Here is a 288,358-nt window from a genome sequence, read left to right as displayed (position 1 = left end):
ATTATCAAGTACAAGCTGCTCCAAACAAGTGAAAATGACTCTCGTGTGGCATAAAATACGACTGAAATATTTTAATACAGAAACAAATTCCAAAATGCACTCTTGTTCATTTAATCTAGAAGACCTTACCCCCGGCATCCTGTGCCATTTGTATGGACTCAATGGTTTGCTCCATTACTCCGTCATCAGCAGCCACCACCAGGACTACAATGTCCGTGACCTTTGCCCCTCGTGACCTCATCGCTGTAAAGGCTGCGTGACCCGGAGTGTCAAGAAATGTTATGGATTCTCCAGATTGTAGTTTTACTGTGGTTTGAAAACAACATTACATCCCGGTAAGCATATTTTTTAAATCAGAACTTCCCATACTCATATCACAGATGATCCTCCACCGATGTTTAGACAGGTAAAAGCAAATTTTCAACGTTATGATCCAATATCAGCACTTGTGTTAATAAAACACCTACCTGTATATCTTATTCAACATACCACTGGTTGAAATTCTTACCACTGTGTTCACTTCTTGCCTAAGGTTTTTACACTATGCTATTTCCATCTGATTTAAAAAAATATTATTACTCACTACAAATTTTCACTGAAAAAATAGTATCTTGGAAATAAGAGATCTGGTTGGAATAAATATCTTTGTACTCCAATACAAAATGTCTGGATCTAATTGGATAAGTGGTAGTTATCTAGCTCTTACATTTCATATGCTACAAAATACCACAGGAAATACTTAGATCTACCTCGAAAAGCTCCAATGTGTTGTGTAATACCACCAAATTCCTGATCAACAACCCTGGACTGTCGGAGGTAATCCAACAGAGTTGTCTTTCCGTGGTCTACATGTCCCATAATTGTCACCACTGGGGGACGCTTGACTAGCACAGATGCATCAGGTGGAGGCCTAAAATAAGAATCATGTTATCAGCAATTCCACACATCAATAATATGAACTTTAGCTGCAGAAAAGTAACAAATTCCCCAAAAGATGTGGCAAAGTAAACAGATGTGGATATCATATAACGCTTCATATTAGACCACAGTTAATTTCATGTTATATGAAAGTTAGTCTTCTAAGCAACACAGGTAAGATTTGTTCCAAATGATTTCAAGAAAAGGCATACAGATTTTACCCATCATATGAGATAACATTTTCTTGAGTAATTAAACATGAAGTAGCAAACAGTTCAGTGCATTACATGTAATATACACTTATTATTCACACTGGATAATAACACACATCTCCTTATCCTAATTCTTCTAATTTTGGGGACAGATATTAGTAGTGTTGAAAGTGGAATATTACCTCTCTTTGCCAGCATTTTCGAAAAGTAAAGATATGAGTATGTTGTTAATTAGATGGCCTAACCATGTAAGAAAAAAAAAACTCTATATTCCTGCTCCAATTACATATATATTGGCTAAAATGAGCAGACCAGATGTGCCAAAAATTTGAAGAAATAATGTAAATCAATAACCACTGCACTTACTGTCTTACAACATCCTTGTTTTCTTCTTGTTTTACTTGCTTTTTGCTTTTCAATTCAAATCTAAACCCAGACTTCCTCACAACTTCTTGGATAATATTCAAACTGTTGATCACTACAAACAAACCATGGTAACAGTCACTTTCTCAGGACAAACATAACAATCACAAAGTATATTTAAAAATATGTGAATATAACTCAAATATTCGATATTAGCCACAGTATTATTTTTTTTATTTTTTTACTTTTATTATTTATACTTTATTTACTCATAATACATGCATGTGTATAACAATTGCATGACTGCTTCTTACACATCCTCAGCAAGGAGAGTGTGTGAGTACCTGGGGTTGTAGTTAACAATTTTTCAGTCATATGACGACAAAGGAATCCTTAGACTGCATGTAATGTGCCTCCTTGTTGCAGGGCGGTTTTCCACCGCTGTTTTATCTAGTGCTGCTTCACTGAGATGACTTACAGAAGGCAAGTAAGCCAACCCGCCTGAGCCTTCATAATGATACAGGTCAACCAATCATTGCACTATCCCCTTAATGCTGAACGTCAAGTGAGGAAGTTACAATTTCCTCTATTAAGGTCTTGGGTGTGATTCGACGCAGGACTGACCCTGGATCTACCGCCCCTGAAGCGGGCGCTCTACTCAGCAAGGAGATTTGTGCCAACTAAATGAATGTATTTGGTTTAATGCTGTATCAACAATACATGTACTTCAAACATAATGTAGCTTTAAGCCATAGTCATTCACTCATTCATTCATTCATTCATTCAAACAATAAATGGCATAGTGATGTGAAAATGCTGTAAATGGTGTACCTTTCCCTGCGCAATGGCGACTCAGGCCCACGAAGAGAAGTGTTCTTTAGTAATATCAGAGTACTACATGTACATTACCAATTTGCACGCAAATCCTCATAGCAGGAATGAATAACATCTTCCATATAAGACTTTTCTAAGATCAATCAGACCTTCGTAATCTAGCAAAATGTGCAACTTAGTCATCAGCAAAGTTTTAGGTCATTCACCATAGATTACATAGCTTGAATGTACATTACTTAACGCAGAAAAGGCTTCCATGACAGGGTTTTTTCATGTAACATGACAATAAGCGAGATCAGCGTCAAACACAGCATTACATGTAGATGTTAAAATGGGGTACTTAACATCTGTGGAACACAGAAGAAAAAAAAAAGAAAGAGATTAAGGGAGATATAGACCATACATTCAGATACATGTCAAAACAAAATTGACTTAGCCTAAGTATTCCGAAGCATTATACTCTATAAAGTTGTGCTGTTAGTCAGTTTGCGTATCGGTCAGATTTTGCACATCCTATCTTTTAATAGGAGCCATTCATTTTAGTAGGGGCCAGAAGATGACAAGATGACATCAACTTTTTGTAGGATGTGACAGCCACTGGACACATGAACTCATTTTAGATTATGATTAATGGGGTCAAAGCCACAAGCAACAATATTATTACATTCTTAATAAGGCCATACATCATGTAACAGTAAATGAAGCACACAGAGAGTAAGCCTTACCTGAATCCTCATACTCAAATCTATCCCCATCTTCCACAAACATCAATGCCTCAAACACATGATCTGTAAAAATAAATATGATTATATATTTCATAAAAGCACCCACTTAAACTCAAATGAAATCCTCTCAAAAAGTCTATAAAGACAACTAAAAGTGCACCTTCAGTGAAAATGCCATGTGTGACAAACTTACTAAAATGAACATAGCTACATACTCAAACCCCATACAAAAAATGAATATTGATAAGCTGTTTTGGTGGCAAACAAAAACACTTTTAAGTGACACTTTACCAGGTAACACAGGTAGCAATTGTTGCAGCTGAAGTCATCACACCTTTGTATAACCACTGTCATAAACATGCTGTACAAACCTGTATCTTTCCCCATGGCGTCTGCTAACTCAGCAACTGTCATCCTGTCTGATATCATCACAACACGACTCTGGGGCTTAACCTTCAGGGACTTAGGGTTCACGCGGATAGGTTTGATCTGAAAAAAGACCAAGATAGTTCAGAAAATAAGATCACAGGAAAACAGTTCAATTCAACTTCACATACTGGTGGCAAGATATACAGGGTGTCCCAGAAGTCATGCACCATCCTGAGTTTCATTTTTTTTTCTGTGTTTCAGATTTAATATTGATTTTAAATTTTTTTCTCTCTTTCAGAGTTAATTATGGCTAATAAACTAACTGTACAAGAAAGAGTTGAATTGGTTTTTATGTTTGGAAGAGAAGGGGCAACACACCACTCTGTAGCTCAAGCATTCAACCTCAACCTGGATGATCCGCGACTTCTGGGACACCCTGTATATTTATGTACATGTAACTGGCCAACTTTCTGATTGTAACTCCAAGTAAAGTCAAGATGCAGATTCTACTTAATTATCCAAAAAATAGCACAGATTTGTATGTGATATCATCAGCCCACATCATAAAGAGTGAATCAAGTTTTGTCTACATGTATTTCACCAAAAGGTTTCTGCGAAAAATACAATCTGAGAGGCATATAAATGCCTAAAGTGATACTTTTGATGCCCATGCTGATAAAGATTCAGTCAAACTTCACAAAATCTCTTAAGTGGCCCTGTAAGGTGGATAAATTAATCAGTCAAGCAAAGTGTATCACTTGAAAAATGCTAAACTTTAGGCAAAATATGTACTACAATTTGATAACTTTTAACATTTGGATCTCCAGAATCTGAAAACAATGTCGCACAATATAAGTCAAGGTGACTTACCAGCTTCCTCTTTGTATTTTTAGGTTTTGCAACATGCAGTGTACTGGCCCTGTGAAACATCTGGACATACCCAGGGACTGTCTGCAGTGATGTACAGTTCAGGTTGGTGTCATAAACACAGGCAGGCTTAGGCTGCGTTAAAGGTCCACAGCCTAACCATCTCATTACACAGAGACTTGGGGTGGGGTGTGAGTGACCCAGCAGTCTAAAGACTGAGGGAGCAAGTAGATGAGTTTTTCGGGAAATCATGGCCCCTAAAAAGTGAAACCAGTACAAAACATAGCATATAACTTTTTGTCATGATGATTTCGTAATAACAGAAAACTGATGTACAATACCTTTTTCAATCACTCCAGCCTCTTGACAGAAATATAAAGCCCTAAGCTTGTTCACAAACATAATAATATAATAAGAGCATGAACAGAATCTTTCCCACCTCTCAACTGCACACCTGGTTGTTACAGGTAACATCCCACTATGATAAAAGTGATGTTCTCACAATTAACATATTATTATCAGTATCACCCTCTGTAGTCTGTTACTTTTTTGAGGAGTGTATCTTTGACTCATGGCCCTTCTCATTCTAGCTATGAATTTTTCAATGCAAACCAGAGAAATGGCTGCAGATGGTCGATCCCTAGTCTGGCGTCTGATGGTTGCTATGCCCAAATTGGGGTCTCTACATCATCATAGCCTGGAGACCATGCAAAACTGAAGAAAACAGATAATGCTATCTAAAGGGAAAAGCAACGTTCAAACTCTAATGTATTTTGTCTTACTTGAGTGAGAATGCACACAATACATATATACCCCTATGATTTTTCACAGCCAAATAAAAGTTCTTATGCAATTATGTCATACATGTGTTGTTGTTGTTCTATGATCAAACCGGGCAAACCTAGACAGGACTGACAAGTGCGGCTATACCAAATGTGCTAAGACTAAGACAAACAAAGTATAACAAACAAACTAACAAACTACAGTTAGACCGCAATTATTCCGAATATAATACAGCCATACGGCATAAATGGTTTTCTCACTGAATTGTATATCAAACACGTCTTCTCTTTCATGGGGGCTGACATCTTGGTTTATACCAAAAGAATCACTCTTGCTGTCCAAAAAGCGGAAACGGACCTTAAGCGTTACAATATGTACACTTGCAAGGTATATCCAATAGTTTGTTTTGTGCATGGCATGCAGTGATTACACACTAACTGGAAAAAAGGAAAGGGAAAGGGAAACTTTTCTTAATCATTATTTGCTTTACATCAATGCATCATGATTGATGAATTGCTAAAATACCGCTTCTGTTCTAAATACTGTTGGAGAAGGTTGCAAACTTGTCCCAGTATTTGTGAGGAAATATAATACATGTAGGTTGCCTATTTAATTCCAGTCCCAAGAAGCCAAGGATCAGCCTCTGCATTGAAATTGTAGGCTGAATTCTGAAGCAGCTTTATGTTTGAAGGTGTGTCCATAACCACTGCCAAAACCCAACATTTGAATCATTTGTCTTTTTTTCAGATCGTATCACCGGCCCCTATGACTCAGTTCATACAGCGTCTGCTTTGGGGGATGGCAGATCCAGGTTCAATCCTGGCTCGGGTCACACTTAAGATCTTTAAAGAGAAAGCTGTAACTTTGATTGGTGTTTTCTCATGAACTATTTCACTTATACGACGGCCGCAAGCATTATGGTGGGAGGAAACCGGGCACAGCCCGGCGGAAACCCACGACCATCTGCAGGTTGCTGTCAGACCTTCCCACATACAGCCAGCATGAGTCTGACTTGAACTCACATCGACCGCATTGGCGAGAGACTCCTGGGTCATTACGCTGAGCTAGCGCACTAACCAACTAGGGCGAACTAGCTAGCTGCAGTATTAAGTACAGGCAAAGAAACCCCAAAAAGAACCGTTGACATTGTGAAGAAGCACATTATCCAAGGCCAATCCATGGCTGGTTCTCACAAATAAAGAAATAAAACAAACCCATGTAACAGAGAATTTCAGTTAAATTTCCCTTTATTCCACTTCAATGTGCAAATCCAACATGGCAAGTACCTGGGAACAAGGTGGCTTTTCACATAGGATAGATATATATATGTATATATATATATATAGAATCATTACATTTATATACATTAATATGTAACTTTAAATATATACTCACTATGTATAGAACTATGAATGTTTAAGGGTAAAGTGTCAATATTATAATTATTAAAGAGAATTTTTTTAGCAAGGAATAAATAAGAAAATTCACTGTATATTTACAAACAGATTTAAATTTGCATTGTGTGCATAAAAATCCAGAGGCAAAATGTAACCAGATGACTGTAACTTTTAACCACAAAATATTCCTCCACTTCCAAGGAGTTAGGCAGTGTTGATAACAGTTCAGAATAACCTCACAGATTTAAGAATATGCAAACATCAGATTACACAGTAAAAAGCAATATGAGCAACCTGTCCGTACAACACTGAATCAGGGTCCACCATGTCTATGTCCATGCAGCCCCACGTCAGGCACATAAAGTGATGACAATGTGGATGCTAGATACTGTGTCTGATTATTGTTCTGTTTAGTATGACCATAGTCAACCTATGCAGAAAGTCTAGTCTCTTCAAGCCATGCATTTCACACAACAATTTATGCATGAATTATTACTTCACTTACATAATAAGTCTATTTTAAGTTCCTCCTTTATTCCCTTACTCAACATGTCTAATTTGGAAAGTGGATGCTACAAACTGCACCATAATAAATGTGGCTTTGGCTACAAACTCACAACTCCCAACATCCCTACAACCTCAAATTCCATCATGTGGAAATGTCTCTCAAATCTCCGGTAAACATTTCAATGTTCATAATCTATACACACACAGTAGAATTGCCTAATAATCTTGTCTGTACAGGACATATAGATTGAACACTAATAAAATGTCTAAAAATTCATGGTTAATTTCCACAATAACAGTTGCTAAAAGCAAGAAATCTTTCTTCAGATAAAAAAAAAAAAAAACAAGAAAAAGAGAATCATAAGTGATTAATATCTGACAGGCCCCAGAATGATATTTAAAATTGTGGAAAAGCATTGAATATGTATCATATTAAATAACATACAACAAATAAGTGAAAGATCCACATTCCATGAACAATGTCTTGTAAAAATGAATCCCTATTGCAGAACACTACGGATCAGAAATCTGTTTCAAATGTATCAACTACTCTTAGCGCCTCTTTCGGTTTGGTCATGGACACAACAGTAAGATAGGTTTAAAACAAAAGCACAACAGTTAGCAAAGAAAATGACTAGGAAAATAAAATGAAAAATCATCTTATGAAATTTTTAAAATTTCTAAAAATTTAACTCTTGCAAAAAAGAACTAGCTTTTCTCCAAATACATTACAACAATATTATAAGCAACACATACTCCATCCACACTACATCTCCCTTAACCATATCCTACTACACTACACACTATGGTAACATCCACACATCTTTTCTCGACAAAAACAACAGACCGAATGTAGCTTTCAGACAGAAAAAGCAAGGATTATTTTTGCTTGAGCTCTCAGATCAACAAAAAACAGCAGCAGAAATACCCTAGTCACAGGTAAGGTATCAATATGCACAAATAATTTTCCAACCAATGAAAGGACAAAATTGTGAAAAAAAAAAAAAAAATTAGTGAAAATCCCAGGAAATAGGCCATTTTGTAACTCATAATATAATAAATGCTAAAATACTGAGCTACAAAATGGTTTCATGTTTAATTCTTGGTCTTCTACTTAGGTTTCTAAAAGGTGATGTAAAACACTTGCCCACCGAGATAAACAGTGATAAATGTATAAGATATCACATGTAATACTGTACCTTAAAAGATTGGAATGAAGCACTTTCATGGAAAAATGGGATGAAGCATGTTTGATCTGATGTATAGAAATTTTATGGCTTGCTTTAACACACGAACTCTATATTCAAATCTGATCATAAGCCTACATTTGGCCACAATTCCAAAAAGTCTGTTTTGACTCCATTCAACATTTGCAGTTTCATATGGACCGCAGGAGTTAAAACTGGGAAATACATCTGTTGAATGAGATAACTGTATCAAACAGTTTGAAATTCTTAGGCAACAAAAATTAAAGTTTATTTTAAATTTTGACTTCATCCAAAATCCTCATGGGACTATGCCTGACTCAGCTTGTATCAGTTTCAAGTTATTAATGTGTTACAATTAAATCATCATATAAATCTTAATCAACTTGGTACAAGTAGGCAGTTAATTATTTCCAACGATAAGATCAGTCTTTCAGTCTTTGTACAAACACGCTTGATTTTAAGCTGAATTTTCTTTTTATTTAATGTAAGTTTTAGCCCGATAAATGTTAAATGTTGTACATTTACTTTGACCTTCAATGTAGTTTTAATTTGTCGCACGATACTGGTCTAATTTTTATCTGTGGAGACAAGGTGTTTTAAGGCTGTGTGCCTCTCTGAAAAATTTCACCCCAACTGTAAGTATGGAAGTGTGCTTCACAATTGCAGTCACTGAAACACCCACTGTGAGCAGTGTGGACGTGTGGCCAAAAATGACAGTGGTTGATTCTCGGCCAAAGAAAAAAGAAAATAAAAAGGCTTAAAAGTCTCTTATAACGCTGCTGTCTGAAATCATTCACAATACATTAGGCATGTATATATGTACATGCAACTCAAAGCATGTACAAAACAGAGAAAAAAATAAAAAAAGACAGGCATTCATTGTTAGTGTATCCATTATAATATCTACCGGATACATAAGTGGACCGATTACAAATTTCACGGGGTCTGTACACCAGAATATGACTAGCAAATTCCCATGTTGCATACATACACATGAATAAGGAAATGAAAATATGGCATATGTGATACAGTGCATTAAGGCCATACAAAGGGGCAAACAGCAAATACAACCTCAGAGTGTTCCTACAATGCAAGTACAAATTCACACTAGTTTGTACTCTGACATCATGCTATTTGACATCGAAGTTAACATCAAGATGATCACGTCTTGCACTCAAGCCCCTCACTAAGTGAATGGTGCATGTTAACAAGATGGGTACCAATATCAAAAATTTGACAGACCATCTCACTGAGAGAGTGACATAGAGCTTAATATTACTTCATACATGTAGATTAAGACAAGAAGTTCAAATATCTTGTGATACTTCACTGGTAACAAAAAATACCACAAAACCCTCAACTGGTGTATGCTTATCATGTAAACCTTCTGTAAAGAAAGACTGCAAAACCCGAAATCTGAATTCTCTTCAAACCCTTATCATACTCTGAGTCAAATCAATACAGGATTTTCTCCTGATGTCATTCAGCAGGATTAAAAGTCTACATCAATTATGTCATATCTGTTAATATCACATGGGACTGACTTAAATGTTGCCTTAACTGACTAAAAGAAAAATACACATTACAGATTTAAAATCTGACCAAACATCAATTATTTTGCAGCAAAATGTTAGAGAACATTGAGATTCAGTAGATTAAGGATATGACGGAAACAAACACGCTAGGGCACTATCAGGGTCCTATTCTCCAAGGACATTATTATAGTTCAGTACTATACAGTATAGTATAGTATTATTGATCGAACATTTATGTATGCATGAGGAAAAATTGTCAAAACTGTGCGTCATTAAAACTAGTACAAAACTATTCAGGAAGAGACCATGAAATATTAGAGTCGGCCATTTTTAATGAAAAGCTATGTCCTGAATTACATTATGCACGGTGGTAAATTTTGAAATGCTTAAAGAGTTCATATCTATAAAAATAGAATGTCCCAAATACAAGCTGCCAGATAACCACTTACTAGTTCCATATTTGCTCTCATCACAGCAAAACTAGCACCACACTTTATTAACAACCACTGTAACATAGCATGGGCTACAAAACAACAACCGAGGATCTAGACCTGTGACCAGCAACAAAATCGGAACAAAGAATGCCGGAAGACATTGCTTGCCTGATTGATCTTCATATTATATATCCTGTGTTGCAAGGTGAATTTAAATTATGGCCTGAATCACAGAGTTGAAGATACATAGAAAGTTTTCTCAGTGCTATGTAAGGAGAGATCAACAGTAGATATCACAGCGCTGAACAACATGTAGTATATACAAGACATACATCAGGCCTTCCATTCTTCCAAACCACATACATTCATCTTTTCAAATCCACTCTGGGCTAAATATACGTGTATAAGGACAAAAAGCGTCGGCAGATATGAGTGAGCTGAACAAGATTATCATTTCACTTGACATCACCAACTCGCTTTACATTCAAAAATGTTAACACCCAATCACACTCCACCAACAGTTTTACGAATTATCACATATACCTCCAAACCATCAAGACAGAAATATTGAGCAGAAACTAAAATCCTCTCTTCATACAGGTCATCTGGTGTATTGTCGTACATCAACAAAGGGAGATAATCAATTACACTTGCCACACACAGCGGTGATACAAATGAACCCGTGTTTCCTAAAGCATCCTGAACTTGGCAGGCCAATCAATAATAACAATGTTACTACATGTGCTGCTTCAAGAAAGCATTGTACTCAAAAACACCACACTCATGCTTAGTTATAATTCTGTTAAACACTATTGGTGACTTTCTGTTCAGACAAAGTACAGTTTACCTTTCTCCTGTGTCAAGGTATTAACAAGATACACAGTAACTTTTTTAATTAAGGGGGGAAAATGCATGCACAAATTTATTAAAATCCATAATATTCATCAAAGCAGGCATTAATTTAACCCATAAATAATAACAATCATTTATGGAACAATAAAAAAATGATTTCACCCTTCTGATGGTTGCTTTTGTACGTGCACAACATTCAACACGGAAGATTAACGTCCTCAATACAGACAATTGCACATACACGGTTGTGAGTGTATTCATCATGAAAAAAAAGTCATAAAACATCAAATGAATAATGCAAGTGCTGTTCCCCATGACAATTACAATGCTTTAAGATTGCATCTAGAGTAGGACTGCAGCGCTGTAAAGCATAAGCATTAATATGATCTAGGATAACAATTCTAGAAGTTCTGTACAAGAAAACATGCATATGAACATATCCTCAATACACCTTGATGTCAAGTCAAAAGTGGACAATATCATACAGGTAAAAATAACAACCTGGAGACATATTTTAAATACCCTAAAAATATTCCAAAACCTACAACTGTAAGGACTCTGTTATTTAACAGTTAGTTTCTCATCATCTTGTTTAGGAGAAAGCCAATACGCTTCTATAATTATTAATTATGTTTCATTTATCGAAACAAAATGACTGTAAATTCCAAGAAAAATCCACTTTTCAATCTCACATTTATTTTTAATTATTTGCTCTCAAATTTTAGATGTACAGCTTCAAGAGAAACAAGCAATTAATTAACAGTGGCCTATGGGCTGTTGACCTATGTCATAAACACGGATCACACCCCATTAATGTAAAGGCCTGGACTAGCATTGACAGACGTACGCCAGTGCTTTGCTAAGCCACTGGACACATCGGGAAGATAGACACCTCCAACAATAGGCACTTTAAGTAGGCACTTTTGTCAGGAAAATGAGAGCTACACACGTGAAGTGATCAATAATGAGCATTACCATGGACATGCCTGGCTCTTACTCACTCACTTCACTAGACATGGTTGTCTAACCCTGAGGTGGAACTTTCTTTTCACTCAGTGTCAGCAATGAATTTGATGACACTAGCTATGTACAATGTCTCTCCATAGGTTATCTGCCCCTTATTTAGTAGTCGGGTGGAGGGTAGGGGAGTGAATCCTGGGTTTCTTCAAGGCAGAAGGCATGGGACAGATCTGCAGGAACAGACTGCTCAAATCAACAAGGTTAAGCTCCCTGGAGTTATCTGCCCTTTATTAGTTTGTGACTGAAGTTTCGGTCTTGGACAAAAGGTGCTGACAGTTTGGTGAAAACAGACTCTTCAAGAAAACGATATGAGCTTTGAAATGTCAGTGCATTATTTTCCCCTTAATCAGTCTATGACAATAGTTTCAGTCCTAGATCTCTTTGATGCAGACGGCATGGAGAGATCCGTAGGTACAGACTGCTGATCTTCCTCACTATTAGAGTCCTCATCCTCATCTCCAATGATGATACAGTCTTCCTCGTCCGTGCTTGTAGTGGACTCGAGACTCAGCTTACGTTTAGTGCCAGTGTGCGCCGGAGGCGGCTGCACAGTGCCTTCATTGCCCCCGTATTCCGGACCTGTGTTCACAGACAGAAGCATGGAGGCAATGCGTGCGTCTCTGTAACTGAACACTCCGGAGTTCTCCTGCAGCTGAGTGCTACTGTTGGGCGTAGGGACGCGGCCTGGCACAAAGCCCGTACTGCTGGCGGAGCAGTGCGATGTGTTGGAGAGGTTTCTTACTGGGGACTGTCGCATGGGGGACTGGGACTGACGCATAGGAGACTGCGTCAGGGAACCGCCTGAACCGTGAGAATTTGTACTGTCACTTGAACTACTCCGTGCTTCGGTGGAGCTCTTTTTCATTTTGCGTCTCTGAGCAAGAGGCGCTTTGGCCACATCCTGAAGGCGAAACCCCTCCTTGGTAGCCTTGTGGAAAGCGTTCATTGTCGCCTGGAGCTGAACCTGCACAGAGTTACTACAGGCACTGAGAATTCCTGGAGTCATCAGAGGTGTGGCAGAGAAGATCTGAGTGTTGCTGCCAGACAGCCACTCGTTGTGTTGAAGATCCTTCATGGTAAATCTCTGTTTGGGATCCACAGTCAATAGCCCTATAATTACAAGAGGACAAGACATCACACAATTGCAGAATTTATAATCTGAACATTTGTCAATCACTTTGTCAATGTATATGTACAAATAAAATTTCACAACAAAATGCAGCTTAAAACATATTCTTAAATTTCACCAGACATACTCGAAGTATATTTCACTTATCCCAAGGTTGACAGGTTAGACTCATAGTTTATGTGTTTGTGAAAAATTTCCCAACTTGAAACTCAGACAAATCCGTGGTAAATGAATACCCCATTGGTCAAGGACACAACAACTCTCTTATATACGGGTAAATCAGCCCAAGAGGACCCTCATAGGGAGTTAACAGGCTGGTACTTAATATATTCACAAAATACGAGTTAGTACGAAAACTGAGAAAATCAAGGCAAGGTTTGTTTAGTTTGTTTGTTTGACAGATTGAGGTCACTTTCAACAGTATTTCAGACATATCATATCATTGTCTTCATGTAGCAGACAGAGTAAAATGACCATATCGACAACATTACAGCAGAATGTTTCTACATTCTGATGTACCTTCAAGTACATCAGCAATCCATAGCACCAGTCCACTGAAACGAACATTCTTTTTATAGTTACAATTTGATATACTCATAGGGAGATTTCAGGTAAACAAGCCATCAATAGCTGCAGCACACTGAAATGGTCATTGTTTTTTATTGCTATTCTTCTGAAGTACATGAACTTTCCTTCATGAGTTCCTTCATCAGCAGTGACCAAATCATGGTGATTCTAACAAATCTTCCTCAATGCTCTGAACACAACTGTACCTCTGATAAGCTTCTTGGCCGACTGTGACACAGCATCCCATTCCTGACCTTTGAACTCAAACTCGCCTCCCTTTATACGCTGCATGATGGAGGTAGCACTGTCAGTTTTTCCACTGATCTGGAAGGGAGCTTTTCCTGATAGCATAGTATACTGAAAACAAGAGAAAATGAAAATTTATTCAAAAATCAGACCCAATAACACATATCTTTTTTTCTCAGAGCACAGTTCAGTGAGATGACTCTTCATCCATGTATACTAAAACTAAGATATATCCTAAGTAGAAGGACAACGACATCCTATTTGGACAGAATGAGACAGAAATGCAGTCTCCAAACCATCAATAGAAATGCTGAAACATAAGACATTCATTTTTATCTATCGCCTGTTTTACAAAGTTGTCAGAGATACATTACTAAGCACATCATTATTTATTGTAAACGCAGATCAGCAAATGTAGTAATTATGTTATCTATTTTTCAACGTAACTTATGTAACAATCTGCCAAACAAAAAGCACATTTATAGAAACAAATAACCATCATAAAAATATTACTTTTGGTTTATTTATTTGATAGGTGTTTTACACCATACTCTAGAATATTCCACTTATACGACCACTACCAGAATTCTGGTGGAGAAATTTGAGCAGGTTGCTGGCAACCCTTGATCTGGACTCACTGAATTTTTTGTGCTGATACTGTTTCTACGATTCCTCCGAAATAACTGTGGTTAAATTATTAGTTGTCTTTCTTTTAATGAAGCAAAGAAGAAAACTTCATATTTTTTTACTTTATGATGAGAGTAGACATCTAATGCAGAATATAAATTGCTCCTTTGTTAGTAATATAAAATGCTCCTTTGTTAGCAATATAAAATGCTCCTTTGTTAGCAATATAAAATGCTCCTTTGTTGGCAATATTAAATGCTCCTTTGTTAGCAATCATTCACAGGTTTACCATAATCACTCCTAAACTCCAGAGATCACAGGACTCATCATAACCATCTTTGATAACAGAGGTTTGTTTGAGCACTTCTGGGGCGGCATAATGAAGGGTGAAACATGGGGTTTGTAATGGTTGATCTGGCTTCTTAAGGCGAGCAAACCCAAAATCCACCAGCTTGATCTCAGCATCATCGGAACTGTCCTCAAAAAGTAGGTTCTGAAACATAACAAACCTTGACTAAGACGAAGCACTCTGAACATATTCTTTTTTTTTTTCAATCAGCCATCAGTATTGGCTAGTCTGACTGGTGATTTATTTTAGGTTTATTTCAATGCTCTTTACTGTCATTTAACAATGGTATTTGTATGAGAGCTGGAGAGTCAAAAAAGGCTGCTGCATAAATAACACTGTCACACTTGAACACTTTTTCATGTCATTAAACCATATCTGCCTGATGTTACTTGAACATATATGTATTCCTCATGTCACACTCAAGAATATTTCACTCAAACAACAGCAGGTGACATCTCGTGAGCCATCTATGCTGGCAGGTAAGTTTATGTACGGTATATGTGCATGTCTAAGCATGTCTACAGTATTTTCCATGTCCACAGTTAACCATTTTGTCTGACTGACAAATATGTTGAAGGTAGGATAGTATCAAACCGAAAAGATTAATGTTACAGCAACAAAGTACTATTTTATGACCATTATTGACCTTATTTTGCACCTTTATGGGGTGATTACGGTAATAGCGTCAAAAGCATTTTATGAAGTATATCTACAACCCAAAATTTGTAAAACTGGAGGGGCATTTTTAATTGAAAAGCTTTTCCCTCAGATTGTTTCCGAGAGTGCTATTAATGATGTCCTTGAAAATTTCAAGGCCTGTAAACACTAAATACTGACCTCTGGCTTCAAGTCACGGTGGACGATACCGCGATTGTGCATGAAGTTCACGACAAACACCAGAGACTTCATGATACGACTGGCTTCAGTTTCAGTGAAGCTCTTTTTCTTTCGTATCCTTTCCCAACAGTTCTCCTCCTTTCAATAACTCCATGACAATGTAAGTGTGAAACTGAAAGCCCAGAAAAGAACTTTTTTATGGGTTTGTTTTACTTCCTGTTGGTTTTAAATTTTTCCTCTTTTAAAGCAGGTATATTTACAAATATAATGCTGACTCACTGGAATACCATGCAAAGGCACCAGGTAAGATGATTTGTTTTACTTGCATAGGTTTCCTATTGGTTTTAACATTTTTCTTTTCTTTTTTTTTTTTTTTAAGCAGGCCTATTTACCTATATAATGCTGACTAATATAATGCACCAGACAAGACACACCACCTGTACCAATAACCTTAGAATAAGCCGACCAGAGCTTGGGCTATCCACCCTACGGAACTGAAATACAAAGTTTTTACCCTTAATGTTACTCTCTTACTACATGCACAGCTCAGTATACTTATTATTTTATTAATCATTATTAACACGTCAGCTGACCTCGTCAGTGAAAGTGTCAATGAGAGTGACCACATTGGGGTGACCCTGACACAACTTTAACAGCTTGATCTCGCTGGTGCAGTCCATGCGGCGAGCCACTATCTTCACAGCATACAGCAGATTGGTCTTCCTATGCCGGCACTTTCTATTCAAAGACCAAAAGATCACTGTCTAAAATACCATTAAAAACAAGCACAAGATAACCTATCAATAATATAATATTGAGACATCTGATGAAGGAAACAATGCAGCAGGTATGGATATGAGTTAATCAAATATATGGAAAACGGCTGACAATGTCTGAGTGCAAATTTGGAAAAGTATCCCAAATCAGATTTATGAGCTTATCATGCAAAACGTCTGCCAAACATTGGCATCTTATCATGACACAATTACCCTAACAAGAGTTATAACTGTATTCCTTATTCATTCACATAGATGTATATTTGGGAATTATCAAAAAAACTAAAACATTCTCTTTTTTTTTTTTTTTTTCCAGTAAAATACTTTATTTTTGTAAAGAGCAGACTGTTTTTTTGTAAACAGTCTGTCCAAATGAGAGCTGGAAACAAGAGTTAAGCTGTTAGCAAAGATGAGAGAAAAACACCAACAAGCAAAAGAGGACAGTTGAAATAAGTATCAAATGAAAACAGTTTACAAATTCCACACCTTAACTACATCTGGAATAGAACAGCTCACCTGCATATTGAAAAGCTCCCATCTCCCAACATACCATCTCTTAGGTCAAGTTCATAGTTTTGGAAAAATGGTGAGTTCTGAAAATAGCATATTAAATATGTGACAGAATGATGAATTTTGGATTCAAATCACTTTGTTTACTTAGGGTTCTTGTTTTTTAAATCACAATCAAACTCATTGCCCAGTCTTAAAAATGGGTCTGCAGAACCCAAATTAATTCACCATCTGTGACCAAGTACATGTAACTGACAAACTTTGTGAACGATGTAAAGCCAATGATCCAAATTAAGGCAGCTGACTGCTCGGTCAGCATAGGACCCCTGCTTCAAGTCACTATGTTACGAGTTGATCAGCAGCAGAGTTCATGTTTCATACTCCTGACATGAACTAATATTTATGGCAAGCACCTCGGCTTGAACACAGTGTTTCAATAATTTCACTGTATTTCATAAAAGAGCAAAGACAAAACATCCCTTGTATGCGAGAAAGACGAAAGAGCAAAATTTAAATTCTTCAGTTCAAATAACTTCAGAGAAAAAGAAATTATAAGATTTCACTGATTTTAATTGTTATCCTAATGAATTCTGCACTGACTCTAATATTTGTTATTTAGAAACTGCTGACTAAACGCTAAAATGAACGACAGAAAATGTATTTGTGGAGATGAATGTGGTTTAGGCCGAGAGGGTATTGTTGAATTACACGGCTTGTAAATCAAGTCTTTTCATGTCTGTGGTGGTCCGTAAATGATACAGACCTGCCCCACAACACTGTGTGAAATGGCCCTTTGGGTGCATGTAACCAAATCATTGAAAATGATCTCAAAATGATGTCTTATGCTGTAGTTCTGTGTTATCATAGGTCACTTCATGGAGTGAATGGGCAAAGGTTATGTCACAACTTTAGGCCGCACAATCCGATAGCAACATGTTTGATTGGATAAAATTCTCAAGATGGCTGCCTCAACTCACACCAGTCTTTTGTGCAGTATGCATATTTTATTTTACATGCTATTTGGTGAAATCTCATTAAAATAATAAAGTATGATACTTTTTAGAGAACTTTGCTGTTTTGCAGAAACAAGAGACACTATCATAATACCTTACCTTAAATACTTTGGAGTAAAGCAATTGTCTATCATTGGGCTGATATTCACCGGAGGGTCTTAACAGCTGATTGCTGACAGTGTTATCACTGAACAACACTGAGGGAGCCACAAAGGAGTAACCCTACAAGACAAAACATAAATACATCTACATATCATCAGTTATATCCGTCTGGAAATAAAATTTCTCATTAGCTTGACTGATGCGTAGACACCTCCCATCAGAAGTGAGGACTGGTTACGATTATGGGTAGAGGACAGAGGGTCTGTTTCAATTAAATGTTACGCTGCAAAGTCTGCTAAGGTCACATCAATTTAAGTTGTTGTTTTACAGGCATAATAAATCTTTTTCCACTGTTGTTGGAGGTTGTAAAAATAAAAAATAAAAAATTGTCTGATTTGTTGGAAATGTAAACTTTCCTAGCCAATTTTTTTCCTGTTGAAGACATATCTACATTAAGGGAACAGGAAAATAATTTAAAAAATATCAAGACTGGACAAAATTTAAACTTGGATTTTCCCTGTTATTTTTATTCCATTTTTCTTTAATTTCTAATGACAGCTTCCCCATAAAACACAAAATAACACAAACGCATATTTGAATAAACATGACTTTTCATAGGATTCCACATTTTGGACCTTTTACTCGAAGACTTGTTTCCATGTGTCATAATGGAAATAAGCTACTTACCTTGAATATTTTTTCTCCATTTGCCGGAATGATAGCTGGGGAGTCCGCGGCTATCATGTTTGTAAATTCATCACTGAAGTTACTTACATCCAACTCATGCCGAATTTTGGGCACAAATGGAGCTGGCACAACTCTATGAGCAACATCATCCCAATTTAGAGACTGATTTGTAACAGAAAATACATATCGTCAGCAATGGGGAATTGGGGAAATCTTATTGTATGACAGCCGCAATAAAAGAAACTCAAAAATGTGAATTTAAGATTTGCTTATCTACCTACTGGCAGTGCCTAATCTAGTCTTGCTTAGAAGTATTTCAGCCATTCCAGAACTGTCTTCACTTGCGTGACCAAACATGCTCAACATGTTACATGTATTTTCTTTGTTTGCCAACCTACTAAGTACAGCATTTGTGTACATGCATTTAGGCCCTTATTTATATGTCAGCAAACTGAGTGCAACGGGACAAAATGACGATGCCCATTACAGAATGTAACCCTATTCTTATACACGTACACCACCCCCACCCCACCCCTCTCCCAAAAATTATAGCATTTGTCATAGGACTACACCATGGTGCAAAATAAGGTATTTTGTACCATCTACTTATGTCAACAGAGTACAGAATTTGTAACAGGACTAAATCATGATGAAATGACAGTATTGGGTCCTATCTTTATGTCAACATACTAATTATAGCTTTTTTGATCAGACTAACAGACGGAAATATGTTAATCGGCTGATTATGCATATAATATTTGGCAATTTGTCCACATAAAGGGAATATTTTAAAGTCAAATGGAGTGAAACTTGACACAAGCGATATTTCATCTCTAATAATGAGCTTTAAAGGTAATGAGTCAACTTATTTCTTCCAGGGAAGTTGGTTTGAATAGTATCTATTCTGTTTTCACAGTAAAATGTTCCCTTGTAATGAACTGATTGCTTTACACAGAAAACAATCAAACCAAACAGAGCTATGTTATTACCTGGAAAAATGGGTGAGACTTAACTTCCTCACTGCCTTTTGATCCAAGCCGTAAGCTTGGTTCTTTGTTAAGAAGTTTCAAAATCAAGTCCTTCACCTCTGGTGAGAAGTTCTTTGGCATTGGCGGTGTAGATTTGAGTATACGTCTGCAACATAAGAAACAGTCATGTATGAAACTGAGAGCCAGTCACACAAGATGATCGACATTGACCATTTTGTTCAAATAATTTAACGGACATTGTTCTATACATGAATACATGAAAATAGGGACACAATATTTTGGAAAAGAAAACTGTCTGTGGAAATACTTTATTATATATATTTTTTTTTTTAAGATTTACTTTCACAGAATGACAAGTAAAATGCTGACAAGTTAAGGAGGATTTTGTTGCCCATACTGTTCTATTCTATGTAAAGTTCTATTCTATGTAAAGTTCTATTCTATGTAAAGTTTTATTACATGTATGTATGTTGGCCTTTTTTTCCCCCACCTGAACCAAACAGCATTTATTGTCTACTACGCACACTACATTACTTCCTGCATCTATGGCTTGAATATAAAAGGAAAAAGAGTTTACCTTCAATGGGTGAAAGATTTAATATCAATATTAAAATCAAATCACTTTCATCAGACAGAAACGCAAGGCACTTCATGAAACATAGCAAATGACCTAATATTTCACCCCAAAAATGCATTTTTAGAGGCAAATAGATGCCTTAAAATGTTAATTTTGATTCTGAAACTTCCATTTACCCAATACGTATGTATGTATGTACACCTGGGGTATAAAGTCGTACTTAATTTTTCATTCATATTATGAGGAGGGGTCATTAAACATGTGTACATATATTGTGCCTTCTTTTGGCAGGTCCTGCCGCCACTTAAGTATCATGTCGAAGACACCAGACATACTATGAAACCAGTCACATTATACTGACACTGGGCCAACAAGTCAAATTACATGGTTTGATCCCGAGACGTAGGTATTTCGAGGCGTAGGTTCTAACCAAGGCCACTGAAGCAATCCATTATCACACTTTCAAAACAAACCTCAAAACACTTTCCAAGACCAGTGGAGCCTCAGAATAAGGAAAATGCGCCACTCGATCATCAGCAAAATTTTAGGTTATTTACTGTAACTGATGTTTGATGTACTTACCTTGTTATTTCAGACTGAGAATTCTTTTCTCCATCTATGGTAAATGGAGACGCACCGGTCAAGAGTTCATATGTTAAGACGCCTAAAGACCACCAGTCCACTGCCTAATGTCAGGAAAGTGAAAATGATTTAAACTTAACACAAAGTTTTCTTAGTTATTCTCAAGGCTGGTTGAAAAACATATATAAAGATTGCTTTATTTAACTGGTGTTTCAATGCTTTACAGTTAGTTATTTAATGCATAAATTTGGCAATGACAGCCAACATCCTGCAGTAGCCACAAACATTGCTAACAATTCCAGGAGTAACACTATCTCATTTTCCAATTGATAACATCAGTGGGGGCAATGACAATACTCCAATATGTTGAGACATGGCCAGATTTCCTCAAAGTAGAGCTCCCTGCACATCATTTACAGCAGCATGGTAAGCCATGAGCTGTTAAGGAAAATACTGTATGAATGTCTTTTGAATTTTATAAAATCATAACAAGTTGAGGGAATTGGTTTCACAGAATGGCTTATCAGCACTGCAATGACATGAAGAATCATCACTGATATTGTAACAAATTCACATATTTATGAAATCCAATAAACAGATCAGGAATAAAATAAATTTTTCATAATAATCTGGATTTATGTGAAATAAAATAAAGTAAAAAGAACCTCGACAAAGTTTGTATAATGCATACATGTACTTACAAAATTATGACCTGTGTTGCCCCCTTTTACTACTTCAGGGGCCATATATTCTATTGTGCCACAAAATGAATATGCCCTTGTGTTCTAAAATAAAAAAAGAAGAATACAAGAAAAATTCCACAAATCTGTTAACAAATGCCACATGTTATCAGTATAATTTCTACTTTGGCATACAAGCATGACAAGAGTGAAATTCTAAAGTTAAGGTCAATTTGTCATATATGTATTTATATCATGCTATTAATCAAGTGCTTTCAGAGCATTAGAGTTTTAGAGCCGTCCTCTTGTTGTAAGCAAGAAAATCCCACACACGACCGGAGAGGAAGCCAGCATAAGCTAAACTTGAACTCACAGTGATCTCATTGGTCAAAGGCTCAGGGGTCACTGTGCTGCGCTAGTATGCTAACCTCCACAACCATAAAGGCCCTTCGAGGGCTCCTGAATTGCCTTAGTATCGACCGGAAAGCCAATACCAACGCAATGAGAAACCCTTGATCACCAATGTTTTTATTATAAAGAGACAGTGCATGTTATGATCGGAGTATTGTAGCAGCTATCCTACTATGCATCTACACCTCTGCACTCTGTAACCTCAGCCAATAACACTCAACTCAGCCAATACAGCCTTGCTAAATATCTATACCTCCAGGCACTAAAGGCAGAGCTGACTGTGCATGTACATGGCTAATATCATAAACACTCAATTAATAACAGCTGATATGGCTATGTTGCATGTATGCTGTGTCTACTGAAAATTGCAATGTGGTATTTGACATTCTTTCTAAATGACTTGTGTTACTGCTAGCATTCCCTCCCATTTATCCACGTAGGGTTAAGTGCATGCACAGTTTTAATATGATATAATTATGTACTAGGTCTAGAAATTTATAAAAACACACCAAGAACACGCTTCACAAAGGTTATCTATTAATCAAATGTATTTAATATGCATTAATTCTGGCCAAACTATATATTCATTGCTGTTTGAATGTTAAGTGATTTGTGTATAAAATTTGAGAAAAATTAAACCAACATATTTGGGTAAAATGTCCTATTTGTATAAGAGTAAGGCATGAAGACAGGATAACCTCAGTTTTCCACTTTTCATCCACTTCAATTGAGCACAGGTAGTTGATATGCAGTCTCATGCAGTAAAGCGCAAACTCTCTATTGTAGTGTACATTTAATACCTAACCGATGCCCAGCAATATGTGATTTTTGCCTTCTTTATAACGGCTGTTGACAAATGTAATGCTAGTATCACATTACACTCCTGGTGGTTTATGAGTGAACTCAAGACATGGCCCTGTCATTTTACGTTAAGAAAAAAGCAAACTGAACTCGAGCCATGACATTATTAGCACAAAACAGCTCAATAATGGGATAATTATAGTAATTTAAAATATAAGATTTAATAATCTGTCTCCAAAGACGATTGGTTAGGTGTGGGCAAGCCATGGGGATAATGAACATTGATTTAGCCTTAGGCGACTCTAAAAATGGTGTAAAAGTATAACTGAAAATCCACCTTTTATTTTGTTCATCCCCATATTTTATGATTTTCCTGTTTTGTTAGGCTTTCTGATCATAAAAAAAATTGCCGCGATAGTACACATTTTACACAAATTGAGTGATTTTCAAATTTTTATTACTATACCATCCTCCGACATTTATTCATCCTGTACGACAACAACTAAAATTGTCATGGCCTTAAGCTCATATTGAACAAATCCAGCCTTGGACGGAAATTTTAGATTCCTCTGCTCTCCCTGTTCATGAGGCCTTGGTGACAATAAGCTATCAATGATACTTGACTGGCTGTTTGCGCAGTCTACCATTCATTGCAGGCCACCTGTTTTCAACCAATGTGGCATTCAAGGCTGTAATCAAAAGTGGGACAGTCATCTGTGATTTGCCAAAGATCAGTAGTTCACCCTTGGCAGTCAACTTTCTTCCACCCATAAAACTAACACCTACCTATCATTTAAGCGTGAACTTATGGCACGAAAGAACAATCATAGAAATATATATAGCGAAAACCACTGACAACACTAAGGAAAAAAAATCTTCCCTTCTCCCACCTTACAGGTAAGCTAGCCTTGGAACTTACGGAGTGCATTTCATGAGGTAGAAATTCTTTACTAAGGCCAAAGTCAGTCAGCACCACATGGCCCCCAGAGTCCAACAATATGTTCTCCAGCTTAATGTCCCTGTAGATGATCCCAAGCTGAAACAATACCAGGGTATAATCTTAACAGCCATTTACAAAATATTGCGTAAGTGTAACACTACAAAGACATTATATATATGCAACTTCACAGAATTTAAATTCCATACTAAATACAAAAGACTTACCCATGGATAAAACAGGTTTTCAAACTTGATCTTAGGGGCCACACAATAAATCTACATATAAAAATTGTACAAAAATAGGACAAATTTGAATCCGATACTGCCTTGAGAACAAAAACCTATCACAACCCTGGAACTGGGTATACATTATGCCAAATCTATCCACAGATCCGCCTGTTTTTCCGATATGTGATCTGAAACCCTGCATTCGAAATTTATCAATATTGAACCACATTTGGAGTATTTATTGCACAAAACACAATGACCAATGAGAATTATGGAATTATATATTTATTTATTTGATTGGTGTTTTACGTCGTACCCAAGAATATTTCACTAAAACGAGGGAGGCCAGCATCATAGTGCAGGGAAAACCCACAGCCATCCACTGCCTTGCTGGAAGACCTTCCCACATACTGCTGATGAGAAAACTAGCACAAGCGGGACTTTAACTCACAGCGACTGCAACTGTGAGAATTCAGATGTCGCAGGTGTAATATGCAGCTCCACACATCGTGCTGTCTGTATATCTGTCAAATTTTTGAAACCCTATCTTTCAACATGTGTGATTCACTTAATGAGGGATCTGGGTGAAAGGGGACAAACGTATTTAAGTTTGACCGACTGACAGACAGACGGCACAACTCATAGTCAGGATGTTCATTGGAAGGCGGCCACCAGCTACCAGCAGTCTGCTACTTTCGTGAAAAATTTAGCAGGTGGCTGCCTACTTTGACAATAGCTTCTATCTTGTTTCATTTAATTATCTGTTTTGTAGCAGACTACTTTTCCAGGGTAGCCAACTGCTAAAAAATACAATGAAAGCCTTGACAGATGTGCTTGTGGGCGTGCAGTGTTGAAACTGTACCTTGTGGAGCGTCTCTAGGGCTAGGACGATCTCTGCTATGTAGATCCTTACTTCAGCCTCTGTGAACTGTTCTCTGTGATATAAGTGGGTAAACAACTCCCCTCCATTCACATAATCTGTCAACGACAAAACAAAGCCATTCAATGCATCATGTCACAAAGTCATTTTGTATGCATAATCAAAAACAAAAGCAGTACACCAAATGCAAATATCTTGAGTTTTCTTTTCCCTGTTAAATGAGCAAATACATGTATGATAACAGAGGTAAAAAAAATCAAATTCAAATATTTGTTTATTGATTTGGTCATGGTTTCACATAAGCACCATTCGATAGCAATACTTCATACATCTATATACGACAATTTTACATGACGCTACTCTAAAACAGCAGCAAACATTCAGTTGGATATGTGCTGATCAATTTTTTTGCTAATCATCTCTGGTACAGCCTCCTTTTTAATAGTGTACTCAAAAATTTTCCTTTATGTGAGGTCTATATGTGGGCAAAACAGGAGTCAACGAATGTATTTCATCAGCCACCCGACAACAATCATCTTAAAGTTGCAGAATAGCCAAGCTGGATTTAAGCCTGCAATGTCCTTCGTGAAAGGCCACTTTTTTTAATGAACATACACAAAAACATGTACATATAATTGATATTATGAAAAATAATAATTTCATATATGAAAATATCATATGTTTATGTGTATTTTTTGTTCTATTCAATATCAAGCATGTTCTGGAGATCTAAAAGAAAGAGATCCAAATAAAGAACCTGACAGACTACGTGCACATCATGTATATCCCATAAATAAGGATATACATGTGCATCTAACTCAGATTTTGGACAATAGTTACAATTTCAACAAATGTATGTTTTCTAAATAGCACTTTTTTTCTTTGCATATCTATAATTGTTCGCAGTCTTTGCCCTATTCAGTCACGTATAAATCGAAAATACTAATGATTATGAATAATTAATAAGCAAATTATTTCAATACTATAAAGTATACAGCAATTTAGTTGGTGGCTATATGTATTTATGCAGTCATAATCTGGAAAACTGCTATATGTTAGCATTCTGTGATTTGCCGAGCACGTTCAGCAGTAGCCACAAGTAGCCATGTTTGCCTAGCAACAATGAAATATATATATGGCCAGGAGAAAATGCAAATTTATGGCAGTTACTGTTTATTTGCACAGCTGGTGGTAGGTACATATACTAAAATCATTTTAGAATGTTAATGCTTTAACATTACCATTTCCACCATCATGGCAGGCCCTATCTTTAAATGTTAACGCTATTTCCTATTCCATAAAAAAAAATAAAATCTTCATTTAAATGTCCCATGCATGAATATTCATGAGAACATATATTAATTGTAATAACATGCACTGATCTGATACACTGATTATAACAAGTCAAACATGAAACAATTTCTGCATTCATGTGAACTTTAGCATGATTTAGGACATCATTAAAGTGTGCTTGTGGAGCGTAGCCCAACCTATCCTCCAAGAAAGGGCTCTACTGTAAAGATTATATTGGGATTTTTATGAAAGAGGGGCTTTTTTTCTTTAAAATACCTATCTTTTTTCATTAGCCAGGCCAAAAAAAATTAATACATGAACGAATTCCTACCGACTGACACTATCCATTTGGATGGTCTGGTTATGTCTAACAAAGAACTTTTCAAGTATCACCTTGCATGTTGTATATGTAATATGTTTGCTTTGCAGCACATGCTGCCAGCTTTGTACATGAATTACTTCTCGGCAGTTTTAGACATTTATTATGGGAAATAAAACAGATGACAAATATAGCCTGTAATGCCATTTTAGACAGCCTAGAGCTCTTTTTGCCTCCGAGAAATTATTGGGAAAAATGAGGTCAAGTCTACTGAATAATTTGCCAAAAGCATCAAATGACATATGCTGTCCAATTCCAACATCACACTGATTTGATTTAGAAATATTATCTTTTCAAACCCGTCGACTGCTTTTGGGCTTGCTATATGAAGCAACCTAATTATTTACAAGGAATTGAAATGTCCTCTTTTAGATTACAGTGCTTAATGTCTCTGCCAAAACTGCTTTTGAGAACCAGATTGGCTTGAGCCTTGGTCTTAGAATCTGCTTCAGACTTTAGTAGAACAAAGTAAAAATTGCATCTTTCACCGGAACAAGTACTAATAGCCCGTGTAGCCTGACCAGTAAACAGCTTATTGTTGATCTAAGGATGCCAGGCTCCTATAGAAAATGAACTATGTTACACATAACTATCAAGGGGGAGGGGGGGGGGTGAATCTGCACATGACACAACTAGTTGTAAGGTACAACACTGGTTATCTTATTTGCCTGATTGGTGGGTGTTTGCTATAAACCACTGCTGACAGTGACACTGTTTTGCCACAGGCATATATAGGGTTACAAAGAACTGATACAGTTTACCCCTGTTTAGTTCATGTGTATGTCCAATACTTCCTCATTACAAGGAACACTTTACAGTCTAACATTTCTTGGAATAGGGCAGGCTTGGTAATTATCCAGGCCCTAATTGTCCTAATGTTTGAGACATCTGGCCTGCTCTTTGTAGTGGATATGCATGCAATACCAATGAACAACATATAAAAAAAAAATGATAACATAAGCTGAGACAGACTTGTAATTTTTTTGCTTTCAGCACCACCAATATCTGTTCTAAACATCATAAGAATTGTAGTATACACGTATATCAATACAGTATATATGATTTCAACAGTTATGAGCACACAGCAAACAGTTGTATATAACCCCTAAATAGGTCTTGTTCCATAACTCGAAAAATGATTTTATCCTCATGACCACCTGAGAATGTGTATAAGCTCAGAGGAAATGCATTTATTTAGTTGATGTTTACAGCACTGTCTAGTATTTTCATCCGATTTATGGGTAAAGGAAGCCAGGCTGCCCTCAAAAAGCGTCTCCCTTCAGCGCATACATGACAAAACCTCCTGACTTGTACCCATGGCTGAACCAGAAAGAGCCAAGTAGATGCAGTGAGACTTCTAAATGAATATGTAAGCAACTTTGATCCACTCAGTAAAAGCAAAACTGTATCTGCCTTTAGATGTTGTATTGCGATGTCTGCGTTCTCTTGTTAAGTAGTCACGTTTATGATAAAAGAAAAACAGAAAACAGAGCCAGAAAAAGGAAAAAATTTCAAATTTGCATGTATATGTATCTTACACAACTACAGACCAGAAGTTATGAAGCTCTTACATGTACCATGTATTTCAACAAGGAAACTTTTGTTTTTTTTTTATATTTTTAATTTATTTACTAGACAACCATTGTATTGTACCATGATATGCCACAGCACAACATTTAAGAACAAAGTTAACACTCATACAGATTTATTTATTTATCTGATTAGTGTTATTTATTTGATTGGTGTTATACCCTGTACTCAAGAATAATTCACTTATATGAAAAGGATTATAGTGGGAGGAAATCACTACACACACGTCTGGAAACAAATCAGTAAGCTGTAGAAAATACAATACTTCTGGTCAGTCCTAAACCCTGCTGATCATATCATACAGTGTACATTTGCAGCATGCCTTTAGACAATGAGGGGCAAGACTATTTTTAGGAAGGGAGTCACACATGAGTGAACAGGCTTTCCTTGATCCAGATGGATCACATATTAACAGTTAAGAGGACAAGACCACACAAAGGTAAGGACAAAGGGACAAGCAGCATCAGACTAGTCTACCTGAACTATTTCAATTACAACAACCACTGAGTTTCCATATACATGTATTTCCATATTTGCTCCAAAACCTCTCTGACTCTTTACATTTGTCTTCACCTCATAATTTATTACCTGCACTTCACTTTTACAAAAGCCCTCACTTTATGGATACAAAAAATATACTTGCAGAATACATCCCATAATACTATGTACTCTGCGATAGAAAATGGTTAATCTAACATTCTATAATCCTTGACCATTTTGTATTACATATAAAGAAGGAGACCACAGACTATAAATTCTGTGGCAAAACACTCATCCCATGATGTAAATGGAACCTTTAGACCTAGGTATTTATAAAAAGCGATGCTGTTTTTGTTGACAAAAATTCAATGGTTATAAATGCCACAAACCAGGTGTGGAACAACAATTTCTCATGCCAATAATTACTTTCCATTCCATCCTCGGCGAAAGATACTGTGATGTTGGCCTCACACTATTTACAATAACTATGATGGAATCTTTCTGTGCTACTTGGTACATGTATGAGTTTGAAAATGGTCGTATGTTATTTTGTTATTCAAGTTATATTACCAATACTAAACATTTTGCAGAGGGTTATAGAACAGAAATAACATTTCTGCTATGGGTGTCTAGTGGCACTTCTATCCTTAAAAAGGTGGATGAGGTGAAAAAACTTTGGAATAAAAATTCTTTAAAATAATAACCTCGTCCACCTTATTGACTGTAAAACTGACGCTTGAAACCCATAGCAAGAACATAATTTCTTAAATTTATTGGTACACTTCAACAACAAAAACTTATGCATGTTACATGCACCTGCATATATGTTTATTTTCTGGAATATCGCCTGCTGTAATAAAAATGGACCAATACATTTGATGTCTAACCATTTTTGCCATTCGGAGAAAAAAAAAAATAGAACATGTGGAGCCCCACCACTCAACAGTTTATACATGTATGGAGTATTACAAAGGAAACTAGTGACTACCACAAGCTATATTAAGATTTTATATACATGTATGCAGATAGATATGGTGATCACAACAGATTTGCCATACTTTATTTATTTATTTGATAGGTATTTTACGCCATACTCAAGAATATTTCACTTATACAATGGTGGCCAGCATCATAGTGGAAGGAAACCGGGCAGAGCCCGGGGGAAACCCACGACCATCCGCAGGTTTCTGCAGACCTTCCCACGTACAGCCGGAGAGAAAGCCAACATGAGCTGGACTTGAACTCACAGCGACAGCATTAGTGAGAGGCTTCTGGGTCATTACGCTGTGCTAGCGCGCTAACCAACTGAGCCACGGAGGCCCCGATACTTCATTAGAATTAAAATCCAGGTATGTCATATCTAAATGTATAAATAGATTTTTTACACACTCATGTATTTCCAATGTCAGATAAAATTCTACAACACCAGCATCTTTCACGAAGCATGATCAGGTACATGTAACTGACCATGTCACTGATCAGTGCACGCTCACATAGCAATTCATGTTTGATCACAAACCAAATCAATAACATGAGATTCGCTCTGGTGCCAATACCTGCTTATACTGCGTTGCAATGTGCAACATGATTTAATCCTATTCCGAGGTTAAATAAAGATGGTGGTCCTAAATTTCTGTCTTGGCTCCTAGAACACTTCATGCATCCTATTTTATGGCATACATGCATATCAATGAGCAAAACTGGGAATCAAATATTAAAATTATTGGCTCCTGAGTTACATGTAAACCTAAATATATCAACACCTGTCATTATCTTTCACGTTGCATGCATGGAAGACAAGGCCAAATCTGTTCAAGAACTTTCCCTTTACTGCTGTGTCAATATACCCTGCAGCTGAGTATGGTATAATTTTTCGTTACATGCAGGAAACCTGGTTACCCAGGGTGGATATGGATGAGAGGATATGGACACTGTAAGCTGGAGGTGATTATGTCAGCAATAGCCTCTGTGTAACCCCAGAGACACTAGGCATGTCAGCCACTGGCTTTTCTCCAATACTGACGGTCAATAGTTCAAGCGCCTTTCATAATCACAGAGTAACATGCCGACACACAGCTGAAACCACACAGCGGTCCTTCACTATCAGTACACTATTGGCATTCTCATTATATGTAAATAAGACATCAGTGAATTTTGACTACAATATATTTCGCTATATACTGTAGTTGAAAAGAAAACTCAAACCAACTCATTTGCAGTATGGTGGATATCTGCTGCACCTGGCGTAACATTTCGTTCATTACTTAGTTAATCATTTTGTTCTTTGTTTTGAGAGGTTATTGGGAAACTAGGATGGCAAATTTGAGTTTTGGCATGAAAAGTGGTATTTATAACCTATATTTGCCTATAGAAATGCTCTTTTGACGTATTTTTTTTAGGTCTAATACAGCATAATTTGCATATCTTGAAATTTAACAGATCAATATTTACACAATATTACAAGTACATGTGCCAGTATATTTATTATTTTGACATATCAGATGACAGAGTGGTTGTGATACTTCATATCAAAATTAGCGGCTGAAGTTTGCACATGTACATCTATATCACGTATAATTCTTTCAATGTAAAGCTTCTATCTACAGGCACATCGTGTTAAGCCAGACATGTGAAAACTACTAAATATTCTTCCTACATTGATGGAATTATTGTCTTTCTTGTTAATACCCTGAAGCTGATCAACCTTGCAAAATGTGCAAATGAAATGTACTGCTATCTCAAAAATTCTTCAACCATTTCGCACGTTTGCAAGGTATTTATTCAAGCATATTCTGCAGGCATTACTATGTATGGAGTGATAAAATTATGCTTTTTGTGAAGCCCTGAAATTGGCCAACCCAAACAATGTAGTTTTGACTTCAAAATCAAATTAAAGGTGTGCCTAAATTGCACTAAAAGTTGCTCTTTGAAATGTGAAAAGGTTGAAAAATTAGAGCATGTTTAATTATAATACATGAACATTTAAATAACCTCAATAGGTCTTGTCATAAATGCACAGTCCACACACATTTGATTCATAACAAGGTCGTTTCTAATTACAGCGAATTCATGTATGGTGCAGTAAAACATAGTGCTGTTATGCCCTATAGGAATACACACTTCCTGTGTTTGTTATGTAGATACCTAACAGAATGTTTCAAAAAAGAATCTGGCCTTGCTTCCCACATACAGTAGTCTGCTTTGAGACAAGGGGGTGGGGTGAGGCCCAGACACATGAGGGGAGGGCGTTAGTCTAGGGCACTGTGATCTACATATACAAAAACCCCAGGGTTTCAGTCACTACTTGCACACAGGAATAAACTAGGGCAAGTCAGGGCCTAGAAATGACACTGCAACCTGCTAGCTACATGTATATGGTCATACACTAATACCTATCACCAAATCCATACCCCCAGCACACTGTACATTCTAACTAGGCTTGCTTACAAGAGTGCATTCACCCTGCACCCCTTTCTTTCTTTTTCTTTTTGGGAAGGGGGTGGTTAGGATTACAATGATAAAAGATAGGCAGTGGTAATTTGTGAAAACTGCATGATCTTCGCAAGCAATTGAAGACCAGCATACCTGTACACGGCCCTGAGATTAGTACATGTGCATTTCAACCAAGCCTATAATTACTGATAACATCATTGCTGTTTTAAGATATGTGCTACAAAAGGCAGTGTCATCTCATACCCGTGTGTAGATTACCTGAGTGAACATATGATCAAGCTTTTCACATTACTCATATTATTTATGCATGCCACGAGTCAGCTTACTGTACCTCCAGACAAACTACTAGTAATGTAGTTACTAGTGCTCAGAATGTTATATCTGTACCTCACACCTCATTATATGGTCACAAAAAGTTACATGCACATGTAGTTTGACTCAGTCTTGCACATTTCTGCCCCTAGCACAGAATCATTAAACTAATGCCATTAAAATCAGATCATTTCATTTTTCATTCGGTAATGAGGTGATTTTGATGTACCCGAGCAGTGATGTGGCTGGCACTACCAGGAGGTGCAGGTATTTGCACAACATGCCCACTCGCTGAAATCAGGCTTAATTAACCAGTAAAATAAAAACGACTTCATTCTGAAACAAAGATTATGCTTCTATGCCAAATGAAGAAAATTATGCCTCGAAATTTTTGTTTAAAAATTTCATTTTGGGGGTATTTTTATACCTGTCAATTACCCCTCCATATTACGCATATTTTTGGTCAACAGTTGGATTTTTTCAGAAATTACATCATTGTTGATCTTAATCGTGAACTCAGTGAACACCCCGAGTAGCCCAAAGCCTAGTAATCTATGTCGCTACAGTGTGGGCAAGGTGACATGTACACACAGATAGTTCCCCTTCTTGAACTAACGGAGTTCTTTCAAACAGGTGTCCATCGCTGACGTCAATGCTGCAAGTTAGTTTATTTCCAGACTGACTGCTGGAGGCTTAAGAAAACTGTTCTTTGAAGCCATTTTTACACTCCAAAATGAAGCTGACAACTTCGTTTGTACTGTTATATGTTTATTACAGACGCTAATCTGCACATTATGAAACAAAGCATTTCATGTATCCTTTAATGATACCATACAGTTGCCTGTTCAATATTGATATGCACACAACAAAACCCTATGAAGTTCTGTCAGTCCTAGACTAATGTAATTGATATACAGCAGTATGGAAAAAACGAACATTAGTCCATATATATGATCAATAGCTGGGCAGTTTTAGATCGGTACCTCATGTAAATGAAATGGCAGAATTACCACAGAAACCTGTAGAAAGTCTGTGATGAGTCCATTATGTTAACACGCTTACTCATTGCCATATTCTTATGAACAAAAAAAAATTATTGTCCTCATGCATGCATATTTTTTTTAAAACTGGTTTCACTTATGATCCATTTGATACCATGCTGCTAGTATACATGTATCCGTGCACTGCTCTTTTTTGCATGGCTGCTAAAAAAGACTTGCAGACATTGTTTATGACAGAGTAACTATCCCTTTCTTGGACAAAGGAGGCTGTCAAACTGTGCCATTATGAACTGTATACTTTCCCAACTAATCTCCCTTCAGTCTGCCAGAAGACTGTGTGATTGGTGTTTCATAAGGATCCTACATAAACAAAATATGTATTTATTACTGATTATTTTGACAATGGGGTATGTATAATTCAACAAGAATAACATTTTGAATGTAATCTCCGGAACTGCCATGATGTCAATACTGTCCTCTGATCAAAACTGTACTGTGTACAACACAAACCTGTATGTACTTATTTACAAAATTAATTTTTTTAGCAAAAAGAAAGTGAAAGTAGGTGCACCGAATACATGTATACATTTCTATGTACAGAAAATAATATAATGATCATCCTAAAGTAAACAGACAAAAGAACATGTCACCTCTTGACAGGTTTAGTTTTTACTTGTGCATGTACTAGTTACTGGAATGAATTTTTTTTCTTACTTTCACTGTATCAGCATACATGTACTCCTGATTATGTATGTCACACAAGTCTAAGAATCAAATCGGTTTTGAAACTATGGAGTTTATTTCTTGGAACATACATTCCTCAATCTTCCACACATACACGGTCACCTATTTGTTCTGCTGCACTTTTGACAAATTCATACAGATCTACATTGTATCTATGATTTGTTTAACATTCCTCAGTTCAGCAACAAGAGGTCCACAAATTAATTCTAAACTCTTAAGTAATTTTTGTTGAATTTAATTCAAATTTCCTCTGCACATGAAGTACACGTAAAACAAAATGGCTAATAATATGGACTTCACAATAGATCAACACGAAACTGCTCACATTGTAGCCTGAATACGGCTACATGTTCAGGCACTATACAGACGTGTCATATAACATGGGTACGAAGCGCTCAGCAGTCAGAACAGAGAAGATGTCATTAGATATCCATGATACATGTGTGAACGAACGCCTCCACTGCCATCATGATATCTCTCTCTCTCTCTTTCTCACCCAAGATTTATTACCTCAACCAGCACCTGTATTTATAAGACAACCTTGCAACACAATTGCTCCAAGATTTTTATAGCTAGTTATTTTCTTTCTTTTTTCTTTCTCTCTCTATGCCATACATAAATTTGCTGACATCACATTTAAAATTACCTCTCAATGCAGTCTGTAAGTCTGCATCACATAAACTCAGTAAAAACAGACTGTTTGCAAACCACATTATATTTATGTCACTACAGCATGGACATATAGTGTCATAATGCAGGGGTAACTAGCTGTTCTTCACATGTGAGTCACATGGAAATTCAATGTGGTCTGTCGGAGAAATAAAACCACAGATTAGCCTTTTCAACACACCTGTGTCAGGTCACTGCCCAGCAACTCTCAGCTCATGCTAGAGCACTCTACAACCTGGGGAGCATTTGTCACCATCTAATAAGAACTGACACTGGTATTTACCTTTAATCCAGAAGAGGTTGATAGTAACATTTAGTTCTGAGGTATAAAATGCAAGTACAAGTACGTTTTGCCACATTTTTAAATACATGGTCCAGGGTGCTTGCGTATGTGCATTTTGATGAGTATCCAAATTAATATGTATACACATGTATGTGTTGCGTGGCCTATGGATAACAATCTATGCACTTACAGTGTTACAGATACGGTGCGTACGGACATAAATACCCTTTAAAAATTAAATGATATCCTTCTAAAATTAAAACAAAGCATACTGTATACGCCCACTGATTTGTGTGTATGCCCAAGTTCTCAAAAGCTCGGGTACATGCGAGATTTAAAGCAGACAGTCCTGTCAAAATCAAAAGTAAATCTCCAAAGTGAACCATGTGCTTGACGTTCTCCACCATGTGTTAGTTTCGCTAACTGTAGCCTCAACACTTTAGGCTACAGCAAAAGCTCTTTTGCCACCACCCACAGCAGTGGAGAATGCCTTGTATGATGTCTCTCATCGTGACATTCTCAAGTGTTTGCCATGAAGAAGATATAGTGAAGCGTTAAAACTTGTCTTTTTGGTTACTATGCTGCACGTTTTGCTTCAATATTGCACAAAATCCTAATATCACTCCCAAATGTCTGATTTCAATTCCCCACAAATCATTAGTCTGCAGTGTTAAAGTATCATCGAGAATCCAGTTCCTAACATAAACATGTAACTATGATTGCGTGAAAAGAGAAGTTAATGCAATGGAACAAAAAATATCACGAGAACAGCTAGCAACATATGCACAGAAACACTTCAGATTTGTACGATATACTGAAATAATTACTTTACTAGAGTTGGTTAGCACGCTAGCGCAGCGTAATGCCCGAGGTGTCTCTCACCTATGCGGTCGCTGTGAGTTCAAGTCCAGCTCATGCTGACTTCCTCTCCAACCATACGTAGGAAGGTCAGCCAGGAACCTGCGGATGGTTGTGGGTTTTCTCCAGGCTCTGTTCAGTTTCCTCCCACCATAATGCTGGCCGCCGTCGTATAAGTGAAATGTTCTTGAGTACGGCGTAAAACACCAATCAAATAAATAAATAAATAAAATAAATAATTACTTCACTAGAATGTTTTGGGACATTTATATGTAGGCCTACATCTACTTGTATACCTCGTAGTCCTATATAACCACAAAGGCAAGAATCTCTGTACATATCAGCCTATGTATACGTGTATGCACATTTAGGCCTATTTCTTTTCTTCACCCCCTTTCACTCGATCATCTGCACACTTTCCAGATGTATTATTGGTGACCAAAAATACTGAAGCGTTCAGTATTTGAAACAAAATGTATTCTGGACTATCGTAAACTTAGAAAGTCAGAAGTAACATACTCCCTCTCTTTCAAAGTAAGGAGTACCATACTCTCTCTGGCAAAAAAATTTCTGTAGCACTGCACTCAGATGAATTAACATTATAATACTTGGGTGTACCTGTAACGCAGAAAAATCAACCAACATTTACTGACCTACACGTACACAGAATGCAGTGCTACTCCATTCATGAATCATACAGAAGTGAAACTTCAGATTTATCAAGTGCAATGGCGTACTGTTTACTGACATACATGTATCTGCAATCCTTCATTTTTCAACAATTTATGGCTATATCTTCATTCAGACAGGATTATAATGTTTTGAAATAAGCAGACAATCCATTTTGTCAGCACAGGAACAGGCTTAGACATCAGGAGTACGCTTAATGTACACAACACTGTACTTCAGAAATAGGACAGACCTCTCTGACATTTTCTGCAGGTGATCTGTTCTCACAGTAAACACTGCCTTTTCAATGCAATGCTTGTATAAAATATTACTTCAGTAGACTTTGGTTTTAGCATCAGTCTCACTCTAAGTAATTTTGTATCAACAGTTTCTGTGGTGCCTAACTATAGACATGTACAGATAAAAATAGAAAAATAAGCGTTGACAATAAGATGTCTGAGATTACATTACAACACACAGCATAAAAAAGATGTGCAGAGGTCAAGAAAGTAAGGAAATAATACAGCTACATTTCGGAATACATGAAATCATATATCCAGTAAACAGAACGGAACTATGACTTTAAGATATAGCTGAAAGAACTGAGTTCAAAAAATGCGTAAATGTAGCATTAACAAAAAATTACTGAGTGCCAGTGCAGCACTGAACACATATCAAATAAATTTCAGTTTTCCAATTCAAAACTTCTGTTTTTTTTCACATATATTTCAATTGGTTGGTTGTGAACTTTTTTCTTGGCTAGATTTTAATAGCACACAAATTCCAGTCATCAAAACTTGGAAAACATTTTATTCCCAAATATGTCAATGTTTCAAAGGATCTATCAATACAAATGGGAGTTTGGATGAGTAGGCTTTGGTCAGATTTCATCAACAATTATTTAACTGGATCATAACACACTAAACGCAATATAATTTACACACATATATATATCACAGGCTACAGCCAAACTGTTAATTACCAAACAAAAAAGAAACATACAAAATACAATTATGTATAAATGTAAAATCATGTACTGTTACATGATTATGACTTGAACTCTATGCAATATTGAAGTAAAGGCTTTAAAAGCTTTCATACCAGTACGCATAGTTAAATGGGGAAAATGGAACCATTAATTAAGAACAAGAGGATTAAACAAGAGATTACAAAGACTGAGCCTCCTTCCTGTGGAGATATTTCCCACTCACATCGTTTCACCTGTCTACTGACTAAGTTTGCCTGACCTCACATCATGCCTGTTTAACACTGATTAACAGCCTACACCTGCCACTTATGAAATATACATTTTTCTCTCCACAGGTAACCTGGCCACCTGCTTATATCTGACCTTTATGGTCAGCTGGTCAATGCAAACCCACAGGTCAGGCTTTGATGCTCCCAATTAACGCTACCAAATTTTACTTATGAATTAAATAAATGTACATGTTTGCTACATGTAACCAGGGTCATATCTAAAGCCATTTAAGCTCTGGAAAATGTTTGGGCTCCCAAACTGCATTAAAGCCAAGCTGTATTAAAACTAACAAGTACATTTAAATATGATGGTTTACCAATAAAAAGAATCAGTTTTCATTCAGCTTTTCTTTCATTCACAGAATAGTTTCTTGTTCCTTTCCACAACATCACAGTATCAAACACTGAGAAAATACACAGATCTTCCAAAGTTAAAAAAAAAAAAGGTAATGTTGTGAAAACATTTTCCCTAAACCTAGGACTATGTTATCAAAACATCAAAGAGTGACCTAACAGGTTTCACTGAACCATGACAGTATTCTGCATTCACAAACAGACATAAAAGGCATTGAGTGAGTGAGTGAGTGAGTGAGTGCTTGGGGTTTAATGTCTTACTCAACAATTTTTCAGTCATATGACGACGAAGGAATCATTAGGGTGCATGTACGTGTAATGTGCCTCCTTGATGCAGGACGGATTTCCACCGCTCTTTTATTTAGTGCTGCTTCACTGAGACGACTTACCGAAGGCAAGTAAGCCGCCCAGCCCGAGCCATTATACTGATACGGGTCAACCAGTCGTTGCACTATCCCCTTCATGCTGAACGCCAAGCGAGGAAGTTACAACTTCCTCTTTTAAAGTCTTACGTGTGATTCGATCAAGGATTGATCCTGGATCTACCGGTCCCGAAGCGGACGCTCTACCAACTGTGCTATCCGGGCCGGTCTAAAAGGCATTGAAGATGGATACATGTAGCTATGTCATCCATGATAGTTCCTGTGAAAGGCAGTACTTTCACGTCAGCAAATTCATCATTGGTTCAAAAACAAAGAGACAAGAGCTGACTCACCTAGAATGAGGTGAAGCTTTGCATCGGTCTGGAATGCATAATGTAAGGTGACTAAGAATGGTGACTGGCGGATAGCTTCTAGAACTTGTCTTTCCGTTTTTGTGTGCTCGGTTGTTTTTGTCTTCTGCACAATGCTGGCTTTTTTCAGTACTTTCATGGCATACAGCTTTCCATGGTCAAATCCTCCAATTTTACGCACAAGAAATACTTTGCCATATGCTGAAACAGAGATACAGAAGCATTATAATAACAGTGTGCTCAGAACTATGTAGATACAATTGTTACTGCTTAAATATTTAAAGAAATACTAAGAAATTTCACTGAATGCAACAGAACAAGCCAGGCACCTCCAATGGTAGGTCAATATTAAAACATATAAATCAGTTACAAAAAAGTAAAAGCTTCAAAAAACCTCCATTTGAACACTATGCACAGTATGTCTTACCAGATACAGAAAATCTGGGAAGAGAATCTCAGACATTGCTGGAAGGAGGTGGAAAGAATGCCATCTTGATGTTCACAGTTTATCTTCTCAAACATATACAAATAAATTTATGTGTGAATAATATTCATGTTCTCTGCCTAATTTTACATTTTCATAATGTTACCAAATACACACATACCAATGTAGTTCCAAGAGGAGTGAGTAATTGAGTGAGTGCTTGGGGTTTAACGTCTTACTCAACAATTTTTCAGTCATATGATGACGAAGGAGTCCTTAGGGTGCATGTACGTGTAATGTGCCTCCTTGTTGCAGGACGGATTTCCACCGCTCTTTTATTTAGTGCTGCATCACTGAGACGACTTACCGAAGGCAAGTAAGCCGCCCCGCCCGAGCCATTATACTGATACGGGTCAACCAGTCTTTGCACTATCCCCTTCATGCTGAACGCCAAGCGAGGAAGTTACAACTTCCTCTTTTAAAGTCTTAGGTGTGACTCGATCAAGGATTGATCCTGGATCTACCGAAGTGGACGCTCTACCAACTGTGCTATCCGGGCCGGTAGTTCCAAGAAGAACAAAAAATATCAGAAAAGAGCAAGCGCAATTTCCCATACAATATTTAACACATGTATTTCGATGACCAGGAAAGTGATCAAGTGACTTACCACCAGTTCCCAGAACTTTTAACAATTCAAAGTCTTTCACTCCCAATTTACCCTTGCCTGTCATGTTCACTGAAAAGAGAGAAAGGGCATAACTAAATGCATGTTGGTTTAATTAAATCTTTGTCAGAAATTATATCCAAAATAAGATATACACTTTTGTGATATGACCTAACAATGTTTTATTAATTGTATTACGATACAATAAATACATATTATACCTCTAGGGCCTGTGTATACAAAACTGCATGAAAAATACAATGAAAAAAAGTATTCATTTAAACAATTTAGCTTTTCCTTTTGCATCATACCACTGAAAGTAGCTTAAATGACATTAACTTGTTTGATAAACTCAATAACAACTTGATTTAAGTAAAATCACAGATAGAAATACACAGCAGCAAAAGCTGGCATAAACTGTTTCCATCACTCATACGTCTGATACAATTGTACCGCATTACAAATAGGCCTACATCATCAGACATCAATACATGTACAACATACGCAGAACAAAAATTTGACAGCCATAAACCTAGATTGACTTAAAAATGAACATCAACTGATACTGTCTCATTTACTGTCTCATTTTCATCATGACACACTCACTGCAAAGTTGTTTAGACAAGTGCGTTTGCTATCGTTCTCTGGCACAAACAATAAACAAGAGTGACTTAGATTTGTACGAGTGTACAGTTGTGGGTCACGCTGCACAAGGTAACAAAATAAGTGACCTCGCACTTAACGGATAGTTGTTGACGACATCATCACAAGTGACAGGGAAACAAACGTTACGTCGCAATGAACCAGATTGTAATAAGAGTGGCAGAGTTTGTTAAGCCACATAATTACAGGGATTCGTTATTTATGTCAAATAAATTAGGCACTCATGAGTGTACCAGGTACAAAGATTGTGACTGTGCCTGCGGGTCTGCTTTTCGGACACGGGTACTCTGCCGAAGAAAGCTTGCACGGCGAGCTCATAAATGGCCTAGAAGTATTTCACTTACCTTCCACTAACTCGTGGGTGACCATTTCAGGCTCTTCGTCGACTCGTTTGGCATCTTTTGGTGATGCCATGATGCAGGGTTAGTTTGTAAACAACAAACAAATAACCCGTCCCTACTCGACCCCGATATCGCTGAGTTACCTTCTGGAGATCTAAATACCCAGAATGCAACATCGAGGTTGTACAACAGGAAGTTGAGCCTGGGGTTGTCAAGTATACCACATGTTCAACTGGCCGGGTATAGGCCTATCAGTCAAGTTGCCGTCTAGATATATAGGACATAGGCCTACCGATATCCAACATTGCTGCGGCGAAAAAGGCACCAAAAGAAAAAATGAATAAATAAAAAATACTCCAAAAATAGAGAAGTCATTTCATTTGTATTAAAGAAACTGCAATATGCCTACATATAGGCATATATATATATAGACCCTAAAGCCTGTATGCCTTTGAGTCGAAAGATGATGATTAAACATATTTATCTTAAAAAAAATATATATAAAAAATTAGAGTATGCTTGGTCAATTTGAAGTGAAAGTAAAGAAACACACATTGTCAAGCTCCCAATAATGCCGCAGGTAAACTATATTGGCCTTCTATAAGCCTCCACTGTACGATAGGCCTACGCAGGCCCAATACCGTACTAATTAATAGCGTGTCGGTCGATCAGGCAAATTAACATCAGCAGCACAATATCTGACAATATTTATATATATAGTAGGAAGTACAAGCAAGTCTAACGCTTTCCTACATTGCTTTTGAACTTTTCCTAATGGTACCGGTATAGGCTAGGCTTATATATTTCCATAAACATATCATAAAATTCAGGTAAAAATGTCATAGGCCTAGTTAGACGCCTAATTTCACCATTTCTGGTACTTTAAAAATTGTGACGATTAGTACTGGTACACATAGGCCTGTGCATAGGTCAATGCCACTTGTTTTTGAATACCGGCATATAGACCCTATAATTAGACCCATGGGCATAAATTAATTGAAGCCCATGTCTGGAAAATAGCCTATGTAGCCCACTGACCTCCTAACTAACATTCTAAAATCAGAAAAAGTAATTCTAATTGCGTTTCTTTGCAAATAAAATGGAAACCTAACACGCCGATGTGTGGAGTTACGTGTATATGGTGGTAGGCCTACCTATATCGTTAGCTAATATTCAGTTATTTTACAGATTACATGAGACGAATCTCAGAACTTTCTTGACTGTGCGTCTGCAGCTGCCACAACGTATATGTCGGTAGGCCTATAGAAGCTTGCATTGTGACCACGTGTATCTTTGGCATGTCTTGAACTCGTATCCCCTTCTATAAGTAAGTGTATAAATCGCTACGACAATGTGACAGAATCTTGTCGCAATTCATGTGTGAAAGAGAAGTGCGTAACCTATGGAATGTGGAAGCGCATTTATGACTGGTTATGATAATAGATGAAACACGAGCACCTTTTTTTTTAACCTTCAGGTAGAGGGAATGGTACTATTAATCCGTACTGCTTTATAATTTGTTATTTCAAAATATTCCTTGTGATTTCTTATATGTGTGATAAAAAGGAAAGACTTATCTGTATGCAAACATCCCTTACTCCCGATATTATACGGGTTTCTTGCAATTATTTTTTATACGATATGGGTTCTGCCATTTCTGTGACATTTTGGAGACTTAACAAAGAAGTTATTGATCCACCTCATTAATCCTCCGTTTATACTGACCTGACTTTATGAATGCCTTTTCAGCTCTCAAGCCGTAAAACCAATGAATGAGGCCGTGTGTTCAAATCCAGCACTGTTCTACATAATCAACAGAATTTAAAACTACAGCAAAAGGCGGTGGCTTCCACCGGGCTCTGTACACGCGGTTAATTCCTTCACCCACCCCTGCATGACCGCTGTCAAATTATAATATAAAAATGAAAAAAAAAATAACTACACGTAATTAAATACCAGTCTTATAAATAAGCGATACTTGACTGAAAACATGGACAAGATGTTCAGGTGACTGGACGGTTTTGGTTTGAGCGCTGATGAAAACATACTCTTTGCCTGTCAAACGCTATCTCTATGTATGAGGGGTTGTATATGTAGACCCACCTTCTGTTTCGATATAACAGTATGTCTTCATGATTTTGTGTATGTATACGGTCTTTACTACACCCCAAGAATACATATACTGTTACAATATATTTCACCTAAAATTTCGCTTGCCAAGCACATAAAGTCCTTACAAGGATCTGTTGCATTATTGGTGATACAGCGTGCATTCCGACTTGGTGCTACAAAATGTCGTCTCCCCAAACCTTACAATTAGACATATAAGAACTGCTCATACATTGATTAAAGTTGTTAGCAGCTTAAAATGCAAGTGACAATTGAAAATTTCATATGTACGTGTGGTAGTAAAACTATATGGCGTGTAGTATACATTGATAGCAAGAACCCGTCAAATTACTGCACGTGATTGGTCGATTATAATTACTCAGTAATTTGCACTCATGTATATATGTTGGCAGTCAGTTTCATTCCTATACACAAGGGGAGCCCTGGGGGTAAACAACTGATATTTTGTAACTTACAGACGAACTTTCTCACATGTTACGTACGGATTCGCATGCTATATATTGATGGAAGATATATGGCCCCGGGATCACAAAGCAATCTTAGACTTAAGTCCAAATTTCAATTCACTTTAAAATTATTTATCACGTAACAAAGTCAATACATCAGTTGACAATGTAAATTCTGGGTAAGTTACTGTAGAACAAGTTTCAGGTAAAATGACATACCGAGTTTAATGCTTGAAATTTGGACTTAATTCTAAGATCGCTTCATCAACCGAAGCGCAAGAGCATGCCATTCGAGCGGCGTTGGGCACATCTTGTCATGCACCAAGGTCTCTCCATATACAAACTACAGAATGAGGTGCATTAAGGCGCTCTGATATGGCTGCTTCAAGGTTAGATAACCCACGAGGAAAAAAACACGCTTGCATCCATACATCCAGTATAGAATGCTTTGGCCTTGAGAAAAATCCTTGAACGCAAAGTGGAATAGTCGATAACGCAGATGTCAGAGACACAGTATAGGCAATTGCATGGTTAACACGCGGGTGCTATTAGGGTAATCGCAAGTTCCACAAGGGCAAAAACCGAAGCTATAAGCACAAAGGGGTTATGATCCAATACTCACTGGAGAGCAATATACGCATTTGTTCATCAGGAAACAATACCTCAAGACTATAATCATGCATGGATATTTACGTCAATAACAATAAGGTCATATAGGCTACACCTAGGCTAAATTTATACCTTTATCAGGATACCGCTGGTATTCACACACATGTGTACATATATATTAATATATAATTTTCAATACAGAAATTTCAGCAAAAAGGTGCATCCTCTATGTAATATTTCCATGGCTGAAACTTACAAAAGACATGAACAGGTGTCGCTTTCGGAGAAATGAATGCTTGTCAAGGTCTTTGGCAAGGCTGTATCACTCCGTTCCTAGAATGAACTGTCTCTGGTTTGATGCTTTTCCAGTACTGTACAATGAACCCGCTTATTTTGGAGTTTAACAATGGTTTCTTCTAGTGGTAATTAATGCGACCCGCGTGAAATAAACCCAACAATTAATACTTAATTGGTCTGGGTGCCAGGCAGGTTGGATTCTCCACATGCATTATACACTTCACCGTTATATATAGATAGGGAGCTAACTGAAATAATACAAATATCTTGGCTAAAGTTGGTGTGGCTGAAATATGTGGACCGACTAACAAATACAGACATAAGACCAAGTAGCTTATAGGAGTTTTACTTTTATTAAAATAATACTAGTACTCAACGGTTTTTAGTTCTACCAAATTTGTAGAAATAAACCTAGTACTTACTCTGGATGCCAGCCAGGTTGGACACTCCATATCATTATTTATTTCATCGCTATATTTAGATCTGGAGTTAAATGAAATATTGTGAAGATATTGCAGCCTTGATTTTCGGGCCAACCCCATGTACGAATCTGGAGCTGTAACGTAGTTTCATGTGGGTTGCCCCTATTAGGCTACCCATCCGTATAGAATAAACAAGCATATAGTCGTCAGTGGAATATTTTCACCCTCCCTACTTTTCCAACTGTTAACAATTTACAACTACATGTCTGTAAAGCTACCATGTAAAGCAGGTATAACTTTTGAATTAATGGGACAGAAAGCTTTACCTTTTTTTAATTTTATATTTTTAATAGTTGTTTAAAATTGAATCAATCCAAAAAATGGCTTAACTGCGCTTCGCATCTGTGGAAAAAATGTATAATCGGAAATAAGGATAAGCTTCAGAAAGAACACGCAGTGACGATTACAATAATTAGTTAAAAAACTGTTCGGTCAGCAAAGATATATAAAATTTAATTGTCTATACACGTGGTAACCCGGTAATATGTCAAGACTGCATGTGATTGAAGATGAAATTTACTTTTTACTCACTCATTTCCAGTTTTCTTCTTTATTTTGCGGAAAATAGTATATACATCGTTCAGGTAAATATGTATTGCATGATGCGATGGAGCTTTCTCTTTAACCGAATGGTGCAGACAGGCTATACAGGTTCCATAAGTGCAAAAACACCTTCCATGTCAAGATGTGCAATGTCGACGAAATCTTTTACGTCAATTTTACATTTTTTAATAATGTTGGCTTAAATCACCGATAACCAGAGTTGAAAACGTAAGTAACTACGTGCGAAAAAATCGTAAATATTGATCATTTTGATTTCCCGAAATCCTGCTTCTGTGAGGTTATTTTCCTTTATAATGGGACCCCCCCCCCCCACCCCACTCTCCAAAGTGTAGTAATCATCACCAGAAAGACAGAACACTGCACCGGGTATCCAAAATAAAAACCGTGTAGGCAGGCTTATTAATTCTATCTCAGTGAGAAAAAAAAATATCTAAAAAAATCCTCTTACTCTATGAGAGATTATTCAATGGTCTGTCCGATAACGACTTTACCTTTGGAAGTTTTCTGCCTTTAAACTCAGGCTCTATTATTCATGATTTGCCCAACCAAGGCTATAGCCATGAAAGCGCATGTCTTGCCACTATATGGCTGAAATATTGCAGATCTGGGGGTCTTGGTGGCACAAACCGTCCATAATGTCTGCAAGCCCCTTTTCCAGACACCTGTTCCTCTACCATTCTGGGGATCTTGGTGGCACAAACAACCGACAAGGTCTGTAAGCCTGTTTATGTGGTTTGTGAGAGATATGGTGACATCATAATGTGCTTGATGAATAGAACCAAACATTGGATTCAAAACAGTAATTGTGTTTATTGCTTTTCTCTCACTTTGTACATATCTCATAACAGGCTCATTAAAAGAGCATTCACCTAAAACACAAAAATTGACAGAAATGTAAGAGTATTGTTTAGCCCTAGAGTATATGCAAAACAATCTGTACAAGGAAGAACACGAAGTTATGCTACAATGAGTCACAATATCACAATCCAAACTTTCTGTATAAGTTCAAGCTTATTAAATGTGCAAGTAATTCCAAATTTCATCCGAATGGCCATTTTTGGAGCAGAATGCACTTGACAATGATTGGAATGTAACTGGATAAAAAAAAAAAAAATAATAATTGTATTGGTGGACATAGAACCATTGTTTAGACATCATCTGCAGACGCAAGGTCCTGTATTTAGTACTCAGGTGCCAAACATTTCTCTAGAGGGTGTACAATAATTATCCCCCCCCCCCCCCCGTTATGTGACTTTCAGAAAAAAATACAATGAAATGATAAAGATATATAAATATATATTTATATAAATATAAAAAAATAAGAATTTATCCGATCAAAACAATTGGAGTGGTCCTATTTATTTCACAAAAAATGGCAACAGAAAAAAGGAAAAAATTAAAACCCACACAAAGCTGACAAATAAAACAACACAGTTGAAAAAACGAGGAGTCATGAAGGACCAAATGGGACAAATATTTGGACCAAAAAAAAAAAAAAACACAACCAGAGACAAACAAAACACACTAAAATAATGACTTGACATGAAATAAATAAACTATGATTGAAATGAAACATTTTCTAACAAAGAAATAAAACTCAAAAGCTCACGCTGACATTGGTCATTGACAATACCCAAGTTAACGAATAATCTAAAACAATAACACAGACTGTTAACCTTTTTCAAAATTTCATTTCATTTTATCAGTTTTGTTCCAAAATTTCTCAAATTACTAGTTAAGTACATTATTCATTATTTTCACTGTTAGCTCAAATCACAAGTGTATTGATTAAATGTAACTGAAGGTTTGAATCAACGCTGTAAGCAAATTAAATTTGTCATAAAATTCTTACGTATCAATATATAAACACTTAATGCATTGACAGGTGTTATTTTTTTTCACAAAGTTTAATGCCCTTTACTTACATCCACAACAGAAACTTAATGATTTCTGTCATCAGTCAGAAACTATTACAGGCGAAAATGTGAACAGTAATGATAATGTATATACACTGACACAAACACTAATTATTACAACAAAACAATCACAACTAACAATGTACTTCACAAAAGAAGCCAGTTGTAACAGCCAAAGGCTACTTCATTGGCAGCAGCAGCAGAAGGCTACAAGCAGACTAGTGACCACCACCCAACTATGTACCAGTCCCTGACAATGTATCAGTCCAATTGGACATGTAGAAAAGAAAACTAGGTTGGAGTTGAGTCTCAGACGATGTGTCCCACACCCCTGTCAAAGAGAAAGCAGGGACATTAACATGCTGACAGTCACAGGGCTACAACCAGAAAGCCAACAGGACAACTACAGTGTGTTTTATAAAACATTCAATATCAAAATAGTTCAGGTTTTTCACGTAATATACAATATGTACATATAAACAGAAATTTGATAACCTATTGTACAAGTTTTTTCTTGCATGTTCTTCGATGGATTTTCAGTGAAAGTCAATGTTTTAGCGATGAGTCTAATGAATGAAGTATTAATCACATGATTAGAAGAAATTTAAATTGTGTTCATTAGCACGTGAGTGAGTTAGTTTTGTTTTGGTCTACTGGAATTAGCAAGTAAATCACTAATCCAAGAAATTAGAGCAATCACATTATTCAAAAGTTCGTTTAGAGCAAATCTGTCTGACTACTGTATGCTAATCTTGAATCCTGCTTTTTTTTGTTCATCAGTGCATAAATTGAGGAGAACGCATTTCATTAATTTGTGTTACGCTCTTATAAATTTCAACCTTCACAAAAGCAGAGTACCTATATGTAAAAAAAAAAAAACATTAGGTTAAAAGAAAGGAGGAAGAATATGTATGATACCCTGTTCTTAAAAAAGTTATATCATGGACAAGATGCACATCATCGTAAAAGAACAGACATAAAACACTTACACAAACCACAAGGAAACACAGTACTGGTGTAAATGAAACAAATAAAACATGTGTCAAAATTCCAGGAAAGCTGGTGTCAGCGGTTGGATTGCATAGATGTTAATAAAGGGAGATAACCTGAGGGAGAAGGCCCGACGATCAAACAGGTTTGTTAGCATGCCCTGCTGGAGGGGTTAGCTGGCACATGTAAATGTACAAAACATGCGAGTAAAGGCTAGGAAGAGGACTGCCGGGGGAAGAAATGGTGACGTCTATATACAGATGAGAATGATGACAATGGAATGCTCGATGAGTCAATGTGGGCGTGTAGAGTACGCAGTAGAATCACACACAGCCATACTCATACCAAACAGAGTTCTCTTTAGGCCCTTTCTCTCCCTCTGGACTGTTGGCTTTGGACAGTTGTGGCCCATTGTTATTGTTCAGTTTGGTTTGGGGTTGTATTCTGGCTGTTGGAGTCTGACTGGCCGATGTACGTTCGTTAGCTGGGTAGGCCAGTCTAGAGGCCAGAACCACTGGCTGTTGCTGCTGAGGCTGGCGGGAGTGAACAGGACGCTGACTCTCTGGTCCGTTCATGCCCTTGTTTGGAGTCTGCTCGGGTGAGCGTACACTCACATCTGCGTAAGTCCCTGCCCGACTCATTTGGCTGCTCTCTGCTGTACGCCGTGGGGTTGGCACAGGTTGTCTCCCTTGATTATTAGACTGGTGTAGAGGCTGTGGGTCCCCACGATTCACAGGCTGTCCATAGGTAGAGCTCTGAGAGTTGTTCAGGTTGCTGTTTGATGTGTCTGACAGAAGTGGTCGCTGAGGTTTACTGGTGGGTGTCATTCTGCCTCCAGGGGACAGTCCATAGTTTGACATGGAGGATGGTGTGGACGGTAACTGTCGACCCTGGTCCCCGCTTCCATTCACAGGTCTCGGGGACATGACCGGGTTATAATTTGCAGGGTAAGAGGGACTAGGTTTGTGTATGAAGTCCCCTGAGGGTCGGGCGGGCTGTGGGGAACGATCACGGTTCAGATTAGCGGTTGATATAATCCTACTGGCAGGTTGAGGTGTGTACGACTTTGGTTTGGGGTTAACCATGGGTGAAGATGGCTGGCCATGATGGTGTTGCTGCCAGTCTCTCTCTACAGGGGTTTTCCGACCATGGAATGGGAGAGCACTGGCAGGTCGGTTTTGAGTAGAATAGTTAGGCATCTGCATACTATGGTTGTTCAGGTTATTGTTGGTAAAATGCTGCTGGGCTGGCCCTGGTGACTTTGGTGGACGTTGTGGTGACAATGTTCTCTCTCTGCCGTTCCAACTGCGGTAATCTGGAGGTGCTGGACTTTTACGGTTAGGGTGGGACTGACTGTACAAATTATTCACAGTTGCATATGTTGTTTCCTGGTGGTTTCGGTCAGGGTTAAAGGCCGGCTGTCTCCTTGACGGATCTGCTGTGGCTGAGCCTGGACGGTTGTAGTGTTGTCGCTGATACTGCTGTTGCGATTCATCATTATTCACTTTTGGTGTGGAAGTTTTGGTGAATATGTTGTTGTACATTTCTGGCTTTTCCTCAGATGAACTCCCGACACTTGAGGCAGAGATCCTGGACATTCGGGAGATGTTGAGATCCTGATGATCGTGTTGTGGCACGGGTGGAGGGCTGGAGACGTTCCTGGGGCGAGGCGGAGGTGGGTCGGACGGTGGGGGAGGGGGTGCATGACGGCGAGGCTGAGGCGGGGGCTGTGATGCAGAGCGACCGTTTCGCTCCACAGAGTCACTTCCATCCCGAGAATCGGTGTCTTGCTGATGCAACATTCTACGCTGGAAAATACACAGAAATAATGGGATGATTTACTTCCATTGTAGTTTTCAAGTTGTATTCATACTAATTTCACTCCTTTAAAATTAATAAACTTGGCAAGAAACCACTATTAATTCCACTTGATACATCACAGGGAAGGACATTTTTTTGATTGACCTGTTTTAAGCATCCACGTATCTGCAATGTGCATACTTCAGCATATTTAGGGCAAAAGGATATTGAATTTATAGTTGTTTTCCATTCTATGGAGCCACTTTGGCATATTTGGAAGGTACATCTATTTTTCTGTCTGGCCAGAAGAATTTGTGAACTAATTGGTTATTAAAGAAAGCACATTAAGTCAGAGCTGTACCTGGGGATCAGGGGAACTGTTACTTTCTAGCAGAAATTCTTCTAACGAAACCATTTGGCTGCCTGGTGATAGCCGTCCGTTGTCCCTGGGGGAGGGGGAAATGCTGCGGAATCCACCATCATCATCTCCTGTGCTGTAAGACCTGCCATCTGGTGAGAAGACATATAACCATGAGAGACAACCCCTATAATGTAGATAGAGAATGTAAGAGAGTTTAAGCATCACTTCTGAAAAAAAAGATGGGACATTTTAAAAGTAAAAGCAGTAATTTTTATATGTAACTGAAGTTTTAGTTTGAATTCATACCTGCAGGTCATAGGTGTCAATAGGTGAATGCCATTAAACTCATTACTTTTTAATACTAATATTTACTTCTTAGTCCAATTGATTTCTGGCTTCCATTCTTTAGAAAGTGTCAGATGACCTGCACTTTTCCGACTAACAAAATTGGAACCAGGAGTTATTGTGCATCTAATAAGTTACAAGACAGTATAGGGAGCCATGTACAGAGGGCGGCTACAAGATCTGACTTCAGTGATGGCAGCCTGAAAGAATGCCACATTATTTGCAACAACAACATGTAAGTGAAGAATGCGCATGCAGCTGGAAACAGATGAATAAAAAAAAAACAAAAAAAACAAATACATAATAGCTCTCAAAAAATGTGCAATCTAAATTTAGCTGACCAATGTTAATATGCAACTTTCATTGTGAATAATCAAATCCGAGGACATAATAATGTGAAATATTTTAGCTTGTTTGAAATGTCTGGAGTTTTATTGGATCATTTTAAGAACAAAGTGGTTTGTTGTGCACATGTGTTGTCTTACCGATGTCAAGGCAGCAATACAGGTAGCCACTCGCTATTTTTTATTGGTGATAGTGAATAAAAACAAAAACATCACACGAATGCATATCGTGTAGACATGGGATATAAAAAACGGTCAAAACCAATACAGCACGTTAACAATAAATGACAACATACTACAAATTTTACCTGCATGAAAATAAATAATTCCTGACAAACCACCGCAGTCTTTTCTTCATGTATTTAAGCTGTACATAATTGTACGTTCAAGAGAACTAAAAAATGACGATTCACTGCAAGCATCTGGCTACATCTCAGGTTAATTATGCAACACTTAAAGCTGGACGACAAGCCGTTCAATCTCACTGTATCATCCAGCACTGACTGCCGATTGCAGTGCAAAGTACATCAAGAACATCACTTTGCTGTCTATTGTGCACATGACAACACCAAGACTTGACGCTCAGACAATAATGACAGCTCACCTGAACCTAACTTTGCAGAATTACCATGGTAGCCAGAGATATCCATGCCTTTCTTTGTATTAAGCGATAAATCACACTTAGTAATATCTTCTGTGGATCGAGAACCTACGGTGGTAACAAATATTTGTTGTTGTACTAGTGACACACAGTTTATTTCTAACATCTAAAATAGCATCTAATTTGGTTAGACGGCAATTGTTCACAAAGCATTAACATTTGTGCTTAATTTTGCATGGGCAAACTTGTCAATAAACCAAAAGCTGTTAGTCAAGCATACAGAAGGCCAGCTAAATTTGAAAGTGCTTTACATGATATGATTCTTTACCACACAGGTACTTTCATTTCTAGAGTCTTTTTCAATTCATTTAAAAAGCTAAAAACATTTTAGAACACCTTCAGTCTTGAGTTAGTAAAATTCGCACATGAAACGAGTAGGCAGATCTATGATAGAGTTTAATTCCTCCAAAAACGTGGCAAATGGAAAACTGTGCCGCAAACAAGGTGAACAAGTGAGCAAAATGTGCAGAGGTGATCTAATCTACAGGACAAAGTTACCTCTGAACTGATTGGTTTCTTCAGGACGATAATTCAGGGCGCTGCTCGACTTTGCCAGACTTTTGTTCATGGAGGACAGATTTGAGTTGCCAGTCAGGTGACCTGCACTTTTCCGCCTGTTCTTAATCTCTTCAGCTAAACAAACAGTCATTTGGGATAATGTCATCCAACTAAACCTTAGAGATAAAAGACTAACAAAACCGGCACCCTGACATAACCCTGACTGATTTTTGAAGACCAGGGCCAAATATTTCAGGTATTAAGGCACCTTAACTTACAGAACAAATTACATGTATAGTGCCAATATTATTTATACATTTTTGTACATTCAGTCTACAGTAATATAAGGAGTTTTTATCAGCACTGAAGCAAAAGTTATCATACATAAGTCCTCATAATACGGGCATTTTTAGGTTCTGCTATAAATTTAATAAAGGGTATCAAAATGTCCTTGCATTTCGACCTGGATTCTGAAGTCAATTTATACCTTAGCCATTCAGTTATATTGGTCATTCAACATGACCAATATAACAACATCATGTTCAATATTAAAGGAGAAGAAAACATAAAAATAATGCCCAAAAGAGATGAAAAAACCTGAAATCTGATTTGCAAAATATGGTCTTTTTCAGGGTTTTTTCTTTCAGGAGGAAAGAGTATTTGAAAATATTTTTGTATGGTGGATATTTGGGACCAGGTATTTGGTATATATCGTCTTAACAATTTTTTAAATAATGGTGAGATGCACATTTAATAAATTTGTCCAAATATAAATTTGTTGATTACATCCAAACACGTCATTAATCTGAATTATGATAATATTTGTGATTATATTAAAAATATAAATATGATCACAGACTGAACACACTTGTTAGCTGAAAACAAGAAATTCTAATGGAATATATTTATAAAACACATGGTTCATGCTCATTTATAACATTATTAAACAAAGACAATATATACCAAGAGGTGGTCCTAAATACCCACCATACCAAAAGCATTTTAAGTGTTTTTTTCCTCTTTAAAGAAAAAACAAAAAAATACTGAAGACCACATTTCTGACTAACTTTTCCCACTCTTTCACCTGTACTGTATGTAATTTTTATGTTTTCTCCACATTTAAAACAATGACAGTTGAGTTAATGGGCGGAGAAGACTAAGCAGAACTCAAGGAAAGTATAAATCACACATCACATATTACATCTTTCTTTCTCACATAATGTGATAAAAAGAAGGCAGAGGGAACCAAGAAAAATTCAATTTCAAGAGGCTCTGATAAATGGCATCAACACCTTTATCAGCCCATCAAGATATAGGGGGATGTGCCAATAAAAAGCTGTTTGTACAAAGTACAAAAAGTTTGATCAGGCCTATTATAACAAAATAGAAATTCACAAAGCCTGTAAACCTTTGTAAAATACAAGACAAGCACGTATACAAGAAACAGTGGGATTTCTTGTAAAAGAAAAGAAGAGATGATGTAAGTTAATTATGATGTATTCTATTCCTGAAAGAATATAATCTCACCTCCAGATGTGAATATAAAAGAATTAACTTGCAATTTATGGAAATATCTATCAGTGGGAGTGGTATTTTGGCGATATAGAACAAAAATGTACAAAATGTTATGGTTTGACTGATTATATGCATGTACAATCAGCAATCACTGAAAGTATTGTTTTTTTTTTTAAAATTTATTTGTTTTTTTTCTGCCATACTCAAGAATATTTCACTTATACGACGGTGGGAGGAAACTGGGTGGAAACCCACAGCCATCCACAGGTTGCTGACAGACCTTCACGCATATAGCTGGAGAGGAAGCTAGCATGAACTGGACGAACTCGCAGCTACCGCATTGGTGAGAGGCTCCTTGGCCGTTGGGTTGCACTGGCGTGCTAACCCCCTTGAACACGGAAGTATTCTTTAAGTGATGACTGCAATAATCACTAAGATAAATATAGTGTGGTAAATGTACCCCCAATCTTACACACTTTGGTTGTAACATAATGCCAGGGCACATTTTGTATTAGGGCTATCTCCAAAGGCAAAATTCTTGTTTGTTTGTTTTTTTTATAAAGGTATCAAGGTAACAGTACATGTATCTGCGAAGAGAATTCGAAAAAATCAATTGCGTGGATAAATAACTTACAAGTGAGTTTTCTGCTCCCCTCCATCATGTCATTGGACTCTCCATATGACCCTACAGAGGAGTCATCAGGGCTTTCAGCTAGGTTAGGGCGACTTCGACTTCTATGTGCCTGCAGGGAATAGAAATACATTAAGTTGATTTGACTCAGCCAGTGTGGTTTTTGAAATGTTTCACCAAAAGGCTTTCAATGACCTCTGAAGTATAGTCTACTACATGCAACTTTTAACTTCTTAATTACAACTCATAACTTTCAGTGATACTGTAGCTAATGATCAATGGAAATAGCCTACCACTTTAATCTCTGTAGCTAACCTAGTATAGCTCCTGTTCTACTGAATGAAGCCTATGACCTACTGACAACAATTCCAGTGGCTGATTCCACAAAGCAAATCCTGGCTTAAGTCAAAATTCAAAAACTTTCCACAGAGCTCAGATTTTGGTACTGCAAGTTGAAATTTGGATGCATTTGGCTTAAGATAACACTGAAGAGGTGGACAAAATTTTATTTCATAATGACAAGCTTTATGATCATATTTCACATTTTGACTTTGTAGAAATTGTCCCTGACCTTTGTAATGATCTAAATGTATTATTAAAGTTATTAAAACTTACAACCTAACCAAGAATAGCTTATGACTAGGTGTGTAAATTACAACCGATTAGGAATGGCTTATCTGAGATCAGAATCCACTTGAGTGAACAGACTGTGTCAAATCTGTGCTTTTGTGTCTAGTCAAATGTTGCAAGTGAATTTCGATCAATACGTCAAAACTGGAGAGCATCATTCATTGTTCACTGTAAGTCAGCACTGTGATCAACTGTCCTATGTATGTGTTGAAGCTAGTTACAAATAAACCTACCCTGGTAATCAAACCCTTTGCCTTCCTCACTATTGTAGATCCAATACCAGCTTTCCTGTAAAAATGAGAACAGTTGTCATTTCAGTGTCCTGATTCAAAATGATCAAACCTCACCCTTTTAAAAAAAAATATCCCCCATTCATTACTGCAACAAACACTGACATTAAATCCCCTCAATTTGATTTTTGACGTTGGTTTAGGGTCATAGTTTGATATTACAGAGGTTTCACTATCAGGTCATTTGACCACAAGATTCACAACTCTTGCTGACTCTAATCAACAAGCTACAAGCTGTTTTGACTTTTGAGATATCTGGTCTGCTCTTTTAAGCCAATACACATGCAACTGCAACAGAAATACACACTTTCTCTTTTTTCACATAGTTAGTTTAACTAATGAACAACATATTTTTAATTTCCAGAAACATAAGGGGAGGGGGTGGGATGTAATAGTTTGCATTAACTACCACAACTTCACATGTTTTTGAGCTTCATATGATGCCATTCCAAATGAATCATGTCCGTAAAATACCAAACCATGACAACCAAACAGACTGATTTCAGTTCAATACCAAACCATGACAACCAAACAGACTGATTTCAGTTCAATATCAAACCATGACAACCAAACAGACTGATTTCAGTTCAATATCAAGTACAAGGACATTACTATTTTTCACTGGAAACAATGTGCTGGTGAATTCCACAAATACATGAGTGCACCTCTTCATGTAAATGTGTTGTCACAGTGTATATAAAATGCAAATAGGTTAAATTAAATATTTATCAATCACCTGGTCTGTTATTTTGTTAGTATGGTAGTACATGCAAGCATTTGTCAGTTGGCATAATATGAATCATATACTTAAATTTGCAACACTTAGTGAAGCTAGAACTATGCTCTCTATGATAGAGTAAAACTGGCCACTGTTGCACACAACAAATATAGATCATGAACCGAGTGGACGCAGTTTTGACGGTTCAGATAGATAGAACACATGTCAGTAGCGATCACACAGTCTTACTTTCTGGGCGAGACATCCCATCGTCCCAGCTTATATTGCTCCATGATCTTCTCTTCTAGTTTCTCTTTCTGCCGTCTCAAATCAGCCAATTTCTCCCTGTGGATTAATGACACCATGGCCCATGAAAGCCCCATAACCATGCAAGTTAGTTTATAGCATTTGTGAAATATCAGCCCGTTCTCATCACAATATCGCTGCAATATTGTTGAAGCAGCATTAACCCATAATTACTCATTCATTCAAATATTATGTCAAGATATTCTATCCCAGTAGTATGATGCAGTCATGTGATCACCAGTGATGCACTAGACATCATTAAGCATCCTCCATCTGACCTTGACTTGATCTTGAAGATAATTCTACAAGAGCGTGGGTTCCTGTACATATATTCCTACGCTTTGCAGAACTATCAAGTAATCACAAACACTAATGCATTTTCATGGAAACACACCAGATGTGTAATGTAATAAATATATGACCCTATTATTCACAGAGTACAGAGAGAATATATAATATTGTCCCCTGAAACACTAATAATAGCCATATAAATTAATCAACATTTGTCATAAAGGAACAATCAAAATGCAAATATGTGGTTCAATGCAGACAGATGCCTTCTGACAAAAGCCAAATCAAAGATAAACAGTAAGCCAACCCAATTGACAGCTAGAACATTTATGCAGTAATTTTGTTTTATCTGTCAGCAATAAGAACTAGTCTGTTTAACTGTTTGATAATACAAAATATTTTTAAAATATTGAATTGGCATAGTATAGCAATACAGTATGCCTACTGATCACAGGCATTTTCACAAAACTTTACAGTTATATTTTGAATCTCTTCTCCAACATGACATTGCGTTATAAACTTCAAACCCAGAACACCTTGGTCATGTTTTAACAAAGTTTGGAGAAATTAATTCAAAAAGTTTTGTCAAGGTACCTGTCGTAAGTGCCAGTAGGTATTAAGCAGATAACCATATTGCTTTTTATAATTTCACCTGCTCCATGTTAGTGCATGCAGATTTATGCAGTTTACCAATAATTAATGTAAAGCAAACTATGCATTTAAATTCGAAACTCATGCAGCATCAATTTATGCATTCTGTACTTGTATTGTGAAATTTAGAGTTGATAGCATGTGCAGCCTCCTTAAAAAGTCAAATGGCACCAACTATAATTTTACAAATACTTACATTACTGTACCCATTGTATGTAAGTTAATTATCCCATCCACTTGTATACAACAATAGTGTTACAAGATGTACATGTATTCTTTTCTTCTTTTAAAAGTTAATATTTTACTTTAAAATAGCTTTCCCCAACCAGGGTGGCCTTCAATAAATGACCTAAAATTCTGCCCCAAAACTGCATTTTCAGAGGCAAATAAATGACACAAATATTACTTTTGTTGCTGAAACTTATGTTCCCAAAAGCATATCACCCTATTTTGCAAACAGACTTCAAAAACACCTTTTTTAAGACCAGTTAACCTGTCAGAATCCGGCAAGTGAGCCCCTTTACACTGAACATAACGCTCTCAGTCTGAAAAGCTGTATTTATATATAAAAAAAAAAAAAAAATTTTTTTTTTTGTCATTAACCTGGCAGGTCATGACCTTGAGTATAGGAGTTCTACTCACAGGTAAGCTCTCTCGGTTTCACCCAGGTGGTCTTTACTGTCCAGAGCCTGAGTCAGCATTTCCTGGTTCTGGTTCAGTAAGGTCTGTACCTGTAACATAAGGGCGCGGTTTTCCTCCTCTAGCTTACTGTTCATCTGACACATGCTCTGAAATGGCCATTGATATCAAAGTATTAGTAAAGGATAACTGAAGAGTATGGTTTTTAAGGAAAATGAAGAAAAAAAAAAAAAAAAAAAAAAGAGGTAAAATTTTCATTTTCAAGGCTTATTTCATATTTCTTAATAACCACTCAGTTACGCATATTTTGTCGCAGATAAAAATATCAATATTAAAGCGTTCGAAATAGCTAAACACAAATCCAGTACTCTGATCATGATTTAGATATTGACAGTCTAATACTGAAATCTGAAACTCTTCAGATCTGAACCTGTTTTATGAGAACAGTCCATCGTCACCTTACCTCACACCTGTCTGCAAGCTTGACCATTTCTACATCCATAGTGTGGATCTGATCTTTACAGTCCCCCATGCTACCCTGCAGCTCCGCATGCTTCAGTTGTAAATTGTTATATTCCGTCTTCGTGTTTTTAAGTTCCACCAACACATCTTTGAAATCCCTATTCAAGTTCTCATGAGTGCTTTTCACCCGATCATGGTCATCACGCAGACGGTTGTAGTCCATTTGTAAATTTCCCAATGACTTTAACTCCATCTTCAGCTGTTCACGCTCTCTTTCGAGAGTATTGCGAATCTTGCTCACATCGTTTTTCCCCTGCAGAAGACTGTCTATTTGTTCGTGAAGATCCTTAACTTCTTCTTTTGCAGCCTTGAACAGAGATTTTAGAGAGCCGTGTTCAGATATCAGACCCTCGTACTCCACCGTCAACTGTTCGTGGAGGCGCTGCAAAGCTTCATGATCCATCACCAGTTGTTCGTGAGCACTTTGCAACTGTTCGTGTGAATTAATGAGCCGTTCATGATCTGACTCTAGTCCACTGAGCTGGCCCTGTAGACCAGTCACCTGGGACATGAATGACGCACACTGTGACTGCAGCGTGGTGTTCTCCACCTGGAGTCGTGCCTTGTCATTCTGCAGAGCACTCGTCTGCCCCTGGAGCGACATCACGTGGGACTGGACGGAGGAAGACTGAGACTCCATTCTCTGAAGCTGCTGGTTTAGGGAGTCATTGTGTGACTTGAGACTCTTGTTTTCTGCCAGTAGGGTGGCATTCTGAAATAATACAAGGTTCGCATTGAAATTCCTGGTAATGAACAAAACTTCTAGATCAACATCTTCCAAACATGAACAATCTTGCGTTTTATCAGTTACAGATAGAAATCAATCAAGTTTCAATTTAATCATGTTGGACTGAAAAGCAGTGGCAATTTAGATAGTAAGGGGAGACAACTCACTGATCTTTCCACTTCAACCAGATGGTCTTTCAGCTTTAGAATTTCCCGTGTGGAGTTGCCTGGTTTGGGTGGTGGTACTGGACGGTTACCATGGCTGAAAATATATAATGTAAAACGAATGAAATTTATTTGCAGTAGGGCTTATGTATCACATTTAGCTTCTGGATTGTTTAAGTACCTTAAGTTTGCTAGGATATGTTGTCAAAGGTCCCTGGAGTGAGTGAGTGAGTGAGTGCTTGGGGTTTAACGTCTTACTCAACAATTTTTCAGTCATATGACGAAGGAATCCTTAGGGTGTAAGTAATGTGCCTCTTTGTAGCAGGACGGATTTCCACCACTCTTTTATCTAGTGCTGCTTCACTGAGACGACTTACCGAAGGCAAGTAAGCCGCCTCGCCCATGCCATTATACTGATACAGATCAATCAGTCGTTGCACTATCCCCTTCATGCTGAACGCCAAGCGTGGAAGTTACAACTTCCTCTTTTAAAGTCTTAGGTGTGACTCGACCCAGGATTGATCCTGGATCTACCGTTCCTGAAGAGGACGCTCTGCCAAATGTGCTATTCCGGCCAGTCAAAGGTCCCAGGAAGGCACAAGGCTAATGTCAAAGTAACCTGGGTATATCAATGTATGAATTCACCTATGTGTAGGTGAATGTACATTTATGTTTCATTACATGTATGAGGGTGTGTATATACAGTGGTATACATGTATGTACATAGGCAAGGTGAATCCTATGCTTGCCACTGACTCTAAAACAACAATATGTAGTGGAGATCAGTTTTGAAATATGTATCTCATTTTCATCAATTTCTCAGAATCATTGCCCTTTTTTAGTTATAGTGTCTACATGTACTTAGATCATTTGTCAACATCCATATACTAATAATTTATTTCTATTTACACGCAGCTGAAACAAATTTTTGAATTGTGCCAGGGGAGGTAATTCAGCATAAATCTTGTTGAAGTACCTACCTGTCTCCAGTCTTTGCCAGACTCTCCTCCTCATACCTCTGCTTCAAAGACTCACATTCCCGCATCACCAGACGGAACTCATCCTGAAGCTTTATGTTACGGCTCTTAGATTCCTCAAGCCTGGAAAAGGAACAATTCCAACAAAATATACACCAATAGAAAGGCACTACAAAAGCTCTCAGATTGACTTATGAGGCTGCATTCTGAATACAGCTGTATTCACACAGTGTGATTTGCAATTAGTTGAATGAAAATCAGACAAGTGCAATTTTGTCATACTTTTCAAGTAAAACAGTTCAAACATCATGATTTTGATAAAAATGTATCATGTAAACACAGCTTAAGTTAGTAATATTTCTGAACAAAAGATATAACTCTTCTACCACAGCATTTATTACAACATTTCCTTATCAAAATTCATAATAGTGGACACTGACAACTTTTGAACTTATCCTCTAATCATGTAAATACAAAAAGCATCCAATTAAATCATGAAATAATAGTCTTTTGTAACAATCAAATGCCTCTAAAGTACAAATGACACATTTAAAATAAAAACTTGTTCTAACCTGCTCTCTAATGCATGGATTTTCTCTTCTTTGATCTGCATATTCTTGGTCAACGTTTCCTCCATCATACTCTCTAAAGCTTTGTATCGACTGTAGGAGTAATAACACTATTTTTTGAAGGAGCATTCATGTTTTTCACACACCTGACAATCTTTACAATCCGGCAACAATATAACATGTACTTTTAACTGTTAATTTGTCTTCTGCCCAAAAATCACATAACAATTTTTAATACTATTCCCAGGAAAACTGTATTTTAAAGCTGAGCTGCACTCATCTTGTCTCAAAATATTTTTTTAATCACTTGATAGGTGTTTTATGCTGTACTCAAGAATATTTCACTTATACGACGGCAGCCATCATCATGGTGGGAGGAAACTGGACAAAGCTCGGAGGAAACCATCTGCAGGTTGCTGGTAGACCTTCCCATGTACGGCCGGAGAGGAATCCACTATGAGATGAACTTGAATTTACAGAGACTGCGTTGTTAAGAGGCCCCTGGGTCATTGTGCCATGCTGGTGTGCTAACTGCCTTGGCCGAGGGAGGCCCCTGTCATATCAGCCCTTTAAGTTAAACCACTTTAAATCAATGGATCTGTCCCACATCCTGAATATCTCACCCATCTCTTCTTATAACATTATTTTTTATTCCGTTCATTCAGTGAAAGCAAATGTGGCATCCCAAAATGACTGAACATCTGATCGACATACACATATTTCCAAAAATTAAAATTGGCAAAATGTGTCTCTTGACTGACAATCCAGAAAGCTCTATTAGCTTAGATTTATCATCACAATCTCCTTAACAGCAACACAGATCCAAAACTGATAAAAAATGTTTGGAATGGTTGATACAGTTTTATAATCAGCAGAAATCAGTACATACTTGTCTTCCTGAGATGTCTGGGCCAAGGTCAGCTTGTCTCTGTTAATCCCGATGTGTTCCAGCTCTTGGTGTAACCTCTCAAGGTCATTACTCAGCTGCTGTGTGCGTAACTTCTCATTAAACAGGTCCTATCAACATAAACATGGCGGTCAATGGCAAATGTCAATCATCAGGTTCTACTGACAAACTGTTGTACTTGAATTGACTTCATATTGATCAAAGGTATTAGTGAATCAGGCTGGCGTAACTATTTATTTGATTAGGGTTTAATGAAGTAGTCAAGAGTTTTTCACCAATGAACTTCATGTAACACCACCTAAATGGCCAGAGGAGCGCTGTAGATTATTTATGGGAACCATCGCCTCAAGAGCTGTGCTGGCGGGAAATTTATATGGTTTCCTGTCTGAGGCTGAGACTGAAACTGAAACTAATGTCATGTTGAAAGACAAGCGTCTTTACCACTAAAGCCAGCTCCCCAACTAACAGATAATGGGAACGAACTAATGAAAATTTTTTTTCTTTTCTGAATTTAGGATCAAGAGAATATATAGAAGTTGAACCATGATTAGCTTAACACATGGAACCAGAAGATTTCTCTCTTTCAACCGATAAGCAGGTAATAAATCTCTGTCTTAGCCTAAGGCCATTTTGCAATTCAAAGAGAAACTAGAATCTTTAGTCATAAGCCAACATGTAAGTAAGGCAATTTCCCTGATTACATCATGTCAAAACCATTAGTGCAATGGCATTTGTGGCTACATGGGGTGAACTGGCGTTTTCTTGTGAAAAAGTTGGAACAAAATTTATCATATTCACACAGTCTTCCAAAATTGGTTCTGATGTCTTGCAAGTTTGGAAAAACAGACCAGATTATCTTTATCCTTATCATTTAACACATCTTATATCACACAAAGTCTTTACAACTTAAACAGTCCATCTTGCGGATGCCCATTAAGCGTCATTCATGGTAAAAATGTTTTGGAGCTGTCAAGGAGCAATGCTCAACCATACTGAATAAAATATAAAATAAACGTATCATCATACCTCTCTTAGTGAGGCCACTGTTTTCTTTTCCACTGACAACTGCTGGAAAATGTCACGCTTTTCCTTCTCCAGCTCTTTGATACGAGAACTGACATCTTTACTCTGTTCCAATGACTTCCGCAAAGCCTTCATCTCCCTGTCCATGGGACATTAGCTTTGCCTGAGCCTCATCAATGGCTGTCTCCTTCACATCAAGAGAATGCTTCATCTTCTTGTTCTCTTTCTCTAAAAATGTCTTTTCTTTGGACAAATTATATACTTTCAGACTCCACTCGGACTTGTCGCGTTCAACGTCTTCTAGTTTTTCACAGAAGTTTTCAAATTGTCTAAGGTTTTCTGGAGCTTCTCATTTTCCACCTCTAAATCATTATTATCCTGTTCGAGCTGTTGAACTCTTCGTGTTGTAGATTCTAAGACTTGTTTACTTTCTGATTTTCACCATCGATATCCAGAAGATCAATCTCCATTTGTTCATATTTAGCTCTCTCAATCTTCTGGGTTTCAACATTTTTTTCACATGTTGAAGTTCCTTATTAAGCTCTTCTTTTTCTGCTTCCAGTTCACTAACAGTTGTTGAAGAGCTATTTTTGAATGTTTCCAACGTCCTTGTTAATCTTTGATTTTCAACAGTTAAATTAATATTGTCCTGCTCTAGGCTTTCCTTTTTATTCACTAGAACCTGTAAAGATTCCACAGTTTTACACAATTTCCTGTTCTCCAGGTCCAAATCACAGTTCTCCTCTTCCAAGTTCTTGTATTTTTCACACGTCAACCGCAACGTTGCAGCCTCCTGATAAAGTTCAGAATTTTCCTTCTCAAGGCTATCGATTTCCTGCTCCATCACTGCAATTTTGTTGGAGCTTTCTTTCAAGCGCTCATTCCCTTTACTCAACTGTCTGTTCTCAAAGTCAAGCTTAGAAATCTGACTCGTTAAAGCGCTCACGTTTTCATGCAGTCTTTTATTTTCTTTTTCGACCTCCTTAATACGCAGATCATTAGTTTTTTTCTGTCCTTTCTCTCAACGTTTGGAGAGTATCATTTAAATGCATATTTTCCTGCTCTAATTCCTTCACTTGCCTCTCAGCATTTTCCTTCACAGTTTCTATAGTCTGCAGCAGATCTTCCTTCTCTACTGTCAAGCCTCTTTCCTTAGATTCAAATTCTAAAACTTGCTGAGTCATGGTGGAAGAAGCCTCCTGCAGCTTCTCCACCTTTTTGGCCAATCGCTGATTCTCTCTCTCTAGCTCCAAATGAACAGTACTGTTTTCTATCAGACTCTTTTCTCTCATTTCCTCGACTTTCTGCAGCAGGCGTTGGTTCTCTAACTCCAGACGTAAAATCCTGGAATTTGCTGTCTCCTGCATTTGGTCAGATAATGTTCCACCTTTACCTTTAAAAACAAGAGTTCAATTATACAACATACGCCCCAAGAAATGCATTTGTTTAAAATGTATAAAAGAATACCAGCAGCATTGAGGTGAGCATAACCCCTGAAGGGAATATTCATCGATGTTGATGATAGGTATGTGGTTACCATGACAACTGCACAAGTGGACTGATGTGTCCACTACAAATGAAAACGTTATGCAGCTGGGTTTGTATCCTGTACACAAAATCATTTCTTTTTATACTCTGTACATAAGGAAAACAGCTACCCAGTTACCATGGCAAACTGCAATAATTGACAAGTGTAAGTCGTGACACATCGTCCTCTGTGTATCTATGTATCCACCAAAAATTAAAACTCTTAAGTTGAAATCTGTTGTAGTCATAGCCCGGACATGAATATGAATGGACGGACAGACGGACAAAATCGCTATAACATAATATGCTCCACCTGTTGACGAGGGCATATAAAACCAAAACAGCAGAGCTACCTTCAGGGAATACTGGGAAAGCACAGGGATGATGGAATATCTAGACCCATAAAGTGGCTAACAAGTATTAATTTACTTGATCTCTATTTTACACTAAACTTGTGAATATTTCACTGATATGACCGTGGTCAGGTTTATGGGTGGAAGAAACCAAGATGGTAGTCAGGTTTATGGATAGTGGAAACCAAGACAGTAGTCAGGTTTATGGATAGTGGAAACCAAGATGGTAGTCCGGTTTACAGAAACCAAGACAGTAGTCATGTTTATGGATGGTGGAAACCGAAACGGTAGTCAGGTTTATGAGTAATGGAAACCAAGATGGTGGTCAGGTTTATGGGTGATGGAAACCAAGATGGTAGTCAGGTTTATGGGTGGAGGAAACTGGACACAATCTGGCAAATACCAATCACAGGGTACCAGTATTTTTTTATTATTTTTAAGAGATTTCTTTTATACAGTACCTTAGATAACATAACCACATAAAATCACATTTCCTATCTTACCTCCAACTTGTTTCCTAGCTTCTTCTAGTTCTTGTTCCAATGTAGCACTTTCATTCATACTGTTTTTCTTGGCAAATTCCAAGCGAGCAATTTCCTCTGTGAGCTCCTGAATACGTGCCCTATCTGAATCACGTTCCTGAAATCAACATCAAATCTAGATGTAACTGAACAGTCAGGATTCAAATTCAGTTTTTTCACCCAAAATAAAACTATCTGATTAAACTGTATTCAAAATATTACTAGTTTGCTTGTGTAAAAAATGATAAATAGCCCAGCTTACAATCACATCTATATTTATTCTCTCGCGCGAGATAAACCTTTTAGGCAATGAGCGTATATCAACAAGGATTAAATCCAATTTTTTTAGCCAGATTAATCTGAAGTATTGAAAAGCCTTTTCTGGGATAATACATACAATTTTCTTTTTGGGCTGAAACTTCATCCATTCCTCTCAAACTGTGTTATGGTGTGATGTAGTTGTACAGTCCAAAAGAGACAGGATTTAACTCCTGCATGAAAGGAACACAACAAATTTCATAACGAAAAGGTAACCACATTACCGCTGACACGTGTTCCAGTTGTTGTCTGTATCTCAACAACTCATTCTCCAGTTCGATGACCGTCTCAACTCTCTTGTGGCTGTTCTCTAGCTGTTCTGCTAGCATGGTCTTCGTGTCCACCAGTATGGCATTGTCTGCTCTCAAGTCCTACACACAGAAAGTCATAAAATAAAACATCAGTGACAGCTTTACAGACCGAGGGATATTTCCTCTTGTACAACACACTGGTTTTCAAAAGAATGCCTCCGTCTAGGATATCTTTTCTTTTAAAGCATAAATACATTTGGTTTGACATAAAAAGCTTCCATGCTGCAAAGCATTTTTTTTTTTCAAACTTAAATCCTAAAAGATGAATTCTCCTACACCATCATCAAGACACGGTTGTCTGAAGTATGGATGAAGAATATTCTAGCTATGTATACTGTATATATTTTTTGTCACTTTTATCCAGTATGACAGCATGTTTAAATATAGGTTGAGTGTTAACATAAAACGAGCCGTATGACAAGTTGATTTTCTACTTTAACACAACTTCCCTGGTTACGTGTGAATTTTTCTAACCACAAACATTCATACATTTATGTGTAATTTCTGGATTAACATTGATTCACATCCCTAGCCCCCCCCCCCCCCCCCCAAAAAAAAGCACACTTAATTTTTTAACTAACCTCAGCAGCAATGTTTCCTTTTGTTTTTTAAACTGCCAAAAATAAATCATACATTTTATCCTCAGACACTAATCCATGTGTTTAAATGAGGTCTGGTTTGGAATATGAAAAAGATTACCTGTGCCACATTATAATTTACATTATATAATTTTATAACAGTAGATCTTACATTAATTCTTTAAAACATTTACGAAAAAAAAAATGAGCCACTTTTAATGAAAGAAAAGAATGTTTATCATTTTTCCTGATAAATCAAGTTACCCAGAATAGTCATAATGCAGTTTTGTGATATAAGCTCCATTAAAATTACACAATACAGCATTATACATCATATTCGATAATTTATTCTCTCACATTCTGTAATCAGTATGTGCTTTCAGTAGACTCGCAATGAGAAAATGCCTGAGAACAATATACTATTATTCCAACACATACCCAGCTTGTTGACTATACAAATATATAATTTTAGCTTTATCATAAATTCCAGGATCAAAAGGTAAATTTTCATACACATAAAAAAGACATTTTTTTTTACTCCTTACACCTCACACAGTTTTGACAGCGCAAAAAACTGAGAAGAGGGATTAAAGTGAACAAGTTGACAGCTGTATAATGGCCGACAAGACCAAAGACTGAAGAATGCTACAACAAACCGTCTTTCCCAGTTCATTCATAACAGCACTATTACAATAAATCATCCAAAAAAAGCTTCTGTCAATATATTTCTATGTTTAGTTCTATTTTGTGTCTTTTTTTTTCCTACTAAAAATCTATTGTTCAATGACATTCTGCCTTCATTTATATATGTGTATTTATTCTATGGAAATCTATTCTTGGAGTAAGTTCAAGTCAACTACTTCATTTATTTAAACAAATTTCCCTTCTTGGCAATATTTCCCTTGACTAAATATTGACAAGCTATTAATGCAACTGTTACTCATCTGTGCCACGTAACATTCTTACCTCCACTCTGCTTTTGAAGAACTCCAACTGGTCCAACTTCTCCTTGTATTTGACAATTTCTGCTTCATATTTGTCCACTTTGCTTGCCTGATCAACAAACACACAAACAAAGGTTAAACATCAATCATCAACATGACCAAGACTAAGGCTGGCAAATTAACTTTTTCCAATGAAGTTCAAATGGTATGGGAGCACTTCATTTAAAGAGCAAACACAAAAACACCCACATATAAATAATCCTGATAGAATAAAATTGTCTTCATTCAAACATCCTTGTTAAAAAAGGTATATGGACATTTTTAATGTTATGGTAAAAACCTGAAACATAAAACAAAGGTTATGAGAAAACTGACATCTTGCCGGTAATGGCTTCAGTTCAAATGGCAGCATAAGTTTCATGAAGATATGTTAAAAACTGACAACAGCTGACCCAAACATAAAATCTTACTCTGGGGCTATATATACACCTGTGAAGTAAATGTGAAAACAGCAAGTCCACAACATGTTAGTTTCTACCAAAACAGAAAAATTAAGTAAAATGTCATCATCTTAAAAGCATGTTTATCAAGCCCAAAAAGTTTCATGAACATATTGTGCAAAACTTTCACAACAGCTGACCCAAACAACAAAGCTTACTTCATAACGGCGAACTAAAAATGCAGCAAAAGTCCCTAATTATTTAAAATGAGTGTATCCCCAAATCCTGTGCATCATTCCCACCAGTTCAAAACCTGACAATTTGAATAAAAATACAAACATGCCTAATTTAAAATCAAAATGAGTAAATGTCCAAATTATGTTCACCACCCCCCCCCCCCCCCCCCCCCCCCCCTCCAACCCACCAAGTTTGGGAACAGTGATGTCAAAACTGTGAGACTAGCAAAGCGAAACCTAAAACCTTACTCAACTGACCCAAATAAAAAAGATCACTCGGACCCTGACACAGATACCACCGCCCCCGCCCTTCCCCACCCACAATACACTAATAATGCTAAAAACAGGTCGCAGAGGTAACATCAATAGTGAAGAAGAACTGAATTTTACCACGTAGATTGGAAAGTACAACATATTCTGGTTTAAATGACTGCAGCTTCCCAAATGGATGGTTAAAACTTTTTGCCACCTCAAACTTGCTCTCTCTGAAAACCATACTGGTGTAATGACAGTAAGAATCTTACAATACACAGAATAGTGTATAGTGATGAACAAAACAAGACTTTATAAACATAGCATATGTTTATTAATCAACTGTATTCTTTTTGCCTCGTTATTGACACAAGGGTTGCTAATACACGTACTGTAATTGCTCAAACATTCACATGTTTGCAAGAAGTTTATTCAAACATATTCTAAGTGTATTATTCTAGGCTTTTTGTGAAGCCAACCCAAACACAGTAATATTATATTAACAGATCTTTTATTCAATGATCCAAGTTGAGAGCACTACATTTCTGCTACAGTTTATTGGTTTTAAAATTGATTCACTCTATTGTTCATTTAGAGTAAATGGGCATCATTTGCTATCCTTATTTGTGGCATCAGACTCCCCATGATGCATCTCCACTGCTGTACTCTGTGGCCTTGGCCAATACGACTTTCAACTCAACCAATACAGCCACTGTGCTCTGTATTGCCAAGCTGCAATGACTGTAATAACACACACAGTCCATTACTAGGTTTAAAAATCTACAGTTACTTGATAAAAGTTTTCTCACCTTTTCTTTGTACACGTCCAGTTCATCTCTGTATGTGCGGGCAGCTCTTGCATCTTGGGTTAAGTCCAAATTCTAAGGACGGAAACAAGAAGTGATCAGAAACGACTGAAGGCTCATCATAATCTTCTATCATCAAGTGACGTTTGGGGATTACTCAGGGAAATCTGAGGACACACTGATCACAACTACATATCATAGGAACCTTTCAAATAGGACGCTTCCATTGACACTGCATCTAGTGGAAATATCTGTTTATTTATTTGTATTATTTCATAGGTGTTTTATGCCATATGGTACTCAAGAGCAATTCACGTATAAGACAGCGGCCAGCATTATGATGGAAGGAAACAAAGCAGAGTCCAGGGGAAACCCACGACCATTTGCAGGTTGCTGGAAGACCTTCGCATAAAACGGCACATGGAAATAGTATAAACTGTAAAATCACACATTCTCTATTCGTAGTTGTAACTTTTTGTTGAGTCTGGTGGAAATCGATCTTAACCCTAAAATGGTTATGGAAATGGCCAAGGACTTTATTTCACCTTTGTTTCATTTATATCATTAGTGTTAGTTTATCATCTTGAACTTTAGGCCTGTACTGGAGTTCAGTTATGATCAATTCAATGTCAACACACAGTGGCTACAACTGTAAAGCCAATTCAATGTATATGCAAATTTACTTCTATCTTTATGCTGACTCATGCAGCTGATCAAACTGTTAATTCTGCTTGATACATTCTACGCATTGTGTGTATATAACAACTGTGGGCGAAATCATATATATTTTACCTCAGATCTTAATTTATTAATGACATCTTTATTAGACTGAAGTTCTTCCTTTAGATCTGATAGCTGCTCAGACTTTTCTTCTCTGAAATATAATATACTGAGTATCAGTAAGATTGAAGAAAAGAAAATAACTTTATTGTTGGTCTTTTCACAGAGAATGAAAGATTATAGAACTTGATATATATATAACTGTATTTTGGTAATCGCTGTTAAACAAAACATTTAAATAATTATCACATAAACAATCAGACAGAATGCATACAAAATTTGATCAAGAAGAAGAAAATTTCCATGTAATTCTGCTAAAAAAAAAACTGTCCGCACAATATATTTGAATCAAAAATGTGATATTACCGTAAAACTATCCATATTTTTTACTTTTACATTTTAGAATAATAATGAGCAAGAAACAAGGAAAGTGATCGTGTAAACTCACAGTTCCTGCCTGGCACGCCTCAGTTTGGCCTTCATCTCTGCCAGCTCCACAGCAAGATGATGTTTTTCTGGACTAGTGTTGACCACAGGAGTTGTCTGCCCTTCTGCCTGGGATTGGTAATAGTCTCTTTCCTGTACTAAGTCACCTATTACCTGCAGAGAAAAATTTGAATAAAATTCCTGTCAAACCTCATAACTCATGAAAAGCTACACTGTATATCAGAAGCACCAAACCCTGGATTATACATCTTCAATGGTCACGGTCCTGACAGCCACATATAATCAACATTTTAACTATGTGAGCCAGTGATGACCCATTTGGTTTAGGGTTCTGGCCTTATTATGACTTTCGTCCAAAGCTTGTAAATGTACATGTACAGGTATTGCTCTTTTGCAAAAATACATGGACATTTTCACGCCTAGCATACTCTACAAAAGCCCAACTTGAATATTGCCTGACAAATTTAATATTCAAAAAAGATCCCTTTATTCATGTGCACTGACAGTACAAATATTATAGGTAAATATAAGTAATTCTGACATAATAATTTGGTGTACATGGCATTAAGCGTGGCTTCTTAATAATTTGGTGTACATGGCATTAAGCGTGGCTTCTTAATAATTGAAAATATTTTAGCCCAAATTAGGCTACCAAAATGAGACTGCCCATATTAAAAAGGTGTATATGACCATGGGTGTGCAATCTAATCAACTCAGTTGCTGAGACAACAGATTATTCCACAGTTTAATTATCCATTTATTTATTTGATTGGTGCTTTAGACCAAACTCAAAAATATTTCACTTATATGACATTGGCTGTCATTATGCAGGGAGGAAACTGGGCAGATCCCAGGAGGATACCCACGACAATGTGCAGGTTGCTGACAGAACTTCCCACATACAGCTTAAGAGGAAGCCAGCAAGAGCGACCGCATAGGTGGGAGAATCCTGGGTCTTTGCACAGCTTGAAATGGAATGGTTTTAAAAGTAAAACAGTTCTGCGCTCCAGCATATGTTCTGTGCCTACCTCGGAGTAATCATCTCTCTCCTTGATGAGACGTGTGATGTGTGAGAACATCTTCTCCACATACACTTCTAGCTGGTCTGGCGGGTCAATGTGCAGGATCGTCTGGCTGTCATCAGTTACCTGAACAACAGAAAAGGTATATACCATTATAAACATGATTTTGACAGTCGTATAGCTAGATTCATTTCCATTCTAAAAAATACACACTTGCAAAGAGATTCATGTTTCCAAAGATAGGATGACATCAGACAGATTTTGAGATGAGATTGTCAATGGCAATTATTTCAGAAAGTATTTAACCAAATAATGAGTATTACTAAAACGTCCTGTCTTTTCAAAAATTTGATTCATTAACTCATTTGTTGTTCTTCTCATTAGATGCAATGTCCAGGCACAAGAGTTCAGGAGATCAGTTGATGCTTTCAGAATAACCTGTAAGTAAAATGTTAAATCTTTTTGTTTTTTTTTAAATATACAAGCTAATCATGTAAACAGAAATTAACACCCTTACCTCTTTGATGTGTTCAACAATAGCATGCTGTACGTCTACATCCAGTGATTTGATGTTCTCTATGAATATCTCCTTGTTCTCACACTGTACAGCACATCCCAGGATAAGCAAGATGACTTTCTTCAACTCCTCAAAACTGGAATCTATGGAGAGAAAACATGACAGTGAGTCTGTGAAACATAGTTCAAACAAATGGTTTACTGCACCATATCGTTTCAGTTTTATCACAAATGTCAGAATTATCAACAAATAATCACATAGTTCACCAGCTGAAAAAAAAAAAAATCCACCATCAAGAAGTTCTCAGTTTAATACAAAAGCACTGTAATTAACACTTCTCAGGTTGTACATAAAATTGTCTGATGTCTCAACTAAGTTGGAAAAGCATACATTGCCTGCAATATGGCATGCAAAGACTAGGATAGAAGCATCACAGAATAGCTTGATATTATATTTCCATGAATACCAATTGAGACAACAGCATCAGTTGTTTTCGTCTGTCCGATATTGCTCAGTTATGTATATACATGTTCTAATCACCACCAACAACAACAACTTCTTGTTACGACGTACCACCAGCAACATGGAAGGTAGGAAATTCCCTAATCATTCACTTCATCACAAACACCTCAGAGTAAAACTGTCAAAAACATGATATCAGGAAAGCATGAAACAGACGTCGCAACAGTTGCTGTCTGCTTCCTCCAAATGAACTCTCTTATGACATAATATGACGGAGCTAGCCATGAATGGAACTTTCTATGACTGAGATCCAGTGTGTAGAGGGTGAACCTCTGGAATGTAGATGTCAAGCTGTGTTTTCATTGACGGAGCAGGCATGCAGAAAATAACACTGTCGAGGAAGTTTTCACCATTGTGTGTTCTTCCACACCCTCCTTACATGTCTAACAAAGAGGGTATTGGGCACAGGGTTTAGGCATAAGATAACACAACCCCAAGGACTCCCTGTCTCCTTAACTCACAGCAAGTTCTATCCCCATGAGATAGGCCTTGATTAATGATTAACAATTGAAAAAAAAAAAACAAAAAAAACAATAATGGTCAAATGTATAAATTTGGAAATACCTACATGTATATGTAACTAGGTCAGGGAAGGTAATATTAATTAATATGGTAAATGATAAAGAACTTTGCCCAAGACTATGTCTAAGTTGTTCACTATACTCGAATGGCGTTTTGGCAGCCTGAATGATATCTTACTGGAAATATATAAATTTCAGCACAAAAGATAACATTTTACAATATTTATTTGCCTCATACATGTATTTTTAGGTCATACATGTATATCTGGAAGAATGTAATGTGCTAAATGAAGAAAAGTTGAAAGGGACATGGCATGCTAGCATTTTAATTAGTATCAGTGCAATGTTATACTGAGAGCAAAAATAGTCTGATTATGGATTCAGTTCCTAAACAAAAATGTTGCAATGTCAGCCAAAACAGGGAACATTAATTTGCATCAAAAGACAGTGCAAGTGTCAAAGAAATAAATCAATCACACTTTGTCATAAAATAATGCTGCTGTCAATTGTGGGCTAAATTGTAAAGACACCTGAATGGTGATACATGTAGAATTTGATCAAATCTCTAATAAATGTCTGGATAATATTAACAGTTGCCAGTCCACATTATTAACAATTTCTTAACTCAGTTTTTCTTTTCTTATTATGCACATCACATTGCCTTAAATGACATAACTTAGGAGAACGTCATCTACCCCGTAAAAAAGTTGAACAAAGTTTTAGGGAAGTGGCTGATGACTGGTGGTCTGTTTTTTCCACTAGTCAGTCAGTTTCCAAGATTTTGATTACATTACAACTAAAAACTTATTCGCATATTGTTTCCTTCATCATGTGTCCCAATGTTATGAAACATCTGTTTATTTCAATATCGACATTAAATATTAACTACATGCAGCTGTGGATCATTTTAATATGTAGCATTTTAATATATAGCATATCTCCTATCTTTCTTTAACGTGTTTTTTTTTACATGTAACGCATGTGTTATGTCATGGACTTGCAAAATGCCCCTCCAAAGCATCCACACCGAGCTGTACTAGTATGTACATGTAACGCACACCTTATAACAGTGCAGATAAGTCAGGTATTTTCCGACACGATTGAGGTCACACTCAGGTGAGAAGACAGGTAAGTATCGTCAACACACCTGTGTCTGTCCTAACAGCTTACAGGTGATGCCTGAGTCAGCATAAGAGAGCTCTTAAAACAATGAGACGCTTAGAGCTGTCAATGTTAGCTAGTCTCATCACTGAGCTGATTCACGCCACATGCTCGGATTGTGTTTGTTTCCTAGAGCAGAGCAGGGATGACCACCTACGTTGATACATCAAAGGCCGTCTGCTATCTGTCTAGGTGCATCAGGTCAATTTCATGCAAATATAATAGGAGAATACAACCAGAAGCTGATCACGAAAGCAAATGTTTTGAACTAATTGCATACATGCACAGAATATTGTTCTGCTATTATTTTCAATGTTATTAAGGTCTGGTGTCAGTTTCAGCACTATTTATTTTATGATCCTAATTAAGAAAATTAGGCAGAATTTAACCTAAAACTGACCCAGAACTACAATTATCTTTCCACAAAACATCAGTACACATGATTTTCTCGTATCTTTAACACATACACGTAGATGAACACATTTTATTTTCAACAATACTGAAAAAGAAAAACCCCACATAAGATATCAAGGCTTGCTACATGTTTCTGCTGTCTGCTTTGGAGTGTCCGCAAACCTTTGTAAGAATCATGTAACAAAGGTCATGAGTCAGAACTAAAAACTATATATACATATGTATATCATTTAATTAGGTTTTCAGATCATACATTTGTTACTTGCATAGTTCTTTAGCTTTTAAAGAATTTAATTACATGAATATATTGAACAAACTGAGGTTAGACAAGACTAGAGTGTTGGATTTCAATTTTGCAATTTTTGTTTCAGCTTATCTAAGGAAAAGTTCACAATGTGAGCTTTCAAAAAACATCTCACAGAAATCTTAATTTATGCATTAGTACTGCATCTGGCTATCATTATCTGGGTTAAGTATTTTGATGCTATCTCCATTATCCCATGGCTTCAGGACACTGGCACTGTTAGAGATTGCTGTATGCAGGGCTTGTACATGTAGGTTGAAAATAAAAAGAACATGTCGATTGTCTGGTGCATGCATTGTCTGGTGCATGGATTGTCTGGTGATTGGATTGTCCGATGCTTGGATTGTCTGGTGCATGGGCTGTCTGGTGCATGGATTGTCTGGTGCTTGGATTGATGGATTTATGTATGTGTTAGACTCATGTATTTTGTAAGAACAAAATGACTATCTCTGATACCTGAGTAATCTGACAGTAAGTTGAACAGGAGGAGCATAAAATAATGCTTAAATCAAACTGATAAGCACATGATATTTTGCTCTTATAATCATCAAGATACACAGAGCATATACTCACACTAACATACAAGAATATATGATCATCACTGAAAATTATGAGTGCAATGGTACTGCTGTGAAATTCTGAGTAGAAGTGTACTACAACAAAATTCTGTGCACATATGTGTACTGCCATGAAACTCAACACGCAAGTGTACTGCCATGACACTCTGTACACAGTGTATTAGAATGAGATTCTAGGCACATGATATGTCTATTGCAAGGTAATTCTGTACACAAGTGCATGCAAGCATATTACACTTAAAGTGGAATTGCGGGCACGTGTATTGCCATGAAATTCTGAGTGTAAGTGTATTATGATGAAATTCTGGGTACAGGTGTCATGTGATTTCAATTCGTCAGGGCTAAATGTGAGAAATGATGAGAGAATCACGTACAACTGCCTTTGTCATCACATACCTTTATCAGGCTCCCGGCAAATCACCTGGATATTAGGCATCTTCGTCACTATCAGCTGTTGCAGCACGTCCTGCAAAAGTAGAGCGAGAGATTTGTCATGATATTGGCTAAACGTCTCCACACAGGCCTGCAGACTTTAATTTACACGACACACTCAAACTGCGGACAAACTTTGGAGCTCACCCCACAGATATGGTTTTACCAGGATAACAAGATAGCTCACAGTTTGACAACAGCATTATGGAGCAGACAAAATTCTTTCCAACACAATTCCTACCATTCAACTCTCATGAACATAAAATAGGGCACAGGGATGCAAAATCCACTCAGCAGCATGTATGCGAGGGCCGGACTCCCAAACACACCAATATTGACCCTTGTCCAGGGGCATGGGGAATTTGTTTGACTGAGACATACATACCCAACAACAACAACTCTGCTCTACATTATATGGGGGCCCAGGTTGCCTGTATGATATTCTGGCATAATGCAATCATATTCACAAAACAGAACAAACACATCTTACACATAAAATAATTGTTTTTCTTTTCTGTTTGCACCTGTAGAAAGTCTTTCAGGAAAGGACATGTACTGTTTTATTTCTGTTCACTGTGAGTGTATTTCTGTTTGTCTAGGTGGGTTTGTGTGTGTGTGTGTGTGTGTGTGAGAGAGAGAAAGAGAGAGTGAGCTTTCTTTTGAAAAGTCATTAACCTATATATACATGTCTATATATACATGTCTTACATATTTTAAGGTGGAATATCAACATTACACATTCTTGTATGTATGTTGCCATGTGTCAAGGTTATGAATAATGTGTCACTAAACTACTAGAAAACTGCTTATTGCTTTTATTCATTGATGTTAAAGGACATACTCAAGACTATTCTATCACATACCAAGTAACTAACAAAAAATCCCACATGTAATGTACAGATTTTCACCTGAATACAAGTAATCATCGATGACCTTCATTCATGTAAGACCACCCAAAATGTTCTCAGAGGGAAATGTACTCCTGGTATTGAACTCATGCCTTGTGAGTCTGATGACTGTATGAAAAGCATCTTAACCCTGCCTTTAACTGACTAATGCATTCTGATTTATCCAATCAGATTTGCAAGTCCATGCAGGAATTTATTATAAACTTTATCATTCTAGGTTTGTCAAACTATCATTTAAAATCCTCAGACTTCAAAGAAAAGCCATAATAGCCTATCCAGCTAGAAATCACTAAGGGAAGTTTACCCTGGATTAAGAAATGAATGAAAATCTGTTCACAGATATGGTCTTTATTCTATACATCACCGACAGACTGGCTTTCACCTGAGATACTGTATTACAATACTAGCACTAATGTTTTGGCAGGTAAAAAGTTCACGATTAACTACAGTTGGTGCACAAGAACACATCTCATTGATAAAGATCATTACTGTTAAACTCAACGGAAGAACAAATTCTCAAAAGCTCCTTCAAGAAGGAAATGAAATCTTGGCACGCTGGAATTGGGATATCAGCCTTATTACTATGCCAATAAACAGGGCACTTACAGCATGCCTAGACTGGCAAAGCTGTTAAACAGGTAAATATTAGCTTTACCTGTCAGGTGTACTTAGTGTGATAGCTTTCTGCCATGCCATGCGTTTTTCATTAATTCTTCATATCAGTACACAGCCCTGACAAGAGTAACTCACCACAATCAACCAATAAAGGCACAAATCTATATGTGGTCTCAATACAAATGAAGTATTGACAATTCTTAGCTTATACTTTTTGTGAGCTGCGGCAGCACTTATTAAAATTGAAAAATTGTAAGTTTATTATCTAGTCACATGTTGAAACATAAATGTACATATGTAATGTTAACAGGTTAATTCATAATTTTTTTAAACTACAGACTAAATAAGCAAAACTTATGGATGGTTCCAAATGGTCTTTGAACTTGATCTCAGGGACCATAGAATAAATCTGCACACAAAACTCTATCACAATCAGACAACCTTTGATGTATAGTTGTCGCATGGAAACCAACAATAAATCAGAATCACTGAAATTGTTAAATATTCAAATCTTATGCATGGATCCAGCTGGTTTCTAAAATTCAAAAGAGGTTCCACAAAGTGAACCTGCAGGCCAAATTTAAAGATTGGCATGGAAATCAATGACCAATCAAAATCATTAATTTGCTGTGGATAAATGTATCTCAGTGATCAGTTATAGCAAGCTAAAATCCGTCAAAACATTTGAATAATCTTCCTGTAAATAACCTGTTAATCTTAACAGTAGGCCTATATTAAAATGCAGTTTGACATGAACTTTTTAGCATTTGTTTTTTTGATTAGCTGATTGGAATGTTATGCCATACTCAAGGAAATTTCGCTTTTATGACAGCTGCCAGCATTATAGTGGGAGGAAACCCTACAGAGCCCCGAGATACACACAACCATCCACAGGTTTCTACCACACATTTCCATGTACAACCTGAGAGGAAGCCACCATCAGGCTGAGCTTTCAGCATTTGTAACTTTGAGCTTCATACACTGTAATTTTTCGACCTTTCACATGTTTGCAAGGTATTTATTCAAGCATTTTCTGAAGGCATTATTCTGTGATGACTGATAAAATAGTACTTTTTGTGAAGCCCTGAAAATGGCCAATCCAACGAGTGTAGTTTTATCTCCAAGAGCAAATTAAAAATGTGCATAAATTGCACTCAAAGCTGCTCTTTTCTGTGCGAAAAGGTTGAGGGATCAGGGTACATGTACATACAACTACATGCACCATGTTACATGTATTACAATAAATCATTGTATGTAATATAGCTATACTTGTCATTTAGACTCACTGAACCTTTTTTTTAATTCAAACTGAAAACCTAAACTAGCACAATGCAATACAAGGCAGCTTGTCCCACTGATTTTACATCAAATTACAAGATCCAAAATTTAAGATAAGACCTTCAGAAATTCAAGGTAAGCCAACACCGTCATCTAACTTGAACAACAGATGTAGCTGTGGAATTTTCCAGCATACCTTATGTGCAGACTGCATTCTTTACACTAGCCATCATGTCTTACACCTTTCTTACATTGTGTTTGCGGATCACATGAACATTGGATTACGATGTCTTTATGATTTCTCTATGTTTTTCTCACAACCAAATACAAAATTGAGGTACATGTGCACCATTACTCCCATGCTAAGCTGAATGCTAGATATTAAAAATCTCTTGTGATTTCAATGATTTTTATACTCAAAAGAGGAATCTTAGTCAAAAGAGGAATCTTTTGAGGTGTTCTGCAATCCAGTAAATACATGTACATGTAGCTTACTCTCTAACTGCCACCTCTGATAACTGCAGGTAGATCAAAAATATATTAACATCGACATTGTGACAAAGGACACTTGGCCATCAACATAAAAGGGTTTCTTTTGTAAAAAATAAATAACACTTACACATTTGAAGAATTTTTAAAATACTAAGTTGTTTTCCCATGCTACTGTTCATAGAATGACGTACAGTAATGTTTCACACATGAATGATGTTGTTAAAGGCTCAGTAATATGCTGATATACTGATAAGGAGTATCATAATAAAAGGCCATTTTTAATATTTTCTATAGCCTAACAGTTGGGTTATTCTCAGAAAAAAATGTTTCTTTTACAATCTTCTTTTAAAATCATTTTACAATACTTCTAGTTGTGGAAAAGTGAATGACTGCAGGGGACATTGTGAGATTTCAGGGGATGTTTTTTTTTTTTTAAATAATAATAAAACAACTGAAGGCATAATTTAATTTCACTTAACACCTTGGACATGATTTTTTTTCTGGTCACACAAAAGAATATTTATTTTTATTTGACGAGTGTTTTATGCAGTAACCAAGGATATTGAACAAATACCCTATTGTGACCAAATAGGTTGCCATACCTGTATTACAAACCTGATAACACGCACTTTCTAAAAGTATATAGACTTTTAAGCCAGTGAAAGTAAAATTTCTGCACTCATGGCTGGCTTTCACTGAATTTTGAAAACTGATTTCCACAGTGAAATGTAACAGTGTTCTCTTAATGCACAGTAGCTTACAATGTACATAGAAGTGTGATGGTACCTTAAGAAGCCTGATGCAAATGTCTTACGTGAAGTAATTCTCATATGCACCATGTACATATTTTAATCAACAGAAAAACTTGATGGTGCTACATGAACAACTTTTTTCATTCATTTCACATTTAAATCCCACATTAGAGATACAGACCAAAAGCTGTGTGCTTATATGCACATGTATTATCACTTTTTAAGAAGTTAAATGCACAAGTTGAAGACCATAAATTTTCAACCACATGACATCTGTTAACATGGCAATGCACATAAATATATACCCACTTTAACCAACATGTATGTCAGAGTGAGATCTTTCAATCTGGTGTTTCACTTAATAGGAACTACATCCAACACCCTTGGTACTGCTTTCTAATAGAGGTTTGCTGTTATGGGATACCTGTTCAATGAAGGAACTTGAATCCCCTGGGGTAGGTGCCTTGAGAATTGATTGTTTTGTGACCCTGCTGGGTTCATAAATGACAGGACAGTAAGCTAAGGCACATGTAGACATAGGAGCAGAGACTTTGATCTCCCCTAGGCCCTAACCTAATGATTAAAACATGAGCCCCCCCCCCCCCCATCCAGTCTTCTGTCTCCTTTGTCTCACATCAGAACTCAATCTTAACACTTTCCCTGCCCTCTTCCCAATACACTTTTATATTAAACAGTTAGAACAAGGCACCTTTACTGTACGACCAGTCTATTGAGATGTCAGTCATATACAGGTATTTAATCTGTACTTTAAATGTATTTAACAATGTACATTCCTACAATGTAATATTGCTTCTGACAAGTCTATGCATGCTTTAAAATGGACTTTGTATTGCAATGGTCAGATAAATGCATTCCGGTGATCAGATAATTGCCTTGTAACATAATGATACACTGTGGGCAGCGTGGGACTTTTCAAAATGTTATGTGGCATCGCCTACAACTCAATGAAGACAGCTCTAATGTTCAGAACAAACGTCTTATTTATACATGTACATATACATGCAGTTATATGGATATAAGTCTGTTACATGTAACTGAGGAATTGTGTAGGAATAACAACAAGCCATAATCTCATTCAGAGTATTATTTATTTGATTGCTGTTTCACACCATACTCAAGAATATTTTACTTGAAGGCAGCCAGCTAGTGGGAGGAAACTGGGCAGAGCCATCCAGAGCAAAGTTCTATTGATCAAAAAAAGTACTGAAGTTAGGAAGTATGATGATATTCAACTGGAAAAGTTGAAGTTTCATCACTAAAAGTAAGATTTTAAGACATTCATTTTCCTATAAAAATGCATTGTTAGGTCATTCACATGTAGTTTAAAGCTATTGTTAGGTCATTCACATGTAGTTTAAGGCTATTGTTAGGTCATTCACATGTAGTTAAGGCCATCGTTAGGTCGTTCACAAGTAGTTTTAGGGCAATACACATTCTCCTTAATATTTTCTTAAAAGTTAAAACTCCTTCCAATGTGTTGGCCTATTTTCATGCTGTGAGCATTGATCACAGTGTATACAACTTTACATACATGTATGACAGTACATTCAAGCACAGACCCTCAGCAGCTGTTATCCAGGTGTTGATAACACAACCCCAAACACTACTATACCTACCACTGCTGTCAATTTGAAAAAAAAAGTTCCAACCACATGGTAAGATATCATTACAACATACAGAATACAGAATATTTCTATTTTAAAGTTTTTTTACTTGTATAATATGATCAAAAATTACCTTGTTTAGGTCACATGTATCCATATGCATGTATCTTATCATAGAATGTCACAATTTAAGAGAAAAGTTGTTCAAATAGTTTTGTGGAAGTCAGATGTGCACTTGTACAGTATGAAAATATGGCAATTCTGTGAAGACGGAAAGGACTGTATATGCATGTAAATCTTCAGTCAACATCATTTAGCTAAACTGACCTAAAGTGCCAAAACCACCTTATGGGGAGGCAGAAAATGACTAATCACCACAGCTCAGCACAGGCTTTACAGATATCACTTCCTTCAAAAACAACAACTGTCAGCTTAGTTAGGGGCATGGTAAATCTTCATGGTCACCTCCAGTTTGATGTTTGTACTGTGGTTTGTTGTTATAAGGCTTGCTGCAGGCTGGGGCATATGAGCAAGTGGCAGTGGGCTGGGACTGGCCAGCTGTGGGTGCTATGTTGATCACCTGTCACCCAGGATATGACATGAACGCCTGGGTAAATAAGCAGTAGATCTGGGCAGGACAATGGCTGCACAGCTACAGTAATAGATATCTCAGGCCAACTTCAATGGAAAAAAAAAAATGCGTGGGTTTGTTGATGACTAACTGGTACCCATTTCTGAAAAAATTAGGACGGTGCCATAAAAAACTAGCTTTTCTTTCTGACTTTATTCTTCTGAATGGCAAAATAGCTTACAGCATGAATTTTTAAAAACTGTAACTCCCGCAAAACACATTTTCTGAGTGACTCAGTTAGATCAGGCCAAAGCAAACACATACCTTTAGATGGCCTTACATTAGCCTCTCTTCCAATCTGAACAATGTGATATTGTCAAAGCTTAAGGTCTACGTTACTTATAGATTAGCAGGTCAAATAATTATATACGATTCTTTAATACATGTACTTGCTCATTTGTATAAAAGAATCATTTGCATACAAATATTTGAGTCCTTTGTTGGGTGAGATTTTCAGTTATAAAGAAAAGTCTTGCATTTATATATTTAATGTATTAATGTAACATGCATTTACATTAACAGTGGTACATCCAATGCACATGTACATGTTAGGAAACACTTCAATAGGTTACTCGAGTACTCTACTTGAAAGAAGTTTGTCTTTACAGTTATCTTTTTTCTTGGTTCTGTTTCCCTTACCAGAAATCTATAACAACATAACATCTCAATTCTGATTTTGACTCAACTGATGTTGAAGAACAAATGAAAACAAAAACAACTGACGTAATTTTTTCAGTATATTACAGGAGAATGTCATTTTTTGACTGTGGGAGGATGTACCATGAAAAGGATAAATGTTCATCTATTAGCCTGAGGCATCTATATACAGAAACTAGAGGTTTTGGCTGTATGCGATAATATCATATTGACATCTATACAAATGCATGAATACTTATGGCTTTGTAGGCAACATCACAAGTTTATTGTGCAAAAACAGTTTGCATTGCCTGTTTTACCATAATTATATAATTCACCTCAACAAAATACGCTATAAAGCAGAGTCTAACTGTAGGGTTGTCAGTACGATGCACATTTCTGTAAATAACAAATGCATTGTTAGATGTGTCAAATACAAATTTTATTTATGTATTTGTTTCATGAAACCCACAATAAGCCATCTAACTTTCTCAAGGCAAGTACATGACAAAGCGGCAGCTAAATTACATGTAGCAAACTGGAATCTTCAGAGGTAAGAGGCAAACTTGCTGCAACAAGTACAATTCTATAGGCGAACATGCCAGGGAAGGCATTCCATCCCGCAATTTTACATTTATATCTCTAAATGATACAACAATCCATTATCGCCATAACACCCTGCATGCAGGCAGCATATTCCTATCAATAATCAATATGAATAACCACTAATCAATATGAATAACCACTAATCAATATGAATAACCACTAATCAAAGCTGATGCCTCTGGCTGCCTCCTCTTTCTGCGATTACTTAACTGAGTTTGTCTGCAACATTAACCAGCCGATGACAGTGTTCATTAAGGCTAGTTTAACACCTATGTCATGATCTCCACTCTTCTGATGTTGAGGGCAAATCACTTCATCATGAGAGCAGCACAATTTATGTGATTATCACAGCTAACAATGCTGGAGTGTCTCCATCAACCTAACAGGGCAAGCACTCAGTGCAAACACTCCGAGCAAGCGATACTTAGCCATGATGCTTAACCACAGGGGTGTAGCCATTACACAAACTGCACAAAAAGAAAGGATGTAGATACATGTATATTTCAGATATGTACATGAAAACCAGAAAATGGAAGAGGACTGTAGAGCAAGAAATACTATTACAAGAGATCTGATTAATGTGTTAAATCAAACAAAGGCTGCTGATGTAATGACAGTAAAACATTGGAAAGGAAAACTGGATTTGTCATAATCTATCTTAAACACAACAGTAAAGCATCAAGGTTTTAGATATCTACTACCTTGTATCAAAAGAAAAGACTAGAAAGTTATGAAAGTACACAAACCACAAAGAGACCACAACATGTTTTTCAATGAAGTATTAGGTACATGTAATTTGTCATCAAATTTTTTTGACAACTGCCATTTCTTTAGATAAAAAAAAAACATGTACAATAATCCCTGATTTATCTGTGAGCTGAGGTATGAGCTCAATCAGGTAAAGAGCTGAGAGAAACAAAGCCACATTCCTGCGAGAAGAGAACAAGATTCTAATTGAAAAGGTTGGGGAGTGATAATCTAGTATAAACTGAGGTTGAACTTGAAGGATTGCTCCATGCTTAGTTCTAACAACAGAGCTGATTATATCAGTTGCTTAGCCCTGCATACCTAGGACAGGCTCAGGGAAGAGCCTCAAAGCCAGCTCTAGAGGGTTTTGCAAGCCCTTCACATGCCCTGCCAGCCTTCAAAAAGGCACCAACATCCAATAGCAGACCTGGGCAATAAGAGGTCATTTCACATACACCCACTTCAGCCGAAAGGACAATAGAGGTTTAAGAGGTGGGAAAAGGTGACCATCGGTGATAATGGTGGCTATCTGGGCTAACCCCTAATTACCCAGGTAGTGATATGTCAACAGTGAGCTAGGCTGAGTGGGAGAGGAAGTCTACCTTGCCATACATAGTGAAGGTGTATGGTTACAACAACTGAGGGCAGACTGAAGCCACACAAGCATGCCAGAACAGACTTTCCCATCATGCAACTTAAAATCAAGAGAAGAAAATAGAACACTGTATTTCACCTGAAGTTTAGCCTTTTTGATTTATCCACCCTATTGGGCCACTTCATGTTTTTTTTTTGTGAATTCAGTTTGACTAATTTCTTATCAGAAAAATTTAAGTGTAAATGGCACCTAAACTATCATTTAAGGCCTGTATTTGTTTCTGATAGTGTACTTTTAATGCCCAAAATTTTTGGTGCAATACAGTAACACCACTGATAAAGCAAAAAACCCATCTTTCACCCACTTGTATTTGAAGTCAATGTATTATGCCAGAACCACATTTCTAATCCCATCAGATCAAATGAGAATCAAATCTTTTTAATTTTTTAATCAGGAAATTAAACTTGATACTTCAAACCATGATGTAACACCGCACATCTGTTATCAGAGCTGCTACCACTCTGTATTATCTTAAGCTCATTAGTGGGTATAACAATATTTGATTTCACATTTGTTACTAAGATTGTACAGCCTATGCACATCATGTGTTGTGTCATTTCATTACTGGTCTGTCAATGAGACAACAAAAGAGTGGTGTGGAAAAGTTTCTGTTTCATCCCGTATTGCAGCAAATGTGATGAAAAAGGTTAGATAACAATTCAGAACAGATGTTATGTCTGAAGCCTTGGCCATTTTTTTTTTTTTTTAGGTTTTTTGTTTTGATTTGTGAACAGGATGTTTGCTCAGAGAGAACAGACACAAACATTTCTTTTACCTTCTCTGTTACTGGTCAAAGAAAGAAACAACAATAATATATATGTAGGACCTCAAATATTTTGCATTCAAATTAAATGTTGACCTTCTTTTGTTAGATTAAACACATTAGAATCAACACATAATGATTATAATAACAGAAATAAAAAGCATGAAAAAGTGAAGCTCACAAAATATCCATGATGTTGTACGGCCATCTCATTAACACCTTTGTTAAAAGATACATGAAAAGGAACTATAAAACAAAGATTATGTTTCTATGCCAATTCAAGAAAACTATGCCCTGGAACTTTTGTTAAAATTTTTTTTCTGTTAACAGTCAGATTCTTTCAGGAATTACATCATCACTCATTTTGCTTGGAACTCATTAAACAACCCACAAAGTGCCCGAGCCCGATGAAACAGTGTCGCTATAGTGTGGGCAAGGTGACATTTACACAGATACTGCATGGCTTCTTCGGGTCGGCTTAGCACCCTCTCCACGCCTCTACACTCGCCCTCATTTGGTCTGTTCCCCACAACCCCATCTCCATTGCACCAGACCCATTTGGTCTGTCCCCCACAGAGTTCTTTTTACACAGGGGTCATCTATGACATCACCATTGCAAGCTACTTAATTTCCAGACTGACCCCTGGTTGGGGGGCTTAAGAAAACCTAATGACCGTAAAATATTTTTGAGTATGACACAAAACACCAATCAAAGAAACAAAACAAAGAAGTAGCTGTTTTCTCTGCTCAGGACAAAAGTTGCAACCACACACCTTCTAATTGCACCTTCTAAGAAACCGCTTAGAAGATGTAAAAAATCCCCTGATATACCATATTCCAGGGAACTGTCATTACTGAGCAGTCATAACATATGCCTGCCAAAACATCCATGGCCACATACACTGAAAAGATTATGCCATCATGGTAAATGTGCTTGACGTAACGTTGCCATAGCTTTGTAAGATGCCCCAAATGTTACATGTAAGACAACAAACATCTTCGTGCATTTTTGCTGGCCTACTGTCTGTTAATTAGCATTTCTAAAATACAAATTCACTGCCCTAAATCAACTCCTCGCCTCTCTACCAGCTGGCACTAGAATTACTACAGTGCATCCACTATTTCTGGCTTCTAAATTTAACCAATTGAACATGTTGAAAAAGGAGCCCCTTCAACTGTAAAAGAGTCTACCCTAAATACCTTAAAACAGAGTCTACCCTAAATAACTTAAAATTTCATCCATGACCAAGTTCCTCATCATACCTGCTTCTGAGAGTTCTTCTGATTTTAGAAAGATATTCTGATGTTTGTTTGGATGGTAGGATAACATCCAACTGGGAACATGCTTGGCTTCAGCATCAAAAGTGATGTTTTGTATCCTTTATCTCTTAAAATACACTTGTAAGGCTGAAAGTTTAGTTCATTTAGAGTATTCTAACTTAGTAATGACCATTAGTCCCCTGCTAAATACACAGAGAAGAAGGATATTGCCATCAAGCCTGCAAGGTGTATTTTGTCTACGAAAGCTGCCATTCCTGACCAGCTTAGTCAGACAGTTAAGGCCATTGACAGAGGTAAGCAGGGCATGACAGTTAGTCACTGATAGCTCTGAGAACCATTCAGGGCCCTATCCCACCTCTCATAGTCCATCTATTCCTATCTGGGCTTCCTTTTTCTCACATAGGTAAAGGCCATTATTAAAACTAATGTAAGTTGGTTTTAATGTAAGGTGTGTATCTATTTTATTTGACTGGTGTTTAGTGCCCTTCCAAATTTTATTCCCTATTACATGTACGTGACACTTGGTAATGTTTACCAGTAGAAGACACTTGAGTGGCTGATAAGCAAACCACTGCCCCTCCGTCGTCTGACGAAACCTCCTGAGATCATGTATCTACACACCTATGCATATTTCAACATGTACATCGTTTCCCCAACCTTCCAGCAGATATAAAATTTAAGACACTCCTGATTCTGTAGTTGTACTATACATCATGACCCTTTGACACATAGCCCTACAGCACATTAACGTCTCAGGATACGACAGGACCTGTCTGTTAGTAGGAATTTTCCAGTTTTTTTATTGATTCAAACAAATGAAAAAGACAGGGGTTTTAAAGAAACTGTCATGGAAATTGTCAAATATATTAAAAAATTCTATCAATGTTCTTATAAAATACTTTTTTGTGGCAACTAACTGTAATAAGTGACAGTATACAACTTTGTTTAAATGTTACAAAAAATTGTCAGCTGACATCTCTGAGCTGACCTGGCCCCTGAAGACTGAACCTCGTAGATTTCCGCAAAAGTCTAACATTGAACAAGGCTCAGTTATTTGGAGAAAACATCAGTTGTTAAAATGCCAGCTAATTTAATCTAATCCAATAAATACACCTCACAGTGACAACAGACAAGCCAGATTTGCACAAACTGAGGTCAAGACATTTTGAGCTCCGGTAGTAAATTTATGTAGCAAGACATTAAGAACAGCCACTGTCAACAATCATGTCCGACTGAACCAGACAATATAACAAATGCCACAGATTCCAATTGTTGGACTGGGATACAACATTCATCCAGGTGTCACCAGGTGTCACCTGCTAGACTATGCTTGTCTGTCTGACAATAGCCAACTAATTAGACGGGTTCATACACCTTTATTGCCTAACCCACTCTTCTTGATTACCTTCCTGTGTATAATACCTGCGCTTACTTTGGTAATTCCATCCTCAATGTGACCTAAATACTTGTACTCCCATTACAGAAATTCTTTACCAGAAATCAATTTGCTAATGGATGTTCCCATATCACAGATATGTTTAGGAATAGCTGGTGTGGGCTACAAGTTCTAATTTCTTGGTACATGTCTACTATGGCACTGATTAGGCCAACTAACTTAACTTAAAGTGAAAAATATGACACTAAAACTTAGGACGTTAAAGTTTTAGTAAAGCTATACAAAAAAATGTATGCATAAATTCTCTTTTAGATCTGGTTATGAGACCTCCTACAGAAAATTCTCACTGTGTGAAATCTATATTATTCTTAAAATCTGTTCACTCACGCAGCTTATTAACATGTGAACTAGAGGAAAAGAGAGCTCCATTGAGGCAGCTACAGTTTTGTTTATTTCCTAGGGTACAGGCAAGCCGTCATAATCTGGAAAATCTAAATCTTCTGATGTTATACAGGCCAGCCAATGAAAGCTAAAATTTCACTTTCTTCAAGTAAGTGTCCTTCTCAGTTCCTAAGAGGTAGCTTTTGTGTCAGGGATTGTTAATCAATGTAAAGAAACATCTACTTCAGCTTGGTCAAACTTTCAATGTGGAATGTTTGGGGGAAGTTTCACTTACATGTTTACACCAAGGCAGACAATAAGAAACAGACTTGTCTCAAGCTTAGTATATACTATCAGTATACTTACTCCTGTCCACATAAAAAAGCCACATAAAAAACTTGTATCCCTGACTCCAGACAAGCTGATTAAACCCTGGCTGCTTGTTTGGATAAGACTTACAATTTAGCACCCAACTTTACCCCTTTAATGAGCTGCCTAACTCAATGTTCACTTTGTCCCAAGGTTCTTTGTTCCCAAGTGATATCCAGTCCTTCATGTACTGAGCACAAGCTTACAAAGCTATTGGTGGAAACAGTTATCCAAAAGTTTGTTGTTTTACAGACAGCCATGGGAGAAATCGAAAACACAAAACCTAGTATGGGGTGTTTTGATCCTGACCTTTCAGATCTGAGGGATTTATTTTGGATATAAGTTTTTAAGATACTGTCAAGAATACGTGAAAAAATAGTCTGTCAAATAAGAACAAATAGATTATAAATTGGCAAGACTCTACATGAAAAACATAAAATCACTGATATTGGCAAAATTGCTTAAGTTTAATGAACATGCATAAAAAATGATCATAACTGAACAAATATCAGAAAGATGTTTTTCAACTCTTTTCACGTTTTCCTTTCTGGAACTGGATAATAATCATCAAAAAGTGGTGCAAGAATTTTTAGCCACTTGAACACGTTCCTTTCTGGATGTAAATTTACAAACATCAAATGTTCAGGCAAGAACATTTCTATGACTTTCAGCCAATTAAATAGAAGAAATAGCATCAAAGAAACAATCCATGAGACTTCTCCGCCCTGAAACCCTTTTCCTTAAACTGAATCACCATGAGGACAACTACTTTCTTTTTCTGTAAACCTACTGTGAAAGGCAGAAGACCACAATGTATGAAGTACTTAGAACGAAAAAACCAACTTGCCTACTAAATACTACAGTACAAATCATCTGTTCCTTCCATCAATTGAGTTATTTGTGAGAATGTAATAAGCCAGGAGAGTCACAAACAGCTTGTCCATGAAGTGGGCATGTCAGGAAAGAGACAGGTAGCCCAGCCACAAGGGGCATGAAGGGCTGGCTGAGGAACAAGATAACAATGGATGGGGTCAAGTGATGTGACACAGGGGGCAGGGAATTCAAAGGCACAGGACAAAGCCTCCTCTTGACACTTTTATTCAAGTCCATTTATGTCAATCTTTTTGTCCAGACCTTCTCCTTCCTGTCAGCTATCAACACTGTAACATCCCTCCTCCCTCCCCTGAACTTAATAGGGGCTTTCCCTTAACCCCCCCCCCTCAACTTCATAGGACTTTCCCCTCACCCCCCCCCCCCCCCACACACCCACTACATAAATCAGCACCCTGCAGCTGGATGTGAGGCAGTCTGGCACCTCAGGTCCCATACCCACTAACAAACTATGACCTCTTCATCCTTATTTAACCTCAGCCACCTATGACCTGATTAAGATCATGGTAATTTAACTGAATGGGCCACACAGAGGGAGTGGCAATAAAACAAAGGTTTAACATAAACATAGACATGCTCTCTACTCTTCTCACCAGATCAGAAACTTTGAAAGTTACAGCTTACATGGGTAACTACCCCTGTACAAAAATCTGCGTGTCCACATACATGTACATGTACATTAAGTTTACCACAACTACATGAATATATGTAAATTACACTATATTTAAAAAAAAATATGGAAGTCATAATCACAGGTTATGCCACACATGCATATGTTTTGAACAAATGATGCTGCACTGACCCTACCCTTGATATTAATGTGTTTGAACATGCAAGCAGCTTAAAAGTTGGGTGAGTGAAATGCTTTTTATCCCTCAATTTCCTTTTCAAAGTCAAGGCAGAAATTAGGTTTGATTTGGAAAGTTGGCCTTGTGAGAGGCACAATGAATCATGCTCCAGCTGGCGAAGGTGGGGTGGTAATAAATCTCCTTCTAATAAATCTTAGAAGACAGTTTACAACAACAGATTTTAGGCTAAAATGTCTTAATAATTTTTGTGTAACAATTTCTTGATTGTTCTCTAGAGTTTGCGGCCAATTTCAAAATGGAAGCTCTGATACAGAATCCTAGACACAGTCTGCTCGACACAGTGTACCTACTTATGCTTAAAGTGTAATTTTTTCTGTAATAAAATTCAATATGAATTGTTCCGTAAGGTTTATTTATTTATTTCTCTTCGGAAATGAACTGTTTCATGAGACCTCAGTTTGGGCTCGCCAACCTGGTCCCACGATCAGCAATGATATACATATACACGTATGCAGTCAGCTTCATGCAAGATGTTTTATTTGTGGAAGATCTGAAGTTTCTTTTCACAGTCTTGAAATGAATAATTTAAAACTGGGTGTCAGTGGACGAATGTAATGTATCAATAATGGAAGGTGAAAAGTTTAATCACTTCATTGTATTCAATACAAGTACCTCTGCATGAGGTTCAGAGTTGGTCGGCCTAAACATGTGTGCGTGTCTCCATGAGCCTTTCACCCTAAAACTGTCAAAATCCTGCTTTCCTTTCCCTGCCCATATTATCGCACTATAAGCTGTCACGAAGATTTTGTCGATAAGCAAGAGAGCATGGATATTGCCTTTGAACAGCTACATTCCACCGAGCCAGGTTATGTTTGAGTAACAAATTCTCTCTAACAGGAAGGACAATATGCAGACACAGGTTTTGCCCAACTTCCAATCCCTAGCTAAATATATCTGCGGAGTGGCACACTCCCTCCTCTGTCAATGGGTACGTGGCCTAAATATCAGCACCAGTAACCACCGGTCACTCAGGTACCCCCTGAATGAAATATTAGTACACCAGGTTTGTCTGTAGTTTTCTATTTACATATATCGCTTACCAAAATACATCTTATCCCCATGTGTTCTGATATGTGGTTACATTGATAACTGCTTTGATGAAAGAATGTTACCAGTTGCCTATTCAGTCATATCATATCCAGTACAATTTTCAACATACAGTTCTCAGTTGAGATATCTATCTCCTGAAGGGAAACAGAATCAATGTTGACTGATTGAATGTGGAGACAGTGACTGTTTCCTGAGTTACACCTTGGTCATGCAATGAATACCTAAGATTCAGCTCAAGCTAACCACAGCCTGGACTTGCCTACATGTATATCTCACACCAACCAATCACAATCTATTCTGTATCCGTTTAATGACTCGCATTAACAGGTGCTCTGTCAGTTTACGAAATCATGTGACTCAGGGTCTTGGTGGTAGGAAGTGGGCCACAGTGCTTATAGGACAGTTTGATTGGTCTTACATGAAGTCTGTAGAACAAAACCTGTCATCCACCAAACATGACATGTGCTGTGCCCTTACCCTAAATGACCTAAAATATCATCCACAAAAGCGCATTTTCAGACGCAAATAAATGTCACAAAATAGTCTTTTTGATGCTGAAACTTACAATTTTCCAGTTGAATATCATCACACATACCAAGGAAACAACAGAACACATTTCTAAAATCAACAGAACTCTCAGAATAAGGAAAAATGGGAAAGTTAGTCATGGACGAAATTTGTTGTCATTTTGGGTAGTCGTATGGGTGAAAATCTGTGTACCACGTGTAAAATCTTGTCAGTTATTGCCAATTTAAAGGCTGTCATTTTATGATGGGCAAACCCGGTTTCCTCCACCCATGAAATTGACAAAGCTATAAGTACAATATTCTGGATAATAAAATTAAAGTTGCTAGATCCCTACTGGGCAGAAAGTAGAAAGGTACACAGAAAAAAATCCCATCCTAAACAATTATATGCCTCAATTTTATTAAATTTAGCTGAATGTCATACATGATTAATGAATAAAAATGCACATGAATAAAAGCATACAAACAAATATGCGCTGTGACGGTAATTGGTATTTTACCTGCTCACAAAACACATACCTAATTTGTTAAGAAAAATGGAAAAAAATCCAAGTTTAAAAGATTATCATGAAGGGAAGAATGTACCTTTGTCTTGTCAACAAACATCCACAGAACAGATGAACTGACAGCAATTAGAGTATTTGTACATCTACGCTTGCTTGCATGTGTTATATTAATATACATAGAAAAACACCTGTAAGGCATTTCCCACATCTTCATGCACATCGCACAATATTGTTAATCCAACACCACTGTAACTTAAGGAGATTCCAAAGAAAACACAGTGCATGTTGGTTTGCACAGAACAATAGATGTAATATAATGTAAGCTCCCATTAAACTGTGACTCACAATACTGCTGCTGTGGTTACTCATGAATCAACACTCCTATTATGTTCTTTTTTTTCATTTTTTTTTCTGATGACTAATTATTTAACAAAGTTGCCTTATTAAACTTAAACTTGATTCAACAAATTGTCCTACAGAGATAAAAACCAAAACACAGGGTCATCACTCCTATCAAACTTTCAATGGAATGTTGACTGCATTCATGGTCAGCTATTTTCTTTTCTTTATCTCAACATTGTTTCCTTTCATCTTCAACACAATTATTATCAAGCTGGAATACATGTGCACTATATTCCAATTTCCAACAGAAAATCTCATCAAACTGTCAAACGTCTCAGATTTAGGAACTCATAATTCTAATCCCATACAACACAATTCTAGAGCACGGAAGAAAGAAGTGAAAAGGCCTTTCAGACAAATTATTTCAGAATCAATCATTCTCAAGAAAAAATGAAAATAAGGTTCTTTACAGGCACACAGCCATAAACAAAATATTCCTCCCAAAGCTTAACCCAGTGAAGAAATGTATGCAAATATTTTGATATTTCACAGGAGGCAGCACGTCCAGATACAGACGCGTTTTATAGCTGAAACATAATACTGAGTTGATTTGGATCTAACTTGTGTTTTTCATGAATAAAATTTGCTGAGTTACAAGTTTTCAATGAACATGCTGACAACTTGGCAGATAAACATTATAGAATGCAGCATTTTTTTTTATTTGATAGGAGTTTAACATCAGAATACTCTGAACAGTATCCATGTAATAGTATCCATGTACAGTATAACTCTATGATGATAGCTACTTTCCTAAATATGTCACGAATTTAAGCTTGGCACACAAGAGCAATCTTAACCATAGTGCTCAATCCAAAAAGCCATTTTGGAAAACTGACAAGTCTTGCAACATTCAAAGTTCATAAAAGGATCTAAAAGCCTGTTCTGTGATCCAACTAAGTCTTACATATAAGGGAAAAAAATCAAGTAAACTTAGCTTGTAGATGAAATCGCAATGTAGAATTTGTGAAAGCAACCCTTGCAAAACATTCATTATATCCATATGATGGTGGTCATAAAAATAAATGCTTATGTAGACAGTTTCACCAGGCTACACCTCCACCTAGCTTCATATTAACATATACAAACTATTGTTTTCAAATATTCCTTTTAATAAACATGTGTATAATTATAGCAGAATTTTTTTTATTATGCTTTTCACAAATCACTGGATAATCTGTGACAAATCACATTATGAACTAAAACTACTGAATTTGGTTTCCATAATTCCTTAAATTTATAACTGGACATAACGTTAGCCTTTGTCAGCATTGGAGACTTAAGAGGTGAATGTTCTAGTAAAATATTAAAACATGCATAAAATATGCGTCACCCTCCCTAACTTCACACTTGGCAAGGAAATGGCTGCACAGCCATTAAAAGGCACCCGGGAGACATCAATCTAGTGTGTCCCAACAGAACAAAGCCCAGTCAGTTAATATCATCTCCTCAATCAGTCTATATTAAATAATCACATTAGGGACATGTATCCTGTATTTCCAGCTGTGAGGAGGCAGTCAGGCTTCCAGGGGAGTCGGTGTCTCATGTCAGGGTAGGACACCTCTGCACCGCCATGAGTGGATTCATTAAGCCCTGTTACCTGATAATCACACCCCACCTGGGACATAAATAATTCAACCAGTCCGCTAACAGAGCCTCTGCTCTGTGAATCAATAATTAACAGTACTACTACCACAGCAGTCAACATTTTGTGGCCACATTGAACTTGCTCCTCAGTGTGCATAATGGAGTTAACTCATGATAACTGTGCGCGCACATATACTCTACTCAACAACGGTACATCACTCAACTCCACACAAGGATCTCTTGATCTGCAATCCCTGTTTGCTGATAAACAAGCTCATAGCATGACAATGCGCTGTTAAATGAAATCAAGTTAGGTACATGTAGTTTAAAGGCTTGATATTTGCTCTGGCAAAATGACAATGTTGTCCTAAACTAAACTGAACATCAACATTAATGACATAGCCTGGAAGTCAATTCTTTGGCAATGTGAGCAAATATTTCGGGTAAAGTACCTCCTTGATAAACAGTGACAAAGCCGTGTGGCGGATATACTAAGTCAGTATTGAAATGGTTTCACATGGTACTAACAAATCATCATTATTTCTTTTAGTGCTTGGGATAAGAGCTTACAAAGTGGAAGTACTAAAACATCAGCTTTGAAGATCAATAGCTAAAACTACCTCGGAATTCAAGTAAGGAGATTATATGAGCCAGGGCATTGCAGTCGGTAACACGCCTGAGTGAGTTAGAACTGGTATGGTCATGGTCCGACACAGGTAATGGAGGGTAATGGTATTCAGGGGACCTTACAAAATCAATACTACAGGTACAAGACAGGCACTTTCCTGCTGAGTATTAATTCTGGGGTGGCAAAAGAGCAGCCGTCTCTCAGTCAGCGTAATTACGGTGGGTGTAAAGTAACACCGAATGTAATGAAATTAGAGATGGTGCACACTAGGGCTTGGGACACCAGTTCAGTAATTACAAGAAGGGGCATTATATTATAGCTACATAGACCGGCACCTTGTCATTACTTGCATGCACAGCTATATGGTCGAAGTTGCGTGAATGAAGCTAAATACAAGCTACGCAGTGAAACAATTATTATCAGATCCATTTTAACTGCCTGAGTGATGCAAAACTTCAAAAAGCTAAGTGCACATCAGTCAATCTTACACACGGAACAATCTAAAAATATAACTGCAAACTGTTTTTTGTAACAAAGTGTTATCTACATTTCACATCATTTTTACGCTCTCAAGCCCTTGATGTTTTGAGATATGCTTCGCCTTGACCATGCAGACCCTGTAATTACATATCCAGTAGGAAGAGATGTAAGACTACAATTAACCACTGCAGCATGTATGCTGGTTTTCTGTGGGAATGAGGTCTTTGTAAGGGGAACCCCTAGCTCACTGCAGTAATATTAAACATCTAGGCAGTACGAAGACAGACTCAGATTTGCACTGGTTCAAATCTGTACATGTAGACTGCTGTTTTTAAATGATTTTTCATAGTGCTCTTCTGTTCCAAATAGTTTAAGTACGACATACTGGTACATCCAAGAGATAATTGCATGATTCGCATATACATCACCCATAATATGCAAACATTGTACCTAACTTCATCAATCCTTCCCTCTACCTGAAGGAAGTCACTAAATGTGTTAATAAAAGATTTAATAATATCAACAGAATCGACAATAACTTAATACAGTTACTGCAAGTTAAAGAACCCTACTTTTCTTGTAATTATGATCATTAAATAATTTAACTGTCAAGTTTCTGTAAAGGGGACTCCTGGATACAAAAAAAAATTAAGAAATAAGAAAAGGGCTCAAGAAAACCTTGCTGTGCCACAAGAAAATTTGATCTTTAACACCCATGCCTGCTAAAGAGATGTGGTTTGTACAGCAGATTCTTCAAAAAAGTTGCACACATGTATATATCATTAGCAGATTTTACCTACAGAGACACGCCCTGGAAGCATACAGGTACATGTACAGTCAGTATGTGTACATATGTACATACATGTTCACAGGTTGTGTTATCTTCCCAGCCATTCACATTTTACACCAGACACAAGAATGCGCATATCCCACAGGTGATATAAAGAAAGTTTTATCAAGTATACTATATCATTAACACTGGCAGCCGACATCAGATCTTTTACTTTGGTCAATAATATGATATTAGAGTAAACCATATAATGGGAAAATCTGTAATATGTCAACATGGCTGGGCTGTGATATGCCAGTTAGACCTTGACATAGGTACATTGTACCTGGAATGTGTGCATGCAGTGCACTCTACAGCCAAGTCTAGCCCTTTGAAGCCGGGGATATTTGGTCCATAAAGAAACTTTTGATCCTTGGGGGAATAGGTCAAGTTCTTTGTACTAACACTTTGTACAAACATTAACAGTACATACTGATAAACACAGGTGAGTTAGACAGGTGAGCTTGTTCAAATGTGAGCAGGATGTATAGCTGTATCAGGTATGACAGCTGACCCACCTTAATACCAAACAGTTGCAATGCAACAATGGGCCTACCCACATGTATCAATCAATATAAGATGGTTTCTTACACTGAAGTGAGCCAGTGAATTTCCTTACAAAAAGAATACTCTTGAAGTATTATACACTATCCAACAATTATTTATTTATTTGATTGGTTTCTTGCGCCATACTCAAGAGTACCCAACAATTATGCTTTGGTTTTTATGAAAATGCAATCCCCTGTACACTGGAATACATTTTTTTTTTTACACCAGAATGCAATCATTTGCGCAACAAAAAGCCATCACTTGTGCACCAGAAAGCCATCCTTTGAGCACAAGAATGTATTCCCTAGTACACCAGGATGCAATCACTTGTACAACAAAAAGTCATCACTTATTTGTACCAAAGAGCGTAATAATTTTACCATAAAATGCACATGGTCATCACACAAGTGAGCAAAATTTTTCCATCAACAAGAGAGAAAGTTTCACTGAATGTGTCTTGGAATGCAATGTGTCATAGAATTTAACTTCAGACCTACACCTTTGTCAACCCTGAAAACTGGTCGCTATTCCTGAGCATTTCTCCGTATGTACACAAATCACTTGTACGAATGGATGCATGGTATATGCCACATTGGCAGTACCACACGCATATCCTTGGCAATGCATCACCTTGGTAACAGGTATCAACATGCAACATGATGTCAAAATAACATGCTCAGTAAACCGTGTAATGACTGTGTGTTGACATCTTACTCTTAAGCACCACCTGTATTTTACATAAAATATGCATGCATACATCTTATTACCACAACTAAGATCTGCATTATCTTTCTGTGCACATAATGCATCCTGTCTGTGGACAGTTAAATGGCTGTTAGGTGAAATCGGCTGAACAACTTAAAGCCTTCTCTTAGATGTTTGAAAAGAGATTGTATTTCTTTCCCGATGGACCAGCACATAGATGATTTAGACTGTGACCTAGTGTAATAAATTCTGGGCAAACTTGAAATGATTTTTCAAGCAGGTGTCCAGTCCAGGATAAACTCCAAATAAACTGACCTAATTCACGAGCCAAAGAAGATGTAAAAAGTTCATTAATGAAAGTCGGTAAAGTTTTACACGTAAACTGAGAAGACAGTAGAGGCAATATTTTGGGTTCCCAAATTCAACCAGACCTCAAATAGCAGGACTGAAATTGTTTAAAATGTACACTGGACAAGGCATTGCTTATGGGTTACAACTTCTTGGTTTATTGTCACGACGTTTCGATGCAGATACTAGCATTGTTATCAAATATCAATCACTTGATAATGATGCTAGTATATACATCGAAACGTCGTGACAATAAAACAAGAAGTTGTAATCCATTGCCAATGCCTTGTTTAGAGTACTTCCGTGCCAACTTCTAAATGCCACTAAAACAAGTTATGTTTAAATGTGTTTATCTAACTTCGTGTTGAATATGTGATTTGATATTATTTATCCAATAATATGTTAAGCCTGATATTACACACACACACACATATATATACATCTCAAATTTTAGCAAAATGATATGGCCCAAAAGGCACCCAACATAAGCAGCTGTATTTGGCCCTGTATTATGTGATAAAGGTTTATTTGGATCGGAGAAAGGGTTTATTATCAATCTTCAATCGCTTTGTCTGCAGAATGTACCATACTAGATTTGGGCAATACCAATATCTTAGGTATATGTGCATTCAAGCCTCCAATGTGTTTGATCAATTACATGTACATGAATGATAATAACCACATTCCACGAGTCCAAACAGGTGACAGCAGACAACTTGCTGTTAATCTTCTTCAAAAGAATAACACAAAAACAGTGCCAGACTGTTTAAATGCCTCTTATAGACTTATACCCTAATTGAATTCAATCATCCGTGAAACCAATCTACTTATTTTCCACTACTGATACTAAATGGTTGTGCACTGGCTTACACTGAGAATGTCACTGGGTACAATTTTGTTTTTATTGGTATTTACAGACTTAAGTGAGTGACCAAAGATTACTGAACAAAGGGCAATGTACCACTGCTGACATCTGTCTGACACTTCATGGAAAACACAGTAGGGGGTGAAGTAGCTAGTCAGTGGTGTCTGGGAGGCAGAAGACAGATTCTACCCCAAGGGTCTCATTTTGGGCATTTTGGAGCCTGTTAAAAAGGTTTAGGGTCAGAAGTCTGGGATGCCAAATGCTAACTATTTTTGCTATTTGCATATATAAAAATGGAGAAACTGACAACTTTGTATATCAAAAGGATGCTAGAACCACAGTATATTCTGCTAGATGTACCCATGGATTTGTATCCCCTCATCATGGACATATGGATACATGTTTGTTTTCTTGGAGATATATATACATGTATATGTTTACACTTGTCCACAGAACATACATGTAAATGTAACATCAAAGATCCGAGAAGAAACAGATACTCAAATGTAGTACACAAGGCATGTATGTAGATCAATTTTTCTCAACCTACCTTGTAAATGATTTTGCCTCCTGACATCACTACACAACACAGAAAGGTGCATTTTTTGCACAGTACTGTAGGCTGTACACCCTATATACATGTACATGTAATGCACCAAATGCTTCCATGTGGGTATTTCAGTAGAACTCCATGTAACAATGCATAAAGTGACATTCATTTATCCTAGTATCTGAGGTTATGAATGTTACAAAATGACCTGTCCATTTCAATAACACTGGCACAATTTGTCTAGGACAAATGCTGCAATACACTGAATTTCTGTGAGGAACACAAAACTTTTGATTTTCTTTCATTGAGAATACAACAGATAAGCACTATCTCCTGCAGAATGGAAATGAATGTTCTTCACAGCCATTATTGCTCTAGGTTTATCCTATTAAATCTCGGGACCGGTAGATCCAGGATCAATCCTTGGTCGAGTCACACCTAAGACCTTAAAAGAGGAAGTTGTAACTTCCTCGCTTGGCGTTCAGCATGAAGGGGATAGTGCAACGACTGGTTGACCCGTATCAGTATAATGGCTCGGGCGGGGCGGCTTACTTGCCTTCGGTAAGTCGTCTCAGTGATGCAGCACTAAATAAAAGAGCGGTGGAAATCCGTCCTGCAACAAGGAGGCACATTACACGTGCATGCACCCTAATGATTCCTTCGTCGTCATATGACTGAAAAATTGTTGAGTACGACGTTAAACCCCAAGCACTCACTCACTCCTATTAAATCGACAGTGGAACTTTTCAGACTAAATCTGTACTGACAGTCATGAACCTAAACAGCTTCCTTATCTGCCCAAAGCAAAGTTCTGTTTCTTTCACACCAAGATGTCTTTACCAGATAATTTAGGCACTAGTGGTTTACCTCGGGCCTATCTCTATACACAGAGTTTTGTTTTACCCACTTCAGCTGATGACCACAGAGGCCATTCAAAAATATCTCTGCTGGTCAGAAGGTGGGCCCAGTTTCACAAAGATGTTGTACATGTACAATAATCGCACATAAAGGACAACGGTACAGTAATAGTGACTAACAAAATATCGTACAACCAATATACAATAAAAAATGTTGTACACCGTTTTGAAAAGAAAACATTCTCATCTCAGCTAGCCTTTTCCTTTCTTATCATGGTACTGAGTTTCCCTCTAACAAAGAATACTTTAAGAATGGCCCAATACAATATGGCTCCCCCCACCCCACCCACCCACAAAGCAAAGGAGACTAGGTTGAAGTCAAGGAGATTGCGCAGCTGGTTGCCTGAGTGAATATATTTAAAACACAAGTCAGCTGTAACATGCCCCACTATTGCACATGCACAGGTCAAATGAGTGGCAGACTATATGTACATTCTACATTATAAACCAATTTACTATACAACAAAAAGGCCAATTTGCCAGTTCATATCACAGCTTCATTGGTTAACCGTTTTTCTATGCAGCTATAATTTATATGTTCTCGTCGGTTTTTATTTTCCCACATACATGTTCACCCATTTGCGTGTGTTTTTAATTATGTACATTTCATTTGTACCCAGAAACAAAGCTTGCAAATTTCCCATAGCCAAACTCTCCTGCCTAAAAGAAAATTGCTAAGAAATCATTCCGGTGTCCTTCAAAACCCAGGCTTCTTCCCTTTCCTCTCGCAAGGTACAATTTGCTAGTAAATGAACGTACATGTATATGGACATAAAGACAAAAATAAACATACTGAGCAAATAGATGGTAATAAAATGACTGGGAAAAAAAAATGATAAAAGACCTCCTTTTAATGTTGTCATGCAAAGCAGCTACACGTATTTTGTTCAGCTATGGGAACAGATTCAGCATTGAGATAAACAACACTTTACAGCTATATCATCTGTTATACTTAACTTAAATAATGAATGTGAAGTGCCACAAACCGTCTTTCACAGTGTGACACACACACACATATTCACCGTCATCCATATGAGATTTAAGAAATACATATACATAGGTACTACATCACTAAAGTCTCAGGTCATGATTTATCAGCAAAACAATTGGCGATAGTAATCATATGACAAACTATGGTGTGTGTAAGTCAGAGTCATGTTCAGAGCTTTGCATAACTTAACTCACTACAAGTCACGAGTAGGAATTCAGCTACGCAGTCATAGTAATACATGGTAAAGCATACTTTCCCCATACATACTGTGTAGTAGCCTACCGATAACAATTAATATATCTCCCACATCTAGCACCTGGCATTAGCTACCACAACACTGTTCAACATTTGAAAACCTTTGCTATAATTCAAGTACATATTTATGCAGTCACTGAAAAGTGCATTAAGTCTTACGCATGGTATTGCTTTCATATAGTCTGGTCTAAAGTCCCATTTCTTATGCATTAGTATTACACGAAAGAGACTGGTAATTCCGATTTATTCAGTTAATAGTTTTTTACTACCATAATTAAGATTTTTCACCTAAATATGACAGCGATTGATTTTATGAGTGTAGGAAGCCACAGTGCCCAGGGTAAACCAACGCCCTGTGGCAAGTTACTGACAAACTTTCCCATGTGTGATGTAGAGGTATGTACATCTTGATGGTGGAGGACAAGTGGTCACCAAATAAAGCTAAACTGCGTAAATAATGATCACAAAAACATTGTTGACAGTTTATTGTTACCAAGGTAAAGGCCCACGAACAGCCAGAGCGGGTGATTCCACAAAGGTTATTACAAAGTACACCAGATACCATATTTCAGGGAATGAAGTCAGTGACTACTTACTGTGTAGTAAGCTCTGATGTTGTTGATGAGGACATCCCAGTTTAAGAGACGTGTGTTTTCATCTTCCACATCTCTGACGATGTTATTATAGCCAGGCCTGGGGTCACTGAGGGTACAGACAGGAGAAAATGTACCATTTATACGCATAAATGATTATGGTTTAACACCACATCGGCAATATTTCAGTCTTGCTGTTGCAATGCTGAACTGATATTTCTGTAATATTGTTTAAGGTTGGACAAGTGTCAAGAGAACACATTTCGCTGTATGTCACAAAGAGGTGATAAGAATAAAATCTTCTTGTTTTAAGATACACGAATAATTATGGCATGTTAATGGGTTTTCTGCAGGTTCACCAAAATGGATACTGCTCTGGAGTCCAGACAACTTTATATTCTCAACAAAGCCCCAAAAAGATTGAGAGATAAGGAATCTAGAAGTTCTCTGTCCAAGGCTAGGTTTGATCCCACATCTAGTGTGCCATAGCTACTACGTAATCACTTTTGACCACCATGACCCGCTCCAAGGTGCTGATTTATTCCAGTTTATCAATTTGCGTGATCAAATAAAGTTATACAACTGATGTAATAGCCCAGAATTATCTGACAGATAAATTAATATGTATCAATCATGAGCAATTTATGGTAGTCATGCTCAATAAACTCAACACCAATAATGACGTGATTTTGCCTCTGAACAATTTGTTAATTAGGCCTTCATACAATTATAGCTGAAAGAACACTATGAGTATGCAGGCACAGCTTTATAATATTTTTCTGAGATGTGAGTGACTTACATTTGCTGTAGAACATCATTCAAAAAGACCCCATCATATAAATCCTTATACTGAAGAGCTGCAGAACCCTCTGGCTGAAAGGTTTCAACCTGTAAAAGACACATTAAATCTGACAAGTATTTACGAAGAAATGTTCTTTCCTGCCAGATTAGTAAATACTTACAAATATGTTTTTTCTTTTGATTCTTTTCTACCACCATACTCACCAATACTTCCTTTATACAATGGCAGTCACTTTTATGGATGGAGGAAACTGATATGTCAGTGTAAACCACCGACCTTTGGCAAATTGCTGATAAACTTTCATGCGTATGATACACACGTATGTATGTACACCATATTATTGAAAGACTCTGTACAAATCATTTCTCTATACCCCACCTTCTGCCAGAATGCTTAGAAATATTGGTTGCAGCGGCGGTTGAAAAAATTGAAGAATTTGAAAATGAATCTACAAACCAACAATATAAGGAATGATTTATAATACTGCATTGGAAATTTCATTATGAGTATGGCTCTGTGGTTTAAGGTGTTGCCAGCTATACGGGTGTGACGGGTAAATGTGTATGTACCTGACAAGGTGTGTCGATTTCTTTCAGGCTATGCCGTTCATAAACCTAACTGCAGTCACACCGTAGTGAAATTTTAGGCAGTTTATCATAAAAACTGAATAACCAAACAAATGACACACTGAAGTTTGAATTTGTTTTACTACCAGCTATGCAGCATTTCTTGGGATGAGATTTTCGCACCATTCCATTTGTTATACATTATATGGTCAATTTTATTAATAACATAATAAATGTGAAATTACATGTATGAAATATCAAAATTACATGCATGCATGAAATATCAATTGTGAAGGAAATATATCTTTTAAGGAATTTCACCTAAATATCGTGAATAATAAACATGTTATATTGATACATGTTTCTTACAGAAGAGCAGTTTAGAGAAATTCAGTATTATAGGTAAACACAATGATAGAACAGGATATGCGATGAGACAGAATTAAGTGATCCATGAACACTGTAAGAACATACAAAACAAATAGTATCAATATTTGTCATAACAATTTACAGAGCCATAAATCCACAGTCCATGGGGTTACATAATCAGTAAAGGTAAAACCTTCTCTAAACTAAAGCATGTTTACTGAACACTTCAAACTTGCACATTCAGTTACAACACTCACATCTGTCAATTGTAAATTAAACGTTTGTAGCACTACTAGCAGTTTTATACATACCCAAACAACCAGAGGGGATGCCATAAAATTCACTCCAGAAGACATAATTCCAGGCACGTAAATTCTCTTGGCCTGTAATTATAATACTAAACTCACAGAAGTAAGTTATCCTAACGTAGGTAAAGGTAAATCCTGTCTGGTCCACAGCACGAAACTACCCTGCACATAGAGCATTTTAGCATTCCAATCTTGCAGAATGGTGACTTTCTCCAGACGTAAAACACAGCAGGTATATTCCGTGTATTATATAGAATGGAATGCGGCGGGTCGGTATGTGGCTATCTAAGACGCACTGACGAGACCGCAGATAAAGTAAGACAGGTATGATCATGCACGGCAGCCTACAACACCACACAACACTCTCTCAGCGGCCCGTCGCCACTCCACCAAAACACCGGTCAATTCGGCCTAAAAACACTAGCCACTGTCAACCGATCACCGGCCATTCCCACTGAAACGACATGTTTATCACACGTGCCCACGAAACTCGCCGGTACTAATGTCAGCTAATTCATTTCTCATACAACATTCCTTCCATTACTTCACAAAAGTCCTGCTAGTGTCGTCCCACTCATACTTAGCGTGTCCCTTGACAATGTTGTAAATTCGAGCAGCAGGTGTCCGCCAATCACATCCCTGCTCCCACGACCTCTGACCTCAATTTGGTATCCATCCGCTAATCGGTACAAGTAATCAAACCGTGGGATTACTAGTGGATTGTTTGGATATTTCAGATTTTAGCGCACTGCTTAAGCCTTGAAAAAACTATTGCACTGCGATACTGTATGGCTTATGAAATATTCTGCTGGAAAACTTGAGGATCTATGTTTTCCTCGTAAATGGGACTACTTCTACGCTGACAGCAATAGTAAAGCAAGGGAGAAAAATTGCGGGACATGTACTTCTTTCAATGCGCAATTCAATAAAGCGTATTTCGATTTATATCAAAATTTAAAATGGGTTGTGACTCAAGGCCTTGTTTTGCTTGTATCTCAAGGGGCTAAGATTGTGAATAAATAATAATTATGATGTCAAGGATGAGGTTAAACATTCAGTAATTTGAAGATTTGGCCAGTTTCCTGAACCTCTCAGAATGTTGTTCAACTTCTGTCTTCTGTTTGGAAGTCTTCATGTCCGTCAGCGTCTTTATGGTAAACTCTGCGATCAACCAGCAAAGCACCAATCCATTCAGGTTTGGCAGCGACCAGGACCTGAATCCAGCATTTTTTTTTTACGATAGGATTCTTCGCCCTTTTCCTATACTTCCCTCTAGTCTGCCGCGCACGTGTAAGTGTCTGACCGAGTACTGTCCCTTTGCTAAAGCTTGTCTTGTCTGGTTGTACCCTCCCCACTTCACCTACGTATCTGAAGTGATGGTGGCCGCTGTGCTGTTAGCTTTCTCACGTGCTTTCATTTAGAACTAGTTCACTCATTTCAACAAGTAAAAAACAGAAGCCACCAAATCGTTTTCAGTAAGGTCTACAAGTATTAGTTTTCGCGAGATAATGAAGGAATGTACTCCGTGGAGAAATACAGGTAAACCACCATGGTTTCGCAGGTTGCATAATTATGTCGTCTGCTGTTTAAAGGCTGGACTAGATCGTTCTGTTTGCTGCTTTGGAAATAAAATGTATTTGGTTTACTCAATGTGACCCTATGGAATGTCTCGCGTCTCTTCAGATCAACCTAATTGTACCAAATAAAAGTTAGCAGATTTATTAGATAGAGATATCACTCATTGGATTATGTAACGCGTATGTCGTCGCACGTGCATTTATCATTGTGATTGATCTTTGAATAGCTTGTATGTTACAGTGCCTGCCTGTGGCTGACGATTATCAGCAGTGTTTGACTGGGCAAACTATAGCTTGAACACATAAGGTGTGGGATCAATCCCAGAATCTGACAGAAAACATTCCAGATTTCCACCTTCACGTTTCTCAGATACATTCAGGCGGCATTCAGCAGTGGTGACCATCAGCCATCTTGTAAGAGAAATATTCTTGAGTTGGGCTGGACAACCCAATCAAATGCTTTACAGTCAGTTTTGTTACATCAAAACCTGTTTATTTCTCCCTTCAGACCATTGTTCCTTTACCTTGTGTTTATTGTCTTTTGTAACATTATTTCAGCTCCTACAGGAAACCTTTGCAGGTATCACAGAACAGAACTGGCGTTGTCACATTTTAGTGTACACCTTGCCAATTGGCCCAATACAAATTGTTTTGTCACATTTTTTCATAACTAATGGCTGTACTTATTTGATCGGTGTTTTCCGCCCTACTCAAGATTATTTCACCTATGCGACGGCAGCCAGCATTTTGGTGGAAGGAAACCAGGTAGTGCCTGGGGGGGGGGGGGGGGGGGGGGGAAACCCACAATCATCCGCAGGTCGTCTGCAGACCTTCCCACTTACGGCCAGAGAGGTAGCCAGCAAGTGAATACATGTAAATGATGATGACAAAAGCCTTTGACCAAGGCTACAAGGCTAGCTTTGCCACAAAAATATACATTATATGATCGATGCTCCCTGCCACACTGAGGAAAAATTTATAAGCAAGCCATTTGTAAGTAAACAGATGAGTTGTATAAGGATTTTTTTTGCATGATTTATTGATCACACTAGATTGTGGCAAATGTACAGAAATCAGTGCTCTATGCTCGTTCCTCTGGTTTGTTGAAGACGTACGTCAGACAACACTTTCCACAGTACTGTCTGTCAAAGTGAGAGGCCATGAACACTCCAGCACCACACTCCTCATTGGGGCACTCCCGACGTAGACGTGTGATTTTACCATTCTCATCCACCTAAAACAAGAAAAATCACACAAAATTTATATACTGGAAAATGTATCATCATTATATCCTTGCTTTTACAATGCAGTAATGACAAACACGAGTTTCAGAACTGACACAGCATGGCACAGCAGTTTAGTGGCCAGGATCAAAATACACATGATCGTCCTATTCCAAACTGAAGCAGTTCCTAAAGTACACGTTGTCATGAAAACCAATATATCACAAAATGAGGTATTATTCTAAATCTTAAAGTCAACAGCCATCTCTCCTGGTGCTAGAGACAAAAAGTCAACCAAGCAGTTTTTCCCATCAACTGATAATGCCTGGAAGTTTTCAGAAGGAAAGACAACGCCGTGCCATAATATGATGGATTTATGAACAACAAAGAGCCTTCCACATCCTATTGTTGAAATTTAAGAGTTACTAGGGTTCATTATGCAATTCAAATTGTTTGCTGACAAAGCAATGAATTTCTCACCTTGTAATATTTAAGAACTGCGAGCTTAACCTTCTTTTTCTTGTGTTTGTTCTTCTTTGGGGTGGTGTAATTCTTCTTCTTCCTCTTTTTGGCCCCACCCCTCAGCCTGAGCACTAGGTGGAGCGTGGACTCTTTCTGGATGTTGTAGTCAGACAGGGTGCGGCCATCCTCGAGCTGTTTACCTGCAAAGATCAACCTTTGCTGGTCTGGAGGAATGCCTGAAATAGAACACCCAGAACAAATGTCAGACATGAGATTTATTCATTTATTTGATCGGTGTTTTACACCGTTCTCAAGAATATTTCACTTATACGACGGCGGTCAGCATTATGGTGGGTGGAAACCGGGCAGAGCCCGGGGGGAACCTATGACCATCCGCAGGTGGCTGACAGACCTTCCCACATACTCAGACATGAGAACTATTCCTGTTATTTTTGTTATTCAAGTCAAGGTGAGAGAAGTTAACACTATTAGAAAAGAAAAAATTGACTTTTGTGCAGATATAGACTGTGATACAAGCACATTCAAAAATGGAGTCCACAATCATGAACCTGAACTGAACATCATCTCTATTAAAGAACACTGCTCATAACAACAAATAAACAGGATACCATGATTAAACCCACTCGACATTCCCTGGCTTTTCTTGAAACACACCTGTGCGAATACATAAACATGCTAAGATGTCATTGTAAGGAACCTAAAACTGGAAGGTTTTCCCACTGCTCAGAAATTTGGTAACGCTAAGGGTAAGATCAGACATCTGTCAGATGTGTCCTAAGCGTGTCATCATTGCAGTGACCAGTGACTGGAAATGTACACACGAATATTTCATCACACATTGTATTGATTTTAGAAAGGTGATTTGAGAGGTGTTCGGAAGGCAGTATGATATCCTCCTGGGAAGATGTAAATTTTAGCACGATTTACTTGCCTCCAAAAATGCTCTTGCAGTTGAATTTTGAGGTCATTTATGGTACATACTATAATAGCCCCTGAGAACTGTTGAAGCCAAGCACTAAGATAACAAAACTTTTTAACATTAGTTTCTTAACTCAAGTAAAAGTTATGTACAAGAGAAAATTCAAAAACACAAACCTTGGAAATATTAAAAATTTCAACTGGAGACTGGAGTCTGAACAACCAAACCATTACTGCCATTTTAATTCAAAATTTTTAAATGCCGTATTTTTACACCTTAAAAGTTCATAAGTTTCAAAACCTGAACTGACAAATCAAAATCATAATTTTAACATTAAATGACCATTAAATCTAATGCACTTGAACACCAAAAAAACTAAAATTAGACAAGCACTACGGCTACTAACACTTTACAAATCTATCCGAACACTCTCCTGCTAGACCACATAGCTCAGAAATTTGGTAACGCTAGAGTAAGATCAGCTCTGTGTCAGAAGTGTCCTAAGTTTGTCATCATTGCAGTATGGTCCAAACAGGGTTCCATAGACACTCTTAATATTCACATACCTTCTTTGTCTTGAATCTTGGCCTTCACATTTTCAATGGTATCACTGGCCTCGACCTACAGGTGTTAATATGAATACAATTAAGTATTGCATGTGCTTCAGTATTTTGTATTTAACTTGTAGATGACTAGAACACTGCTCAGATTCACTTTAAAGAAAAATCATCAACTTCATATGGTGTCCTAAGTGGTAACATCATAGCAGTGTAGTTTTCGACAAGTGGATATTAGATCAATATGACAAAATCAATAATTTCTCATGTTAGCAAGATGTTCATTCAAGCATATTCTGAGGTTATTTTTCTGTGCATATAAAATTGTGAAGCCTTGAAATTAGTCAATCCAACCACTGTAGTTCTGTACCCAAAATCAAATTGAAAGGATGCATAAATCACATTGAAAGCTGTTCTTTCGTTTGTGAAAATATCGAGGAATTAGGGTAAGATTGGTACCTGGAAGTTTTAGGTATGTCCAAACTGGAGACTGGACCTTGAGCAGTATATAAGAGTATTACCTTAGGTAATCAAATGTGTGATGTCACTGAACAAAATACACTGAATATTCAGGCCTTAATACACTCAAACTTATTTCAACTGAATATCAAAACCAATTCTGAGTTCACTGGCTGAAGCACTGTCTTGTGTGCAAGTGGACCAGGAGATACACTGCTTCACTACAGAAGACAACAGAACTATAATCTACTGTCCAATATAAGCACAGCATCAAGAGCAGTGGTGAAGTTGAAATTAATGAACCGGTTTACACTAATATTAGCCTAAAGGATACAGGACTATAAAACAAAGACTACGTTTCTATACCAACTGAACAATATTATGCCCCGGAATTGTTAAACAAATTCATTTTGGAGGTATTTTTACAGTGGTTAATTACCGCTCTATATTACACATATTTTCAGTCAATGGTTGGATTTTTTCCAGAAATTACATAATCAATGATCTTGCTCAGAACTCCCCCGAGGTGAAAAAAGCTTGGCGAACCATGTCGCTACAGTGCAGGCAAGGTGACACATAAACAGATACTGCATGGCGTCTTCGGGCCAGCTTAAATCCCCCTCTGCGCCCCTGTGCCCGCCCCCATTCAGTCTGCCTTCCAATGGGCATCGTTGACGTCGCAACCGCAAGCTACTTAATTTCCTGACTGTCCGCTGGAGCCTTCAGAAAACTGTACTTTGAAGCTATTTTTACCTCCAAAATGAAAATTGAAAAATTTGTCTGTACTGTTATATGTTGTTCCATAATAGTCTGCTCATTAGGAAATCAAAAGGAGTTTCATGCGTCCTTTAACCTTAAAATGCAGCATTGTTTATAAATTTCATTAAACTAAGAGATATACAAGTTGCAACTCGCCATAGTGATCAAGGAAGTTATTTTAGAAATGACAGCGCCAAAGGACACTAAATATATTTTCAGTTGTGATTTGCCAGTTTTTCCATATGTCAAAAATAATTTCAATCACAAGTGGACCACACACTGAAGGCTGAATTTCAACCTCTATTGCTATTGGCCATCAATGAAGTCATTATCTCCACTGGTTTGAACTTTAGTAACAATTTTCTTTCATGTCAGATGTATCATAATCAATTCCTATTGGCCTGTTGTCCTCACACCACTCAGAAATACTTTACAAAGTAAAATCATCAACTTCATACGGTGTCCTAAGTATGAACATCATTGCAGTGGAGGACAGCAGCCATTAATTTGTTGTACAAATCTAGTCTTAACTTGGTAAAATACCCAATTACAAAACCAATGGGTTTCATTCAAGATTTTATGCGCTTCGGTAACTTACCTCTAAGGTGATGGTCTTGCCCGTTAATGTTTTCACGAAGATCTGCATCTGAAAACATTATAAAAAGTACATATTTTTTTCAGGATTTGATGGAGGGTCTTAAAACATTTTACAGAAATGTGGAACTAAGAAAAAAATTGTCTAGGTTATTGAAGATCAGAAAATTTCCAGAGCATCATCTTCAATCCAAGTCAGAAATTTGCACTGCATCGGTCGAAAATTTGACGGATTGTCAAAATTGTGGATAGTTGTACAAACTATTAATGGCCCGAGACTAGAAAGCCACTGGGAAGGACAGTAAATCACCTTTCAACAATAATCCAGTCGTTTGAAATTTTTGAATTGGACAACCCAAACCCACATCTGGCATGATTGGAATTTAACTTCGGGCAGGGTGATGGGCCACAAAAATGTTATCCCACCCAACATTCTGTTTACTGGGCAACACTCTTAACACAGAATGTCTGGTAGGATAAAATCTTCACAACCCATCTCTTTGCCTGAAGATGAACTCCAAAATGGCAGATGTTGGTTTGAGTTGTTCGATTCAAAAATTTAAATGGCTAGATACTGTTAAAAGATGGTTTATGAATGCTTGTCTTTGACATATTACATTTCCAGCAGTTTAGGTATTCGGTGGATAATGAAGATACGGTAGGGGTTTTTTTGTGAATTTTTTTGTGGAAGTCTATACGAGTGAAGCTGATTATTACGGTAGGAACGTCCAGCTTAGCTTTGGGCTAATTGGTGAGAGGCTCCTGGGTCAAGAAGCCATGTAGACATGCTAACCACCTCGGCCACTGAGGTTCCACCTTGTTTTCATCTTGGACATTATTCATGCCACACTATGTTGGCTCTAAGTTTAAGAAATGTCTCAACTATTCCATTTAACACAAATGAAATTTTGAAACCAAAGCAACTTGGTTTGCTCATCTTTCATTAGAATTAGAATTAAATGATTCCTAACCATTCAATCAAAACTGAAATCCAGTTTTCAAAGGAGATGGAAAAAAAAATCAGGTCCCACTGCCTGGTCGGAAACGATTAGCGTAAGAAAAACTTGAAAGAAAGTCCACGTTTAACATTAGTGTTGTTGTTGTAACACTGCCAAATGCAAGAAGCACACGGCTTCAAAACTCCCGATAACTGAACAGCGGGGCTGCTAGCCTCCTAAAACAAAACCTTTTTAATTTTTTAATGAAAACAGACACTAAATGAATGACCGTGAATACACAATCTACGAAAACAGGTCATTATTCAGACATTATTTTCTTTCCACATGTGTATCACCTTCGCAGTTCGGCTAGCCCCAGATAAAAAGACAGAATGTGGGGACAGCCAGCAGCGCAGAGGGAGGACATAGCCTCTAAACCCAGGTCTCTTCAAAGCATATTTAAATGGTATCGACATTTCTGTCTTCATTGTAAATATTTTGGCTTGTTTATGCTCTTGGCGAATATTTCTACGCACAGAGATAAGTAAAAAAGACGAATAACTGCAAAATAATGAAAATGTTGATGACATGAAAACTAGTTCCGGTACAGGAAATTATCTTTACTTTTTTCTCCGCCATTAAACCCTCAGCAATGCCGTAAAGTATGCAGTTTGACCAGGTTTTCGGGATAGTTTTGGCATTTTTTTTTGTCACACGTAAAGCTTTGAAACACACATTTACTGGAATACGTACAATTTCCAATGCTGGTTACGTACTTGTGTATCAATGTGGGGGACCTCTTTTAATGTTTATTAACAGCTACAAAAAAATAGTCCGTTAAAATAGTGCAGAGGTGCTGATTAGTAGCATTTCCATCTGATGGATATTAGTTCGGAGAGTATAGTCTCGATTTAGACTGGCCAGAGATGGCCACCAAAACGAAGTTAACCCGGCTCGAGTCCGAGTTGGAGAAAAGCAGAGCAGAGGAAAACTGGAAGAAGGCAGAAGAGCTAGCTAGACAACTCTCAGTTAAATCCACAGGTCAAGGTAAAGGCTAACGCGACGTGCGCTAGTGATGAATGCCTTATGAATAACCATAAAGTGAACTGTCAACCACCTGACGTTGGCAACATTGGCAATGCGCTGCACACGAACATGTAGCTAGCTAACTCTGAATGATAGTCAATAAACGAAACAACCCGGCATTTATTTTCAGTAATTTCTTACCTTTTGTTTGGGCAGGTACTGTTCTCAAGATACAACTACTCTTCCGACGAGTAACTGAAGTAACATATGCATTGCGGTTGCAAGTTTCAGTCGTCGGGTTCAAAACTGGCATGATCCACACACCATTCGATTTGCGTGTGACATCGCTACAGCTGTGCTCCGCATCAAGCAGAAGAACAACAGAAGCGCTATCCCTTACAGACACATATTTTTCCTATATCGCTGCTGTGACTACCAAGAAATGAAATAACTCGCGGTTGCCCACCTGAACCATCCGCTTGCCAAATTGTCACTTTCACAAAGCAACCCCAATAGTTGGCAGAGGGTGCGCTTCGGGAGTGGTAGATAATGGCTCGGCAGGGCGGCTTACTTGCCTTCGGTAAGGCGTCTTAGTGAAGCAGTACTAGATAAAAGAGCGATGGAAATCCGTCCTGCAACAAGGAGGAACATTACATGCACTTTAAGGATTCCTTCGTTGTCATATGACTGAAAAATTGTTAAGTACGACGTTAAACCCCAAGCACTCACTCACTCACCCACTTTCACAATTCAGACAGCTTTGAAATATTTAAGTGAAAACAGGCTGTGATTTCCATGGGGTACAGTATATCTATAGATAATATCATTTGTGGTAATTTGATGGAAGATGCTGCCTGTACTGTTGTCAGGCATTTTGACAGCACAAACTTGTGTAATTTATGTACAATTATATGCTTATTATCGCAATTCCCTTCGATTTTGACATCAGAAAAGCTTTTGGACTTCATAATTGGAGAAAGGAAGTTGGAGACATATTTGCAAGAAAATGCTCCAAATGAGAAAAACATTTACCGTGCCAGAAGTCAGTTGTCTGAAGCAGAGGAATATCTGGAGCCAGTATGCCAGAGTGACTCTAAGGTATGCAGATCTTTAATTGAAGGTAGCTGGAATAACTTCCACTACATGTTAATAGTGGCCTTCACCAGCTCATCTGGCTTATTATGCATTTTCTCCAAGCTGATCTACCCTGACTAAAGAGATCTGAGGCTCAAATCTGAGGCTGCATCTTAAATTCAGGTGGTTTGTCAGGTATGCCAGACCAGTGTGTACAGCATTAGTCGCCCATAAATAAGTTAATAAAGATAACTAAATATTGATTGGCCAGTAGAATTGGTGGGGGTGGTGGTGGTGGTGGGGGTGTGGCTGAGTAGTTGGTGTGCTAGTACAAAACAGTGTCTCAACCTGTGAATGGTTGTGGGTTTTCCCTAGGCTCTGTCCAGTTTCCTCCCACTGTGATGCTGGCCGCTGTCATATAAGTGAAATATTCTTGTGTACAGCACGAAAAACACCGATCAGATAATTAAATCAAGTCAATAGCCTCTTAACGATGTAGCTGCTGTGAGTTCTGGCTTCCTCTCCGGTCATAGGCGGGAAGGGCTGCCTGCAACATGCATATGGTCATCGGTGTCAGGTGGGTTTCCTCCCAGGAGATAATGCTGGCCACTGTTGTAAAAGTGGAACAGTCTTGAATACGGCATTGAACGCCAATGAAGTAAACTGATTTGCCGAATAAAAAAGGCCAGCTTAAATGAAAAAGCCTCAAAAAATCGAAGTAGGCATCACTAAATAGATCACTTAAAGCTATACATAATTGTAAATATACTTGAATTCATTTTTTTAGATTTTTGTGGAGAGAGTTAAAGGTGTTCAAACATTGGAATTCTGAGGTGGGCTTTATGGACCATACTGTCAGAGGTTAGGAACTCTGACCTCATAGGAAGTTTTTTCAACTATAATCATGACACGGAATGTTGGGATGACTCTTTTTACCCATGAGTGAAAAATTACTGAAATAATGTTCTCAAAAATTCCTTCCTTCTGGTGAACATCAGGAAAAAAATGTGATGTCCATGTGATGACATCAGAGTTCCTAGACACCCTCAGTATGGCTCATAAAGCCTAACATAGTTTACGAATATTTGAATGCCTTTCAACACTCTTTGAAAACAAATCTGAAAGAATAAGTTAAGGTATTTTTACACATAGTTTTCACTTGTCTGTAAGATGAACCTTACTTCATATTTTAGCTTTCTTTTACTTTAGCTATCACTCATTTTAACTACATGATAATGTAGTTCAGAAATTCAGCCATGTTGTGGGCATGCCATATATATATGTTAATATTGATTTTTAATGTAATTAAAAAACAATTAAATGTTTGATAAAAACACACCTAACATGTGTTTAATCCAGCCTTTTGATTGCAGAGTTCACATTGTTGGTACAGTTGTTTATTTCTTTTTGCAGCAAAAGTTAGAAGCCCAGCTGCTCATGGGCAAGATTCACTTTGCCAAGGGAGCTTACCAGTATGCACTGAATTTGTATGACCAGGCTGGGTTAGAAACACTGAATCTAAGCACTGCCTCCACTAGGCTGCTGCACATAGTGGCTGAGGCATTTGCTGTAAAAGGTAAGTGAAGTGATGGAGGTGTCTTAAAGGGACACAGAATAGTCATTGATTGGCTAAAATGATAGTCAAGGCAGTCCAAGGCTATACTTAAGCTAAATGGTAAAGCCAAATTATAGGTGCTGGCATAGTACACTTATTCAAACGTTACCAACAATGCGGGAAATCCTGTCTCCACTGTCAGCCAATCAGTGTCCATTCTGTATCCCTTCAACCATCCATGTTAACTTATTTGGAAATGTTATTTTCTGCCAGTGCCTTCAAACAAGTTGAATGATCGATTCGTCTGATGGGCTGGAATGATTTCACTAGTGTTGTGGCAATATCAATTTTTTTAAGTTCATGGATGATAGATCAAGAAGGTTTTGATTTATGAGGAATCTGATTAATGTACTTTGCCAAAGAATGAATTTCTTTTGGTTACATTATTCTAGTGGACCACATGTGTATATAAGTACATTTAATTACATATAAGTGTAAAGCTATCACTAGAAGTAAATGTATTAAATAATCCTGACAATTTGACATGTTGTTGAAAGGGTGTGTATTTGAATTGCATGCCAAATTAGCCTGATTCATGAATAATTTGTCTGGCTGTGTGTGGGAAGGTCTGTTAACAACCTGCGAATGGTCGTTGGTTTCGCCCGGGATCTGCCCATTTTTCTCTCTGCTGGCAGCCATCATATAGGTGAATATTGTAGAGTAAGGTGTAAAACACCATTGACATAAAAAAATAAATATAAACAATTTGTTTGATTTCAGGTTTGTGTTTAGAGAAGACCCAGCCCACATCAACAAGTAAATACAAAGCTGCTGAGAGAGAGGAGAGTATCCTGTCTTGTCTACAAAAGGCTGGAGACTTGTCCATTTATTACCTACAGGAGAAGGAGCGGATCATTCACCAGGGAGGGTTGACAGGTGCACTGGTTGTGCCACCCCCTGGTTCAAGTGGTACCCCCTCAAGTGAGGGAAATGACAAACCAGATCACATTCTGCAGACAGCCATCCAGAGGTCTCCTATCATTTATATCAAAAATGGGTAAGAAGATAAACTTGTGACATTTTAGTTATGCTATACCGATACAACATTTATCTTCTCTGCTCATTTAGTGTACATATGATTCAAATTCTGTTAACGTTTTGATGGATTGTAAGTTGCTCTCATTCACTGAATTGTAGGATTTGATTATGTTTGAATTGCTCATTCTTCCACTAAAGTTATGTAAACAATCATGAACAGAGTGTTTTTTGTCATGATATTTTTAACAAACAATATGTGAGTAAATTAAAGATCTCAACATATATCCAGACACCCTGGTTTCCTCCACCCATAAACCTGACTTCATGTGTATAAATTAAAACTTTTTGAGTAGGATCCTAAGTGCCGTTCACATAAATAAATGAATATATCCGTTGCCTAATGTAGTGATACAAAGAAAAGTGTCAAACATTTCTGTGAAAAGCATAGGTTTTAATTTATAGAATAGTATTCTGTTGTGTAAAGCAATATATTATGTGTTTTTTATCTTTGATCAGACAGTTGCGGGAAGGAATAGGAAGGTTCAGGGAACTGTTGACGGCTGTAGAATCCAGATTTACACAAAACCTCCGGCAGGTTTGTACTTGTAATAGCCATTTTGAGTATTTGCAAGAAGTTAAAGACATAATAAAAATTTCAGAAAGTTAGTAGTATCTGGTCCATTTTTGGAACACACAGTATTCGTGGCCAAGGGGTCGTAAGTTTCTGCCCTGCTCTGCATGCCCTGTTTCCTCCCAACATAATGCTGGTTGCTGTAGACTACAGAAGCAGTAGTCATCGTCATATGACTGAAAAATTGTTAAGTACGACGTTAAACCTAAAGCATTCGCTCACTCACTCATAAGTGGTAGTATAAGTGAAATAGTATTGAGTATGGTGTATAACATTAATCAAATAAAAAAAAAGCATGTACCATTTTCTAATATGATAATGTCAATGAAAATATTCCCCCTTGTTGAAAAGTTAAATAAATTCACATGAATCATAAATTTGTTTTTATTTGGGTAATAAAGAATCTTTCTACCTCACTGGACATGACTTGAAGTATTTATAAGGAGACGAGCTGAATTGCATTTTACATACATGTGTAATTGACTGACTGGTACATGTTTCAGGTGCTGGCCAGGCAGCTAGCTGAGGTTTTGCTTAGGGGAGTTTGCCAGAAGACGTATGTACCTTTTGAAGAAAACAAATCCAACAGTGAGACTAATCCCAAACCCAGAAAATACTCTGGCGACAGGTACCTACTGTAATCCTTCAACTTTTTCGTATGTTTGCAAGGTATTTATCCAAGCATATTCTGAAGGCATTATTGTGTGTTGACTGATAGAATCATGCTGAAACTGGCCAATTCAATCAGTGTAGTTTTGTCTCCAAAATCAAATTAAGAATATGCATAAACTGCACTGAAAGTTGCTCTTTCATATTTGAAATGGTTGAGGAATAGAGGTATTATATTTCTGAAATAAATTGTGAAATTTAAAGTATTATAATTATGTCATGTCTCAGATACATGTATTAAGAAATAATGAACCGAACTACTCTAAATCTTTCACCTTTTCAACCACTGAAGCACTTTTTACAGTGGAATTTATGCATACAGTTGTTAAGAAAAATGATTTATTTGTGTCATTAAAGATGCAAGCCACATAAAACTGTTCTCTCAGAATGTTTCAAAATATTTGTTGCAGAGGCGGTTGAAAAAGTTGAAGAATTATGTATATATTTTCAAATGACTTTCTCTAAAGGGTATATTTTTAAGAAAGTCCAAAATACATGGTTTGATTTGGTTTCTTCTACTGACTGTATTATGGCACATGTTGTTACTTGTGTTGATCGTGTGTTATTGTATATGACATGACATGAAAGTCTTGATTTCTCGTGACAGACTCTTCAGACCCCGTGATGAAAATGAAGAGACTTTGCTCCTTTTGCTGATCTCAGAGGCTATAGTAAGTAACCAGTGATTTCCAGTCTTTTTGGACAGTAAGCTTTCTCTGATGATCGTTGAACTATTTACACAGTCTAAGACTAGCTGAAAACAACTTGTCTTCCATCAGTATGGTTTGTAAGTCACACCTTTGAAACTTTGTCCTTCATCTGTCATTGGTTTCTCTGGAACTCCAGTTTCCTCCATCTATAATGTTAAAGAACAATCAAAAAAATCAGTAAATAAATTTATGTTGTTCAAAATACTGTATAGGTTTGTCTCTGAAGTAATTGATAGCTGAATTATAGAGCTCAGGAAATTGCTATTGAAGTTTATCAAATGAGTTCCATGGATATGCCATATTAAAACTATGGGCTATATTGTGGCACAAGAACTGTTATTATACCTCATGGGGTAATTTTCGGTTTCCATTGGTCGACAGACGGTCATGTGATATTCCGCAAAACATGATGTACAAGGAGTGCAACATCACACTCACAAAGTATTATCCCACTTTCACGAGGCAATCTCTTGTGAGAACATCCAACAATCACATGCATTTATTCCACAGCAGTTATCTCCCTTTGAGAGCTCTCAGGTGTCTGCTTGTTCGTAAGGTAAACAACCGGATGGTGGTTATAGCTCTTTTATCGACGTACAGAAAAATTGGCTATTTAAAGTACAACTTCAAAAGGTACTGCTTTTTTTCGGTATAATAAAACATATGGTGCATGAGGTGCATGGTTGGGATATCAGAAATTGTCAGCTTGTCCTCGAATATCTCTCGAGCTGACAATTCCTGATGTCCCACCCCTCAGCATGCACTATTTGTACAATCTTTGACACTGACAGAACAGTCAAGTCTACCTTTTCCAACACCTTCAGGACTTGCCCAGTGAAAATACCGTTCAAATAAATAAATTAAAATCGAAAGTACTTTTGCTGTTGATGTTACCAGGCAACCCGTGACAATGTATTGAACCGTTCCCCAGACGTTACAGAGGCTCGCCTCCACACATTTCACACGACCATGGCCGTGTACGATCTCCTAGCCATAGCATTGGTCAAAAGAGCACAGTTCAACATACTGGCTGAGGTAAGTGCTCGGATTTCATTGGATTGCTTTTATGTAAGTGGGAAGGTCTGTCAGTAACCTGCAGATGGGTTTCCCCCGGTCTGTGCCTGGTTTCCACCCACCATAATGCTGGCCGCGGTTGTATAAGTGAAATATTCTTGAGAACGGCGTAAAACACCAATCAAATAAATAAATAAATAAATAAATAAATAAATAAATGGATTGCTTTTACAGGAATATACAGCTTGTTCAAGCGGCACAAAATGATAGTTTGTTAAGTCTGGGTGAAAACACTATAAAGTACATGAAGGGAGTGGGTTGTAACCATGTGGTTAAGGTGCTTGTCTTACAGTTGCTAGGAAACAAGAGATAATGGTTCAATCCCAGCTTTGGGCATGAAATTGTCAATATTGCCCTTAGCGGTCAACAGCACTCATAAGGCTGTTGAAGTAAAGATAAGCTTAAATATGAGGTAAGGTTGAACTTATAGACAACTGAAAACTATGCATAAAATAGTTACTTTTATTTATTTATTTTTTTTTTTTTTCAAGAGTGTTGAAAGGCAATGAAATATTTGAATTCTGTGGTGGGCTTTATGAGCCATTCTGACGGTATCTAGGAACTGTTATATCACCTTTTTTCCTGATGTTCACCAGAAGGAAGGAATTTTTGGGAACATTTTTTCAGTAATCTTTTACTCATGGGTAAAAAGAGTTATTACAATATTCATTGTCATGATTAGAGTTGGGAAAACTTTCTGTGATGTCAGAGTTCCTAAACTGTGATAGTATGGTTCATAAAGCTCGCGTTGAAATTCAAATGTTTGGACGCCTTCAACTCTCTTCACAAGAATGTAAAAAAGTGATCTATTAAGTGATCCCTACTTCGATTTTTTTCCTTTGAAAACTTTTCAGGTATTACACCATTACAAGGTTATTGTAGATCACCATTATGATATACATATACTTTAGAATGCCATGCGGGAATCTTGCTCTTCATTCTGGCCAGTTGTTTCTTTGTTGTTGTTTTTGTTTGAGATTTGGCCCAGTTTTTGTCTTGGCATGATTTACATAAGTGTATTAAATGCTGGAAATCAATGTTACAGTATTGGCATTTTTTTCACTTTTTTGTTTTTCCAGTCATTTGAGAGAGCTATGAGATTTTCTTTTGATGAATTCCACATCTGGTACCAGTTCGCACTAGCTCTTGTATGTGCTGGTAAGGTAGGTATCGCAGTAGGTAGTTATTTTCTCTAGTCTGTTGCTTAAAAATGTTTGCTAGATCAAAGTTAAGTAATTTGTGGACATCATCAGGTCATCAGATTGTCTCCCATGAAAAGTTGTCAGCCCAGTGTCACTGTGGAGAGTTCTGGGGAGGAGGGGCAGTGATAGGTCTGATTTCTTTAGCAAGTCATTCCAGTGAGGCAGCAGTGAACATGTAAATATAGATTTGACCTAAACCAAATTTGAAACTAAAGCAGGCAAAGGAAACAAGTTTTGACTTCTTCTGATGTAATAGACATTATAGATTTATCATTGTTTAATTTATAATTTTTGTCTGAGATGGTTATTGATAGTTTATGTAATGTATACCAATTGTGTATTGTAATGTTTTAGCACAGTCGAGCGCTGCAGGTTTTAGAGAGTTGTACCCAGCTTCAGCCAAACAACCCTGTGGTTCCTCTGCAAGCTGCCAAAGCTTGCTATGAACAGCTCTTCCAGGTAAAATACACTTTTTACGTACAAGTGAATGACCTAAAAAGGTAAAATTAAGGACAGTCCATTTTCAAGTTGTGATTCTTTGTATTGGGCAAACCCTAAAAGCCTCTTGACATCTTATTGGTTTATAACAACGGTATTTAAGCTATCATTTGGATGGTGAGTTCAGCTCTTTTATGCTGTGACAAGGGAAGTAACTTTGTGGAACTCTTATTCAGAATTCTGCTGCCCCTGTTTTTCAGTATGAAGAGGGAATCCGATTCTCAGAGAAAGCCATACATATCCATCAACATCACCCTCTCTTGTCACGAGCTTTTGTCTCCTTGGGAATAGGGTACAGCATGAAAGCTACGGAAATGAAACTTCAGGGAGAGAGACAAATTTACCAGAAAAAAGCGCTGGATGCGTTTTACAAGTGAGCAAATGCTTAACAGTTGTCTTGTAGATTGATATGACTTAGTACATTTTTGTTCCGTGGGTAGTCTTGTAATAAACATTAAAATTTTTTTGATAAAAGAGCCCCAGCTGCTTTTCTACTTAAAACTATTTGAATATCAAACTAATGGTGATGATACGTCAAGTTTTAACATTCTCTTTTCAATTTTTCAGAAGATGTGCAATCATTTAAATACTTAATAGTAGAATTATCATTCTTTGATACACAAAATCATTTTTTTTTTTTTTCATTTTTTAATTTTTTCCACTCATTACTTGATGATTTTACTCTTCACATGCATCTTTCTTTGAGGGCCTATTCTGAGGACTCTAATGATTACCTGGTGCTGTTCCACTTGGCAATGCAGCTGGCGATCCTACGACAGGTAAATTGTTCAAATTGTTTTTTTTATTATGACTTTCAACTGACTAATTGTTTGCTGTTTTATAGTATACAATCCACAGTGTTCATGTATGTCTAGATATATTTATAATGTTGTATTGGGATCAAGCTGTCTCATGTGACTTAAGTGTTTTTCTTTGAGTGGCCTACAGGCCTGGTTTATCAGGTACTTGATGGACAGCAGTGGTTTACTTCAGGTAGTGGCACCCAAATTTCCATCATCCATATACGTTATTTGAGTTAAATGTGGTCTTAAGGTGATAACATCTTTGCAGAGGTCAGTTTTGATTACTCAGCATTACCATGAATCATATAGATGAGTACAGAAAATACATGTGAAGAAGGAAACCACACATGTGGAATTGAAATATGCAAGATTTCCATACATGCTTTTGTGTGTGTAGATTCCTGATGCCATTAAGTTTGTGAAACTGGCCCTGAAGTTGAGGAGTGATCACATCCAGTCATTACACCTGTTAGTATTACTGCTGACTGCCCAGAAACACCATCAGGAGGCCATGACTCTGTTACTGGCTGCTCTGGATGAGTACCCTGACAACCTCAGGTGAGTACACTAACAGATCATCTCAGGTGAGTCCACTTACGGACCATCTCAGGTGAGTCCACTAAAGGACCATCTCAGGTGAGTCCACTTACAGACCATCTCAGGAGAGTCCACTAGTGGACCATCTCAGGTGAGTCCACTAACGGATCATTTCAGGTGAGTCCACTAACTGATCACCTCAGGTGAGTCCACTAACGGATCACCTCAGATGAGTCCACTAACTGACCATCTCAAGTGAGTCCACCAACTGATCATGTCAGCACTGGATGCTTTTTAAAAGTGAGCAATTGCTTAACAGTTGCCTAATGTGGATGATGGTTCAGGTTTTAAACATTGTCTTTTTGCTATCTTTCAGCAGTCTTTGCTTTGTTTTAAAATATGTAACCATTTAAATTGTAGAACTACCATTCTCTGTTCTTATTTTTTTGCCCTTATTACTCGATGATTTACTCTTAACATACATCTTTGTTTGAGGGCTTATTCTGAAGAACATCGCTGAAGTAATGGTTACTCAGTGATAGGATACGCAAATATATGGTGTCAGTAGTCCTCATTAGGCTGAGTGTCAATATGAGGATAAGTGACGCCATATATTTCTGTATCCTATCACTTAGTAACTGTGTGACTAATAAAATTTACACGGCATTACTAAGGAAAAACAAATGTGTTATATTTTAATGCTTTTTTTCTCAGCCTCTTGCTGACAAAGAGTAAACTAGAGGAAGTGTGTTGTGGCCCAGAGGAGGCGCTGATCACCTGTAAACAGATGTTAGAGCTGTGGAAGGGGCTGCATGAGATCGAGGATGATGAGTGAGTCTAGAGATGGTCTTACATTTATCCACTAATCCTGCTGACTTTTGTTCCAAATCCACAGAAAAACATTTAGTTTTACATTGGTGCCTGTAGTTGTTGTTCTGCACCATGTGAAAATTCTGTATAACTAGCAGTTGGCATATGCCAGTAACGTGGACAGAGCCTCACGTAAAGGAGTGTGATAGTGTTTCCAAACATTGTAGTAACAGAAACTTGTACTGTCAGGAGTATGGAAACCTGCCGGAAATATTACAATTTGTTTCAAGCCCACTCAGGGCATAGCTCAACACAGGTGCCTCAAAGATGTCGGTCCCTGTCTCCGTTCATGTCTGTGCATCCCTCCTTAGTTGTTGATACCTGCACTTTGAAGATTTTAGAAATTGCTTGATACATAGTGGAATTCAACAATTATATTGTACAGTTTATGGCATGCTCAAGAGTGGAACGTCATTGTGAGTTTTACATCAGCTGGCAAATAATGATGTTCCAACATGCATTTGGCTTTCTTACATAAACTAAATGTCTATTACTAAATAGATAATGATTTGCCCTAAACCAGCTATTGAGCTGTTCTGCATAAAACAGATAGGTCTACCCTTAAACAGGGTGTTGCTCAGGTGCTGTAATTCACCTAATGATAAGCATTTTTCAGATGACACATTTTGCTTAATTTTGATTGATTCCTCCACCTTACATGGCCACTTTTTTGTGAAGATTGCTTAATTTCTTACCTGAAAATTGTACGTGTGAGTATCAGAAATATGAATTAAAGAGTTTTATGTGCTTTGGAAAGTGCATTTTTACATACCAGATTTTAGGTGTAAAACAGAACCTGGTTAATACTAAGTGGTCTGGTTTCACCTGTGCTCTTTTGCCCAGTTTCTTGACACCATAGTGCTGGTCACCGTGATATTAGTGAAATATCCTTGAGTACGGTGCCAACGCCAATAAAATGAATAAATAAATCATCTGTGCTCTCTGATTTCCTCCTGCCATAAATCTTACCGCGTCATACAAGAAATAATTTCTTAAGTACACTGATGCACACTTATCAAACCAGTAAATACAAAAAAAACATGGAATAATTGTGATTTTGTGGTCTGTTCTCCTGTGCCAGTGCCTTGTCTCAGAGGAAGTCAGTGCGTATGGACCGAGCAACATTTGACAGGAGGAGTGTGGCTCAGTTACAAATGTCAGAGCTCAGCGAAAGGGACTCTGGTATGGTTACCTTTGAACAACATTTAATAGGGGAGTTTTGAGATTGAACTCTTTTATCACTAAAGGTAAAAAAGTCCTGCTGTGTCATGTGACCTGTCGGCAAGATAAGGCAACCTTTCACATTTACTGTAACATGGTCCTCTGAAGAAAGTTCCACAAGTAGTAATTTTGAGTAGATGAATGATAAGGAGCTGAATGTTAGTGAACTTGAAGTGTCATTTGTACCTCTGGAACATGATGACGCACTTGATCTATAAATTAATGTCAACAAAGGTTTAATTTCCCCCCCCCCCCCCCCCCCCCCCAAAAGAGGAGGACAGATTTTACTTGTAACAACAAAAGAGTTTGAACTTAACGTTCCCCTGTTTTTTATTCTTCTATTTGTGTATGTGTATGTCCTCTTGTAAAAAAAATACTCTTGTAAAATAGTTCTGTCACAAAACTTGTGCTTGCTGAGTTTGATAGTTGTAGAAGTGTTAAAGACACACATCAGTCAGTGATTTGGAGCAGAACTGTTTCATCACATTACTGTATTGGGTACACTATTGCAGCATGCAGAAAGATGTTGAAGATCAAGTTCGAGATCAATATTTCTAATCTTCATTTCACATCTCCAGTAGATGGGCATTATGCATTCCTGAGGCTCAGCATTATTATTTGAACAGCATGATTGTGAAATGTGATTTTTGATTTCAACAAACACGCTAAACGCTACTCTTTGAATATTCATTACCAGACACTTTTGATAAATAGCTTGTGTACTCCGGTGTAGGAAATTTACTCGAAGTACCTGCACTGTGGGAGAAGTCAAGAGCAGGTAAATCTTGTTTGTATCCTATAAGGACAGCATGGTTTGTCTCCCCTTATCACATGGCATGGTATGGGACGTGGAACCTTTGTAATTTATTGTGTTTGGTTTGACAGCTTTTAAGTTTTATTTATTCACACAATATCCCAAGCTTTCTCATTCCTCTTTTATCCATGACATTGTGAAAGTTGACTTCATCATTTTTCTCATTTTCACAGGGGTGGGGGGTGGGGGCTATCACAAGTAGTTTGACCTCTCAGTAATCCACTGTGGCTACCACTTAAGTTCGCGACTTTTAGCTCTCTTTCTTTTTTTTTTGATGATAAACAGCAGTTTGTTAAAGGTCAAATAAATACATGTTTCTTTGTCTGTTTTGTGATTGTCATGTCATGAGTGTATCTTTTATACTTATTATAATCAAGATCCAATTCAGTCCAGTATTAAACAATTCTTGTTTGTTTTCACTGTTCATTTCAGTCTCTTTAACTTTTGTTATTAGATTATTTAAAAGTACTAATTAGGGTTAATAACATTAATTTTTTCACAGAGAATTTCAAATGATGTTTTTGTGTTTTAAGCTGTGATACCGCTACTCATCATTTTATTACTTGAATATGATACATCATTCTAAACATTGTGCCGAAGATTCCATTGCACAAATTTTGCCACCAATTCTGGTTTTGCTCACACTCTGCACAGCTTTATAAGTGTTTTTTTTTTTCACAATTTAAAACTTTCTACATTTTATACATTTTGCATATTAGCCAAATGAATCTAGAATGGCTGCCAAGCTTTCTTCTCTTCTGTCAGTCATGACGTTTGTCTGGGCATTGTATACTCTCTTTCGTCTTGGTATCTCTGTTGCTCACAAACAAACATCATGTTCCTTACACACATCATCTATCCACTAAGGGTGAAAAACTTTCTTGTTCTTTGACATTAAATTTGCTTTGAAGTTTATGGTCATCCATGATAACAGAATTGACCGCAGCATTCTGCGGGCTCTTTCTGCGGGCTCTTTCTGCAACTTGTATGGTCCATCTGGCATATTAATAATGAAATTGAATCTGAAACCAAATTTTCAGGTGCTGCACTCACTGATTGCTCGAAACTGCTCTTTGCTTACAAATGCTTACACCATTTTCATACAAGTGGTACAAGTTCTGCATTTCTCTGGTCAGGCCTGTTTGCATACCACTGGCACGGTGACAGTTTGTAGTGTATCAGTTTATAAAGTCATAACATTTTATATTTTACATTCGTAATTTGACTCGTTTTCTTAAAAGATTATTTACCGATAATTTTTGTCGAGTTCCCTACAGTTGTCTGATTAATCTGGCATCTTAAAACGAGACGACTCTTTTGGGTCATAGCTTTCATTATCATTTTTATTCCTCATTTTTCTGTTTGTAATAACAACAAAGCTGTACGTTTATGCTATGTCCCCATTTTGATTTCTGAATGTACCAGGGTTCACACAGTCCTTAGATTTTTTTAAAGATCTTAATTTTGTTAAGTTTCAAAATCTTGAATCTGTGTTTGAAAGGAAACTTTTCAAACAAAAATGCCTGTAAAACTGACTTTTTATAATTGAGTTCATTACGATCAGACAAAAAAAAGTGAGACATTCAACTTAAGCTCAGTCTACTGCAAACAAATGACCAGAAAGTGATTCTCTTCAGGGACCTACATCGAATACAGCTGCGGCTTCATGTTGAAAAGTTTCAATTTTTGGATTGTTTAGCATCCCCACCTCCTTCAATAATTATACTGATATATGCATCGTTCTGTACACCCTGAATTTTTTTTTCTCTTTTTTTGAAATAACAATGGCATCATTTTCAGGCTGACAAGCTTACACTCATTGCAGAATGTAATTATTTGCTTAACCTGTCTTTTGTTGCCAGTCATATTACTGTACTTGGCATCTCTGCTGTAACATAGAATATTTGAATGACCTTTGACGTGCTAGAGAACATAGCATATTAGGCCCTTAAACATTCTCGAAACATTTCCTTTCATGGTTCTGAACTCTATTGAAGATTCTAAACATGTTCTGAATATTTCAAACCATAAGTGCCTACCAGTCACACTTGTAGTGAGGAGCCTTGGGGAGCCTCTTAAGGCTTGGGTGGGAACAAAGCCACTGTTTAGTTGGTAGTACAGATTTCATTGGAAATCACTGGCCACCAATGTGACATGAGTAAAACCTTGTTAGGTATTTGCCGAAGGCCATCCAGTTTTCTTCACTCAGTAAACAGGCTGCTGTTTTATGGGTGTTTGAAATATTCTTGTGTATGCATGTGCTTAATTGTTTGAATCTTGTGTGCCCAGATGACCCCACTTTCAAGGCCTTAATGTGAAATATTTACTATAAATGTATTAAATTTATACATGCACTGACAGGGTGGAGCTGTTGATTAACAGCTTTCCCCACTGATTGATGTCTATTCATTTATCTGTGCGTCTGTCTGTAGGTTCTATCCGTGCAGAATCGCTGGCAGCCTCGCGAGTAGAACAAGCTCTCTCAGAAGTGGCTTCCACGGTGAACAGCGGCTTCCAGCCCAGACCAGGACCTCAGCAGACCTGGTATCTACAGGCGCAGATCTGGCTCCATCTTGGTAGGCTGCACAAAGCACTCTACACTTTTCTCAACATGTATCTGCCCCATGATGTGCTATACAGTATGCTGATCCATTCCTCGCTCTTGAAAATTCTGTGAAATGTAAAGCATAGGCCATGGTAGCTCTGAGGTTGATTGGCTCCATGTATGTTCCCAGCTTAGCTTCTACATTAACCTATCTGAATCTGGAACTTGGCCTTGTCGCATGCGCTGTGTCAAACCTGTATGCGACGAAAACAAAGTTTCCTATGATTTTAAAGCACATGTCATTTCACCTCATTATGCAGAAATAATAAAGCCCATAACATTGCAGTTAACACAAATATAAACAAGGCATCTATTAAGGGGATATTGCAATGACTGGTTGACTCGTATCAACATAATGGCTTGGGCGGGGCAGCTTGTTTGCCTTCGGTACGTCATCTCAATGAAGCAGTAGTAGATAAATGAGCGTTGGAAATCGGTCCTGCAACTAGGAGGCACATTACATGCACTCTAAGGACCCCTCTGTGGTCATATGACTAAAAAATGGTGAAGTACAACGTTAAATCCCAAGCACTCACTTCCTCATCCTTTTTCTTGTTACAATGATGTCAATAATCTGCTGTTCGTGATGCAGTAAAGGGTGGATACAACTGAGCGCCATAAAACTACCTGTAACAGAAATATTTCTTTGTTTTTGTCCAGCTGAGCTGTACCTGGACATGGATAAAGTGTGTGAGGCAGAATCCTGTGTCATAGAAACCTCTGGTATTTTCCCGCTCTCTCACCAGGTGGCCTACATGGTAAGGGGACACAACCTGAAGTAGCTCTAGGCTTACATTGTACATTTTCCTATAGTGGTAAATTTGTTCATGTTACTTTTCTCAGTTTTTAACATTTTGGAATCCAGGTGTAATTGTTGACAGAGGCATTTCCTTTTATCAAGGTTGGATTTAATTGAATAAACATGCATATGATAGACTGGTTTTGAAAATATAACAATATTTCATGTAAAATTTATAGATTTTGATTTATAATATTGATGAGATTGTGTCTTGCATTTGAATTAAATAATGGTTTGTACAGCAGCACAATCTTGCATGTCATTCCTATCATACAAATGTTGTCAATGATTTACCCAGACACAGGGTCATATCTAGAGCCGTTGTAGCTTCAGGTTCACAAACTGTTGAGTGCCCAAACTAATTAAGTTGTGTTAAAACTGACAAGTGAGTTAAACCAAAATATGATGGTATACCAATAAAAAGGTAAAGTTTTCATACAAAATTTCTTCCATCCACAGACCTAAAAGCTCTCAGAAAGTATGATTTTGAGGTGCGTTGTATAAAAAGGTCTTCATGCACACGCATAATGTTTGAGATCAAACATTTTTTTGTTACACATAGCCCTGATTCATGTCCATAGGGCCCTGACTAGCTTATGTAGATGGAGCATTCATCTTGCAATCTAAGATTAGCACCTGACCTCTTACAGAACCATGTCAGGCATTGTCAGAAACCTGGTTAAGGCTGAAACACTTCTCCAGCCTGGCTGTTTTCTTCTAAACCTGACTGATGTGATATTTGTGACATATTCTTGAGTATGGTACGAAGCCCCGATCATTATGACAAATATATAAACTATTCATGTACATGTATTGTTTGTTTCACAGAAGGGCAGAGTGTTTGAATACAAACAGAACTACTCTGAGGCCAAGTCTAACTACGAGAATGCCGTGTCAATCAACCCAGGCCACATTAAAAGTTTACATCATCTGGTGAGTCACCATTAGTGAAGCCTACTCGTTGTAATGCTGATATTACACTGTGTGGGGGCCTCCATGGCTCAGTTGGTTATCGCGCTAGCGCGGCGTAATGACCCAGGAGCCTCTCACCAGTGCGGCCGCTGTGAGTTCAAGTCCAGCCCATGCTGGCTTCCTCTCTGGCCATAGGTGGGAAGGTCTTCCAGCAACCTGTGGATGGTCGTGAGTTTCTTCTGAGGTGTGCCTGGTTTCCTCCCACCATAATGCTGGCCGCCGTCGTATAAGTGAAATATTCTTGAGTACGGCGTAAAACACCAATCAAATGAATAAGTAAATACACTGTGTGTTGTAGGACTGAGTAAGTACAGTATGCTTACATGCAAGCTTGGAAATATGCTGCAGGAGAAGGACGCTGTCTTGCGCCAAACAACATTTGACAGGCACCAAGTGTTTGTGACCGACAAACTGAAACTGTCATGGAAATATTAAACATTGCAATATTTTAAATAATGTGTGGATAGCTGGAAAATTTACCATGTCAAATACCAATTATATCTTGCTTGATATAAACAGGATTGACATGCATGAACACCAAAAGTTGACATCATTTGGTGAGGTTTTCATCTTCATCATTAGCGTGCAATGTTAAAGTTACATGTGTGAGATGTATTGAAAAAGACTCCTACATTAGGTTGGCCCAGATTTTCTCCACCCACATACCGTATATAAAGTATGATAGCCTCTTGTATGTTACAAGAAATATCGATCAAATCGGTCGCATCAGGATATGAAAATGTTTGTCTCTGTCAAGTACAGGTCAGTTAAGACAGTTCTAGGATGATTAGCAGGAACAATATACCCTAAATGACCATAAACTTTGTCACATAACTTGCCCATTTTTCATGATTCTAACAGTTTTATTTATTTTAGAAAGGTGTTTTGAGGCTTACTTGGAACATGGGATGATCATATTCTACTGGGAAATTTTAAGTTTCAGCACCGAAAATAATATTTTGGGACATCACCTGACCTGTCAACTGAATATTAATTACTTAGTTAAATTCCATTGAAATATTTGGGTCATGTAGTATTAGTGATTATGATTAATGATTTGCTGCTTTCGTTTTTGCCAGGGTTTGGTGCTACATTACATGAATAATGACAGATTGGCAGAGAAAGTGCTACGAGATGCTGTCAATGCTGATCCCACTTCACATCTCTCCTGGTAACTATCTACAATTAATTGTCCCCCAACTCCAACCAGGAACAGTTTGAAGAGGGAATTTAGGGATGGTGATGTTCAGCATTCTGTCGATCAAACGATGTCACTTTTTCTGCTATGGTTAAGCGGGAGGCTTGGATCTCAGTGGTCTATTTTTACCATTTTGGCATTTCATATTTACTTTTAGTATCACTATTGGGATGAAAGTGCCTCTGAAAAAAGTTTAAAATTGTCAGAAATTAACCTGATCTTTTATTAATGTATTAAATTATTTAATTGATGTTTTAAATCTCATTCAGAAATATTTATTTTCATTTGGATGGCAGCTAGTTTTATAGGCAGAGGAGAAAAGCCAGAAAAGGCAGAAACCTGCTCAGATACCTACCCATATTTTATCACTGAATTGGACTTTGAAATTTAAATAAGTTGAGACGCTGGCCATGGTTGAGTTGTTTAAATACTTTGCCTTCATTCACTGGGATACACAAAGTGTGGATTGAAACGTAGTCCTGGATTGAAACATAGTCCTGGATTGAAACATAGTCTTGGATTGAAACATAGTCCTAGATTGAAACAGTCTTGGATTGAAACATAGTCCTAGATTGAAACATAGTCTTGGATTGAAACATGGTCTTGCCCTAACTGTTCATGGTGCCTTCACAACAATAAACACTCAGTGACACTTGTGTGGCTGTTCGTGCAGTCTAATGTTTATTGAAGACCATGTCTTAAACTATTATGGCGTTTACTGAGCCCAAAGCATTCCAGTTTTCCAGTTTCCTTTCAAAACTGACTGCTGCTCTATGGCCGTACATGGGAAGGCCTCCCAGTAACCCGCGGATGGTCGTGGGTTTCCCTTGGCTCTGCCCAGATTCCTCCCACCATAATTATTGAAATATTCTTGAGGACGGTATAAAGCACCAATCACAAATAAATAAAAACGGACTGTCATTGTATAAAAGCAAAAGTCTCTAGTATTGCATTAAACCATAATGAAATAATTAATCAAGTGTAATCTTTACAAATCTTGATGACCTGATAAAATTATTGTGTATGATCTTTGCAGGTACAGTCTAGGTCAAATCCTTCAGTCAATAGGTCACCACCAGGAGGCGTCTCAGTGTCAGGTGACTGCGATGGAACTTGAGCTAACTAGTCCTATTGTCCCCTTTACAGTGATTCCTCGCTGCCTGCAGTGATATAACAACAACAACATTTTTAGCCATTGTCCCACATTTTATTTCTCCGTCTGTGATAGTTCATGCCCTCGGTCGTTATTTTTATCAGGTGTCAGATATCATGTCATTCCCTCTAACAGATATAATACATGTACTTATCATTCAGCATTGCACTGAAGCGAGTTTGTCAGTTGTTATCATTGTTAAGTACTAAATCATGGCAGCTTTTGAAGTGTTGTTATGTTTTGATGGCATATGCATGTATATATAGATTTATAAATATGCTGAGGACCATGGACAAAAAGTGTACATCTCTAGGCTAGCCAAATAGCATTGAACTCTTGGTTAATTACATGTTAGTACAATACTGTAATTCTCCAACCTTTCCGCATGTTTGCAAGGTGTTTACTCAAGCACATTCTGAATGCATTTTTCTGTGTTGACTGATAAAATTGCACTTTTCGTGAAGCCCTGAAACTGGCCAATCCAACCATGTAGTTTTGTCTCCAGTCATATTAAAAATGTGCATAAATTGCAACTAGAAGTTGCTCTATCATATGTGAAGGTTGAGGAATTTGTGTAGGACACAATACAATGTTTTTATACAATACACCTTAAATTAAAGTGTTCATAGCTATATTCAGTGAAGTGCGAACACACAGTTAGAAATTATGACAATGTTACTTGTTTTGAATATTAAAAATGTTGAATATGTTTGAGGATCCAATTCATCAAGCCAATTAATTTCCCATCATGCATCAGTGTTTTTTTTGGACACTGTTTGTAAAGAATTTCTCTGTTAGAGGTAGATCATCATATAGCTTATATGAGGGTATGTGGTTTCCATGACCTTTCAGGTAATATATTTACTTTATGAGAGTTGTACACTTTTAGTTCTGGACTTTTGATAAGAGATAGTGCTCCGTGTACATAAATTGATCCTGTAGGTGTGGGCGAACTTAACCTCTCCACTAGTTCTACAGCAGTTGCTGTAACATTTGACCAACATCTTGTTAATTGCTTTGATACAGTTTGGAGGTATTACAACTTTGAATCACCTGATTGAATAACAAAGTTATGAATAAGTACATGTTTTTTTCTAAGCCTTGGACTGACCATTGGGCATTTATTGACTGTCACACTTTACATTGTTTCATGCACATAAGTGAAATTTAGCCTGCTTGTCCCTTTGTATTATATGCCAAAATTTAGGCATTCATTGGTGGTTTTTGTTTGTTTTTATATTTTTGAAGTGGCTTGTCTTGAAAGTGTTTTGTTTGCAATATTTCATTCCTTGTCACACACCATTTTGTCATTACTTGAGACATATTGGAAGCATACATGCCTGAAAGTAAATGTCTTAAGAAACTACATGTTGACAAATGGGGGAAATTCACCTAGAATATATCTACATGCACAACAGGTTTTCAGGTAAACAAATTTGAATAGCCTATATACAAGCATATATGTAGTTCACAGTTATTTGATCTTTAAATTCAAAATTTTGTGATGTCCTGTCATTTCTTTCCATAGAACAACTTCAGGATTAGAATTTTCATGTGTGATTTATGTTTGTCAGTACTAATATTAATCAGTGTTCGTACCGAGGGTCATATTTTCTTAACATCCATGCTAAGGGCAGCTCTGAAAGTATTAACATTTTGACATTTGACATTTTCTTGTACAATTTTAGACTTTAAGTAGACAAGAATGACTGATTTCTTAACATGTTTGCACCCTTTAAAGCGGTTCTTTGTGAGCTCTGATTTTACATCGAGTTTTTCCCACTTTAAATCCTATTTTGACATGTACCTGTGTAGACAGAAACAAGATTCTATTTTCATGAAAGGAACAGGTCATTAGACCCGTTCACAGAGCTTAGTAGATGTGTGTCTAGTTTTCGGATTATTTCCCTCATAGTATTATAACTTAGATGTTATTGCCGAGAAAAAACGGATATAATTGGCATGGTTGCTGTTTCAGGTATACCTGCTTTAACCCAGTCTCTTCGGTAATGTGGCCCGGCATTAAACAACATTACTGTCAGTAGACTTTGTGATATAATGATACAATTCATCCACCATTAAACCGCGTGTGTATGTATATCGAGAAAAATACTTTATTGATACCTATAGCTACCTAGTGTGATGATGTATATTTCAAGTTGTCATACTTCAAAGTGCTTCACATTTGCAAATCACCTGTATACCCCAGAAGAATTGTCAGTCAAAAGGCTGGGTAAACCCTTCATAAGAGGAGTCCTTAGTTCTAGCTGGGACTAATATTAGTCTCAGGTTCTAGGGTATGACTCTTTAGATAACCATGAAGAACAGATTTGGCACTAATTCCATGAAGCATTAGTATACGGGAACGAGAACTTTTCAAGTACGCCAATCGTGAGTTTCCTTATGATGAAATTGTTTCTTTCTGTTGGCGGTGACATTGTGATCAGCTGAAAAACTCATCTAAAGTACAGACCATTCATTGTGGAGAAACCGCACTGGTGCTGCTGTAAAGGGTTGGCTGTTATGTAACTTGCGCGGTCCATTCAGATGTATGGTACCTATAATTATCAGTTCGATATTTGCTGTACGTAAGTCATGCATTTTAGGATATTGTTTTTGTTCCAAACTTGCCGAGATAAGCTGGTGTGTTAGGGTTTTTGTTGAGATTTTTGTTTTCAAATTAGAATGCTGGCTTTATCATAATAAAAAATCTATGACAAGTGTCGAGCTCATAAAAATCTGTCAAAACTTTCAGACTTACCTTTGGCTGTTGTTGTAATTTATCGCTCCAGACTTTTAAAATATACATGTATAGTTACAGATTTTACTGAGCGCAATACAAGTATTCGTATATCATTTAGGTAACTGTAATTTAATTATTCATTATTTACTGCGAGATTTGATGGCCTAATGGTATCAGCATTTCAGCTTGTCCCGGGACAACGTGCGTCGTTTTGGTTCCAAGCTGTCCATAATGGAAGTGTTTTGGGCGAAGGAGGCTGTGCTCAGTCCGTTTTGTTGGGAGCGGGTCTAGTATATTTTCACTGAACAATGGGCATGGTATGAATGGGCTTTCCTTCGTATCTAGTATTCTATATATTCCTTATGGCGTCCATATTTGCACCATAGACGGGAGTTAGTGACCTTTCTGAAGAGCTTGCGGAGTATTTGACAGTGTCTGATCATGGGTGATACTCTTAGACAAATAATAAAGTATTCACATTTATGAGATTAACTATTTTTTTCTCCTGATCTCGGAGTTTCTTATATCTGCTTGATGTCAAGCACGGGTGTAGTTACTTAATCATGAAAAATGTTGATTATATCTAAAATATAAGCCATTTCAAGATACAAGACCTCAGCATGAAGCTTTGTGATCTAATTTGTTGTAATCTATATTCATGTATAGCAAATATTTTTAATAAAACCCGTGTAAGTTACCAGTTTTGTAGTGTCCTTGATGGTCATTGAAAAGGTAACGATTCATTACCATCATGATTTTCTCAACAGATTTGAATATATACAGGGACTTCGCTTAGGTGGTTTTGTCAACTAAGCGTTTTTCTCGTGGCATCCGATTGGCCGTTGACCAATGTGATCGCAGAGTCGTCCAGCTATCTGTTTGATAAGGCTGGGTTGTTGATCAGGAGGTTTGTCAGGAACCTGGCTTAAATTCGTGATTTTCTCCTGTTTGATGGAACGATAAAAACCTGTCGCTCACTATCATCCGTCGGTTGCTGCTAGATGGTATACGATCGGAGAGAAAGCTCACCTGAGCCGATCTTGAACTCTCAGCGATTGCATCGGTGAGAGGCTTCTGGTCAAGGTCACAAATGTTCCCCAGTCCAATAAATGAATTACTGCCTTTAGCGTTTATATAATAAAATATCATAAAATGGCTCTACGGCTCATCACGTGTGTTCCGCTCGTGGATGAAATCCACCTTTTTTGGAAACGCTAACAAAGCAAGAAACAGATGGGCCTTCGAGTACAATTGTGATATATTCCAAAAGATTCTGAACAGGAGCTTGCTGTGCTTAACAAACTTGGTGTTGTCCATCCCGACTCCTCGGGGCGCTACAAAATACTTTGGCGTTTTACTATTAATGCGAACAAAATAACATCTAAGTATAGACTTTCTACATGTAATATGTTACAACAGAGAACACACATTGCACAACAAAAGGCTTCCATTGTAATACTAAGCGTAACGTAATACTATACAAAACAATACCATAGAACGCGTTCTTCCAACGAAATATGTGACACGCAAATAATACTGGTTTGGCATGAAATAATTTAAGTGGAAGCCAAAGTGAGACTTCAACGGTGATAATGGTCCATCCTTTTCAAAATAAACGAATTCATTTGACACCATCCATAATACCAATTCGATGTTAATATTGCTTCGAGTGGTTTTCTGATCTTGTGTCCAAAACGGTTGAAAAAAGGAAATGTACTGGTCAGATCAAATACTGCATGGTGGAGTACAAAATATACAGGGCTTGGAGAGGTCGAAATATCTGCCCATGCATCTACGTGCATAGAGGAATCGTTAGTCTCCCATGGAGTCTCATGCACGGCCTTGCTGCACTGCGTTTATACATATACATACTCTGATAACAAAGTGTGCTGTAAATCAATAACATAAATAACAAGCACGAAATTTCAAAGGTTCATGCAGGATGTCGACGCATAACAGTATGTTGGCATCAGATACGAATGTCTTGGTTTGGCACACTGAAAACCATAAAACAACTGACATTACCTTCTAACTTTTTAAAGTCACTACGTAAATTTCCACTGTCAGCTCTTAAGCCCACAACCCTGGCCGACTCCTTCCTCGAAACTATATATAATCTATATGTGCCCTTTCCCCCGACATCCCCAAAACATTTTTTCAACAACAGCACTAAGCCTCAAAGGCACTAGAGAAGAAGAGTCCATGTTGTCTGCCCATCTTGGTGATCGTAGAAGGCATCGGAGCTTGGAATGTCCTCTCGTACGTGCCGGGACCTGGCACTTTCTGTAAGATAAGTAACAGACGGTTAAGTTTTTGACCGATTGAATAAGAGAGTAACAGGATCGGCCGATTCCAGTATTTCACCCATAATGGATAATTCACGTTCATTCTACAGGCTTGCCTTAATCGTTTGTGGCACTTGCTATATTTATTTCTGGCTACGTTATACCGAGAACAGAACAAAACCGAAATACAGTACAGTTCACCTTTATTGAGGTGGCAGAAATTCCTGCCACTGAATTAGTTCAGTGTAAGTCCTTAAGCACCTCGATGTAAGAACAAAACTTAAATCAAACATATTTAGTGTCGACTATGGACACAAGTTTCATCTTTTGACTTAATACACTAGAAAGTGTAGCCAAGTTGTTGATGGATTTTACCATATCGTGCCCTTACTGGGATACAGAGACTATCGTCAATGTTTTGTTTGTCATTTCTGAAGTACAACATTTAATGACACGAGCAACTCTTCCACAAACGTATTCACGGGAAACAGTGCATATGAACAATAAGCATCCAAACACACCATAGACCGCGACACATACCACAGTGAAGGGTCAACAAACAAGCTGCCGTGATCTACTTGTACGTAGCAGCTAGCGTTTGTCGCCACAATTTTGATAACACACGATGTCCAGATATCATGGAGACCCTTTTTTAAGGCGTAAAAGAAATTCGCGCTAAAGCAGCCTAACAAACTGTTGATCCAGCTAGAAATCCGTGGGAAAAGGTACGCCCTTACTTTTATTTTTTTTATTATAGCTGGTTCTATCAAGAACTATACATTATAAATGCGTCATGTCTCCAAAGCAGTTTCCGTTAAGTTGGACTGGTCCAACACTGATTGGCTGAATTACTTTTTCCATCGTATCAAATGATATATTTTGACTTTTTCTCTCTCTTTTTTTTTTGGACTAACTAAGATAGCTAGGGTTTAGGATGCAGAAACCACTGTGCAATGGTATACAGGACAAATCTCCTGACCTGCAGTCGCTCCCGAAGAAACGAAAGGTGGATTTGAGCATTGCTCAGGAGCTGGTGGGTTTGCTTGGAGGCTGGACCCGCTCTTATCACACTAATAGTATACCTCCGCTGTCGTCAGACACTATACCCTCTACCGTCGCCTGGAGGTGGAGAGAATTAATCTCGTCAAGAATAGAACATGGTGCTTTCAGCGGTAACAAGCATGGAGTCAGTTTGTGTTTTTGCATGCAGTTACCGCGGACTCACATGCATGCATTTAGTGTTCATGCCACTTGTCACGTAACCACAGTTCGTGCTTTTGTCTGTTACCGCTGAGTCATAGCTGGTGTTTATGACAGTTACCAGGCAGCCACAGTTTGTGCTTTTGTCAGTTACCGCTGAGTCATAGCTGGTGTTTATGACAGTTACCATGCAGCCACAGTTCGAGCATTTGTCACTTACCGCGGAGTCAGAGCTGGTGTTTATGACAGTTACCATGCATCAACAGCTCTTGCTTTTATCAGTTACCGCGGAGTCAGAGCTGGTGTTTATGGCAGTTACCATGCAGCCACAGTTCGTGCATTTGTCACTTACCGCTGAGTCATAGCTGGTGTTTATGGCAGTTACCACGCAGCCACAGTTCGTGCTTTTGTTACTTACCGCGGAGTCAGAGCTGGTATTTATGACAGTTACCAAGCAGCAACAGTTCTTGCTTTTGTCATTTACCGCGGAGTCAGAGCTGGTATTTATGACAGTTACCAAGCAGCAACAGTTCTTGCTTTTGTCATTTACCGCGGAGTCAGATCTGGTGTCAGAGCCGCAGCGACAGTTAGTGCTTTTGTCAGTTACTATGCACGGAGTCACGGTGTTCCTATCAGTTGGACGAAGACAGTTTCGTGAGCTAAGGCGAAGGGAAAAGCTGCTTGACCTAAACCGCTATTGGAGATAGACGTGCCCGGTAGAGGCATACGGTGTGTCTGACGCTAACGGGATGCACATACTGCTAAGAAGAAAAGTGAGAGACAACGCTATTCACCGCTAGGTGAAACCCGGCTCTGTTTTACAAAGTGGATTTCTTATTAAGCTATAAGTCTAACTACTTGATTACAGAATGCATTCAGTTAAAGCTACACGAGAGCGTATATTGGCTTTGAAATCACCTTGAGAAACAGCTACGCTACTAGGCGTGTTGAAGAACCTTTCAAGTTGTTCACGAGAGAGAAGTTTTGCTTTTCTGGCTATAGTAAAGACGCTATAAAAGGCTTGAAATTCATGTAAGGCGAAATCACAAGTCATGAGTGGGCTTTGCATATTTTCACATAGTTAGACCACGTGCACACGTATCAGTCCTATCAGACTGAAGAAAATTCACGTTCAGAAGCGAGATTTCGCATTCCATGAACTATTTACCCTGCAAAGCTACAACTAAAACAAAGCTACTGCTTAAAACCACTACTGACGTGTCCGCATACCGTAAATAGAATGGCCTGCAATGAAACCACATTCATATAAATAATAATACTGGGCAAAAGAATTAATTATATACGGCATACATGTATCTTCTATTATTAGTAAAGAATACATAATACCGTACCGATAATGGTGTGTGGGCTTATAACTTCAACAGTAATGATATTGTAAGAAATAAAATTTTCAGAGCGAATACCTATATACATGTATGGTGAACCGTAAAACGGGCCTAGCATACAATAAAATGTGTACCTGAACGCGTACAATCGGAGTATCTACTCACTTCCACTGTCCAGACGTGTGTTGAGTATAATTTATTATCTACTAATATAAAACATGCTGTACGAAATAGGTTTTATGCATAATACAATATTGTATGTTATATGGTGACTGCTTATTTGTGCGTGACAAACCCAATGTAATTGCGTGGAATTACTGTGGTCAGCAAGTGTTATTGTATATGCGTTATGTGGTGATTATTCCAATCGCCGACTAAGGCACTCCCTTACCGTTGACTGGCACCGATTTTAGACACTCCCTTACCGTTGAGTGTCACCGATTATACAACACACTCCCTTGCCGTCGAATGCCACCGACTATATAACACAATGATTTACTGTCGATTGTCACAGACACGTACCGTATGTGCAGATTTAAATCGAGGTGTCCCGCTCCTAAAACTCGACGTCCCCAGCTTATCAATGATCACGTTACTGGTTACCATGGTCGGCTCGTAGTTACCGGGGCCCGGGCCGTCTTTCTGGAACACAATACACGACACAAAGCCAGTTGATACATTCTACTTTGTTGGCTAAGATTATTTTTAGCGGAAAGCACATTATGTACACTCACGTTTATTCACGTTTATTACCCAGTAATGTAATGGAATGTCTGTGTGTAATTAGAAAGATATATATTTATGCTGTTACATCTGCAATTGTATTTATGTTTCACTCGCTTAAATAATACAATACTTTGTAAATAAACTGTTATAAGGAAAAACGTCGCCACTTAATTCATAGGTCATGGTTGGGAGTCTTTGGCGGTATATTCGTGTACAAACTGTACATCGCAGTTGGATAACTCGAACAGAGTTTCGTTCTACAACAATCACAGCGTTTTTTTCTTTTTCAAAACTTTTATCCGATAACAAATGGACAAGACAAGCAGAAATATTTGTCTGTTTCTATTGCAAAATGGACAAGACAAGGAGTGGCATTTGGCTATTTATAGTGAATAAGACAAGCAGAAAGATTCCTAAGAAAAGTGGACAGGCTATTTGCTATGTCAAATGGCTAAGACAAAGCAGAAGGGTTGGTCTGTTTACGATGCTAAATGGATGTTACAAACACACAGATCTGTGCATTTCCAACTCCAAAAGGATAAGACAAGCATATAGATTTGTCGTTTATGATGACAAACAGAAATACTTGACCTCAGTCCTTAGGAGCTGAATTGTCTAGTATTCAGTTGGCTTCATACAGAAGGCATCCTCAGAGAACATCTGTTAACACTATTATACAAAAATGTATCAGCAAGTAAACTGCCGTGAAAATCATACCTGTGTGTTTTCTTATAGTGTCACCTTGTATTTTGCATCAGTAAACCTATAACCCCACATAACGCAGCCTGTCACTGGACGTCATTCTGTCATTCAAATTTATCCAATTTTCTTTCAGTTTGTTCATTTACTTGATAAACGTTTCACGATGCTTGTTTTATTTTCAAGAAGTTGCAAATAACCGTATAAAAGATTTGTCTCATCGCAATATCATGTCATCGCCTCTCTTTGATCACGCAGGGTGACAGACCCTCAGCGCTCCGACAATACTCGACAGGCCAATATTGTCCGTGGGGTAAAGAAAAACATTTCCTGAAGGTCGACCTGACTTGCACGTTTACATGCGAGCAATAATGTGACTTACAATAACACTCAAGGCTGTGCTCGATCAAGTGCAAATTGAAAATCAATCATCTGCGCATAGTCAATTGGATGATTATACTTCGCAATCACCCAATTCCATCTACCGCCTGTAAAAACCTTTGTATTTAGCGATTATCAACAGGCCTGAGCCAGTCCGAAACAAATCCTTTCAGGCTCACAATGAGACTTCCAACCTTGAGCGTGCCTAACACTGGGCCGTGATGTTATCAGCTGAAAGCCTGTCAGAACAATGGAGTCAGGATTACCCTAAATGCGTTTCCTTCAATGGAATCCCTCATGTGAGAAATGGTAGATAAAAAGCATTGTAATTCGTCAAGTAGCCGACTATAGGCTATAGCCTAGCATAGTAAGCCCAAAAGAAACTATATAGGTCTAATGTCCAATGCCGGCCTATATATATACTTACTGGCTTGAAGTGTAATGTTGGGAAACGGTTAGCTTGTGAACGGAAGTACCAGTGACTAGAAACAGAAGAAGAGTTCAACATGATAAAATATGGTTCCTTCATGTACGACGACCTCAGGGAATACTGGAAAACCAGCTCATTCATTCGGTGCAGCTGTGGACAATACAAAGTAGTTATCGATTTCCAAACCCTTACTTCTCAAAACTTAGGTATTTCCATGTCATACTGGGAAACAATTTTCTATACATAATCCAGCAATGAAGATCTGTCTTGCTGAAAATGGTTTGCAAATTTTATATCAGAGCTCATTGAACCATTGGTCCAAATGTACAGATAGTGAACAGTCACACTGATACCTCTCCCTTTCTTTCAATAAATGATTCCATAGGCTCCCTGTATTAGTCATAAAATTTCGTCCATGACTAAGTTGCTCATTTTACTTCATTCTGAGACATGCGGATGGTCGTGGGTTTCCCCCGGGCTCTGCCCGGTTTCCACCCACCATAATGCTGGCCACCGTCGTACAAGTGAAATATTCTTGAGTATGGCGTAAAACACCAATCAAATAAATCAAATATCTTCATCCTGAGACTGAGTTTTACGCATAGTCCTGTAAAGATGTTTTGAGGTTTGTTTGGAAGGCAGGGTGATATTTTACTGGAAAAATGTCAGTTTTTAGTCCGAAAGTAATATTCAACAGCCTTTATGGCCACTAAAAATTTTTAGGTTAAATACAGTTTATTGAAATTATGACATGCATAACAGTATCACTGGAAAGTTCTAACAAAGATATTTTAGCCACTGGTGTAAACACTGTACTTTTTACAAAAACAACAAAAAGCACATATCACCAGTGCTGTCAAACTTCTTACCTCGATGGCAGTTTGTCTGTTGTTAAGGTTAGATGCTTTTCCACGGAGTATGACGTGGGACAAACGTTGATATCCTGTATACAGTGAAATAAATCACAACGTTAACACAAATGACTCTACTCATGCATATCACTACAAGTAAACATTACTACATATACTAACGCTAAAGATAGTATATATATATATATATATATATATATATATATATATATATATATATATATATATAGACTTTTGTATACCTTTATACAGTAGGATTCTGCAGGTGGACTAAGAGTGCCCACACCTTTGGTTCCATTTCACTGTTTTCATGTTTGTATTGTATACCTGTATAAAGTAGGATTCTGCTGGTGGACTAAGAGTGCCCACACCTTGGTTCCATTGCACTGTTTTCATGTTTGTATTGTATACCTGTATAAAATAGGATTCTGCTGGTGGACTAAGAGTGTCCACACCTTTCGTTCTATTGCACTGTTTTCATGTTTGTATTGTATACCTGTATAAAGTAGGATTCTGCTGGTGGACTAAGAGTGTCCACACCTTTGGTTCCATTTCACTGTTTTCATGTTTGTATTGTATACCTGTATAAAATAGGATTCTGCTGGTGGACTAAGAGTGCCCACACCTTGGTTCCATTTCACTGTTTTCATGTTTGTATTATATACCTGTATAAAATAGGATTCTGCTGGTGGACTAAGAGTGCCCACACCTTGGTTCCATTTCACTGTTTTCATGTTTGTATTGTATACCTGTATAAAGTAGGATTCTGCTGGTGGACTAAGAGTGCCCACACCTTGGTTCCATTGCACTGTTTTCATGTTTGTATTGTATACCTGTATAAAATAGGATTCTGCTGGTGGACTAAGAGTGTCCACACCTTTCGTTCCATTGCACTGTTTTCATGTTTGTATTGTATACCTGTATAAAGTAGGATTCTGCTGGTGGACTAAGAGTGTCCACACCTTTGGTTCCATTTCACTGTTTTCATGTTTGTATTGTATACCTGTATAAAATAGGATTCTGCTGGTGGACTAAGAGTGCCCACACCTTGGTTCCATTTCACTGTTTTCATGTTTGTATTATATACCTGTATAAAATAGGATTCTGCTGGTGGACTAAGAGTGCCCACACCTTGGTTCCATTTCACTGTTTTCATGTTTGTATTGTATACCTGTATAAAATAGGATTCTGCTGGTGGACTAAGAGTGCCCACACCTTTGGTTCCATTGCACTGTTTTCATGTTTGTATTGTATACCTGTATAAAATAGGATTCTGCTGGTGGACTAAGAGTGCCCACACCTTTGGTTCCATTGCACTGTTTTCATGTTTGTATTGTATACCTGTATAAAATAGGATTCGGCTGGTGGACTAAGAATGCCCACACCTTGGTTCCATTTCACAGTTTTCATGTTTGTATTGTATACCTGTATAAAATAGGATTCTGCTGGTGGACTAAGAGTGCCCACACCTTTGGTTCCATTGCACTGTTTTCATGTTTGTATTGTATACCTGTATAAAATAGGATTCGGCTGGTGGACTAAGAATGCCCACACCTTGGTTCCATTTCACTGTTTTCATGTTTGTATTGTATACCTGTATAAAATAGGATTCGGCTGGTGGACTAAGAATGCCCACACCTTTGGTTCCATTTCACTGTTTTCATGTTTGTATTGTATACCTGTATAAAATAGGATTCGGCTGGTGGACTAAGAATGCCCACACCTTGGTTCCATTTCACTGTTTTCATGTTTGTATTGTATACCTGTATAAAATAGGATTCTGCTGGTGGACTAAGAGTGCCCACACCTTTGGTTCCATTGCACTGTTTTCATGTTTGTATTGTATACCTGTATAAAATAGGATTCTGCTGGTGGACTAAGAGTGCCCACACCTTTGGTTCCATTGCACTGTTTTCATGTTTGTATTGTATACCTGTATAAATTAGGATTCGGCTGGTGGACTAAGAGTGCCCACACCTTGGTTCCATTGCACTGTTTTCATGTTTGTATTGTATACCTGTATAAATTAAGATTCTGCTGGCGGAATAAGAGCACCCACATCCTGGTCTCTTTGAATTTGATAACAACACAGTATTTTGAGCAATTTTAGTGACGACTGATAAAATGCAGTTAACATAAAGCAATTTTTAACTGATTCTGTGTGACTCATTACCTGGAGCGCGAAAGTTACCACCTTTTAAGCATTTACATGAAATGTTACAATAAAACGCTGCCGGTGGTAATCTGACGAGACTGGATTTCACTGGTTGCGTGTGACTATTTGCCAACTATCACACTGTCGTCGCTGTTCTTGTTATACACTCTACGCTGTAGTCTTTTGTATTTTGATATGATTGATTTATTTGATTGGTATTTTGCGCCGTACTCAAGAATATTTCACTTATACGATGGCGGCCAGCATTATGTTGAGAGGAAACCGGGCAGAGCCCGGGGGAAACCCACGACCATCCGCAAGTTGCTGGAAGACCTTCAGACTTACGGCCTTGTATTTTGAAATAACCATGTCAACAAATGAATAGTTCCTTACCTTATCTTTCCTTCCGAGGTTCATGAAATCTCTGGCATCCCGTGATACTGCTTTGAAGTTGTACGTAGCTACGTTTTTCTGTAACCTGCAATAAGACCGTTGATGTCTTACGTCAGAATACATTTCATATGGATGGCACAAGTGTAAGCCCCCAATAATAGAGTGTAGCAGCTAACTTGGTTTTGGGTCAACGCAGAAAAAGAAAAAAATATTTTGCCCAAAAAGTGAAAAAATCACACTCTTCACCACATCTCGTGAGGTAAATGACGAACCACCCAACGCCAAATTGCTCTAAAGCCAGCGATGGCTGGATTCGGACACGCGACCTCACTGGTATAACGTGTCTTTTGTCTGCAATAACAGCAATGCATTATAGACGACTGAACCAGAGAGGACTATTTACTTTGGCTACATCAGTAAGGTTTCACACTATTCAAATGTGATTGTGCATTGCTTTGAAAAACTACAAAATCTGACAAACCTTTTTGCTAGGTCTTCATGTTGATAAGCTCCAGGCAGGAGTAAACTCCCTTTATTTCTCAAACCCGGCTCCCGTCTTCTGCCGTCTGATTTAAATCTATATGTGTTGGGCTTTTTAAATATCTCCTCCAGAAAATTGTCTGTTTCATAACTACCAGGTAACGGGGTTTCCTGAAAAGAAAGCGGATTTTAAAACTTTTAGACCTGCCTTTACGTTTTTTATATTTAATTTTCGTTTCTTTAGCTGGTCAAAGATCAATATAGACCAGCATGAAATATAAAACTGTAATAAATCTGCAAGATTATGTCAGTAATACGGTGGAGTTTAGTATTATTTGACAGAACAATAAACGACTATAGCTTGACAATAACTTGACAAATACATATGCATGACTGATGCTCGAAAAAAGCGTGAGGTAAACAGAATTGAAATATCTATAATGAAGCATTATAAATAACATGATAAGAAATGCAAATTTCGATTGAGGCACGTGCAATTACAAACCTTGATATCCTTTCGCCACCATCCCTCACGTGCAGTTACAGGGGGCTCGTAGTTTTCACTCAAACGTTTCCTTTCCTGCAAATAGAAAAATAATGAACAACATATAGAGGAACATCAGTTCCTAAAGGGAAATGTGGCAAATAATTGCATGGATAGTATAAAATAACAATGGTAACACATCAGAGAGAAGCAGTCATCGGATTTCAAAGATGCTGCTAATAGCCGATATTCTCGGCATGACTTTCAAATCAAATTTCCATCTCGTAGTCCATGAATAATTTCGAAAAGAAATACACTTATCCCAGTCGTGCCTTGACGCCAACTGTCCATAAAAACAGCTTGTTAACTGATGTAATAAACATGGGTACTTATACATCGTTTAGCCCAGGATAAAGCGTAAGTGGATACAGCTATGGCAACAGATTGCCAAAGATCCTCAACGCTCTGTCAATATTCACCAACAAGAGTTTTATGCTAAAGGTAACATTTCAAAAGCTGAGGGTGAAGGCGTTCGATGGAATACCCTTAACACGCTATTTTTTTTTTAATCAATATGAAGTTGTGACGCAGAGTAAAATACGCACATTTTATATCCAGGATCTAGATGATATATGACATAATAATCTTATAATCGACAGGAAATTCTGCTGATGACTTAACGGGAGACACTGTAATTACACTCTATTCATCGTATTCATAACCGCGTACATTCACATATAAGCAATAGCCTATATAGCATCGCACACACATATCTACAGTGTGTATATACGCATAATTTACAGCATTCAATATACTATTTGCATGACGTAACTCCTTATAATTACGGTCGATATGCACTATAGTCGAGTCAAGGCTGCCGTCTTGTTGCCTTGATCAAACATCCGAGTAGCATTTCAAACCTGGCCAAACAAAAGGTGCCATACAGCAATATATAGGCTACAGCAATCACTGGGGTATATGTTAACAAGATTCAAAACAATATTATGCAGTATTACCGTAGCGCACAGTACATGTCTCTTGATACAGTTTAATGTCGACTTCAATATTCACACAGCTAGAATACATGGCAAAAGTAATAATTTGAAATACGATCGCCGTCCATCAAAATGCCTCATTAAAAATATTCTTGTGACCACATGTATATAGTATATATATAGGCATATGGAATACAGACCAAAGCCTCTGTGTGTATACCAGTTGGTTTACATCATATATACTATATAGTTTAATTGTGCTAAATAGCTTAAATTGGCCCCACTATACCATATAATAACCATGACAAGTGGGCAGGCCTTTGTGTGATCACTGAAGATTGGTATAAAGCTGAACCGTTATACAGAGATTTTTAACCTTAATAACTACAAAACTGTTTATAGGGTTTAGCACCCCACCCCCACCAAGTTACAATTTGTTTACAAACGTGTTTTGGAGCATACGTGATCACGCAAGTAATATTTAATATATTAAATAAATATATAAATATTTAAAGCCCACGAGTATAAGACTTATTTACCTGTTTTGGATGGTGCATAACTCGATTAAGGAACGTCTCTGTGTCGATTACCATCTCCTGTCGCCGCCTACCCGGGCCCCCGGAGTTACTCTCCCTTAAGGACTTGTCCTTATACGCGCTGTTAGGGGTGACAGTGGTTGACACAGTCGCCGATGTCGGGGCCATTTTAAACCTCGTCCGTCCACTTGCCCGTGTGTTCTTCAGTCTGGCCCAGCCTAGCATTGTCGCCAGGCGTCCTTAGCGACAACACACAGTCACGTGACTTGGATTACTGGCTCGGTGGAGTTATCACGCTCTGTTCACTGCAGGGTATTTTGTACCTGAGCACCTACTTGTAAACTGGCCTACCTGTGAGAGAGGTTCGTTCAGGCAACATTTATATAGCATTCTTTGGCACTCTTAAAACCTCGTGTGGGGCGAGGCAACCACCCTGCGTTGACCGATTGATTGTTTGATTGATTAGTGTTTAACACCATACTTAAGAATGGTGATCAGTTTTATAGGTGGGTGAAATCGGAGTGACCGGAGTAAACCACCGACTTTTGGTAAGTCACTCACGAACTTTCCCACGGGTGTCGTACAGGTATACACGGGGGAAACAAGTGATCTTCAACAAAGGTAAGACTGTCACACGAGCGTCGTCGACTGCTCATCGTCCACAAGGCCCCATCAACATGAACAGTGAGATGGGGAGAATCTGCACATTTCAGGTACACTATAACAGACTACAGCAAAGGGAGAAAAATGAAAGCAGTGACGACAGTGTGATAGTTCTCATAAGGTCACATGTATTACAAGTGAAATCCGGTCTCTTTTCAATTTAGTTCAGCTGGGGTTTTGTTCTCACTTTTCATGTATATGTTTAAAAAATAACAACATACACGACACTAACACTATGTTAGTGTCCTAGTCATAGTGTCCTAACACTATGACTTAACGCGAATTAGGTAACATAATAAAAAACAGACATCATTGACCAAGGCTGGAACTGAACCCGTTCCTCGTCTGTCTCTTGTTTTGGAGTATCGCGTTGTCAAATAACAAGGTGGATTGTTCCTTTCAGACAAAGTGTAGCTGTCGAGAGCATGCTCATCTAAAACTATTAATAAAATGCATAACGTTAACTGGAAATACTGAAACTTTCGATTCAAATCATACAGGAAAAATTGAAAAAATCGTCAGTTGAAACCATGTCGATTCAAAGGTTTAAATACATCATGCATATACGTTGTAAAGAGAATCAAACTTGTCAAGTATTGTGCTTTGTGCATGCTTGCCGTCATTATTGCTCCTTGAATGCTTTTCTTCATAACGTTATGGGATACATGGATCTGCCTTTGTCAAATTTTATTAACCCATGTATCAGTGAAAGTTCTGGATCGATACTGTACGATATGAAGTTCTCAACACTAAAATTACACCTGTAATTCAATGTGCATTATGGACCTCAAGGTTCAAGGTTTTTCAAGGTTTGTATCTAATTACGAGTAAAAAAAAGTACCAATAATCGTTTGCCGGCCATTTTAAATTACCAGAATATCCCAGAAAGGTCAAGTTTCTCGACTTTTTTCTTTAAATGAAATTGCAGCAAATAAGGGACATGAATGCCGAGAAACAGCTGAATTATAAGGACTCAAAGCATGTATATATTGTGTGAGAAGTAGGCCTATACATTTTCTCTTCTGAAGAATCTTGAATTGAATACAGTGGTGCTACATACATGTAGGTGGAATTATAAACTCAACCTATACAGAGCTCAAATATCGTGTACCCGACCATCCACTCATGGGCAGGGAATATTGGAAGCTTAAAAACGATCCTTTGTACCTAACGTTAGGCGTTAGGCCAATATAAATAGGATATGAATGCCCCAATTGGTTTTTGAAAAATTTCCTCAACTATATTCGGATATTTATTTACTTACTTGATTGATGTTTTATGCCGTACTCAAGAATATTTCACTTAGGCCCTATACCACGACAGACAGCATTATGGTGGGAGAAAACCCGGTCAGAGCCCCGGGGAAACCTACGGCCATCCGTAAGTTGCTGGTAGACCTTCTCACATACTACCGGAGAAGAAGCCAGCTTGAGCTGTACTTGAACTCACAGTGACTGCATTGGTGAGAGGTTCCTGGGTCATTGCGCAATATTTCCTTTGACGATCTATATAACAATTAAAGCGTCAATGCATCCGCACTAGGCCTATATATCTGCATGAATATACATGGAGATATAGGATGATGTATCGAAGCATACCTTTTGTGTGTTCCACTGATGAAAAGGCAAAAAGTAATACCTTTTTCTCAAGGCAAACCCTATTCAAAGTAGGGAAACCGCATGAGAACTAGACGTAACGTCAACAGGACATTTATGACGTCACAATCGTTAGCCAATCCCTGCGACCTCACGTTGGATACGACTTGGCGCCGAGCGTTGCTCTCTGTGACATTATTCTGGCTGGCTCTCTACCCCTGAAGGCGCTAATGGCTTCACATTCAAGGTACGCAGAATACGTCAGGGAACCCGACTATGACGTTACTTTGTAAGCCAACAAGGGGAGGTCACCAACTTTCTCCGCCGACGTTATGTATGTATAATTATACACAGATACTCGCATTTCCTCCAGTGTGGTGTGCTATTTTGGCTGGCGTCAAGATAATTCAGTATTAGACTAGCAATCTCTGTGCTGTATTTCCTACAGCAAACAGAGTAAAACCAGAGCAGCAACAACAGTTTGATATAGCCTATAGCTGACAAATGGCCACACGTAAATGGTGAAATACGGCCTCTTGCCAATTTACTGTTCACGGTAAAGGCTTAGATAGTCGCAGCATAAAAGCTTCATAGCGCATATACCATTGCTAAATCAGAATGAACTTTACACGTCAGAATTACTATACCGTACTAGATCACGTCATCACAAGAATTGAACAGTACCATGATAACAATGCAAAAGGACTATTCCATTGATAATGTACTGTGTCTTGTGCGCCGAAGAAATGGCACCTGCACGTATAATACGTCAATATATGACCTCATTTTCTATAGCAACTTACACTAAATCATCTCATGTGACGTTCCCCAGTGTGAATGACCTAACGTATCACCATGGTCTGTGTATGATACGCACAAGATATCGAATAGCGCTTGCCACGCCAAGAATTGTGGTCAATATCGACGACATCTAGCATTGTGGACTTGCCTTGTGTTATAACACTTCACTTCTGCTACTTTCGGTCATTTTGGCGTTTTACTACTTCTATCACAGTCTCCTAAAAGCACAGTGGCCATTTTCACATAACGTCGTAAGTTATATCTTTTCGTAACTTTTTCGTAAATGACTATTGAAAATGACAAATGACTTGGTCTGGAAGTAATAGCGCCATAAAGCGATGGTCTTTACGAAAAAAAAAGTTACAAAAAAAAATTTACGAAGTTTTGTCAAAAATGGGCTGAAAACAATCGGATATTATGTTGTATCTTTCTCGGCGCACTGGTGATTCAGATCCAAGCTCGACTGATCAATGTTTTCTTTTGTAATACATTACTAATACGATATGTTATAAGTTTTGCCACATCATTGTCATCAGAAATTCAGGGACGAACGTTGGATTACTCAGCTTGAACGAAATTGCTTTATACAGATGTTTTTTTATTGGTTCTCTAGCTAGGAGACGAATACTTGATCCAGCCCAAAGTTTCTTTGTAACGGAAATCAAACGGAAGTCAAACAAACACGCCAGGGATAAGAATAACAGAATTAACAATGTTTATTTACAACGTACAAGATGGAATAAAATATAACATGTAACTACTCTTCTCGTAACTTTTTCGAACATGACAAATACCTGATCGAGCTCAAAGTTTCTTTCTAACGGAAACAATAAAGTCAAATAGGCCAGAGATAAGGATAACAAAATTAATAATGTTTATTTCCAACGTACAAGATGGAATTAAATATAATCAACTAGAATATATGTTTTCTTCAGTAAGATAGCTTACATATACGACTTAATTAACATAACATGGTACATAAACCGTTGTACTGTATACTTTTATACGACAATATAACATACAATATCGGTAACAGCCATGCATTAACCCAAATTATGACTTGCATTCAATTAGAAACGTGCTGCCGCGTTCAAAACAGTGGTGTGCAACAATCGCATTCTCGCGAGAACTCCTCTAGACGGGATAAGGCCCAACGAAACTCAACGGCGTTATGTATCATTGGCAGGGCAGCGCCTCACATTACGATCTCATTTTAACTGTGCAAATATCGAATACCTGGTCACGGCGTGATAAACCACGGAGTCTTTGGCGAGTCTTCTTTTAGGTTGCTTGATTCCTGTTAAAAAATAACACAGAAAGCACCTTTTCGGTTTCATTTCGGCGGTTGTCATTTCGAAAGTGGTTTAAGAAACAGTATTATATCGCTATCTGGGATATCATACACTGTCTCGGTATACCACCAAATCTAGTGAGGTTGCTAATTCGAAACCCACACTAGTCTGAGCCAATTTTCAGCACCAGAACTTTCATTGATTCAATTTACCACTACAGTATGAATGGAACAGTTTTCGATGGAAGTTGTGAATTAAATATGTATATTCTTGGCAAAAACTCTGATTCCATTTGTGTCATGCAGGGTTTGGGTTGGATCATGAGTTCGCGACATCACTTCATATGGTCATGTATCTTGTCATTTGTGTTTAACGAATCAAACAAAGCTCGTATCTTGTCTTTTTAATTGGTCTCCTGACACTCTTCTTAAAAAATTAAAACATCAGTCCTTCGACTCTTAGGTTGAATATTCGATCCAACCCTAGCTAAAACCTCTGAGGTGGAATAGTTAAATCCAACTCCCACTGAGGTCGAATATTTACATCCTGAGACACTGACGTCAACTTTTGAAATAAACTCCCGTTAAGATGCCTGAGGTCAAACATTTGAATCCAGCTCTAGTTAAGACTTCTGGCATCGAATACTAGTATCTGAATCCTTTTCATACTGTGACCCCTGAGGCCGAACCTTTTGTACACTTCAAGAGGTCGAATATCTGAGTCCAACTTTTCATTATAAGACCTCTGAGGTCAAATATTCGAATCCAATTTCAACTGACAACTCCGATGTCGAATTCTCATATTCTCCGAAATAATGTTGAGAGACACATTGTAAAATATATAGATTACGCGCACAAGCCTGCTGGTGTCATCTAAGATAAAAAGTTTACAACATGAGCTCCACGCAAACAAACGAACAAGTGACCAGACACTGTATAAAAAACTACAACATGGAGTCAGAGTAAAATCCGACCAGCGACTAGACCAGCTGAAGTTGCAGTGACTCTTGAACGTTTCACCTTTGACAGACTTGCTTACCTGTACCGTCTGAGTGAAGCTGTCAGTGCAGGCCATCCTTATCCTCTCAGGTGTGGCCGGAGAATCCAATCTGAACACCCCAGATTCCCCGTTATCAGCCCGACTCGCCATAATGGCATCTTTGATAGCGAAAAACACAGAGACAGCCAGACCTAAGGGAGGTTCACCGATCCCCTGTAAGTGAGACATGCATGGGCATGAAAGCTAGAATAGAATTCTACTATGATGGTTTACAAATGTCACATTTGGATTTGAAAGGTGGACACGAACTAGTACAGGAATCCTGCTGTAGCAACATGTTGTAAACGCCACAATTTCATACATCGTGGTCATCAGCTTTAAAAGTCTTTGTGGTATATTTAGGAATTATTTACGCTTTGAATATTGGCCAGACCAACACGACTGATATCCATTCAGCTCCCACCACCCAATCAAAGAGTTTGATATCAACATGTAGAGCAACTGTTATATTCTAGATGTATTTCATGAGGCTCAGTGAGTTTTGTGAACAGCATGCAGAGCTTTAGACATTTAGTCTTTGTTAGTCTAAAAAACATGTGGTGAGGTCCATACGTACATACAGCTTAACTATTGAAACATTTCTATTTCTGTACTTCTCTGTTTTTACAATGTGCTATAACAAAGTTTTTTCTTTGAATTTCTTGTCTATATAAACCAAACAAATCTATCTGTATAGGTTTATAGAGGTTACAACTTTCTACAATATAGAACTTGTGGAAATTTTGGTCAATGATGGCGTCGAAAACAGCAGAAGCCTGTAAACACAGCTGTTAGGAGTTATAGACTGAGAAGAATAAAAATTTATGTATTTATTTATTGGATTGGTGTGTTACGCCGTACTCAAAAGAATAAAAAGACTGAACGCAGTCCTACCCTAGAGGAATATACTGCCTTCTCCATGGTCCCTCCTTTTAGCAGGGTGACGTTGAACTCCGCCGGTATATTCCCCACACTGGGGATTTTGTAAGTTCCCGGGCCTGTGGTGAGCACGTGACCTCCGGGGGTGACCTTACATTGCTCTAGAGCGACCAGACCGTAACCCTGCCAAGTGTACACGCGAAAAATATTGTCAAGCACACAATAAGGACTATGAAAATCATTAAAGAAAAAGATATACAACATAAATGCACAAAGTCAAGATACAAATTTTCATATTTGATAGAGAAATTATGTATGCTCCAAGATGAATATTGTAACTTACATAACATAACAAAATGTTTTTACCCAAACCGGCCAAATCTGACCTATCGTTTTATCGAGTGCGACGACAAGACATCACGTTGAGTAATTGTAGATCAATGACGTCTTATAAATTGATACTTGCACCGCCGCATTTTCTGTGGGTTGCTACCGTTTATGAACCGTTATAACAAAACCCTAAACTGACAAGAGGCCGGACTTCCTCGATTAGGTGTGACCATTTGTCAAGTACCACACTGTAGCCGGTGTTCTGATTCTACTCACTATGCTGTAATATTTTAAACTATGCTGAACTGTAAGAAATATTCCTGATAAACAAAATCAATCACCTGACTTTACATTTTTCATCAACACCAAGGTTAAACCCACCTGCATAAAACCACCTTCAATCTGTCCGATGTCAATGGCCGGGTTCAGACTCTTACCCACATCCATCACAATCTCTGTCCTCAGCAACTTCATCGATAGGAGAAAGACGTTAAATCAATGATGTGTACTTACAGAAAATCTCATCAACTTAATTCAGAATACAATTATCATTATCACATTGCGCTAAACTGCGATAGTTCTTTACTTCATACCACTGTGTTCTTTAACCGGCTTTTTAAGTTGATTTGAAGTTGGCTAGTAGCAAATTTTAAGCATATTTATATAATTATTCATTAATTTGACTCTTGATTAAGGTCATATTCCAATTTAAAGTATAATCAACATCATTAAAAGATGGAAGGCAATTACAACCTCGTTGCTACGCTTTAATCTCGATATTTTACAATACATGTAAAAAGCAAATGTTCAGATGACGCCACAACCGCACGTACAACTGCAACCCACAACTTTGCATAAAACAATATTTTATGTTGTGTAACAATTTTCACTAAAATCCACACGGCATCATGTCTTGGCGCTTATAAAGAATGTTACACTTTGTAAGAAAAGTAACATTCTTATCAAACGATTGACTAATTGAATAAAAGATTGCTTGGTGTTTAACGCTGAAGATTTTTATTTATTTGACGGCATTCAAGTTTATGGGTCGAAGAAATCGGAGTGCAGTATAAAGCAGAGGGCTGTGGGATTGTGGGGGTGGACATGGGATTGTGGGGGTGGACATGGGATTGTGGGGATGGACGTGGACTTGTCGGGGCGGACATGGGATTGTGGGGGTGGGCGTGGGATTGTGGGGGTGGGCGTGGGATTGTGGGGGTGGGCGTGGAATTGTGGGGGTGGACATGGGATTGTGGGGGTGGGCGTGGGATTGTGGGGGTGGACATGGGATTGAGGGGGTGGGTGTGGGATTGTGGGGGTGGGCGTGGAATTGTGGGGGTGGACATGGGATTGTGGGGGTGGGCATGGGATTGTGGGGGTGGACGTGGAATTGAGGGGGTGGCGTGGGATTGTGGGGGTGGGCGTGGGATTGTGGGGGTGAACATGGGATTGTGGGGGTGGGCATGGGATTGTGGGGGTGGACGTGGGATTGTGGGGGTGGGAGTGGGATTGTGGGGGTGGACGTCGAATTGTGGGGGTGGACAAGGGATTGTTCGGATGGTTGTGGGGATGACATATGATTGTGAGGATGGACGTGGGATTGAGGGGGTGGGCATGGGATTGTGGGGGTGGACGTGGGATTGCGGGGATGGGCGTGGGATTGTGTACAAAGGAGTGGGACTGTGGGGATGTTTGTAGGATTGTGGTGATGGGCGTGGGATTGTGGGGGTGGGCGTGGTATTGTGGGGTGAACGCCGGGATTTTGACGGTGGACGTGGGATTGCGGGGATGGGTATGGGATTGTGGACAAAGGAGTGGGACTGTGGGGATGGTTGTAGGATTGTGGTGATGGGCGTGGGATTGTGGGGATGGGCGTGGGATAGTGGGGATGGGCGTGGGATTGTGGGGATGGGCGTGGGATTTAGGGAATGGTGGTAGGGTTGTTGGGATGGTTGTGTGGCAGTGAGGATGGGTCTGGGGTTGTGGCGATTGTGAGGATGGTTGTGGGATTGTAGGGATGGTGGGGTTGAGAGGATGGTTGTTGGGAATGAGAGAATGGTTGGGTGATGGTTGTGTTGTTGTGAGGATGGGTCTAGGATTGTCGGGATTGTTGTGGGATTATGGGGATGGGTATGGGATTGCGGGGATGGGTGTGCGGTTGCGGGGATATGGGCAAGGGATTGGGAGGTGGGGTGGCTGGGGGGATATGGCCCTATACCCACCTGATGATCTCCTGTAAGACAGTCTATCTCCACCTCCGAGAATCCTGCCCCACAGGTGTAATATGACATAAACCGCCCAGTGTTCGTCCTCTTGTCATAATCCAAATACTTCACGCTGTGCGTGTTAACGATACAGCAACAAGATATGTCCAAAAATTTCATAAAAAAATGTTATTTTGTTACCACTTGTACATGGAGAATAAGAACCTTTATAAAACTTCCACTTTTTTTAAAGAGTTCAAAAAAATAAAATAAAACAAAATAAAAGAATAAATGAGTTTTCTGCATGGAGAACAAGAACCTTTAAAACTTTTAAACTTTTTTAAAACGGAATAAAAAATAAACGAGTTTTGTTTTGAGAACAAATTGTTAAATACTAAATAAGAAATAGTTTCAGTTACATGGTTTTTGTGTATATGCTAATGTTACAAAGCAATCACACATCAGCGCAAGGATGAAATAGAATAAGATAAACAGCATTGCAAATCTTTACCAATAATATCCTGTGGCTGACAGACTGACTCTGTCCTCATACGCTGTTTGCACCTGTAAACAAGAAGATTCATATGTATCATTCCAAAATCAGCAAAATGTACATAATCTGCCTATTCTTTTCTGATTGAGGATAGATGGGAAACCGTTTTCGGAAACAATCTACTGCCTTCATTAAATGTCAAAAACTTATGGCACTCTATGCAACAGAGCCATGGCAAACCAATTTACTATTAACACTTACCAAATCAAACCTCAAACTATCTTATCAAGGCAATGCGATTTCGATCACATCGGCCCTTTTTAACTAATGTATGCATGTATTCGTAATCTAAGCGTCAAGTTCAACATTCGTGTATACCGTTCAATTTTACTTGTTTTTGAAGACAAGATACCCTTTTCTCCGTTATAAAGCCAAAAACGAGTGGTTTAAATCAGCAACAATTTACTGATTTATACGATTGGTGTTTTACGCCGTACTCAAGAATGTTTCACTTATACGTCGGCGGTCATCATTACGATGAGAGGAAACCGGGCAGAGCCCGTGGAAAACCCTCGACCATCTGCAAGTTGCTGGAAGACCTTCCCACGTACGACCGGAAAGGAAGCCAGCAAACAATAATTTAAGTGTACGTCATGAAAATTTCAGAGAGAAAACCTCCCACGAATGAATAATGTTTACGCTGATCGTGTCCAAACTGAACCGATGACACAAGAAACCAAGTGACATCGTATGTGTAACAAGAATATACCGTAAAGTATGTATGTGTAATAGTACATATTACACGAATATGAACCTCATCGTAAGTTAATCTCTAATTTTCGGCTTTAAAAGTTGTCACTGAGATAAGTATTTAGTCTGGCATAATGTTTTATTGCGTATATCTCAAAGATATGATAAAATTTTTCACGTCGTTTATCTCTGAGGTGGGATAACTTTTTTACAGCCTTATTTTGGGGGGTTATAGTTTGACAGCTTAATCGATTATCTTTCAGTAACGTAATCTTTATATACGTTAATGAGCTATTTGTGAGATTAATGAAATGTGTCATTTTACCCAATTATCCCAGCCACCTTCAGGGTTGGCGTCGATGATCGGTTGAAGTCTACGAAGAATCTTTTCACAAGCTTCCTGTCAAAAAGCATACATTCATCAAACCGATTTTTTTGTTTAGTATTTAATGCTCAGCTACTTATTGGAACATTTTGTATTTTAACAAGTACTCCATATCAACCAAATCATTTACATGCTTCTACTTTTGCACATACGCTGCAAAATATGACACACATTTCTAAAATCTAGTCAGCTTTGCTATTATGGCAAGTGATTACTCTCGTGTAGCACTGAAATGGGATAACTTCAGACTTGCACGTCTCAAGTCTTTTTGTTCTGCGCAAAGTACGGTACAGATGACACCGAAAACCTAACATGTTTTGCGGTATCATCTGTAACGTACTTTGTCTACCCATTGTGACGCCCCGCTGTTGACGCTGCAGTGGGATGTCCAGCGGCACTGAAATGATGTTATTTGTCCCACATTGACTTCTGCCGGTATCCCCTTAAAGATGATGCATGTTTCTCTTTAAAGGACTTCAAACCCATGGTCTGAGAATAATTTTTTTCTTTGCAACATCACATTCAACTTCACAACCCATGAGACAGACCTAGAACCATTGTAATGTTCCACTGGACAAAACTGATATAATCTCTGTTGCAGAAAACTTACCTTGACGGCAAAGCCATTGATGTCGGAGCTCTGGCTGGCAGATGTGGCCGAGGTATTGGGGACAGTGTTAGTGCTGGTCTCACTGATGATAATTCTAGCTGAGGGAATACCAAGCACTCGGCTGGCTACCTGATGACATACCATAGTGTCTTAAATATGATTCTGAATAATTTCATACCAGTGCATGACGTCTAGTACATTGTAATTAACTGCACTTTTTTTTACCTAATTTTGCTTAAGCCATGGTGCTACTATTTAAGTACTACTACTGAAGAACACTTAGAATAAAACCCTAACAGAGTTAAATTGACAAGAGACCCGATTTCACCGTTATAACATGTGTGAACATTTGCCGACTATCACACTGTCGTCACTGTTCTTGTTTTACTATTTATGCTGTAGTCTTTTATATAATGGGTGGTAAACATTCCCTAATGTCAGAAAAGCTGAAAATTTCTGATCATAATCCATTTCTGTGGGAAATTTACTTAGAATTGCATAGGCCTAATATTATTTGACGCAATGTAATTCTCGTCCATTCCTCTTGACGTCAAAGTGAGGAAATTCAACCAGGCCTGAGAAAACGGTGAGAGTGACAATGACTCTTTTGTCACTCTTGGAGCTGAGAAAAGATTCAGTTGCTTGCCTGGATGGAACCCTATCATGGGTGTGTGCGAGGATTTCTCTGGGTTTGCGTCGGGCAATAGTCAATTGTCTTTGGACCATGAAATGAAAGTCCGCCCCCTAAATGACATCATTAAATGACGTAAATATTAGTATAGCATAAAATAAAAATGAAGACTGTACATACCTGTATCATCTTGGTGTGAAGGCCCTGTCCCATCTCTGTGCCTCCACAAGTCAGTAATACAGAGCCATCTGTGTATACATGTACCAGGGCACCACCCTGTAACATGTATAAAGAGAATACTGCCAAAACTATTGCGACATGAATCTTGATTTCGTTGTGTAATTGTAGTCAGCCGTTCGGTCAGTCGACCATTACACCCAATGTTCGAGAGGGTACGAGATCTCTTCTCATTGATTAATGTAACTTTTGAGGAGGTTCGACTTTTATAGTATTGGATGGGACCGGGTCATAGTCCACCAATTCAGTGTAGTTACATTCGTGGAAGAATAACGCGTGTCTCCTCAGTGACCCTAGAGACTTACAGGAATAAAAACTGTTACTCTAATTACTTAGGAAGCAGTGTATGTGAAAATTTTATCATGTTTTACATCGCTTTAGAATGAACCATGATACGCTGATGCAATTTTATTTCACCATTTATTAAATATCTGCAACATTGACTGATTTCGTTGAAAAGTTTTAGGCCTGTTAGTGTAAGTCTGTTAGTTAAAAAGAGGCACTACTAAGTGTTTTTTTTTATATTGTGGGAAATTACAATGTTATCTGTGTTAAACAATGTTAAACGAGATAAGGGAAAAATCCTCAAACAAATCATTCAACACGTTGTTCTTATTTAAGAAGCGTAAACATTGTGGTTAAGTATATGCTTTTGCAAATTTAGAACGTATTAAAGCGTACGCCGGTTTAATGCAAATCAAACATGATGGGAGCGATGAAACAGAACACATCCGTAAGAAATGTAATTCTAAAAATAAATGATGTCTTATAACATATCCAACCTTTACCTGGTTTAGTGCAGGTTTATCAAAGATGCCGATTGGCCATTTCACAGGTATGATGGATATCCCTCTTTTCTTCCACCGATTTGCCCTACAAATGAAACCCATGAAACGAAGGGAAATATCAACAAAATCAATGGTAAATGACATATGATACGCACTATTTTCCAAAACATGTTTTAAAAAACATTTTGATAAGCAATCACATTATACTACACAAAAACAACCTTGTGTTTACATTAGTCAAGTTAGCTATTTTCGCAACTACATGAAAGGTGTCCAAATCATTATTCTGATTACAGCCATAATTACACTATAGATGCTATCTGATAGTTACATTCTTTTACATATTTTAACAGCGCTGAACATGTAAATTTAACGATAAACAATATTTCTTATTACAAATATGAAGTCACGTGACCCAAGAAGAAATTTTATGAAAGCATAAGCACAAAGTGCACGTAATTATTTCGCTTACCTGTTATATGCTCTCACAGAATCTCGCTTTTTCTCGAAGTTGACCTTATGGAGAACGAGATCCCAGCATTGCCGGAAGGAACACTCGTCCATGGGCATGTTACAGTAAGACCTCTCCGTCAGCTTGTACATGTTTATTTCCCTTACCTACATATATGACATAGCATGAGCAGAGTCTGAAACGCCATAGTCTGTTTTAGTTCAAACGGAAAGCACTTGAGACTTAACCACCATTCATAGTATAGCCATGGACAGTGTAAGCACTCGTGACTATATATGTTTTACTTCATATAAATCACCGCAAAGCTATTTCTCCATGTCTCCGTGTAGCAAATTTACTTGAAAGTGTGATTACAGTAAGCTGTTCGGGAAATGCCTACGAGTACAGCCGTTGTTGAAAACGAACTTAACTCTCAGTGGAAACGTGGTGAATTTAAATATAATTCTCGACAGGAGGGCTCAAGCTATCCATCACAAGTGGACTGGGTAATTGCGTTTCCCAATGTGTAACATAAAATAGGCAACATTCACATTCTTACGATGGGACTTCGTGAGCAAAAACTTGCCAAACATGCTCTAATTTTCTTCTCTATGCTGTAGTCTTTTACATTTTATTTCGTAAAACACTGGCGGTTGTCCCCGACACTGAAGAACTCAGGTAATCCTACAGACACCAATTTGAAACTGAGTAAAACTGAAACTGAGCTTTCAGATTTACCTGATTTTGAGTAATACCTAACGTAACCGCCATATCTGTTAGAATGGATTCTGTGACAAGCATGGCCTGCGGGGAGCCAAACCCTCGGAAAGCCGTGTTGGAAGGTAAATTCGTCCTACACACCCGGCCGTTTGCAACGAAGTTTGGAAAATTATAACAACATTCTATCGAGTGCAGCGCCCTTAGTAACACCTGTGAAATGAAAAAATGATAATTCTTGTCACAGATTCCTAACCCCTTTATACAAGCCTAAGAATCGGATTTGACAATGCCTCTTGTCCCCAAAGACCACAAAAAGGGTATCCCAGGATTGATGTTTTTATAAGATCTAATCAAGAAGGGCTATGATTTCAACTTGATATCGAACTTTTGCAACTTGCATTTGAACACGAAAACTTTCCCAAGGAAAGTATTTTGATAAGGTCTGCTCTACGGAAGCACTTCAAATAATTTACGACCATCCGCAGGTTGCTGACAGACATTGCCACGTACACACTTCAAATAAGTGTCAAGAATAACTACAACATGTTTTTGATGGACTTACGCTCGCAGAAGATTCTAAGACATTCCCGCCATTTAGATAAAAGTCAATCCACAAAGCCATCACCCGACCATCATTTCTAAAGCCGACCTGTAATAATAAAGAAACCACACATCTTTTTTTATAGACGAAATAAGTGTTATACAGTGCTTGCCATAAATTCAAAGGTGCATTGGTGTTGACATTATAATGGGGACGTTCTTTAAGAGGCAGATCTTGATAAAAATTCACTAAACTATGGGTAAGACATCGACACACTGTTTTTTCTGTTTGTAATTAAAAACACAACCTTGATCTGGTATATTTATTAAAAACCAAAATATACCGTCGAAACGAACTAATCAGCAGACCGATGAAGAAATAACGCGGTTAAGTGGAGGAGCAACTACGGAAAACTCCAGCATTTTAAGTCAATACACCCTCTATGGACCTTGTACTTGGCGTAGTATGGATGTCTTCCTCCCGTAATCATCATGTCCTCTTGGCGCCCCAAACAGCACCGGACAGGCACGCCATGTCTGCAACAAATACACACCATACAAAATATACTTAGCCAGATGACATTTTTGTTACAGTACATGGATTCATGAGCTGCATTATTCACTTGGCCCATACAGACTTGTCTTTAAAAAAAAGACATCCGAAGAATTTCGCCTTAAATTTTGTACCCTTCAAATGAATGAATGAATGAATTAATGGTAATGGCTTACGGCCATTTTAACATTATCTTATGCACGAACAAATTTCACAGAGGCATATCTGTAACTAGAGTGTCTATGTATCCGTTTTATTCCCAACAGCAAATGAAAATGTCATTCTTTCTTTGGCAAACATAACCATACATAACATCGTTAACTTCATGCCCTTCAGCCTAATGTGGAAAGCGAACGGAAGCATGTAATAACTCACTTGTGTGCTGCAATGGCTGCTGGGATGAGGCCCAGCTCAGGATGGTATTCCTTCCCACCAAAACCACCACCTGAACAACCAAATCACGATACTTTACAACAGAATGTACAGATGGTATTCCTTCCCACCAAACCACCACCTGAACAACCAAATCACGATACTTCATACGACAGAACGTACAGATGGTATTCCTTCCCACCAAAACCACCACCTGAGCAACCAAATCACTATAATTCATACAACAAAACGTCAAGCCAACAAAAGTAACGTGCCCTGACTTTCGGTTCACATTCAATTATATTATTGCTAGTCAATCCACCCCTCCCACGCTATTGCATGTATATCGACACCAATTTACCTCACTACTTACACGTTCTCTTCACTGAGAGTCAAGTATTCCATGTACGCTGATTAAACCACAGTATATGTGTCTTCAAAATGTTAATAAGTCATGCAGCGTATATAACATTGTTGTTTTAGTTGTGCAAACAGACACTTAAAGACTGTCCTGTATTATTATGTTATTTTCACTTAACATAGAACAGTCGACATCTAAATCAGTCGAGCTCTAACACAGCGCAAGTTTGTCAGTGGATACGGCTGACTGTCTGTACTTGCCTAATCGTTTTGTTTTGCACACAATCTTGCTCCTCTGAACTCCAAGGGCATCGGCCACATTTTTCTGGAAACAGTGCATGACATTGAGATAAATCATTTAAAATTATCAAAATTAACATTAACATAACTGCAATTTACCATTTTTTCACCCTCGTGGAATAACGGAACAAAGGATCCTTAAAGCCTCTAGTTCTAAGACAACTTTCCCAAACATTCAACCTATTTAAAAAGTTTTAATAGACAATGCCTTTTCTGATTAACAAAAAACACACAAAAAACAAACCTACGATTAAATGGATAAAGGGAGATTTCAGAGTATGACTCTAGGTCGCTACAGCAGATCCACGTAACCAGTTAAACCAGTGCCATCAGGTATTCATTGGTTCACTAGATGAAGGACATGTTGCTCTTACCTGTACTTGTGAGGGATTCTGACTGGACACGAACACTTCCATCTCATTGCCCTCTTTAGGCACCACCAGACAAGACTGGGTCTCCATATAGAAGTGTTCCTGTCCTCCTCCCTGGACTTCTCCCTCCATGACGTGGTCACACTGGGAGAACGCCGTTTCCGGGTCTCCCTGACCAACACTGTCCTCCACCGGGAAGAAGGACTGATGTCGGATGGCGTCCTGGATGGGACACACGTGCAAGGAAGAACGAATTAGTGACAGACAATTATCATTTTTGTATAATAAGCATGGGTATCAAGTTGTGCCCTGATCCATATTAATTGGTTGGTGATTTACCCCGTACTCAAGAATATTTCACTTATGCGACGGCGGCCAACATTATGCTAGGAGGAAATAGGGCAGAGCCCAGGGGACATCCACGACCATCCGCAGGTTACTGACTGACTGTCTCATGTACTACGGGGGAGGAAGCGAGTGTAAGCAGGATTTGAACAACATGACCGTATTTATGGGATGCTCCACTGTCTAACCACTCGGCCACGAAGCCCCCCAAATTTCACTTCCATGTTTTAAACTATCTTTTATGACAAACCGGTTACCTTATATATGGCAGATGGGCCTGAAACAAGCACCTGTTCTTATTCGAATTTAACCGCGTGCCAAAATTAACAACACTTATATATCAGACAAGCCTATGTTCGCCCGTTGTCAGTTTATACTGTAAATGGGTGAGGCCTTCTGTGTTTTCCACATGGTGTTTTACTAGTGCAGCATCACTATATGTATTTTTGCATACAGGCTACCAGCTATATTGAGGTACCATCGTTGTGTGACTAAAATAATGTGAAAAGCATTAGACATTATGCTGGAGATGTAATATAGGGTACGGGACTACCATACTGAATATGTCTTTCAAACCATCATCTAAAAGACAAGAAACGATACGGATAGAGGCAAAAAATGCTGTATAGTGACTGAAGACATATAAGTTCCCTAAAATTGCCCACCATGGCTTATGAATATTGCATTTAACTTACTGTGTTGTTTATAGTAAACTGCAAAATCGTGTTGTAAACTTGTATAATTAATGTCTTGGTAGGTTTTGTTCTGCCTGTTGGGATATAATATATGAACGTTTCAGTTATTTTTTTTTATAGATTTTGCTACATTTATATACTGTGGGCTTCAATGAGGTATCTGACCAAATCTTTTCTCTCTTCTACCTGTATGCTAACAATAGCGGTTTGTTCCTCGTATTGTATCTTCACGGCTTTGCTGGCTACTAGGGCGTGTTCCTGAGTGTCCGCCAGAATAGCGCCCACAATCTGTCCTTCATAATAGACCTGAAATAACAGATGGTTCAAAGCTAATCTTCATAAGATGGTAACATATATATGTAGTATATACTCATAGGCCTTTGTTCGTAAACTGACGTCACTTGAGCATCTACATGCTAATCATCATTACAAGAGCTGAGAAACGAACAATCAGAAAGCCTCGGAAACTAAAACATTTATTTATTTATTTATCTATTCTTTCAGCTGATTAGTCAATCATTCATAAGTTGCCCTTTGCGATGAAGTATCATACCTGTTCTGTGGCAAAAATCTCAAGAAACCCTTCAAATCCAAAGACATTCTCGCTTGGTGCGTCTCTGTGATCTATGTAGTCCACGACCCCCGGGAGTTTCACAGCAGTTGAAGTGTCCACACTAACTAGACGGGCGTTAGCCCTTAGGCTCACCACCAGACACATCTGTAACTCACCTGTGTAGAATACGATTCAATAATTATTACATAAAACACGTTTTGTATTGACTTTGGTGGAATTGGTATTAACATTTGTAAAGCCTTTCCACCTGATACTAAGCAAAGCAGAATAATACCAACTATGTATGATTAATCTGATATACCACATATTATATCCCAGGTCTAATCAAGTGAGTCACCGTGGGTCAGTGATTGCTGATGTGCGCGAGGTCGGAGCTGGTGGTTGTAACGGTTCACTTAGATCATTATTCATACAGGTGAATTTTTACCTTCAGTTCTAGGCATGTCATCGATATAAATCGCTTCTCCAGTGGCCTGTTTGTATGCAGACTGATGTATGAGGGGTCTCCCCACGGGGTCCATGGGGTTCTGGTCGGTGCTGACTTGCTCAAACACTTGGGTACTCAGCAAGGTTGGTTCAGGGAAAGGCAACGTGGCAGATTTTACCTTTTGTTGAACGCGATTTCCGTTTATTCCTGTTCCCTGTTTATAGAAAATTGAAATCGCCTTGATGTCCTTGGCAACCGAAGGTAACATTTACAATTAATAACCCAGTTATGAATTTATTTGATCTTTTAAGAAAGAAGAAAAAAAAAACACATTTAAACTATTGATTTACGAGAATTGTTTCCAGAGTTATCCTTATGTGCGATAAAAGGAATTCTAAACGTTCGATTCTAAACGACTGTGCATTCATTTACCATCAACTCACGTTGTTATCAAGCGAAATCCTCAGTTTCAGATAGAACTTGTAGAAGAAACTGATGGCCAGAGTCCGGCGGTAATTGACCATACCCCCTGGGGCGTCGCTGGCCAGCTCGAGCTCTTGTGTCAGGAAGCTGACCACGTCAGTCAATAGAGAATCCTCCCAGCGCCTGGAAGACAAGGTCAACTAATTTTGATAAATGTTTTTTTTCTGGTCTGTTGGTTTTAGCATGCGTAATTGTAGGAAACTGAAGAATTGTTAGAGCCAAACTAGCCCCGGTTTCCAGTAGGTTCATCAAAGAAGTGATTTCCTAAAATTCCCAATCATTGACGCAAAGTGATTTCCTAAAATTCCCGATCATTGACGCCAAATATGCATAAAATAGAGGGTTAATTATGAGAGAAAGACAATTCACCTTCCAATCATGTTATTCGCTGTTTTTTGGGCTATGACTGTTGTCGGTCCCATCCCGCCAAATGCTAGTGTGACGTCATCAACGACGTCAGTATTAGCTTGAAAGCGGGCCCTGAACCCGCTGTTGACAATGGCGATGTCGTCATCACGTCGGTGAGACTGCTTGAAACCTTGGAAATATTCGTGCTTAATTAAAAAAAAACAAACAAACAAACATCACTTGATATTGTGCATTACAATCTAAACTGACATTAAATATGCGTTTCTAAATTTCAGTATTAATCGTCTACTAACGAACAACTTTACAGAAATTTACCTTCTGTGTGTGGGGTATGAAAACAGACATGAGAATTTCGTCTTCTTTCACAGATGTCCTCCGATAGCCCGTAAAGAAACTGTCATCCATTTTCACGTCCCGTTTGCCTCGATCTGAAATGGTAACAGAGAAAGCAGAGGAAATACAAAAGAAGAAGTAATAGTCTATAATTCTTTAATTATCAAAGCTTTACAAATTATTTTTTAAAATAAATCTTCTTCTAATGTTAGAATAATTTGTAAAAAATGAAAATTTTAGCTTTAAATTTTCTCAGTTTAAAAGTTTAACGTGTCGTATTAAAATTATAAAAATCATTTTTAACATTTTAAAACTGGCATTAAGATCTTTAAAAATCATTTTCAAAGCTTGAAATAAGTCAGCATTTGTAAATCCACACAAAAGCACGATTTATGGGCAAGCAACGAGCAGCTGATATATACATTTATCTTCTTAAATATTATTAGTAGTTGAAATTGATCCACAAACCAGTATGCGTTATACCTGCGGATACTGCTGTCAGTTTAACTCCGGCAGCACAGAACAGTGGATTGAGGTCGGAAATCGGGCTTGCAGTCATTATATTTCCTCCAACGCACTGTGCAAAATGAACAAACCTGTTATTTAATATATTTATATAATTTACACTGAATAATTTTCACTTTTAACTTTTTTCGAAAGCTAATATTAAACGGAGGCTAACATTCTTAACACGGTTGTCATAATTATTACAAAATTACTGCATGTGGCTTAATTTTCCAATTTATGGACTAAGAATTTAGCCCATGCATAATGTAGTGATACAATCCTTAGCACTTCTACGACATATACCGCCAGTAAAATGCCATAAAACTATACCTACCGCCACATTACGAATCTGTTTGCCGGCAAACCACCGTAACATTTCCGCAATAGCCAAAAATATCCTGGTTTTGTATTCTACAAAAATGAATGAAGTAAAGAAATCTTATACATAGGGGAAAATCACAATATCAAAATCCTCTCCGGCCGTAAGTGGGAAGGTCTTCCAGCAACCTACGGATGGTCGTGGGTTTCCCCCGGGCTCTGCCCGGTTTCCTCCCACCATAATGCTGGCCGCCGTCGTATAAGTGAAATATTCTTGAGTACAGCGTAAAACACCAATCAAATAAAATAAATAAATCAATATCAAAATCATTCACATTTTCCTAGATTTATATGTACCCTGGTAAAAGCAAACTAACGGTGAATATGGTACCGATACTTCTACAGAGATTCACAAAGCTACTGAATTATTATATGGATATGTTTCTGGTGTCGGCCTATTCCATAGCCTCGTAAGAATCACGTGCAGATAAAACTAATTTATGGAACTACCAAGCAGATAAGAACACATGGCCGTGTTCGTTTAGGTCTGTTCCTCTCCTTGTCAGAAACATCTAAGGCTAAACCATTTGAGGTGTTTTCTTTTAAGGTAACTAATTCTTTGTAATTGCAATGAAGTTATTCTTCACAGCAAAGCAAGGTATATACCGAAAAATTTATGAGTATCCTACAGTATTTTATCTTTCTTTTCTCTCTATAAGTTAATTCAGTCTCGGGCTCCTCTCTTACTCAGTACATGATGGTTTACCTCACTGCAGTCATGTATAGCCTCGTACTTTGTGAATCTATATTTTAATGTCTGGTACTTTATCTATCTCTCTATACATATACTTAGTGCCTGGTAACTACTTTACCTACATACTCGCATACATCTACTCAATAACTTCTCAATGTACGATCTTTACCTACACATGTACACATTGTAATTTGTCCACCTATACACTCAATATCATAGTGCAAAAGCATATACCTAAAAAAATCATGTTTTTTGTTGTTTTTTGCATCTTTTTATGTATCTGTCTATTCTTTTGCATTATGCTAAGCTTTTTTTTGCGAATCAACAAGTTTTGCACTCAATATACCTGGTAATTTATCCACCTGTGTCTCTAGAACCTTGAGTAGGTCAGACAGGGTGACCGCGGCTCCTATTTGAACACCATCTTGTAGACAAGAAATTTTTCTCAGCTCTGGAAGATGGTTCACGGAAATCAGCACTGGATATAACATGTTCTTGATGCGCATCTCAATCCCTGTGAAGAAGAACAATGTTTTAGGAAAGGCGCGACTCATAAACTATGGGAGACATGGCAAATAACAATCGTTTACATCGATGGCACGAGCAGACAATTGACTTGTTCTGTTTTCACCTAATGGTATGTTCTAGGAAATATGACCAGATCGATTTTGAGTTCAGGGTCATGTCTACTTTTTTCACACTTTTCATTCGCTCAACGATAAGTATTCAGGTACGAGACACTTATGGAAGCCGAACTATCATCGTACCATCGTTCCATCGCCCGGCGATGGCACAAAGCGATGGCACGATGGCACGAAGCGGTGGCACGAAGGCCCGAAGCGATTGCATGCTGCTAGAAGAAGAAGTACAAGATCGCATGTTATTCCATATCCACGAAGCAGTGGCACGATGACACGAAGCGGTGGCACGAGGGCACGAAGCGATTGCATGCTGCTAGAAGAAGAAGTACAAGATCGCATGTTATTCCATATCCACGAAGCGGTGGAACGATGACACGAAGCGGTGGCACGATGGCACGAAGCGATGGCATGCTGCTAGCAAGAAGAAGTACAAGATCACATGTTATTCCATATCCACGAAGCCGTGGCATCATTAAAGGAAGGGCACGATGGCACCAAGCGATAGAGCGAAGTGATTGTACGATGGCAGGAAGCGATGACACGATGCTAGCATCGTACCATCGCTTCGTGCTTTAGAGCCATCGCTTCGTATCATCGTGTCAACGGTGGCCTTATTCGGTTTCCATTCGTATACGCGATACCATGTAAGAATAAGATAAGACAAAACGCCAGCAACTTCTGGCCAGTGATACAGCTGATATTCGTAGAAGATCGCATATGGTAGCCCTTGCTCACTGAACGCCCTTCGTAAATGAACGACTATTTAGGATCAATTCTCCAGAAACTGCTCTGCCAGACACACATCTTCAAAGACAGGGACATATACTTGCCTGTTTCGGTATTTCCCACCACTAATTTTCTTCCGGATGTTGAGTTTTCAATTTTAACAAAGCAGATAAACTTGCTGGTCTACACCAGGTTACACGAGGTCCTTTGAATACGATATTCTTGCTTTCTGTCGGATCCTCCATCTATATCACACGTATAGATAAGCATTATTAACGTTTAGTTCTACAATGAAGAACTTATTATGTGTGTCATACAATATACACTTGTGCATCACGTGAAACTTACCTGTAGATCTATTCTTTTGGATTTTAGAAGGGATATAGTAAGTAAGACAATTAAGTTTGTGATGTAAAAAACAAAAGTGGAAAAGTTATTAAGTGAATGTGTGCAGTAACTGGACGCTTGAAAACGTGAAGGATAAGAAACACAAAGAAAGACGTAACGAGTGAATGAGTGCTTAGGGCTTAACGTCGTACTTTACATTTTTTCAGTCGTATGACGACGAAGGAGTTCTTAGAGTGCATGTACGTGTAATATGCCTCCTTGTTGGAGGATGGATCTCTTTTATCTAGTGCTGCCCCACCCAAGCCATTAAACTGAAACGATCAACCAGTCGTTGCAGTATTCCCTTAATGCTGAACACCAAACAAGAAAGCTATACAACTTCCTCTTTTAAGGTCTTGGGTGTAACCCGACCAAGGATTGTCCCTGGGTCTACCACCCGAAAGACGTATTGAAACGTGTGATTGGATGTACCTACTCATAAAATATGTACGTCCGCGAAAGTACACCTTATTTAGTGTCTGTATATTTTATAAATATATATGAATTTACATGGAAAATCATCTTCCCACCAAAACGTTTATTTTCTTCATCGCAACGCCACAGGTTTTCTGTAATGTCCAGTTCGAAATGTTTCAGAACAAGTACCGTTATTTAGCACGCTTACCTGTAGTTCTGGGGGAAATATGGGGTCTTGAGTGGGGTCATATGCCATAAGACTCTCTGTATTTTGGAGCTGGGAAGCTTTCTGTAGCTGGATGGAGAGAACAAAAATTGTTAAAGGAACAGACAGCTCAAAATTGAAATAATTATCGCCAGACGGACAACGAAATCTACAAGAATACGTTTATACATGTTTTTAGGCGCACTGAAATGGAATAAAGCACTTATATTTTATCTTAAGTAAAATATGAACTATTCCAAGATTAATAGCTGTGCGATTGATAGAGTGGGAAAAAACGTGTGATGACGTCAGAGTACTTGAACACCGGCTAAATGATTCAATAAAACCCATTTTACTGTAAAACTGACAGCAATCAAATTAAGAAAGAATAAGGTCAATTTAGTTAAATTTGACATTTTTTCTACACTAGTTTGTCAAGCACGACCCAGTTCTCACCAACCAAATGTAAAGTGGTAGCAAAAAACCTGGAAATGAATAAAAACATGATCTATATACATGTAGCTTTATGAGATGCGCATGTCTTAAGTACGTAAGACCAGGGAACTCTTTTTTTTCACCTGAGCCTGTTACCTTTGATCTCAATCAAGCTGTTCTTTGGTGATCATCATCAATACGAATTTTTAATCATTCCTGTTCTTTGTGAAGCCTGTTCAAAAATTATTGTGTGCAATGTATATGGCAATATACTGTTTTACATGAAGCACTCTTCTTGGTAAGCAAACATATGCATGTACATACCTGCTGAGGAACACGTGTGCAACCTGTTTCTTCACAGTTACCTCCCTTCGGCAACACTGGTTTTTGTTTGTGTCACACTGAAGACGAAAGTCACAAAGGAATTTCTTGAATGTAAAACTGTTTATTCACGGTACAGTAGCAATGGGAGAGGTACACCCAAATAATATCAATCGTGTGTATAAGGGGAAACTGAAATATCTTGGACTACATATTATCAATTAACACGGTGGATAATGGACTATCCATAGGGAACGCCGACTTGATTTATTTGGTATTCTGGCATACTAAAACACACGGCCATTGCTATAAGTGAAGTATGACCTTAAACAACAGTCAATCAATCCATCTCGGTTGGACCATCGGGAACTATAAATTCCAGCAAATCTTTGGCGGACACAATGCGTTTAAAGCTAAATTTCGTACACCTAATAAACGCGTACCTCTTCGGCCGTACGTGGGGAAGGTCTGTCAGCAACCTGCAGATGGTCGTGGGTTTCCTTCGAGTTCTGGCCGGTTTCTTCCACCAGAATGCTGGCCGCCGTCGTATACGTGAAATATTCTTGAGTACGGTGTAAAACACCAATCAAATAAATAAATAAATAAATAAACGCGTACAATGATAACACAAATTTACAAATATTATTATTTTATTTGTATAGATTTTCTGCACAAAAATAGTAATGTCGACACTATTCTTATAATATTTTATTAATCTACGGAACGTTCCATATGTGTATCCACGTTAACTTTTTTGACTGTTAACACAACCAATAAATTGACTACAAGTTGACTACAAATGAAATATTGTTTAGTAAGACGTTAAGGTGTATTTTTTCTCAAACGGAACTATATAGTATAATGGCTAAGTATTTAGAAAAATTCTTTTCACATGCTCCCCGACTTTACAGCTATGGTGAACATCAAGAAACACACCAAACTTAAGAGAAATTACAAGCTTTGTATAATCTGGTAAAAAATTTAAAAAATAAGGCCTCAGTCGGTTAGCGTCCTAGCGCAGCGTAATGACCCAGGAGTCTCTCACCTATGCGGTCGCTGTGAGTCCAGCTCATGCTGGCTTCCTCTCCGGCCGTACGTGGGGAGGTCTGCAGCAACCTGCGGATGGTTGTGGGTCTCCCCCGGGCTCTGTCCGGTTTCCTTCCACTATAATGCTGGCCGCTGTCGTATAAGTGAAATATTCTTGAGTACGGCGTAAAACACTAATCAAATAAATAAATAAAATAAATCAAACTAAGGCAATGTTCTTTAAAACTAATCCGACCATGGAAACAGGTTATAAAGTGTTTACCAAATCTTAGCGGTCTTACTCATGGGAAACTTTTCAGTCCTTAGGTAACTCTGGTCTAAGCTGTGTTGCCTGTTGTTCATTCCTATCTTTGTGATGACGTTTTGTGGGCAAACTGATGGCGTATTACTCGTCCATTGCCAAAGAACAATGGTCAGTCCAGCTAGGAACAGAGTCGTCATTGCGAGGGGAAAGTTATGCCATTCATTTTTGAGATATCTTGGTAAGAACATTACGGCGCACGCGCAAGGACAAACAGGCACATTCACCCATGGTCAGATGCAAATCTGGATGTCCACATGACATTCACAAAGTTGCATAAAAATATTTGAGTATTTTACGAATTTAACAGGAACTTACCTGTGAGAATGTGTGGAAGCCGTCTAGTATAGGTCTATAACCTGTACATCTGCAGAGATTACCTGAGGGTAAATTAATCAGATGCTCACTGAATATAAGGCGTGCAGTATCAAAAGAATTTTTAGTCCTAAAGTAAAAAATTAGTTATTTGCAATTCAAAGATAATCAGCAGACCGTTCAGGTCAATCATTTATGCAAATCTATCCAAATCACGGTCACATTTGTAAAGACAACTTTAACTGACGGAATTATCATCACAAACTCTGAAACATATATGTGCTATTAAAATGAGCATGCATTAGACTATGGAAGAGAAATTTCCAAAAATGCCAGAAAGACTTAATCTTAAAGCATAGATAATCTTTACTATTCCAAGAAAGTAGGGGATTTTCTGTACATATTAGCCAAGCTTATCAATATTCAATGTCGTTAATTTGATAAGAGCGTTTGTATTCAAAGCTTATGGAGGAACAGACGCACAATTCTAGTCGTCATTTAAACAGTCAAATGGAGAGTAATTGACAAGTGTTGTATTAGACGACTATTACTAGTATGTCGTGAATTGCCTGACCGGCTGTACTATCGTCAAAGCGATTACTTATTTTGAAATGAACCACGGGATATGGCTTAACCATAAAATGTTACGGATCAAGTTGGAATTTCGGGTCCTTTCGTTCATTTTCGGAAAATATAGGACCATTTTTGCTCTGTTGTGAACATAGCTTTTATTCCGACAGCACCAGTTGGCAATATTTCCAGAAGGCTTGGCTTCACGTCAATGTTGAGTGTCCATCAAGGCTCCTAGCCTACTAACATATGTAGGTGACCCCATAGTTTGACCGTTAACCACAAATATCTCTATATATTCTTTCTCAGATGTTATACATAATTGCTTCCAAGTCTCACTCAGTAATGAACGGGTTGGGTGGCGCTACAACATACATTAAAATGAGATGTTATGCTTTATCAGGGATTGGACACGATTGGTCCCAAGTCTTATTGGTCAGTAAACGTGTCGGGGTAGAGCTGTATGCATTAAAAGTCAACATTCTCTATATGCTTTCTCAGGGGTTTGACACGACTGGTTCTTAGCCTTATTGGTCAGTGAACATATTGGGGAAGAGCTACAAGCATTAAAGGCTAACATTGTCTATGCTTTATCGGGGCTTGGACACAATGGGATCCATCTCTTTGAGCGCTAACTGCTAACAATGTCACTTACAGGAAACTAAAATGAAGGCTCATACACTATCTTATAGCTTACCTTCTAAGGCCTGGGTGATGTCCTTCATACTGGGGACAGGCTGGTTTCGGAGGAGAGCGTACATGGACATCACGAACCCGGGGGTACAAAATCCGCATTGACTACCGTGGAACTTTGCCAGACGTTCCTGAATGAATACACCACCAAAAACAAAGAGAACAGGGGTGGAAACAAAAAGTGACATGGTTTGGGGCCCTACACTTATAACAAGTGTTCAATGGAAAAGTCTGCATACAAATGCAATGACCAACAAGTGAAATGCCACTGAAAATTGACACTAAAAATATGGTATAAGATTTGTCGACGCAGGTTATACTGACCTGAATAGGGTGAAGGCCTTTCCTTAGACTTCCGATTCCCTCCACGGTGGTGACAGCCTGACCATGTAAAGAACATATGGGTGCCAGGCACGCATTCACAGCATAATTCCTGGCACAGATGTTCAGGAAGAATTTTGAATTTATTAAAATGTACACAACAGACAATTGGCGTGTGATGTTTTTTTGTGAATGAACAGTATAACGGAATCCGCCTAATACTTAAATTGCTAGATCCAACACACTGATTCGGAGAAGAAAAGGTATTTTTTGGTTTAATATTGTAATCAATGTTTTTTTTTTTCACTTTCAGTCAGGTTTATCATTGCTGGCGTCGAAAATGAGCCCCACTGATTACAAGCTACGGATTACATGTAACTTAACCATGGGCGTTAACCATCTGAGTTAACGAGGACCAAAGTAAAAGTTTAGGCTACATGGACACAGTTATATTACACTTAGTGAGATCTTAACACTCTCTAGCACACAAGCAGATAGAGGGTGACAGGTCAGAGAATCACCATTCTGTCTTACAACAACAGGAAATCCGAATAAAGTTGTGTTTACCCTTTCTGTTTCCGTGTCGTTTAGCTAGAACCACAGAATTTCTTATCCTTCATGGCACCATATAAGTAATCGAATTAGCAATTAGTATTTGAATGTGGACTGTGGAGAGGAGTGTATATTCTGTTAGGTAAAACTGAATTTGTATCTAATTTATACCAATCTATTTAGTAACAGAGGAGTAACGGAAGAAACCATTAGTTAGAAGTTACAAGATGAAACTTCTAACTTGGAACATGGAAGTACAAATAGTTTACCTATTCTTGTTGAAGTCACAAGTCACAAGCTGAACTTCTAACTTCTAGCTAAAGGTCTCTATTACGTGCATACTTGGCAGTTTTCTTCAGTCATCTTAAAAGTGAATATATGTGGGCTATAAGTGAGGAAATGACCGTCAACCTAGGATAAAGGATACAATATTTTGTTGTTTTGCTGGTCGTAGCGGGACACCATTACCGTGCACGCCCCACATCCTCCCTCTCCGCACCCAAGTTTACTTCCCGTCAGGCGGACTGTGAAGTCGTTGTCAAGGAAACGAGTGATCTACGACTGAACCGGTTCAGGAGTCTTTCACGTCCAAAACGTTTGTAACAGTATGGAATATGTAATGCATAATCACAATGCACCTTTAGTCTGTCTTTTTTGTGTGTGTGCAAGTTTAAGAACACATGAGCCTTTGGGACATACGTGACATGTTTGAGATTACCACATGCCAGGAGCCTGCTTGTGCAGTATCCGTGATATGTGTGCAATTTACAGATCAAAGGCTGTGTCTGAACTTCGTCTAGAGTTTAGTCTCTAATTTCTTGAACAACAGACTTTTTAGGTTTTTGTCCTTGTTTTCACATTTTTGTCTAAATGTTTGAAAGTCTTTTTGAAGGTGTAAAAGACAAATGCTCCTGAACCTTTAAAGCTTATGGCCGGTATTTATCGAGAAACTTTAGACTTAAAAAAGTCAAAGTCTTAGAAAAGCCAAACTCCGAACACGAAAGAGTTTTAAAGAGTTTGAAATTTTAAAGTTTCTAAAATAAAGCTGTGTTTGAAAATTTTCTTAAGTCTTAAGACGTTCGAAAAATACGAGCCTGAGGCAATATAAACACCATGCTGGCTTTCTCTCCGGCCGTACGTGGGAAGGTCTGTCAGCAACCTGCGGATGGTCGTGGGTTTCCCCCGGGCTGTGCCTGGTTTCCACCCACCATAATGCTGGCCGCCGTCGTATAAGTGAAGTATTCTTGAGTACGGCGTAAAACACCAATCAAAAAAAAAATCAATATAAACACGGCGCAGTTTTAATACAGCAGCTTGGTTATTATTTGTTTAGCTTTGTTTTTTGTTTGTTTCCTTCTTTTTTTTATTTCTTTGTTCTTTCAGAGTTTGCTTTCAACATCATTTCAGTCATAGCAACAGTCCCCATGCCATCAAGAATATTTCATGTCAGCATTTTGGTGGGAAGAAAACGGGTGGAGCCCGGGGGAAACCCACGGCCATCGGCAGGTTGTTGGCAAACCTCTCCACGTCCGGCCGGAGAGGAGGTCAGTATGAGGTGGAATTGAATACACAGCGACCGCATTGGTGGGAGGCTCCTGGTTTATTGTGCCGCGCTAGCGTGCTAACCAACTCGACCACGGAGTTCCCCTGTTGTGTGATTAGGTAGTGAAGTACACAGATTCCAAGTGCAAAATTTATAGAGCTCCTGTTTCTCAGTTTCTTTTAAACCTAGAAGCAGATGGTATAGAGAACTATCAAAACGGATACGTGTATTTCGTAGATACTGCAGTAAGGTGGTCTCGGGGTTAACATCCTTTTCAATAATCTGCGTGAAAATCAGACAAAAACGATTATGCAATAGTCGAGTTAGTAAAAATGTATCTATCCATACATATAGCACAGAGATGAATCAGTATAAATCAGTAGGCGATGACCCCAATTTGATATATGGTTCTATAATAACTCGATGGCAAAATGGTACAGGGATAACAGGGATAACACTTGGGTTCGGTGAACAGAATTTCACGGCAAATGCATATATTGCTAAGTACGTATGAGCTAAAGAAAAGCATAGATGACATGTCCATTTAAGGGATAACCCACTTAACCAGTGAAGTGCCGCAACTCAACCTCTGATGGTCAAGAATGCATTCACTTGCCCTGAATTCGAGATAAAATGCTTCATTAGTACGATGGGACACGCTCTGTTGTATCTCCTTGCTATGAACAAAATATAGTCACATCACAAGCAAGGGCGAAAGTTATAGATGGATTGTTTAGCGTTACTATTTGACTCTCACGAGCACCCTAGACATACTCATGATTAAATTTACGCACTAAGAACATTCTTTGTGTCTTTCCAGTACCATTTGGAACTGCTGATTGCTTCCCTTTACATGACTCCATCTTACTTATTTTTTCTTTACTTTATATGTACTTCCATAGTTGTTTTGGTTTCCATGGTTTGAGTTCAAACTTTATTTTGGAAATTGGTTTGGGGATTGTTAACCTTGAACGTCCTTTAAGGATGGTTTAGACTTACATAATTTACAGGAGAACACGATTGACACCTAACTCATGTGAACACCCTCTGAAACTTATTTACATCAAGGGAAACAAAATTAGGACGTAGATCTGGTGTAGTGCAATGTATAATGCGACCTCGTTCCGATTTGTAACCAGGTTCGACTGATCTCGTGCGGATTTGTGATTTCGGCGTGATCGAGAAAAATGAAAAATGTCCAAAATTCGCGATTATTCGAAACGTAAGGCCTTGATATTCCACACACGTTATAATCAATGGATACTGGACACTTTTTCAAGATTCAGGCAGCCTATAAAACAGATAAGTGTATTTTTAACTTGAAAAGTCGGTTAGACACATGAATACGGCAAACTATATGCCTTATGTCTATCTCAAGTAGTCCTACTATTTGTTACTGTCACTAGACAGTACTGCATATACTAGTACTTTGCCAATGTCCTTACGGGCAGTGCAAGTATACAGCGGTGCAAATGTGGAAGAGCATGACGATAGAACAACCGAAGGTACAAAATCAAAGGAATCGACTGACGGAGTAGAGAATTTAACCTTTTGAACAAATTTCAAAGCTGCCGAGATTACACCATGCACCGCCACTCGCCATGGTACGTGATAAATCCTCTGACTTAAAGCAATAGCCCGACCAGCCAGAAAGATTCCACTCTAGGATGGAAACTGCATGTATTTATTTTGAACCTACACGTTTTCTGTTGTGTCTCCAGCCTCCCCGATGTATAAGAAGAAATACTGCTCAATAAACTGCTCGAGGGCGGGAGATCCTGGGTCAATCCTGGGTAGGGTCACACATAATACTTTAAAAGAGGAAGTTGTAGCTTCCTCGATTGTCGTTCAGTATAAATGGGAAAACAACGACTGGTTAACCCGTATCAGTATAATGGCTCTGGCTCTTCTCCAACAAGGAAGGACATTACATGCACTCTAATGACTCCTTCATCGTCACATGAATGAAAAATTGTTGAGTAAGACGTATCGCGTATAACTCCAAGCACTCACTCACTCATTCGATGAACAGCTTTACCCAGGATGGGGTTTATCTCCACTCACCAACATCACAAACGTGGAAAATAGATCTATTATGGCGACGATGACGTCACAAAGGGATCAGCTTGACCCAGTGTCACAAAGGCCTTAGTGACGTCACACCATTGTGATGTTAGCAAAGGCAATCAGAATTGTGAGCCACGCTTTTATTTTCCGATGCTGAAGAGAATTTTTGCATTGCAATGGAAAAAAACACAAGACAATACAGATCTGAGAGAGATGACATGGAGGTAAGTCATAAGCTGTGGTATTAGCACAAAACTTGAAGTTTTGACTGGAGCTGAGTATGACGGAATATTTAGGTGGGATAGGCCTACAAGATTTAACATTTAGCTGTAGCGGAGGTTTACGTTAACACAGCTTGTATTCACAACGTCATGTCAAGAACATTACGCCAGCCGCGAGTTTACACTCATGGTGCATACTTACATAAATCTGTCTTCGGAATCACAAATGCTTTCATAAAACTTCATACATTCAACTTAACCCTGTGGATAAGTTTCAAAGCTGAGTAGATTGCGAGCTTAACGTATACTTTGTCAGTACAATTGACGACGTTTCATGTCGCCTGTATGATGATAGTGTAAGCGCAAACACAGGAAAGTGAACTTAAGATAAGTTTTTGAATGTTTAAACAAAGCAAATTCTTTCCACAAAAGTTTGTAGTAGACAAGAACATTGTTTCGAGGACAATAGTTTTGACACTAAAAATAATAAATATAAAAGATAATTTAAGCGGTTTTGTTTGATACCCTTTAATGATAAGGATGAAGATCACATAAACTTTAAAAAATCAGTGGAGTCAGTAACTTCAAGTTTTCAGTGTAATATGATCTGACAATGTGGTTATGTTATTTGCCGGCGTTTATTTGTCTTTATCTTTGTGGGTAATGTTATGCAGGGATTTGGTTGAAATTTTGAGCACAGGTTGGCCTTTGGCCGAACACCAATCCATTAAAACATCGGTGGTGAGCCAGGCAGGAAACGTGTTCCAGGAAAGTTTTAAACATAGGTTCAATCCGTTGATTTTACTTGTATTTTCCTTGCTTCAAATATTCAACAAAATGTATCGCTTCATCATCTTTTTCGTTTTCCCCCAGGGTATTTCCCAAAAGGTACCTGTTGCCAAAAATGGCGGTCATTTTAAAAACCAAGCCGTCATCGGCAGACGCCGGAAACAGGCCAGGATATACCCGAGACGCAATGGCGGGTCCAGAGGGCAAAGAGGTACTGGGGTGAATGTTGCACAAGAAAACTCTATCCTCGACAGGATTGCCACTCTGGGCTTGGGCGCTGGAAGGGCCACACATGGGCCCGCACGAGAGGCCAATAACAACGCTGAAGCACCAGAAAGTGAGAGACAGAGAATTCTGAGGCGGATGAATTTGGCACAACGCCTAGAGAGGAATCAAAGACGTGCGGAGGTTTTAGCCCGCAGAAGGTATGGTGATGACGAGGCCCCAGGAGCAAGCACAGACAACAAGGAGATTTACCATCCAGCTGATGACGTCATCGGTGACATCATCAGAAAATTGCATGATTTTCATATCAGCGAGGCATCTGAGAGAGTGAGAGAAGAACGCCAAATGATAAACGTCTTCCGCGCACAAAACAGGATGGCCTTCGAAAACGATGATCTTAAACCAGCACATGGTGATGTTTTGAAAGAGGATTCTGTTGACACCGATTTGGATGAAATCATCAAGTTACTGGAGAAATTCCATCTGGGTAGCGCAAACCGGAAATCCAGGTCACGGCTTAACAGTTGCGCCACATTTGTGAGGAGAAGTCCCTTTCACAGTCAAATGAACGAACATGCGATGATGAACGGAACGAAATAAGCGAACCATCCATGACAAATATTTTATATCTTTATAACAATTTCCACTTGACATCTTGCTTTCTGGGCAAAAGGATCTCAACAAGCCATAGAATATGCATTTACTGATGACAGTATATAGACCTTCACAATAGGTTGGCGTCCTATATAGTATATATTTACTTATACACTGCTTGTGAGATGTCCCATCATATTTTTGAGGAGATACGATGTATGACGAAAAAATAATGGACAGCAGAAGAACTGAATATATTGATAATTTCAATCGTGCAATGACAATACAATGCTCATGGACTACCTTTCTTATGGTTCTTTTTCATTTGTTTCTAAATATACAAAAAGAATTTCACCAAAAATGCATTGTTTGTCCTTTTACCGACACACTGAGATATAGTGCTTATATAGCTGTACATTCGTTGATTTTCCCCACGATATGATTTATCAGGCTATCATGTGGTCAAAATCCAGAATTTCACTAACGATATAGCACTATGTCTTGTCACTTTCTTCTTTTTTATTCTAGTATTTCTAGTATTCTTTTCTTTTTCAAGAAAGTCCATTCCAGGCCTAAACCTGCATTACTGATATATCTATACGTTACATGTCCCTGTGCTGGGTGATACAGGATTTATCAGGCCAGCCAGGCTGTACTCATTCTCCTTCGTACAAAACTCAGTTCACCTGGTAAATCCTGTACCACCCAGCCCAGGGCCGTGTAATGCATTTATCAGCTGCATTATGACTGGTATATCATTCATATCATAATGGCAAGGACGTAATCAATCGCAGAAATTCTGCTGATAACTGCTGTCCAAACCACAATCGAGCGTGAAATGTGAAATATCACGGTTGGTACCGGTACAATGGTCTTATTGTATAATACGAGATACGTTTTAAGCCGTGTAAACTCAAGGTGTCTATGTAAAGACCTTCTACAGTTTGTGAACCGGTATTAAACCAGGCTAACCCTGGCTTATACAAAGGCATATGTGTATGCATAGATTAGTCTGAAATGTACGTATGATTAGGATTTAATGAATTCTCCTTGGACATGTATAATTGCGTAACAAGTGAATGTCACATACGCCTCTGGGAATTCTTAAACAGGATGCCTTATAGGTAAGTGCCATTTCTGGCGACGGCCAGCTTGAGTTAAGAAAACAGTGGTCGGGTTAGGGGCTCTATATTCATCCTGTAATTGCATTAGATCATCAAGTTGGTTATGTGAACAGTTGCAATCAAAGCGGAACTAAGAATAACCTGCAGATCACTGCATGGCATTGGCCTATAAGTTACGTTCCTGCACTATAATCAACGAGTGAAATATAGACATCCTCGACACATGCAGACTTGTTAAATAAGGTGAGAATCGATGTCAAATCGACGTCATCCGTCTGATCTCTGTAATTAATTAACCTGATGTGGGACTCGCCGAACGAAAAGGGTCCATGGAGCATTTCGGTTGACATTTATTCATGTCATGTTGTGGTACAGGCAACAATCTTCCGGCATAAAAGTGCAAAGTAATGGCAATGGCTAACTTACAGTCTTAAATCGCTGCTGTTAAGTCAAGACATTCATGCTTAAGTGTTCCGTAATTTGCTTGTTTCACGAAAAATTGATCCTTTTTATCAACTATAGGCCATCTTTATGTTTGCTTCAGCCAATTTAATCGCAATAAATGTTTTTTATATAGATGGTACGACCGGTAATAGGCCTATACATAAAAGGGCAAAAGGGGGCGAGGCATGAGCTCTCGAAAATATGAAATTAGCCGCAAACGCCGCCCTTCATCAATTTTTTTTTAAACAAGCTAACAAAATGGTCATGGGTCAATTGAAAATAGGCCGGAATGCTATGAATTGGAAACCCACCTCCTATATACATGTAAGAATGGTTAAATTTTCCGTAAATGTAATGGTTTAAGAAATAATATATACTCTGCATGTAGGTACTCCGCATACCAGGATTTGAACTCAGATTTTCACCTTCGAAATTCAGCACCCTACCAATAATGAGGTCTATGCACATATCCTGGAGCCTGTTTGGTAAAGGCACAACACCTGAATCAAATCTTATTCTCACATTTGCTGAATTACAACGTCTTCCTTTTTCAATTACTATTCCAGGGGAGGGTTCTACAAGGCCAATTCTGACATGTCAATTTTTGAAACCTCGTCAGAATATTTCATTTTTAGTAATAGAAGTTAACATTTTGCCAGATTTGTCGTAAGATAAACTCGATGAGGTGGTTAAAATTTGAATCTATATAACCAAAAATAAGGAACAAAATCGTCTTCGGAAGTTTGACTGAAGTCTCAAATGGGTTTGTAGAATCGGTCCCAGTGCTTTTTCATTTGGGGTAATATGGCCACACAAAGTGTCCATATTACTCAAACAAGTCTGTGGGGAACCTGGACACCTGTGGCAAAATTTTCCTCTGGTCGTACATAAAGCTACATTAAAGTTTCATTGCCCTCTGATACAGTAGGTATACCTAATGCCACAAGGTAAATATAGGGATTACATTCACCTCAGCTGGATCTGGTGTCGTTGACAAAACTGGCTTTAAGCTTAAGGGGTCCATATTATCCAATTTACCCTATACATATTAAACTGCCTTTATAAGGTTGCTCCACAAACCTTACCTTTCGTCCATTTACGTAAAAGATCAGATCGTTGGCTGAAAACAGCTCCATGTCTTCAACGTGTATACTTCGGCTAAACACCTAAACGGCCATTCACGTTGTGATATAGTGCAGGCGTCCGTAGTGGCGATGCTTCTCGTACAGTGGTTTAGAGTGAACGTCATTGATTGGTAGTTGTATCACCCAGTAGAACGGAGCCTTTCATAGGTAACTTACACACAACTCCTGTCCGTGAGAATGTTTCACTCCCTCCGATTGGACAGCACATCAGATCTCTCAGAAAACACACTCAGGTGCGAGCATATGATGACTGAGAATAAGATGGATGGATCTTGTCTAAACCCCTGATGCATACTAGTGGCGCTTTTACTTTTTCACTTTCAAACTAATGCAGTTTTAGTTAGTAGGAGTCATACTATATTGTGGGCAACACACAGTATTAGTTTTTATTTCACCTTTTGCAATTTTTTCCTTGGTTTCCGCCTACGTTCCTTAGTTAACACTGTTATCACCTAGGTGAAAACGTTTAAAATGAGAGGATACACAACTCCTGTGATAAATGTTTTCACACCCTTAGAAACTTGGGTGAAAACAGCGGTGCTCTGTATCACATATTTTGATACTTGTTGATGTTTCAGTCATTTGTACACTGTTCTTGAGTATATGTAATATAGGTTAAAATATCTTTCTCTTGTCATTTTCACGGCCTCGAAAACGATCACGAAGCTTCTCGTATCATGTATTTTTCACCACTGAGGTAAGAACGTTTTTACCCAAGTGAAAACAATTTCCAAAAACGTAAAATCGTTTCCTACTATACATGTGAGAACTGTTTGTATCTACCTAGAAACCAATGAAAAATTAAGGGACAAAAATGAAATGGACATTAGTATGTGTAGCTTTACTTATTATCTCGTTAAATTAATTAACATGCGTCTAACATGTTAAATTTATTTATTTGATTGGTGGTTTACGTTGCACGCAAGAATATTTCAGTTACGACGGCGGCCACCATTATGGTGGGAGGAAACCGGGCAGAGCCCGGCGGGAGCCCGCCAATATCCGCTGGCTGCTGCTTCCCACGTACGGCCAGAGAGGAAGCAAGCATGAGCTGGACTTGAACTCAGTGACCACATGGGTGAGACGCTCCAGTTTCACTACGCCGCGCTGGCGGGCTAATCCCCCTCACCCCCCACCCACCCCCCACCCCCACCCCCCGGCCTCCATGATGAATAAGATTCTCTCCTCTTTGACTATAGAGTGAGATGTGCCTCAACTTTGAGAATACACAGGGCGGGAAGAAGTGGTGAAGAATTTGAACGGGATTGGACTGGAATTGCTCGGTAAGGTTATTAACATAAAATTTACAATATCAACTTCAGTATGTGGTGACGTTTGTAATTCAACCAGAAACTTGCACGGGCCGTATAACGATGCTATATATCCCCTCCACCAACTACATTGTCAAGAGGACAATAAGGGGAAGAAATAAAAAACAGTTCAAGATTAAACTGAACAAACAAATAAATTAAAAATCAAATGAAGCACACACGTCTAAACTGATAGCACAGTTTTATTCATTCGTAAAATCTCATTTTACATTAGTACATTTTCTTGGATATAACTGCCGTTTCTTCAATTATAGATCCAAATCAACCTCCACTGACATTTCTCAGACTAACACTCGCATACTTAAATGTACGAACCACACATAAAGACTGATTACACCATTTATCAATATAGATGCCTTCAATATTTGCGACATTAGGTTGTACACGTTCTTCTTCTTCTTCAATAACCACATGAAAATGAGAAAACTAGAGTCCTATATATTGCCGCTGGCACTCCCGGGGAAGCTAACCTGGTTTTAAGAAGAGATGCACTTGAATAACGAGGAGATGGGTCAAAGTATGCAAGTGAGTGAAATCTAACTGTGTCCATGAATAAAATTCCACAACTGTAGATCTAACAAATTCTACTTGCTCACGTCCCATGTAGAACTGACAAGGCAGTCTTGTCGTTCTGCCTTGAGTGCTCAAAAGAAACTACACCAATTAATGGAAGCTCAGGACAAAAGCAACGGTATTATGTACTGTTCATGAATTCACACCACCCGGCACACCCTTAGTTCAGCTGAACGCAAAATTAATAGGCCTAATAGATATAATTCCCTCTCAAGGTCGCTAACGGATAAATCTCCGGCTCTGGATCAAATTTTCTTTCTCACTTAAGCTCAAGAAAGGTTATTTGCTAACTCCCTTGGCACTGTTTTGATCGAAGATTTTCTCCGCTGCCGATAAATTCTGATAATATATATACCGTGCAAATCCTTTGTAAAAAGATATACTGTTTTTTCTGTTCTTCACCCAAATACGCCAATGACTATGCCATATACGCAATGTCATTTACTTCTTATATAATGGCATTTACTCATAACAATACTGTTTTGAGATCGGCAGAAAACACTATTATGTCCTAGACATGAAACCTTTCGCACTCAGTACAGAGTTTTGACGTTACGATACCATGGTGAGTTCACCTCGTGCATTTAACAAGGTCGGGAATATACATTAATGAAAATTATCCACAAAAGAGGACTTTAACTTCCATACCTGACATACCTTGCAAATCCTCTAAAATAAATGTTTAAGAAAATAACAGTCATCGATAATGGATAATATTCACCATTGTACAGATCCACGTATGTCAAATTGCATCGATTTACCGTATATAACCATAACAAGCATATCTAAACTTTTACAAACACACCTAAGAAACATTGCAGCTTGAGACAAGCGTCAATAAATAACAGACTGTGTTTCTGGTTATAAGTTCAGGAAAACAGCACCTTTTGGATTCGCGTTGATTTAGGGCTTGGCGATTTCAACACAGGTTATCGAGGAGAAAAAGAATACTGTTATATGGTAACAGAAATATAAATTACTCTTAATATATATAAAGTTATCTTGTTGCCAAATTCCAAGCTCCACAATAATCGCTATGATGAAGTTTCGAATTTTACTTGTTAGCAAATCCGGACGACAATCCAATTTTGGCGTAGCAAGATGAAAGAGAGAACGTTATATAAAGTGTTAGTGCTCTTTATCATAACACTGATTTTTGGGGGTTTGTTTTTGGTCATTCAGTGGAGGCAGACTTCATATAAGCTACCATATCAAATACAACTACCTGTATATGTACATCATCTATATGAAAATCTGCTCTTATCAACACAAATTTGGATTTATATTTGTAAATGCAAACTTACATGTATCATCAATAAAATTTTGTTCAAATCACCGACTAGTGTTGTCAATCATATCTTCAAAATAAAATTACAAAAAACAAAAAAAAACATTACCATGAACCTATCACTTCAACAAATCATGGAAAAACACAGAATAAATAATCAAACCTGCAACATGACGATTTGTGATGCTGTGTATGTACAGGGCAAATATACATCTTGTAAGATAAAACACGAGTTACGTTTATAAACGTGCCAAGAAAATCACTAGCATTAATCCCAAATAAGTTTACATAAATGTAACAATAACTTCTTTCTTTCCATAAATGGTGACGTTAGTATTTATACCGAATACAACAACAGCAACATGTGAATAGTGAATCAACAATTGTATGCTATGAACTCTATTTAAGCCCAAATCACGCATTAATTCACCACAAGATTCGTTTGTCTCTTTTCGTCACCCACAGATGGCCGAAATATTGTCATTGTGGTGTAAAACGTTATTCATTCATTGATCTTTTTCAGATCTGACAAGAAACAATGTCAATATGTCAAATAACGAATATGGTTGAGTACATATAAAATGCACAACTATCGTGCGCTAAACTCTATATCTGAACAGCGAAAAACGCACACTCTCAAAATAATCTTTCACTTCAGTCTCCCTATGTCTCATCCGGTTGCCGTTCCCAGAAACGACTTTGTCACAATACTAGATATAGGGTTACCTACCAATTTCCAACATGTCATCTGTTGGTCCATTGGAACATATTGGGTGAGCTTCAGGAAAGAATTACTGAGATCTATTCTGCAACAACTCACACACACAATAACCTATGGCAAATATAAATCTGACTTTGAAAGAGATTAACTTCAACCGTTTTGTTTGCACGTATAATATATTTATGAGTAAACCATCCAAAATAAATTAAGATTAAAGGTTATTATTTCTCATTATTTGAGTTCAACGTTTAAAATCTTTTTTACATTGAGGTGAAGTTTAAGATGAAAAACAGCTGTCGCCTGATGAATATGATAGATACCTCCCTAAATCATTAGAACAAATCTTCTCTATGAAGTAAGAAATACTGAAATTGTATTTTAAATAAAATTACTAACGAAAAACAAATACAAACAATCAGGTTTTCTATTGCATTTTCCCCTGGTACCTCTTAAGTGGGCAGATGACAAATGGGATGCTACACGCCGTGATCAGTTTATCAGTCAGAAGAGGTCTAATGCACATTCATTGTGTCGCTGAACACAACCATAGACACCTTCTAAACAATAACGAGGTCTAATAGAAGCCCCTTACCCAGACTTGTAGCTAACCAGATCTAAACAGCACCTGCCCTCAGACTTGTAGCTAACCAGATCTAAACAGCACCTGCTCTCAGACTTGTAGCTAACCAGATCTGAAACAGCACCTGCTCTCAGACTTGTAGCTAACCAGATCTAAACAGCACCTGCTCTCAATTTGTCTATGAACAGTTATTTTTTTATTTGACAGATCGAACATAAGTACCAATGAGAATCATTGTTACACATAGGTGGAAGAGCTAACGTCATTCTTCAAAATATGGAAGCTACAACCTCATTAAAACATCTGAAGATGGGCTGACTGGTGTGCCTTCAGATCTACTTAGCAGCAAATCAGTACAAGGAGTAGTCTCTAGCATTTGACAACGAGATTGACAACAGATACGATATACAAAAACACGTATCAAATGCGTATCACGAAAAGGCACCTAGGCTAAGTGTGTTCGAGAGACATCAAGATTCAAACAACTTTTAGTGGACGTTCTGGTTTAAGCAAGAAATCTACAAGGATGTAGAAGACAGTCAGTGTAAATGTCACTGGGTGAGAAAGGGAGTGTAAAATACCACTGCACAATGATCTCCGTGACTATAAGAAAAACACATCTATAACATACAACCACAGCTGGTAAGTTGTCCCCGTCGTATATGGTTTGAGAAACCAAGTTCACACTGATTTGCTGTGGTTATTTACACGTACTTCACTGGTGTCGTACTAAAAGACTTTTTCAGTTCTACTAGAAGATCGGCTTATCAAGGGTGATGAAACTATGCAGAGCCCTGAGGGGGGGAGGGGGGGGGATAAGGAGAACCAATAGCCTAGAAACATTTCAGGGTCACACTTTTAGAGACTACCTGCGCGGCCGCCACATTTTACTTGTAAAACACAATCATATTCTATACACTGGCTCCTACTCTGGAGTCACAAGTAATGAGGATGCTTATTAAGTCTCCACACAGCCCATGATTTACACTGAAATTATGAGGGCACAATAACTTACAGCTGTTACATGAAGTACAAATATTTACATAAAAGCACAAGAATTTATCGCAATCATCTACACCACCACAAATATACAGAAAGAGAACAATGATTTTGTGAGAGTTTTTAATGTTCTTGTTCAGGGCTTGTACTATTACATGACCAGGATTATTGTAGAAATCTAACTGAACAATGAATGACTGACATGAGTCTAGGCATGGCATGGCATGAGTCTAGGCATGGCATGGCGCAAAGTCAGGTGTAAGACGCACCAACAGACAGTTCACAGCATGTACATGTATACAATATGTAACAGATGAATCAACATCTATGTACAACAGGAAAATGTACAGACACTACCAGAAATGTACAGACTTATCCTAATATTATTTAGTTTCTAGTTTGTACGGATCAGACTTGACTGTGTTGTCGTGGTGGCCTGTCTCTAGGGGGAGGTTCATACGGGGCGTTGCCATGGGGACCTGTAAAACCACAAACAATTAAACACCATCACATCATTCATTTCACTGGTATTAGGTGACATATTCAAGAGCATTTCACGTACACAAAACTCACCAGTTTTAATGACAGATATATTTTCTTTATTTGACTGGCGTTTTAAAGTGATGCTGAAGAAGGTTTCTTTTAAATTATGGTGATCAGGTTTGGGAATGGAGGAAACTGCAGTGCCTGGATTAAACCACTGACCTTTGCCAGGTACCTGACAAACCTCCTCACTTAAAGCACATACAGACCACATAATAAAGCACATACAGACCACATAATAAAGCACATACAGACCACATAATAAAGCACATACAGACCACATAATAAAGCACACCATCTTGTCACATGCCTACATGTTTGTGAGGCTATTCACTCGGGGAAATATTCCAACATCTTCAAAAAGCCAATGTTAAAATGTCATTTTTGGCATAAAAATTTAATAAAGCTGTGTCATTTCTAACTTTTATGCTTAACCAAGCAGTTAACTGAAACTTAATCGAGTTCAAAGGTTACATAGGATCTATGAGAATTCATCATAAGAGGTCATACCACTTAAAAATGATCAAGAAATTTGATTTAACGCCTTTCTATCACCTGGTAAAACAGAAGCCCAACCACCACAACAGAAAAACTTCATTTACTGAGATTTATCACAAACAGAAGACCAAAGCTCCATATTCTCACCTTTTTTATAGCGATTACTTATAACAAATTTTATTTTACTCCAGATGTGTCCAAGAAACAAAGTTTCCTGAACAACACTGATCAGGGAAGGGCCTGCAAAAATTTTGGTTAGCTTTGGCCTAAATCAGAGCTCAGCTGTGAAAGAATTGCTAAGCTTTTCAAATTTTACAAAATCTGATTTAGTTCTATTTAGATTTGATTGTCTAGTGACCATCATTTGTTTCTTCAACAATGGGAAGCAGTCACAAGAAAGACACATTAGAATGTTGATTTCCAGCAATGATGCAAAATCTTTCATTACATTTATCTTTACCTAATGTGTATTATATTTAGAAATCATTAAAAAAAAATTCCAATATTCATTAACTGGATATGAATCTTTCCCCACACACCTTCAACACCTTTTCTCACTGGTACATGGTCAAAATGGACACCAAGTTTCACAGGAAATCAGTCACTATTTTTTAGGCGTATCTTGGTGCAATGACAATATTTAAAATGACTCCCCCGTTTTTGGAATGATCTATTCAATTAAGGTCATTATTTAACAGCAAAGCTGTCTGCAGTGATTCCAAGTAACCTCATTTGCACAGACTGACTGTCACATGTTACTTACTTGGTCTGTCCGGGTCTCCTCTGCCTGTGGGGGATCCTGGCCCTAGGCGAGGCGGGGGAGGTGCACCCCTCAGGTGGGGTGGGGGTGGCATATCGGGTCTATATGGGGGTGACCTGTTCATGTGGGGAGGGAGTCTCCGGTCAAAAGGCGGAGGGGAATCCCTGTGAGGGGATCGCATGTCCCGAGGAGGGGGCCTCCTATCGTAGGGAGGGGGTGAGTGCAGGTCCCCTGGGGGTGACCTCATGTCGCGAGGGGGTGGGGGCATCCTCATGCCCGGAGGAGGTGGCATGCCAGGTGGAAATGGCCGCCGGTCCATGGGAGGGGGAGGGTACCTAATAGGTCGTGGGGACCCTCTGAGATCATCGTCTCTGAAAGAGGCCAGAAAATAAACCACCAAATACCAACTGATCATAATGCTGAGTCGGCACAATGTCATGAAAGCTGAGACAATCTGTACAGTCTTCATAGGCAAGGACCACTTTTACAAAAAAGCTTTGTAAAACATTTTTTTGATAGCTTTTGTACACAGACATTGTCTCGATGAAGCCATAGTTTACCAGAGACGTTAGGAAAAAAGTACACGAAAGTTTTGTGAAAGTGTCCCCAGATAAGTTTCATGAAAGTGTGCACTGTGCAGATCTCAATAATGATCATTTCTGCAAGGCGCTTCATGTGCATCAATATGCTATCCAGTACGTGACTTTCCAAATTGGCTTTTTTTCTGCTTTATAGTAATCCAAAAAGAGTGAGAGTTTACCAAGAAAATGTGGAGTGGAAAACGAAAACGAATCTAGACCAGATATTGATGCTGATATGATGCCATGTTGAAATGATCAAAAATAAATTCCAACAACAAAGTTCCTGTCTCCCAATGCTACTACGTCTGCATGTATCTACAATGCTACAGATCTCCAGCTCTGACAAGGGTTTTACCTTCCCGAGGCCTTCTTGGGGGCCCTCTGCTCATGCCCCTACTAGGGCCTCCAACATAAGGGCTGATACGACCTCTATATAGTAAACATTTAGGAATATATTATTTTTATTTAAGTCATCGAAAATGAAGAGCATGAAAGGCAACTTTTTTTCAGTTTTTTGTTTCTTTTGTATGGAGATTTTACTTCATCAGATTTCTTATCTTATTCCACAAGCCATACCTACATGCTAAAGGCAATTATGAGTAGCTCTACAAGAACTGTATTTTACAACAGACTTATGCTTATAATCATCACACAATATAGTTTGAACAACTGGTAACTCACCTAAATGCTGGCATTGATGACCTTGACAAAGGTCGGTCTGGAGAAAAGGGCGGTCTGTCACCAAGAGGAGGTAAGGGAGGCGGAGGCCCATTGGGTAAACCTGAGATACAATGCATCATCAAGGTTACACAGGGTCATAAATATTTTAAAACAGTATTGGATATAATGTATGTACTGAATGACCTCATTAATTAGAAAAATTATATTTGATTTATTTGACTGCCCTTTTTTTTAGGCCACATTCAAGAAATTCTCACTTACACAATAACATATTTTACAGGTGAAGGAAAATGGAGTACTCGAGGTTCACCAGCAAAGTTTGACAACGTTCTGAACAAATTTCACACAGAAAGGCATGCTATATTTTAGCTATACCAAGTGGTCTCCAACAAGCAGACAAGTCCAAATAGACTACCAAATCAAGACAGGCATTTCTTGGTAAGAACGTCAGTTTTGAAAACAAGGAGGTTTAAAATGGTATTATTTGTACCCTACCTGTTATAAACTGTAACAAAATGACTGTCACGTACCTAAAGGCGGTGGCATTCCCCTGGTAGGTAAGGGACGTATTAACCCTACAGCCTGCCGTCTTTCTAAATCCATTAATCTGAGAACAAAACCGAATACAGTACAAGAAAGAGATCAAGGTTAAGGATGTGGTGATACGTTCCTATGTAATATCCTAACATAAGTAGAAATGAGAGAAATAATTTTGTTTTCCTTCCACAAAATGTCAAATATGCAATAAAATCCAGTTAATTGTGGAAAGTACTACATATTACCATTATTCTAATTTTTTTGAAACGCAAAACCACTAACACGGTGAAGCCTTATTGCAGTGTACTTTGCCCCGTAAAATGTCACTTAACGGAAGATGAAAATCAAAAAAGGAGAATCACATGTGGAAAGGTGTTTTGGGCATTTTATGTGTGCACTTACTTTTGCCTAAGTATAGAAGATTCATGTCTAGCTTCTCTGGCTTCCCTGTCAGACGCTCTTGCTGCAAGCTGTCCAGAAAAAAATAGAAAGAATGAACTATAGACGGAAACATAAAGGTGTACATTTTTAAAAGTCAGATAATGTCACTACTCTTAATTTTGAGTAATGCCATTAAAAAAAAAACCCAACAAAATCTTTATACTTACCCAATTTTCATGGGCCTTCTTTTCATTGCTGGCGATCTGTAAGTTGAAATCAGAAAAAATCACTGGTCAAAGAAACCTTCAATTGCGACACAAATCTTACAGGAACACCGATTATTTTGATAGGCATGTACCCAATGAAGTAAGCAAATGCCTCACGTGTGAAAGTCTGTTCCGTTGGTGTAGGGAGTAGTTTTACTGCACTGACAAGGAAAGGATGATAACGAATATATAAGTTTCTTCGCCCACCCATTACCTTCCCTCAAGGAAAAAAGATAGGGATAGTATATAATAATAATCAAACTTCAACACATATACATATTAGAACAGTGAACTTACTTGTGCCCTAAAATCTCGTTCTGCAGAGGTTATCTCATTTTCTAGGTCTTTCACTCTTTCCCTGCGATAGAAAAAAAAAGATCAAGCCTTGGAAAAAGATCTAACTGTGCAAGTGTATGTTGGTGTCGAATATTCACCAAAAAACCTTAAAAAACAATAAACAGATGTACACCTAACATGAAGACATACACGAGTATTCATTTCACAAAGGAAAAGAGCCTCCCTTTTTACACGATGCTATTGATCCCAATGTTTTCAACAGTTTTTCTCTATCTTACATATTCCATACTGTCACACTGTAGCTTCCATTTTTGGTGTCCTAATCCTGAACAGAAACTGCTGCACTGCTGCTGACCCACCTTAATGTTGTCAGCTCTAGCTGCATATCCCTAGTCTTCTCATCTGCTGACATCAGCTGTGTGGCGCTCTGTTTCTTCAGGGTTTCCTGCTCACCCAACTCCCTGCAAGTAATAATTACAGGTACACATTAATGACTGTTACGATTAGTGTAAATACACATGAAACCTGCCCTGCCTTAAATACAAATATACACAGAGATGCTTTGCCATTGCCAACTGCTAAAGGGGTCTCAATACTTGCTCACCTGTAGCTCACATTTAGCAAGCTTCCACAATTCCACTGACCTTCACCTGTTGAAAGCATAGAAATACTGCAGTTGTCTGTGGATATGGCATTCAGAAAATTTCTGCAAGCACTCTACAATCATTCCATTGGCATGCTAGTGGCACACTACCGGTATTTTCCTACAGAACTGACTATCTGGCCCTATGCTGCAGCCTGGATAAGGTATACAATGTACAAACTCTCTTACATATACATTTTTCCAACAACAGATAACACGAATACATGTTAAGAGTCAATTTATATCACATGAAACTCTTATTAGACAACAATATCTGGCAATATTTCTACATGAACATCCTTAAACATACATACAATTTTGTTGAAATCTGATAATGGCTCTTGATACTGACATGAAACTAGCCGAAGAATTTCTAACTGGCATGAAATTTGCCTAAGAATTTACAACTAGTATAGAACAGTTCATAATATGTGCGCAAAGCACTGAGTGAAAAAGCCATTCTTGACAGTTCCAGATGTCCAAGACTTACTTCTGTAGCTCAACCTCTTTCTCCTTGAAGTATGTTGTGAGTACAGTGAGTTTGGTTGTGGCCTCCTGACATGTACGTTCAGCTTTAGCCTTGTCCATGCTCATGTTGTCTACTTCTCTCTTCAGACTTTCTATCTGATCTGAATACACAAACAACACCCTGATTAACATATCATTACAGTATGAAACATTCCTCAAAACATTAAAATCTCAAAACACAAAGAGGCCATTGCCAGTGAACTGAAGAAAGACTTGCATATTATGCAGATTCAGAGACTAAAAAGATTCAGTTTATCGTATTAGAAAAATATTTTATTAAAATTTAAGAAATAAGGTCAGCTAAGTATTCTGGCAACAAAATAGCCAACATTATTTTGTTGAGTACACATAAAGCACGATGAAAATTTACCTTCCATTTCCTTTCTGGCATCTGTTTCTATGTACAATTTGTTTTTCAGTGACTCCAGTTCCTCTTCATTGGATTTAAGAGTAGCATTCACCTTCAAAAAGCAAGAGATGTTTTATTTATCAGTTTTTTTTAAACAAACACAATAAAAAAAAATCTTCGCTTATTTTTGAATGTGATAATTGTACTGTGCACATATGCTTCTAAAACTTTCACATCATAATTCAGGCATGGTAAGTAGAAAGAACAAAATATATCCTTCACAAAACTCCCCCCTCCCCGTCAAATGTTATTTCCTTTAGAACACTAAACACTTTAGAGCACTAAACTTACCCTTGATACATCCATCATATCTCTTAGTTTTTCCTCCAGAGACCTAGAACCTTCTGCAAAGAGAAACAAGATGAAAATGCTAACTTTGAACATACAATGTACCAGTATTTACTGGATATCATTTTCAAAGTCACAAGTTCAACATTTCGTTGGTTTTTTGTTTTGTTAAATGAATAAATAAATTAAAGACTAAGCATTGTATAATCTCATATCATATGGCTTTAAGTGGTAAACCAATAACTTTGAGAACCTACCTGAGCTGCTTCCATCTTCTGGCCTCTCATCTTCAAATGCCTTCAGCTGGACAAAACAGTCACGTAACACCTGGGAACACAACATTTGGTGTTGAAACTTACCATACTTCCAATAGCATATCATCAAGCCTTCCCAACAATCCTTAAAGGATACATGAAAAGGAACTCTAAAATAACGATAATGTTTTAATGCCAAATGAAAAAAAATTATGCCCCAGAATTTTCATTAAAAAAATTTCATTTTGGGGGTATTTTTATACTTGTAAATTACACCTTCATATTCTGCATATTTTCCATCGGTGGTCAGATTTTTTGGGAAATTACGCCATCGTTGATCCAGTTATGAACATGGTGAACACCCCCCGAATCACCCTGTGCCCCTTGAACCATGTTGCTCCAGTCTGGGCAAGGTGACATGAAAAAAGATACTTCATGGACTTCTTCGGTCCGGCTTAGCGCCCCATTCGCACCCCAACACACGCCTCTTTTGGTCAGATCTCCACACCCCATCCCCATTCAGCCAGACCCATTCAGTCTGTCCCTCACAGAATTCTTTTTAAACAGGGATCATCGTTGACTTCACCACTACAAGCTACTTAAGTTCCAGACTGGCCACTGGGGCCTTAAGAAAACTGACATTTTTACACCCCCCAAAGTGAAAGTTGAAAAATTTCTTGGTATAATAATTTGCACATTAAAAAATAAAACCAAAGCGTTTCATGTATCTTTTAAAACAACTTTCCAGACACCAACCCTGCCAAGAATGAGTACAGATGAAATGTTGTGCATGACTAGTGTATAAGGGCAATATATACAAACAGATCACTTACTCTGAATGACCATAACTGTAATGATAAAAAACCTCTGAATACTTAAGCGTATATGTGTACTCTACTTTTAAAATTGGTAACAAAAACGTCTATCCACAATTAGTTTTAAAATTGTATGTGCTGTATTGCAGTCACAAACAACTTCTTTGACTCACCTCCAGCTCATTTTCCTTAAATGTCATATTCTCTTCCATTGTTTTCAACTCCTCCTGAGTCTGACCCAGGGTTTCTGTGAGCTCTTTCACCCTACACATGCAACAAAGAGGCATTGTGAGTATACAGTATTTACTCCGAATTTGAATTTCTTCCTTTTTTCTCTGTTGTGATTTTTACTTATTATTGGCTACAAGCATCTCTTTATGTCAATTTGTTTGTCTGTGGTCAGTTGATCAGTCAATTTTATAACATACCTTTAAGCTTGGGCCATTCACTTGACATAAAAGATTACAGTTAGCGGACAACCTTCTTCAGTAAATGTAAATTTGTACTTGCTTTATTGTTTTTTTATCCAGAATGTTTCATGTATATGACATCATGTATGATCAAGTTTGTGGTTGTAGAAAACTGAGCTCAGAAACTACATGTGCCCTCACTTCACCCAACAAACCTCAAAAGACCAAAGCCAAACTAGTACATTCATAGGTCAAGGACCGATCTTTTGGAGAAACCAACTAGCTAACCGGGCCAGAAATGGTTTTGACTATGTCTGTGTTTATCAAAAGGAAAACTACAATGTTGGCAAGGCATTAAAACTCAAAAACACAACCTCACACAAAAGCACAAAATGATGGGTTCAGCTATAACATGTACTATTTATACACGGCACACAACCTGTCAACGATTCCTGCAGAAAATCTCATGTATCTCAATTTGTACACATGTGAACACAGTTTACTGTTTATCACTTACCATTCTGATACAGTTATACATACGATGGCTTGTCATTTGCTACACAATGAAACTCCTTCTGCGCAACACTTATCAAACTCAACAGACAAAACATCCTTATTAAGGGATTGGTGTTTTACACCGGACTCAAGCATATTTCAATTATACGACTGCGGCCAGCATTACGGTGGGAGGAAACCCGCGACCATTCACAGTTTGCTGGCAGACTGGACTCACAGCAACGATATCAGCTATATGATCTTGGGCCGGTTTCATGAAGCTCACTGAGCTAAGTTTGCTCTTAATTATCATGGCGACTTATGCTGCAGAGATATAAAGTGCACTTAGCTCATGGTTACTTAACACTAATTACGCTTCATGACACTGGCCCCTGGTGTTTACTCACTTTTTCTCCCATTCATCTGCTTCTACAGTAAGCTGAAATACATCAAAGACAACATGTTTATCTGTTTGAGGACAGTAGGTAATCACAAAGTAAGTAATCACACAACGCTGAGGCTGAGTAGCTACTAATATACATGATGACATCAAAGACAACATGTTTATCTGTTTGAGGACAGTAGGTAATCACAAAGTAAGTAATCACACAACGCTGAGGCTGAGTAGCTACTAATATACATGATGACATCAAAGACAACATGTTTACATGTTTGAGGACAGTAGGTAATCACAAAGTAAGTAATCACACAACGCTGAGGCTGAGTAGCTACTAATATACATGATGACATCAAAGACAACATGTTTATCTGTTTGAGGACAGTAGGTAATCACAAAGTAAGTAATCACACAACGCTGAGGCTGAGTAGCTACTAATATACATGATGACATCAAAGACAACATGTTTACATGTTTGAGGACAGTAGGTAATCACAAAGTAAGTAATCACACAACGCTGAGGCTGAGTAGCTACTAATATACATGATGACATCAAAGACAACATGTTTATCTGTTTGAGGACAGTAGGTAATCACAAAGTAAGTAATCACACAACGCTGAGGCTGAGTAGCTACTAATATACATGATGACATCAAAGACAACATGTTTATCTGTTTGAGGACAGTAAGTAATCACAAAGTAAGTAATCACACAACGCTGAGGCTGAGTAGCTACTAATATACATGATGACATCAAAGACAACATGTTTATCTGTTTGAGGACAGTAGGTAATCACAAAGTAAGTAATCACACAACGCTGAGGCTGAGTAGCTACTAATATACATGATGACATCAAAGACAACATGTTTATCTGTTTGAGGACAGTAAGTAATCACAAAGTAAGTAATCACACAACGCTGAGGCTGAGTAGCTACTAATATACATGATGACATCAAAGACAACATGTTTACATGTTTGAGGACAGTACGTAATCACAAAGTAAGTAATCACACAACGCTGAGGCTGAGTAGCTACTAATATACATGATGACATCAAAGACAACATGTTTATCTGTTTGAGGACAGTAAGTAATCACAAAGTAAGTAATCACACAACGCTGAGGCTGAGTAGCTACTAATATACATGATGACATCAAAGACAACATGTTTATCTGTTTGAGGACAGTAAGTAATCACAAAGTAAGTAATCACACAACGCTGAGGCTGAGTAGCTACTAATATACATGATGACATCAAAGACAACATGTTTATCTGTTTGAGGACAGTAGGTAATCACAAAGTAAGTAATCACACAACGCTGAGGCTGAGTAGCTACTAATATACATGATGACATCAAAGACAACATGTTTATCTATTTGAGGACAGTAAGTAATCACAAAGTAAGTAATCACACAACGCTGAGGCTGAGTAGCTACTAATATACATGATGACATCAAAGACAACATGTTTATCTATTTGAGGACAGTAAGTAATCACAAAGTAAGTAATCACACAACGCTGAGGCTGAGTAGCTACTAATATACATGATGACATCAAAGACAACATGTTTATCTGTTTGAGGACAGTAAGTAATCACAAAGTAAGTAATCACACAACTGATGAGGCTGAGTAGCTACTAATATACATGATGACATCAAAGACAACATGTTTATCTGTTTGAGGACAGTAGGTAATCACAAAGTAAGTAATCACACAACTGATGAGGCTGAGTAGCTACTAATATACATGATGACATCAAAGACAACATGTTTATCTGTTTGAGGACAGTAAGTAATCACAAAGTAAGTAATCACACAACGCTGAGGCTGAGTAGCTACTAATATACATGATGACATCAAAGACAACATGTTTATCTGTTTGAGGACAGTAAGTAATCACAAAGTAAGTAATCACACAACGCTGAGGCTGAGTAGCTACTAATATACATGATGACATCAAAGACAACATGTTTATCTGTTTGAGGACAGTAAGTAATCACAAAGTAAGTAATCACACAACTGATGAGGCTGAGTAGCTACTAATATACATGATGACATCAAAGACAACATGTTTATCTATTTGAGGACAGTAAGTAATCACAAAGTAAGTAATCACACAACGCTGAGGCTGAGTAGCTACTAATATACATGATGACATCAAAGACAACATATTTATCTGTTTGAGGACAGTAAGTAATCACAAAGTAAGTAATCACACAACGCTGAGGCTGAGTAGCTACTAATATACATGATGACATCAAAGACAACATGTTTATCTGTTTGAGGACAGTAAGTAATCACAAAGTAAGTAATCACACAACGCTGAGGCTGAGTAGCTACTAATATACATGATGACATCAAAGACAACATGTTTATCTGTTTGAGGACAGTAAGTAATCACAAAGTAAGTAATCACACGACGCTGAGGCTGAGTAGCTACTAATATACATGATGACATCAAAGACAACATGTTTATCTGTTTGAGGACAGTAAGTAATCACAAAGTAAGTAATCACACAACGCTGAGGCTGAGTAGCTACTAATATACATGATGACACCAAAGACAACATGTTTATCTGTTTGAGGACAGTAAGTAATCACAAAGTAAGTAATCACACAACGCTGAGGCTGAGTAGCTACTAATATACATGATGACACCAAAGACAACATGTTTATCTGTTTGAGGACAGTAGGTAATCACAAAGTAAGTAATCACACAACGCTGAGGCTGAGTAGCTACTAATATACATGATGACATCAAAGACAACATGTTTATCTGTTTGAGGACAGTAAGTAATCACAAAGTAAGTAATCACACAACGCTGAGGCTGAGTAGCTACTAATATACATGATGACATCAAAGACAACATGTTTATCTGTTTGAGGACAGTAAGTAATCACAAAGTAAGTAATCACACAACGCTGAGGCTGAGTAGCTACTAATATACATGATGACATCAAAGACAACATGTTTATCTGTTTGAGGACAGTAAGTAATCACAAAGTAAGTAATCACACAACGCTGAGGCTGAGTAGCTACTAATATACATGATGACATCAAAGACAACATGTTTATCTGTTTGAGGACAGTAAGTAATCACAAAGTAAGTAATCACACAACTGATGAGGCTGAGTAGCTACTAATATACATGATGACATCAAAGACAACATGTTTATCTGTTTGAGGACAGTAGGTAATCACAAAGTAAGTAATCACACAACGCTGAGGCTGAGTAGCTACTAATATACATGATGACATCAAAGACAACATGTTTATCTGTTTGAGGACAGTAGGTAATCACAAAGTAAGTAATCACACAACGCTGAGGCTGAGTAGCTACTAATATACATGATGACATCAAAGACAACATGTTTATCTGTTTGAGGACAGTAGGTAATCACAAAGTAAGTAATCACACAACGCTGAGGCTGAGTAGCTACTAATATACATGATGACATCAAAGACAACATGTTTATCTGTTTGAGGACAGTAGGTAATCACAAAGTAAGTAATCACACAACGCTGAGGCTGAGTAGCTACTAATATACATGATGACATCAAAGACAACATGTTTATCTGTTTGAGGACAGTAAGTAATCACAAAGTAAGTAATCACACAACGCTGAGGCTGAGTAGCTACTAATATACATGATGACATCAAAGACAACATGTTTATCTGTTTGAGGACAGTAAGTAATCACAAAGTAAGTAATCACACAACGCTGAGGCTGAGTAGCTACTAATATACATGATGACATCAAAGACAACATGTTTATCTGTTTGAGGACAGTAAGTAATCACAAAGTAAGTAATCACACAACGCTGAGGCTGAGTAGCTACTAATATACATGATGACATCAAAGACAACATGTTTATCTGTTTGAGGACAGTAAGTAATCACAAAGTAAGTAATCACACAACGCTGAGGCTGAGTAGCTACTAATATACATGATGACATCAAAGACAACATGTTTATCTGTTTGAGGACAGTAGGTAATCACAAAGTAAGTAATCACACAACGCTGAGGCTGAGTAGCTACTAATATACATGATGACATCAAAGACAACATGTTTATCTGTTTGAGGACAGTAAGTAATCACAAAGTAAGTAATCACACAACGCTGAGGCTGAGTAGCTACTAATATACATGATGACATCAAAGACAACATGTTTATCTGTTTGAGGACAGTAAGTAATCACAAAGTAAGTAATCACACAACGCTGAGGCTGAGTAGCTACTAATATACATGATGACATCAAAGACAACATGTTTATCTGTTTGAGGACAGTAAGTAATCACAAAGTAAGTAATCACACAACGCTGAGGCTGAGTAGCTACTAATATACATGATGACATCAAAGACAACATGTTTACATGTTTGAGGACAGTAAGTAATCACAAAGTCAGTAATCACACAACGCTGAGGCTGAGTAGCTACTAATATACATGATGACCATGAACATTTAGAAAAGGTTTACTTAAAACCTGAAGAAAACAATCCTCATGATGGGACAGGGTTAGGAGCTTGACCTTCATATATTCCGCTATTTGTTCTGTTATATTCACACGACTAGAGCTCAATTCTAGATACCTAAATTACAGCTTGCGAGCTACTTATGTAAAATTTTATGCATTAAAAGATGGTTACAAATTTCTGAGTGCGATGACCATACTCCAATCATACCCACCTGATGTTTTCTGGTTTCCAAGAACTGCACTTGTTCATTGAGAGCCTCTATCTGTGTATTAAGATTGTCTGTTACACTTTTGTGACCACCCAACTCCTTCATGGCCTGCAGAATAATAAAGATCAACAACATTTATCATATTGATTAAAAAAATATTTCCATATTACAGCCATCATGTTTATGGGCAGATCAAACTGGACAGAGCCAGGAGAAAATTGAGTGTTAGTCCCTGTAATGTAATACTGTAATTCCTCAAACGTTTCATGTCTGCACAGTATTTATTCAACCATATTCTCAAAGCATTATTCTGTGTAGACAGATAAACTTATGTGTACCGTGAAGCCCCTTAAATTGGCCAACCCACCCAATGTTGTTTTGCCTCCAAATTAAAGTTGCTCTTTCATATGTTTAAAGATGCTCTTTCATATACAAAAAGATTGATTTATTTATATGATTGGCGTTTTACGCCATACAAAAAATATTTCACTTATACGACGGGAGCCTGCATTATGGTGGGTGGAAACAGGGCAGTCCCCGGTGGGGTGGGGGAGGGGGATACACCCACGACCATCTGCAGGTTGCTGACAGACCTTCCCCTGTACGCAAAAAGGTTGAGGAATCCGGGTACATGTGTATCATATTATCACGGATTAAATACATCCACTCACATTTCATGTTGTCACGGAGAGATCATAACAATAAGGCTGGCTTGTTTTTTAATCACTTTCAACAAAGATGATCCGACAAGACTATGAAAGTTAAAAATGCTATGGTTCCCTGGAATACCCATAAATATCGATTACTATGCATGTCAACAAACACAATTATAAAGCTTGTAAAACCAAGTTGTGCACTTAATCCAACTCTTGTGGAAGTACATGTATTTAAGTTGACTTTTACGTCTTTCTGACTGTTGAAAACAAATATGGATAAGATATCTTCCACTCTTTGGCTGAAAGGTTGCTAATGTGGTGCTCTATCACTTATTCACAATTCAGTCTATCATTAACTTATAGGAGCCATTTAAACATTGATCTCAGACAGTTTACAGTGTTTTACCTCCTGATGTTTACTCTCCAGTGATGCAGCATGGGCTTCCCACTCTCTGATGTTCTCCTGTAGCCTCTCAATCTGAAAATAACAAGGTGAGAGGAAAGTTGCAGCCTTATCCATTTAATGACAACAATTTATGTTCACCATGGAAACCATACCTACAGAATTTTAGAATAACTACATGAATATGCAAGAACCATACATGGACATCTGTTGATACTGTATTTTAGGCCAACTAAATTTCCCCCATTTTCCAAGTCTGTATACACACAGCAAATGTCAGCCATTTCCTATTTTAAGTTTGCGGGTCCAGCTGCTACCATTAGCAAGCTCTGGTCCATCAGCCATAGATTCCTCACACAACGGATACTCTCACAAATTTCCACGACTCCATTTGATTACATTTAACATGAATTTTGTTTGTCAAAATTGTATTTTTGTACAGTAACTTTCAATACTGACAAACAGGTAGGTGTATCTATCCCTTTCTTATCCTTTCATTACACTTGTGTGACAGCGGTTCTTGAGGCATAGTGTTGACAAACATGCTTACCTCCCCTTGTCGCTGCAGCATGTTGTCTTCTGCTTGTTTGAAAGTCTCCTTGTAGGATTCCACCTCTGCTTGAAGGGAGGCAACTGACTCCTTAAGAGCATTATTATGTAACTGCAGTGAACATAAAAAACAACATCCAGTTAGAGCTGACTACATTCATTCTGATTTGCTGGTTTGTGTTGTACTTTAATATAATTAAGACCTATAGCATAGACAGCAAAGCCAGAGTAAACAAAACCGGTGAAATACGGTCTCTTGTCAATTTACTTCGATTAGGGTTTTATTTTAACTGTTCATGTCAATGCATAAAAAGTAGCAAATTACACGCCTCCTTTGTCTTCTGCAACTGTCTTATAATGAGACAAATTGCAATTTGGCCCAGAAATCCAAGATGGCTGACAGCAGCCACACTGGACACTGGACATGGTGTGATCCCTTCGTTGATCTTGACCCACTTTGTACCAGCTTGGTTGGTTAAACAATGTTCAAGAAGAAGGCTAAACAGAAGGATGGACACACAGAGTATTTCCATGTCCCCCCACAACTTATGTGGCAAGGGGCAATGAAAACACTGTCACAATTATCAGGTTTGCCAGTGCAAACATAACGTGAGAATTCCTGTATAACTCATCAGAAATATACTGCACTGTTTTCACTGTTTGTACTGGAATTCATGCCATAAAATACAGAATATTAAATCACAAGTATGGGCAAAACATACTAACAAATGTACCCATTAGTGAAATTGGTATCAGTAAATACAACAATACCATGATGAACTTACTTTCAGATTCTGGACTTCCACCTGGCTGGAGCCTGTGGACTTCTGTTGTGTTTGCAGCTGCTTCTCCAATGATTTCACCTGAAAGAGAAGACACAGCACTACAGGTCAACAGACGGAGTGGAGTAAAACATTGAGCATGTTATACTGCAGACATCCTAGGTTGAACAAACCAACAACACAAATAAATAACAAATTTAGTCAAACTAAAATATGGTAAAAAGTTGCAAATGAATTTTTCATCAACTATTAAATGCCCTGTTGTACCAACTGGAGTACAGAAGGGGAAAGTCATGAAGTTGTGGTTTTATAATCATATAAATTATGAATAAATTAATCATATAAACATGATTTTTGACCGTCTTACCAATTGGGTGAATTAATACTTCGCAAATATTTTTATGAAGTTGTAGTTCATTACTTGTATTCTTGCTGGATGTCCACTTGTAAATGACTCACCTTCTTCTTTGATTCTACCAGTTCATCTTCCAGGTTTTCTTTTTCTTTTGTCGTTACAAACAGTTTTTCTTCCAGTCCACGCACAACCACTGGAATAGCATATAATATATGTTTTAGGATACAAATTAAGACATAAAAATAAAACAGACAAAACTGAATGCCTAAATTTGTAACGTTTGCTCACACTTCACTGAGTAGTCAGTTAAAATCTCTTAAAGAGATAAACCTCATGCATTTGGTACAGCACTGCTCAAGCTGTCAACTGTAAGTTGAACATAATCTGTGTACCCAGGTTTTCTGTTTTTGAATAAATGTGTAATTATGGCTTATCGTTACATCAGAAATATTTGAGGCACAAAATGGTGAATCTATCGCTTAAGTGACACACTATCTAACTGTTCTATGCCTACCTTGAAACGTGTCTGAAAATGTCACGAGGAAAAGACACTTTACGAATGATCTTACCTAGTGGATTGGACTTCTTTCCACGCTGGCCACCACCCTGAAACGAGGTAAATATACAACAGAACATATTAACTGTACTCTTAACATCAAAGTGCAGGTATAGGTACTGTAGTGTGGTGTACAGAATATGGCAAAATAAAAACTGCTTTCTTTAAGGCTTCAGAAACCCAGGACCTCAACTCCATTTAGCCGTAAGAAAAAGTATTTCTTAAACTTCCGGCTTCGCTAATGATTTCAAATTTCCACGCCTTTTCCAAGCTTCCACAGACCCAATATTCAGATCTTCCAAGTTATTCAGAATAAATATTGTAGTTATACACATTATAAAAGCTCCAACAAGTGTAAAATGGTTTTATTCATTGACTTTTCTCATAAAGACAACAGTGCAATTTCAAACTTCTCCCATAGATAGTCAGCATACTATGAGTATATACAATCTGAGCTTAGGTTCGCTCCGAGCTTTATCTGTAGATTACCCAGCAGAAAGGTCAAAAGAAAAAAAATACAAGACCTAAAAAGTTACTTTAGATTTCCAGGCTTTTCCAAGGATTTCACGGCTCTGTTACTAGCCCTGTGACTTGTGTTCAAAAGTCATTTTAAAGGATTTTTCATTAATAGGACGGCCAAGGAGGCTTGGGAATGGAGACGACTTGAAGATCCTCCTCATTTACACTGGATTTATGGTCAGTTAAAACGTTGGGTTTCTTGTATATGCACTTGGTAGATATCTTTAACAGTATGAGTGAATGTACATGTCCTGAAATAACCAAGTACTCACCCTACATACACACGAACAGCAGGTAACTGTCATCATGATGACAAATGTTGCCATGGTGACAAACACCAGCACAGGGGGAGACAACCCAAGAGGCTCTTTTTCCAAAATATTCTGTATTGATGGAGGCATCTGAAATAATTTACAACTATAAATGAATGAATGAAAAATTAGAGATTTGTACCACATGGGCTAAATTACTACTATGTCACAGGGTGATGCAACACCCTGTGAAAATATTCTGATAAGAAACGCTGTACAAATTTTCACCATGTAACAATTATTGCTACTGTATTAAACCTCTGGTATTACCTTCATTACAACCCATTGAAGACCAGGCTCAACCACCGCCATCACTTGTTTACTGAACGTTTGGAAACCTGATGAATACATCTCCTCTTCTAACTGAGCGTCTGTAATACGTCTTGACCAGTGGTCATCTGATGCGTAAGGGTCATTCTTCTCATCGGGATGTTTCAGGTCATCAGGAATTGGAGTCTCCCATTCAGGCTGGCTGGCCGGAGTTGTGGTGGGAGGAGTTACTCCAACTGGGTCTGGTTCTTCAGGGTCATTAGGTGTCTCTGTAACAGTTTCCTGTTCTGGATGCTGTGTGACACTTTCCTGTGGTGGAGGTGAGAAAGGAACTTCTTCATCTTCAGATCCCAGTGGTGGTTTACTACCAGGAGAGTCTTCTGCTTTGGTTTCTGTCTCAGGGTGTGTTGTTGTTGTTTTGGATGGGCTGTTATCAGTTTTTTCAAGAACTTCCTCTTTCTTTTCTTCTTGAGTTTCTTTCAGTTTATCTTCCTCAGGAGAAAGGCTACCATCTTTCTCGTTATTATCGTCAATGTCTTTTTCCTCCTCTTTAGGAGAGTCAGTAAGTTTCCCATCCTCAACATGTCTTTGCTCCTCCTTGGAAGAGTCATCCTCACGAGGTTTTTCCTCCTCCTTGGAAGAGTCATCCTCACCAGGTTTTTCCTCCTCCTTGGAAGAGTCATCCTCACCAGGTTTTTTCTCATCCTTGAGAGAGTTAAGAGAATTTGCGTTCACAGCGTTTTTTCTTTCCTCTTTGAGAGAATCAGCCTCATTATTTTTACCCCCATCATCATCAGTCTTCTCCTGACCGCTCCCCACTGGCGTATCAGATTTCACAGGTTCCTCATCAACCCTGGGCGTTGGCTGGAAGCTTTCTTCAGAGAGAGGCTTCCTAGTCATGAAGTCCAAGGTATGGTAAGCATCAGCATTTGGCACTGGTGGTTCAGCATCTGACTGTTCTTGATCAGCAATGCTGCTGTTAACAGTGGTGACTACTTCACTGTGGCTTATCCCCTCTGTCATTCCTGCAGCAGCAACGCTGATCTGCTGGGTTTCTGATGAATCCACAGGCTTTGTGGCACCAATATCAGCTTCCTTCAGAATATCTCTGACAAGAGGCAACTCAGACCCTGCTTTCTGGTCTTGCACAGATGGACTGACTGCGTCTTTAGACGGCGACACTTGCAAATCTGGATATGGTGTTTCCTTCACCGGATCATCATCGTAATAGATAGTCGTACCTTCAAACACTTCAAAATTCCCTGGGGCAGAGTCTTGTTTCTCAGGGCTCTGTCTGAGGGATTCAGTCACAGTGCCTGCTTCAGATGTACTGGACTCTGCTGGAACAATGGACATTTCTGATGACGGTACAAGCTCAGGTTCAGGATTATCCGGCTTGTCTTCCAGCAGAGTTGTGGAAGGTGATTCTGGGATACTTGGTGAGGCTTGGATGTCTGGTAATTCCTTACTTGTATCTGTCCCTTCCACCAGAGATTTTTCAAACTTTATCTCATAATCAGACACTGCCTTCAGGGTAGGCAATGCGGTAGTGGCAACTGAAGGTTCTGGATCACTTTCAGCAATCGTTGGTGTGATCATCACCTGATCAGCTTCAGATGCTGTCAAGGTCACATCAAGGTTAAGGGTTGCTGTTGATTGTAATTCTGGTTTAGTCGTCTCCAGCTTGACAACATGGTGGTCCTCCAGTGCCTGTTTCACTTCTTCACTCTTCTCTGTGACATCAGTGGGGTCCGGTATTACCGGCAGGGCTTCACCCTCCAAACCAGGCACATCAACCACCTCCTCTATTAGTTCCAGAGTATCCTTCGGGGGGTTAACATCCATGTCATTTGTCTCATTAATGGGCACCCCCTTTGGCGCCTCTACAGTTTCTCCTGTCACTTTAACAGGCTGAGGCTCAATTGTCTTTGTAACATCAGTGCCTTCTTCTGCGGCTCCAGATGTGTTGACCTTGCCCTGCCCATCTGTTATTTCTGGCTCTGGTTCCACTTTAGGAATTTTCTTCTTGGTTAATAAGGCATTAAGTGCTGTAAAATGAAAAAAAATTAATATACTTCACAAAAAAAAAAAGAAAATCTTCATTCCTAAATTAGCACAACATGTTGGTGGAATAACATTAAAAACTTCACACAAAGTGTATGGCTATTCCTTATAAGTCTAGAAGCTGTCAGACAGAGTTCCTTAAACTTGATTGTCAACTACAATGCATGTCACACTGGGTCTAAAAATTCTCTCTTTTGAACATGTGCAATTTTATTACAGCTTATTAAACTGGTCTTGGTTCATTTTACTGCAGCTATACTGGCCTTTATATATTCTTGCAAACGTACTGTTCATTTTACTACAGCTATACTGGCCTCTACATATTATTGCAACCGTACTGTTCATTTACTGCAGCTATACTGGCCTCTACATATTCTTGCAACCATACTGTTCATTTTACTGAAGCTATACTGGTCTCTACATATTCTCGCAACTACACTGTTCATTTTACTGCAGCTATACTGGTCTCTACACATTCTTGCAACCGAACTGTTCATTTTACTGCAGCAGCATGGGTCCAGGTTCAGGTTAGTGCAGAAGTAATGGCTTTAGTTCATTTTACTGCAGCTGTACTGAACCCAGTTTGTCTTATTCTAGCTATTCTGGCTCTGGTTTCTTTCACTACAGGTGTATTGGCTCTGGCTCATTTTACTGCAGCTGTACTAGCCCTCATTAGTGACCTATGTACAATACTGCCAGCTGTTTGTCCTCACCATCTATATCTTCAACCGCCCCATCGTCCACGCTAACACTCTGCTGGAGACGTCGCTGATGTAGTTCGTTAATCTCCTTTTCTGTGGCCTGCTCCCGAAGCTCATTATAATTTACTGGTACAACAAAAAATAACAAAAAACGGATAAACAGATAAAGCAAGATTCATGCTGTCATTTCAAATTCAGTAATTTGAGTAAACAAGACAACAGTTTTAGTTTTTTTTCTACTGTTTGATACTTGATATACTACTGCTTTAACCTTTCGAAATTCCTTTAATTATGATTCATGTGACATACATAATCAAGTTTAAGGCCTGCAAACTCCCCCCCCCCCCACCCCATTTTCCACCATGGGCACAATGTTCAGAAATGCAAAAGAGAATTACCAGACGTGTGTAACTGTCAAATGAGCTCCAAACGCACGGAATTATACCTTTTCACTTCTTAGCATTAAAGCACTTTAATATGGGCATTACAGCCATTTACACATACCTTCCTTAGATTTTGCACCACCTGTAATATCTTTCAGGTCAGGTTGGATTGTCTCCCCTGCCTGAGAACTCTCCACTTCTTCCTCTCCCACTTCAGTCTCATCTATTTCGGTGTCATCTTTTTCGGTGTCGGGAACAGGCTCTGGAGGCTTTATCTTTGTGTCTCCTTGGGCTTCCTGATCAATGAAAAACACTACAAGACTAAGAATTCCCTGCACCATAGTGGAAGCACCAACACAAGGACCTCGATGACATTTTATTTTCCAAGCTCATCATGGTGACATCACTTTAAAAGCAGTATCACAGAACAACAAAAACCGATACATCTACATTGTGATATTCTAGACGTTACGCTACAATCCATTTTTGACATAACACTGGCTCAAGGGCCTGCTTTACACCAGTGCCACCTCCCAGGATTAAAAACATTACCAATACAGCCCGACTCACGTCTAACCCTTTCAAAAACCTGTAATATAATTTATTACAAGATGTCGTCCAAAAAAAGCCTACAACCATCCACAGGTTGCTGCCACATGAAAAATGATAAATTCACACCAAATACAGGTTTCAACATACCTCAGGTTCTTTGGCATTTTTCTCCTCAACTTCGCTACCATTGCTTTCCACTTTAAGAGGTTGAGGATCAGCAGCAACAGGTTTCGTATCTTGCTTGTCTTCAATATTAGTCTCATCTCTGGCATCACTTTCTTCTTGAACATCTGTATCATCCTCAATATCTGTATCATCTTCAATATCTGGATCATCAAGGTCAGTGTCCTCTACATCTGCATCATCCTCTACATCTGTATCATCGTCATCAGTATTGTCCTCTGCATTTGTGTCTGTGACTATAGTTTCTGTGTCACCATCTACATCTATCACATCACTCTCTGCTCCTACAAAGGGGACAGAGCCAAGAACTTACAGTTAAAAGAAAAGACAACACTAGACCAAATAAATATATGGATCCAAGAAAGCACCTGTTTCTCTTGATGTCACAAACCTGGCTTTGACTTTAAGTCATGTACACTTGGAAAAGATAAGCTCTGAAACTTAGAATGGGAGAAACTGGTATGGAACATTTCTGTCATTTACTTTTCTGTAAACCAAAACAAATCCATTGGTTCTTATACATGTAGGAATGTATTTGTTTAATTGACTGTTACTTAGTGCCTTTGTCAAGAATTTTCCACTTCATACAACGGATAACAGTTTCATGGAAATAAATTAACAAATGATTATGGCTTATTACCGAAACAGCATTATTTCAGTCAGGCTGTGGCTATGTATTGATAGGAAAATGGTGCACATTCTATGCAGGTGGAAGAACCATTCTACCTGCAAGTGGAAGAACCATTCTACCTGCAGGTGGAAGAACCATTCTACCTGCAGGTGGAAGAACCATTCTACCTGCAGGTGGAAGAGGTTTTCCTGACATCTCACCTGTTTCTGTGCCATCCGTCTGCTCTACAACCGATGCCTCCTTGTCAAAATCTGCCTGATCCATTTTCTTCACGTTTTCTCGATTTCCATCTACTGGTGGCTGAGTTTGGGCAAGGGCAATCTGTAATTGACAACAGTCAGGGACATGAAATATCTACACTGACAGACTATTTTACTTCTTTTAATACACATTTCTACCAACATCATCAAAATATGTTTACTGGCCATGACCTGACCACACTTTCAAAAAGGCCACTCTTAGGAAACCCAATTTTCTTCAATAGCCAGAACATGCAACCTATTTTCCAAAGAGGATTGAGAAAAAGAACAAATGCATATTTTGTACAGATACAATGTTTGCAAACCCCTCACTGTTATTATTCACCAAATCAAATTGTTAGAGTGCATAAATTTCCTCCAAGCATCTTCACTTATACAGAGGACACTAAGGATGCAGAATACATATACATGTACAACGCGTCGCTTTCTTCGATGTATCTGTGGCCATCATGACTTTCTAGCAAAAAATGATGTACGCATGCAGACTGCTAAAGCTTGTGGTCTGTTATAGGCCATGAAAGGGGAAATTAACAAATTTCACAAATACATGTATATACCAGGAAAAATCAACATTATGACAGTGGTTCGTTGAAAATACATTGTCCACATGGTCAGTAGTATATCTATAGATGACAGAATTAATTGTTGTCCTTTTGTTTTGAGCAAGAGGACCTGAATCATTGTGACATAACTTACAACTGAATTTGTCTTTCTTTATGATATCCACTTACATGTTTTTGATTGTCAACATTATCTTATGCATGATTATTTTCAAAAAACAGTGAAAAAAGCTGTTTTCTTTTTCTTTAGGCAAGCTTGCGTCAGCATAAATACACATCTGTATGAGTATCACACACTGATCCAGAAATCAAGATAAGCCTTACCTCTGTGGGAACTTTAAAGCTTGGACTATGTATAATGACGTTCATTTCCCTGACAAAAGTTTTCGGAAAATAGCCTCGTTTTCCATCGATCTGAAATATAACCCAAGAAAGGTGATATGAATAACTTCATCTTATTTGCAAATGTTATGAAACTGGACAATACCTAAACCACAAGTTCAATGTTGGGAACATTCTTGATGTTCTAAATGAGCGGGAAATAAAAATACATTCCTTCTTTCCTTGAAGCAGTTTAATTTGTCCTTAACTCTGAATCACCAGATAGTTTTCGGTCCAGACATCCATCCACTCATGAACTAATCTCAGTGTTTCCAGTGAAATCCTGAAATTTGACTTTTGTGAGCAACTTTCAGTCACCATACTGGAACAGTGCTGCTGTAGCAGCCCGTGTTAATATAGCTTCGAAATGACAGACCATTTACTTATCTCTGACGATGGTTTCATCAACTATGGCTGCTTACCATCTGTAGACACCACAAAGTTATAAAACTACACATTTGCACATAACATTACATTTTTCATTTCATCAGATATTACCTGTGACACCATTATATTGTTTCTGATATACAAATATTTACCTCTCACCCCATAGCTCAGGCTTATCTCCAGCTGATTTGCTGACAATGCGTATTATCTGACCACGCTTAAAGGAAAGGTGAAAAGGTTCCTTGCTGCCATAGTTTCCTAGTGTCTTTGCTTCTGACAAAACAACTGAAACAATATACATCAATGTTGAGCCTCTGTGATAACGGAGTACATCACAGTAGTACATAGCCATGATATGGCTGATATATTGCTGATGTGGCATTAAGCCATAATCAGTCATTCATTCATTCATTTACAGTAGTACAAAAACTTCGCACTTCTTTTAATAATAAAACTACATTATCACACTGGAGAAATCTTTTCAAGGAGTCACCTGATGACTTTAACATTTTAACAGCTTTTACTGACTTGATTTATTTGATTAGCGTATTACACTGTACTAAAGTATATTTCGCTCGTACAATGGCAGCCAGCATTATGGTGAAATGAAACCAGGCAGAGAATGGTGGAAACCCACAACCACCCAAAAGATTGCTGGAAGACATTTTCAGGGCTTTGGAGAGCTATCATAAATTCCAATGTTCTTTATACTGGCTGTAGTATTTGTAAACCTAACCTTTCAGTTTGGTAAACAAATCAAACTGTTTATAAACAACCCCAATCTTCAGCCTGAACAGAATAAATTTAACTGATATGATTTGCAGTCAAAATGATGATTTCAGTCAAAATACCATTATCTTTACACAAAATCTCTACGTTATACTTGAAAGTCATCTTTCTAAGATTAAACAGAATTCATATGAAGGGAGTACACAGGGAAAGTCTTTTCTCCTTTGTTCATTAACACAGAGTTTTGATGCCATTACTAACATTGTTAGCTTCCCAGTGTACTTCCTTCCCTACTTCTAAATGCCACTCAAACATGTCATATGAAGGAAGTTCATTGTTAGCATCTACCTTGTGTAATAGCTAGTGCAAAGGTAATACTATATGTTTCCGAGTCATTGGAAAATGTAATTTTCTAACAAAAACAAGATACAAAGGAATCTCTTACAAATATGTAAGGTGCAGAATCATTTGTATCAACATTATCTGAAGTGCAAGTGACAAATATTTATTGAATTATTCGATTAGTGTCTTATGCCATACCCAAGAATATTTCACTTATAAAACAACAACCAACATTATCGTGGGGCGAAACCTACCAGAGCCCTGGGGAAAGGTCTACTTAAAAACCAAAACACATGGCACTATTTTGAGAACTTTGCACATGGTGATTACAAACTCATTATGAGCTTTCGGCCACAACTGTTGCCATCATCAGATAAAAACACACAGTTTGGTTCATTTACCAGCTGCATATATGCCAGGAAAGTTAACACTATAGTTCACAGCTTGTTCAGGTGAGCAGTGTTATGTACAATATATACAGAACAGGTTTTACATGCTGAAAACAATGATTATGCACGGACGAAGCGGTGTGTTCTTACACAGACTATCTAACAATAGTGAAAAGGAATTGAACATACTTAACAAAAAAAAAAAGCATAAAGGGGGGCAGTGTGTTCTTTTGATGTCACCAGCCTTTTTTTTACCAACGTACCCGTCAATGAAACTATGACCATCATTCTTGACCAGGTTACACCAGACACCAAATCGAAATTTCATGGAATGACCTGAAGACAACTCAAGCGTGCCCCGACACTTGTAGCAACAAATGTCACACTCAGATTCAACAACTATTTTGAGCAAGTGGACGGCAACTCCATGGGTTCCCCGCTGCACCTCTGTCTTTATGAAAACAAGTTTGTCCGAAATTACCCAGGAGTCAGACCAAACGTTACGTGGACAACATATTCTAAGCGTTTAGTGAAACAGCTGATGTCCAGCCTTTCCTGGATTATATTAAAAGCTGTCATGATCAGCTGAACTTCACCTGCGAACATGAAGTTAATGGTTCTCTCCCATTCCTTGATGTATTCATCTCTAGGACACCAGACAAAATCCACACAACACTGTATTGGAAACCTACTCACACTGGACTCCACACCATGTGGACCAGCTTTTTCCCCTCCCCAATAAATGCAAAATTAATCTAATGAACACATTACTAAACCGTGCAGTCTCACCAATGAGGTCGAAAACATTAAAATTTTGTTGTCTAAAAATATGTATCCACCAGATGTGATAGATTTTGTCATCAAACTATTCTTCAACAAAAAGTCCGACTAGCAAAGTATACGGCCCTGAAAAACACAAAAATAGCAAGGGGTCAGCTGTATATATTGTACATAACACTGCTCACCTGTCCAAGCTGTGAACTGTAGTGTTCTGTGCAACTGTGAACTTTCCTAGTATATATGTAGCTGGTAAGTGAACCAAACTGTGTGTTTTTATCTGACAATCTCAGCAGTTGCGGCCAAAAGCTCATAAAAAATCACCATGTACATTGCTGTCAAAATAGTCCTATGTGTTTTGGTTTCAGTTAAACCTCTCCATATATATTATTAATATATTAGGTTAACTCTGGTAAGCACCATTGTATTTCATTCTTTTGTATACTGCATAAAGACTAGCACTAAATGCCGACAATTTATTGTAACTTCCGAAAATTCCTTATTCTATGCATCAAGAATGACGACAGTATCCAATGGGACATTCGCCATCAGTCATCACTGAGGAAGTTTTCTTCATCACGCACGTCCACAGTTGCAGATGTTGTAGTAGTAACGTCAGTGACAGTACAAACAACAACAACAACATTGGGCTGTACGCCGCGATCTCACCACCTACCATTACATTCTTTATCGCCGCATAGCCTTTCGTTAGATATTTTGGATGACACTGCAAATTCAACAACTGCTGCAATGGTAACGATAAGTATGATCACACGAGCCGGTGTTTTCGATATCTCTCCGACTTCCATGATTTCTCCACGCTTACCACGGCGCAGCCGCATTCGACACGTCAGCTGTGTCTCGTGGAGGGCTTATCTTGTGTCCACATTTGCCCCACTCAGGACCCGCAGCTGTCATATCTTACAATGCGTTTTCTAATCAATGAATACATTGATTCAAATAATAAATTGTAACCACTCACTGTGTACATAATTGTATCGTCACACTGAATATTAACCAAAGCGATTTTATTAAGGACAGAAGCAATGTTTTTTTCTTCGAACATTAACTTATTTGTAGGCTTGCCTTATGCAGAACTTGCCTGTGTATCGGGCATTACTACACGAAACCACTAAAGTAAATTACATACAATGTTTGGCTAAAAGTTTGTTTTCTGTCTGTATTTCTGTTTGCTTTTCTTTTTTTTTTTTTCTTTTTTTTTTGGTGTTTTTGTTTTTAATGATTTTAAGCAGGCCTATATGCCTATTCTGTGGCAACTGTTTTTATTCTTTATTTATAACCTTTCATCCGCAGTCCTGCAGATATGTCAATTTGCAGGTCTATACACATTAAAACATGTCTGTTTTATAGTTTTATGTCTGTCCTACTATATGACTGAAAAGGCCAGGCGCAGCCAGCTGCTGGTAGCTATGGTAATGGGGCTGGAATTGATGATTTCCTTCTTGCAAGCCTAGCATCATCGCACTTGCACTTTGGTATCCATATCGTTAATTAGGATTACCAAGCCCAATTACATCTGTATATCTATTATTGCAGGTTATGCTGACTCGGAGAGAATCTTGATTATATGTGAACCCAGCCTCAGTACTACATATAAAACACCGGTACAAATAATACAGCCGTTGTGTACCAGTATGTGCTGGCCTATATAAACCCAGATGCTGGCAAGCCTTGTGATATGAATTGAGAAGGTACTTGTAACATAGCATACAGTGAGTGATTAAAGTACGTGTGTTTAATGTAATTACATACATGTATATGGATTCATTTACAAACGTAAATTATTTGTATTAATTATTAATTATAATGTTTAAAAACAAACCTTGATTGGTTGATTCATTCATTAAATGATTGGTGTTCAACACGATAGAACTCAGAACTCAAGATAACTTCCGTTGTACTTAGGCAGTTAGATTCATTGGTGGAGGAAAGTGAGATCCACTGGTGAATCCACCAACCAGAACCTACCTCCAGCAAGTAACTGACAGACTTCCCAACATGTGAGACACGCACACCTTCAACAGCCGCGTACATTCTAGCTTTGGTAGGCCCTCCTGTATGCGAGTAAAGTACACAATAACTTGATATGAGGTTTGGTAAGATGATTTACAGATTTCAGTTTTTATTTATTTAATTGACTGGATTTTTATGCTATAAATTCAAAAATATTTCTCTTATGCAGCAGAGGCCATCATTATGGTGGGAGGAAATCAGGTAGAGCACAAGAGAAAAGCACAACCATCCGCAGGCTGGTGAAGTGGATAGTTGTGGACATTGTGGCACGCTACTGCACAAACCATTCAGCCACAGACCACGGATTTCAGGATTATAATGGTGTTATTCCAGGTTTGAATGACTCACATTGACAAAGAGTAAAGATTAAATCGTCTCCGTGTCATATCTTCAACATTATTATCATTACAGCTGGTATAGATAACAAAGGCGATTTCTACCAACAAACATGGGTAGCCTCCTTCTGATGATGTGACCAGCATTATACCTCAAAAGATAAAGGTGTAAGTATCAAGAATGCCATGTAAAGTACCAGTAGTCAATGTTGCAATTTATTATATTACATTTAAGAGCACAACCAATCGACTTCACATCCACTACCAACTCGAAGAACACAGACACTACAAACTAAGACAATGTCAAATTTAAGGATTCCATTTTATTTGAGATTGTGCACATTAAAACAGACTGAGCAGAACTCACAGGATCCGGATTCAAGTTCGTACAGTACAATATTGCCAATTTGTCTTGATGACAATATAAGTCATAGTGTAAACACAAGTGTACAATAACTTCTGTAAAGCTGTAACTGTGCTTGCTTAAAACAAAGACAGAGCTTGGGTTGTACAAAAATGTACACTGAGACGTAAAGCCAACTGCAGAAGCACTGCATAATTTTGTAATGCGTATGAAATTAACCTTGACTTAACTAAGTCAAGAATATCAGGCCTCTCTGACTCCCTTCCAGCTGAAAGTTTCACTTGAGGTAATGAGATAATGTATAAACATAAGACTGCTTGCATACATTAACACTGGCAGCAAAGGTGTAAAGCTTTTCCCTATCATAATGCAAATCTCAGAAGATACTTAAATCCAGTGATATCCTGCCATGAATTCTGGATTAATCCAGGTGCTAATATAATAACATGTTTTTTTTTTTATATCTTATTTCTGGGATAATAAAGACAGATGTGAAGATAATTTGTCATGTTCTGCACTTGCATCTGAACATCACCTATATTGTGATACATAAAGGCAAAAAGTCATTCCTCAAAGCTATTTCTGACTTCGAAAAACAATTTTTAAACTAGAAATTAAAATTTTGATTGTCTTTAAACAAAATGCGACAAAATTCCTATTTTCAGTGCCAAAAAACTAAGCATTGTGACAAAGTTTTAAATTTTGACTTCACAATATTCTTTGCGGAATCAGCTCCAGTTGTCTGACTAGCCTCCCAAAGTAAAGTTGTACACGATCCAATGTACTGACTTCACCAGACTAAAGTGATGTATAAACCAAAAGGCAGTGGCTGCAATTTATACCACTCGACCAGCGAGGGCCCCAAAAGAGCATTGACAGTAAACCTTAAAACTAAACAACAGTTTTATTTCGAATGTATAATAAATGCAATGTTTGGCGGATTTAACTCAAATAGACTCAGTGAGATGGAGAGAAAACAGGAAAGATAGGGATGAGACTGACTAAAACCCTGAAAGCTTGCTCTCCTCTCCTCATAAATGTGCCAGTTTTACAACATTTCAATTAAAAAACACAGGAAGCCAATGACACTATTTTAGCTATGACTCTTTAGCTACATGTGCACAAGGCAACAACATACACATATTTATATGTCAGCTATGTCAAACATTTTTGGATGTATGATTTAACAATACCTAAATACAGATCATTACACTAGCAAAAAAAGAGTAAAAATTTAAGTTTTCATGTCATTTCAAAACATGTAAAGGCACCTGTGGTCAGAATAAATTTAACTCAACTCTGATTACATCATGCAAGTACATGTTAGCTGAAACTAGTAGGATAAGAGCAGCTCAGTGCTACAACAACACTCATTCCAGTGACCTATGATAATCAATGTAAGGGAATTCCTTCATGTAACTTGACTGAACGAGACACACAGAAATAGGCTGGGAGTTACTCATGTGTTAGAGCACTCTAACTTATGGCTCAGGATGTATGGAAAATTACCTAGCATTTTGTCTTTAAAAGAGTTCATCTTTAAGGGGAAATAAATGTCAGAAATATTACTTTCAGTATTCAAACTTACTTTTTCTCCAGCATAATATCATAGTACCTTCCAAATTAACCCCAAAATACACTTCTAAAGTCAACAGAACTCTCAGAATCTAGAAGAACAACTTTGTCATGGGCGTAATTTCAGGTCATTTAAGAACAGTTTTCAGGTAGCATAACAGTTAAATCATCACGTCCTATTACTGCGGTTCATGTAACGAATCAATATGATTCCACACACACTCGAGAGCCGACAATTAAACTTTCAGGAATACTAAATAAATATGTAAATAAATAAATGCAGAACCAGATGTAAAGTGGTTGCCTCTGGTGGTTCATATGATTGCTGGTGAGCCTTGAAAGATCAAATTAATACCCGTAGTTGGACAGCTGTGAATGACTACAGGGAAGAATTTATCTCTGTAGGGTCAAGTAATTTTGCACATTTCCAGTGAAGGGTGATGGCTAACAGCACGGACCAGGTCCTGACTGGGCAAAGTAAGAGGGCTACGCCTCCATAAGCCAGGTAATAGCCGCTGTACGCCATGTAGGTCTGGAATGTAAGGAGCAAGATGAAGAACCAGTCTCTGCGCCAACTCAAGTGCAATCGTGAATGGTAGCGAGTCTTCCGACGCTGGTTGAAATCAAACATGTAGCCAAAATGTAGCAGCAATGGAATGTTGAAAGTTAAATTCTGAAAAGAAAATAAAGAGAAATACAACAATAATTTTTTTTTTTCACGACTTGAAACAGATGCTCTGATAAGAGACTAAGAGTTCATATGTTAGCAGTGTATATACTTTGCCACATCTGACACACCTTAAGCAGTAAATCAGGTGTTCATTACTCACAATACACATACATGTTTAGGGTGGGCTGAAATCAACTACAACATGTCTACTGGTCCTCCATGATATTAGGTGGTCTTTCATTTATATAAAGGAAAACGTATCAAACTTTTTTTGTGATTTATTTTTATTTAAATATATAAAATCTATTGGAAGAAATATTTGCAAATAGTTATGAATAAATATAGCAATGGTTGCTAGTAACTGAATTTAATGTTGATAAATTACAGGCCAGTACTTGTTTAACTATAATGACTAACCATTTCAATTCCAAGCCATGCTAAAACATAGCCTACCTAGCCTAAGAGTAATTGTCAAGTTATTTTAGAACTTAAATTTTTAAATAATAAAACAAACATTTTTTGGAGGAAGAAATTGAAAATGATTCTTAACTTTACTTACTTGGAGTAGTCCATACAAATATGTGATACTGCCTGGAATGTATGTACCTTTGATGAAGATACCCCATGAAAACACAACACCGTAGTACTCATACAGAAGGTGTCCAACAAACCATGGGCCTGTAATAGCAAAATAAATAAACACTGCAAACTTTACATTCAGAAAAAGACAAAAACCATGTAAATCAGGCTGGGTTTAAAGGAAGACAGATAACATACCAGTTACTATATCATTTTGCCTATTACCTTACTTATCAAGAAGACGTTGCACTTTTAGCAGCTTAGCAACAGAAAACGTCTATGTAAGCGTGTGTAACAGCTATCATTAGGACTTTTTTCATGTGATTACGTAAAAGAAATCTATCAGCATGGTAGATGGGTGTTTTGCATGACTGAAATATATATATGAAGCAGTTCTTAAATACAATGTTAACAGGAAAAAACATATCACAGTAAGGCGTAACTACGTTTTAGTCACCAGGATCCATTTTTAACAGACCACTGGATCAATTGGTATGTACCTGGGACTAAGATAGACATCTATCTTGATTTTAACAGATCAATATTAACAGACTTCTGGGCCAACTGGTATGTTATTAGGGACCTCAAATTTAGAAGCTCTATGTGGAACAATTTGTAGATATAGGATATCAAAAACTAAAACATCCCACAAAGGGCGGTAACTCAGTAGTGTCTTTGCTGTCAGGGTGTATTTTCAATAGCTAGGCTTCTGGGCAAGTGGTAGGTAAATACGGCATCTCTAGTTTAATAGCTCCCAGTGAAGCATCCCTGTATAGATGGTAATAACACCAGAAATTTTATGGGCCAATGGGCAACTCCATACCATAATGTGGATAGGTGGACTTTAACAATATAATTGCCACGATATGGCTGAAATACTGCTGATGTGGCACTAAGCCATAATCATTCATTCATTCAACAATACTAATTACTAATTTAAAAACTGTCAAGTAGAATCAGTTAAATGAAATCAACTATTACTAACCAATGGCCACATATATGACAAAACCAGTCAAACAGTGGTATAAAACATCACATTTGGAGACCATCCATATCCACTTGATTCTCGTAAAAATATAACGTGTTGGCCATCTAAAGAATCCCCTTGTAACTGCAAATACATAAACACAAACAGGGTTATGTGCAATATCAAGTACATGCACTTTCACAAAACCTAGAGATAACAGTATTTGTCAAAAGATAAGGGAAATGAGATGTATGAAGTCATGTGAAAGTGGTCTCAGAGCTGTAACTATGAACTGTATAAAATGGAAACCTACTATAACAGTTACCAAAATCTGCCTCAAAAATATGAGATTCAGATTCAGGTCATTCTTAGGTCATTCTTAAAGGCGTAAACTGGCCAGCAGCAGGACAAGTGGTGTTCTCTCCAGTCTATGTATAATGTGATTACGTGAGGCAATTATTGAAATTAAGCAAAAAAGAAATTACTGTTCATTCATGAAAATAGATCTAAATAATCAAATCACATCAATCTGTTTTTTATTATTTCATTTGTACATAATGCCATAATCAGTGAGAAAAGGGCTCACTGGCTCAGACAGTTAATTAGCTGACTGGCTGTGTGGTCTTTGACCAGTGAGGTTCCATGTTCGAAAATAGCTCTCTCTGTTTCGGCTGCAGTTTTAAGTCAAGAGGTTTGTAAGGTACCTGGGGAAGGTCAATCAGTTACTCCAGGTGCCTTAGCTTCCCTTCAACCATAAACCTGATCGTCTTCACATTTGGGAAAAATTCTTCAGTACAGTGTTGAACACCGATCAGTCAATCAATCAATCAATCCACACTGAAAGATTTTTTACTTTCCAATTCTGTGGGTGGTGGAAACCGAGTAGAGCCCAGGGCAAATCATCCCTGTTTTCACCCATCATAATGCTGGCTGCTGTTCTTTAAGTGAAATATTCTTGAGTACTGCGTATAACACCAATCAAAAAAAAAATCAAAATCACATGGATTTTCTAGAGAAATAATGCGTGCACTTACGTGAATAAGGGGCTTTTGGAGGAAGGTTGCATTTTCTTAATACATACAAAGGCAAAATCACAGACAAACAGGACATCATAAAAACCATCAATGCCTGAAAAACCAAAACAACATAATAAAAATCGGAACTGTGTGTGATTCTTATGACATGACACACACAATCAACAAGTCTATAACATGTATTACAGAGAGACACTTAAGAGTAAATGCAGTTACAGAAATGTTTTTGTACAGGTGATGAAAACAAAGTTCCAGTGATCACAGGTACAAAGTTCACAAAAAGGTGATCTGTTGTTAAATGGAGACAAAATGAGATCACTTTAGAGGAAACCTCAACATCACAGAATAAAGTAACTCATATTCTGTTTTTATCCAGATATATACATCTTATATTACAGGCTGCTTCGGTCTGGTTAGAGCACCTGCCTCGAAGTCTGGAGACCCAAGAGCATATCCAGTTCTGGTCACACCAAAGACCAAGATAGTACTTGATGCTGCCTCACTTGGCACTCAGGAGGGTCAGAGCAAGGAAACAGGACTGGTTGGCCTGGTGTCAGTATAATGTGACTGGGTGGGGCTTCATGTCTGGTGTCTTAGGCATGATTCTTCAGTGGCGGCAGCACTTTGGCTGCATGCCCTGCCTCAAGACAAAAAAGACAATATACACACATCTAACGGCTCCTCATCGTCATATGACTGAAAAATTGTTAAGTGTGACGTTAAACCCCAAGCATTCATTCATTCATGCATATTACAGAACACAGCATCCGATTCAGCGTTAAATGTTCTCTTCATTTCTATTATTTCAGCTGTCCATCAATCTTGTCAATCCAGTGTAAAACTTGCCACTGGTGAACATACATAATAAATGTAATCCTGATAGTTTTATCCGTGCTAAATTCTTACAATATGCAATTCTTACAATGTACTGTTGTGTCTCAATGTACTTACAATAGAATCTATATGAAACATCAGTAGAAAACTTGGCAAATATCTAAACTTTGGGCGACTTCCATCCAGTGAAAATGGTTGACTTTTTTCTCTCGAATTCCCCAGAGAATCCTACAGGTATAAAAGAAAAGGATAAATTTTTATACATGTAACTGAAAACTGGCATAAATATTACAAAATCAAACAGGAGTAAAATACAACATTGTGTTCATGAAAGAACTTATTAGTGAAAATAAACGTTTGGATTAAAACAAGGAAAACATAAATACATGTACATACATCTTTCCAATTAAGATCTGATGGATTGTTTTCAAATTACTCATATTTCAACTGTAACATAATTAAGAGCATTGTGTACTGTTTTCAGCTTTACCAAAAAAAAGAAACAAGACATATTGTTCGCATTCTTTCTTTCATTATGAACAAGCATCCTGATATTATTATCAGCTGATACACTACGAAAGGAAACCATGTTGACATTAACCCACCTTTGCATAAACTGTGATAGTGTGCTGGCCGTACAAATATTGTTGGGGATTCCATGGGATAACATAGAGACCACTGCCAGCATGTGAAACGCCAGGTAATGGAATATGGTCCACTTCTACTGTCACTGTCTCCACAGGCCAGGGTGAGAAAATTAACACTCTACAGCAATAGACAGAAAACATAAAAACATTAAGGGGTCAGCGATGCTAGTGTGGCTGTTTGTGCAGCCCAACTTTCAGTGATAAGCACTTGTCTTCCACCAAAAAGGTGTGCATATCTGTATGCCACATGTGGTAAAGTTCATCAGTAATTTGCCAAAGGCTTGTGGTTTATGCCACGCACTCTGGCTTCCTCTACCCTATAAAAACTGGCTACGTATAAACAAATAAGGAAGGCAAACTAAAACATCACCAAAACCAAATATACTGGTCAAAATGATCAAACTGTGGATGTGAGACTGGTTTTCATGATGTATATTTATTTTATTTAATTGTTGTTTAACAGTATATGTGACACTGGTAAAATGAACTGGTTATCTACCACTGGGTCAACAGGAACTTCACTTTGGTCCAGTGGTAGAAGCTCAGGCTATGGTCCCAAAGTTCAAACCCAAAGAGAGTTGCCCTGTTCCACATACTAAGGAATTTTGCAATTATAGTGGTCGGTTTGATTATAGCAGGAAACTAAGAGTGCTAGGGGAAGTTATTGACAAACCGTAACTGATGTATAGATTTTCTACAAATTTTCAGCCAAGACTGAGATTGAATCTTTACATTGGATGCCTTGAGTTGTGGTTAGGAGTAATCCGTCTTACCTCTTAACCACATCCAGCTGCCAAAATAATGTGTACAGGTATCACATTCTAATATACAGACAGCTAAAGTTACATCTGGCTGATCAGCAACTGGACTAGTTCAAATATACTGGGCATTTTCAAGACAACAACTAAACACAGATTTCTCCCTAAAATAAGACTATTGCTTTATATGAGAACTAATTTGTGAAAGTTGGAAATAGTTTGACCTGATATGTGTAGACTTGGCAATTCTGTCTAGCTTCTCATGATGAGGCACTTGGAACAGAGCATGTTTAGGGTTGGTGATCAAAATCACAGGCCAGTGATCAAACGACTCGTCGGTGAAGGACAAAATGTCATGATCTATGGCCATAATGCGGTAGCTGAGAAAACAAAAGCGTACAATTTATATTATTATTATTATTTATCAGACTAAAGTCAAATTAAAATTCAAATAGTGCCTTAGACCACACAAACACACCGAATTTTTTGTTGTTTCCGATCTTGCATTGATGTGTTGAGTGTCAGACACTACATAAATGTACTCTTCATGTACACATGAATCCATCAACACATGTGTTTAACTTTCTATCCCAATCATTATTAAGACTAAAGCAACCATTCATTTCGGTTCCAATTTTGAGCTCAATAATTTGACTGAATTCTGTACCAGAATAAATCAGAAATGAAGTTTAATGTCATAGAGCCTTATACAGAAAACAGATTAAGGGGAGACAACTTGATAGAAACAACTGGGATGTTGAGAAAGAACAAAATGGAATGACTTGCCCTTGTTTAGATGTGATATACATTGCAAATTTCATGAACCTGATACAAACAATAGGATCAGGACATATATACTTACATCCTGTTGTCCTTCCAGTCTCCAAGCTCTAGCTCTAAGTAGCCTGCGTACTGATAAGTGTACATCTGAGGGACAAGATTGCCCAGTGTGTGCAGGTGACCACAGAGGTATGCTATCCCACTACTGAAAATCAAAATTAAACCATTATCATACTGTAACGATTCAGGGGGTTTGAAGCAGCTAGCTGCAAACATTAACCAATGTTGCTTCATGTGATGCTCTGTAGTTAGTTGGCCACTTTTTCAGGATAGCCTTCTGCTCAAAATATATTTATTTGACTTACGTTTTATCCTGTATGAAAGAATATTTCACTTCTACAATGATGGTCAGCATCTAAGGGGAGGAATCTGATTGTTGAGTTCAAAATGTAATTACAAACAATTTTCAAACAGACTGTCTGACAAGGCACATATTTTAAAACCACATAATTTCACCAGAAGCTTTGGCATGTAAAAATGCACTTTCAGAAGCACATACAGGCCCTAAGGCAGGTACTACATTTGGTGCCTTTGCTAACAAAAAAATTAATCAAACTTCACAAAACACTATCAACTGACCTAATATGGAGAACAAATCAATCAGAATCCAGCAAAATGTTTCACTTGAAAAAAGCTTAAGTTTAGGGTAATTATTTTGTCTGAAATATTATATGTGTAAGGGTCATCATAAATGAACAATTAATTAACAGTGGTCTTACATGTACACACATATATTGTGTAAAATTTACAAACCTATAAAAACATTAGGGTGACATACTGTAAATGACCTATAATTTTGCCCTGGGACTTGGAAAGTGTATCCCAAGATTCATTGCGTTGATTGTGGTTGTTACTCACTGAGGGCCACAGGAGAGCATCAGGGGCGGTAAAGGGGATTATAAGGACAGTTCAAGAAAGTAATCAACAAGCTCACGCTTCACTGAGCAGTTAGTCCATTCTCCCACCATAAACAGTTCATGTTTTCTTTAGTTTTAATCATAATGATTTTAGCACATGCACTCAGCAACAGGTTGATTGTTTTATTATCATTCTTTTGTGATAAATGGGAATTTGGGAGAAAACTCTGCGGAGGTTATGTGTGACTACCCAGTGCCTTTACGCATGTGAAGTGTCATGTCAAATATCCATTTTTAAACCGCATGGCTTTTGGTACACAAAACTGAAGCAGAATTTAGTACACCGTGAATCAATACTTGCAAACTATAGGCCACCAGCAGACGAGATCAAAACGACACCTATATACATGTGGCTTTGCCTCACTGCAGCCAAACAATTCTTGTTTATTCTGGCGTAATTTGATAGACTGTCAACTTCCGCCCATATATCGCAAAAATGAATACTTAATTTACTTCATATTTCATCAAGTCCCCTCAGATGAAATTTCAGTCATACACGTTGGCTTTATCTGCATGTACATACAAGCCACTTACAATCACAGAACTCAAAATTTCCACTTGTCTACCCATCGACCATGTGATTTTTGCTGGCAAAAAGCTGTGGCAAAACTGTATACAAGGATCGGTTTGTCTGCAAGAATGTACATGTACATTCTTTGTTTGGTGTGGTCTTGCTTTCAGATAGTGTGTGGGATTTAAAGGTTTGTAATAGACATTGCCTTTCTTAATACTTTCTTTGATTTCATTCATGGGCATGTTTAGAGATAAAGATGTAGGCCTATTAGTCTGGAGACCTGCGCACCTCACTATCAGTCACTTAACACCATGTGGCGAGGATTAGCAACCAGAGCTGTTAGTTCCATGCAGGGTAATGAAACAGATGGGTGTAGGGGAGGTTGTGTTTGTAGGGGGTCGCTAATCGCTCTCTTCTGTCATCTTGTCTTCAACTCAGATGGTGTTAAATTAAACGAAAATACCTCGCGTGCGAAACTTTAGGTCAATTACCGTACGTCTTCTGATTTCCTCACACGAGATGTTGCAATAGTATTATGTAGTGGAGAAAAAATCAACAAGGTGGGGAGCACCGCGTTGACTCTTTTTCAACAGTCAACTCTTGCGAATTGTTTCTCCTACTTAAACGTGTTTGTGGTAACAACTATCAATTCTTTTTCAAGAACGCCCGGAGACATTTCAAACGTTATTTCAATCACAATTAACTTCAATCAATGCTCTTTCGTGGCAGCTGAGCCGCATTATTTGCATACTAAAATATAATATGTAGCTTGGCTGATCTTTCGTGAAAATGATGTATGATGTATGCGACAGTGCTAGAGCTTTTAGCCACTAGGAGTCCAGTCGGTTGTACATTATACAGATTACTAACTGGGTATGTACGATTATGGACAGTGACTTGGTCTATGATCAGTTATGCGGGAAAGTCAATCTGAATTGACTGAAGCTTACATATAATCTAGGGAAGTCTGATAGTAGATTATCTCTGTCACATTGACACAAGTAGGCCTCTAGATATCCATGTTCGTAATGAGAATGCCACAAATTAGACCCACCAGTTCACCTTGCTGTTCATATTTGTGCCTCAGAAAATTGATGGCGCTACTCTGCCTTTTCTCACACTGGCAACATTTGGTGTATTTGAAATGAAGGTGAAGAACGAAACTGTTGGAAAATGAATTTCACCTTCATGGACCCTTCATATATGACATTCTTATGATCGGTTTGACAAAGGATCGACGTCACAACAAATGTTTAAATTTGTCTAAAAGGAGAAGGTTGCATGGTCTTCTCGGATAGCTCAGATATTGGAATGTTTTAAAGCCTTGTGTTTATGAGTTGGAATTCATCTCTAACGTATACCAGTTGAAGGCTTACTCGGGTGGTACAAGTCATTCCCCATCACCGCTCAAACCACAATCTCGCAAGCCTGTGTTCTTAAAAAATAATCAACTTCACTGACAATAGTGTGACGTCACAGCAGATATTTAAATGGTGTTAATCTGTGAAAATACACGGACAATTGTATAATAAAACACTACCTTAGTGTTCGTCGCAAGCCTGGATGCTCTTCCACCACTGTAGAGGAAGGGTAATGACCAAACCATATTGTCATGTTTGCGCCACTGTTAGCCTGCTCGAGCCTCTGCAGGTCAGCCAGCCTGGCCTATCAGGACAGAATATTACACATCCAATAACTGTGCAAATAATAACAAACAGCTCTGATCATCACAACAATACACTGGAGATACAAACACATTGTTGTCATGCAAGTCCTGGCTCTGGGATCACAAAGCAATCTTAGAAGTCAAAATTTTAATCATTAAATTTCATATGTCCCTTTCTGTTATCTTAGATAAAATTTGTTGTATAATAACTTACCCAGAGTTTACATTGGTAAGTAATATTTTGACCATGTTACATGAGAAATAACAATTTTAAAGTGATTTGAAATTCTGACTTAAGTCTTAGATCGGTTCTGGGGACCAGACCATAGATATGAAGTTTGACCTACGGATTATACTTTATGTGAATGAAAACAACAAGTAGTAACGTAACACTCCCTTGCAACATAAACTAGTTTTGAACAGGATGCATGATTATTTTACAGACGTCCTGTTACAATTTATTATTATTGCTTATAAAAAGTTTACAAATTAAAAAAATGTATAGATGATTTTCATTTCAGCAATACACTGTACTGATGCAACTTTCCAAAAAAAGAAAAAAGATTGCTACCTTTGTAAGATATCCAAAGAAATTAAATGGTCTCTTTGGGCCTGGATCTGGGCAGGCGTCCACTCCAATAAAGTTATATGTCCCAAAACTCCTCTTCAGATGATATGCATATGACTGGGCATGCTGTTGACCTTGGATAGAGTATTTCCTGAGAAAAATAAATATTTCATGCAGAACACATCAGAATAAACAAACCTAATTCCTCTAATTTATGGGAGGGATATTAGTAGTGTTGAAAGTAGAATATAACATTCCTTTACCAGCCTTTAGGAAAAGTAAGATATGAGTATGTTTTTCTTTAGATGGTCTATTATAAAACATAAGAGAAAAAAACCCTCAATAATCCTGCTATAATTACATACACAATGGCTAGGATGAGCAGACCAGGTGTCCCAAAAATTAGAAGAAACAGGGTAAACCTGTGCGACAACGTATATTATAAGGCATTATAACATTAAACACACATTATCATGTAGACGATAAATCTCAGCTATGCTTAGAACAGAATCACCTTACAATGCCTTGTAAAAATCTGAGATTTCTGATTTTGGCATATATATATGGTATATGTATATATTTAAACACATTTTGAAAGGATAAAGTTACACTATATATAAGGCCTTAAATATAGCCAACCCAATCGATGTAGTTTTAAATCTGAAATAACTACACAGTAAATGAATAGGATATTTAACCTGTCTTTTTATATTCCACATGCTTTAAGAGTTAATGTTTGTGTATGAAGATAGAAATATGCTTGTGAAGAGCATAAATAGCATTTTAAAACTGTTCATCATATTATACATTTAAAAGTTTATACAGCACGGAAAGAATATGTCTGAAGGGGAGACTCGAGGATGAGCTACACACAAGGTCCAAATCGCAATGGAACACTTTGTTTTCTTCTGTGGCGTTGCAGTGTGTGTGTACTTCATGTGTTTTATGAGCACACAAACACCTATAATTGTGATGCAGGCATGAGGATTTAAGAATGACTGGGAAACACTTTTTCGGTTCCGTGTACTTTTGACCTGGGAAAAGGTGGGAAACGTTTTTTAGATTCCCAGCAATCTGTTGTTATGGGAACCGATTTAGCTGTAACAATTTTAGTATTAACTTTATTTCATCAGATAAATTTTGGTGTTTGGTGTTTCTTGCCGATCTAATTTTTGTTTACTCTGTAAAGTAAAAGTCACCAAAATCCCTCAAACTTTTTGTTTAAAATGTACAAAATGTCACTGAATGATTGAGGTATCTGATTGCAAACCATGAAAAAAAAAAAGGGAGAGAACTGGATATTCTAAACTTCTGTAAGATCGATTGGAAGCTAGAGACCATGTCATCTCCTTTGTAACAAATGGCATGTGTGAAGAAAACAGTCCTCCCAACGTTATTGCATATAAAAATGCCCATTTCTGAATCACTGTCAGTGATCTTGTATCCGTTGGATTTGTATAATTTTCATCTTTCCAGGTAGTCGGAGTATTTCTGCAGTGTTTTTGTGATGCTATGTTGTAGAACTAGGCCTTACTGGTCACTAGCGAAGTGGCAAAGAGTGACCTTTTCCCCAGTGCTTTAACATTTGGTGGCCGTTTTGTTTTCGGCACAAAAAGGTGGTCACGTGACTCCAAACTTCCGACTCGTCTTACAGAATAGCATTGCAGGCTCCTTGTTCACAGATAGATTGAAAAAGGTCCATTTTTCGTGAGACAAATCATGGCAACAAAATGCAAGCGTCTAGTGTAGCCTAAGCGACAATCTGAAGGCTCACAACTCAAGACTTCTGCAAATAACTCTTTTCAAACTTACTAAGCAGTACTGAGTGAGTAGCCAAGCCTTCTTTTGTGGGAAACGGGCTTTCGGTTCTGTGAATTTTTAACCTGGGAACCGACATGGAAACGGAACAATCGATTCCATGAAATTATCATGCCTGTGACGTAATAAAGGAAATGACAAAAGAGTGCATAGCTTTGCAACATTTTGTTATAGGCAAGAAGGAGCTTCATGAGTTCGCCATTATTTCTACCTCATCTTGAAATTGAACACAAAATGCTCTAATAGCAGTACCTGTAATAATTGACCTGGCTGTCTAGGTTGGGAACATCAAAGGCATCTGAAATAGTACAATATAAAGTGTTGGTCATTTGGTGCATATAATCAATAATAATTACACAATTTAAAGAATAAAACTGTCCATTACCATAACCTCTCGTTCTCAACTTTAATAAGGAAACTTTCATAAGGAAATGCATATTTAGCATGATTGAGCTTAACTGAATGTCACATTCAGTGTTACACACTGTATCCCAACAAGCCTCTGCATTAATATTATGAAACAGCTGAATGACAATGTCGCACCATGATTCCCTCTAATATCCAACCAGACCGATGTCTTCAGTACTCCAGAGTTCTGTATGGTGTTCCAATAAGTCTGCCATTCATCTAAATACTGTCTGGAGCCCTGGTGGTCCACAGCCTTGGCATCTGTCAGATCACCTGAAACAATCACGCTTCAAATGACAAAAGGAATGTCTTAACACACAGCTTCTCAAAGTGTATGAAAAGATCATTTAACTGAAAATCCCCTCACTCCAAATTAGAGTTCCACAAGATGAACACTTATGAAAATTAGAAAAAAAACATGATTTTATATTCCTATAACACAATTAAGTATCCCCCCCCAACCCCCTCACACACACAACCTAAGTGGGCTCATTAATTAAAAGATGCCTGTACCTGTGACAAGAATGACAATGGGTTTAATGGCAGGTACTCGCTCTTTAAGGAAAATAGAGAGATGCTCTGACCGTGCTGGGTCCCAGTATCTGCTGATGTGGAGGTCAGTTATCTGAAATAAGGAACAATATAAGCTGGCATTTTATGGACTCAATTAATGAACATAATCACATTTGAAATATAACAAGACAATGCATAAATTGGTTATTTAATCCTCTGTAAGCAGTCTGACTGCTTCAAACTGATACTTCCTAAGCTTTTGGAAATTTAAAAACCATGAAATTTAAATATTTTTAGGCCTTCATAACTATACAACATGAATCTGTGTTTAATAGTTTCTGATTTGACACATGCATAACTACAGAACACAGAATCACTTTGTATATGACACCGACAGTAGCTAACTGGTACAAATATACTAGGGACAGGGTGAAAGAAAATTGCATCAGACAAAAAATCAACTTTGGAAGCTCATGCAGCTTCTTTCATAATTCTCAAGCAATTTTGAAAGGGATCCCAATAATCTATCATATCTAACTGCAGTGTCTACGAACATAACATAGACACAGCCTCTCACCTGAATAAACCAGAAAACATTTTCAAGTTTGTCTCCTGGATAAGGAGGCCCTCCTTCTTTCTCTTCCCAAGATCTTGAATTCGCAAGATCCCCGTCGATTGTATCCCAAATAAAAGCAAACAATACGACACATCCTGTCAATACACTAAAGCAAACTAAAGCCACTTTCATTTACAATTATTACCCAGCCTATTACCACCTGATAGGTAAACAAACACATAAAGTATCTCCTGGTATGAGTCAAACGTTTAGCAGACGAACGCTTCCGCTTTAAGTCAAAGCTGTGTGAAACTGAAAAAGGGCTTACCTGCAGTACAACGCAGAATGCGAACTCTTCTGTCAGGGAAGGTGTGTATAGTGACTGAAGCTGTAAACATGGAAGGAACATACGTAGAAACGGTGAGCTAGCGTTTTGAAATCTAGAAAACACCCGAGCTAAAATTACCGTACTTTTTTTGGTCCAGAATTTGTGTCCAAATTTGTTTTTAATGCCTAATGTATCGGAAATTTGCTGAGTTTGGGACAGCTTGACTTTCACACAAAGACAGTAAAAAATATGAAATATTGGCTGATTTAATCACTGGTCACATGTCAAAACGTGTTTTGAACATTTTTGTCTCACTTAATTTCGATGTCTGTCTTGTTTAAACAACTACACAGCATGTTTTAATTCGTGGAGACAATGTGCCAAAAAAAATAATAAAATAAAATAAAAATACCACGATTCAATTTTTCTGAATACGTATAATCAGGGATATCAAAATGGACTCGTCTTGCTAAACTTGAGTCTTCAAATGGAATATGGCGTTAAGCCATAATCATTCATTCATTCATTCAAATGTTAGCCTTTGCGTATCATTCATGGACTACTTTATATAGTATACATCTGCAGGTAATTCAGTTTCTGTTTTAATTGTCATGGCTTCTTCTGTTTTAGGCTCATGTAAAACCAGAGTTCACAAATATTTCCTTGGAAACAGAGAAGCCTAGAAAACACAAAAAACCACCTAAGAGAATTTTACACTTCAGTGATGGAATACTTGAGGAGTATTCTTCATCAGATGAAGAAGAGGAAGTTGTCAAACAGCCTGTGGTAGATCCGGTATGTTAATTAGAAGACATGGTTCATTATTTGAGACCAATTAGACTTAAGTCACCGGTAATGAGAGTGTTGTCTATTGTATTTAGACATCATGACCTCTTTGCTTGGGCCTGTATATGTGAGTATAACTGCAATTGCCCAGCTGTCAATGGTCTCAAATAGTAATTTTAAATGAATTTTTGATGCAGTCTAGTTTAATCTTAAAACAGTGGAGGGCATGGCGTAATGACCCAGGAGCCAAAGCGGTCACTTGGGATTTTCAGTAAGAGTGAGGTACTTTAACATAGATGGAGGTGGCCACCGTTGCTCCATTGGTTAGCGCGCTAGTGCAGTGTGATGACCCAGGAGCATCTCACCAATGCGGCCGCTGTGAGTTCAAGTCCTGCTCATGCTGGCTTCCTCTCCTGGCGTACGTGGGAAGGTCTGTCAGCAACCTGCGGATTGTCATAGGTTTCCACCCACCATAATGCTGGCAGCTGTTGTGTAAGTGAAATAGTTTTGAGAAGGGCATAAAACACCAATCAAATAAATAAATAAATGAAATAGATGGAAATAAGAAAAATCACAGAATAGTCAGTATTAATTTCATTTTACTACGGGTATGAAATGATAATCTTTGTTTAGAACATTGGTAATCGTTGTATGGGGCCGTTGCTGCTCAGCTTGTTCTCATCTCAGTCAATATGTCCCAGACCAACGAGGTCTCAGATTCAGATCTAGCGTTGGTTTTTGGGTTATTTATTTATTTATTTATTTGATTGGTATTTTACTCTGTACCCAAGAATATTTCATTTTTACAATGGCGGAGTAAGGGTGCAATCGACCAGAAAAATTATGAATAAGTGGTATTGAGTTATATTTGTATAGATGATGTAAAACATTGTTTGACTTTCCTACTTTACTTTCAGAAAACACTGAGATGGTTGCCATGGATGTGGTATTACTTCATGCATGCAGCCACAGGAACACTCTCAGGTCAGTTGCCTTGTTACATGTTTTTGTCCTTAGCATGCTCCTTTGTCTACAGTTATTTTTCCTTGGACTGATCAGGTTAAACTTCAGCTAAATATTAAAGTAAAACATCTACATTTACCTTATCCTTTATGTTTTGTTATAACTCTTATGTTGTATTTTATTTTGTTTTGCATATTTCAGTGGCTGACAAATGTGGAGAAAAGCTGGCGTGGTTTTTTGGAATAACATCACCCAAATATCAGGCAGCTATAGATGAATATTACAGGCTTAAAGAGGAGGTAATGGTGATATTGCATGGATATATACGTATAATGTATATTAACAGTAAAGCTTCTCACTGGGCAACAATAGAACCGTACTAGCATCAATTCTTCAATTCTGCTGATGGAATGAAGTGTGTCAAATTCATGTTGACTTGTTTTTCACATTCATTTGCACTTGTGTTGTCTTTCACACTGACTCGTTTATAGATTCGCGTTCTCTTGTTTTTACATTTACTTGCAGGAAGAGAAGGAGATGGCTGAGGCACAGGCTCATGCGTTCAAGCCTCCAGAAAGCATGGAAGTGGTGGTCACAAATGACCCCAAGGGAGACTCAGACAAACAGCATGAAGGGACGGAGCTGGAGAAATACTAAACAAGAGCGATTGGTGCATACAACTTGACCAGGGTCCCATTGCACAGTCTGCATCTAGTGTTACATACACACACTCATGCATGTGTACAAGTAACTACCATGGAAGCATTGCAGCTATAAGGACTGTTGCTGTGGTAGTTACACAAGGTGTAGTGCCATTTGTGAAACTTTGTGAATCTCTGTGAAACTAGCTCTCTGTGATATGACTTTTTCATCCTCTCTTGGAGGAGTATGACTATGCTAATTTCTTCACTCAGTTTTTGCCTGTGTGTGGTGGGCAACCATCATAGATCATTATTCACAAGGTTATTCTTATGCAGAAGTGTGTAAAAGATTCATAGAAAGTTACTCCTTAAGGAAAAACAAAATTATGCCCAAAAAATGAGAATCAAAATTTTTATCTTTCAGGTATGTCGTATCTCGTAATTACCCCTTTACTTTCAGCTTATTTTCCGTCAGTGGTTGTAAATGTTTGGAAATGATGTCAGTGGTGAACTTACGTGGAATGCAGGACAAACTTAGAATCCGCTCCCTCCCCCCATACCACTACCATTTTGAATCTTCCTTCACAACATGATTATGGTTTTAACAGCTATTGCTACTGTTGCCACAATTACAGATTACAAAATTTCCAGATTGACCCTTGCAGCCTTTTGTAAACAGTAATTTAATGCCATTTTTACCCACTAAGAACATGGCTGAAAAGTTTTTTTTTTGTACTCGTATGTCTGTACACATTGCAATTGTTTCTGGTTTTCTTTACCATGATGAGAGTAAATGGGTAAAAATTTGAATGTATATATACATGTACTTTGTGATGTGTGAATCATTTTTCTTATCCAACCAAAGTTTAAGCTGACTTTGTCTGGAAGAAATCTACAACTGTAAAATAGAACTTGAAGATCACCAAGGCTGTTATGTTATTTATTGCAAATCAATTTTCTGGCATCGATTCAAAACTTCTAAATAATCTCTAAAAAAATTTCCTTACTTTCCAATTAATGGAAATCAACTCAGTGCAAAACATATTTATGCAATGAAAATACTGTATCTCATTGGATAAAGAGGTACATGGATTCAATTCACAGAAAATAAATGCAGTGAAAATACCAATATTTTTATGACTTACTACACTTCATGTTACAGAGGGAAAGGTCTAGTATTTCCTGTCCTTTTGCATTTTCTAGCAAATGTCTAGTCTAAATTTGCAAATACTGTCATACATGTACATTTTAAAATGAAAGATATTTGCACTGGGCTCTCAGTAATATATGTATATCATGACCAATGCAAAAATCCAACTGTACTGTATGCAACAGTGGACTTGAATTTATCAGCCATTATTCCCTGAAATGGATACATACATGCAAGAATTAGGGTTAAGTTTTGGCTAATAAATTTATGACTTGTGTTTTCATGTGTGATATCTTTATAAGTGGTGCAATCAGTTGTAAGCTGTAATCTATGTTGTGTCATAGAGATTATCTTCAATTCTGTTCATTGATTAAGGAGGAACTTTGCTGTTACTCCAGTTTTCATCCTTTAACATAGGAGATCAGCCATCAGATTTGTGTGACCACTATGATGTATATTAGTTGACCTCCTTGTTTTTTTTTTGTTATTTGTATGTATTATGTTTTTACTGTCATACCTGTAAAGATTCTGTAATGTTGTATTCATGGATTTACTGATACATGTTATTACAAGACAGTATATTTCATACAGTCCTGTGTGATGCTTCCAAAGATTTTCAATAAACCATTTTATTACAATCAAGTAATGGTACCAGTAGTTGAATCAGCAATCCACCTCCCCCCTCCCCCAACATCCCCTTTGGTATATATGAAGTTTATGGCTTAAAGATAATGGTTTTGGTAGGTTTTAATCAAAATGAGTTATTTATTTATTTGCTTGGTTGATTGTATTTTTATGCTGTGTTCAGGAATATTTTGCTTATATAACGGCATTATGGTGGGAGGAAACCGGGCAGAGGCCGGGGGAAATCCACAATCATCTGCAGGTTGCTGTCATACCCCACGGACAACCAACATGAACTGGACTTGAGAGAGGCTCTTGGGCCATTGTGCCGGGCTGGCTCGCTAACCACCATGCCAGAGAGGCCCCAGTAGTATGTGATTGTTTTATTTGATGGGTGTTATATGTCATACTCACTTATATGATGGCAGCCAGCATTATGGTAGGAGGAAACCGGACAGAGATTGGAAACCCATGCTGACCTGAAGGTTGTTGGTAGACCCTCCAATGTACAGCGGGAGAGGAAGCCAGTATGAGCTGAACTTGAACTCACAGCGACCGCATTGTTGAGAAGTTCCTGGATCAACCAAAATCACTTCGGTCACAGAGACCACAGTGTTATTTGAGGTTTAATGTTCAGCAGACAAGTAGCCTGCTATTGCTGTACATAGTTCAGCTCCAACTTCATTAGTCACGAGGTTTTCACAGTATGCATAGTAGCCTTTTGCACCTGAAAATGAGGTAGGAATTTACACAGAGCAGTCATCCATCATCTGTAAACCAGATCAATTAAAGCTGACTGAAGAACACTGTATACTTGTAGCTTTTATGCTGTAAGCCAGCAGCATGGACTGTATGTTCACTGTGGTAGTGGTGTAGTTCCATAGTTTTTGTCATGATCATTTAGTGAGGCAGCACTTTATTTACATACACCTATGACACATTTTATTAATATTATACTACTTTCAATGAAGCATCAGTAATTTGCCAGTTGTGGTTTAGCACATGCAGGCACTTTGATTTCCTGCACCCCATAATACACATTGCCATTGTTTTAGTGAATACAGGTTAAAGTTTATTACTGACCCTGAGGTAGCCCTGAAGTCCAGCTCATGCTGGCTTCCTCTACAGCTGTAAGTAAAAAGGTCTTCAAGCAACGTGAGTATGGCTGTGGGTTTCCCCCGGACTCTGCCCAGTTTCTTCCCACCATAATGCTGGCCGCCTCCGTTTTATAAGTGAAATATTCTTGAGTACGGCGCAAACTCCAATCAAATAAATAAACTACTGATGGCTCAGATGGTGGAATGTCTACCTTCTGAGCGGTAGATTCAGGGTCTATCCTTGGTTGTGCCTCAGACCTCAAAAGAGGAAGTTGTAACTTCCTCGCTTGACATTCACCATTAAGGAATAGCTTGGGATTAAGGGATAGTATCAGTATAATGGCTCGGGTGGTGCAGCTTACTTGACTTCAGTAAGTCATCTCGGTGAAGCAGCACTAGATACAAGAGCGCTGGGAATCCATCCTGCAACAAGCAGGCACATTACATGCACTCTAAGGACTCCTTTCTTGTTATATGATTGATTAGGTGTTAAATAAGAACTGATCAAATCAATCAAGGAGATAATGTTCTCAATATCTCCTATTTCATATACTGGGTACCTCCTCCAGCAGTAAAAAATGTGTTATTGAGGTAGGCCTATATACTCAGTCCTATACAAAATGACACAATGAACTACATGTACGAAAGTCATATTAGGGTTATACCTGATATATGTACTAACAATCAACCCTGCATAATCAATTTGTTAGTAAGTCATTAAAAGCTTTACATGACATATAGTAGGCCTTATCCATGCACCGCCATGGATATGCTGCCAGATATGAAGTCAGTGGGATGGCCACAGGCCCCCATTAATCTTCCATAAGCGACAATGTTAATGTTTAGCGTTGTAGCTCAGTCCCAAACATTCTGTGGTCAATAAACTTTGGTGCATACCTGGCCCAGCCTGTGAGAAAGAAGCCATAGAAATCTTGACATTGGTTGACTGTCAAATTCTGGACCTGTCTATGTCGGCAGCTGGGAGGGGGGCCTAGCAACGCCAAGGCGACGTCACTCGCAGGCTCATCACCACCTGCCTCCTTGTATCCTCTCGCCCAGAATTTCAAACTTTCATCATCAAAACTCATACCTGCCCAAGCTTAGACAATTTTCATCATATTGATACCAAGCATGCACCTGTACACCAAACACGACAGGCTGACAGCAAAAAAAGACTTTACACCCTAAAATACACACGATTACATTTCCCTCCCGAAAAACAGAAGTTGTAATGGAAAGCTTTTCTCCCCATCAAAACTCAATGCTAATTAGCATGTAGCTGGGAATATAATGGTATAATTTCCTAAACTGTCATTGATATCACCACTGACGGATGCTTTGGTGGGTAAAAAAATGTATCTGTTTACTGATACATTGTTGTGAAGTGGAAACAATGGTGGTGACAAAAGAAAGAGCCGATGCATTTTAGATGCAGGAAAGTTTACATACAAAGACAAAGCTGATATGTTCCATCCCTTAATCTTCATGCAACACAACACGATTTTGGCTCTCCTCTTCTTTGCGTATAAATGTCTTTCCCCGCCTCCCCCATGACTGCCATTGGTTGACTAGTTTACCTCAACTCACAGTGCAAAAGAATACCACCACCTGTGTTGTTGCCTCATACTAAATTAGTACTTTCCACAAAACAAACACCAAAGGGTAACACTGGCATCTGCAAGAGATAAATAGAGGGGAGAAATATGAAATGGGGGCCTGTGTCCGGATGCACGTTTTACTTATGCACTCTCCACCAATCAACATCGAGCTTGGTAGTGACATTGACAGCTTCATGCAAAATGGCGGTTTTTCAAACAAATAAGAACCTGTCTACGTGAATACTTTCGCTTTGTTGCCCATCATGCTGGAGTCGCAAGGTCTTAAAACAGCCGAATACCATTACACGTGGATTGAAAGAACTATTTGATTCAGCTTGAAGTTGGGATAAAAGGACATTGAGGCTGAGAAACTTGATCAACTGACGTTGTTGATCACGTTGTTACCATCTACTCATCAATGCCACACCTTTCCATTTTCCAGGAATAACTTTTCAGAATGTCTTCTGATGCACTGTGGAGTTGTGCAGCCGTTTAGAAGGACCGTTGTATTCCGTATATCACAGAAGCGAGAATGGTAGGTATTTTGGTATTCAGTAAATGATGTATAGTGGTGTGGTGTAACACAGTGTTGATTGACAACAACAACGCACAAGTCACAAGTCACATCTCGAAGTGGAACCACTCAAAACATTTGGCGGACTTGACATATTGTTCGTTCAACTCTATACCACTATGACATTGAAAAAAGTAGAATTCTCAGAGTAAATTCGGAATTAAATGATAATTTACATGTGACACAGATGATAATCACAAGCAATCAATTTGCACATAAAGCAGATTGAAATAAAGGCATTATTTAGAATGTAGTACGTTGATGTTCTTGTGACAGATGGTACAAATATAAAAAAAAAATGCGTATGTATAGAATAAGCAATATAAAAGCTTCATTTCATTTCCAGAAGTTTGTCTAATAAATGATTGGTTTCCGTTCCGTAGTTCCATTATGTCAAAAGATGGGATAAATGCACGTTAGCCCATCTTCATATTTGGTATAGGCCCTACACCTATTCCCAAAGTCATGTGGTGTATAGATATGTTATGATATGAACGATATAAACTAGTGAAACAGAGCTGATACCATTGTTCAGAAAGATTTATGATGAATAACACTATTTAACCCCAATAGACGAAAAGTCCCCCAAAACAAAATCTTCAGCAGTTTCCATAAAATTTTTCTGATGTGAAGTGATACTATTCCTTATGTGCCATCGTGGCTCTGTGATCTCGGAGCCTCTCGTCATTATGGTTTTTGTGTGTTCAAGTCCAGCTCATGCAGGCTTCATCTCCCGCTCTGTGGGAGACGGTCTGTCAGCAGTCTGTGGATGGTTATGGATGTCCTCCCATCGCATGTTTGCAAATTGTTCATTCAAGCATATTCTCACGGCATTATTCTGTGTTTACTGGTGAAATTGTATTTCTGGTAAAGCCCTGAAACTGGCCAATCCAACTAATGTATTTTGTCTCCAAAATCCAAATGTGTATAAATTGCACTGAAAGTTGCTCTTTCACATGCAAAAATGTTGAGGAATTAGGGTACTGTATATAGATGGATCCGATACTCTGTGATTTTGCTAAGGATGATTTCACATGGCCATTTCTCACTTAAGTCAACACTTGAAATAAGGTTTTACAGCTTATTCTTTAGTCCAGTGTCATCTAAAGAATAGTGTTACCGGTACTCAACGTGTGTCAGTGTCTAAACTAAGCGTTGCGAGAAGGTTTTAAGTCAGAAAGTCAGAAATGACTTTGTGGAATCAACCCCTGTAGTACAAACTTCATATTGCTTCTGTGTTCTCTAGGATCCCCATGGCAGGGACTCTCGTTACACATTGGAAATGGGCGATGCTTCCTTGTTCCCAGAAATGTCAATCATGTCCATTGATAACCGAACGATCTACAGTCCACCAGAACCTGTTGCAGCCTCCACTGTGGTACGCAGTAGTGTGAACAGGTATGTTAGCTTTTAATGTTGTCATGATGTCTACCTTCACTTCAGTGAAATATCAAGCTAAAATTTCGAATCTTTATTTTGTGATGTACATATATTTCATTTTGTGGTTTGATTATTGTAAATGACCTAAAATTTTGTTCTTGACTGAGTTACACATTTTACCTAATGCGGAGAATTCTGTTGGTCTTAAAAAGGTTTTTTCAGGTTTGCTTGGATGGTAGTCATATTCTACTAGAAAAATGTTTCTGCATTAAAAGTAATATTTTATTACTTTTATTTGTTCCAAAAAATCATTTTTTTTTGTGGCAGAATTTTAGTTCATTACCCATATGTACAAATTCACAAACCTCTTATGCCAGATTTTTAATTTTAAACTTCCTGATACCGGACAGCCCTAATGTGGCTGATAGTAGTCTCCCTAAACAAGACCATTCTAACCTACTGATACCCTACCAGTTTTCGGTCTGTCGAAATACCTACCACATTCGTATTCAAGTGGACAGTGATGTAATCAGTGTTAGCCAATGAACGCTCCATACGAGAAAAAAGCCTTCGCAGAAGACTGTAAATTTTCGTTGGTTGAAGTGGGAGTGTGTCTTCATTAATATTCATCATCAAGCAAGAACTGGCAAAAGTAAGATGTCGACCGTAGAGCACGAAGGCGAGGAAATTAGAGAACCTGAGGCCCTTGTTTGTCAGAAAGGGTTGTAAGTAATTATATTTAAGGAAATAAAACTTTCTCTAACTTACAGTAACAGGTTGTAGTGCTGGAGCAGAACTGGTTGAAACATTTTCTTTCTTCGCCGTGGGGGTGATAGCTCTAAATCTCTTAATGCGGGGTGATGAACTTCCAACGGCCATTTGAGCAACTCTCTGTTTGTTCGTTTCCCATTGCTTTTTAATATCCTTGCAAATATCCTCCCTCTCTCGTTTGTAGGTTTCCTCTTTCCGTATAGCCTTTTTAAATTTATTTAGTCTCACAGAACATGGCATGCAGACATAGCCCTCTCCTTTCACCTCAACAACATCAGGGGAGAAGAAGTGGAAAGTGTCCAGGAGCTCCTTAGAAGTCTTACTTTCCGTTGTATAATCACACTTTGGGGTTGTCACAACACGATGATTCACTGTGAATACTAGCTGTGCTAAATAAATTCTATAGTAAACATTGAAATCCACATAATCTTGCCATTGCTTTGGCATGGCCATCGAATCGCATGGTTGTCGTATATAGAGCTATAGGTGTCTGCACATGTCAACCGCATTTACTGTTTACCACTTCCCGCCAGGAGATAGTAGAGTCATTTCCATTGGTCGGCCAGGATTATGTTAAATAGCTACGTTTACCTCGCCATATGCAAGTTGTGCAGGCTTTTCATCAGAGGTTGAGTAGACTTACAGCTACAGTCCTTTGCATAAGGAGAGTAGGCTGATAGGCAATGACATACATTACATGCATGTAATGCGGCTCCAAGGAACTTAGATACATACGACATTGTTCATTGTGGCACAGTCTGAAAAGGAAACCTGATGTCCCACCTTTTCAGCTTTTATGCCCTGTGTTTAACACTATAATTGTTTTTTATAAATTGTATGCAAAGATGAGCTAATGTGGGTGAATACCCCAAAACGATCCAAAAAGAACAAGAAGTGTGGTTACTTCACAGTTTTGTTCTAAGTTTTCTGACTGGAACCACCCTGTGTTCAAAGAAAATTTGTCAAGTACCTGGTAAGATCCAGTGCTTATGCCTGGTTTCCTCTGTCCCAACTTAAGACAGCATAAAACCGTCCAGAGTACAGCTGAGCACCATTCAAATATAGGATAAATAGTCTGGATTTTTGCCTAATGTAGAACTTTTCACAGAGTATAAGTTGCCATTGAATTTGAACTACTGATGCAGTATGTAATTGTATATTTGGTACATCTAGAAATAACAGAGGCAAACCGAAGGAAAAGCCTCCAATTGTGGAACATGCGCGACCCATGCAACCGGGTAAACAAAGGTATACTACACAGTTCATCTAATACAGTGTCTCGACATTTGGTCTGTTTGAACCTTATCTACCTCTAACTTTCCTAAGTCAGCATGGCTAGATGGTGTAAAGGAGCAGGGTGCATAAGTCTGCATGGAACACAGGTCGCCGGTGCTGAAAGCAAAATGCTACATAACTCTGGACACATTTTGTTTTGATTCATTTGTGCTGAGCCTTATAACTGTCCCAACATTTCTACTAACAGGTTCCTTTCGTAACACCAATTTTTACTAAAAATAAAACTTTTTTACTAAACAGTAAAGTTACATGTACCTTTGTAAGTGGCTTGGTTTTTACGTGTGATCTCCACACAATGATTTGTAGAAAGGAGGAATTGATGTCAGAATGACCTCTCAGAAGTAAATTTGGGTGACCATAATTTTGAAAAGGACATGTAAAATGTTCTTATAAAGCCAAGGAGAGTTTGCAATCTACAGTTCATGCCTTGTAATTATTCCTAAGCAAACATTGAGGACATGGGTTTGTTTTTGGTAAAAATAGACAATATTGATAAGCTACAGGAGTTAATCGTTTAAAGGGCCAGGGGTTTTGTTGTGTTTTCGGGAGAAGACATTATTATTTGACAAAACATTTTTTGACTGATGTTCTTTTCAATTTATTTCCGCCATTTTGTGGGTTAAATTAATGCTTGAATCTCTTAATGCACAAATGCACATGTATTTGCATTACTGTTGTATGCGCATATAAAAGTTACGTCAATTATGTTGTTTTTAACTGTAATTATGTTTCTGGTCCACCTCAGATATGTGAGAATGCTAGTATTTTTTTCATTTTCTGTTTCAAGTTTTTGCATTAATTTACATTTTGTCATCTATATGCATTGATAGGTCTAATCTGTGTTATGCAGTGATAATGATCTAATGTGTTATTGCTCCTGTGGTACATCACCTGTAATTGTTTTTTTGCCCACAAGTGAAATTCTGATTGAAGAATGTTGCTGTTCATGCCACAGGGTCACAAAGTGGACCTTGGACTAAAGTCACAATCTAACCTGGGATACTGGTCATGAATATAGACCTAAACATAAACACTGAATTCCGATTTTGTCATGAAAACTCTAGAAAACTGTTAATATTAAAATAAAATTTCACTGAAGTTAGTTATAATTTCTACTTTAGATTAGGTCAGATTCGTGATCCTGGGGCTAGGGTGTTAAGAAACGTGAAGATGCCTTTAAAAAAGAAAAAAAGCTAGTTGCCAGGATAAATATGATCATGATGCTTCAAGTACAGGTTCTGTTAATTAAGGATTCTGGTGGACTTAAATACTGAATTTATTTGTTATTGATTTCTATATTTTGCCTGTAATTTTCGGGAGAATTGGATTAAACAACTGGCATTTAAATTTTGGTTTTACATTACCATGCCTCACTTGTTTGAGTCATGAATTAATTTCTTTACTTCAGAGACTATGACGACCCAAAAGGTTCTTTTTTGGACTGTGAGCCTTGGTCAGCCCCTCAAGGTCAGCCAAATGACAGAGTGGCCAACCAGGGCCCGGTGGCATGCATCTCCTTCAGTGATCATTGTGGACCAGGGACTGCATATAGTGGTCAGGGATATCCAATAAACAGCAGGAAAGGGTAGGCAGCTAGCAGTTACCATTCAGCAAGTACATGCACATGTATTTGGGTTATTTCATTCATCGAACAAGTCATGATGTTTTTGTTTTTTTCTGTTATGAAAGACTAGATCAAGACCAAATGTATCTGCATGGGCTACAGACTTAACTTGTTGTTTCTAGACATTGAGAAGAAATGTGCACTTTATAATTACATTCTGCACACTTAATTATTAATGTTATATGGGACGCATATATATTTTTTTTCACGATCTTGACACCTAGATCGTGCATGGATATGTATAAATCTTCATATCCTTTCAATGTGAAGGTCATAGATGGACTGATGGTTTTGTATTAGCAGATTAGCAAATTAGTTATTTGTATTTATGGATTTCTAATGTTTTATGTATATGGATATGTCTTTCTTACCTGACAGATCCAACTCAGAGCTGGTACTGCCCCCTCATGCTGGTGGTGATGCCAACCGTTCCTCGCTGGGTATTATCCCTCAGGAAATGATGCAAGGTTTGTACACTTCATGCTAGTGTTGGTATTTGTCCTCATTCACAGGTTCACAGGGTGGCAGTTTAACCCCAGCATTGGACAGGGAATTTGTGGATTCTTCACTGTGCCTGAGAAATTGGTGGCAATGATAATGATAGTTTAAGACCACCTGCCTTTGATAAGTATGGTGTGCATGTGTGTATGTCACGGCACTAAGTTGAAACCGGTCAGTGGCTTACCCTGGGCAGTCAGTTTTCTCCCACCCATAAAACTGCTCTTCATCTTATATTAATTTATTTAGTTATTTATTTGATTGGAGTTTCATGCCGTACTCAAGAACATTTCACTTATATGAAGGCAGCCAGCATTATGGTGGGTAGAAAGCAGGCAGAGCCCAGGGGACACCCGTGACCATCTGCAGGTTGCTGGAAGACCTTCCCATGTACGGCTAGAGAGGAAGCCAGCATGAGCTGGAATTGAACTCACAGCAATCACATTGGTGGGAGACTCCTGGGTCATTGTGCCATGCTGGCATGCTAACCCTCTCAGCCTCGGAGGCCCCCCATCTTATATTAAAGTGAAAAATTGATTTAAGTGAGTATTGATTTAAACAGCAATCAAGTAGATAAATAATCACTGATCATATACTGATGAAGCTTACAGCATGAATAGGGGTAACATGTGAACATTATTGAATAGCTTGAGGGCATTGCGTAGAAAAAATGTAATGAACATGTAGGAGGTACATGCTTATACACTTTGCAGCACTTCGAAAAGACCAGATAATACCTGTCTGATTTAAACTTGTCAGAAAAACTTACACGGTTGTGTGTGTGAAAGTTACCAAAAGCATTTCAACAACAAACATTAATGTCAATTCTGTTTGGTTGTAGACAATTCCTTTTTCAATATAGAAGATGTGTCGTCTTCAGAGTTAATGAACTTTGGACAGGAGGCCAGAAACACACATCAGTCCAACAGACAGCAAATGTCAGGTTTATGTAGCTCATCTAAAGATTCTCATGGAGTGGACTCCTCCAGCGAACAGACAATGGCGCGATCCCACGCCATGGGAACGGTGAAGAAACAAACAGCAGCAGGTCAATCAGAGCGGCCTCAAGGGGGCGGGGGTGCACTGTCTGTGGTACAGACTCTGCTGGGGGCAGGGAGTGGGCTACAGGAGGGAGAAGAGGCAGAGGCGAGTATATGTGAGGTGCAATTTGAAGACGCAGAACTGGCTGATCTTGACGATGATTTCAGTGATTTCGGAGAACTTCAATTTGAGAACGAGCCAGAGGAGGTGGAGAAGGAGACCAATGGTCACAATAATTACAGAGAAGAAGAGCACTTCCCAACAGGTTAGTTGTAGACATAAGAAAAGAAAGAAAAAAAAAAGAGCAAAAAAGGAAAGCCTGGTAGTGTATTTGTTAATAATATCAAATTAGTTGAAATTTACAGGAAATGAAGTAAAATTTCACCCATCATTTAGTTTTTCATTTTGCCTGAATCTGAGAGTTTTATTAATCTGAGATGTTATGAAGTTTATTTGAAGGAAGGATTATTAGGATTTATTTTTAAGGTAGGATAATATTCTGTGGAAAAATGTAAGTTTCGGCACCATAAGTAATATTGTTTGACATTTACTGGCCAATAAAAAATGTATTAAAGTTTTGGTCATTCACTGTGGAAGAAAGCTTTCGCTGTGAACACTGTGTGGACAGTGGTTAAAAGAATCTTTTCTGTCAGAATTAATAATGGGCTGTCTGAAATATTACAGGAGTCATCTTTTTCACTTTAATTGTCTGATATGGTGATATGTTTTATAGCACATCTGTGTGAGTAATGCAATGCTCATGTACCTGCAACCTACAGTTGGATTAAATGTTTGGGATTGATACTCATCTTAGTGTGATGACCAGGGATAAAGAAGTATAAAATTTTTATTTGAGCACATTCCTTTTTTTCCAAGATGGCTGCCCTAAAAATATCCTTCTTTGTAAAGTAATAATTTCTTGCAAATTTATTAGAGAAATGTTGATCTTGTGTTTCCCAGTGTTTAGTGGTAGATCTATATGACTGTCAGAGCCATTTTGAATTAATATATCAGGTGTGGCCATTTTATCCATTGTTTACTTGAAGATCACAGATTATGACCTTGTATTGGTTTCTGATTGCAGGAGCTGAAGACTGGTTTCAGTATTACTGTAGCACCAAACAGAAGTCAACCACAAGTGACAGCCCTGTGTCTATAGCTTTTGAAGGTACATGCATGTAGAAATCAATCTAGAATGTATTTGTTTGTGTGCAGATTGTACATACGCGTAATTGCTTTTTTTGTGGTTCCCTGCTCTTTACTATTGATAGGTGGCCTTGGTGACAATAAGTGAAGGGGTTCATAGAAGTCGTCTGGATGAGCCGGCATATGGTCCGTCGATTGAGTGAAATACTCAATAACTGGTTATGTTTATTCAATTTAAGGTTTTTAGGAAGAAATATTCAAAATTTTACATAAACTCAGTTTGAACATATCCAAAGTCTGCAAAGCAACCTGTTTGCGTGACTAGTTATTATGACCCTCTGTGTTGATTAAATGGCTTACAGCGTTTGATAAATGGCTTATAGCAGCGAAATTAAAACCGCTTTGGCCACATGTAAAAATTTACCAGTGACATAGATTCGCTTTAAAAGGCTGTTTTTTGTTCAAAGAATGCACATGGAGATGTGTGCCAGACAGGACAGTTCAGGCCATTGAGATCAAAGCCATATTCATTGTGGAAAAAGTGACAATGCATTGTTACATAAAGTAGCAGTGTATTTTATCTGTCTAAATATGTGGATTCTCTATGTAAAGATCATTATAGTTAATACTCCATGGGGTCCATGGAATCCTTTTTTGTGGGTTATTACCAGTGGCTGAGTTTTGCGGTAAATTTCATGTGATGACTACCCTGTCAATTAGTCAGATCAGACTTGGTGGCTTTTGCTGATTGAAATCTTCGTTCATTTTGACAAGTAAGGATACGACTTCAAGAGAATTTAGATTATTCTTGAGTACAGCGTAAAACACCAATCAAATAAATAAATCAATCAATCAAGAGAATTTAGATAATTCACAGAACATTCAGATTAGTTTCTGATACACATGTAAGGTGTTGCATGATTTTCAATTTTCGAAGATGTTTTGTTTTTGTCATTTTTGATGTGTTCTTTTACTCACCCAGAGTAACAACCGCATTCCTTAAGCCATTAATGCATGATCAGTCTTTCTTGATTCATTACTATTGAATATTTTTGTATAAGTGATGTGAAGACGAATAGCTCATCTAGACTGATACTCTAGGTTTTAAGCTTTCTGGGTAGTGACTGAAATATTGAGCACGACATTAAACCCCAAGCAATAACTCACTCCTGAAATACATGTAGCTTACTGCAGTGTCTGCCTATTATCAAAGATATTCAGTGTTAGAAACTCCAAATGGTGGGTCGAAACAAAAGAAAAAAAATAACAAACTCAATTTTAGTTAAATCAAAAACTCCATTTCGCCTAGAAAGTGGTGGTCGGTACATGGAAAAATGATTTCTGTGAACCTTTGTAAGTGGTGATGGCATTCTTGAGTATCATTGAATCGGTCAAGCAGTCTTCTTTGTACATCTGATTTTTGGCTTACTGTAATTCCTCAACCTTTTCGCATATGAAAGAGCAACTTTCAATGCAGTTTATACATTTTTATAATTAGATTTTTTGAGACAAAACTACATTGGTTTTAAATGGCCAACTTCAGGGATTCACAAAAAATATACTATTATTAGTTTACACAGAATGCCTTCAGAATATGCTCCAATAAACACCTTGCAAATGTGTTAAAAAGTTGAAGAATTCACAGTACATTATGTTAAGTTTATATTATGTCGTTTCAGATGATCAGCTGGATGTTAACAAGGAGACCTGCCCCCAGCAGGGCCCCTTGGCTAACTCTGACAGTGCTGACACAGAGGATGAACTGGAGGCTGTTAGAAGTGTGAGTGTAGCTACAGAATTTATACCTAGATGACTTGCTTCACTATTCATGCCTTAGTTTAAAGTAGTGATTGATGACCTAATAAATTAGGGCCAGTTTCCCACAGCTGTATGAGGCCAAAAGAGAAAACCTTGTGTTATTTGATTTTAGGTGCCAAAAGTTCAAATTTTTATGTATTCATCTTAGTAATACACTTCGTAGGTCGTCAGAATTTTAACTCTCTGAATCCTAATATAGGCGTTCAGGCCACAATTCATAGTTTTATGCATCAGTATTGAGTATTCAGTTTGTTTGCTCAGGATGTTCAAGTTCCCAATTGGTTTTATGTGAAAATCCTTCTTTCTGTTTTTGACTTTTTGTGGATAAACACACTTCATTCGCTGATTCCTATTTGAAAGATAGCTCCCCGGAAAACTTTGTCGTCTCTTTCATCACCTGAGGTAAAACTGTGAAGTGGCATGTCACAGTCACATAACAAACATTGGTCTTCATTACTTGTGCTGTTGTTTGTAGGCTATGAGACAGTCCTTGAACAATGACCGACAGAATGGGGTAGGCAGTTGTGAGGAGATTGCTGACGATAATATCAGACCAGGTATGCAAATGAGGTTTGAGTTATTGGAAATAAGGCTGAAAGTACATGGTGTTGTGTTGGAACTTGCTGACAGGTCATACTGAGGGGAAAAGTTTGTGCACGAATACTTATTACCGTGACAATATACCTATACTGAACAGATGTGAAAAATCTGTGGAAATAAGAAGATTAATCTTCAGCTGTTTTATAGCTTATTTTATGGACTTTATTTGTTTTGTTTTTTTTGTTTTTTTTCTAGGGCTGGAGGGAGGAAGTGACCATTTCACTGATGGCTCATCTCGCCCTAACACATTTGTAAGACAGTCAGCTGAGGGAGAAGTGGTTATCTCCCCTGTCCCTGGGGACTGGGGTGGCGGAGGTGATGGAAGCAGTGCTCCGGGAAGGTAAGTGAACCATATTTTTACTGCTGTGACTTGCAAGTATGCAAAAAGTTCATTTGGAAACATTATTCAGAAAGAGATAGCAGCTAAAGTATTGGCAGCAAAGAAACAATTCATGTATAAAAGCTAATAAAGGAAAAAAAATTTTTAAGAAATAGAAAATATTCTGTATATGTAAAAACCTTCCAGCCTCTGAACTCTTTTAAGGCACAGTTTAGAGGGAAAAACAGCAATGTTTTCTTCAATTTCAAGGTAAGACTTGATTTGTATTTACATTTTAAATGAAGTTTGTTTTTGGTTTGAACCCCATGTGCAGCGAGGATGAACTGTTTGTCATTGATGGCCCCCCTGTGTTTGTGAGACCTCAGGACCCAAGGCCATTACAGGTACCACAGGTAATGTCTGTGATGAGAGCTGAATTGATTAGGGTTAGATGGATCAGCTGGCATGGGCCCCAAAACACCAAATGGCATACATGTATGGTATGTCCCAGTGTCATTTTGTGAATTTTACGTCCTGGCTTAAGGTATCCCATAATGCCTCTGGCCATATTTTTATGAGCCTCCATTATGAATCTTACAATGGCATGACATAGGTTGTCATTCACCACTGAATCTACAAATTATCACTTGGAGCCTGTTGAAAATGATTCCCATTTTACAGAGCTATTCCCTTTTTTTGCTTTCATTGAGTTTTCAGGCTCACACTGAGAGCTGCTTCACTTAAGAAATTGAAAGGGGGGGAGGGGCTGTTCTTGTAAATGTGTGTCTTGACCCTCAGCACCTAGCCTGATGGCATCATCTGTTACTCACTTTACCATGACAGGTGTATCTTAGTTTCCAGCCATAACCTTGAAGTATCAATTTGTTGGATTCCTCTGCAGTCTTTTGGGGGAAGGTTTTCTAGCAACCTGCGGATGGTCATAAGTTCCAACCGGGTTCTTCCGGGTTTCCTCCCACCATAGTACTGGCCGAAATAATCTTGAGTACATTGTATGGCATAAACCACTAATCAGATAAGTAAAAAAGTAAAAAAAAAACAGTTCATTGGGCATGGTATTTCTTTTGGTTTGTTGTGAATGTAATATTGAATCATTTGACAGGATGAAAGACGTATTCGGCCAGTGGGAGATGAGACAAGGGATTCTGTTGGAATGCAGAGCATGGTAAGTCTGTTCATACTTTTTCTGCTAGTAAGCCGTGTGGAAACAGTTGAAATAATGTTAACTCATTCACTCCTGGGAGCGGCTTAAGCCGCAGGCTAACCATACCCCTTGGTTATCGCGAGCGGCTCAAGCCGCACATTTGACGAACTCATTTCCCCGCGAGCGGCTTAAGCTGCATAAAACACTGTCTCTGACTGGTCTATTTTTGCAAAATTGGGATTTTTAGGGAGCTAAACCAAATACTGGCTTATTAGACCCTATGGAAGCTTTCTCTGAGGCGTTTGCTGAAATGGCGGACTCGAGTACAGACGACGATTTCGAAGTCTTTATGAATAAAGAGGTTTGAGAGAATTTCGATTCGGATATTTCGGTTTCAGATGTTAGCAGTGACATAGAAGAGTCTTTCGTCAAAGAGGAATTAACTTTAGTTCAACTGCGCTCCAGAATTAATGAGGGACGCGAACCTAAACTATCGGAAAATGTACCGGTAACAACAACAACGAACGCGAACTATGGAAACGCAATTTTAAATCGAGAGATACATTGTTCTAATAAAGTGATTAATTTTATATTTACACGCTTCACAGAACAAAAATACCAACTGCCACTGAATATCTGATGGTGGAATTATCCAAAAATAATAAAACAAAAACTTTTTTAGTGCAAAATTGTATTTCTGCAGTGGCCTGCTGAAGACCAAGCGGTGATCAGGGTTGCAGTAGCGAAGGCTGTATGATGTTGTGGTAGCAAATGAGTTAAAAGCAGTGTAGGTAGCACCTGATAACGAAGTGGCTAAAACACTTCTCTTTCACTTGCTAGCACACACAAAGTGTGGGTTCAGTCCCCATTCCTAGACATGGAATTAGTGAGGGCTTGGTGACAATACATGTTTACAGTGAATGATGCTGGTGTGGCTATTTTGGGGCTAGCATGACTGAGGGAGTTAGCACGCCAGTGCAGCGCAGTGACCCAGGAGCCTCTCACCAACATGGACGTTGTGAGCTGAAGTCCAGCTCATGCTAGCTTCCTCTCCAGCCATACATGCAAAGGTCTGCCAGCAACTTGTGGATGATCGTGGGTTTCCCCCGAGCTCTGCCCGATTTCCTCCTACCATAATGCTGACTGCTGCTATATAAGTGAAACATTCTTGGGTATGGCGCAGAACACCAATCAAATAAACGGTGTGGCCATTTGCCAGTGCTAACGTTCTGTGAAGACCACCAATACAGTGTGCATAGCTGTACATTACAGAAAGTGTGAGTTACTTGTCAAAAGTTGGTGGTTTACCCCTGGCATTCTGGTTTTCGCCACCACTAAAAACTGACTGCCTAACTATACAAAAATGAAGTAGAACCATTGGAAAACATTAGAGAAAGAATTTTGATGTGCCTTTCTCAGGTAAACCAGCCTGTCCTGGACTCGATACATTTCAAACCACTGGAAATGACGCACAGTGGCATTGATGACTTGCAGCAGGTTGGGGGTGGCCTGGCCGAAGAAAGCAGCTACCATTTTGAGGACTTTCTCCACTCCTCACATAGCGAGCAGAACCAGGGGGAGAGGCTGGAGGCATCAGGATTTTGTCAGGATGAGGTATATGTATGGCAATATCAGTGACTTGTAGAGAGCCTGGAAATGTCAGGATGAGGTAGATGTGTGGCCATATGGGTGGGTTGTGGAGAGCTTGGAAGTTTCAGGATGAGGTAGATGTGTGGCCATATCAGTGGGTTGTGGAGAGATTGGAAGTGTCAGGATGAGGTAGATGTGTGGCCATATCAGTGGGTTGTGGAGAGATTGGAAGTGTCAGGACGAGGTAGATGTGTGGCCATATCAGTGGGTTGTGGAGAGATTGGAAGTGTCAGGATGAGGTAGATGTGTGGCCATATCGGTGGGTTGTGGAGAGCTTGGAAGTGTCAGGATGAGGTAGATGTGTGGCCATATCGGTGGGTTGTGGAGAGACTTGGAAGTGTCAGGATGAGGTAGATGTGTGGTCATATTGGTGAGTTATGGAGAGACCTGGAAGTGTGAGGCTGAGGTACATGTGTGGCCATATCAGTGAGTTGTGGGCAAGCAGGAAGTGTGCGGATGAGGTTCATGTGTGGCCATATCGGTGAGTTGTGGGAAGCCTGGAAGTGTCAGACTGAGGTACATGTCTGACCATATCAGTGAGTTGTGAGGAAGCAGGAAGTGTCAGGCTGAGGTGCATCTGTGGCCATATCAGTGAGTTGTGGGCAAGCAGGAAGTGTGAGGCTGAGGTAAATGTCTGACCATATCAGTGAGTTGTGGGCAAGCAGGAATTGTCAGGATGAAGTACATGTGTGGTCATATCAGTGAGTTGTGGAGAGCTAGAAAGTGTCAGGTTGAGTACATGTCTGACCATATATCACATAGCCAGCAGAACCAGGAGGAGAGGCTGGAAGCATCAGGATTTTGTCAAGATGAGGTATATGTATGACCATATCAGTGAGTTGTGGAGAGATTGGAAGTGTCAGGATGAAGTAGATGTGTGGCCTTATCGGTGGGTTGTGGAGAGCTTGGAAGTGTCAGGATGAGGTAGATGTGTGGCCTTATCGGTGGGTTGTGGAGAGACCTGGAAGTGTGAGGCTGAGGTACATGTCCTAGAAGTGTGAGGCTGAGGTACATGTGTGGCCATATCAGTGAGTTGTGGGCAAGCAGGAAGTGTCAGGATGAGGTACATATGTGGCCATATCAGTGAGTTGTGGGCAAGCAGGAAGTGTGCGGATGAGGTAGATGTGTGGCCATATTGGTGAGTTGTGGGGAGCCTGGAAGTGTCAGACTGAGGTACATGTCTGACCATATCAATGAGTTGTGAGGAAGCAGGAAGTGTCAGGATGAGGTACATGTGTGGCCATATCAGTGAGATGTGTGCAAGCAGGAAGTGTCCGACCGAGGTACATGTCTGACCATATCAGTGAGTTGAGGAAGCAGGAAGTATCAGGATGCGGTACATGTGTAGCCATATCGGTGAGCTTTGGAGAGACTGGAAATGTCAGGATGAGGTACATGTGTGGCCATATTGATGAGTTGTGGAGAGACTGGAAGTGTCAGGCTGAGGTACATGTGTGGCCATCTCAGGGAGTTGTGGAGAGGCTGAAGTGTCAGGCTGAGGTATATACATGGCCATATCAGTGAGTTTTGGAGAGACTGGAAGTCTAAGGCTGAGATACAGGTGTGGCCATCCATAGTAAGGTTTTTGGGGTTGGCTGTTGGGACAATTTTTACACCATCTTGTGTAAACTTGGTAGGGCACGCTTTGAAGGCCTCATCAAGGTAATGATTTTAAATAATTAGATATATTTACAGTTTTATTCAAATTGTCAGATTTTGAATTTAGCCATTTACCTGGTATTATTGTGGGCCAGGGTAAGGCTATATCTTCACGAAACTTAATGGATTACATGTAGTTCCAGAGTAAGATTTTATGGTTGGGTCAGCTACAGTACACAAAGAAAGAGTTGACATCCTGCACATTATTGTTCAAACTTACATTGTGGAACATTGATTAAAGACCAAAATATGTAATTTTAAACATACTGGTGATACTATACGTGATATGCCGAAGTCTTTAATAGAGGTAGTTGCAGGTTCCTCACTTGGTGTTCAGCATAAAGAGGATAGTGTAACAACTGGTTGACCCGTTTAGAGGAGAAGACTATTTAAATATCAATCAGATACCATTGAAATCAGTATGCATTTTCCTCGCAGGTGAGAAGACTATTTAAATATCAGTCAGATACCATTGAAAAGAGTATGCATTTTCCTCACAGGTGCATGCCATAAAAAAAATTCTAATATGTACCTCAAGGCTGAGAGGCAACACCCCCCCCCCCCCCCCCCCCAGCATAACTTGCAGGGTATTAAAGATGGAGGATGCGACGGAAACGATTTATGCCAGCTTTGCCGTATTCAGGCTTTACTTGTATGGCGAGGAAAGATCGCAAAATTGTGCAGCAGGCACCATCAGATAGAAACTAATGTGTTCTTTTCAGCCTATAGTGTCATGTTTTTAAGTTTTCTTCTCCTTTGAGTATAATAGGTCGGGTGAGAGGACTTGGTTGCCTTTGGCAAGTCATCTCGGTAAGCAACATCAGATAAGAGCAGTGGAATTCCTCCCGGCATAAACGGAGGTACATTGAGCCACACACCCAAAGGACTCCTCCTCGCTATATGGTGAAGAATTGTTTAGTACGACGTTCAACAATGAGCACTCACTCAATCACTCATTCTAAACATGATGTGCACACCAACATTCACACTGTGTGCACACCTTGAAGACACTACCTGCTCAGCATGCATTTAAAAGTCCTGTCAGACTACCATTTGAACTAAATCCATTACCGGCAAGCTGTCAGGTTTCTCATAACTCTCATGTCTTAAGATAATCTTGATGAGGTGGACAAAATAACAATTTCTAAAGCCAAAAAAATGAGCTGTAAGATAGCATTTCAGAAAATGGCTTGGAGGAATTGGCCCCATCACATACAAAAACTAACCTGGGTCCAGTTTAGCACAGACTTATGTTTGATTAGTGTTAACGCAGCTATGACTCTTCTCGCTGCTACAGGACTTCCCGTTTGGAGGCAGGAATTCCCTGGGCTCATTTGGGGCCAGTCCGGAAAAGGATGAAGCCCAGAGGCCAGCTCTTACATCCAATGAGCTGGTGTATCCTGATTTAGCAGAGGCGAATGATGACAAGCATCAGGACACGATTGGCTGTACAGACACTGATAATAAACCTGTCTCAAAGATTAGTAAGTCACAGTTTGGCTTAGTTTTTATGTTCTATTTGTCATATCTGCAGTGTTATCTTGAGCACAGTACCTATTAAGTCGGGCAAAAGAAATTGTTTAAACATAAAATGATGAAGTTTAGTTTTCCTTGCCACAAAAATGGAATGGTATCCTGGAAGTACTGTTGTCCATTGCCCTTGAATTTGGGCAGAGCCTTACCATTTGTAGCAGGATGGTTGTGAATGCGTTTTGGTGAGGTATTTGATTCAAGATGGTTTCCATCACACTATTTAGATTAAGATATTTAGGCCTTGCCATATGCTGAGCACATAATCTTGAAAACAGATGAAGGATTATCTTCTTACTAGGGCAGTGTTTTGTGATTGGTGAGAGTGTGGTTAGGCTCCCAACCGCAATATGGTTGCTGACAGATTCTTAATTTTCATCATTTCTGTACAACTAGTTTTCGCTATGGATGCCTTCCAAACTTAGATGTTTTTAGGATTGCTTTTCGCAGAGCTCGACAATCATGGATGAAGGAAATCATGTTGCAAACTATTTGCTTGCTATGGTATCACCTACATTTTCAATCATCTATAATTTAATTGCATGCAGTTTGAACTGTAGCACTGTACGTCTGTAGAATTTGCCAGATTTTCACCGAGTACAGCAAACTGAGATTAGTTTGTTTCACCTGAAGTGTACCTGTACAAATGCACTTTCCTTAGACCTTAAAGTGATATTTTTGATGCCAACAGATAATTTTTTTATAGATTAAAAAATTAATCAAACCTCATAAAAAAACTAAGGTGGATGAATCAGTCAAGCAAAATGTGTACTATAGGCAAAGCTTAACTTTATTTTGATTTACTGTGATTAAATATGGTAGTTTGTGAAAACTTCCGTGAAATTATGGGTGATTTACTGTATGTGTACTGTATTTCTTACTATAATGTGAAATCTGGAAACCCCAGGATCAAACCTGGGCGTGGTCCTACCACAGATTTCAAGAAACGGTACTTGCTTGGCACTCAGCATTGAGAGGGTAGAGCAAGGTAACATGACTGGTTGGCTCGGTGTCAGTATAAGGTGACTTGGTGAGGCATCATGTCTGGTGTCTTCGGCATGATACTTCAGTGGCGGCAGCACTTTGGCGACATGTACTCGCTCTGCCACATGTAGACAGTCTATGTACACACACACCTGATAACTCCACCTAAATGATGCAGTTTTTGCATGTGTTCACAGAGAAGACGTATGTGTCTTCCGAGAGTCCTGTGTACATAGATGAGAACGGTGAAGGAGTGACGGACCTTGCCTTCCAGACCTCCCTGGCTCAGGAAGCAGCTTTCCAGAAGCATATGTTTGAGGAGTGGGGAAAGGACCTGCCTCTGGAGGACCCTCTGGCTGCCAGTATGTGTCGCGAACAGGAGGAGTTTATGGACAGAAGTAAGACTTTGCATGGGTTTTGTTGGGCAATGGGTAATTTTGTTTTGACTGATACACTGATGAAGACACCCCGGGTTGCAGCAAGCTGATCAATTTCTCACCAAAACATGGGACTGGGGGTAACATTTCTGTCCTGACATGAGAGCTACCGGCCGGGAATATTCATAATAACCCGGACTCAGTTGTTGGCATTGCCTTCTTGGGAATACTCAGATGACAGTTCTTGTTTGCCCAGTTAGGTGGTCTTCCAGTAGTTGGATAAAGATATAGAGCGATTCATCAGATACATGAGCAAGTGGGTCACAAATCATACATGCATCTTCTTGTCACTGTACTAGAGGAAAAGTATGCCATGTATAACAGCACTGGTGGTCCAAGTTAAATGTCTAAGTCAAACGTAAAAAAGTTCGTCACTTTCTTGCCAATGTCAAGAGGTTTACTCCAGGTACCGGTACTTCTGTTAGCTCTATTGACGATATACCTGCATATATTTATATTGATACACTTGTTTATTTTTTTCCAGGTGATGCATTGAAAATGTTGCAAAGTGATGAACAACAGTTTCAGGAAGAAAACATATTTATTAAGGTTTGATATAGGATTTTACAGTTTTACAGAGATACACAACAAAAACATAACAAGTACATGTAGTAAGATTTCTTGTCAGAAATAGAAGAATTGAACAACAGAGCAAATGTGGTATCTTCATAAGTTAAACTACCCCATTAATTGCTTTCTGTTAGTCTCGGTGAAAGCCTAAGGTTGATTCAAGCTAAAGATTAAAATTGAAACTCATAATCAAAGGTACTGTATCTTACGTAATGTTTGGCCTGTGAAAGCTGCTGTCAGATGCATTTTAAGGCCTTAAAACGGTAGCTTGATGCAAATTTTCTGATAAACTATTAAGTGGCCCTATAAGGTGAATCAGCTGAACTTTCTTCTGTTCCCTGATGTTGACTTACAGGATGACAAGATGGAAGCTAACCCCAACTCTGGTCTAGGGGATGAGTCGTGGTTACTTCAGACATCTATCTACCTGGCTCAGAGTACCAGAATGGTGGACAGGCTCCATGAGGGAGACGCCTGTATGAGGATATCTATAGGCGAGTTCATGAGAAGTCGCTCAGAAGCTCTTGGATCATTAGATGGGGACGCAGGCATTGATAGGGTAAGGATATGGGAGAGGGGTTCAAGGAGTTAAGAATAAATGGGGTTTGATTTTGTTCTGCAGCAGATCCCGTCAGATCTAGGGCCCAGTTCTCAGTTATGTACATTATTTTTTTCTTCTGTCCATACTTAAGTCTGTGCCTCAGTATGTTGTCCCACACCCAATATATTAGAAATAATGTAGGCATGATGTGACCCTCTAGTGGGTCCTTAACTCTTGCTTTTTTACAGTTGACTTTCAAAGACCTTAAAATCCATGATTGTCACGATACAGGTACGTATTTAGCTGGAAATGCATGTTAATCACATTTTAGGAGGAAAACCTTAAGCATAGTGATGTCACAATGAATACTGAAGAGGGGGGAAAATAAGGCTTTTCATTGGACAAGCCTACAACATGGCGGGATTTTCAGTTTTCCTGTGCATCGGTGGATTTTGTAGAAAATGACTGTTTTTCCATCCATTTTCCTTTCTTAAGCAAACTTTAAAACATTAAAGAAACAATAGGATGCCATACAGTTTGCATATCTCTTTCCTTTAAAGAATATGTTGTATAAATATGTTCTTTCCTTTTACATTAGGTTTACTTCAGCCTTGCTGGGTGAAGTGAAAGGTAATTTGCAGAGTGTTTTTCTAAGCATGCAAAAATAGGGCCAATGTTAGATCTATGAAGTTAGCTGGAAGGCACATGATTCCAGCACTCCAGTTTCCCCCACCTGTACACATGAAGAATTGGTCGTTCTTTGCAACAGTTTAGTGCAGCAAGGAGTAAATGATTTGTTTGATGTGATTTTCAGCCACAGTTTGGTGCCAGTATAATCACTCCCCCAACTCAGAGAGCTCCTGTAGCTTTGGTGAAGGAAGCACCTTGCCTGAAAGTTTGTGGGACGCAGAATTCCTCAGGGACGAGAGAAGACGGTGTTGGATACGATACACAAGGTGAGACAATATGGAAGGCTCTCTTGTCATTTCCCTGACAAGCCATGCAACATGCTTTTGGATTATTATGTTTCTTTTTTGCTCAGGGGCCTCTGTGGCTCAGTTGGTTAGCGCGCTAATGCAGCATAATGACCCAGGAGCCTCTGACCAATGCGGTCGCTATGAGTTCAAGTCCAGCTCATGTTGGCTTCCTCTCCGGCTGTATGTGGGAAGGTCCGCCAGCAACCTGCGGATGGTCGTGGGTCTCCCCCATGCTCTGCCCGGTTTCCTCCCACCATAATGCTGGTCACCGTCGTATAAGTGAAATATTCTTGAGTAGGGCATAAAACACCAATCAAATAAATAAATACTATTTTGCTCGCTTGACTCTTGCAACTGTATATGGTCTAATTCTTCAACCACCTGCACAGCCAGTATGTTGAAACAATCTTAGGAGAACTGTGGAATGTAGAGACCTAATTTGCACAGTTTTATGTAGTTTGCATGTTCAGTGGCATCAAAAAAAGGGTTTAAGTAGTTTAAGAAGTTGAGATTTACAGTAAACATTTTGTGACTGGGTTACTTTTACCCATGCAATTGACCCAAAGACTTTGGTCGAAGCATCATCAAAAAAGGTAAGAATATACAATAGACTACACAGCTTGAAAGTTGAAAGCCTAGCCTGATCTAGTACGTTACTTTTATTTAGAAGCCCAATTCAGCTAATGCGGGCCTCCGTCATTACGCGCTAGTGCAGCGTAATGACCCAGGAGTCTCTCACCAATGCGGTTGGTGTGAGTTCAAGTCCTGCTGGGCTCCTCTGCGGTCGTATGTGGGAAGGTCTGCCAGCAGCCTGCGGATGGTTGTGGGTTTCCCCGGAGCTCTGCCCGGTTTCCACCCACCATAATGCTGGCGGCCGTCGTATAAGTGAAATATTCTTGAGTACGGCGTAAAACACCAATCAAATAAATAAATTCAGCTAATGTGTTGTCTGTTGCCAAAATAGTTAAGTAGTTCATTGAACTTAGTGTGTTCATTTGCCGCCTTAAGGTATATGTACATGTGATAGTCAGAGTACTCTATGCGTGTATTTCCAGAAGAATTCTGTTTCTATCGAGTGCTGTTGTAAATAAATACTGAGGGAAACAGAATGACCACAAGACAAGGTTGTGTCGTTCGTATAAGGTGAAATCAGATTTGCATGATATCAGATTGATTTGTGTTCACGTGTCAATTCCATCATTTTTAAGAAATGTCATGCTGAGACTTGTAATTCACGTTACTCAATTCTTCAACCTTTTGGCATATAAAAGAGCAACTTTCGGTGCAATTTGTGTGCCTTTTTAATTTGATTTTGGAATACATTGACTGTGTTAGCCAATCGCAGGCCTTAACAAAAAGGATAGTTTTATCGGTCTTCACAGAATGTTTTCAGAATATACTTGAATAAACTCTTGCAAACATGTGAAAAGCTTGAAAACTTACCGGACTTGAATTTATTTATTTTCCAAAACAAGTATATCTACTTGTATATGTTTCACTATTGTAGGACACCAGCAACTGTCTTCAGCTGACAAGCCTATGACCATGGAGGACATCAACCTGGAGCAGAATTTTCCCTCAGCGTCATCTGAGTATGTGTCGAAAGAACAGGAGTCAGAGGTTTTCATAGCCAATGAGGCAGCCAGTGATGTCCCCCAGGAAGTAGATGATTTGGCATTGAGTACCATGTCACGCATGTCGGAGGCCAGCGAGATGTCTGGGATGCTCAGTCTTAGCACCATCACTAACCTGATATCCTCTGCTTCACCTAACTGTAAACCCCAGGACCTTGTCAACATGGTGCTTACACTGTCCAATACCAAGGCACAGGAGAAGAAGGGTAAACCAGAGTCGACAGGGAGATCCTTAGAGACGATCAGAGAGAGGTCTTCTGTTGAGTTTGAAGACAAGAGTCGTCCCAAACAACATACGTCTCGCCTACCAGTGCGCACTTCCTCCAGCAGCTCTCCAGGTGACGCAAGCCAGGCACAACGAAAGAACAAATCTTTGGAGGTGTCCAAGACAAGGAAAACCTCCTCGTCTTCCACAGCTCCGTTCAACCGCAGCCAGCCACTGGGATCCACAGATCCGGGGTTTAAACCTGACCAAACTGTGACATTGAAGCAGTCGAGACTTGATGGCGCCTCAGGGCTAGCTGTGAACAATGAAGGAGAAAAGTTGGATGATGAAGACGAAGAAGACCCGGATGACATCTTTAGTAATGGCTCCAAACCCCAGCCTGATGGGCAGGAGTCTGACAGAGGCACACAGAGAACTCCTTCAGTGTCTGGTCAGTTAGCCCCCAGGGACACTAGACCTCAGGTAGGGGGCGGAGATTTTCAGCCAGCCACTGTCACAAAAGAGATGAACCAGGATGATAAACTGAAACAGGTGAATCAGTCCCCTGTGTCTCCGCTGAAAGCGAGTGCAGACACCAGCCTGGAGAAAGTCTCGAAGGTCTACTCTCCAAGGCTGTCGGACATTGCCAGAAACATGAACGTGGATTTGTCCAAAGTGGAGCCTTCCCCTGATTTCACGCTGTCTGATTACATCTTAGAAGGGAATAACCGTAGTTATTCTCCAGCAGACGGCAGGGACACAAATGGCGAGAAATCAACCCCAAAAGCTGATGTTCAGTGTAGCGATGCCCACGTGTTTAAAAAACCTGATGGTTTGCCAATGAGGAAGATGGGCTCTGCTTTAGCCAACAAATCGGCTGTTAACAAACAAGAGAAATCCAAGCTGTCTGGCGTGGGTTTAAATAGCTCCAGACAACCCGAGACGAATAAGGCCAGAGTCACTGTAAAACATGGAGCCAATAAAGAGAACCAGCTGAGCACAACGAACAGATCAACGATTCCAGACAAGATTCTGGAAAACAAACGGTTGGGAGACAAATCTCTGACGTCAGTTTTGTCAAGAACAACAAAACAGGGCTTGAAAGCTTACAAAAACAATGTTGCACCGCAAAATCAGCTTTCAGATCAGAACAGGCCAATCTCGTCCAAACCTAAGTCTGATTTTGGTAGGACAGGGAAGCCAACTGCGAGAACAAAACAGCAGAATATTGAGGTGTCCATATCCTCTCTTGGCCATTCAAAAGAGCTGGACTCTAATCCTTCTCCTCCGTCTACATCGCAAGGACGTCCTCTGCAAAACCAGTTACCCACTACAAGACCTCAGATATTGAGCCAACCTCAGCAGCATCCAACTCATGTTGCTAACGTAGTTCAACATCAGCCATTTACTCCAGTTCCTCAGTATTCACTTCATCAATGCTCTCGTTCTTCCAACAACATATCTCAGCCTAAACCTGACTATCCAAACCCGTGTCACCAGGCGCCACACCCGACTCTTCAGCACCCAACCCTCTCCAGGACAAACCGACTGTCTCAACCCAGCAGTGGTCCCCAATCCCTTCCATCGTACCACAAGATAGCAGCCAGCGATCTGCATGCCCCCAAGAACTTCAGCAGCCAGCCTGACCTAGACTTGGAGCTGTGTGCACCCACACCCACCAAGTATGCCTCCCTGGAAGATCAGTCGATGCTCACGTTTGACCACGGTCTTCCAGCCTACCAGAGCACACCTTTCTATCATGCTCTCTCCCCATATAACACCACGGACATAGCTACTCAGCGCCCAGAAACCGAGCTGCTGATGAAGACACCCAGTCTGGCTAAAGGTAAACTTCATCATACTGTTGTATGTTTTTTATATACATGTTCATGTAGGCTTTTTTGTCGGGCCTTTGTGGCCTGGTGGTTATCTTGCTATTGCCGAACAATTAACCAGGAGCGTCTCACCAATGCAGTCGCTGTGAGTTCAAGTTCAGCTCTTGCTGGCTTCCTATCTTGTCATGTGGTAAGGTCTTGCAGCAACCTACTAAGGGTTGTGGGTGTCGCATGGGCTCTGCCTGGTTTCCTCCCACGATAATGCTGGCCGCCGCCATATAAGTGAAAGTATGACAAAACAGTATTTAAATAAACATGTAAGTTTTGTATGATGATCTACCTTCTCATTTTTACTTTGCCATCATGGTTTCTATATCCATTTTCCACAAAGCTGTCCTGTTTAATCATTTTATTTGAATGCTTTTTAAGGCCTTGCACAAGAATTTTTCACTTGTTTAGTCAGTTTTATGAGTGGAGGAAGCCGGAGTGCTTGGGGTAACCACAGATCTTTGGCAAATGGCTGAGAAATTTTCCTACGTTTGAGGTGGGGATATATGCACTCTAAATGGGTAGAAGACAACAGATGTTAAAACTGTGCAAACAGCCACACAAGTGTCGTCAACTGCTTATTGTCATTATCTTGACATTAAAGTTACAGCTGTATGATCAGTTGTATAACTTACAATACCTTTGCAGAATCAAACTTGACTTTCATGAAGAACATTAAACTAAGCAGGCTCTTAGCTGCCATGCCAGTATGTTCTGTAGAGATATGAAGTGATATGAAATACTGTGTACGCCTCATAACCCTTGGCCTTAGTCAGAAATTCGTGTACCACATTCAGGGTGGGCAGCGATGGGCAGCTGAGTCCGGCACTAACATTGAGTGCCCAGTGTCAGACACGAAATTTTGATGCACCCAGCACTCCAAAATCAAGATAGCTTTATTCATAAATCGGGGAAACGAAAGTAGATTAGTAATCAGTCGTACCATTGGCAACTCCTCAGGACCACCATCTCTAAGAAGTGATTACACTGCTGCAGATGATTGTAATTGTCATAAACATTGCCTAAAAGTGGTGCATACAGATATTCATGGCCTTCTGCACATTTCTCAATATGACTACTTCCCCCACCCCCTGACGTCAGATGGCGCTAACCGCCTCCGATGCAAGGTATGTAGAATACAAAAGGGAACCATACTGATTTCTTGGTATGCAAATGACCGAAGATAGCCGAAAAAATGCACTCTCTGACCGTATTTTTCCGAACTAAATGGCTGCTGTGACAATGTGTCACAAATCTCCGTTCACAGGGGCAAATGGAATCTTAAATAACTACCCACAAAAGTCTACTCTGAGCTCTTTTCTAGTAGCTAAAGCGATCCAAACAACAAAACAAGCCCTATTTCCGTTCTTTAAAAAATAAAGCAGATGTTGGGTATTGCTATAAAATGCATTGCAAACTTCAATGTGGGTGGTGTCAAATTAAAAATACTTCATAAGCAGCTAAAACATTGAATTTACAGTGTACACTGCATCATTCTACTGATGTACAGATTTTGTTCCAGCTTTCTTTTTATCTTCCATGGTTCAGATGCTCTCTAGGAGCAGCATTGGATGAGTAAATTTTGAAATATTTTTTCCTTGCACAGCCCCTCCTCACTCGCTGACTTATCCTAGACTTGGTGCCCACCACTCAACATTTTCTGGGCAGAACCCTGCATATTTAACATAATGTTATTAGGCTTCACTCTAATATGACATTACAGGGGCCTCCGTGGCTCAGTTGGTTAGCGCGCTAGCGAAGCATATAATGACCCAGAAGTCTCTCACAGATGTGGTCGCTGTGAGTTCAAGTCCAGCTCATTCTGGCTTCCTCTCTGGCCGTAAATGAGAAGGTCTGCAGCAACCTGCGGATGGTCGTGGGTTTCCCCCGGGCTTTGCCGGGTTTCCACCCACCATAATGCTGGCCGCCGTCGTATAAGTGAAATTATATTCTTGAGTACGGCGTAAAACACCAATCAAATAAATAATGTGACATTACAACGGGACCTCTTCGTGACTCAGTTGGTTAGCGCGCTAGCGCAGCGTAATGACCCAGGAGTCTCTCACCAATGCGGTCGCTGTGAGTTCCAAGTCCAGCTCATTCTGGCTTCCTCTCTGGCCGTAAGTGAGAAGGTCTGTCAGCAACCTGCGGATTTTCGTGGATTTCCTCTGAGCTCTGCCTGATTTGCATCCACCATAATGCTCACCGTTGTGGCATAAGTGAAATATTCTTGAATATGGCGTAAAACACCAATCGTATAATATTAATAATAATAATGTGACATTAACTGTTTTTTTTTCCCTCAGACTTTTGTCGCACAGCGCCTGACAGCAGTAAGATGGTAGAACTGCCCAGCGTTGTGAGCTTCACTGAGGTCTGCTGTGTCGGGGTGTCCACAAAGGCCATCATCACTCTCAAAAACACATCTGACCATTGGCTTGAGTGTGTGCTGGACATCCGTGAGCTGACCATCAATGAGCAGGATGTGGACCCAGTGGTCAAACTGCCCTTCATGTTTAACCAGAAGATTATTATTGAACCTCAGTCAAGGGAAAACATACCTGTACGTGACTTGTGTAAAGCTACTGATTGTCCAAACAGTTGTTTATAAAGTATTGACACGTTGCGCGTGTAACTATATAAGTCACTCATCCACCACTGCTAAATATACATATTCCCCCACTCCAGACTAAAGGACTGTACTCCACATTTTACACCTGTGAATGGTGAAGAATCAGTTTAAAAAATTCTCAAATCCGATCACGGCAAATCCCAAATCTCTTTAAAACTGATGCTGATGAATATATATATTTATTTGATTTATTTATTTGATTGGTGTTTTACGCCATACTCAAGACTATTTCACTTATAGAAATGCTTCCTAACGTTCTTAGGTAGTAAGGAAAGATGTAATTGGAACATGCTGTTCTGCAAAACTAATCTCTTAACATGAGAAATATGCAGTTTCTGCTGAACTTAATATCCAGGATTCTAGACGCATGGGTTAATATTCAGGTCTTGACAATTTTGAAATTCAAGCAGAATGATTCGGTGCTAAGTGCAAGGGCTGTTATCAATAGATATATGGACTGCGTACCTCAAAAATCTCTATTTACCTCATTTTTTTGATTTTCATGATAAATGTTTGTTAAATCTACAGGCACAGGAGTATTTCTGGAAAGTCTAGCAATAGATTTGTCCATTTTTTTTCTTTTTTCATTTATTGCCATTTGTCTTACAATTAATAAAACATTTGAAATTAAACACACAAAACTTTAGCATTTTACAGAAAACATTAAACACTTCTGTGAAAAGCTTATGTTTTTTGGACAGGTGATATTTGTGCCAAAGTGTGAGGGAAGCTATGTGGGGAGGATGGCTGTGTTGCCATGTACAGTGGTGAAGAACAAGAGGATCAGTAGTCAGAATGTCCAGCCAGAATTTGTCACCCTCAAGGCCACAGCCGAGATGCCAAACATAGAGGTATATTTTACACACACTGGCTTCATTTTTTTTTGCTTCTTTATCACAGTTTGTTAAATCATTTCCTAATTTTTCCTTTTCATAATCCTGCATATTATATTGAAACTTGTGTTTCTGTGTGGAGGATCTTTTGGAGGCGCACAACAGTGATTTTAGTGAATTTTAAATAAATAAAGTGGATGCGTTCAAATCATTTATACATTCTCAGTCAATTGTATTTTACATGTACACATGTTTAAAATTTTGTAGGTGCTAAGTGAGAGTTATCTATCCTTGGTGTATGGTGAGCTCAGATGGGGAAGCTGTAAAGGACTTCCCTTGACTTTGGCAAACCATGGGAAAGCAACAGTTCCACTACGCCTGTCAATCTCTGCGGTAAACTTGTGATTTTTGAATGTAAAAGAAGAATGTTTCTTTTGTTTATACCAACTATAATTACACCATAGATGTTAACTTTTACATTTTAAGTGGTGACCATTAGATAGTATGAAACTGCTAATCTATCCCTAAGCAAGAACGAGAGCCTCCATGACCTAGGTGGCTAACACGCCAGAAGGGCGTAATGACTCGGGAGCCTTCCACCAATGTAGTCACTGTGAGTTCAAGTCTGTGTTGGCTTCTCGGACCGTATGTGGGAAGATCTTTGAGCAACCTGCTCATGGTCGTGGGTTTCCCTAGGGCTCTGCCTGTTCTCTTGCCATAATATAAGTGAAATATTCTTGAGTATGGCGTATAATACCAATCACATACGAACAAATCAAAATTTTTTACATTGCCCCTGAAACTTGATCAGGGATAAAAAATGGCAAGCATACAGTCATCAAAAAGATCAAAAATATATTTTTATTTTATTTCTCTTAACTGATTGTTACTGTTTTCAGAATAACAGTGGTTGGCACTGCTTTTCGTTTGAGGAAACCATCTCTAAAGACTTGTCCATCATCTCTGGTTCTAACCGTCCCTCCACTCCTGCCCTGAGCAAGACTGTGCTGAATGTGACACTGAAGGCCAACTCGGAGTCAGACTGCTCATCTCCTCTCCCACTGATGGTCTACTGCAAACTCCCACAGAGAGAATGCACCTCAGGTATTACACTGCAAAGTTTCATCAGGCATGAATCTGATCTTAGGTAGTGGTTAGTATTTTAATGTGGCAAACTGAAGGCTATCTTGGAGTAGTCGTGGGACTGAAAAAGTATGACATAAACCCTTAAACATAGATGTAAACATAGATCAGAGATAGAGCTGCATTCAGTAGTCTACAAGCATGTTATGCTTACATAGTGTGTGTCCCAGGGACTATGTTGAGGTCTCCAACAGCCCCCATGGCAGTAAACATTAAGATTAGGATAGATGCAGTGAGAGCGAGTGAAAAACAGCTGATAGACACAGGGTAGAAAACCCGCAAACTTTCGATATTGTTGTTATATGGTACCATACGTTAATCGAATCACTAAAAAGTCGCGTTCACACAATGATTTCAGTTTGATTTGTCAATCGTAAACAGGAAGATTGGGACAAATCACATTGTAAACGCAGCTTATGAAATAGTCTGTCATATTTTTGTTTGACAGATTGATACAACAAATTGCACTGTGGGAACACAGCTTTAAATATACTGAACAGTGTATTTATGTTTCTCTATCCTTTCCCTAGGCCCTTGTTGATGAAAGCATTATATTTGCCTCATCAAATTAGCCCCTGACTTATTTGGTTGTAGGCTCTATCCCAGTTTTTCCCTGGTTCAACAATGGCAACAAAAATCAAATAAAGAAATCCCTTTCTTTCTGCAGCCTCTTTAAGGTCCCCACCTGAGGTGATCCAGGCAAAGGTAGACATTGAAGTGGACACTCCCACATCCAAGCTGCACGTGGGTACAGTAAATCTACACGCCGAGGCTGGAGAGGTCAAGCTTCTTACTTCCATCAGGTCTGAGGTATGTACAAAACTCACGTCCATTCTTTTCTCGGAATATCTGTTTTTCGTTTAGTTTTTGGTCATTTCTTCCATAATAAAATCTGCTGGCTGCATAAAGTTTGCGTCGAGTGGTTTGTAGGGTACCTAGTGATACAAGGAGCGCTTACCAGTTTACACCACCCGTGTACATATATGTATGTTCTATCAGTGAACCAAAGGTCAAGTTTAAAATGTTGGTCCCTCTGTACTGATTTCCACCATTGCTCTGCTGCAGTATCCTATGGGTTCTGCTCTGGTTTCCACCACTGCACTAATACTCTGCTCCAAGTTAACCACTCTGTATGCCTCTGCACTGATTTCCACAAATGCTCTGCTGCAGTATCCTATGGGCTCTGGTCTGGTTTCCACCAATGCTCTGCTGAAGTTTCCACTGGGCTTTGCTCTGTCTTTCTCTCTGCTTTGCTTTCCTCTCTGCTCTGCTTTCCTTGGGGCTTTGGTTTGGTTTCTTCTGTGCTCTGCTCTGGTTTCTTCTGTGCCCTGCTTTGGTTTCCTTGGAGCTTTGGTCCGATTTCCGTGGTCCTTTTGATCTGGTTTCCTCCAGTGCTCTGCTCTGGTTTCTTCCATCCATTAACCTGACTGCTGTTGTACTATTGAAGCATTCTTGAGTACACTGGTATATTTCTTCTCTGAAGCTTCCGGAGATAAACTCGTACGGGGAGCGGTCAACATGCGCGTTCAAGCTTCAGAATGGTGGTAACATATCCATGAACGTGAGTCTCCAGCCCAGAGAGTACACAGAAGAGATTAAAGTGATTCCAGCCAGCCTCATAGTCAAACCTCAGGAGTTTCAGGAAATCACGGTTGTTTACCGTCCAATTTCCAGACTACCTCGTCTTGAAACGTAAGTGTAGTCCAGCAATATTAAAGTAGAAATGTATAAACCTGACAGCCAGGGTCGGTTTCATAAAGCATACTTAGTGTTTGGTTACCCATAGCTAAGTGCACATTATCTCTACAACATCTGTCGTCATGGTAGTTAAGGGCATACTCAGCTAAGTGAGCTTCATGAGACCGGCCCCAGGGTCCCATTTTACAGCAGTTGCAGCATACCCCTAATGTAAACCCACTGTGGGATATAGTGAAGAGATGCATCACTATGACAAATGTTCGTGCCATAGCGTTTCGATTGCTTTGTTAGACCAGCCTCAAAAAGGTAAAGAGAAATCATAAAGGTGCACTATTATCCGCATTTCCAGAAGTAGTTTGCATCTCTATAGCATTCCTCAGTGCAGTGACATTTTACAATATATTTGCTAATTAGCATTTCAAATCTACATTAAATAGCTGCAAACTAGCATCACCAGAAGACTACATGTATATTTATCTTAAATTTCAAAGTATTGTCTACCTAGACCCTAACTAGCACAGCGAAGGTAAGTGATCTGTACAACACAATATATTTGCTAATTAGCATTTTCAAAGTATTGTCTAAATAGATGCTAACTAGTACTGCCATGATCATGTTACCCTTATGACACAATATATTTGCTAATAAGCAGTTTCGAAGTATGGTTGAAATAGATGCTCTTTCTGTCACAATCAGGATCATGTTATCTTTACAACACTATATATTTGTTAATTAGCAGTATAAGACTAGTTCATTCGAATTAGTTTTGAAGCATATTTATTGTGTAATACACAGATTCCTAAATTGTTTGCATTTATATTTCTCATAGTGAGACATACTTACTAGTACCGCAACTTTGCATTCTACAATAAATAGCACAATACGCAGATCAGTTCTCTAGGTTAAACAGTGTGGGACCATTGGCTTTGTAGCACTTGTCATTTGGAACCTATATGCTTATTCATCATGGCAAAATGTATTTTACTAAATGATATTATAGCCGTGGTAAATAGCAAATATATTCTCCCACCAAAAAACTGCAGAAATTCACTTGTCGATACTTAGCTACTAGATAGCTGTATTATAGCAGTGATAAATAGTTAATTTCTACATATCTGTTCTAGCAGCGCTAAATAGCGAATATATTGTCCTTTTGAGACATCAGATAACCTGTCTGATAGCTAACTTTTACCTAGCGCAATAATAGGAGCCCAAAATCTGCACAACTGGCCTCTATGATAGCTAGCTTTTACATAGTGCTATCACAGCAGTGTTAAATAGAGAATATACTGTCCTCTCAACAAATCCGCACATCACAGTAACACTAAATAGCAAATCAATTTGCTCGTCTAGAAAATACGCACAGCAGATCTCTGTGATAGTTAGCATCTACATACTTTAGCAGCCCTATCTGTCACAATAAGAATTTCTGGGGTTTTAAATGACACATGCATATTTAAATTATATCTTGGTCAAAACTGACCCCATGGAATAGTTCCCTGGGTGTGGCTGTTCAAAAGTGAGTTAAATGTTAAGCCTTATGCACAAATAAAGAGGTTTTAGTCCAGACCTAAGTTAGTACTGGTATTCAGGCTCAGTATTCTACATTAGGCTGAAAATCAAATTCATGTGCATCGTATTGCTGTTTTCTGTTTGACATGATTGCGTAATCATGACTGTTGGTCGGCAATATGTGACATATCCATCTCGTTAAGCTGATTAGTCATTATTTCTGGTGGTGATATTATTGCCTTTCTGCTTGAAATGATGGCCTAATAATTTGTTAACGGTGAAGGGCCTGAACATCTTTTTTGGCTGATAAGTCATTTCTTTTTTCACCTGCAGAGCATTACTTATGGCCATAGATCCAGATGGTCCTGTGTTTGAGGTGACAATTATAGCCAATTGCCTGGCAAAAGTGGCAATGCCTGTCCAGCCTGAGGTACAAATACTCTGTAACAAGAGTCATCTGTCATTTGGTGGCGTGGAAGTTGGAAAAGCCGGGTATGTTTATGGTTGTCTCTTAACTAACATGCAAAGCTTTCAGTGTATGAAGTGATTTAAGTTAAGTCTTCTTTCTAATTTTAGGTGAATTCTTCTATTTCATGTGCATAAATGCGTAGATGTATACAAATCTTGCCATTTTAGGCTTATGTCACTAGAATCCTGATTTTAATAGCTGTTTAATGTCAAGATAACATGCAAATAAATCAAATAATTTGATTCATTACGTAAGGTCCCCTAGCTAACTGGTGGAATACGCTTTATTGCTGGCTGTTACTGCGCATTTAGACCTGTCAGATAACTTGTACATCTTTCTGTCTCTTGTTCTCGATTAATTTGTGATCTGGACTGTTCAGTCAGAGATTAAATTATTATTATTATATTTATTTATTTGATTGGTGTTTTACGCCATGCTCAAGAATATTTCACTTATACTATGGCGGCCAGCATTATGGTGGTAAGAAGCCGGACAGAGCCCTGGTGGGGGGAATACACGCAACCATCCGCAGGTTGCTGGCAGACCTTCCCACGTACATATTATTAATGTAATAAAAAATCAAGATGACATGACTTCTTCAGTAAACAGTAGTCAGGTGTCCTTACCATTGCTTACCTTGTGTCTTGAACTTTATTGTATATTCACCTGATAGCCCTGGCTACACAGAAAAAAATATGAATAATATAAAAATACAGCCGTGATATTAGCTACATGTAGCTACTGAACATACATAAACACCATAATCAAAACATTCATTTGCATAAATTACACTCAAGCTACAAACATTTATACATATCAGTCACTTCTCACAGTATTTTCAAAATTTGCCTTCACAGGGACATATTCTTGAGCACTGTACACATGAAAAACTGCAATCAGATAAATATATATTTTACTTTTTGCCTTTAATAATGCCTTTGAGGAAAACGTGTACCATGCTCTGTGTTTATGTTTTTCTTTTTGTAGTTGTCAGCGGTTAAACGTTGTCCACCAGGCCAAGACACAGATTAAATTGAAGCTGGAAGTGACAACAGCTGTTTTCCAGGTAACTGCTCTGTTATTTGTTTGTTTTTGTTTTATATGTTGTCTATAGCTCCTCCCAAATATTATCCAGCATTGATAGTCTTTCTGTGCATATTGGCGGCGTGAAATCGAAGGTCAGTTTTGAAAACCTGCCTGATCCTTTCCTTAGTTTTACATGACTTCTGATTATTGTGGTTCTCATTGGTCATTGGTTTCCACGCAATAACTGCTCCTAATATTGTTAGATTATCTCAAATCTTCTATGCATATTCATTTTGTAACCCCTGAAAACAAGCTGAAAATCTTTGATCCTTGCATAATTGTCACATTTAGGTGGGGATATGAATTTATCTCTTGTGTTTTTTGTTTTCCTTTTTTTTTAGTTGTTTTTTTTGGGGAGGAGGATATGAATATGGATAATGTTTATTTCTATTCTTTGAATTATGGTTTATTATTGTTGTCAAGAGTTCACTTACAGTTGTGTGAATATGGTTTTTTTTTTTCAACAGATTAAAAGTGTGCTAGGCCACAAGGAAGCGCTGAGCAGCGTGAAAGAGGTGTTTGTAAATCCAGGGGAAGAGTACTCCATCAATGTGGCTTTTGTACCAACTACCCTTGCACAATTCCAGGGTAAACTGATCATCAGACAGGATGGATCCAGCAAGAAATACTCTGTATGTTGACTTATTTTGAAGTGCCTTTTTATGTGTTTTAACGTCATGTGCTTTATACAGGTGACAATGGCATTCCCTTCCCCGTTTTCAAATGTAAAAATGTTAAGCTCTGTTGTGGGCACTTGTGTGGATAGTGTATGGTTATCCAGTAAACAATTAGGAGTGAACTAGAGTGAACTCTATCCTCAGGTTCCTCTCAATGGCCACGGGGGCACCAGTAATCTAGTCTTGGAAGATTCTGCTGACTCCTCCAAGGGAGGGAATTACTTCAGAAACATTGGAGAGATTAAAGTTGGCAGAAACAACGTACAGAGATTCACATTGTGGAACATTGGCTCTCGAGCAGCCTTTGTGAAAGTTTTCTGTTTTTCTGGTAAGTTTCTGAGGACAAATTTGGAGTTTATCAATGACCATGATTATTTTTTCTAAGCTGTAATCAGAATCCACTCGAATCATGCGTAATAAGAATCCCCACTACAAAAGAAATTGAGGAGTCTCTAGGTTTGAATATTGTGTCTCTAAAATCTTCACATTACTATAAAAAACCAAAATTAATACTCGTGTAACCATGTAATATCATTGTCAGCTCATGAGAAGCTTGAGACATCAGCATCAAATCTTGCTCACCAAACGTGACAGTGTATGGTATGTTACTTTCTCTTGGCAGATTTGACCTGTTCCCAGATACTGAGTACAAATGTGGCCATTGTTCAGCCTAATGAATTTGTCATCAAAGCAGACTCCTGGAAGGTATTTCCTCTTGACAGTGAACTAACTTTTCCAGCATATTTTATGAATTCTGGTTTACTTGTAGCAGTTGGTTGCTGAGTGCCTTAATAAGGTGCATGGCTATCATTCTCTGGGTTCAAGTCCATTCTCAAAAGTAGAATGTTAACCTGTTCCCATTGTTCTTAAGGCTGTTGATTGCAGTGAGTGATGATGATCAACTTCGCTGTCTTGTGTGGTCTTCCATGAAGTTCCCTTAAGACCACTTGTGATCTACCAATGTGACATATTTCACACCTTAGAGACTTCACCGGTGACTCGGGTTTACCCCAGGCACTACAGTTTCTTCCTACCCATAAAGCTGAAGTGATAAAAAGGAAAATTTTGGATTATGGTGTTAAGCAACAATTAAAAAAAGAATCCAATAATATTGTCAGCGAATTCAGGCCATTTCTAATAAAAGCAGGTTACACAAGGTTTCAGATGGCTGGTTTCCCCACACCCACCAAGCTAGGCTTGTAGTGAAGTTATAGCAGACGATCACTTGCCTTCCTTCAACATCACGTATGTCCCATGAGAAAAGTGTGTCAGTATAACCTGTTGGAGATCAATGCGTTCCACCTGGTCACTTTCATGTAGTATAAACTGATTCATTGTGTTCTGTGTGTGTGTATTTTTTTTCCAGAGCTTGGTGTTGGTGATGAATCCCAGTCCTATCCAAGCTGCTCGATGTCAAGACAAGCCATCAGTGATCGGGGCGGTGAAGTTCTACTATGGAGATGAAATCAACCGCATACTATATAGAAGGTATGTAAAACAATGAAAACTTGATGCCAAAAGGTAAAATTTCATTTCATTCAAATATTTTTATGGGGGATCTTCAGATAAAAATCCTTCTGTAGAGGACAGTGAGAAGTGTGTTTTTTTTTTTCCTCATATTTATAAGTATTAATAAATATTATGTTACGTTTGAAGGGAGTTGGCGATGAAGCCAGGTATGAAGAAAAATCCATTTCCGCAAAATCATCCCTTAGCCAAGGTGAATTTGGATGTGCATCTACAAGATGAAACAGACATTGAAGAAGGTAAATTGCACTGATAGTTTTATGTTTCAAGTAAGAAGACCTCAATTTTGTTTTGTGTTGTATAGGCGAGTCATAGCTAAAAATTCCAAAATGTTATTTTATCCGATCTTAATGTTTTTAGGATTGTAAGAGATACATATAATTTCGCCTTTCCAAATGTCTGTTTGGAAATAAGTCTTTTCAAAACTTTAATGGTTGGCCCTGATGGCTCTGTTGGTAGAGCATCTGCTCCTGAGACCTTAACAGAGAGTGGTGTAGCTTCATTACTTGGCATTCAGCATTAAGGGGAAGAGCAACGACTGGTTGACCATATCGTATAAGGGCTTTTTTTGCCTTTTTTATATGATACAGTAAGTCGTCTTAGCGAAGCAGCAATAGAAAAGAGAGTGGTGAAAATCCGTCCTGCAACAAGGAGGCACAGTACCTGCACTCTAAGGACTCCTCCGACGACTGAAAAATTGTCAAATATGTTAAACCCCAAGCACTCACTCACTCCAAAAGGGAAAATTCTTCAGTCTAATCTGCACTAAAATAAAATCATTCCCAGGTGCAGAATTGCTACCCAACTGCCCAAATTACCAGGCCACTTTTCTCAAGGGTATTTCCCGGATGGTGTTAAGCCTGGTAGGGGACCCCCCTGCCCCAGAAGCCCCATATGAGGACCTGGTGGGGGATCAACAAACAGGCAAAGTGTCGCACTCTCTGGTCAACAGAAACAGACTGGCTGGCCTGTCCCCAGTCACTAGCCAGGACAGTTCCCAAAGCCAGATGATGCCCCACAGGTTCACAGGCAGCCCACAGAGTGAAGACCTGGACATGTCTGTTGTACCCAGCAAGCCTATCGTTATGGCAGGGATGGAACTCTCACACAACAAGCTTCACAGCAGGGCGGGCCAAGGGAAGACAACTCAGGTCAAACATCTTATGAACAGCCTTGAGGTTTATCCAAAACAGCTGATCTTAGACTTGGAGGCTGATGGTAAGCTGTATTCAGTAGACCTATAACTTCCGTTTTTTCCTTACCGGTGAGATGTGGATGTTTGAATATACCCTGAAGATATTGAAACATGCACAGAGTAGTTCTGGGGCCTGCTTCACAAAATGTCCAAAGGGTAACCTTAGACAGCTAACTATTCTAAATAGAAAATATTTGGCTGTTGACCAAAGCTCTTTGTCTTAGATTTTCAAAGATACCCCAAAATCCTTAGTGACGTTTGAAAGGTTGGCTAAGAGGAAACCAATTCAGTTTTAAAAGGTCTTCGTTTACACACTTTGTCAAAAACGAAAATGGATAATTATCTTTTTGTGTTAGCTATACATGTGCATATTTATGTTTTGAATCAAATTTAACCATTACCATGGATCCTGCCATGATGGATCAGATTGCTGGAGAACTGCCACATGTCCGGCTATAGTAAGCTTTAGACTGTTTCACATTTGTGAAATGGCCTCGTCGATTTTTTTTTTTTTTTTGGGCATAGCCTGCTTAGTCGGTAGTCAACTATATGACCCTTAGCCAACTAACAGCTACAGAAGTTTTGTGAGACAGTCTCTTTGGCTAAAGAGATTGTGGGCTCTACTTTGGCTTTTTATGAACTCTGCTGACAGTCATGACTATACTTGAATATTCTCAAGAGGCTGCAGCTCATGGCTGAGTGGTTAAGCTACTTGCTGTTCAGGGGCTCTGAAACTTGAGTTGCGGGTTTACCCTCGGCTTTAGACAGGGAATTTGTGAATTTCCCCACTGCGGTGACAACAAGCTGGCAATAATACTACTGTGGCCCTTAATCACTAGTTTTTCACCAATATGATATACATCACACAAAGAAAAGTTTGTAACTTGTCACATGACACTGGGTTACCCACAAACATTCCAGTTTTCTTCACCCATAAAACTGATTGCCATTGAATCAGTGAAAAATTCTTCAGTATGGCATCAATCAAATAAGCAATAAAAATATTTGTGGGTGTTGGTGTGATAACAAGTCAAATGAATACATAAAATGATGGCAACCAGAATCCTGTGGACTGTGGTGATTCTGTTTTAGTGAACTTGCACTTTTACAGCCAAGGGTTGCCAGTCTTGCAAGCCAGCTAATCCCCTCCAGTTGTGTTTCCATCTAAGATATGGCTGTAACTCCGCCGGGTTTTCACACACTTCTACAATATAAATATGGTCTTAATTCTACAAAGGAGTAAATTTTTTTTTTTTATATATATTATTATTATTACAAGGGAGCTGTAATAAGAAGGGCTGCATCCAAGTTGAGAACATGTCAGATGTCCAGATGAGGTGAGTAATGAATATACATGTAATAATCTCCTGTGGCAACAATGTTAGTGTGTCATTATGGGGATCTCTCAAGACTGGTTCAGAGCCTCTTATCGTCTTTAGAGATGTATAAATACTTTCGCTGTTATTTTTTTCGTTATCGGTTAGAAAGCTTTTTCACGTCTTTGCAATATTTAAAAATCATTGTGTTGGGTTTTTTGAGTATCTTTGTCTAAAGTTGATGTGGAAACAAAAGTTTTGTTCTGCTGCTGTTTTTATAAGGACTGGTATGTTTTCAGCTTTGATGTATCTTGGCCAGACAGAAGACTTGGGGTCGAGTTTGATTCGGGAATATTGCCACCAAGGTATTATTTGCTATAGGAGACTAAAAAAATGTTTTGATTTATTTGAAAGCCTGATTTCTAAGTAATTTATTTTGGCTGTACTTCTGTCTTGACAATTGATTACAAACCATAAATGACCTAAAGTTTTGCCGTGGGACTCAGAAAGCGTATCCCAGGATTGGTTGTTATTGAGGGAGCACCACGCAAGAGCAGGTGCTCAGAGGTGCTCGGGGGATTATACTGAGAGTTCAAAAATGTAATAAACAGGCTTATGCTTCACTGAGCAGTTAGTCCACAGTTCATGTTATCCTCAGTTTTAATCATAATTATTTTAATACAAGCACTTTGCAACAGGTTGATTGTTTTATTATCGTTATTTTGTGATAAATGGGAATTGTGAGCAAACTATGTGGAGATTGTGCGTGACTATCCTGTACCTTTTTATGCTTGTGAAATGTCATGTTAAATATGCTTTCTTAAACTGCAGAATTTAGCACACCGTGAATCCATACTTGCAAACAGGTCCTACCAGCAGAAGAGATGAAGGTGTCAAATTGCAATCAAAGCGATACCTGCACATTTGTGTTTGCACTGCTGCAGCGGAAGCATTTCTTGTCGATTCTGGCATAATTTGAAAGACTTCTGCCCCTATTTCGTAAACATGAATACTTAATTTACTTAATATTTAATCACGTCCCCTTAGATGATCACATGACTTTTGCTGGCGAATGGCAAAACAATAATCTTAACTGTTGCTGGTGACCCGTACATATAAATCACATCTGAGCAAAACTTTATACAGGAAATCATAGAACATTTTGTTTATAAAACTAGTTGTGGTGGTGTTGAGATAACAACTCCAGCAAATCCTGTCTCCTGATATGCTGGACTTCTTGTTTGAAAAAGATTCCAACGATTATTAAAGGAGAAAATTTAAATATCAAATACCATTTGAAAAGAGTATGCATTTCCTCGCAGGTGCATGCCGTTAAAAATTGTAATATGTACCTCAAGTTGATAAATTATAAATAAAGTCGGCGCCAAATCAGCTGTGGGCTATTCCATTTTGCCTAAGAACTAGTCCTGAAGTCTTCTGTGTTAGGAGAATTGCCGTCGGAAACCGCCAAAGTGCAGTTCGTACATTTTCTTCTTCCCAGAAGGTAGCAAACAGTACAGTTTCTTTTCCGTTTGACGATCGGGGAAACTGGAATGTTGGACGTAGATTCCGAGTTTACACGAACAAGCAGGCAGTTTTAAGGACTCTTATTGGCTGAGAGGCAACACACCCCCAGCATAAATTACAGGGTGTTAAAGATGACGGACACAATGGACTCGGCGATTTATGCCAGCTTTGCCGTTTTCAGCCTAAGTTTATGGCCAGGAAAAATCTCAAAATTAGCAGGAGGCACCACCAGATAGAAAAAAAATGTGCTCTTTTTAGCCTATAGTGTGATGTTTTAAAATATTCTTCTGCTTTTAAGCAGCAGTCTAACAAACTTAATTTTTGGTGCAAAAATAATAAAATAATGGTGTAACGTCTCACATGAGGATCTCTAAGTGCTGGACTTAGCAATAAAGTTGGAAGAATCATACAAATGTCCCACTGGTGTTCGGCGACAAAATTTGCTATTATCTGACATTTTGATTGCGAATGGTAATTGTAAGCTAAATCAACATAATAGTATAGATTTCATTTGATAATAACATAACCAAGCCTTTGAGTGCGCAGAACGTGTAAATCTGTTGTTGTATATTTCATCAGGGCGACCTGCAGCCTTTATGTCAGCCCCTCCCCCGTGCTGGTCTCTGAGGGAATATCTCTACCATGGACTGGTCGAATCAGAGTGGACACACAGCTGGAGAGTCAGGTGGGTCATGTTACAGCAGTGATTTAGCTTTGTCAGCCACTGGCAGGTGTTGAAAACTTCTCTGTTAAATGTTGTGCTGAATATCTTGGAATCTTTGTCAAACAGTGTCATGACTTTTTCAAGGTTAAGTTTTTCAGAAAACTCTGTAAGTAAGTACAATAAAGAAGTTATATCAAATGTCTGGTTAAGAAAATGAGGCTATATTGATAACAAACGCTATCACTGTTTGGTATCTGTACCAAAATAATGCTGAAGAATAAATAGAAGTCGTTATTCTTGTAACCTAGTTACGTTGTCCACTTCACCATATAATTGCCACTGTAAAAAGAAGAAAAAATCTGTTACGACCCATTTGTATTTTGTCTTTAGCCTAGGTGTTTAGAATAACTTGTTTTGATTTCATCCCATGTAAATATGGTAGGCTAGAAGCAACACATTGTGCTGATAGTATTCACACAGCCATAATGTTAATTATGAATTTTTTATAAGACCTCAGAGACATACAGTGTTTAATCTGTATGTATTTGCTTTCTTTACACTTTTAGACAGTCTCTGTTCTGGTGAGAAGTGTTGAGGAGAAAAAAGTTAGCAATATAGAGAGTTCTGCATTTAATAACCATGGCAATGCAAGGAACAGTCAGCATTGTGCACCTTCAAAACCCAAGACTACTGCTGCAAACAGCAGCAAGCAGAAATCCTCCCCTCAGGCAGGTGTGTCTGCACAGCGTAAAGCGGCTGACACCAATAGTAGCCAGCAGAATAGTCCACCTGTCAGGGCAGCGTCCCTGCCTGGTCAGCCCACACCTGTAGATTTCCCAGACACTGCACCGTCACGGCGCTCTTACAATTCACCTACAACAATGCAACAAATGACAAAGGCTGATAATAATCATCAGCCAGGAAAACCCCTGGGTGCTATATCAAAGAATGTTACAAGGCCGTCCCCTACACATACAAATAAGCTGAAAAAAGATGAACAGAGGAGTAAATTGCCCTCCCCAGCTGAGCAGCAGGTTATCTTCAACGCCAGTAGAGTGGGAGAGTCTACAGGTATGTGGTTTAGTGTTTCAGGATGGCTTCAAGCCCAGGTTGAATCATACTTAATGTTTAAGAATATTCAAAATAAGACAAACAAATAGCTTTTTTTTTTTAAATTAAAAAAAAAAAATGATTCTTATATGTGCATTACACATGTTCAGAAAAATGATAAATTTGTCCTTCGTGAACAATGACTCGAATTGTATGCATGCATTATATTACCAGTACATGTATACATTACATGAATAATCTTGACAAAGAATTGTACTCAAAGATCAGTGTGTAAAAATTCAAAAAAAAAAATGAGTGAAGATATTTGCGGAAAGGTTTTGAATAAGCCTGTATTACGGGTGATATAGGATATGTTAATGTCCAGAATATTAAATGGTTATGGCGTTAACATAACGTCAGTGTGAAGAAGTCTTTTATTACTTTTTCAGAGACGACATTTAGCCTGTCTAACACCACAGACAAGTCCATCATCTGGACTCTCTCCCCATTTACCCCTCCCTTCCTCAAGGTTAGTGGATCATGAATCTGTCATAGCAGTAATAAATACGCTTTCTGTTGTGATCACAACTGGAAAATACAGATTTGCACTGTGCCGAAGACATTCCGTGAAGAACGTATCTGCCCTGTCAAACCTTTCTATCAAACAGTATTGTACTTTGGTCGTAACAAGCCAGCTGTTCATTTCACTAATTTCAATTCTCTGTTCACTCACAACAGTACTGAAGAAACTAAATTTTTGTAATTGATAGAAATGTCTGTATAATGATCAGTGTGGGATATTAAATGCTTGTTCTGTAGAGAAACAGAATTTAGCTGCAGCTTTTAATTTTCGTCTGTGTTATCAGCTGGCATGGGATTGCAGTTGATCATTAATTGCCGACCTGCCTTAACTTCTTTATTTGGTGGATTCTATTCGCCTTGGTCAAGCTTGTACAGAATATTGGAATTAAATGATGTCTCAGGTTATGGGTAGATGAATCATTGTTTTTAACATATTGGTGTTATTTAATCTATGCCAGCAATTATGTTTCCCTCTGCACTGAATATTGCATTATATTTTAAGACTTGGGCTGGAATATAGTAGCTTTCTACTTTTATTTCTATTTAATTTTTTTTTTTGAGACATTGATTGAAATGTGGACAATACATGTAATAATTCTTCTACATTTCATGTGACAAGATACCCGAGACTGGAGAGACCTCCAGCAAGGTCCAGCGTATTAAATACGATGTTTTCAAGTTTTCACGGACATCCGGCGACCTTCAGCCTCAAGAAAATATACAGGTGAATCTGCTGGACTTCACTTTCTTGTTAATAGAAACAGAGATATAAGAAAACAATCAGTCAGGCTGTAATTGTGTCTTTTTGAGAATCTTAATAAAATTGTAGTTTCAGACCTCAAAAAGATTAACATATATACAATGATCCTGGTTGCCATGGTCAGTGAGAATCTCCCCTCGTGGGAGTATAGGAGCTATATGTATATGTCAAAATATTAAAGTTTTTTCTACAAAAATATGAGAAATGTGGATATGCTGATATGGTAATAATATATATATATATATGGCATAAATCAAAGATAACTGTAGCTATCAAAGATTGATAGCAATTAAAGTCACTTAAATGCTAAAACTCAAACATGTTCTTCTGCACTGTATACTGAACTGGCAGTGTAACACACTGGTTTAATAATGTGCTGGCCACTAAATTTGGCTGTCATTCGCGTGTCGGTTATGTCTAGTGTAATTGTGCAGAATGATAGATCAGTTATGCTGATCTGTTTCCTGGAACCTTCCCACAGAGACAGCACTTGAAATGCATAAAAGTTACCCACACTAGGTTGCTGGGTATCCTCAGGGTATGACATTACAATAGCTACAACAAAACAGAAACGCCATTGTGCACTAAATGCAGTCACCAGCTTTCTGCTCTGACCAAATTTTGCAAAGGTCCATGCTCTATATATTAATCGGGCCAATGCTTCTGTGCTGTCTCCTGCCATGAGCCTATGCACTACATGTCTCTTTTTGTTACGTACACAACATATGCTAGCTGGGAGCATTCATCAATTATGTATTGTGTTTTTGGTGATCTGGCGGTAGGCGGAGAAAGGTGACAATAAAACTTGAACAGAATTTAAACTTTCGCTAGTCAACAACTTTCCATGAACTGGTCATTGTTGACATTCCCTCGTGTCAATGGTTATATCATTTCACCCTTTAGATGAAACAAAATTTATTAGACAGGGATGATGACTCTATAAGCCTGTTGGATTGTAACCAATTTGTACGAAAGATTGGTCTGTTTTTGTGTGGTGGCCAAACTAAACTATCAGATATTCACGTCTTAAAACCCGTAAGAATTGGTTACGTGAACCACCCAAATTTCATGTACTGGTTTTTATCTATACTTCTAAACTTAGGACCATATCCCAAATTTTAGTAATTCTTTCATGTTCACAAAATACACTTTTCATGATATAATTTTTTTATTTTTCAGGTCTTTGTTCAGTTTGAACCACAGGACATAGGGTACTTCTCTCAATTCTGGGAAGTCCGGAAAACAAATGACAATGGCTGTGATCAAACCATTGACAGGGTGCAACTGTTAGGCGAGGTAAGTGCTTTCTGATTTGATCATTTCAAGACAGGTGAACAAAAAAAGTGAAACCATCTTTAGTAATTTCCCTGATGTGTTTTCAAATAGTTGGTCAGGAATGGCATTGAAAAGTCGAAGAATAAAATGCATGTTTTGTTTGTTTTTTTGTTTGGCTTTATCAAGTTCTGATTGACTCATCCACTTTATAGGGCCATTTAACAGTTTTTTTGTGCAGCTTGATTAATTTCTTATCGGACAAACCTAATTAATGGCATCCAAAATATCTTTTTTAAGGCCTTATATGGTCATACTTATATGATCCAGTGTACTAATAAGGAGCATCTCTGTTCACAGGCCCTGCCACCATCCAGCCCTCGGGTGACAAGCCTACAGGATCACTACCCTCAAACCTCGGACACAACCATGTCCTCTGTCAGTTCTGACAGGTCCAGGCAAACTCAGCCACCCAAGTGAGCTTTTATACATTGTTTTCCACTATCATCAACAAGTTGCTGACACACCTTCCCACATACAGCAGGAGAGGAAGCCAGCATGAACAATATAAAGCTAGCTGCTTCTTGCTGCTAAACTTCTGAGAGAATTTAGTCTGCCTCTAAGTTACATATCATATTTTGATTGCTGCTTTTCAGTAAGTGATAAAAAAAATACTTCTTTTCTTTTTATTCATATCATTTTTTAGGTTCTGCGAACTTGGACAAAACCTAGAGGCAACAGTTTTGTTGTATGTGGGTCCATTTTACACACAGAATTAATGTTGTTTTTTTTTTTTGCAAAAAGGAATCTGTCATTATAAAGAATAACTTCATTGTATTTTACTAGGGATTTGCAGAACAGCTGTGTGATTCGCCTGCTCAAAGATACATTGGAGTTTGCAGCCTGGGGCACGCGACAGACTGAGGAGTGCAAAGCCCAGATCAAAAACAAGGACAATGTCTTACATAGGGTGAGATACAGTAGAACCATCAGAACAATATGGTCAGAATTCTACCTTTCACTTAAATGAACATCACATATATTTGTATGAGAAACATGAACACAGAAATTCCATTATAGTTTAGTACCAGGTTACACCAGGTAGCAGACATTTACATCTTTTCAAATCAGCATTTTTGAATTGCTTCATTAACGAAATCTTAGTGATTTTATTTACGTTAACTAATATGGTAATCATAATGCAGTATTTCACAAAATGAATATGAAAACACATATATACATACATTTTTGTTGTAAAGATTACTTAAGAAATAGGGATACAGAGAAATCAATATCCTTGGTTGATAGCTTTCCTGTTTCTCATCAGAAGCATTGTTCTTGTCTGGCTGCTAATTGTGGGCTGAAGCAAAGCACTCAGCACTGTGAGATTAGAGCAAGGAAACATGACTTTGTTGGCTTTGTCGGTATAATGTCACAAGATTGGTTTTCAGGTCTGATGTCATTGGCGTAATACTTCAGTGGAGGCAGCACTTTGGCCACATAGGAAGGCACAGTTTATGTATACACCTAACTCCTCGTCATATGACTGAAAACTTGTTTAGTAGGACATAAAACCCCAAGAATACAAACATACAGATATTTAGCAAATGGCAGTAAAAAGATATCTCTTGCTTTCAGATTGAAATCATCCCACCACAGGATCCGTTTTACTTAAATCGCACGGCTGTAAAAATCAGGTAATTACATTTTAGAATTGTTAGAATTCCTAAATATAAGCGATATCAGTTTGCAGTTATCATAAATTAATTTTTAATATTAAAATGTGTATTAGCCAACTTTTTGATAACAAATGATCATTGGGAGTTGTCACAAATTGACAAAAACTTTGATAAGTATTTTCATTAACTTCATCAATGTCATTAAATTGATTTGAGATGTAGACAAACCTATCAGAATGCAACTTTTTCACATAATGACATGGTGGTACAATTCCTTGTTATACATCTGCATTTTCACCATTAGCTGAGAGGCCAAGAATCCAGATTGTATTGTCATATGGATGAACATAAATATTGGTATATGCACATTTACATTTTCATAAATGTTTTATCTGTCTATTTCAGGGCCGGCCACTTTGTAAAACTTCCTATAGAGTTCAGACCTAGACAAATAGGATCTTATGAGGGAATAGTGGTCTTCAAACCAGATGTGGGCCAGAGCTTGAGTCTCCTGTTAAAAGGCACATGCCGATGATGTCATCACTGCTAACATATCATGTATTTATTCTTCTGTTGTAAAATCACTTCAGATTGTTTTTTTTTTAGTATTTTTAGATATTGTAGCTGAAAAAAAATACTAATTTATTCATTTAACTAAGAACATTTTACAAAAAAGCCTCTTAAAATTTTTAAAGCGTCCCATTTTATTGGTGTAAAAAATTTTTTTTTTTTAACGTCTAAAATTACAAAAGTGAATATCATGATTGGTCTTTGACACTGTACATACAAGCATGTACATGTATGTTGACTAACGACAACAAATTAGTCGTGTTGTGAATTGCAGTCTTCTGTATTATATTGTGTATAATTACCAACCTGTGAAGTTTATATATTTTTGCGCTCATGAAAAGGTCTCATATATTGGCTAAATAAATGCCATATCTGTATGAAATAAGTACTTTTCTTATTTTTTGACTGAATTTTGTTATTGACAAAATCAGTTGATGATACAGGGTTATATGCAGAATCATAGTAATATTTGGTGGAAAAAGTCATCTCCAGAAGAGTAAAAAAAAAAATGGATAAGGTTCCATTGACAGGACTACAATAATTTTGCGCGGCGGAATTTATGTAGAGTGAGGAATATTTTTTAACATACGAATCCAGTTTCAGGATGGAAAGCAGAGCAAAATT

The 288,358-nt window shown here is 38.3% G+C and overlaps 12 protein-coding genes across 16 annotated transcripts in view; 4 read left to right on the top strand and 8 right to left on the bottom strand.

Moving 5' to 3' along the window:
* Positions 1-5,437, bottom strand: part of LOC135466558 (translation initiation factor IF-2, mitochondrial-like) — a 13,779-nt gene extending 8,342 nt beyond the window's left edge. The window contains exons 1-7 of one of the 2 annotated variants that reach the window (XM_064744108.1): positions 5,332-5,437; positions 4,292-4,545; positions 3,424-3,541; positions 3,053-3,115; positions 1,497-1,608; positions 750-910; positions 130-306 (exon numbers count right to left, since the gene is read on the bottom strand). In XM_064744108.1, the coding sequence (XP_064600178.1) occupies positions 130-306; positions 750-910; positions 1,497-1,608; positions 3,053-3,115; positions 3,424-3,541; positions 4,292-4,540 (880 nt within the window). In that variant the 5' untranslated portion in view covers positions 4,541-4,545; positions 5,332-5,437. Of the gene's footprint in view, positions 1-129; positions 307-749; positions 911-1,496; positions 1,609-3,052; positions 3,116-3,423; positions 3,542-4,291; positions 4,546-5,331 lie in introns of those variants that run through there. The other variant, XM_064744109.1, reaches the window with a different exon arrangement.
* Positions 5,438-6,466: 1,029 nt separating this feature from the next.
* Positions 6,467-41,259, bottom strand: LOC135466457 (ribosomal protein S6 kinase alpha-5-like). The gene is given in 17 exon segments (XM_064743938.1): positions 6,467-13,134; positions 13,927-14,077; positions 14,883-15,086; positions 15,780-15,902; positions 15,904-15,951; positions 16,373-16,517; positions 17,072-17,148; positions 18,178-18,300; positions 18,868-19,029; positions 19,857-20,001; positions 21,016-21,119; positions 21,717-21,800; positions 23,827-23,943; positions 24,937-25,052; positions 39,012-39,230; positions 40,121-40,189; positions 41,125-41,259. Coding segments are annotated over 17 exon segments (2,721 nt in total). The 5' UTR covers positions 41,195-41,259; the 3' UTR covers positions 6,467-12,370.
* Positions 41,260-46,983: 5,724 nt separating this feature from the next.
* Positions 46,984-105,414, bottom strand: LOC135466702 (girdin-like). Its single transcript, XM_064744353.1, is given in 30 exon segments — positions 46,984-50,363; positions 50,717-50,865; positions 52,565-52,699; positions 54,714-54,822; positions 55,574-55,628; positions 56,598-56,693; positions 58,239-58,384; positions 58,699-59,469; positions 59,652-59,745; positions 60,629-60,748; positions 61,198-61,287; positions 62,084-62,211; positions 63,128-63,271; positions 63,273-63,439; positions 63,442-63,543; positions 63,546-63,635; positions 63,638-64,130; positions 64,132-64,517; positions 65,508-65,643; positions 66,068-66,214; positions 67,699-67,785; positions 69,414-69,485; positions 70,203-70,284; positions 70,639-70,790; positions 71,666-71,785; positions 72,177-72,319; positions 76,073-76,142; positions 102,786-102,891; positions 103,582-103,670; positions 104,831-105,414. Coding segments are annotated over 30 exon segments (6,009 nt in total). The 5' UTR covers positions 104,876-105,414; the 3' UTR covers positions 46,984-48,878.
* A 1,996-nt stretch (positions 105,415-107,410) lies between these two features.
* LOC135466663 (ubiquitin-ribosomal protein eS31 fusion protein) lies at positions 107,411-112,701 on the bottom strand. Its single transcript, XM_064744288.1, has 5 exons — positions 112,693-112,701; positions 111,403-111,450; positions 109,596-109,650; positions 108,108-108,325; positions 107,411-107,638 (listed from the first exon to the last, which is right to left on the bottom strand). Exons 2-5 carry the CDS (start codon positions 111,448-111,450, stop codon positions 107,486-107,488), a joined length of 474 nt encoding a protein of 157 aa, XP_064600358.1. The 5' UTR covers positions 112,693-112,701; the 3' UTR covers positions 107,411-107,485.
* A 561-nt stretch (positions 112,702-113,262) lies between these two features.
* LOC135467883 (tetratricopeptide repeat protein 7B-like) lies at positions 113,263-136,223 on the top strand. 3 transcript variants are annotated; one of them, XM_064745792.1, is made up of 21 exons: positions 113,263-113,383; positions 114,312-114,460; positions 115,850-116,012; positions 116,772-117,048; positions 117,546-117,624; positions 118,164-118,288; positions 118,937-119,000; positions 119,937-120,074; positions 121,193-121,276; positions 121,670-121,774; positions 122,014-122,186; positions 122,520-122,592; positions 123,014-123,174; positions 123,868-123,984; positions 125,105-125,205; positions 125,978-126,022; positions 128,491-128,634; positions 129,324-129,421; positions 130,291-130,395; positions 131,514-131,605; positions 132,669-136,223. In XM_064745792.1, the coding sequence occupies exons 1-21, from the start codon at positions 113,263-113,265 to the stop codon at positions 132,799-132,801; spliced, it is 2,547 nt and encodes an 848-aa protein (XP_064601862.1). In that variant the 3' UTR covers positions 132,802-136,223. The 3 variants fall into 3 exon arrangements, with proteins under 3 accessions (XP_064601862.1, XP_064601863.1, XP_064601865.1); XM_064745793.1 differs by lacking the exon at positions 125,978-126,022; XM_064745795.1 differs by lacking the exons at positions 113,263-113,383; positions 114,312-114,460 and adding an exon at positions 114,494-114,631.
* Positions 136,224-136,856: 633 nt separating this feature from the next.
* LOC135467451 (protein STPG4-like) lies at positions 136,857-148,732 on the bottom strand. Its single transcript, XM_064745225.1, has 8 exons — positions 148,511-148,732; positions 146,998-147,072; positions 146,494-146,663; positions 146,013-146,097; positions 143,465-143,538; positions 142,593-142,647; positions 140,882-141,001; positions 136,857-137,811 (listed from the first exon to the last, which is right to left on the bottom strand). The coding sequence occupies exons 1-8, from the start codon at positions 148,730-148,732 to the stop codon at positions 137,698-137,700; spliced, it is 915 nt and encodes a 304-aa protein (XP_064601295.1). The 3' UTR covers positions 136,857-137,697.
* A 3,637-nt stretch (positions 148,733-152,369) lies between these two features.
* LOC135467450 (xanthine dehydrogenase/oxidase-like) lies at positions 152,370-177,071 on the bottom strand. The gene is given in 35 exon segments (XM_064745223.1): positions 152,370-152,863; positions 153,897-154,070; positions 154,791-154,958; positions 155,487-155,573; positions 157,328-157,442; positions 157,821-157,873; positions 158,878-158,952; positions 159,548-159,676; positions 160,359-160,454; positions 161,204-161,288; positions 161,676-161,821; positions 162,393-162,584; positions 162,937-163,023; positions 163,364-163,451; positions 163,843-163,912; positions 164,461-164,524; positions 164,874-165,092; positions 166,097-166,216; positions 166,464-166,639; positions 166,912-167,125; positions 167,355-167,517; positions 167,764-167,948; positions 168,079-168,191; positions 168,580-168,673; positions 168,938-169,014; positions 170,022-170,189; positions 170,443-170,528; positions 171,169-171,248; positions 171,251-171,287; positions 172,055-172,141; positions 172,811-172,887; positions 174,474-174,535; positions 175,738-175,864; positions 176,058-176,166; positions 177,034-177,071. Coding segments are annotated over 35 exon segments (3,918 nt in total). The 3' UTR covers positions 152,370-152,806.
* Positions 177,072-190,356: 13,285 nt separating this feature from the next.
* Positions 190,357-213,864, bottom strand: LOC135466645 (transport and Golgi organization protein 1 homolog). 2 transcript variants are annotated; one of them, XM_064744245.1, is made up of 27 exons: positions 213,779-213,864; positions 212,835-212,955; positions 211,968-212,287; positions 211,390-211,564; positions 210,898-211,011; positions 208,121-210,168; positions 207,812-207,940; positions 207,034-207,070; positions 206,569-206,657; positions 206,113-206,190; positions 205,329-205,439; positions 204,782-204,853; positions 203,723-203,827; positions 199,044-199,075; positions 197,905-197,995; positions 196,920-196,989; positions 196,666-196,718; positions 196,336-196,426; positions 195,928-196,066; positions 195,154-195,255; positions 194,795-194,855; positions 194,459-194,494; positions 194,253-194,320; positions 193,844-193,920; positions 193,314-193,413; positions 192,988-193,061; positions 190,357-190,729 (listed from the first exon to the last, which is right to left on the bottom strand). In XM_064744245.1, the coding sequence occupies exons 1-27, from the start codon at positions 213,821-213,823 to the stop codon at positions 190,659-190,661; spliced, it is 4,509 nt and encodes a 1,502-aa protein (XP_064600315.1). In that variant the 5' UTR covers positions 213,824-213,864; the 3' UTR covers positions 190,357-190,658. The 2 variants fall into 2 exon arrangements, with proteins under 2 accessions (XP_064600315.1, XP_064600314.1); XM_064744244.1 differs by lacking the exon at positions 192,988-193,061 and adding an exon at positions 192,055-192,422.
* Positions 213,865-219,151: 5,287 nt separating this feature from the next.
* LOC135466736 (transmembrane protein 62-like) lies at positions 219,152-234,387 on the bottom strand. Its single transcript, XM_064744393.1, has 14 exons — positions 234,078-234,387; positions 233,501-233,612; positions 233,123-233,260; positions 232,832-232,877; positions 230,765-230,912; positions 230,068-230,192; positions 227,119-227,241; positions 226,481-226,636; positions 225,457-225,616; positions 224,969-225,079; positions 224,018-224,111; positions 223,002-223,127; positions 221,997-222,115; positions 219,152-221,440 (listed from the first exon to the last, which is right to left on the bottom strand). The coding sequence occupies exons 1-14, from the start codon at positions 234,246-234,248 to the stop codon at positions 221,147-221,149; spliced, it is 1,923 nt and encodes a 640-aa protein (XP_064600463.1). The 5' UTR covers positions 234,249-234,387; the 3' UTR covers positions 219,152-221,146.
* Positions 234,388-234,446: 59 nt separating this feature from the next.
* Positions 234,447-237,526, top strand: LOC135468270 (protein FAM177A1-like). The gene is made up of 5 exons (XM_064746425.1): positions 234,447-234,476; positions 235,015-235,179; positions 236,088-236,154; positions 236,335-236,432; positions 236,659-237,526. Exons 1-5 carry the CDS (start codon positions 234,453-234,455, stop codon positions 236,788-236,790), a joined length of 486 nt encoding a protein of 161 aa, XP_064602495.1. The 5' UTR covers positions 234,447-234,452; the 3' UTR covers positions 236,791-237,526.
* A 3,940-nt stretch (positions 237,527-241,466) lies between these two features.
* LOC135467447 (uncharacterized) lies at positions 241,467-261,918 on the top strand. The gene is made up of 18 exons (XM_064745219.1): positions 241,467-241,778; positions 243,064-243,215; positions 245,142-245,216; positions 246,673-246,849; positions 247,267-247,355; positions 248,228-248,692; positions 249,512-249,595; positions 251,253-251,353; positions 251,867-251,948; positions 252,187-252,331; positions 252,645-252,723; positions 253,431-253,493; positions 254,892-255,086; positions 258,079-258,265; positions 259,493-259,693; positions 260,217-260,281; positions 260,658-260,861; positions 261,658-261,918. Exons 1-18 carry the CDS (start codon positions 241,776-241,778, stop codon positions 261,835-261,837), a joined length of 2,547 nt encoding a protein of 848 aa, XP_064601289.1. The 5' UTR covers positions 241,467-241,775; the 3' UTR covers positions 261,838-261,918.
* A 1,243-nt stretch (positions 261,919-263,161) lies between these two features.
* On the top strand, positions 263,162-288,070 carry LOC135467446 (centrosomal protein of 192 kDa-like). The gene is made up of 26 exons (XM_064745218.1): positions 263,162-265,505; positions 267,849-268,105; positions 268,876-269,025; positions 269,275-269,400; positions 269,907-270,111; positions 270,818-270,960; positions 271,634-271,842; positions 273,694-273,852; positions 274,817-274,895; positions 275,383-275,547; positions 275,737-275,920; positions 276,215-276,297; positions 276,959-277,080; positions 277,249-277,358; positions 277,906-278,337; positions 279,594-279,651; positions 279,930-279,995; positions 281,737-281,842; positions 282,388-282,892; positions 283,321-283,400; positions 284,073-284,177; positions 285,393-285,509; positions 285,846-285,961; positions 286,332-286,455; positions 287,124-287,182; positions 287,570-288,070. Exons 1-26 carry the CDS (start codon positions 263,360-263,362, stop codon positions 287,697-287,699), a joined length of 6,036 nt encoding a protein of 2,011 aa, XP_064601288.1. The 5' UTR covers positions 263,162-263,359; the 3' UTR covers positions 287,700-288,070.
* Positions 288,071-288,358: the final 288 nt, after the last annotated feature.

The sequence above is a fragment of the Liolophura sinensis genome, chromosome 6, assembly GCF_032854445.1.
Source record: "Liolophura sinensis isolate JHLJ2023 chromosome 6, CUHK_Ljap_v2, whole genome shotgun sequence".
In the NCBI taxonomy this organism is placed as follows: domain Eukaryota; kingdom Metazoa; phylum Mollusca; class Polyplacophora; order Chitonida; family Chitonidae; genus Liolophura; species Liolophura sinensis.
Note: the sequence above shows the minus strand (reverse complement) of the source record. Positions and strands in the feature narration are given on the sequence as shown.

What these genes read in the sequence shown, in the direction of transcription:
- LOC135467883 (XM_064745792.1), top strand. Translation starts at nt 113,263, where the DNA reads ATGGCCACCAAAACGAAGTTAACCCGGCTCGAGTCCGAGTTGGAGAAA. An exon ending in CATGAGATCGAGGATGATGA is followed by an intron (nt 123,985 to 125,104) that starts GTGAGTCTAGAG and finishes CTCCTGTGCCAG; the next exon opens with TGCCTTGTCTCAGAGGAAGT. An exon ending in CCCACTTCACATCTCTCCTG is followed by an intron (nt 131,606 to 132,668) that starts GTAACTATCTAC and finishes TGATCTTTGCAG; the next exon opens with GTACAGTCTAGGTCAAATCC.
- LOC135466736 (XM_064744393.1), bottom strand. Translation starts at nt 234,248, where the DNA reads ATGAAAGTGGCTTTAGTTTGCTTTAGTGTATTGACAGGATGTGTCGTA. An exon ending in AGCCAGGTCAATTATTACAG is followed by an intron (nt 230,913 to 232,831) that starts GTACTGCTATTA and finishes TATTTTTCTCAG; the next exon opens with GAAATACTCTATCCAAGGTC. An exon ending in TCTTTGGATATCTTACAAAG is followed by an intron (nt 230,193 to 230,764) that starts GTAGCAATCTTT and finishes CTGTCCTGATAG; the next exon opens with GCCAGGCTGGCTGACCTGCA.
- LOC135467451 (XM_064745225.1), bottom strand. Translation starts at nt 148,732, where the DNA reads ATGCTAGGCTGGGCCAGACTGAAGAACACACGGGCAAGTGGACGGACG. An exon ending in GGTGGCGAAAGGATATCAAG is followed by an intron (nt 146,664 to 146,997) that starts GTTTGTAATTGC and finishes CTTTCTTTTCAG; the next exon opens with GAAACCCCGTTACCTGGTAG. An exon ending in CAACATTACACTTCAAGCCA is followed by an intron (nt 141,002 to 142,592) that starts GTAAGTATATAT and finishes ATTGTGTTCCAG; the next exon opens with AAAGACGGCCCGGGCCCCGG.
- LOC135466663 (XM_064744288.1), bottom strand. Translation starts at nt 111,450, where the DNA reads ATGCAGATCTTCGTGAAAACATTAACGGGCAAGACCATCACCTTAGAG. An exon ending in GCAAGACCATCACCTTAGAG is followed by an intron (nt 109,651 to 111,402) that starts GTAAGTTACCGA and finishes TAACACCTGTAG; the next exon opens with GTCGAGGCCAGTGATACCAT. An exon ending in CAAGATTCAAGACAAAGAAG is followed by an intron (nt 108,326 to 109,595) that starts GTATGTGAATAT and finishes GTTCTATTTCAG; the next exon opens with GCATTCCTCCAGACCAGCAA.
- LOC135467447 (XM_064745219.1), top strand. An exon ending in ATGCAACCGGGTAAACAAAG is followed by an intron (nt 245,217 to 246,672) that starts GTATACTACACA and finishes TCTTTACTTCAG; the next exon opens with AGACTATGACGACCCAAAAG. An exon ending in AGAAGAGCACTTCCCAACAG is followed by an intron (nt 248,693 to 249,511) that starts GTTAGTTGTAGA and finishes TTCTGATTGCAG; the next exon opens with GAGCTGAAGACTGGTTTCAG.
- LOC135468270 (XM_064746425.1), top strand. Translation starts at nt 234,453, where the DNA reads ATGGAAGGAACATACGTAGAAACG. An exon ending in AAGGAACATACGTAGAAACG is followed by an intron (nt 234,477 to 235,014) that starts GTGAGCTAGCGT and finishes CTTCTGTTTTAG; the next exon opens with GCTCATGTAAAACCAGAGTT. An exon ending in ATTACAGGCTTAAAGAGGAG is followed by an intron (nt 236,433 to 236,658) that starts GTAATGGTGATA and finishes ATTTACTTGCAG; the next exon opens with GAAGAGAAGGAGATGGCTGA.
- LOC135466645 (XM_064744244.1), bottom strand. Translation starts at nt 213,823, where the DNA reads ATGAACGTCATTATACATAGTCCAAGCTTTAAAGTTCCCACAGAG. An exon ending in AGAAGATGGAAGCAGCTCAG is followed by an intron (nt 196,719 to 196,919) that starts GTAGGTTCTCAA and finishes TTCTCTTTGCAG; the next exon opens with AAGGTTCTAGGTCTCTGGAG. An exon ending in CTAGAGCTGACAACATTAAG is followed by an intron (nt 194,856 to 195,153) that starts GTGGGTCAGCAG and finishes TTTCTATCGCAG; the next exon opens with GGAAAGAGTGAAAGACCTAG.
- LOC135467446 (XM_064745218.1), top strand. Translation starts at nt 263,360, where the DNA reads ATGACCATGGAGGACATCAACCTGGAGCAGAATTTTCCCTCAGCGTCA. An exon ending in GACACCCAGTCTGGCTAAAG is followed by an intron (nt 265,506 to 267,848) that starts GTAAACTTCATC and finishes TTTTTCCCTCAG; the next exon opens with ACTTTTGTCGCACAGCGCCT. An exon ending in AACCGCATACTATATAGAAG is followed by an intron (nt 277,081 to 277,248) that starts GTATGTAAAACA and finishes TTACGTTTGAAG; the next exon opens with GGAGTTGGCGATGAAGCCAG.